The sequence below is a fragment of the Pongo abelii genome, chromosome 1 (genome assembly GCF_028885655.2).
Source record: "Pongo abelii isolate AG06213 chromosome 1, NHGRI_mPonAbe1-v2.0_pri, whole genome shotgun sequence".
Classification (NCBI taxonomy): domain Eukaryota; kingdom Metazoa; phylum Chordata; class Mammalia; order Primates; family Hominidae; genus Pongo; species Pongo abelii.
Genome location: NC_071985.2, coordinates 34175094 through 34463451, shown reverse-complemented (window position 1 = coordinate 34463451; position 288358 = coordinate 34175094). Strand labels below are relative to the sequence as shown.

The 288358-nt window shown below is 36.8% G+C and overlaps 1 protein-coding gene across 3 annotated transcripts; it reads left to right on the top strand.

The window, feature by feature from the left end:
* Positions 1-94724: 94724 nt before the first annotated feature.
* Positions 94725-255372, top strand: KCNK2 (potassium two pore domain channel subfamily K member 2). 3 transcript variants are annotated; one of them, XM_054520442.2, is made up of 7 exons: positions 94725-94964; positions 99237-99547; positions 143951-144068; positions 187956-188116; positions 190759-190945; positions 213277-213416; positions 253116-255372. In XM_054520442.2, the coding sequence occupies exons 2-7, from the start codon at positions 99359-99361 to the stop codon at positions 253431-253433; spliced, it is 1113 nt and encodes a 370-aa protein (XP_054376417.1). In that variant the 5' UTR covers positions 94725-94964; positions 99237-99358; the 3' UTR covers positions 253434-255372. The 3 variants fall into 3 exon arrangements, with proteins under 3 accessions (XP_054376417.1, XP_054376414.1, XP_054376411.1); XM_054520439.1 differs by lacking the exon at positions 94725-94964 and adding an exon at positions 95887-96140; XM_054520436.1 differs by lacking the exon at positions 94725-94964 and adding an exon at positions 96147-96264.
* The last annotated feature ends 32986 nt before the right edge of the window (positions 255373-288358 follow it).

Below are 288358 nucleotides of genomic sequence, written 5' to 3'. Positions count from 1 at the left end.
GCAGTAGAATGAGAGAGAGTGGTTCTTGTGTGTGCACGTGTGTGTGTGTGTGTGTATATCAGATTGTCCTTGCAGATACACAAATTTCTCAGAGCCATGGAAATAGAAATGGAATTTTCCTAGGTTCTCTTAAGGAGAAGTGGATGCCAAGATTTAGGGTATAATTAGAATTTGTTAAAGTGTGTTCTTGGCAATCACCTATTTAGTAGGTATTTTATGTCTTTTTTTTTTCACCCTCCACTTCAAGGTGAGAGTCAATTGTTTGCCATTTTTTAGCTTTACTTTAAATATTTTTAAAGAGGACATATTTTGTTGATACGATCAAATATGAGCAAAAAAGTCATGGCATATCTGAAAACCACATTAAGTGGGTATAGAGTCATGTTTTCTCCCTGGGAGTTCACCAAATATCTACAAAATGTGTTCACAGAGAAATGAGTTAGATTATCATTTGTGATTGACAATAATTTTCTCAATTCTATAAAATCATATCTACCTCAATGAAGGCAACCTTAAATGCCATATTGAGCTTATTTGCATAAAAAGCACAAAAATCACCCAGAAAGTAAGAAGCACAGAGAAATAGAAAATATTCCAATGGGTAAAGATAAGAGATACAGAGGATCAGTATTGAACTCCAATATCCAATTCATAGGAATTCCAGAAGAATGGAATAGAGAAAAGCAAAGGGAGAAAATTACCGAGGAAATAATAGAAGACAGTTTCTCAAGACTCAAGAATGACATAAATTTTTCATTTGAAAGAGGACCATTGAGAGCCATGTGGAATGAAGGGAAACATCTAGACACAGCAACAAGGGGAAGAGAAGTGACAAAATACCCGAGGAAGGAAAGTAAAACGTAACTTAAACAAAAGGTACCTCATCTTTCTTATTAGCAGCAGCAGTCCTCCAGGTTCTGAAGAATTATTTGAAATTTAAAATGTGATGGCCTGTAAAATAAGAAATCAGGTATGACAAATTAATAATCAGGAGTCCTTTTTCAGACACACAGGTAAGTACTCAGAAAGTTTATATCCTGGAGACTTTGCTGAGAATGTTCTCCAGAAAAACCAAACAAATAACTAAAAAACTAAAAAAAAAAAAAAAAAAAGGTAGGAACAACAATCAGTGGATCTATCTCAGGGACTCAATGAAAATAAAGTACATTTCTATGATAATGACATTGGGGATTGGCTCTAGATTCCCCACCCCTAAATGTGGGCAGGTATATTCCTTCTCTTAATGTGGGAAAGAGGAACAGTTAGGAAGTGAATGCCTCTAGATCTTCAGGGACTTCTTGAGTTCTGTGTTTAGTCAATTTCATACCAAGCAAATTGTACTATCTGAACTCTTGTGCGTTTTGTGAAAGTACACACAAATTGATATGGAATATTTTTCATTTACCATAGAATAATGCAATCCTATATTTTATGCGATTGCATTTTTTTGGATCCCAGTCATTGAGTAATGGTGTGTTTTCTGTGTATCCCAGAAAAGAAACATTATGTGCAATACATGTGAAAAGCAAATGATTCAACAGTTTTTTAAACTTTTACTTTAGGTTCAAGGGTACATGTGTGGATTTCTCATATAAATAAACTCATGTCATAGGAGTTTGTTGTATAGATTATTTCATTTGTTGTACTGATTATTTCGTACCCAATAGATTATTTTTTCTGATCCTCTCCCTCCTCCCAACATCCACCCTCAGGGGCGCCCTTGTCTATTGTTCCCCTCTTTGTGTCCATGTGTTCTCAAAATGATCCATATTCTTATTGGCAGCCTATTACTCCCTTACCACTGAAGCATAATTTTGACTTTGCTTCAAAAGCACCATGCCTTCCTGGTTGTCCCAGTACCTCGTAGCCACTCCTTCTCAGACTCCTTTGCTGGTTCCTTCTTGTTGTTTCATTCTCTAAAATGATGGAAGATCCAGGACACAATTCTTATATTGCTTCTTTTCTCTATTTGTACTCATCACTCTATACTCACTCCCTGGGTGATTTCATGTCATCTCATGGCTTTTGATACCATCTCAATACAAATTAATCTAAAATTAATATTTTCATTTCAGAATGTTCCCCAAATTTCGGACTTGTTTATCCAACTGTCTGCCTCTTGTGTGTTTGGTGGGCATATTAGATAGCACCCTCTTGACACATCCAAAATGCAACTACAGAACCTTTCAGTAAATGACAACCTCATTCAACAAGGCTTTAAAATGTGTCATCATCCCTGACTCTTTCTTCCACATCTCACATCTAATTCCTCAGCAAATCTTGCTGGCTGTACCCTCAAAAACTATCCAGGGTCTGAATGTTTCTTAGCATCTTCACTGCTATTACCCTCCAAGCCACTATCATCTCCTGCTGGAATTATCACAGCCTTCTCTTCACAGTCACCCTGTGTGTGCACTTTGCTTCTCATGTTTTATTCACAAGGCAGCTGCCAGAAGGATCCTCTTAAAAGGCAAACCAGATCATGTTATGCTTAAAACCCTCCACTGGCTTTCTAATTCACCCAGTGTAGCAGCCAAATCCATCTCAATGGCCAGCAAAACTTTACATGATCCCTTGAGGTGACCTCCATTGCCTCTCTAATCTTGTCTATTCCTCCCCCTCTCCTCTGTCCATTCCAGTAGATGCCTTGCTTTCCTTCAAGCATGCGAGGGAGGTAAGCTCCCAGCTCTGAGGCTTTGTATTTCCTGCCTGGATTCTCTTTCCCCGAGTATATCACCTCCCTACCTCCTTCCTGTTCTTGCCAAAATATCACCTTCTTGGTGAAGCCTTCCCTGACCACCCATCTTAGTTTTCCTTGCATCCCAATCCCCTTCCCTCCTTTTTTTTTTAAACCTTTGTCAATATTATCACTACCTGAATTACTATATAAATTTACTTATTTATTGGTTTATTGTCTCTTCCTATGCAAACTGAGTTGTAGTCTTCCAAAGGCCAGAAGTTTTTGTTTACTGCTGCACCCTAAGTTTTAGAATGGTTGCTGATACCTAATAGGTGCTCAGTAAATATCTGCTGAATAAATTGTTGAACAAATACATTGGCTTCAAGTAAAATGTTAAAGATGAATGGAATAGATTAAAAGAAATGAATAAAACAAGTGAAGTGCTGAAGAATATTAGGAATATGGTTAAGAAGGCATATATTTCTTCTCTCAATTTGAAATAACATATAGTCATATCTACACTATGTAATGAACATTCTTACAAACAAGTAGTATAAAGGAACATGGAAAAATAAAAACAATTTTGTTTAGTGATTTTTTTTTTTTTTTAATGAGACAGAGTCTCACCATGTTATCCAGGCTGAAGTGTAGTGGCATGATCACAGCTCAGTGTAACCTCAATCTCCTGAGCTCAAGTGATCCTCCCATTTTAGCGTCTTGAGTAGCTGGGACCACAAGCTCATGCCACCATGCCTGGCTCATTTTTTAATTTTTTTTGTTGTTGAGACAGGTTAGCATTATGTTGCGTAGGCTGGTCTCGAACTCTTGGGCTCAAGTGATCTTCCTACTTCAGCCCCCTGGAATTATGGATGTGAGCCACTGTGCCCATCCACTAGACACTAATTTTTAAACATTGTTTTAAAAGTCAATGAAAATTGGAGTTACTTTTACATGGACCAGAGTTTAGCTGATTCCAAACTGTAAAAGCTACAAACTTAAATAATCTTTTCTGTGAACAGTACTTTGGCTTTTTTTGCATCAATGCAGTGGATTTGATCTCAAGGAAGATGAGCTTGAACATCACCTGGAAGTTTGTTAGAAATGTCAGTTCTCAGACCACACTCCAATCTGCTGTGTCAGAAACTCTGGGGATGTCTCGCTTGCATGCCTTGAACCACTGGCTTGGTGGGTGTGGAGTGATGTTCTTCCTCATCATTGTCTCTCTTAGACGTTTTTTCTCCCTCCTCACAATGTACACACACACACATCATCATCATCACCATCATTGTTGTCATTACTGGACCAGTCTTACTACCCATTACGTCTTCTTAATTACCATTATCCATTATCCTCTGCTCCCTATACAAAGTAATATTTTCCCCATCTTAAAACACCAAACAAAAATTTAAAAAAATCCCTCTCTTGAACTTCCTTTTTCTTCTACTCACTATTCCATTTCTCCCCTTCCTTTTGCAGCAGAACTCTAAGAAATTCTCCAAAAATTCTCCCTTTTTTTTGTGAACCCACTAAACTAGATTTTTACTGATACTTCTTTCCTAAAACTGCTTTTACCATCACTTCACTTTGTTAAATCCAATGAGCAATGTTTGCCCTTCATCCTACCTGAACTGCCAGCAGCATCTGATAATTTATCACACTTTCTTTCTTTCTCTCGTAACTTCAAGTCACCACACTCTCTCGATTTTTCTTCAACTCAGTCATTTTTTGCTAGTACCCTCTCATGTATTTGAGTACTAAACATGTTCTATTTCATTCTATGCCCATTCCTACATGGTTTTGTCTATACCATGGCTTTAAATACCATCTATATGTTGATGACTCCCAAATTTCTGTCCCTAGACCCAACTGGCACTCTGAATTCTAGAGTTCAAACAGACACTCAAATATTTACTGACCATATTCATTTTGATGATTAATAGGCATCCAAAATGGAGCTCCTGTATATTCCAACCCATAGCTCCTTCTTTATGGTCATTCCTATTTGAGTTGATGGTAACCTCATTCTTCCATGAGCAATGGCCAGAAACCTTGAGTTACCTTTGGCTTTTTTTTCTCTTTCACACCACATCCAAGCTGACAGCAAACTCTGTTGGCTCTACATCAAAATGCATCCAGAATTTGACCACTTAACATCTCCTCCACTGCCATTACTCTGCTCCATGCCATCATCAATGTTGCCTGGATCATGTAGGAGCCTCCTAACTGGTTTTGCCTCTTCTCTTGTCCCATGGAGTTCATTTGAGAATGAACAGCACCAGACTGAGCCTGCTAAACCTTAGTTAGATCTTATCACTCCTCTACTCAAATCCTTTCGGCAATTTCCTCTCTAGCTCAGAGTACAAAGCAAAACCCTTATAATGATTTAAAAACTCTTCCACGATGAGCCCACGATTATCTTTTGGATCTAAATTCCTACTCACTCTGTTCTTGCCACACTAACCTCTTTGCCATTTGCTTAAACACTCCAGGCATATAGTTCCACTCCAGGTGGTTTTCCCTACACTTGCTGCTCTCTTTGCCTGGAGTGTTTTCCTCCAGGTATTCACATTGCTTCCTTCCTCACGTCCCTGAAGTCATTACTCAAAGATCACAATTCTGGTGGCATGTTATCGTACATTATAATTCTCTCCCTTGCGGTTTCACTCTCTCTTTCTTTTCTTTTTTCTTTTTTTTATTTATTATTATTATTATTATTATTTTATTATTATTATTATACTTTAGGTTTTAGGGTACATGTGCGCAATGTGCAGGTAAGTTACATATGTATACCTGTGCCATGCACAAAGGGCTAATATCTTTTTTCTTTTTTTTTGAGACCGAGTTACTCTGTCACCCAGGTTGGAGTGCAGTGGTGCAATCTTGGCTCACTGCAGCCTCCACCCTCCCAGGCTCAAGGGATTCTCCTGCTTCAGCCTCCCAAGTAGCTGAAATTACAGGAGCCCACCACCACGCCTGGCTAGTAGAGACAAGGTTTCACTATGTTGGCCACACTGGTCTTGAACTCCTCGTCTCAAGTGATCTGCCTGCCCTAGCCTACCAATGTGCTGGGATTAAAGATGTGAACCACCGTGCCTGGCCTACTGCCTTTCATTTATTTTCTTCTTGCCTTACAACTCAGCACTATACAACATTCGGTTCATTTTATCCACTTGTGTTGCTCATTGTCTCTCTTCCTTACTAGTATATAAACTTGAGGAAGGTGGAAATCATGCCACTTTTGCTGTATCCCAGCATCTACAGCAGTGCCTGGCACATGATAGGGACTTCATATGTATTTATTGGAAAACAAAAATGAAAAACGTGAGCTCTTCATTTCAAAAAAAGTATTTCCACTCATCCACAGGTCTAAGGAATAATTTAAAATTCTTGTACTTTTAACAAATAATTTACGTGTTTTTGTGATAACTTTGTTAAACCCTATGCCTCCCTCTTGTTTCTTAGCAACATGAGGACTGAAACTAGGTCTGTTTTGCTTACAACTGTCTAGGGCGAGGACTAAGCGAGGGAAGCAAAGTACTTGTTTTGGGCATAAAAATAAATTTGGGGTTGGCGGTGGGTAGAAGAACAAGCCCAAAGGACTCCATAATCAAGATAGATTATATATTTTAATGAAAGATTTTTAAAAAGTCAAAATTAATGCAAAAATCTATGATAACATCATAACCAAATTTTGAGTAAAATTGGATCAGTATTACCAATTTCCTTCACCTCAAATTCCAATATGACTCTGTTTGGTGTTGATTGTATCCATTGGCACCTGATAATCATTTGTTGAATGAATAAATAAACCCAGCAAAGGTGTGGTAGGGTAAGAGGATATCTCTTGTGCTTTGGCTTTAATAACTAGAGCAACCGACACTGACTATGGCTCAGGCACTGATCAAAGTGTCATACACATATGACGACTTATGTAAGCCCTCCCAAAACCCTATGAATAGTTATTATTATTAGCATCCCCGTTTTACAGATACAGAAACTGAGGTCCAGAGAGACAAAACAACTTGTGTGAGTTCATACACTAGTAAGTGGCAGAGCTAGGCTTGATAGTAGCGTTGTCAGGTCTTCTATGGATAGGAAACCTGATGGGTCTGCAAGACACCAAGAGACGTTCCAGGAAAAGGGAATCTAAGCAAATTCCTTTTAACATTATACAGCAAGTTTGTACAGACACCAAAATGAATCATGAAAACATAGGAAAAAGCAGATGTCATGATCCAAACACTAGGCTGGAGAAACTAATGTGGAATTATTTTATGAAGCATGTCAAACATATGGAAGAAATTACAAAGCAGGGCCATTATAGTTGTTTTGCTTTGTTCTGCTTTTTAAGTACCATTGGCTTCAAGAGCCAAGGTATAGTATAGAAAAAGAAAAAAATCAAGGAAGGAGAAATTATCCTATCCTCTGTAGTAGCAGACAGAGATTGCTCTGATTTTTTTTTTTTTTTCATTATAAACTTTAAACCTGGGGTTCTCAACACCCTGGACAATGGACCAATATTGGTCCATGGCCTGTCAAGAACTGGGCCACACAGCAGAAGGTGAGCAGTGGATGAGTGAACTTCATCGATATTTACTTCATCTATGTCTATATTTACTGTATCTATATTACTATATTCATATCTATATATACTTGATCTATATCTATATTTACAGCTGCTTCCCATTGTATTACTGCCTGAGCTCTGCCTCCTGTCAGATCAGCTGTGGCATTAGATTCTCATAAGAGTGTGAGCCTTATTGTAAACTGTGTATGTGAGGGTTCTAGGTTGCACACTCCTTATGAGAATCTAATGCGTGATGATTTGTCACTGTCTCCCTTCACCCCCAGATGGGACCATTTAGTTGCCGGAAAATAGGCTCAGGGCTCCCACTGATTCTACATTATAGTGAGTTGTATAATTCTTTCATTGTATATTACAATGTAATAATAATAGAAATAGCGTGCACAATAAATATAATGTGCTTGAATCAATCCAAAACCATCCCCCCTTCAAATGGTCAGTGGAAAAACGTCTTCCATAAAGCCAGTCCCTGGTACCAAAAAAGTTGGGGACTGCTGCCTTAAGCCATCTTTCTCAGTGAGAAGTTATTTATGGCATCCTTAGGAGAATTCAAGCACCTCACTTGCTCTAAATGGTTTTGCATATAAATGGTGAGATCACAGGTGGAGATCACTTGCTAGAGATTATTTACCAGTCTATTCATAGCAAATGCCATTGATTTTAGCCACACTAATTTGGAATTTATGCTACAGGGGTTCTGTTGAGGTTTATTATCCTATAGAAGAATTACCATTCAAAATGTGTAAGCAAGTTTTTAGGAAGTAACATTAGCATATTTAATCTAATATAATCTGTATACCCTTATCAGAGCATGGCCTCCCTTGCTGTGCGTGAAATAGTTTTATTGCATTTCTTGAATGTTGAGTGATAACAGATATAACAGATAACAGATATAAGCCTTACAGAAACACATTAAGGATAAACGAATGTGGGAGGAGTTTCCTATTTGAAGTCTATATTTTGAAACAAGTGGCAAAATACTTGAGTAGTCACATCAGTTTGAATTCCAGGCCTTCAGCAAAAGCTTTTGATTCCCCTTTGCTGATCCTTCCCAAACCTTGCCTGCAGATGTATATTCAGCTTGGACCCTGAAGCCACAGGCTCACCCTCTTGGGTGCCAAAACTATTCACACTGGCAGTTCCACCTATGTATTTGCACTAGAAAAAAAATAAGAAAATAGAAAAGTAAAATAATAATAACAAGAAAATAAAAGAAAATGTATCCAACCTTGGTCTCCAAGTGCAAGTTTGTATTTTAATCTAACTTATTTTAAGATGTGTTAAAATAAAGTCAGATTTTCTTTACTCCCCTTTTAGTTTTACATGAATTTCTGGGACCCTTTGGGAGCCCAAGGGGATTGACACACTGCTTAGTGGTTTTTACAAGACTCTGTGGGTGCTTACCCACCAGCACCAATTTTTTGCCATGTGTCCTTGGGAAGTGAAAGTCAGATTTGTTGATTTTTGCTAGATGCAGGGAATGATTCTTGTCCAGAGTCACTAAAAGCTCCCGTGGAAATCGACACATTTTAAAGCAATGATTTCAAAAAAGGAACATAGGCCCAAAGTGCCATTTTTCAATGTAAGATGTAAACTTACTTAGTATCTCTCAACAGGAAAATAAGATTCAGGGAATGCTGAGACCAGGTTCCTTTGATATTTCTTCAACTAAGCGTATGGCTCTAAGAAAAAGCAAGAGATTTATAATAGCGGTTCTGTTAGGCAATATCAAACTAGATTGCAGTCCTAAGTTACAGGCTGTAAGAGGGCCGAGGCAAACTTGCTAAAATCCCTCTGCTATAAATTAGTCATGTGGCCTTGGGCAAGACGTTTCTCTTTTCTGGGACTTGGAGTTTTGTGGGGTTTTTCTTCCCTCTATAATTTTTTTCTCACATTTATGTAAGATGAAATTAATAAGTTCTCAGATATAATTTCATTCATCCATTTGCTGAACAAATAAATGTATATTGATCGTCTACTTTGGTACCAGTCTATGACCAGGTGCTGATAATTCAGTGACAACTAGGACCAAGCTAGAGTTTAGAATTTAGTGATGAAGGACATACATTAATCAAACAACATTTGAAAGGAAAGTTATAAATGTAATAACTTCAAAGGGGGAAAATGCTTTGAGCTATGAAAGCATCTATTAATAAAAGGGGAAACTGAGCTAGTCTACCATGGGTGTCACATTTTGTGCAAGGGATAATTTAGGAAAAATAAAGTGTTTATGATCATATTTTTTCACTCAAAAATAGTTTTACTAAATTTCATAGGACAAAATTTATGTTCTTATTTCATAATAGGGAGAAAAATGTTTTAGTAGCATATATGAGAACTGAACTTCCTATAGGTAAAAATACAATTTCATTAGGAAAAACTAAGCTCTCAAAGCCTACGTATAGATGAGAGAGAAAATGGGGCACATTTCTTCACAGCACTGAAGATGTAGGATAAGGAGAGGCAATGTCTGGAGCGGAGTGGCCAAGATGACAGATGGTGAAGCAATGTGAGATCTGCCGCTCTTATGATCCTTTAGGCATTAGAGCTACTAAATCCCACAAATCAAGGCTGCGCGTCTTCGGGCTTTCACAAAAGTATAGCATTGGATTTGAGGTAAAGTTCAATAAAATTTCTGTGGGGAAGTGGGTCTAGAAAAACGTCTGAATTATACTGTAATTCAAATTATATGGTCGGGCGTGGTGGCTCATGCCTGTAATCTCAGCACTTTAGGAGGCAGAGGATCACCTGTGGTGGATCACCTGAGGTCAGGAGTTCGAGACCAGCCTGACCAACATGGTGAAACCCCATCTCTATTAAATACAAAAAAATTAGCCAGGAGTGGTGCTGCGTGCCTGTAATCCCAGCTACTTGGGAGGCTGAGGCAGGAGAATTGCTTGAACCTGAGAGGTGGAGGTTGCAGTGATCCAAGAATGTACCATTGCACTCTAGCCTGGGCAACAAGAGCGAAACCCCATCTCAAACAAATAAAAATAAATAAATAAATACATACATACATAAATACATAAATAAATAAAATGCTATGTTAAGTAGAAGAGTGTGAAAGAGAAAATCGACCCTGGTTTTTAACTACTGAAATGGTATCTGGTCTCTCTGATGCTTGTATTCACATCCTCTCAGCTTCACTTCAGTGTGGACTTCAACATACCTCATGACAATAGTATTTTCTCTTATGTGTACATTTCCTTTTACAGGTAGAGGACTACTCACTTGTCAAACATTTGTTTGTACCTAGAAGTGAGCAGATGAACACCTCGGGGCATCCCTTAGGGAATGTGGGAACAGATGAATAAATTCCCAAGCTGATCCTCAGGTGAACAATTCTAAGAGGCAATAATAAGCTTTTCATAAGGCCTCCAGCAAGACCAAGGGTTCATTACCCATAGCAGTGACTTACTAAAAAATTAGGTTTTCCCTTTTTCATGATTCTTTCCATTCCTTCTCTCCTGCTCCTTGGAATTACTCCTCAAATTGACTATCTACAGACAAGTCCTTATCTCAGGATTTGCTTTGGGGAGAAAGCCAAAGTATGACAAATAATAAAATCTGTGCATTATTTGGAAGAAAGCAACCTGGATGCAGCTTTCTATCTTTTGACCTCTGAATTGTTAAGTCCTTTGGAATTCACAAAGTAATGTCATATTATTATTGCATTTCATCCTTGAAATTATCCTCAGTAAGAATTATTATTATCATCACTGTACAGATGGAGAAACTAAGGCTCAAAGTGAGAAAGTGACAAGTGACTTGCTCAACGGCATGTGGAAGTTGCCCACATAGACCTAAGATTAGGTAATCCATTCAATACAACCTTCCTGACATGCCTATTATGCGCCAGGCCCTGATCTAGCCACAGACACTATCTCTTCCCCTTTTCCCCCTGGACTCTCTCTCTCTATGTCATAGGTTCTCTTCTTTCACTGGGCTGCCCTAGACCAAGTCCAGAAAAAAAGGGGCACACTGGGCTCAGAAGCCTCCAGCCCCTGGAAGGACTAATTGTTAGGACACCCAGGGTGCCATCTTCCCAGTGATGCTTCTGCCCTCAGAGGGCCAGAGACCCAATTTCTTCTTCCTTTACCTCGGGGGTGGCTTTGCCTCTGCCTTGATTTTACTCTTTGAGGCATGCTCAGGCTGACAGCCTAGGATCAACAATTCTAAAAAGACTCCTCATCAAAATGGTTGTCTTGGTAGCTTTTCTTTTCTAATTCCTCTGGTTGGTAAGTGTTAAAATGTTGTGATTGAAATTAGATGATGGAATTTATCTCAAGGCTGTGTAGATCATGGTTCACTCCTAACTGTTTTGTTTTTGTTTTTTGTGGGGGATGGAGTTTCACTCTTGTTTCCCAGGCTGGAGTGCAATGGCATGATCTTGACTCACTGCAACCTCCGCCTCCCAGGTTCATGTGATTTTCCTGCCTCAGCCTCCCGAGTAGCTAGGATTACAGGCCTAATTGTTTTGAAGTGTGTTGACTCTACTGTAGGTTATGAATGAATATTAAGTTATTCTTAAACCACAGACAGGAAACAACCAAGTACAAATGGTCTAATTCCTAAAAATGAACCATAAATGTGGCATAAAATTTAAGTAAATGATCCTGATTTGGATCAATAATACTGAACTGCCAGCCGGCAAAGTAATATGTATGCCCTTCTTTAGAAATGAGAAATAAGAAGGATGAAAATCAAATCACTGGCTGGGCATGGTGGCTTATGCCTGTAAGCCCAGTACTTTGGAAGGCCGAGTTGGGCAGACCACTTGAGGTCAGGAGGTCCAGACCGGCCTGACCAACATAGTGAAACCCTATCTCTACTAAAAATACAAAAATTAGCCAGGCATGATGGCACACACCTGCAGTCCCAGCTACTCAGGAGACGGAGGCAGGAGAATCGCTTGAACCCTGGAGGCGGAGGTTGCAGTGAGCCAAGATCACACCACTGCACTCTGGCCTGAGCAACAGAGCAAGACTGTCAAAAAACAAAAACAAAAACAAAAACAAAACCCCCAAAACTCTGGAGCTTCTGTGGTTCATAAATTCTTCATTTTAATATCTTACTTCATAACATCTCCATACAGTACTTAACAATTTTACATGGTATAAATTTTGTATACTATAGCATAGGGAAATAAATGATTATACATATAAAACATCATGTATATATATAACTATATAATTACATATAAATACATCTCTCTCTATATAAAAGTACTTATGTCTAACCATATGTATAGAATTATACACATACATATATACACACAGATGTCTTACCTGGACTCCTTTGAAAATTGAGCTTGAGACAAGAGTTAAATGCTAATGCTTTATTGGGAAAAGAATCCCAAGATGACTAGAGTAAGGGAAAGGAAAAGGAGGCAGAGAAAAGTGGGAGGCAAATACAAGACAGTGTGTTACCAGGCTGACCATGGCTTCACAAAGATCCACAAAGAGACACAGTCCTGCCATCGTCAGCTGCATCCCTGCTTGGCCTGTGTGGCTTTGTTTGTACAAATGGTGTGGCAAAACTCTGCATCTAAACAGCCATCTAGGGGAAGAAGTGAGATGACACTTGTATGCCATCTCTATTCCATCTTCTGCTTGCTGTGGGTGAAAGTTTGCCCCCTGGAAGTTGTCTCCCTAACACTTAAGAAGTTGCATTACTTTGTCCTTTGGCAGCTTTGGGGAAGCCAGATCCTACTCCATGTGGTATGTATTTCTGGAATCTAAGTTTGGAAGTGATTGGAGGAACCAGGGACTCCAGAAATGTTGCTTGTTTGGCCTCAGGTATAATACCATGCAGCAGTCTCAAAGGTAGGTGTCAGGTCAGTGGCTGAGATGGAGGAAGTTGCTGAGGGTCTGAGAAGTAGGTGAGGTCAAGAGAATATATAGGACCATAAGGTGTGTTTGACACAACACAAGTGTATGTATCTAGACACAGCAATAACTATAGTATCAACATAATATATATTTTCAAATATCTGCATTAGTGGTGAAGAAAGAGCTGTATATAAGCTCTTTGTACATTCTATACAAGCTTGTATAAAATACAAAATATATCAAGCTTTGGAATTTGTGTTTGTTATTACTGAGATCCAAGTAAAAGCCTAAATACAGAATAATAAAGATGTATTTAGAAGACCTGGTTTAGGAAGCTAACGAAACCTGTCTTTACCTCCCTATTTTTGCCGTTGGGTTAACTACTTGCAGTAAAACATGGTTTCCTGGAAATAGACAGGATGGTCTTCCCCAAAATGCCAAGAATAAAATGCCTAGGATGAGATTTCTTCCCAGAGCAGAAGAAATAGATCTTTGGATTTTAAAGAGCTTCCCTCTAGGTTGCCTAGAGAATAAACAAAAAGAACCAAGGAGCCAACCACGCAAGTGGAGAAGCTGAATCAATAAACTTAAAATTCAGAAAACTGCAATGTGGATAATAGACTTCTGGTATACAAGACCAAGAGTTGTGAATACTTAATTATAAATATATTTTCCAGATGCTATAGGAAGAGATCTATGTAGGAAAAAGTTTGGTTCTGGAAATTAAAACTGTAAGAGATCAAAATACAATTGTTAGACCAATATACTTATAAACAGAAATTTAATATGTGAGCAAATGTCAAAAGTAAGTTGATTTTAAAAATAAAGGGCAATTAGGTTTGGGGTGGAGTTCTGGAAGTACCCAACCAAGTTTCATATAGAGAATGGAAGAATGCAAACTCTTGAAATGCAAAAGGTTTGGGAAGATAAAAGTACTTTTAGAAGTCTTTAATTGTGTGTTTGGTACTCAAGAATACTGCGATCACTGTTTTTATTTATTGATGTCAGTCCTAGTACAGGAATTTGGACAGCCAGTTTAAGATAGATAGAGGTTGCCCCATGGAAATGAAACCTCTACAGTCTGGAGTTCCAGACTGGTGGCCTATGGGGTAAATCATGCCTACAGGCGTTTTTCAAAGTGTTTTAAAAATCAGGAAATATTACGTAAAATTTCAGGCTTCTTTAAAAAAATTTAAGATCTGGCCATTCTATGCACTCAGTCCTTCAGGGAAACCATTGGCTGGAGTTGAGTAGCCCGAGTGCCCGTAATACGATGCTCTCCAGTGACCTTATTCTCACCACTCTTTTATATTGAATCAAATCCATTCAATCATTCCTGTCTCCTGTAGGCAATTGATGTTGCGACTGCTCTCCTACCCAAACAACCGTCCTTCTTAAAATTACCCCAGAGAAATGTCATCTTTTAACTGCTTGTTAGTGTTTGTCAACTTTGGTTCCACCATTCTGAGTGGTTTTATTTGGCTCTAATTATATGTTCTTCATTGTGGTGTCTGGCCATATCTCTAACTCAGCTTCTGACACAGGTGTCATAGATTGGTGTTTTGTCTGTGCTTTGTTGGGACACATCCCACCCACTCCAACTTGGGGTTTGGTTTCTCTTTTCTGCCCTGGTACTGAAAGCTAACTCTAGTTTCACATGTTGAGGCATTTGATACTGTCCTGGGTCCATCCAACTGACTGAATATGACTCGCTTCCTACCATCAACGTGCCTATGGTTAATTGGTTGCATGAATACTTCCAACTTTCCATGCCTCCATATATGCCCACATCCCTTGGTAGTGAGTACCTTCCCACACTGACTCTGAGTTTGACCTTGTATCTTGCTTTGGCCAATATGACCTTAACAAATTGACCCAAACGCAGGCTTTAAAATGTGTTCATACATTTTCACTTCCCCTCTTGGCTCTGGTTGCCTTGAAATCATATTTAGGTTAAGAACATGCTTGGGCTTGCCTGTGCAAGGAAAATGAAAGACCTGTACAAGTGAGGCCACCTTATATCAGCCTGCAGTCAGCTCAGTTTCATGTTAATGAGCTTGGCTAAGATCAGCAATCACCTACACAACCTGCAACTCACTGCCCGAATGAGCCCAGATGAGATCAGAATTGTCATGTTGACCTGTAGAATAGCGAACAACAATAAATGCCTACTGTTCTAAGCCATTCCATTTTGTAGTAGGTGTGTTGCATAGCAATATCTGATACAGTGTCCCAATTAGTGAGATTTTGGTTATATTTATGGCATAATTTTCTCATGAGAAATGAGCCTATTGGAAGAGCTTGTGCAGTTACACACTTAACAATATGCCAAAAATAATTCTCATTATATTTTGAAGTCACCCAGAAGAAAAAAGAACAGAAAATAATTGAAGGGTTGCTTTGGGATAGGTTGTTTAGATTCTGGAGAATGTAAACATGTCTCATCTAAAAACTGAACATATTCTGGGGACATTCAAACCCAATGTTTGTGTTGTAAATGGCATTCCAAACCCATTTCCACAAAGGTAGAAGGATTGTGGGCTGGCATACAGAAAATATTTCCGACAAACCATTGAATGTCCTGTTACTTCGAGGTCTTTATGTAGAAATGCGAATGGAAATAAGTGCATTGGGGGACCTCAGAAGGTTTGGCAGTGCATTTTAGATGCTTATCTGAGCCACACGAGTTAGGAATCTGGGATGGAAATCTCCTAAGAATAACCATTCTCACGAAATTTCCAATCCCTCTTGTTTTTGGCAGAATTTAAAATTCCGTGGAAATGGCTCATGTCACAAGACTTCTGTGTGGTGCTGGCCAGCACCAGGAAGGAGAGCAGCCCAGGAAAGGAAAACCAAACCAATGTGGCTGCATGTTTTCACGCCTTTGAAAAGGTTTGGGTTTGGCTCAAACGAAGAAAAAGCACTTGGGGGTTTTTTTTGTGCCAGTTTTTTCAAATACCATTTACCTGACTCATGAAGCTTTGAACATCAGGAAGAAACAAGGGAGTGAATAAATTTTCAATATTCTTGAGGTTCAAACATACTTGGAACAAGACTCCTTGCTGGAAGAAAAAACAGAATACCATTGGAGCGAGATGTGTTCATCCCCCCTTGCTGGGGGTCACAGTTACAATGCAATTTGTTTATCAGTCAACTCATTATGTACCAGTAATAGAGGTGAGACCAAGGTGTACAAGACTTAGTTTTTCCCTTTAGATAGATCACATGAGTAACAGGGACTAACCTGGATTATCCTGTCATTTCCAGAATTCCTCTGCAATTTGATTGTTTTTTTGTTTGTTTATTTTTGTTTTGTTTTTTTGAGACAGAGTTTTGCTCTTGTTGCCCAGGCTGGAGTGTGGTGGTGCAATCTTGGCTCACTGCAACCTTCGCCTCCTGGATTCAAGAGATTCTTCTGCCTCAGCCCCCCGAGTAGCTGGGATTATAGGCCCGCACCACCATACCTGGCTAATTTTTTGTATTTTTAGTAGAGACAGGGTTTTACCACGTTGGCCAGGCTGGTCTCGAACTCCTGATCTCAGGTGATCCACCAACCTCAGCCTCCCAAAGTGCTGGGATGATAAGCTTGAGCCACTGCAGCTGTCCCCGCTTTGGAATTTTAGAATCCAGTAATGCACATTATTTGTGTTTTTGAGAATACTTTTGCCATTTCACTCGTCTCACTATTGCATACACTAACTCCACGGCCTGTAATGTTCTACCACCTGTCCTCTGCTTGGAAAATTCCAGTTTCTCTCCCAAGTCCAGCTAAGACTCATCCTTAATCTTGTGAAATGTAATTAACTCCTCCCTCATCTTTGCTATTTCCCTACTTTGTACATATTTATATTATTGCATTTAACACACAACATTGCATTCTTAACACAGTGCCTGGGGCATAGTAGATGTTTGATAAATAGAGATGGATTGCACAATACACCACTACAAAAACTTTTCCCTTTTTGTAACACAGGAGCCCGCAATCAACATTAGCCTCATCCTTATCTCTCAACCAAATACTAATCTACCATTTGTCATTCCCGACATGACTGTTGTCTCAGCAGCTTCCACACACTTTCTCTGTCCTTCAAGTCCCTCTGTCAGCCTTCTCATGTACAAATATAAAAGGTCAACAAATGCTCATGGAATAGTACTTTTCCATCAGTTGGCCCAATTCTAAGGTGCTAATTTAAAGCGATCTTAACTTCTGGACTCTAGCACCATTTATAGCGCTGCATTACTTGATGTCTTATGTTATGGTAACATTTGGATTTACAATACAGAAACTCCCATGAAGTTATAACAGGAGAAGGATAATTTGATTTAATTTCTTTTTCAGGTTGCCAGTGACTGAGTACTTCAGATTATAGTGTGAGATAGTACTGATGAGGCAAAGGTCAGGGGTTCACATCTCTGTCTGGTCCATGTCATATTATTATTTTTCAATTCTCTTTCCATTCCTCTCAATCTCAGCCAAATTTCCTACAAATTAGTGCAATTGAGTAAAGGGGTATCCAGAAAAGACGGCACAGGAAGGGCCTAGTAAAAACTTATTACTGGAAAAAAACAGCTGACAGTTTATGTGCTATTGCTGTGTGTGTGTGTGTGTCTGTGTGTGCACATGAGTGTGTGCCCATGGGAGGGTCATTTTTTGCATGTGCACAAAAATAAGTGTCTATTTCTCATATGATCTGAAAAGTATTCATTATTTCAGTCAGATGGAAGGATTACGTTACTTGAACACTGGTATTTAATGTACATTATCACATTTATTACCATATCAAAACCAGATGTTTAAAATTGGGGCTAGAAATTCCATCATACAGATTGTGTTACTTCAGGACTACCCCACTACCTAATGTTCAGCTGTATTTTGTTATGGCTTTAATAGAGCAATAATGTGTTTCCACAAGTCTTAGTCTGGTATTAGATGACATGTGGGCTAAATTTGGTGGGTTCAGCAGACTGGTAGGGGGTTATACAAACCAGAGCAACAATAAGAAAATATGTGAAAAATGATTGCTAATAGTCAAGGCCTCTCTCTCTCTCTCTCTGTTGCTCTCACTTTTGCTGTCTCTCCTTTTCTCTTCTCTTCTCTTTTATTCATTTTTCACTCCTTAAGATTTGTTGTCATTTTTACTGTCTCCAAATGTCCCTTAAACTTCTTCCAGAGGCAGAATCTACCTCTAATTACTAACTTTCTTATCTCAGCAAAAACTATTTAAAACTTTCCTCTTATTTGACTTTTTTACATGGCTTCTACACTGATAAAACAAGCATGCTCAGAAAACTGATAACACTTCTGATTTAAAAATTTATAATCAATGCAATTTAGATAAGGTAAGATAAAAAATAAAAGCCTATGTGGAACGCAGCCAACGATTCATCTGTTTGCATTAATAGGTTCCAGCAATGGTACTACAGGCACGGAAAGCCAAGCCAGTTTGCCACTGCACTTAGCAAGCACATGAGCTTAAAAATAAACTTTTGACAATGCAGATCTCTTTGTCCTTTCAGGAATGGAAAACATTATGTACTTCAAAGCATACTAAGCCTGATTTGAAAATATAGTTGGGATATTGTTACTGTGGCAATTGGGAGGGTCTTTAGCCTGCACACAGTACGTGGATGCTTCGTGTGTAAATGCTTGAGACACAAACTTGTGAGAATAAGTGACGCTGGCAACTTTGATATGCTCATTCATAAGGAAGAAACTTCTGTCTTTTAAATTCTCTGGAACAACTGGGATATAGTTCCTCATTTTAATCAGGGAATTTCTTCCTGAACCAGACTGTAAAAACAGAGGATTTGAGTAGCACATTTCACTTGCATACAGCAGAGTTTGTTCATTTTGAGTGTTTTTGTACAGGAAACTGATCTACAGGGTAACATTCACACACAAAAAGGAAACAGTATGGGACGATGGCTTGTTAGTACAAGTGACTCTGTTTTGGAAATTACGGACAAGAAACCTTGGAGGAAGAACGGCATTAAAGATCAAAAGCATGATGACTCCTGATGAAAACATCACCAAATGATGAACCCACGAGCAAAAAGGAATTTCTACTGTGAGTATCTTTGCAATAATCAGGTACCCTATTTGTTTTCAAATTTTCTAGAGTAGGCTGAGTAGATTTCCAAGCAAGTATTTGATGTAAGGAGTCTTCATTATATAAAAGTCTATAATTAAACTCATTGGGTGGTTCCAACAGAGGGTTAGTTGCTGGAATTTTTTCCATGACCTTGCAACACTGAAATAAATTGCACGTTAATTCGGGCATGTTTTATACAACAGGCATGTTACATCAGGCTTTTATTTGTGATGTGTTACTTCTGGCAATGTAAAAATTGATCAACATGTGTATCTATAAATTCCATTGCATTTAGATTCTGGTAATTTATGTTTACTTTGGTTTCATGCTATGGTTAGTCCTGTCATCGATTTGTTCATATACAGATTTACACATATTATTTGTAGTTTACTTAGAATATTAGTTATTTCCTGAGGGAATCTTATATGTATAGTGGGAAAAAGCTGGCTTAGAATCTTGGAAATGGGGAAGAAAAGGTATGATAGTGTAAACTAAATCTTGAGAACTAAGACCTAAGTTCTTTTTACATTTCCATAGTTTATTTAGCAAGTAGTTTTATTTGAAATTATTTAGATGTCTCTATGTAAGACTTCTCACCTCACAAGAATACTGTTGTGGTCTTAGAAATGTGAATAAAACTCATCAAAAGTATAATCCTATGTACATATTAAATGTAGCAAAGTCCATCTTTAGTGCCTGTCATACAGTATGTACTAAATAAATATTTTTTGAATGCTGAATAAATGCTGGTGTTGGGTAATAGGACACGTTTCCTGTTTGTACAGTAATCATTTTACAGCAGGGTTTAATTTTATGAATTTATCTTTGAGTGTCATTGAATTCTATTTGACAAGAACTATATAATAATGGCATTACATTGTGTCACTTTTTTTCCATAAGGAATTTCCTCAAAAATCAAATTTCTGGTTAATTGCTATTCTTGGTTGTTTTTCTCTTGAAATACAGAAGAGTTTGTTCCACATATTATTTGGAAGGGTATCACTAAGTTTGGGGACCAATTCACTATATATATGCTTATTTCCAATTAGTATATAATGTCCAGGTTCCGTTTTGTGGCATTGGGACTTGGAATCAGCACTTCTGGGGCCCCCTTTGCTGAGGGTTGATGGGTTGGACAAGACACTGGCCAAGTCCTCATGGGATGAAGACTACTTTTTGGGTTTAAGGGGCATGAAAATAAACTCAGAGGTGAAGATGAGAGATCAAAAGGCTCTTGGAGTTAAATTGAGTAGCTCTTGGAGTCAAATTTCTAGAGTGGCAGAAGAGAAACAAGAGGTATGGAGAGAGCTGGAGAGGTTAGGTCAAGCTACAGATGCCATCTCCATCTTATCTTGTGCCAGCTAACACTGTTCTAGTACTCTAATTTCTTCTCATATCACTTAGTATAGACATGTGCTAAACTGAACACGTCCTTCTGCTGCCACAAGTAGGAAACAAAAATGCTGTATATGTGATTTGATTGCATCTGATTAGAAGTAGTGGTGAAATCCTTTGGGTAGAAACTGACCTCAACTTCAACTAAGCAACGGTTATCATTAAGGTAAACTACTTTTGGATAATCATCTATAGCATTGGATATAAGCTTAACGTTGGATAAGCTTATATTATATAAATGTATATAGCATCATATAAAACAATAGATAAATTTAAATTATCTCATCAACAGTTCTGTTCAGTCTATTACGGTAAATTAATCCAGGCAAATTGCAAATCTTTTGGATGCAATTCTAATTAAAACAAGGCATTCTACAGGAATAGCTTGGAAGTTCTTTTAAGAATTAGGAAGTTAGTTGATAACCTGCATGAACACTTTTTCAGGCTAAAAGCATCTGGATTTATTATGCAAAATTCTGGGAGCTTGACCAAGAAACGACACAATATTACAGAAGTCCTAAGTCTTTTTTTTTTTTTTAAGGGAAAGGAAGCCATCTGATTATAATTTGAAAGCCAAGTAAGGTACAGTAGAATGATTATGATTTTCAGGATTATCTTCAAAAGGAAACCTGTAGGTTTAGATCCTCCCACAAGCAGGATCAGGAGGTAGTTATTGATGATAAATGATAACTTTAGTTTTTATGGCATGCTATATTTTTTTCTGGTTACTTGTTTGACATCAAAATATCTATAGCCAGAGCCATCTAAAAATTTGTTGCACCAGGAGGAATGAGTTCCCTGCCACTAGTGAAATGTAGATGAGGAGGCTCAGCAAGGAGGAAAAAGCAAGTATTTTCAGTCAGACAAATTAGTGATGGAATTCCAGACCCCCTACTTATAAACAGAGTGACTTTGGGCAAATTACCTAACTACCAAGACTGTGGTTCCCCATATAAAAAACAGGATTAATAGTTCTTCCCTCCTGTACTTTTTGTGAAGATTAAATTAGATAATTAATGTCAACTTTTTGGTAGATAGTAAGCATGCGATAAGATGGTTAAACGACATGGGCTTTAGAGACCTTTCTAACTTTGAGGTCCTAGAAATTCTAGCTGTTTAAAGTAACCTAAATTCCTCCATTGTGCTCAATACTATTCAAAGTTGCAACTCAATAGAAATATCTATTCTCCACCTAATAGATTTCTAATAGAAAATTGTAAAGCAAATCTACATGTGCAGTAAAAAAAAATGAGTAAGGTAATCAGAATGCATGATTTTTTTTAAAAGAAAGTAATGTGTTCTTTTTGCTTTAGATGCTTTAGATGTGTAGGTAATCTAAATCAATTTGATTTGCCATTCTATAGTCCTTGATGATTAAGACAGTGGAAACACCGGATTGGCCATTGCTAATTGATTTTCCCTTTCACCTTTGGTATATAACCATGTCTAATTATCTTAGAAAAGCCACTGTAGCCAACAAAGTCATTCTCAGAAGAAATGATTTTTTTTTGAAAGTTTAAGGGCTGAAACTGTTCATCTTTAAAATGTATCCTATAGTAGCTTTCTACGGTGTCTGCAAAAATCAGTATTAGGTGGGGAGTGTATTTTGATGATTTAGTTTATTGTGTCAATTTGTTCCAAACACATATGCAAAGCACTTGGGCAGAACCACCATTTTTATACTACTACTTAAACTGGCTTAAGCAATGTTTACACATCACAGATATGAAACAACAATCTAGCTGTTAGATTTGCTATCTGGAAAATTACTGTATTTGTGAGAGTGTAAGCAGAGCTATTAAAGAAAATAATATCTTGCATAGATATAGTGCCATTTTCTTTACAAAACCATTTACATATATATATATCATTTCATTTTATCTCACTTTGAAGTGGAGAGAGAAGCTATGTTTACTTCATTTGTTGCATAATGTGAATAATAAACCCAGAAATTAAGCAGAGTTGTCCAATGAAAATGGATATGGAGTAATGAGACTTTGCATCTAGTATAATTTGTTTAATAGTCTTATGGCCATCTCTGATTTTTATCCAGAAATATATGATTCACCTGCTTCTCTAATGCTTTGATAGTGGTCTTAAACTTGAGAACTAATTAACTCTTACTTTGTATTGTGTCATCCACAGAGGCCCAACCAATCTGGCACAAAAAAAAGATATAGTATAATTGAGTACAGGCCCAATTAGGTGTGCAGAAAAACCTGAGTGTCTGGAATTCTCTGTCTTCTCTACTATAAGTATATCCCAGACACTTCAAGATAATGAAGTTATTCATATTTATTCATTTATATTTTTCATTTTACAAAGGAGTCAATTACAAATGTGCTCTTGGCTACCTTTCCTGGCTGCTGAGATAACATGGACTTGGACAACTGTATTTTATGTGTGTGTGTCTCAAATTAACAGTGACAACATCAGCTAAAACAATGCTTCACAGTTCCTCAAAAGCTGATAAACTGCCTCTTAATAGGAACAGATTTTGAGGCTTGGGGCATAGTTACATGTGTTTATGTGAGTCTAGTAATCAGATGTCTTCCTTGGTATGAATGAGAGTTTCAGCCAGGTGCAAGAGAAGAACAAAACTATGAAGCAGCAGGTCCAGATATTTTTCTCAAGTTAACCACCAGGTTATTTAGAAGAGAAGTGTTGAATTTTTTATATGAATAGCTACGTATTTGCAATATTCTTTTAGTTTAGTTTTTAATTTTCTTTCCATTTAAAAGCTTAACATTACGCATTCTGTACAATGCTTCTGATTGGTGGCATTTCATGAGAATGCAGTCTTAAAGAGGAAATCATAGAATAGAGGGCTTCAATGCATTTTGCATTTCATTGAATGAATCTTAGAGAACTTGCTCTGCATGTGCATAGCTCAGACTGTGTTATCCTTATTATTCCTCCCTCCTATGAGAGAAACAGACTCTAAGTTTAGACTAAGTGCAGCAGAGCTAATACAGGTGCGATTACAAGTCATTAAATACCATGACGCCAAAGTGTTTTGTTTCCATTAGGCTGCTTTTGTTCTTTTGAAACCCGAGGTAAGAGGTCAAGGTGAATTGAACTGCAATGTGTAAAAAGCAACCAGCAACTTTTCATACCTTGGCTTTCAAGAGTTCTGAGTAGTGTGAGCCTGAGTTCTCACTTCTTTTCCTTCATGTTTTTAAGCTTTGTTTCATTTCTGAGAAGGGTATAGGAGCCTCACTCCCTCAGGGTAGGATTGTCTGCTCACAGGACACAGATTTTTGTTTTTTGTTTTGTGTGTGTGTGTGTGTGTGTGTGTATGTGTGTGTGTATATAAACACATATATATTTAAGTTACTTTATATTAACTAATATATATTATACATTACATAATATAAATAGAATAAAATATACTTATATATAATATTACATTAAATATATATATTTAAGTTACTTTTAAATTTACATCAAGTAAAATTCATTATTTTTTGTGCGTCTAGTTCTACGAGTTTGATACAGAGTCTTGTAACCACAACCACAATCAAGATATAGAACAGGTCCTTCACCCCAAAAATATTCCTTTGTGCTGTCCCTTTGTGGTCAAAACCTCCTCCATCTCAAACTCCTGGGACAACTTATTTGTTTTTTGTCTTTATAGTTTTACCTTTTCCAGAATTTTAGTATAAATGAAATCATACAGTTTACAATCTTTTAAGTCTGATTTCTCTTTTTGTTGAGACAGGGTCTCACACTGGTTGTCCAGGCTGGAGTGCGGTGGCACTGCCTTGGCTCACTGCATCCTCGACCTCCTGGGCTCAGGTGATTCTCCCGTCTCAGCTTCCTGAGTAGCTGGGATTACAGGCACACGCCACCACATCGGCTAAATTTTTATATTTTTAGTAGAGTTGGGGTTTTGCTATGTTGCCCAGGCTGGTCTCAAACCCCAGGACTCAAGAATCTACCTGCCTTAGCCTCCCAGAGTGCTGGGATTACAGGCGTGAGTCACCATGCCCGGCCTTGAGTCTGATTTTTTTTTTTTTTTTTTTTTTGAGATGGAGTCTCACTCTGTCACCCAAGCTGGAGTGCAGTGGCACCATCTCAGCTCGCTGCAACCTCTGCCTCCTGGGTTCAAGTGATTCTCCCGCTTCAGCCTCCCGAGTAGCTGGGACTACAGGTGCGTGCTACCACGCCCAGCTATTTTTTTTGTATTTTTAGTAGAGACGGGGTTTCACCATGTTGGTCAGGATGGTCTTGATCTCCTGACCTCGTGATCCACCCGCCTCGGCCTCCCAAAGTGCTGGGTTTACAGGCGTGAGTCACCGCGCCCAGCCTTAAGTCTGATTTTTTTCACTTAGAGGAATGCGTTTACATTCATCCTTCTTGTTGTTGTTGTTGTGTGTGTATTTCAGTAGTTTGTTTCTTTTTATTGCTGAGAAGTATTTTGTTGTACCAGGGTAACTGTGGTACAATAAAACACCAGTGAAGGACATTCAGGCTGTTGCCAGTTTTTGATGATTAGGAAAAATGTTGCTCTTAATGTGCTCTGGACATAGTTTTTTTGTATAAATGCAAGTTTTCGTTCTTCTAAATACCTAGGAGTGAGATTGCAGATCATAAGGTAAATGTACGTATAACTTTATAAGAAATTACCAAACCGTTTTCCAGAGTGGCTTGACCATTTTGCTTGTCCACCAGCAGGGTACGTGGGTCCTAGTTACTTCGCATTTTTGCCAGTGCTTGGTATTGATGGTTTTTTGTTTTTGTTTTTATTTCTTACCCGTTCTAATAGGTGTATAGTGGAATCTCACTGTGGTTTTAACATGTTGAATATCTTTTCATATGTTATTTGCAATCTGATTATCTTCTTTAGTAAAATATCTGTTCAAATCTTTTTTCTTTTTTTTTTTTTTTGAGACAGGATCTCACTCTGTCACCCAGATTGGAGTGAAGTGAACAATCATAGTTCACAGCAGCCTCTAACTTCTGGGCTCAAGTGATCCTCCTGCCTCAGCCTGCCAAGTAGCTGGGATTACTGGTGCACACCACCACATCCAGCTAATTTTTTAGATTTTTTTTTTTTTTTTCTGTAGAGTCAGTGTCTTGCTATGTTGCCCAGTTTTGTTCATCATTATTATTTTTTTTAACTGGACATTTGCTTTCTTATTGTTGGTTTTGAGAGTTCATTTTAAATTAAGGATTTAAGCCCTTTATTAGATTTGTGATTATCAGGTATTTTCATTATGTTGTGTTTTTCATTCCCTTAGCCATCTTTTATGGAGAAAAAGATTTTAGTTTTGATAAAGTACAATCGATCAACTTTTTTCTGTTATGGGTTGTACTCTTGTTGTCATAGTTAAGAATTTTTTCCTAATTCGAATTTATGAAAAATTTTTTGTGTGTTTTCTTTTTCCAGAATATTTGTAATTTTGTGTTTTACATTTAGATCTATGATTCACTTCAAGTTAATTTTGTACAAGATATGAGGTGTGGGTCAAGGTATGTATTTTTTTGGCATATGAATGTCCGATTGTATTAACACAATCTGTTGGAAAGATTATCCTTTTTGTATAAAATTGCCTTTGCCCTTGTACTAAAAATCAGTTGACCTGTATACCATAATTTAGTACCGCTAATACCATATTGTCTTGACTGATACAGCTTTAGAGTAAGTCATGAAATCAAGGACTGTGAATCTTCTAAATTTGTTCTTCTTTTAAAAAAATGTTTTCTAGGTCATTTATCTTTCCACACAAATTTTAGAATCAGCTTGACAGTATTTATGCCGGGATTTTAATTGGGATAAGTGTTAAATCTGTAGACAAATTTGGAAAAAATTGATATCTAAACGATACTGAGCCTTCCAGAAGAAGTGAGCCTTATTTAGCTCTTCCTTGATTTCTCTTATTTGGCTATTCTTTGATTTCTCTTTGAAAACCACCAAACAGATTTTGCATATTTTTGTTAGATTAATATCTAAGTATTTCATTTTTAGGGCCATTATAAATGGAACTTTGAAAAATGTCTGTTTCCAATTTTCATTGCTAGTATATAAATATATGTTGGATTGATTTTTGCATTTTGACATGTCTTACAAATTTGCTAAACTCATTTCTTACTTCTAGAAGGTTTTTGGAAAATTATTTAGGTTTTCTATATCAATCATAACATCTATGAATAGGATAATTTTATTTCTTCATTTCCAGTCAGTGTGCCTTTTATTTCATTTACTTACCTTGTTGAACTGGCTAGGGTTTCAGTACTATGCCAAATAGGAGCTGTGGGAACAAACGTCTTTGTGTTCTTCCTTATATTGGTGGGAAAGATGTAGTCTTCATTATTACATGTGTTAGCTATAGTTTTTTAAATAGATACTCTTTATCAGGTTAAGGAAATTCTCTTTTATTCTTAGTTTGCTGAGGGTGTTTATTATAGATGAGTTTCAGTTTTTTCAAATGCTTTTCCTGCCGTATTTAATACGATCATGTGATTTTTCTCCTATCGTTTGTTAGTATGGTGAATGATATTGATTGAATTTTGAATGTTGAGCCAGCCTTCCATTTCCAGGATTAACTCTACTTAACTGTAAGACAGTTCTCTTTTTTTGCATACTGTTGGATTAAATTTACTAATATTTTGTTGAGAATTTTTACATATATGTACATGAGAGGCATTCATCTGTAGTTTTCTTTTTCTGTACTGCCTTTCTCCTGCTTGGTGTCAGTGTATTGATGGCCTCAAAAATGTCAAAAATTCTCAATTTAAGGCTCTCAGAATGTACTGATGGTATTGTAGTATTATATTTAAATTAACAGAGAGAAATTAATGATCAGCTGTGGAACAATACTGTTCCAACGAAAGGGTAGTAGTCTAGAAATATGTAATAAAGAAAAATAAATGAAACACATAATTGATCAAGTTTAATGAACTGGGCTCAAAAAATTGATTGTTTATCATGCTAATCCAAATGTGATGTGAATTAAGAAACCACATCCAGCCAGGAAGACTGCTCATTCTCACCCCACTGTAATCAGGTTTTACTTATACAAGGAGACCATCTGGTAATTTTTCCATGAACTGATAAGGGTGTGTTCCTTTGGCGTTTCCATCTATCCTGAGCAGCATAATAGGTAGGTTCCACAGAGAGATGAATTTTCCACTGTTGGTGGAAACCCATATTTATCTTTCTGTCCAGTTGACAATATAGCTGTAAGTTGTTTTAATGATATTATGATGTCAAATATAAGAATGTTAGCTAAAGGGAGAGAGCTCTAAACTCTGAAATTAGAGTAAGATAGGCTAGTATTGTAGAAGTCAGCCCCTTTCATCCGGGTACAATGTGAGAGGTCGGGAAAGCATATCATAATGGTTATGAAAGTGAACTCTGCCCTTAGATTGTCTGGTTTGAACTTGTGAGCTGGCTGACGTTAGGTAAGTCACTAAACATTATATTGGACATTTTAAACTTAACTAGTTTAAAGCTCCTTTCCAATTTCTCTCTTATCTCTAGTGTCTCAGATGTGAATTCTCTGTTTTTTGGGGTCTGAGTCTTTGGAATTTCTTTTCTGTATTGGACTCCCTCATGTTGTACCCTTAAATTCCTCACTTTGCTAGGAAAAATTTCCTCTCTAGTACATTGTGTGCACTGGCTGTGGTTACCTCTCTATGGAGTGATTTTTGGTAACCCCAGATCATATCTGATTGAATTAGCAGGTTCTAAGCCATTTTTCGTGTCAACTTTTTAGCTTGAGATTTCTGAACCACATAAAATTGAGGCTTCCACATAAACCATACAGGCTCTGGGGTCTTTGGTGGGTAACTCTGTATCCATTCATGACCTGAGATGGATAATTAATTTCTAGATGAGCCCATGGTTAGCAGGTGGACGTTTTTTCTTCTCTGTTAAAAATCTCAGTGACAGAGATGTGTGCTCCCAGTATCATTTTGCCCATGGAGATTCAATTCTTTCTTATCACCTTTGACTCCCTCTCAGTTGACAGCACTTGTAGATTCTTTGTTGTGTTAGAGCTGAAAAAGTTACAAAAAGGATCTTTAATGTATTGAAGGGTTAGCAGAAACTAGATGAGATCCAAGGGGAACAAGTAAAAGCAAAGAAAAATAACTATGGACTGAAACGATAATACTGAGCAAACATAAAATTGAGGGTTACCTTGGAGGCGAATACCAATACCAGTGCAGAGATCATGAGCTTGGTCTCTGTCTCAGTTGGAAATCTCTCCATTAAGTAAAAGCCTTGGAAGGAAGCTAAAGTGGTTTCAGATCAGTAATCCCTCTAGCCTCTTTCTGGAGAAAAGCATTTCCAAGTCAGGCCCCCATGATCAAGTGAAATGAAATGTATATGTATAATCAATACTTACTGAATACCCAAGGCAACAAGCCACGTGACTGAAAGTCAATAAAAACAACAAACAACAAACTAGGAATATAGCAACTAAAAATATAATAGTTGAAACACAAAACTCAATTAACAGGTTGAACACTAAAGAGAGGATTAATGAATTGGAAGGTGTGTCTAAAGAAACTATTCAGAGCATGAAGCATATGGAGACAAAAAAATGAAAAACACAAGAGTTAAGAGATGTAGAGGATGCAGTAAGAAAACATAAGCAATCTTGAGCAAAAAGAACAAAACTGGAGGCATCACACTCCCTGATTTCAAAATCTACTATAAAGCTACAGTAATAATAAAACAGCATGGTACTGGCATAAAAACAGACACATACACCAATGGAACAGAATAGAAAGCCTAGAAATAAATCTACCAATTTATGGTCAACTGATTTTTGACAGATTCCAAGAACACACAACAAGGAAAGGGCCAGTTACTTTAATAAATGATGTTGGGAAAACGGAATATTCACATACAGAAGGATAAAATTAGACCCTCACTCACATAATATATAAAAATTAATTCAAATGGATTAAAGATTTAAACACAAGACCTGAAGTTGTAAAACCTCTGGATAAAACATGAGAAAACTCCATGACATTGGTCTGGACAAAGTTTTGTATATGAACCCCAAAGCACAAGCAAACAAAAGCAAAAACAGACAAATGGAATTAAATTAAACTGAAAGCTTCTGAACAGCAAAGGAAACAGTTAACAGAATGAAGAGATACTGTAAGGAAAAGAAGAAAATATTTGCAAACCATTCACTAATAAGGGGGTTAATATCCAAAATACATAAGGAACTCAAAGAACTCAATAGCAAGAAAACAAATACCCAAATTAACAAATGGGCAAAGGACCTGAGTAGACATTTCTCAAAAGAAGACATACAGACAGGTGTATAAAAATATGCTTAACATCACTAATCATTAGGGAAATGCAAATTAAAACCACAATGAGATATCACCTCGCCCTATCAGAATGGCTGTTATCAAAAAAGATGAAAAATAACAAGTGTTAGTGAAGATGTGAAGAAAAGGGAACTCTCACACACTGTTGGAGGGAATGCGTATAAGTACAGCCCTTTTGGAAACAGTATTGTGGTTCCTCAAAAATGTAAAAATAGAGCTCTCATATGATTCAGCAATCCCACTGCTGGGTGTATATCCCAAAGAAAGAAAATCATGTTATCAAAGAGATAGCTGCATTCCCATGTTTATTGCAGCACTATTGATAATAGCCAAGGTATTAAATCAATGTAAGTGTCCATTGGCAGATGAATTGATCAAGAAAATGTGGCATATGTACAATAGAATACTGTTTAGCTGTTAAAAAAAGTAGGAAATCCTATCATTTGTACAACATGGATGAACCTGAAGGACATTGTGTTATATAAAAGAAGTCAGGCAGAGATGGTAACTATTACATGACTTTACTTATATGTGGAATCTCAAAACATTGAGCTCATAGAAGCAGAAAATAGAATGGTGGTTACTGGAGACTGGGGTTTGGGAAGATTAGAGAGATGCTGGTCAAAGGATACAAAATTTCAGTTAGACGGGTGGAATAAGTTCAAGAGATCTATTGTACAACGTGGTGACTACAGCTAATAATCTATGCTTGAAAATTACTAGGAGAATAGATTTTGTGTTCTCACCACAAAACAAGTATGTGAGGTAATGCATATATTAATCATCCTGAATAGCCCTTCCACAATGTATACATACATCAAAACATTATGCTATACACCATATATGTATAATTTTTACTTGTCAATTAAAGTAAATAAATAGTGTCCAACAACATGAAATGCCAAAAATGGTGGGCAGATACATGTGAAATTCTCCTTGGACAATTGATAAAAAATGAAAAAATAACACACATCAAGTATTCAATTGGAGATGCATTTTGAGAGAATGAAGGAAAAGTAGTCTGCAAATAATTAGTGGCTGATAATTTTACATAAATTGCATATGCACAATTGAGAACATATATAATAAAGTATGTATGTAATAATATGTATGATGTAGATATCAATATATTTCCCAGCTATGTCCACTATAAAGGTCTAGAAAAAAATTATCAGACATCCAGTAGCAAAATAAATCTTCAGTGTTAAAATTGTGGTTTTGATTGCAAATGAGAATCTTTAGCATCAAAGTTGTGGTTTTGTCATTTTCCCACTAAAAGAATCCAAACATCTTTGAGAAATGCATGGGTCCAAGCATGGATCAAGAGATGTAGAATATCAGCCTGGAACATCTTACATTAGACAGTAAAGAAGCTCTCATGACTAATTATAGGGTCTTGTGATTGGTTCCTGCCTATCGAACCAATTTTAAAATACCACTATTAATGGGACAATTTGAGCAGGATAATAACTGCAATAAATGGAAATCTATCAAATATTTAAATGCATGAGTTCACAATGATAAGAAAATGATTAGAGACTCAGGGAACTCCTCTTTAAAAATGATAGTTAAATGGAAATGGAAGGGTAAGTAAGATAGAGCCAGTGAGAATGCCACAGATAGTATATGTGCACAGTATGAAGATGGAAGAATTCAGTCCTGTGTGTTGGGAGACAAGTGAGTGGACAGGAGAGGGGATCAAAATGAGGTTGGGGAATTACGCATGGCCAGTCATTTCAGGATCATTTAGTCATGCTAAGGATTTGGTCTTTCAATTCTAAACATAATGAGAACTTCTTGGAAAGTTTCTTGCAAGTAAGAGTCATGATCAAATTTGCATTCTTAAAAGATCACCCTGGCTGCTATGTGGCCAATGGATTGGAGGGGTCAAGAGCAGAATCACAGAAAGGGAGAGCTCAGGGCTACTGCAGGTGAGAGATGAAGCTGGCTAGACCTGACAAGCACTTGCGGGGTGCAATTCTCTCTCAACATGAAAAAAAAAAAAAAAAACCGTCTAAGAAAGACCCTTTGCTCTCTGGAGTAACTTCATAACTTGCCATGTCCTACGTATCTGACAAAATGAGCCCTCTTGTCCTTATTCCACTGTTATCAATAACTGGTTTTCTCCAAAGAAGGTAGATTCCATGTAATGTTTATACTTATAATAAAAAATTGGTAGGTCCTCTTCAAAGAACAGCTGTCTAGTAGAGTGATATCACTTTGCTTTTAAAGTCTTCTGAGCAGATAAAATTGCTTATTATTATACTTCGTTTTTACCTTTTCTGATGCAAACTATAGACCTTCAAAAAAAGCATGTTGCAATAGAGATTTTGTGTTTCTTACTGAGCTCACATATAAAGAAAAAAACCTGTTCGTATGTAAAAAGGAGTTATTCTCCCCTAGAGAAACACCATGAGCAGGGCTAATAATCAGCTGAGACACCCAATATGACAATGTCAGTTGTTCATGACAATCTCAGTTAATGGCTAGTGTCCATTAGTTGCTGCATCTGTTCCGACTGGTCAGTGTCTATGCGCTCATGGTTGTTAAATATTTAAAACTCATTCTGTTCATGAATATTGAATCATATTTACAATTTTCATTTGGAATACATTTTAATTCATTCACCTTCTATGTGATTGGAATTAGTGGGAGAGAATAGACAACATTCAGAAATGCCACATACCATCCTTTCTTTGCAGAGGCAAGGAAAGATTGTTAAAGAGATTTATTGTAGACATGTTATAGGTTGTCTCTTTTTGCATTCTCTGGCTTTTGGTATGCTTGGTTATTCTCCGTGAAGAAACATTCTAGCTGCTTTGCCTCTCTTATGCTTTTCCTCCTTTCTTTGGCACAATATTATTGTTCTGTTTTTAAAAAGGAGACTACAATTTTTCAAAAATCTCAAGTTGTATTTTAGATATAGAGGGTACGTGAGCAGAGGGACCACTATATATGTATATTTACCATATTGTATTTAAGAGAAAAAAAAGAATAAACAAGATAATTTATTTCACCCTGAGTCATTATAGATCTGTTCATCAAAGTTCATAGCATTAATTATCCCTTTTTTCCCTTGTTGAGTGAGTGTACATTTTCTACCATTTCTGCCAAACCTTTGGTAATTCGTTAGGTTCCTTTCAGAGGTGTGGCGCTTTGGATGTTTTCAATGGGAGCATTCTTTAAGGATGGCTTTGTGCTGTGAACTCTGTTAATAATGCTTTGGACCAAATCTATTGAATAAATGCATCAAGCTTAAAAATATTATTAATAATCAAAGATAAAGTCTGGCTACAAAGATATTTAGACTTCTTGAATGTCTTCTAAATTGGTGATAACAGTTATTTTCTTGTGGGTCTCATATACTGTCTCAGAAGCAAACTTCGAAAGAGGAATCCCCAAAATATGTTGAGCCTCAGTACATTTCGTTATTTAATTTATTTTTTGACACAGGATCTGACTCTGTTGCTTAGGCTGGAGTGCAGTGGTGCAGTCTTGGCTCATTGCAACCTCTGCCTCCTGAGTTCAAGCGATTATTGTGCCTCAGCCTCTTGAGTAGCTGGGGCTACAGATACGCGCCACCATGCCCAGCTAATTTTTTGTATTTTAGTAGGCACGAGATTTCACCATGTTGCCCAGGTTGGTTTTGAACTCCTGAGCTCAGGCAATCCACCCACCTCAGCCTCTCAGTGTGAGGATTATGGGAGTGAGACACTGTCAAACCTCAATACCTTTACATCTCAATGGTTTTCCAGTGTGACAACTGAAAAATGATACTCATTTGGATGTGTAAATTGTAGTGTTTGCTTTATACTTTATGCTACGTTCTCACCATATACTGTCAGATGCATTATTGGGTTTAAAGACTCTCCAAGTAAAATGTCATACATAGGATATCACCTTTAAATTTCATTTTATAAGTCTCCTGGTCTGCCTACCTCTAATCTTCTAGTATAATAAAAAAAAATTCAATCATGGTGGGAAGACAATAATTTCAATTACTTTAAATAATTCAAATTTTTTAAATCACACAGTTTATATTTTCAATGATGGATGAGAGTTGGATATTAGATATTAAGAACATATTTTTTAACTTTACAGTAATTTTCATCTATGTTTAGACAGTGAAAAATTATGCTTCAGGTAGTCATATTAAGTACCTGAAATTCTCAGCTTACAATCGCAACTATTTAAGAAATATGATTTTATTTTCCTATAAGTGAATTAAGTTATATTTCAAGTTCCCCTTTTCATCTGGCTGAAATTCAATCTTGGTCAATGTGATGGTTGATTTTAGGTGTCGGCTTGACTGGGTTAAGGGTTACCCAGATAGCTGGTAAAGCATTATGTCTGGACACATCTCTGAGGGGGGTGTTTCCAGAGGAGGTTGGCATCTGAATCAGTGGGCTGAGTAAGGAAGATCTGCCCTTACCCAAGGTGGGCAGACACCATTCTATTTGTTGAGGTCCTTGCTAGAACAAAAAGGCAGAGGAAAGATGGATTTGCCCTCTCTTCTGGAGCTGGGACAACCATCTTTTTTTTTTTTTTTTTTTTTGACGGAGTCTTGCTCTGTCGCCCAGGCTGGAGTTCAGTGGCGCAATCTCTGCTCACTGTAAGCTCCGCCTCCCAGGTTCATGCCATTCTCCTGCCTCAGCCTCCCGATTAACTGGGACTACAGGCGCCCGCCACCACGCCTGGCTAATTCTTTTTAGTATTTTTATTAGAGACGGGGTTTCACCGTATTAGCAAGGATGGTCTTGATCTCCTGACCTCGTGATCTGCCTGCCTCGGCCTCCCAAAGGGCTGGGATTACAGGCGTGAGCCACCACACCCGGCCACAACCATCTTTATCTGCCCTTGAATATCAGAATTCCAGGGTCTTAGACCTTTGGGTTCTGAAACTTATACCAGCAGCACTCAGTTTCTTAGGCCTCAGCCTCAGGCTGAGATTTACAGCGTTGGCTGCACTGGTTTTCAGGCATTTGGACTCAACTGTATTGTACCACCAGTTTCCTTGGTTCTCCAGCTTGCAGATGACACACTGTGGGACTTGGCCTCCATAATCATGTGAGCCAATTGCCACAATAAATCCCCTCCTATCTGTCTATCTATCTATCTATCTATCATCTATCTATCTATCTATCTAATCCATCTATCTATCCTATTGTTTCTCTTTCTTAGGAGCACCCTAACAGTCCATTTGGAGTTTCTTCCATTGTTTCAAGGTCTTTTCCAAGTCAATTCAGGATCTTCGCAAATCCCATGTTTTCTTCTGGGTTCTAGAACTTTAGGAGGCCCAAGATCTTGGTGTGGCTATTTTGACATCTGCCTTGGAAGTATTTGCTGTGACATCACTGGTTGTTGAGTCCTCCACAGGTTGTAACCATGTCTTCCTTGCCCTATGTATCAGATCTCTTCAAATCTGCTTGGCAATTTATGAGCTCCTCTTGTGAAACAAGAGACATGTGTGGCTCTTCTCTTGTGCCATTCTAGGTCCACAGGGGATTTTCAAATTTGTCTCAGCCTTTTTTTGGCTGAATACCTTATGGAACCATTACTATTCAAATGCTATCATGCCAAGGAGGACACAGAATATTTTTTAAAAATGCACTCCCTTACTAAGTTCCAGGTCACAGGCTCCATTCAAATCCTTAAACTTGTCTGAAGATGTGCAAACTTCCTTCTGCCTAACTTGGCCTATGGTTTGGGGAAGGTACATGGCCCTTTCCCAAAAAACCAGGAACATCTAATCTGCCTTCTCCCTGATTTTTCTCTTCTTTTCCAGCCCAGATAATCTTTATCTTATCTAAAATGGGAAAGAAAGAAACAAACCCTGGATTTCACAACTTTAATGTTTATGCAAGGACTTTGACTTTTAAAGTGAAAGTCAGTGATTTACTTCTTCCTTCTTTCCTTCCCAGAGGCTGTGACTCTAAAAGAGACTTTATTAGTGGTGGGGTTAGAATCACATGGGTAAAAAAGAATTACTAGAAATGGAAAGAAACAACTCAGTGATACAATATCTATGTATGAACAGTATGCCTGTTAACACATGGATTTCCACAGCCTACAGATTTTGAAACTGAAGTAGGTGGCCCTGAAATATGAGCCTTTTGTTTTAATGGAGCTATTGCTTCTGTAAAACAACTGTATAAATCCTTTCCAAAAAATCCCTTCTTGCATTTTAGGAACTTTCTCTAAGGCTTGTTATTATTATTTTTTGTATCTTTTTTTCCTGTGTGGTGAGAGAATGAAATTTATTATTGGAAATACATAAGCTCTTTGGGCTCCGGCCAGCCCTCTACTACAAAGGCATCTTCCTGTGCACTCTTCTTGACAAAGAGAACCCTGCCATATAATCCAGCTGTGCATAACTGAATGTGCCAGTTCAGTAATCCTTTAATGAATCACCTTTTAAAATCTGCCCCTCAGCCATAACTATGTCACTTCAACATCATTTTATACTCTGAATTGAGTTACATTAAAGCAGTTAGAGCATGGAAAGAGGCAACAGTATTTTACATTAAATCACTGGACAACAATCATAATCAATAGTTGAGTGCCCTAGTTAGTGAGCCCGACCATGTTATAAACTGATTTGGCATCGAAGACTCTTCTAGCTAAAGTCCAGCAACCAGTGAATGTCATTGCGTGAGCACCAAATTCCTGAATTTGTTTTGACATATATTCTCATCAATAATGGCAATGATGCAGAACAATTGCACAATTTAAAAAATAAAATTTTTGGTTTGCAAAACACTTGACTTTCCAGGTGAAGAAATTTGCATGAGAGGTGGCTCAAAGCTACGTTGATTTAGATGCAGCTTTTATCTGAGATGTGTCCAACCTAAATCCTACATTATGCTCTATTTTGTTTTGCTTTGTCTCCCCTCCACTTCATCTTGCTGCCTTTAATGTTCTTGTCATTAGGACACAAAAGAGGAGAAGGATGAAATCTGCATACCTAGCTCTGAGGATTTTCCTAACCATTGCCAGGAAAATCCAGCAGGGTGCAGAAGTAAAACTGCTGCCAAGGAGTAGGCAGGAGAAAGGAAACATGGTCCTTTATGGATGGGGCATTTATTTTGCTTCTGGCAGAGTCAGGTGGCATGAACTTCCTAAGGCAGCTATAGGGATCTGAGTGGAGCAAGTGCCTCTGCACTGACAGCTGACACCCTGTGGACTCACTGGAACTACCAGATGTTCCATAGGCATCCGTGGAACAAGGGTGACAAGAGACATATGGAATAAAACAATCTTTGAATGGGGCCAGTATTTGGTCAAGGACTTCCAGGCTGGAGCCAAGCCTAGGACCATCCCTGGTGTCAAGGCTGCATCCATATCAGCCTCTCATACGGTTAGTGCACAGTTTTAAGAGGTCCAGTATTGCAGGAGCCCAGTTCACTTACTCAGTGAATACTATGTTTCTAATCCTAGCATTAAAGGCTGTATAAGCCTATGCCGTCTTTCAGACTTCTAACACTGCTTTCACACAAAAACACTTGCTCTAGCCCAGGTTATTGAAGGAGTAGGCTTAAAAATGTCTTGCAATATTTTGCCATAATTATTTTTTCATGTAATTTTTCTGACATCTCAAAATTTTACCTATATACTAAGTGTCACCTCCTTTATAAAGCTTTTCATGCCTGAAATTCCCATTGAACAAATGTTGCTTAAATATCAAAGAGCCCTAAATAAGAAAAACAAAACAAAACAAAACATCTCAGCAATTAACTTTTATACACTGTGTAGGAGACTATCTAGGTACTTATCAAACATGTTTTAGTGGTGTATAAAACCAAAACCAATTGCCCCACTCTTGTCTTTATATCCATCTCCACCCACCAGAGCTAACAAATTTAATAGCCTATGGACTAAACTACATCTCTCTTCTTGCTCAAACAAATATATGTCTATAAAACATATGTTCATTATGTATCTACAGGAGTTTTTTTTTTTTTACTGACATAAAACTGTATTATACATATTATATTGCAATTTGTGAATTTAGCCTTATAATATGTCTTGGACATAAATCTGTTAAAAGCTAAACTATCTGATGGTTAAGCACCAAGGTTTTAGGATCACAGTGCCTGGGTTCAAATCCAAACCCTGGAGCTAAATAATCATGTAACTCTTGATAAATTACTTACTTAACCTCTTAGTTTTCTCATTGGTTAAATGAGGATAATATTTTCAATATTATTGTGGGATTATGGTGATGGTTAAATAAGTTCAGACATAAAAGGTACTTTAGAAAAGCACACTCAATAATGGTGCTATAAATTGCTCCTCCGGGTCAGAAAATATGCATACACACAGACTTTTATAGTTTTATGTAAGTGATATTATTATAAGGTTTTCTTTTCAGTATAACATTTTCTTTCCTTTTTCTGTTTCCTTATTTGTTCCCTATTCCCTGTCTTCACTCTCCTATATTTACCTCTCCTACACCACTTACTTTAAGTAATATAAATATTAATACCTGTAAACCCCCTTAACTAGTGTGGACTAATATGTATTATTCTGTATTATTTCAAAAGATTACCTAAGTTTATGTCACATTATATATTATTTGCATACATATACACATATTTGTGCGTATGTTTTTGTCATTATTTGCACTACAGAAATAAACCATATTGTACACAATTTTTCTTGCATCTTACTTTTTTCTGAATCAGTAATAACTTTTGGAAATCCATTAGGTCTGAAAGTATAGCTGAATAATATTCTGTGCTGTGGATTACCATGGTTTATTCCTTTGTGTACATATTTTTGCCACTACAAAGAATGCTGCAATAAACATCTGGATTCACATGTCCTTATTTACTGGCAGCTGTATTTCTATGGAATATATACCAAGGAGTGGGATTGCTTGGTCAAAAGGTTTATGTATTTTTACATTTTAATAAATGTTGCCCAATTGCTTTCTTAAAAAGCTGTACCAATTTACATTTTTAGCAGCAATGTAGAACATGCTTTGTTCCACATATCCCTACCAACAGTGTTATCACTATTTAAAATTTTTGTTGGCCTCATAGGGTTAAAGCGATCATTTATTATTACTTCAGTTTCTGTTTCCCTGTTAGTGAATTTAAAATATATATACACATATTTTTTGGCCATTTGGATTTGCTCAACTGTGAATAGCTTATTTATATCTGTTGCTCATTTTTCCTGTCAGGTGGTTGTTTGTTTCTTATCAATTTTTAAAGCTCTCTTCATATAATTATAGCTTTTAAACTCTTATCTGTCATCTGCATTGCAAACATGTTTCCTACATCTACCATTTGTTTACTGTCTTTATTAATAGTATCTTCTGCTACACAAGTTTTTATTAGTTTCTTTCCTGGTCCTCCCCAGAAATCCTAGTAAAACAGTAATATCACATTTATATTTAACACTTTAATCCATTTGATTTTTTTGTAAATAACATGAGATGGGTTTATTAATTTTTTTAGAATGAATAGTGGTTTGGGGAGAAATTTTGTAAATAGGTCACCTTTTTTTCTCCCTGAAATTGAATAACCCCTGGACCAATATTCAATTCTAATGTATACACTCTGTCTTTTCTGGATTCTCTCTCTGTTCCACTGATTTACTTTTTCATATATCTGCCATTCCTATAATGTTTTGATTTCAGTATCTTTATGGTATATCCAGATACCTGGTTAGGTAAATATTCCCTTATTTTAATTTTAGTTTATTCATTGGATTTTCATTCCATATGAACTTTAAGTTTTTATGCAATTCAAGTTGAAATGAAACATAACTGAATCTTGGAATTCTATTGAGAATGACATCATGTTTATGTGTGTGTGTATTTGTAAACAGACATATACATACATCCTTATCTTAGGAAGACTAATTTTTATATTAATTTATTCCATTTGAAAATAGGGCATGTAATTTTATTTTTTCAGATCATTTTTCATTCTTACAACAGGATTTATAGCTTTCATGGGCTCTATCCCTTGCTTATTCTATTTGGTTTACATTGTCATTTTCAAGGCATTTTTTTTCTCCTCTTTCTTTTTCGAAATATGTTATTAGGAAGGAAAAATTTATTAAGTCTGCTTACCTTGTTTATACACAGTCATTCTATCAAATATTCTTATCAATGCCAGTAGTTTTTTTCTCTTTGTAAATCTCTTGGATTTTTAAGTACATAATCATATCAGCAAAATGGAGATAATTTTATCTCTTCATTTACAATATTTCTAACAACTCATTTCCTTATCTCATTGTTTTCATTGGAGTTTACAAATTAATATTGAATAAACATAGTGATAACAAGCTTTCTGTTTGATTCCTGGGTTTTATTGGATTCTTTCTATTGTTTCGATGTTGAGAATACATTGACTCTTGGTTTTGGTAAATATTGGAAATATTTCCATTAACTTTTCTGTCTTACTTAAAGATTTTTATTGAGATTAGCTGTTAAATATTATCAAATGTCACTCCAACATCTATTAATGTGATCATATGAGATATTCTGGAATTTGCTGAAATACTAAATTATGTGGATGCTAATTTGAACCTCTTCTTGCACACCCAGAGTAAACCCTACTTGGCCAGTTTGGGGTTTTCTGTTGACATACAGCTGAGTTCTGTTTGTTAATATTCTATTTAAAATATTCACATGTACATTCCTCCGTGTGATTGATCTATTTCAATCATGTTGATACTTAATTTATGCTAGATTTATATACAATTGGGAAGCTTTCCATATTTTCTGTAGTATAGATAGGATAAATTTCATTTTTTAAAAGGAGGTTTGATAGACCTCATCTGTGAGAATATCTGGTGGATCTAACTTGCCTTCCATTCACTTCTGTAGAAATCGGCCAACAGAAGTTTCTTTAGTTTACATTGATAACTTTGAATTTCACTAAATGTGATCCTTTCCCACTAGCATTTAAAGTTAAATGCCATAGATTTGTTCACAATATATCTTAATATTATTTTAATTCTTTCTGGAGTTGTGTGTGGTTGTCTCATTTCTCATTCCTAAAAATATTAATTTTTTTCTTTTTTTTCCTTTTGGAACTAAGATTAACATATTTATCTAATTTAATGTTCTTTAAAAATAGCTTGGGCTGGGCACCGTGCCTCCCGCCTGTAATCCCAGCACTTTGGGAGGCCGAGGTGGGTGGATCACCTGAGGTCAGGAGTTCAAAACCAGCCTGGCCAACATGGTGAAACCCCGTCTCTACTAAAAATACAAAAATCAGCCGAGTGTGGTGGTGGGTCTGTAATCCCAGTTACTCAGGAGGCTGAGGCAGGAGAATCGCTTGAACCCGGGAGGCAGAGGTTGCAGTGAGCTGAGATTGTGCCATTGCATTCCAGCCTGAGCAACAAGGGCGAAACTCCATCTCAAAAAATAAAATAAAATAAAATAAAATAAAATAAAATAAAATAAAATAAAAGAATAACTTTTGGGATTCTGTCTCAATTTTATTATTATATTTTACAAGATGTTTGTACTTTTAATCTCAGCATCATCTTTCTTAATTTCCTCTTTCTACTTTCTCTTTTGTCATTGTCATTTTAATTCTTATGAAGCCTACTAACCTAAATTACTTTTAGTTCTTCTTCTTTAATAACACGGACATTTAAAAACTATGCATATTTCTTTGAATAAAATTTTCATGTTTGACCTATTATATTCAGTGAAATGCACAAATCATAAATGTACAGTTCAGTTTTGATAAATGCATTTACCATGTGACTTATATCTCATTAAGATAAGAAAATTTTCAACACCTCAGAGAGTTCACTCATGACCTTTTCTAGGAAATCCCTTCCCACTCCTAGGCAACATTGTTCTGATTTCTATATACCATAGACAGATCTTGCTGTGTTTGAATTTCATATAAATTGAATAATTTAAGAATTCATTTAAATGTAAGCTTTATTTCATTTAGAATAATGTTTTTGAAATTCACTTATTTTAAAAAACAGGCTTTTTTTTTTAGAAGAGTTTTAAGTTCATAGCAAAAATCACTGAAGGGTACAGAAATTTCCCACATACCCCTTACCCCTGCCTCCATACATGAAAAGCTTCCCCCCAATATCAACATCTCCCACCAGAGTTTTTTTAAAATTGACAAACCTACATTGATACATCATTATCTCCTAGAGTTGATCATTTAATTTAGGGTTCACTTTTGGTGTTGTACATCCTATGACTTTGAACAAAATCCACCAGCATAGTAATCATACAGAGGAGTTTCATTTTCACTGCCCTAAAAATTCTCTGTATTTCACCTATTCATCCCTCCCTCCCCGACCCCATGGTAACCTCTGATCTTTCTCCTATCCCCATAGTTTTGCCTTTTCGAGAAGTCATATACTTGGAATCACATAGTATATAGTCTATTTGGATTTGTTTCTTTCACTTAGTGGTATTAATTTAAGTGTCACTCATGTCTTTTCATGGCTTGATGGCTCATTTGTTCTTAGTGCTGAATAATATTCTGTTACTTAAGAATTTATATAAATAACAGAATATATTTAGATATTTAAATATAAATATATCCAAATATATTAATATATATTTAATATATAAATATAAACATTGATATATTTAATATATTAATATACATTTAATATATGAATATAAATATTGACATATTTAATATATTTGGATATACTTAAATTTTAAAAACAGAATATTATTTTTAAAATTAAATTACTATCACTTAATATGATTATTAATATGAAACAAATTAATATCATTAAGTAAAAGAAGCCAATCTAAATAAACTCCAGACTGTGTGATTCCACAGTGTATTTCCATTCACCTCATGAAGGACATCTTTGTTGCTTGCAAGTTTTGACAATAACAAATAAAGCCTCTATAAACTTCTGTGTAGGTTTTTGTGTGGACATGTTTTTGATTCCTTTGGATAATAAGAAGGAGCACAATTACTGGATCATACGGTAGGAGTATGTTTAGCTTTGTGAGAAATTGCCAAACTGTCTTCCAAAGTGGCTGTACTATTTCTCACACCAGAAATGAACAAGGGCTCTTGTTATTCCACATCCTTGCCAGCATTTGGTGCTCTCAGTGTTCTGGATTTGGGCCATTCTAAGAGGTAGTATCTTATTGTTATCTTAATTTGCATTTTCCTGATGACATGTAATGTGAAGCATCTTTTCATACGCTTATTTGTCATTTGTGTATCTTCTCTGATGAGGTGTCTGTTACGGTCTTTGACCCGTTTTTTAATTGGGTTGTTTGTTTTCTCATTGCTGAGTTTTAAGAGTTCTTTTATTTTGGAATACAGTCCTTTATCAGGTATGTCCATTGCAAATATTTTCTCCCAGCTTGTGGCTTGTCTTTCCCTTTTCTTGACAGTCTCTTTTGCCAAGCAGAAAATTTTAATTTAATAAACTTTATTGTTTATAAATACTTTCTATTATGGATTGTGCCTTTGGTATTGTATCTAAAAAGTCATCACCAAAGCCACAGCCAGCCTGCTTAGTGTTTTAATGATAATAATAACAAATTTTCTATGTTACCTATCTTTTTTTTTGAGATAGAGTTTCACTCTGTCACCCAGGCTGGAGTGTAGTGGTGTGATCATGGATCACTGCAGCCTCGACCTCCCAGGCTCAAGTGATCCTCCCACCTCACACTCCTGAGTAGCTAGGACTACAGGTATGCACCACCATACCAAGCTGATTTTTGTATGTTTTTTTTATAGAGACTGGGTTTTGTCATGTTGCCCAGGCTGATCTCAAACTCCTAGGCTTGAGTAATCTGTCCACCTCAGCCTCCCAAAGTGCTGGGGATTATAGGCATGAGTGACTACATCCGGCCTCTTGTGTTATCTTTTACAAGTTTTATAGTTTTGTATTTTACATTCAGTTCTGTGATTTCTTTTGGGTTTTTATGAAGGATGTAAGATCTGCATCTAGATTCAGTTTTTTTACATGTGGATACTCAGTTGTCCAGCATCATTTGTTGAAAGACCTTTTTTTCTCCATTGTATTTCCTTTGCTTCATTGTGGAAGAACTGTTGACCATATCTATATGGGTCTGTTTCTGGGCTTTCTTTTCTGTTCCATTGATTGATTTGTCTATTCTTTCTCCACATTGTGTTGATTACTGTAGCTTTATAGTAAGTCTTGAAGTCAGGGATTATCAGTTCTCTGAATTTTTTACCTGCAATATTATGTTGGCTATTCTAGGTCTTTTGCATCACCATAGAAACTTTAGCATCAGTTTGTTGATAGCCACATAATAATTTACTGGGATTTTGGTCAGGATGGCATTGAATCTACAGATTAAGAGGCTGTGAAGGCCTGACATCTTGACTATATAGAGTCTTCCTAGCTATGAACATGAAATATCTTTCTCTTTATTTAGCTCTTTGATTTCCTTCATGAGTTTTGCCATTTTCTTCCTAGAGATCTCATACCATTTTTTAGGCTTACACCTAAATACTTTGGGGTGCTAATATAAATAGTACAGCTTGAGTAACCCTAATCTGAAAAGGTGAAATCCAAAATGTTCTAAAATCCAAAACATTTTGAGCGCCAACAAGATGCTTCTTATTTTTGGATTAGGATGCTGAGTTGGCATAATGCAAATTCTTCAATATCTGAAACAATATGAAATCGTAAATATTGCAGTCCAAAGATTGAAAATAAAGGATATTCAACCTGTATTGTGTTTTTAATTTCAAATTCCACTTGTTCATTACTGGTATATAGGATGCCAATTGATTTTTGTATATTAACTTATATTCTGCATTCTTGCTCAGATTGTTCAGTAGTTCCAGGAATTATTTTGTTAATTCTTTTGGATTTTCTTATTATATTTCTTATTTTACTTTTTAAAATGCTTGTCCTAGAGTTTCCAATATATGTTTACAGTTAATCCAAGTCCACTTTCAAATAACATTATACTACTTCACTGCTAGTGCCAGTACCTTATAATAATACAAAATAATTCTAAATTTTCCCTCCTGTTCTTGTATCATTGCGGTCAATCATTTCACTTGCACATAAGCATACACAATCAAGTACAGTATATTGATGCTATCATTATTTTGAACAAACTGTTATCTGTTACATCAATTAAGGATTTTTTTTTTTTTTTTTTTTTTTTTTTAGAAGGACAGGGACAGTGTTTCATACCCATAATCCCAGCACATTGGGAGGCAGAGGCAGGAGGATCACTTCAGCCCAGGAGTTTGAGACCTGCGTGGGCAACATAGGGAGACCCTGTGTCTACAAAAAATGTTTTAAAATTAGGCGGGTATGGTGGCACATGTCTGTGGTCCCAGCTACTAGGAAGGCTGAGGCGGAGAATCGCTGGGCTCAGTAGTTCAAGGCTGCAGTGAGCTGTGATCATGCCACTGTACTCCAGCCTGGGTGACAGAGTGAGATCCTGTCTCAAAACAAAAACAAAAACAAAAAACAGTAAACATTTTTTTAAAAATAATTTTACCTTCACTTATTCTTTCACTTAAACTCTGCCTTTCTGTATGTAGATTCGAGTTTCTGATCCGTATCATTTCTCTTCTCTCTAAAATACTTCTTTTAACACCTGCAAGGAAGGTCAACTAACAACAAATTTCTTCAATTTTTGTTTGTCAGAAAAATATTTCTTCTTTACTTTTGAAGGATAATTTCCCAGCGTATGAAATTGAGGTTGGTGGATTTTTTTCTCTCAGTATTTTAAATATTTCACTCCACTTTCTTCTTGTTTGTATGGTTTTCAAGAAGTTCGATGTAATTATTATTTTTGCTCCTCTGTAGGTAAGGTATTCTTTTTCCCTCTATCCTCTCTAAGAATTTTTTCTTTATCCTAATTTTTTTGTAGTTTGAAAATAATATGCCTAGGTGTAGGTTTTTTTGACATTTATCTTGAATGGTGTTCTCTGCGATTCCATTAATTTGAAGAAATTCTCTGTCATTATTGTTTCATATATGTCTCCATTTCCTTTCTTTATTCTTCCGGTATTCTCATTATATGTAGGTTACACTTTTTGTAGTTGTCCCACAATTCTTGAATTTTCTGTTCTGTTTTTCAGTCTTTTTTTTTTTCTCTTCACTTTCAGTTTTGGAGGTTTCTATTGACATACTCTCAAGCTCAGAAATTCTTTCCTCAGACATGTCCAGTCTATTAATGAACCCGTCAAAGGCATTCTTCATTTCTGTTACAGTGGTTTTGATCTCTAGCAGTTTCTTTTCTTTTCTTTCTTTTTTTTTGTGGTTATTTCTAAAAAATTTAATCTCTCTGCTTACATTGTCTCTGTTCTTACATGGTGTCTACTTCATCAATTAGAGTCCTCAGCATATTAGTCATAGTTGTTCAAATTCCCAATTTGATCATTTCAGCAGCCCTGCCATACTTGAGTTTGGTTCTGATGCTTACTCTGTCTCTTTTAACTGTGTTTATTTTTTATTTTTATTTTTTTGCCTTTTGGTATGTGATTTTTTTTCTTGAAAGCCAGATATAATGTACTGGGTGCAAATAACTGTTGTAAATAGGCTTTCAGTAATGTGGTGGTGAGGTATGAGGGGAGGAGAAGTATTTTACATTGCCATGATTCCATTTCAGTCTTTTAGGGAGCCTGTGCTTCCAACTGTGACTGTGAAATTCACACCTGCATCTCAGTACCGCAGTAACTCCCCACCCCATTAGATGGGACAGGATGGCTAGAGGACTGGAGTTGCTTGTTTCTCTTCTTCCATGTGGAAGGATAGAGGGGACTGGGTCTCTGATAAAACCCCAGCAGGTAAGCTGTGGTTAAATAATTTCTCCTGAGGGCAGATCCTCCCTAGTAAGAATAGAATGCTCTGATATATTTCAAAATGATTCCTTATTTAACTTTTCCCTGTCTGAAGCATGAGGGAATTTCCCCCAGTATTTACTGTTGTGAGTCTCCTCACAAAACTTTGGAGACCTCCAATGACTGGATCCCTTTGCAAGTTTTATCTCTTGGTCTTGTCTACACTATGTCTTCAGTAATTCATCAATTACATTTCAGGTTTCCCTACATAGTTTCCTTGGTGGTTTCTGCTCCAGTGAGTTGCCCTTCTTTGTATTCTCCTGTTGTTCTGTCCAATTTAGGGGGAATTGGTTTGTTCCATGATCTCAATTCTTTGATGGATCTAAAAAGAGTTGTTGACTTTTTTAGTTTATTCAGCTTTTTACTAGTTAGAATGGAGTGGTGACTTCCAAGTTTCTTATGTGCCAAGAATAGAAACTGGAAGTTCATGTTTTACAATCTCTCAGTAATTCAATACTTTTCATTGATGAGTAGTATTCTATTGTATCTATATATCAAAATTTGTTTATACTCTCCCCAGCTGATGGGCACTTATGTTGTTTTCATTTTTTTTTTTTTTTGCTAGTGTGAATAGTTACTATTTTGTACAAGTTTTTTTGTGACCTTATTTATTGATTTCTCTTGATTCAATATTAAGAATGGAGTAGTTGAATCCTAATGTAAGCATATATCTAACTTTATAAGTAACCATCTGTTTTTTGAAGGGGTTTTTATCATTTTACAGTATCACCAGAGGGCTTGAAAGTTCTGGTTGCTGCACATGCATGCCAATATTTTGTGCTGTCAGTCTCTGTAGTTCAAGTCATTCTAATGTCTAGTTGTTCCAGCACCATTTGTTGAAAAGACATTTCCTTCCTCCACTGAAATTCTTTGATGCCTTTGTTGAAATCAGTCATCTATGTGTAAGTTTGCATTTGAACTCTCTATTCTATTTCATTGATCTATTTTTTATCTTTACATTAATATTGCTTTATCTTTGGACAGAACAAGGGAATGTATGAATGTTTACTAACCCATGTACATACATATCTCTATATTTCTGTATCTACTTATCCATAATATTTTAAAATATACATGCATTCATGTTTGTATTGATTATCCCAATCCAGCATCATGGATTCTAATTGCCCTCACCTATTGCTTATTTGTAACATTTTTTTTCTCTGACAGTGAAAAACCTGGCTTCCATTACTACAATTTATTTACTTATTTGTTCACTTCTAGTATACAAATAGTTTCAAATTTGCTAACTCCTACCCCTGTGAGAAACAAATTTACCAACTTGAGTTAGTGTTTGTGTACACATAATTTTGTCTTTGTACTTATAGTATCCAGTAAAAACAATTTCCCAAAGTTAAGTCAAAAACATTTTTACCTTTCAGTGATGTAATGTCAAACATTTGTAAGAGTTGTTTGTTACAGTCCACATGCTATCCTGTCAACCCCTGACATTCTGGTCAATTTTTATAAGTTTGCAGAGTTCACGTTTTGTATTGTACAGTTCAGTGAGAATTTGACAAGTGCATAGAGTTATGAATCTACCATCCCAGTGCCATACAGAATAGTTCAATCACTCTACAAATTACTCTATGTAGCTCCTTCGTTGTCTTCTTTTTCATCTCCCAATTCCTGGAAACCACTGATCTGTTCTCCTTTCCTATAGTTTTGCCCTTTTCATAATGTCATATGATTGAATCTTACATATGTAGTCTTTTGGTCTGCCTTCTTTCACCTGGCAAAATATACTTAAGGTTCATCCACATTGTTGCACAAAAGTAGTAACCCATTGTATAGATATACCATAGTTTGTTTATGCATTCACCTGTTGAATGAAACCTTGGTTGTTTCCAGTTTTTAATATTTGAATGAAGCTGCCATAAACATTGGTGGGGAAGTTTTTGTATGAACATACGTGTTCAATTCACTTGTGAAAATAGAAGTGAGATTGCTGGTTTCTATGGTAAGTATAGGTTTAAATTTATAAGAAAATGTTAAATTACTTTCGAACCCAGCTGTGTATTTTCACATTTCCAAAAGCAGTGAATGAGAGTTTCTATTGCTCTGCATCTTATCAGCATTTGGTATTGCGGATTTTGATTGGTTTTGAGGAGTTTTTTTTTTTAAATGTATTCTGAGTATTTGTCTTTTGTCAAATATATGCATAGGAAACATATTTTCCTAGTCTACTGTTTGTCTATTCATTTTCTCACCAATGTCTTTTGATATGCAGAAGGTTTTAATTTTGATGAATTCCAATTTATAATTTTTTTATGGTTAGTACTCTCTGTTAACTGTGTAAAAAATCTTTGCCTACTTCAAGGTTATGAAGATGCTCTCATGTGTGTGTTTCTTTTTTCCTAGAAAATTTATAATTTTAGCTTTTACTTTTAGGTCTGTAATTCCCCTCAAATTGATTTTTTGAGTGTGTATGGTGAGATAAACATCATGATTCATTTGTTTTCCATATGGATATCCAGTTGTTCCAGCACTATTTGTTGAAAGGACATTCCCTTCCTCCACTGAAATTCTTTGATGCCTTTGGTGAAACCAGTCATCTATCTATGTGTAAGTCTCTATTTGAACTTCTATTCTGTTCCATTGATCTATTTTTCTATCTTTACATCAGCATGGCCCCATCTTAACATTCGCTTCATAAAAAGTTTTAACATTAGTTTAAAGTTCTCCAATTTTGTTCTTTTTTTTTTTAACTTTGTTGTAGCTATTCTATATATTTTGGATTTTAAAATATATTTTATAATCAGCTTGTTGATTTCTTTAGTGTGCCTGTTTAGATTTTGAATTGACACATGTTAAATCTGTAGATCAGTTTGGGTAGAATATTTATGTCAACAGGATTGATTCATCTGATCTTTGAATATGTTATAATTCTCCATTTACTTATATCTTTAATGCCTATCAACAATGTTTTGTAGTATTCAATGTACAGATTTTACAAACATTTTATTAAATTTTCCCTTGGTATTTCATATATTTTGATGTTTTTGTGTATGTTATTGTTTAGTTAATTTGATTTTCCAATTGTTTGTACTAGTATATAGAAATTACACTGATTTTATGTTTTGAGCTTGTATCCTGCAACGTTGATAAATTCACTTATTTGTTCTAATATTTGTTTTGTAGATGCCTTAGAATTTACTAAGTGATGCCATCTGTAGATTTATTTTACTTCCTTTTCATTCTTAATGCCTTTTATTCCTTTTTTTTTTTTTGCCTTATTGTACTTGCTAAAATCCCAGTCCAGTATTGAAGTGGTAAGAATGAATATTCTCATCTTGCTCCTGATCTTAGAAGGGCAAAGCATTTATTATTCAATATTTCATCTTTAAATGTGCTATGAGCCATGAGGTTTTGGTGTTTCTTGTTTGTTTTCTTTTTGTAGTCAATTATTTATCTGGTTTAGAAAATTGCTGAGAGCTTTTTCTTTGTGATTATGAATGACTGGTGAAATGATTTTTCTATATCTATTCCAATGATTGTATGACTTTACTTTATCCTTATTATTTCAATGAGGTGAGTTATACTGATAGATTTTCAAATGTTAAGCCAATCTTATGCTCCTGAAATAAACTCTGATTGGTTGTGATGAATTGACTTTATTATATATTTCTGGGTTTGAGATATTAATATTTTGTTAAGGATTTATAGGTCTAAGTTTATGAGGGATATTGATTTCATGTCTTCTTTTTTATAATGTCATTGCAAGATTTCGACAAGGGTTATCTTGACCTCATACGTTAAATGTTAAAAATGTTAAAATTCCTTTCTCCACTATTTTCTGAAAGAGTTGTGTATATTATTTCTTACTAAGTGTTTGACAGAATTCACCAGTGAAGTTACCTGAGCTTAGACTTTTCCTTGTGGGAGGTTTTAAATTGTGAATTTAATTATTTAACAATTAATAATGAATATTAAGATAGTAATATAATTAAGATTATCTAGTTTTTCCTATAATTCTTAATAATTTGTGTTATTCAGAGAATTTGCCAATTTTATCAAATTGATTGGCATTGTTTTTTCTGAATATGTCCTTATTGTCTTTTTAAGACTTGTAGAATCTATAGTAATCTCTTTTATTCATAATTATGGTTATTTATATTTTCTCTTTTTCTTGAGATATCCTTTAGGATATACCTAAGTTATATCTTGAGATACACCTTAGGTGGTAGAAGGCAGCTGGTGTGTTCAGTGATGTAGGTTGTCAGTCTTCTTCCAAGATACAAGGAAGAAGCTTCTAGCTCTTCAGTCTCCTTATGTTCTCCTAATCTGGGGGCAAGAGCAGAAAATGCAGTCTACCTTTTTGTCTTCAACTCTTTATCTTTATTTTTATCTGCAACTTTTCAGAGATTAGAGACCCTGAATCTCATTAGGAACATTGTAGACCCACCAATCCCCTCCAGGGCTTTAAGAATCTCAGCAAGTAAACCTTCCCTATAGTAGTCCTCATTCAGTTCCTTGCCTTAGGGCTCATCAATATTGTCCTCTGAGCTTTAGTCAGGTCCCACATGAAGGAAGTTCACAACTCTTTTGTTCATGTCATCTAGGAAGGTCTTACTTGCTGTTTCCAGCAGGTGCTGGGCTTTCAGGAGACAGAGAACTGTGGTAAGAGTTGAGAGTGAATGGAGATAGTATGTTCAGTGGGTAGCCCCTTCCATTTTCTGGGTCCAAACTTTATTCTTTAAATTTAAATTTGTGAACATCATCTAGAAAGTTCTGTCTAAAGATTCACCTAACATTTCCAGCATTGAAGACAAGCTCTGGAGTCACTCCTTGTTTTTAATCTCTATATATCTAATTTTGTTCCCAATGGGTTTCAAAGGGACAAAAAAACAGAACCAATGGATTATACTTCTAGAACAGGGAAGCCTTTTCCTTTGTTCTTTGGTATATTTTAAAGAAATGTTCTTCATTAATGATAAATGTGTATGATTATCTGAAATTTTCTCTCAATTCGATCCTTCTTTAAACATCACTGAAACCACTGAAAAACATTTTATTCCCAGCACTTCTGCTTTTTGAATGCTATTTTATTTGCTTCTATTTCTCCTCTCTCTCTCTTCTGTTATAAGGTCATTTACATAAAAATGGGATCTTAAGATGGTTTATCAATATGTTATGATCATTTTTACCTGCAGCAGAGAATACTCACATTTGTTGTTGCCATGGAAGCAATTATGCTATCAAAAAGAAAAGAATGAAGATTTCAGTTCAGGTAGAATTTAGGTTGGACTGACAATGTCGGAGAAATGAAAAGGTGCCTACTATTTGTACCTGAAGGAAAACAAGATACAAATCAGATAGTAATTATTCATTTTGTTTTAAGACTATCTATAAGAATGCAAAATCAAATTTGGAATCAATTTGTAAGTCTTGCCCATACACTAAAGCTAACAAGTGAGGGCCATTTGGTGTACTGATTGGTCTTTAACCTTTATCAACTACATTGACCTAAAAAAAATTACTCCAACTTGAATATACTCCTTTTTAAACAAGCTAATCTTGAAAAACAAAATTAATCTTGAAAGATGAAGGGTAGCTCGATCAGCCACTTATCAGAGAAGCCACTGAGTTATATAATAATTTCCTTAGCACCTCCTCTTGGGAGAATCTTTTTTCTAGTTTTGCAATAAACCCCATCTATAGTTATGTTTCCATTATATTCCAAACTAGAAATGAATCATTGCCAAATAACATAGTATTGGATATTGGAGAGAAGTAACTTGAAGGTAAGCTATTTTGTAATTTGATAGAGGAACTCAATTGAAATATAAAGGTAATCACAAAACTTAGAGAGGAGGCAGAGAAGAGAACACTTTATGACTTCAGAATACCATTAACATTATCCTCAGAAACCAAACACAATTTTTTTAATGGATGATTTAAGTATTTTTTCTCTTTAAATTCCCTTTCTACAAGTGCTTTTCTCAATTCAGACTGTGGATAGTTCAGAACTTGGATCTTTGCCATCGCATGCAATTTGCTTTCTAATAATTTTTTATTCACATCCTGGAGAACTCATCTTCTCTGAATATCCTGAGATCTAGGTGCTTGGGACAGAGGAGGGATGAATGAAGGCTTTTTCTATCATTGTTTATTGCATTCCAGGAGAGTGGAATTTCTACAGTGATTTACAATTAACTGGAGACTGAGCAATCTGGAAGTGCCACTTTGCAGAACATTATGGAATGCCATTCTTTGGACATTTTTACAAGTGGGGAGGGATAAGCATGGTATAAGAGAAGGAGCTCTCGATTGAGGTTTTAATGTATTTCAGTTCCTGTGCTAAGTACTTTACATTACATTACAGTGACACCATGGTCATAGGCTTTTCAGTCAGGCAGTCTGTGTTGGATGTGAACTCCCCACTTAGCATTATGGGATGTTAGGTGAGTTATTTAACCTATCTCTGCTTTATACCCTCATCTAATAAGAAAATAATAACTTATCAGCCTTAGAAACTTGTTGTAAAGCACAGTGTTATATAACATCTGCTTTTACCATTAATTCTTAAAATGTGTCCATAAGACAAATAATACTATTGTTTCCACTTCACAGATGACAAAACAGATGATTAGAGAGGTTGCATAACTTGCAACCTCTCTGCAAGTCACACTCCTAGTTCAATGGCAAGATGGAATCTGAGCCTAGGCCAGTTTGACTTTAAAGACCATTATTCATTAGGATTACACCAGATGTGGCTCAGCTTCTAGTATTAGGAAAGATAATTATTCCTTCAGAGCCTCAATTTACATAACTGTGTGACTAATGGGGATCCTGGGGCTTAATAGAAACAGAGATACTTCCAGTTAATGGAAGTATCTGCTCATGAAGCAGACAAGTGGCTATCACTAGAAGTGAAGACTACCTCTGTGAACTGGCATGATGTAGTAGGAAGTGCTTTGTGGGTTTAGATACAGTGTGGCCACTTGCTAGCTATGAGGTCTTGAGCAAACCAGTTCTCACATCTGTAACTGAGACTCAGCCGGATATCAACTTTCAATGCCCACCAGCATTAAAATATACAACAGACATATCAAATTCTGACGACTGTTTGAGATTCAAATCCAACATTTGACAGGACACCGCTGTTTGGGCAACATCTGTGTCTGGCAAATGTGAAGGAACCATGCTCTGTGTGGAGTGCTCTTTAGTCATTCCCAACTTGAACTAGCCAAGAAAAGAAGGTCCGAATGAGAACTTCAAGCAACAGCATGAGACCTCAGACCCAAGGCTTCACTTCCTTTTAAACTTTTGCATTCTTATGTTTCACTCTTCTCCTTATCTACCATCTTATTTCTGGCTAAATTAAGGAAAACCATTAGATGTCCAGCATCAGCACTCAATGTGTCAGAAATCAAACACTCACTTAGAAGATTATGCCTAATTTCGTTTTTCCATTTTGTTTTCTTTTTGCAGATTAAGTAAGTGGCTCTGCCACTTCTTAGCGATTTATTTAGAGTAAGTAACTTTTCTTCACTAAGCCTCAGTTTTCCTGTCTATAAACTGAGGATAATAAAAGCCACTTCCAGAAGTTGTAATAAAAATTAAATATGATAGTATACATAAAGTTCGTAACGGAGTGCCTGGTACATAGTATGTGCTAACCCATAGTTAGCTGGTGAGAGGATCTCAGAAGTATAAAATGAGGTAAAAATCAAGTGTTGGTAAGTTTTGTTTCTTGTGAGCAATTCTGATCCACAGTGATAGGAAAGGCCAACCTAACTTTTTCCTAAAATGAGGTTGGGAAACTTTCTGGGATTCATATTATCTCTATCTACCTTAGTGTGGACACTCAAGAAAATCATATGCAGTCAGATCTTGATATTAGCTAGCTGAAAATGTTGAATTTTAAACTCAGATATTTGTCCTTAAACTATGTGTTGAATTATTTAATTTATATGTGCCTGGATTATGCAAAATTAAGACTTCATTTCTACCATTGATGATTTTCAGGTGAGCCAATAAGATTACAAGCTATATTTTCAGGTGTGTAACTTAAGAAAAGGGCACAGCCTGTTAAACATCATTTTGTCATAGACCATCAGGTTGGATACTGTATTAGTCCATTTTAATACTGCTATGAAGAAATACCAGAGACTGGGTAATTTATAAAGAAAAAGAGGTTTAACGGGCTCACAGTTCCACATGCCCAGGAAGCCCTCACAATCATGGCAAAAGGGGAAGGAGGAGCAAAGTCATGTCTTACATGGTGGCAGCCAAGAGAGCATTTGCAGGGGAACTCTCCCTTATAAAACTATCAGATCTCATGAGACTTATTAACTATCACAAAAATAACACAGGAAAAACCTGCCCCCATGATTTAATTGCCTCCCACGTGTTCCCTCCTATGACTCGTGGGAATTATGGGAGCTACAATTCAAGGTGAGCCAAGCCCTATCAGATGCTATAAGCTGTATGCTAAGCAAATGCAGAAAGACACAGATAGGACATAAGATTAAGGGCACATGTACTGAGCAAATAATATTTATGCAGAAAGACACAGATAGGACATAAGATCAGGGGCACAAGTACTGAACAAATCATTCCGTTGCATTTTGTAGATGTGGGTTGCCCAGACAGGGTGTTGTCATTGGAGGCCCTGGTTAAGAAAACAAGGGGTAGGAAAAGAAACTTGGTAAGGTTCATGGAGGAAGCAGAGTGTCATAGGATGTGTCAGTGATAAAGTCAAAAGGGCCTGATGATTTGTGGAAACAAAGAACATATTCTGGTCCAAATAAAACATTGAGAAAGGGCATCAGCAGAAGTAAAATGAGTAGACAAAGGAAGCACTGAATTAATTTGAGAATAAGAGTAGAAGAGTAGAAAGAACAAACACTCTCTTTTTACAATCACATTTTAAAATTTCAGTCACTGGCACTATTGCTTGATGCTTATTCAAGACAGTAAACTTAGTGTCACCTTTTACTTCTCCCTCTTTTATCGCATCCTGCGTCTCATTTTATAAGCCCTCTTGGGTTGATGTACCTACTTTATTCTCTCATAAAATCATGACTTATCTTACCATTTCCTAAGTGGGCTTACCTCTAGAAAATTGTTTGCAAATACCTGTGTTTTAGCCTAATTAACTTTTTCTAAATTCACAATGGCTCCTACTTACAAGGATACAAGACAAAATGCCAAGGTATCCTTCCATTCTAGGCTCTCTTATTGAATTTAATGTTATCTCTTATGACATTGTATAACAAACATTTGCCATGTTTATTGCTATGCAGCCTCTGTGTATTCCCTACTCTCCAGGTGCCCATGATCATGTGATAAACCAGTATGTGCCCTCACAGGTCTAGCAGTCAATATTCAAATCACCTCTTACAATGCAAGTGACTTCTTAGATAGCTATTAGAGGGAAAAAAGCAAAAATTAAGAAGTGTTAGAGACGATGTGGAGAAGCCGGAATGATTATGCATTGCTGGTGAAACTGTAAAATATAGCTGCTGTGAAAAACAGTACGGTAGTTCCTCAGAAAACTAAACATAGGATTACCATTGATCCAGCAATTTCATTTCTGGGTATACAGCCAAAAGATTTGAAAGCAGGGACTCAAACAGATGTTTGTACACCATGTTCATAACAGCATTATTCACAATAGCCAAAAGGTGAAAACAACCCAAATATCCATCAGCAGATGGGTGATAAACAAAATGTGGTATATACATACAATGGAATGTTACTCAGCCTTCAAAAGGAAGGAAATTCTGACACTTACTATGACATTGATGAATCATAAGAACATTATGCTAAGTGAAACAAGCCATTCATCAAAGGACAAATACAACTGCACTTATATGAGATACCTAGAGTAGTCAAAATCACAGAGACAGAAAGTAGAATGGTGGTTGCCATGGGCTTGGGAGAGGGAGGAACAGAGTTAGTGGTTAACAGGTACAGAGTTTCAGTTGAAGAAGATGAAAAAATTCTGTAGATGTATGATGGTAGATGCTTGCATAACCATCTGAATGTATTTAATGCTATATGCTGTACACTTATAATTGGATGAAATGCTAAAATGTTATTGTTACATATATTTTACCACAATAAGAAGTCTAAAGAAATCTTGGGGTAGTAAACAAAAAAAGTTAGATTCTTCCCCCAAATTGACTTAGCAACACTAATGACAAATGCAAGAAATCTGTAGATGATGCCAAAAATATTAACACAATAAAAAAGATGAGAGAAAAGATAGATGTATAATAAGAATCTCCAAAAGATGTAGAAAATAAGGGGATCAAGCAAAGATAACAAATAAGAATAATGGAAGAAAATAAGAAATAGTAGAGAAATTTTGCTGAGTCAAAGAAGGACACAAGGTTACAAAAATGTACAAGTTCTTTAAGTACAATAAATTAATGAATATGGAAAAGAACCATATACTCTAAGGTGTTTTTTTTTCCAAAGTATGTTTAGGAAAATACTAGTCCTACATGATAGTCTGAGCAAGAAGAGAAAGGGCAACCACATGTTAATAATTTTCAGAAGCAGTATAAATATTATACCCTTCTTGGTGCTTTGTACAAAACGTCAGATCTAGGAATTCTGGTGGTGAAGAAATCTGTTAATCTTTATTTAGCCCAGAATTTCCCTGGTTTAGTTGAACAAAACACCTAGTAATGTCTCAATGCTCCCTTTGGAAAGAATGATGTAATTGATGAAAGTACATGGGATTTTTGAGTCAGCACCTGGATTTGCATGTTAGTTCTCTGTGTCTCTCTATTTTCTCATATCAAATGGGAATAATAATAATAACAATAATACCTATATTATAGGTAGATATTTCCTATTAGGGTGCATATTAGAAGTTGTGGTTGCTTGGCAAAGTAACCCATTAACTGATTTAATTAATAGATTAACCAGTTATCACCGGTTATAATACCATGCAGTAAAAAGTGAAATCCTGAAAAAGTGGAACTACAAATTGATACCATTTGATGGGAACATGTAAAAGTTGGACCATAATTAGGGATCCTGATGGGCTGTGGTGGTTTTCTATAACTAGGTACTTGGGGATAAGTGTATGTGTGTGTGTGTGTGTGTGCACACACATGTGTGTTGATGACGAGTTGGCAAGAATTTCTTAAAAGATTTACAGAGTTAGGCCGGGCGCGGTGGCACACTCCTGTAATCCCAGCACTTTGGGAGGCCGAGGCGGGTGGATCACGAGGTCAGGAGATCGAGACCATCCTGGCTAACATGGTGAAACCCCGTCTCTACTAAAAAAAAAAAAAAAAAAAAAAAATACAAAAAATTAGCTGGGCGCAGTGGCGGCCACCTGTAGTCCCAGCTACTCTGGAGGCTGAGGCAGGAGAATGGTGTGAACCCAGGAGGCTGAGCTTTCAGTGAGCTGAGATCGTGCCACTGAACTCCAGCCTGGGCGACAGAGCGAGACTCCGTCTCAAAAAACAAACAAACAAACACCAAAAAAAAAAAAAAACCACACATAAAAAACAAAAAACAAAAGATGAACAGAGTTAAAGGCAACTTTGGGACTATCCAAATTGTGAGGCAGCAACTATTCTTATCAATAAAATAACCCTTGGTAGTCCAATATGAAACCCAATACTGGCATTGGGGTGTAATTTGTCTGGGTCTTTGTACTATTAATTATGCCCCTGTATGAGCTGCTGGAGAAATCTAATTTCATTTCTGAATGTGACAATTTTCCTTTGCAAACTGAAATTCAAAGAGAACTGTAATCCTGCTTGTTGCTGTTCATCAAAAGATGACCTTGTAATATTTGAGATAATGACTTTTAAGGATTATGCATATCTTGGGTTATTCCTAAATGCATATGAAATAACTGAAAATATCCATATAACCCTTGTTTGGTTTGTTAGACAGCATATGAAAAACCTGTCCTTGAATTATCTAAAAGCCCTCTTTAATTTGTGTGAAATGTGGTCTTGAATAATTTTTTTAAATAAAATAATGCCCCTTAATAGTTATTCAAGATGTTCTATGTGTTCACAAAAGGTTTTCCTGGGCTCTCACCTATAAATAAATTTTCCATTCTGTTGTCCTTGGATTTGCTGTGCTGACAAATGTGTGACTTCTGTAAAAGTGCTGATGTGTGTTTTATGAATGTGTCCCTTGATGCTAATATCATTACAGTCAATTTGCAGCAATTACTCTGTCGAAGAATTCACCACTAGCAAAACACAGACACATATTATATTGTAAAATTACCTCCAGAATTTAACACATAGAATTCTACAGCTTTCTGTTGGTTGAATTACACATATTAATGGTTCACGTAACCATGGAAAAATCTGGTATAACAAGAATTGTTCACAATATGGGAGTGATTTACAAATATTTAGGTCTTAAGCTGTACTCAGACTTGTAAATTCTAGGTCATTGCCAGGAAAATAGGCCTAATGGAATTGTCCTCTGGAGTGAATAGAAATATCTGTTACCAAATGGTTTTGATTTGGAAAATATGATTTGAGAAATACAGCAGCTCTACATTTAATAGAGATGGCCCCTGGCATAAAAAGGTATATATCTGGGAAAAATCTTCGAAGAGTATATGCATATACACAAATATATGTATATATTCATGAATTTTGGTTTTCAATGCTATATCAGTTTAACATTTTCCAGGTGTTGTGAATATGGTTGGGGACTATATTTGACTAAGGTCAAGTTTGATCTTAGTATTTAAGCATATAGAACTTGGGGAGGCTTCATTTTCTGATATAAAATACTCATTTTGTTGCTTGTACTTTCAGCTTTGAAAGCTCACAGGCCAAAAACTACATATAGCACAGTTAGGAGATGGCTGTTGTTAGAATAAACAGGTACAGGTTTTTTTGGATTATCACCATATTCATAGGTTCAGATCAGTTTTCTCAGCTTTTAAAATCTGTATTACTTTGTATAAATAAGACATTATGTCTTCCTCTTATGTAAAATTTAGAAAAACAGAAATAACATGACTTAAAGACTGAGGTAATGGTAAAAAAATTACATCTAAAGATGTATTCTTGACTTTACCGTGGGATATGAGTTTGAGCTTTGGATTTGCTTGCTTGTCACAAGCTTTTGATCCAAGGAAGTATTGAAGTTTGAGCAGATTATAGATCACTTTCAGTGTTAAGCTTGTTGTAAAAAGAGAAACTAATATTTCTGAAAATGGAATGATGACTTTATATATCTCTTGTTTCAGGGGTTAAAAATATCTCTATAGTGGTGTTCTAGAAACTGTCTAAGATGATCAAGTCAAAGTTAATTTCACAACTTCTTAGAGTCTGGAAAACATTGAAAATAATTAAGAATGTGGCTGCTTTTTAAATTCAAAATTGGAAATTTCAGCATCATAATGGGAAACTATTGCCTGATTTTAACTTGCAGAAAATTAAATATGATTTAATGTTCTCCTTGAAAAGATTTAACACAGACAATGGACAGCTATATTAGCATAAATTATCATAATAATAGTGGGTTTTGGACAATACTAATAAAAATAACGTCTTAATTGAATACTTGCCATGTGGCCATTGTGCTAAGCATTTTGCATTAGTTTTAAAAGATACAGAACTTTAACATCTTTGAATTTTCTAATTTAATTCTCAAAACAACTGAATAAAGAGTTAACATTATTATCTTCATTTTAGAGTTGAGGCATAGTAAGGTTTAGGAACTGAAGTTTCGAGAGATTAAGTAACTTGCCCAAGGTCACACACCTAGCAAATAACAGAACCTAAATTTGAACCTAGATTTCTTTGATTTTTAAGTCTTTAATCTTAATCATAACTTCAGAATATACATCAATCCTATTAAGCAATGTAAGCAATGGTATTGATGTTTGCTCCCTCTATTAGTACAAAAACTTCAAATATCCTAGAAAATTTGCCAAGCTTCTGAAAATTACTTTTTACATGTTAGAGTAATTGAACTTTTCCTCTTGTTTTAATAATGCATACACCTCAGCTCTTATCTTGCACATCTAATCAATCATATTTTCCCTTAACAATTTTTACATGGAATGAAATATTTCAATACAGATATATTCTATGTCTATAGATAGAACTCTGTGAAGAGTGGTTAGATCTGTATCAAGAGAGGCAAATAAGCTGGTGTTTCACACACTATGCAGAGTTTGAAAGTCAATGTGTGTAGATGAAAATGCAGAGAATTCCCCCACAATATTGTTTTCTTCATGGAATTTTACCAACGATATTGATCAGAAACCCAGAATTTATGGAGTAACGTCAGTGAGCATTCTGATAATATTATTTCCAATTAAGTTTATTGACTTGACAGGCCTTCAAAGATATTCCTGGGTTTTAATATTGGCCTCCTTGGCTTAAGAAAACAGTCTTTATTTTTCCCATACTTGAATGAACACATAGCTGCGTACAATCCCTCATCAACAGATACATCACTACTAATTACAAAAAAAGTTATACTTTTTTCTTTTATCAATTGTGAATTTGGTATTGACTCTAAGTCATCAGTTCAGCACTTAACCATAGAATTGAAGAAGAAATATTGTGAAAATCTCTTTTTGTTTTCTCTCTAAGCAAAGTGTGAGTAGCATTCAGACTAAAAGCTTTCATGAGAACTCCAGTGATGTGAGATTAAAAAGAAATGCTTAGTGATTAAAGGGAAAATTTCATGTGAAATTTTCAGAGCCTTTGTGGTTTTCTGAATATATGTCTAACACCAGCTGATCTTGCGTCTTGCTAAGAATCATACTTTAGCAACAAACACATACAACAACAACAAATAAAACAAAACCTCTCTCACATTTCTGTTTTTTAAAAAGGCTTGTATGAATTTTGACTTAAATTTTATTCAAGTCAAATGGGCCACAAGTGTTTTACACAAATAATATCCAGAGTAAATTGTATGCCCTTTTTTGCTAGGAGTATGCCTTACCATTGAGTGCTCAACCAAGAGGATAGTCGGGATTAAAATCCAGCCCTACTAATTCATAAAGCTCTGTTCCCTGCTCGGGCTGCATCAGCCTGGGAGAATTCATCCCAGCCTGGACATGCATCTGAGTTTGCATGTATCAATAGCTTATACTTTGTTTTAATCGCTGAGTGGTAGCCCATGGCATGATGTACCAAACTGTTTAACCATTCATCCATCAAGAGCAGCTGGGGCACTTCCAGTATTTGGCTATTACACATAAATCCACAATGGACATTGATGTAGGTTTTTGTGAGCATGTAAGTTTTCATTTCCTTGATGTGGAAGAATGCAATTGCTGGGTCTTAGGATCATGTTTTTATAAGAAACTGTCAAATTATTTTCCAGAGTAGGTACAATATTTTACATTCCCATCAGCATTATATGAGTGATCCAGTTTCTTCACATTTTTGTCAGCATTTGATATTGTCACTAAGTTTTATTTTAGCCTATATGATAGATATATAGTGATAACTATCAGATATTGTATTGTGCTTTAATTTGCATTTTCCTAATGGCTGAATGAAGTTAAACATATTTTCATGTGCTTGCTTGCCATCTTACATCCACTTCAGTGAAATGTGTTTTTCCTGTCTTTTGCTCATTTTCTATCAAGATTTTGTTTACACTGTTTTGAGAGATCTTTATATATTATAGATACTAGTCCACTGTCAGATATATGGTTTACAAATATTTCCTCCCAGTCTGTAGTTTGTCTTTTTATTCTCTTAACAGGGTCTTTCACTGAACAAAAGTTAATGATTTTGATGAGGTCCAATTTATTAATTTTTTTCTTTTATAGATTGTGCTTTTTGTGTCAAGTCAAATAACCCTTTTCATAGCTCTAGGTCTTAGAGCTTTTCTCTTATTTTTCTCTAAAAGTTTTACACCTCTACATTTTACAGTGAGGCACATAATTCATTTTGAGTGAATTTTTGAATAAAATATGAGGTTTAGATTTAGGTTATTTATTTATTTATTTTTTTAGCCAATGAAAGTCCGCTTGCTTCCTTACCATTTGATGAAAGTCTTTCCTCCTTCCATGAAGTTGCTTTTACATCTTTGTGAAAAATTAGTTGGGGCTATTTGTGTGGATTTAGTTGTGGGTTCTCTATTATGTTCTCAGAATCTATGTGTTTATCCTTCCATCAATATCACCTTACCTTAATTACTATAGCTTTATAATAGGTCTTTATATCGGGTAAGTGATTCCTACCACTCTATTCTTATTTGTCAAGATTGTTTCAGTTATCCTAGAGCCTATGCCTTCCTCCATAAATTTTATAATAAGCTTGTCTATGTCTATAAAAAGCCTTGGTGAGATTTTGATAGGAGTTGTATTAAACCTATAGATCAACATGGGGAGAATTGAAAGTTTTGCTATGTTGAGTCTTCTAACCCATGAAATTCTATTTTTTGTCTCCTTTGATTTTTTTAATTAACATTTTGTAATTTTCAGCATAGAGATTCTATACATATTTTGTTAAGGGTATATCTAAGTATCTCATTTTATTTGGAGTAATCATAAATGGTACTGTATTTTAATGTCAGTTTCTACATGGTAGTATATAGAAAAATGACTGATTTGGGGGTTTGAATGATTTTTCAAAAAGTTTTCCGAACTCGAAGATCTCTTGTAGTGTTATGTTGTAACTATTCATTAGCTAAGTCATTCAACAGATATTTGCTGGGAGACTTCTCTGTTCCAAGAAGTACTATAGGTGATGGGGACAGTACAATAAAAAGAAATAGACAAAGTTCCTGTACTTTGTTCATTCATATTTTAGTAGAGGAATAGGATGAAAGGGAGGATACAGAGAGAGAAAAAAAGAGAGAGACAGAACCAAAAAAAAAAGTTTGATGTACCAGATGGTGATTCAAGCCACTGAAAAAAATAGTGCAGATTAAAGCTATGTTCAATTTGTCTTCCAAACTGGGACATTTTTGAGGAACTGTCAATAACCAAATGACATATAAAATCAAGAGGTGTAATCTTGGGATCTCCCCAGCAAACTGAGCTATATGATCACCTTACTTAAGGTCATATTAAGTGCTCATTGGAGTTGGGGGTTGCTATTGCCGATGTCCTCCAAGCAAGTCCACTGTAAACAAACTTGTAGTTGAACAAAGTTGAGTTTATTAGCTGCTGGCATCATTACACTATGGGGAACTGTGGGATGTCACAGTAATAGGTTGTTAACAGGGGCTTATTATTGGATTTGAGCTTGTATGAGGTGATTTGGGGAATGTTTCAAGGAAGTGTGGTTTTGATCTTGATTGAGTACTGTCAAAGAGTCAAAGCAATTCTATGGTTGCCTTAACAATCTTTTTAAAGCTTATTTATTTTTATTTTGTAGACAGGGTCTTGTTGCCCATGCTGGAGGATAGTGGCCATTCACAGGTGCAATCATTTTATACCGCCACCTCGAAGTCCTAGATTCAAGCAATCCTCCTGCTTCAGCCTCCTGAGTAGCTGGGATTACAGATGTGCACCACCATGCATGGATCTTAATATTAATAATTTTATGTGGAAGATGGAAGGAACAAAGTGTACTGAAGCTAAAATTGATAAAGATAAAGCAGTCACTCATATTAGCAGGAACAAGGAAAATATTTGAGTGTTTCATTAATTTTTCTCTGCTCAGACACAGTTATAGAGCTGTCTTGTTTTTGTCTTGATCCATCATATCACAGAGTAAATTTGTCAAATGTGGGTGTACTATAAAATTGTTTATATTCAAAAGGGGAATGCCATACCTAGCCATTAGAGCCAGGGCAGCTCCAAGCTGACAGTAGCCAGGAGCTGCTTTTTCTTTCTTATTACTGTCTATAAAGTAATTGATGACAGCCCTTATGACAAGAGGATGCTTGACCAGAAACCTGGAGGACATGAAAGAGTGAGTTCTGGAATATCTGGGGCACAACATTCAGGCTTGGGAAGCAGCAGATGCAAGGTTCTGAAATGGGAATGTAGCATGTTTGGGAATAAAGGAAGATCCGTATATGGCTAGAGTGAAGTGTGTGGCATGGGAGGGTTAGAAAATCATGTCAAGAAAGTAGTAGTTGTCCAGCTCCGGGGGGATCTTGCAGGTGATTGGAACAGTTTATACTTTAATTCGAGGTGAGATAAGAAAATTTTGGATTGTTTTGAATAGATTTGGTAATATAAAAACAAGATATTATTTTAAGTAAAGAATATGCTCACCTGCAAACAGATAACATTTATTATTATTTCTAACATTTAGTAATTTATTCATCCAGCAAACATTCATTAAGTACCCACTATGTGCCAGGTGGCTGCTCTAGCCCATGGGTGATATTGCAGTAAATAATATGGATTTCCTGTCATGGAGCTTATATTATAGCAGGTGAGACAGGTGAAAAAAGAACAAGTAATATAATTTCAAATAGAGATGATGAATGTAATCACACCAAAAATTAACACAGGGTGAAGCCGGTGAAACTAGAGAATCATGGATAGGGGGAGGTTGGTTCTAGGTGGTGGTAGAGTGAGCATTTCTCAATGTAGCAAGAAGCCATTGGAAGTTTTTAAGAAGAGAAATGACATAACTTGATTGCAGTTTTAAAAATATCACACTGCCTATAGAGCAGAGGATGGACTGATGGGATGCAATGGAAAAGGACTGTAGTGGTCCAAGTGAGAGAAGCTGCGGCTTAGATCTAGGTCACATGATGGATTTTGTGGGAGAGATTCAGATTCAGGATACACGTTGGAATTTCAGCTTTCAGGACTTGCTATTAGATTCAGTGGTTCTCAACAGTGGGTGTATTTCAACCCCAGTGGATATCTGAAAATGTATGCTGACATTTTTTGGTGATAACTGTGGAGGTGCTACTAGCATACAGAGGCCAGAGATGCTGCTAAATATCCTAAAATGAACAGGACAGCCCTCTACAACAGGAATTGTTAGCCCCCTAAAATGTCAGCAGTGCCAAGGTTGAGAAACCTTGGATTAGAAGTCGTGGGAAAGGATTGTGGATTCCTAGGTTTGGGACATCAGCAATGAGAGAATAGTATTTATTAGTCATTTATTTTTGTGATGAAGAAGAATGGAGGAGGAACAGTTTTGCATCATGACTATTGGGTAGAATTAAGTAGCATATGATAGATGAGCATAATTGTGGATATTTCTCTTGAGTTTTTGCCAGAGTACCAGATTCCTCTTTATTTCTTTTCTGGAAACAGTAGTTATGTCAAAGTTGGATGGTTGGATGCAGGAGATGAGCAATAAGTTACTCATTTTCTCCAAAGTCAGAGGATGCAAACTTCTCATGTTCTCACCTACAGGTTTCTTTGGTTTCTTTTCTTTTCTTTTTTTAAAAAATAAATTTAATTTAATTTTAAGTTCCAGGATATAGGTACAGGACGTGCAGGTTAGTTCAGCCATTTAACGATGAGTCTATGGCTTCCATCTGTAAAACGCAGGCAAGGTGAACAAGTCCATGGAAAGACATGAAAACCAAACTCTCAGAAGGGAATGCTGTGTGTCTCCTGGAAATTCTCCTGCGATAAGAGTGACAGTGACTGATGCATCTTCCCTAGGTATTCTGGGTGGTGAGCAGGGAGAGAGCAGAAATGAATTAGTCAACTGACAAATGTTTGAGGCTCTAGCGTGGGCTAGGACCTGGGTTTAGCCATTGGGAACTTTGTTGACTAAGCAGTAAATGAACGAATGAACAGACAAGTAGGTGATAAGAGATAAAGTGGACAAGGCAAATTAAAACAAATGGTGGAAGATGTTAAATGTACAAGATATTGAATGTTTTTTTGAACAGAGAATTCCTCTGGAAAAGTGATATTTCTATGCTTGAACTCAAATCACAATTGCAACCAGGAAATTCTAGCAAATGAAAAATTGATAAATAAATGAATGCTTCCTCTCTTTTGCATTATGTTTCTAGCTTACAAAGGTAGAGCAAAAGCCTTAGATAGATATTCTTGAACTCAGTACAATCCCTGGCCGAGGCAGGCAGATCACTTAAGGCCAGGAGTTCAAGACCAGCCTGGCCAACATGGCAAAACCCTGTCTCTACTAAAAATACAAAAATTAGCTGGGCATGGTGATGCATGCCTGTAATCCCAGCTACTCGGGAGGCTGAGGCAGGAGAACCTCTGGAGGCCGGGAGGCGGAGGTTGCAGTGAGCCAAGACAGCACCCTTGCACTCCAGCCTGGGCGACAGAGCAAGACTCCATCTCCAAAAAGCAAAGTACAACCCCTGACTGTTGTGCTTTAAGTGTATTGAGGAGTTTAAAACTGTGTGTTTTCTCAGTTAATCAAAATCAGTTTTCACCTTAAATAAATGATAGCACAGACACCATAAGATACAAGTCTGTAATTTTTGAGCTGCAGCTATATTATTCGAGCTGTGCTATTTCTCTAGGTATTAATTCATGATTAAAGAAACCTATGATTGCCGAGATTTCCCTTAATGCAGAATTGTCAATGTCATGTTCTTTGGTGGAGAGGAATTTGGTAGTTAGAAGACTGTCAAAGGGAGTTTTGAGTCTTTCTCCACCGAGTCTGAAAGAGTTACTTACACACAGCTCCTTTTAAATGTTAGCTCTGATTGCAGAAACCCCCAGGCCAATTTGGAAAACTGGTGAGAGTTTTTCAAAGGCTGCTTTGTCTTCAGGACCATCCCTGCACCAGGAATACATAATTCATCACATGAGTATAAAAGGTGCTATATTCTGTTCAGTGTATAGGGAACTTAGCTTCCTCACACATATACCAAATGCATGTTTGAGATTTTCGATTCTCCTGTAGGCTGCACTGCACACCCACCACTGTTCTACCGAGCTTTGCTGGGGACAGGAAAGCACCAACCATGAGTTACTGTGCAGAGGGAAAAGTTTGCAAGTTCTGTGTCAAGGTAGCCAGTGTGTCTTTCTATAAATAACAAGTGATAATGCAAACCATGTAAATCTGTGGAGACAATGAAAATATGACCTGAATGGAGACAGGTTTTGAGTTATAGGGGGGAAATTTTTAGCCTCTTTCCACACAAACCAATCAAGGCTTGCTCAAAAAGACTCTTCTCAGTGCATGTGTACTTTAAATTGTTTTTCATTTTTTCTAATGTATTCTTCCCACAAGGTTTGTTTCTACTTGTCTTTACCAAATACTGTGAATGTTCATGAAACCATATCATTAAATCACTAATTTGAACGTTGAGCACACAACTCAAGTGTTAAATCACTAATCTGAATAATGAACATAGAATTAAAATTCTGTGGTAATTGGATCAGATGAATTGCTTATTTAAGCACATTATATGAATATCATAACTTATTATTAAATCTAAAATACATGGAAACTGTGAAAGTTTTGACCTTGAATAACTAGTTTGTGTTATTTTAAAAGTATCTATGGTACTTTGTCTCTTAAAATATACCACTAGTATACCTGGGTACACCTCAAAGAAAGACTTAAGATTTATCACTCTTTGAGTCTGTTTACGGCACCTTTACACAAGTGTCTTTTATGTCCCAATCACTGTTTGCAATGAGAAATTTTCACTACATGCTCAGAATGTGTTCCCATTTCGCAGAGGATATGACACATATCAGTTCTTCATGAATACAACGTAAGCTATGAAAAAGAACTAACAAAGGAATGTTGCACTGCTCATTGGTTTTAAACAAGATGCAATACGGTATCCCCACAGAACTGCTTCTGTAGCTTCAGGTACATTTACATTCTCAGGAGCTCATGTAGGTAACAAAGGAAAGGAACCTGCTTTTCTAGTTACTGGTTGAAGAGCTTTCATTTTATTATGAGGAAGTAAAATAGGCCCCAGGATGCCCTTTACAGCTTCCTATATTCTTTAAGGTCTCACTTTTCTCCACTTGAATAAAGAGAGAAAGTTTTCTAGTCTTTATGCTTTCCATGCTCTCCTCCCACCCTCCATTCATGGCAGTTCAAACGCTTTGCTTCCTGGTTGGACTTCTGTATCTGGTAGGAATGTTTGTTAGGTCTAGCAGAGGAATGCTTGGCACCTGCCATTGACCTTTTGATGTGCTTGAGAAATGGCTACAACCAATGAACATGGAAATTTAAATTCAATGATTATACATGGCATCGTCCTTGATGGGTTCTTCTCTTGTAGCACAGGAAACTCCTGGAGATTTCTCTTTTACGTACAATGGCTTGTGGGCTGAAAATCCTAAAGGACACATTTAAAACCTAAGGTCACCTCAAAGATAAATTCATCTGCGTTTCATTTTTAAAAATATGTCAGCTGGGAGTGATGGCTCATGCCTGTAATCCCAGCACTTTGGGAGGCCAAGGCGAGCAGATCACCTGAGGTCAGGAATTCGAGACCAGCCTGACCAAGATGGAGAAACCCCATCTCTACTAAAAATACAAAATTAGCCGGGCATGGTGGTGCATGCTTGTAATCCTAGCTACTCAGGAAGCTGAGGCAGGAGAATCGCTTGAACCCAGGAGAGGGAGGTTACAGTGAGCAGAGATCACGCCATTGCACTCCAGCCTGGGCAATAAGAGCGAAACTCCATCTCAAAAAAAAAGGAAATTCATATTACCTGAAGGGTGGCTTATAATGACACTAAAAATAAAAGAAAACTAGAGGCATAGGATTATCTAGAGTACCTTGTTGTATACATAAACTGGGAGGTGGAGGTTGCAGGGAGCCAAGATTGTGCCACTATACTCCAGGCAACAGAGTGAGACTCAGTCACAAACTGGGAGGTGGAGGTTGCAGGGAGCCAAGATTGTGCCACTATACTCCAGGCAACAGAGTGAGACTCAGTCACAAAAAAAAAAAAAAAAAAAAAAAGAAGAGAAATGAGTTAATACAATAATGCCATAGTCATCTAAATGTTTTAATGTATAAAACATTTGTAAAGGATAGTATCCACTCTTTTTTTGTTTGTTTGTTTGTTTTGGTAGTGATGGGGTCTCCTTATGTTGCCCAGACTGGTCTTGCACTCCTGGACTCAAATAATCCTCCTGCCTCAGCCTCCTGAAGTGTTGGGATTACAGGCATGAGCCATCACATCCAGTCATCCACTCTATTTTCGAGGCAGGATGTACATGGGGTAAAAAGTTCAGTCAGGCTGCAGAGACCACAGAACCACATTCAAATCCTGCTTACTATCCCAGAAGCTGAACTGCTTTATAGGTAGAATAGGAATAATATGAGTATTTATCTAAAATGTTTATTTAAGAACTACATGTAAATGACTTAACATCTATCTAGCTAAGAGTGAGTTTGTGTAAGTTTATTACTTTGCCCTTTCATTCTTTTTTAAATGTATACACTACTACTCCTTTCCTAAACCTGCCCCTAGCCATTTCCTGGCTATATTCATTGTGTTGCCTATTACCCCAAAGTTGGATTCAGCCCATGCTTGGGACAATAGCAAACCAGAGGTACAAGTATTTTTTTTTTTTTTTTTGGAGTGAAGTTGAGATATGCATATTTAAGCATAGAAGAGTTAAAGGATAATCTTATTTTTTTTAAAAAAAGATGCAAAATGATCTTTTAAGTGCTTATAACCCTGGTTAGGCATATGACAAATGTCCCATAAATGCAGAGGAACTGAACTGGAGATCAGGGCAGAAGGAGTAGAGTCTCTGCAAACAGCATGGCTTTGGGTGTGACAGCTGAGGCAGGACCCACATGGGTGACAGTAAAATACATGGTTTCTGCCTCAATCTGTATCTGTACATTAGGAACAGTGATTTTGTGGAGTCGAAGCTACAGTGACCTGCTTTTGTGTTGACTCCACCACTGAAGTTCTTTCTGCTTGAATAGTCTATAGCTTCTATTTTCTGTTTATAGTAATAGAAAATTCCATATTAACAATGGCAAGATGGAAGAAACAAAGGTAAGAGAAGAAAGCTTGGGGGCTGCATTAGGGAGAGAAAGGGCAGTGCAGGAAGGAGAAGGGTGCTGCACAGCAATGGAGGACAGGATGAGAACACTGGCTTCAGAGTCAGACAGACCTGTTTGCACATTTTGGCTCTGCTCCCTGGCCCGGCAACTGTGGGAAAGCTGCTTCATCTCACCAAGCCCAAAGGGGGTTAATCGTATCTTCCTTACAGGGAAGCTGCAAGAAATAATTCAGACAATAAATGTGTACCAGTTTAGTGCTCAGTGAATAATAGTGACAATGAGGGTGATGGTGAGGGGGATGCTGACAATATGATGATGAGGATGATGAAGGGCAAAAGTGAGAATAATAAAGAGATGGAGAAGCAGCCCCAGGAGTAGGGAGTGGGAAAGTAGACTATGAGGAATGAAAAGGGAAAAGGAGAACATGAGAAATTTGTTTTTGAATGGTAGTGGACCTAATTGAAGCTTTGCCTCAAGCTCTCTTCAAAAGATACCATCTCTCTGTCCTTCTCACAGCCATGCCCCTTCACTAGATAAATACTTGCTATTCACCTATTCATTGGTTGGCAGAGGTCCTCACTCCTCATATTTGTGACTTTTTCCCCCTTACTCTTTTCCTTTTAGGAGATTCAGGATTGCATCTTGCACTTGTGTCTTTTAGCAGCAGGAGCTGAGAGTTAATTGAAGACAGAATCCAGGACCATTAGTTATGCAGATTGGAAATGGATATATGCTTTTTCTCCTCTATATATCTTTTCAGAGAATTCCTGATTCCTCTTTCTCTCACCTGTCAATAAATTCTAAATCCTGTTATTTTTACTTCCAAAGCATGCACTAAACTTATCCGCTACCTGTTTCTACTACTATGTCACTAACACCAGGATTTCTATAACGACCTTTGTTTCTGTTTTTGCCTCCTTCAATCTTTCTTCAAAGATAAAGTCATCCCCCATTTCCAATTAAACCTTTGCAATGGCTTCCCATTGTACTACGTTTAAAATCCAAACCCTTTCTCCTTGTTTACAAAGCCCTGCATAATCGCCCCGCTGACCTTTCCAATTTCATTCCACTTTTCTCCTTGCAATCTACCCTGGAGCCACAGTGAAGATGTTTTTCTCTATGGTTCTTGAACTTGCCAAGTGTTGTTCTTTTCCCCTTTAGGGCCTTTTGAATGCCTGTTTCTTTTCTTTCTTATCTTCATAGTCAGACTCCTTCTTGTCATCCTGATTTTAGCTTAGAAGTCACTCTCTGAGGGGCTTTAGATTACCACTCCACGTGAAAGTCACTCAGTCTTTTGAGTCACAGTCCACTATTTTGTTTCTTTACATGAGCTCTTCTCACTTGTTTTTCTGTTGTGTGTATGTGAGTGTATGTATATATGTGTGTGTGTATGTACATATACGTGTATATATATATATACACACACTATATATATATATACACACATATATATATATATATATATTTTTTTTTTTCCCCCATGCCTAGAATTTTAGCTCCAGGAGAGAAGAGGCCTTGCCCATCTAGTTCACAGAATCTTTCCCCAGTGCCAAGAGATGTGTCCAGCATATAATCTGAACCTAATTATTACTTTAGTGAACGCTGCTGAATTAATGATTTAACCTCTGAACACAGAATCCTTGCCAGTATTTGAAATTTATAGGTAATCAACACTATATTTAAGCCAATAAGTCTGAAAGCCTTCCGAGCGCTCCCTTAATTTGGTAAGTTAGTAATGAGTAAAATTTGCTAAGTCAATAGTCAGAAAAATAACATGATATATTATATAGAGAAAAATATTAATAAGATATTTTCTACTTTCAATGTACCCACAGTTCTCCCAAGTCAGCTCAAGGTATCCATCTGCCTTGGGGTGAAATTGGGATTAGAAACATTTGGAGACTGTTGAAAGAGAAATGATTTTCTAAAATTCTATATCTCCCATTTAATGTTTCAAAAGACCTGGCCCAACTAGATCACAGAATTTTATTTATGGGCAAAAAGAAGAGGAAGTAAAAGAAAAGACCGTGTTATCTGGGCCTAGACAAGGGGAGAAAGATAGAAAAGAAGAACTGGGAGGTAGAAGGTCAGAATCCAGAAATGCATCCTCTTCTCTCCTCTGGTCTGAACCCCAGAACTTCAGATGTATGTGTTACACAAGCCTGGGGAACACCCATGGCTGACGTTCTGTGGCATCTGTTCCCTTTTAGAGAGGAGACCCTCCAGCAGGGAGGTGCTGAGGCAATGTAGACAGGTGGGCGTGGGGCTTCTGACACAGTTGACAGCACATCAGCATGGCCAGGGACATGGAGTGTCCAGGTTGTGGTAGAAAGTAGAGGTACTCCCTCTTCTTATTTGTGATATTTGCTCCCTTCACTTTCCCTGTGGCTCAGGTACTGAGGTGAGAGCCAACAGGCCTGCCCTGGACCTGTAGACTTGGCAGAGATTCAGTCTGCAGTGCCAGCCAGAAAGCGCTGAGAGGAGGCTAAATGAGCAGGCAGAACCTCGGCCGCAACTAAGCAGAGAAAATGGAGTCTAGATGTATTGGCCAGAGGAGTCAAGGGGAGATGCTAGCAGTAGGCTCCAGGAGAGACCAGGCTGATACTTCAGAGGCATCAGCTAATGCACAACAAAGGCGTGGCATGACCAGTTGTTTCTATCCTCCTGCCACCAAGAGATGAGGTAAATATTTTCTTGTAGCCTAGACACTGTCTTTGAAAGGATCAAAAGAAGAAAAGAGTCTGAAGGCCAGTGCAAATGTTCCCAAAGGACTGAGTAACACCTAGATGCGGGGTATACATTATTGGCTCAAAAATATACTTTAAAACTTAATTAGATCCGGTTTCCTTTTAAGAAACGTTCATGCCGTGTAGGAGGTAAGGGCTTTGAGGAAGATCAGAGTAGCTGTAGAAAAAAATTATGAACCTATATTTATCTACATGCCCGAGAGCAGTGTGTGTTACTTTTGTATCATCTAGTCCACAGTGTTCACTTGAAACTCATTCTTTGTTCTGATGACTTGGGTGTTCATTGAATATAAATTACCTTCTCTATAAAATATGGGACTAATAATATTAGCACAGAATCTGGTTTCTTAGGTACATCACTGTAAAAATATGAAATAATAAATTTAGGAACACAATGAACTATTTAAGCTAAATATTAAGACTATATGATTGTGCAACTAGAAGATTATTTATATATTTTTAAAATTTCTAAGTAAATTTTCTGATTACAGAAGACATGAATGTTAGGAAAACTTGGATCACACAACTGTATTTTAATAGAAATACATACCTTCAAAAGTAGTATTTAATATGTATATAATATACAACAACATATGGATATTATGATTTTTTGACCATTGCTCTAAGGATGAACATAAACCTACTACACCATTTTTCCTATTAGAAATACTTTTGTGTATACATAAAACTTTGCAATTTTATCTAATCAGTCAGGAAATGGTAACATGTTAACTAGCTTATATGAGAATGAAAGTTCAGTATTAATGGATTTGTCATTACCACCAAATATCAACTTCAAACAATATGGCCTTGGCTTAATTCTCAAAATGTTTTGAAGCATCTGCTTTCAGCTTTCATGTAAAAAAAAAAAACAAGTTTGTCATTCTTTAAATTTTGAAATTAGTTAGAAGCGTGAGTTTTCCAGTATTTATATCGTTTATTTCTTTTTCAAATTGAGTTTCAATGTTCCTCTTAAAGGGACTTTGGTTTTTTGGGAGGAAGGGATTCAGATGTTTCTGGGCTTAAAAGTTAAAAGAAAAAAAATCTCCAGACAAAGAACTAGTATTTTAATTGCTTTATTGGCATGGGATTTTTGTGATTCAAAAATCATTTATAAAGCTTAAAAAAGAAACTTCTGATAGTCTGTCAAATATGCAAATTGTCTTGAGAATTAAAAGTTAATCAATTCACTAGCAGCAACTCTTGGGGCCTTCATATAAAAATATTTTAGAGTTAATTTTGTATTTTGGATAATTCAACAGATTTAAAAGGGAAGTAAATTTTTTAAAAAAAATTTCAGCAAAAAAGGTGATTGTCCTTGTTACTAGTTAGTTTTAATAATAAAGGGTAAGACTGAGATGCCATGGCTCAGGATGCTTCTTAGGAGAAAATTATGTAGGAAATTGTCTAGGGGTAGGAGGAATAAAGAAGGAATAATTAGTGGATTTCATTTGTTTTACTTTTAAAAGGAAATCATCTTGGAATTATAGATTGATTAATTAAACACAGACTCTAAATTCTAAAAATTATTAATAAATTATATAACAGTTTGAAGTAATTTGTAATATAATAATAGATGCTAACGATCTTCAACACAACATTATGATTATAATGGTAACACTCTCCCTTTCTGCTCTAACCAATACATGGCTTTCATTAAATACCAGACAGGTCTCTGACAGAGTTAATTGTCTAAGCCTGTTCAAAAGGCCGAAAATTGCTCTCTGGGAATAAAAAACATTATACTGGGAACCAAAGACAAGATAAGAGTCTGGGCTTTAATTTAAAGAGAGGAGATGAATGCTGGGCAGCAAACAAAGACAGTCGGTACTGGTTTGAACTTTTTTTTTTTTAATGTACCACTTTGGATCCGTTTAAACCATTTCAGATATGAAGAAGGCATGTGCTCAGCTCATGAGCTAAACTTGTTGAATCCTATGGCTAGTACCTTAGCTAGTCTACAACATCAGATATTTGCACACAGGTGGAACACACTGGGAAAATAAATATTGAATCAGGCTTCAAAAAAGGGCAACCTCTAAGGGGAAGTTGGGATGAACATAGAAACAAGAACTCTACGCCCGAAATGATTTAGATAGTAAGTGATTTAGATACTATCTAAATCGTTTCAGGCGTAGAGTTCTTGTTTTAGGCTTAGAGTTTTATTTATGATAATTAGATGTGGGATGGGCTAAAGTTAATTTCATCACTATTGAGAGAGAGTTGGCTACAAAACTGTGCAAATAAGACCACAGAAGTTTTGTTTAAATTAAAGGCCTGCTTTTAAATTTCTTTGGTATTTTCAGTTTTTGCTGATTCCAAACTCGTTTATTCGCTCTTTAAACATGTGTTACAACACCAACTCAACTATGTGTTGGGTGCTGGTCAGAAATTTTGAAATACAAGAAGGAAAAGATAGAGACCCTGATTTTATAGGAGAATGAACACACCAGAAAACCAATGAGGACATACATATAGTGGGATAAGAAAAAAAAGATAAACTTGGGTCTAGAGGAAGGATTCCAGAAAGGTTCCTGTGAGAGAAGGAAAAACAGGGAAAGCGATGCTCAATCTTGGAAGGAATTTTGAAGGTTGAGTGGAAGTTAGCCTGATGGATTTGGGTCAAGGAGTGAGAGAATGAAGAATGGGAGAGTGGTCTGTTTGTGGGAACGGTAAGCAATAAACAATAATAAAGCTGGGAACTAGGGTACTGCAGCAGCAAGGCAGAATACAAAGCTGGAGAAACATGCAATTGAAGAACCTTCTATTTCTTGCCAGTAGCTTGAATTTTATCCCTAAGGCTGTGAGAAACCACTGGCAGGTTTTCAGCTGGATTGTACTATTGTCAGAGCTGTAGTCTGACCACAGCAAGGAGAAAATATTAGAAATAGATACGGTGGTGGCAGGAGCACCAACTCGGAGACTGCTGCAGTCACCCAGGTGAACAGGATGTGGTAACAGGTCCATCTTGCTCATCTGTCCCCATCCACATCTCCATGAATGCTTGCATTTTGGATTTTCTACTCAACATATCATGATTACCTGAAAGCTACTTTCTCCTGCTTTTTCAGGGAGGAATTGTGCTAACAGTAATAATACCATTAAATTCTCTAAGGAAGACCTCCTTGAAATGCACGTATATTGTCTGAAAGAAGCAATGATCATAAATTAACATACCATGTTAGCTAGTCCTCTCTCGCTCAAACTCCTCTGAAAGAATGGCATGCAGAGCAGGTCTCTTGTGATTGGGACGAGAATAGAGGAGAGGCATAATACACAGTACGTTAGCCTTTTCCTTAATGAAGTGTCATACTGAGGGTCCTGGCAAGCATTAGAACCAGAGGGATAGGGTGCCAAATGGAAATAGAGAAAGAAAGCAAAAAAACAGAGCTCCCTTCACAATATTTTCAAAGGGAAACCAAAATTAACAGCTGGTTAGATTGTAAAGGTCACAGATAAAGTGTCACCAGAGGGGCAAGAGGCATACGGAGCATGCCTGGGAAGATTTTATGGATGAAATTGCTTGAGTAGAGTTCAAACGTAGGAAAAGTACTGTGATGTGTGTATGAGGGGAATGTGTGTGTGACAAGACTGAGGAAAAATAAATGACTGTTATCTATCAGGTTTTTAGCATTTTTTTGATCGTAATAGAAAGAAGCTATGTTGATTCACTTGTGGTAGTGCAAAGAAAATTAGAGAAAGGAGATTCCATGTGAAACATTTACGCTAAAGTACCGCTTTTACCTGTATCATCTAAAATATCTTGATAACTGAGACAAAGGTGTGTCAGTTTTGCATTTTCAACAATTTTTTGTGCTGTAATGCCTCAGGGGTGTGTGTGTGTGTGCGTGTTTGTGTTTGTGTGTGTGTGCGTGTTTGTGTTTGTGTGTGTGTGTAATATGAATCCAACCAAAAAAAATTAAACAACTGGATTTCATGTAGTTCAGAAAATTTAGAAACTGCCCAAGTCCTAGACAGGATGTTTGACTGCATCACCTCGGTGATGAGACTGCAGTATCCACTGCCTAGATTCTGCACGAGGCACCATTGGCTTCCCTGGGTGATTCCAACAGGCCTGGACTTGTTCAGTATTTTCCAGGGAGCTCACTACTCAGACACAGAGCTGATCTGTAAAGAAATGCAGGTAACACAGAAAACCACGGCTTGCTGGCACCTGGGTCAGGGAAGAAGAGGATGATATCATCTAAGCGTATGGTCTTTAGGGAGCTGAGAAACAGGGGCCACTCTGTTTTTCTTAAATATCAAGGCCAAGCTTCATTGACAGCACAGTTGTTTTATATTGAAATGTCCTCTCTGAAGTCCCTATCTTGTAATTATATTATATTATTACATTCCTTTGCCATTCCAAACAGAAAAGGTTCTAACTTCCTCTTCCTCCCAATTTCTTGTCCCTATATGCCCTCTTTATTTCTTGTGTTTGTGGGATGTCACAGTATTGTGTTAGAGTGTTTAAATATTAACTGTGTTTTGTCAAACAGATTCATTTGTTATTTGATTTGGGGAATCTTTGAAAGTAATACAGGATTTAAACATTTTAGGTATTTCAATATAGTGTTTATTTAAAGTAGTTCTAAGCTGGGAAATTAGACATTATATAATCAAGGCTTTGTTTTCTTACTCTTACATATCTATCTAAATACTTTCAGAAAGTATTTTAAAAATTTCTTCTAAACAGAACTCTGAAAATGGAACAAGATTTTTAGGGGCACTCCTAATTTGTAGAAGCCCTGAGATAAATCTTACAAAGCCAGTGGCTGTCATCTATTTTATCTGTTTTCAAAGTTTGATTTTGTACATTTGTTCTTTAAATATGTACACCTGTGAACCAGAAGTTACAGAGAAATTTATATGCTCTTTAAATTTCCACAAATGACTTAGACTTGGTCTTTAGCCTTACCCAAATATTCAGAAAAAAAAAAAAAAGAAAAGGAAGAAGTGAAGTTAAGCATCAAATTCATGAATTGAGATATGAAATATATTTACTGGAGCATTTAGGACCTCAAAACCAAAGTTCTTTCCTTAGCAGTGATTGTCTGGTTACTGACTAGAGGTAAATTATGACTTCTTAATGTCTCAGTTTCATGTTAAATGAGAATTAGGTGCCCAGGAACCACATGGTAAAAGCGACTTTGTGAAGGCAAACGATTGTAGGAACTTGTTCATGCAATTAACTACCAAGTCTCTCTAAGTCAGTGCCTTGTTCTTACAAATGTTATATATCTTTATCAGATGGCAAAATTTGGACACCTTGCATCAGTAACCCATGCTTTGACTTGGTCTGGCTAGTGACAAGATATATGTTTTTGGAAGAAAAGTGGGAGGAAAGAAAGGGAGGATGTCTCTTCTAAAATTTCAAAGAAAGCCAGATGTAATGACATGCGTCTTTAGTCCCACCTACTCAGGAAGCTGAACTGGGAGGATTGCTTGAGCCTAGAAGTTTGAGTCTAGCCTGGGCAACATGGTAAGATTCTGTCTCTAGAAAACTCGATGAAGCTGGAAGTCATCATTCTCAGCAAACTATCACAAGAACAGAAAACCAAACACCGTAGGTTCTCACTCGTAAGTGAGAGTTGAACAATGAGAACACATGGACACGGAGGGGAACATCACACACTAGGGCCTGTTGGGAGGTGCAGGGCTAGCAGAGGGATAACATTAGGAGAAATATCTAATGCAGATGATGGGTTGATGGATACAGCAAACCACCATGGCACGTGTATACCTGTGTAACAAACCTGCATGTTCTGCACATGTACCCCAGAACTTAAAGTATAATAAAAAAAGATATAACTGATATTCAATAATTTCCTGTTTGAATAAAAGAATAAGTGCACAAAATAATTGATAAAAACATATGATATAACTGTTTAAAAGGCTACCAAATTTACCCCTGTATTCCTGTTTATTTTGGCTACTGAATGTAACCAAAATCAATATGGACACTGAGAAATATTATTTAATAAAGACATAAATTAGACTGCTAAAAAAAATTAAAGAAATTTCAAAACAGAATCCACCTCTTTTCCTTGCCAGTGCTCAAAAGTGAGTGTGAATCTGGTGGCTGTGGGGCTGTTTTTGGTGTGGCTCTTTGGGCCAGCCTGCCTGGTGATTCAAGCCTGCCTCTCATTTCTGATTCCTGGCTCTAAACTCGGGATTTTTTGCTTCCATGCAATAGTCAGTAGAGAGGGCTGACCAAGGTAGTCTGATAGTGTGAAAATGTGTGAAAAGGACTCTTTGCCCCTTTTTCTTTGCCTCGGAATCTTCTTTTATTTTTTATAACTTCAGGCCAGGTAGTAGATTTTGGAGGATAAGGATTTTTGCTCTAAATTTGATTAGGGAAAATGTATCATTCAGAAAAAGCTCTGCATGTCTCAACATGAGTCAATCTTGACAATATACATTTTCAATAAAAAAAAGAAAGTTGAAAAGATTCATATGATGTAATTTTTGTAAATTTTGAAACACTTTATATTTTTATGGTCACATACATACATCAGAAAAATACATTTATTCCCACAAGAAAGATGAAAACCAACTCCAGGAGAGTGGTTATTTTGTGGAGAGAGGGAAGAAAAAAATGAACGAGGTGAGCTGGGCTGAACTGGGACTATGGCTGTAACTGTTTTTCCTCAAAAGGAGGAAATCTATCTAAAGCAAATCTGCCAACTGTTAGTACTTTTAAAGTCCTGGTTTATACTATTTTCAGTTCTTCTTTGTACTTTGAAATATTTACTAGTTAAACATTTACATAATTCATGTATCAAAATATCACATGTATCCTATTAAGTGTGTACAATTATTATTTTTCAATTAAAAAATTACATGATATATATAATTTTTAAAAAAAGTCTCTGAGGCTGCTGAAATAGTTTGAGAATCTACCATGCATTAGACATTGGGAACACAAGTATTAGGGTTATGGGGACTCTAACTGAAGGACCTCATTGTCAAGAGGGAAGAGGGATATAACAAATACTCCCAATAAAATGTGATGATCACAATCATATGTAATGGCTTCTAAATAGAATGATTGACTCTATAATGACCCTTTCCTAGAAAACTTTGAGGAAATCTAGGTCAGAGTCATGGCAAAAAAATCATCATACTTGTTGAATTTTTAAAAATTTACTTACTTGGAAGGCTGAGGCGGGTGGATCACCTGAGGACAGGAGTTCAAGACCAGTCTGGCCAACATGGTGGAACCCCATCTCTACTAAAAAAATATAAAAACTAACTAGATGTGGTGGTGGGTGCCTGTAATCCCAGCTACTTGGGAGACTGAGGCAGGAGAATTGCTTGAACCCAGGAAATGGAGGTTGCAGTGAGCCGACACGGTGCCACTTGTACTCCAGCCTCGGTGACAGAGTGAGACTCCATTTCAAAAAAAAATTACTTTCATATTTAATATTTCAAACTAATTGCAAACAAAATATTGTTAGTGAGAGATCCTCAAAATACAACTGGGAAATTCTCCCATGTAATTTATTTCAATAAATGTTATGTACCTTAGCATATGTTTCTATATGGTCTTCTCCAAGTCTGTTGTCTTTATGTTTCTTTCCTTTTTTTTTTTTTTTAATTTCTTGGAAATGTATCTCCCCAGCTAGATATCCAACTCTTCAGTAAGGGCTATCTGGTTTTCATATATTAATCACCCACTCTCTGGAGTGTTTAGTGTAGTACTATATAAATGATAATGATGGTTCAATTCTTATGTAATTCCTACTATGTGTTATGAGAACATAGTAAAGGGGTACTCAACCCCAAACTGAATTTTTGGGGCCACTGTCACCAGATAAGATATGTGGAGTTAAGATTCACATTGCCAGAAATATGCAGGTACAGTATATGAGGAATATAATGCCACATATGAAAATGGTACAGAGGACATCCATCACTTCAGGCGAAAGAAACACTACAGTTAATTACCAAGAAGGTTGGCAAGGCATTCTGGAATCTGAACAATGCGCTATTGGCTCTCAATAGAAAACACTAAACACTAAACAAGTTTTTTTTGTTTTTGTTTTTCACTCAACAAAAAGACACCAAAAAACTTAGCATTCCATTGTTGGTGTAGATACAAAAACAAACAAACAAAAATATCATTTATTCTATTAATAGCCACACTTGGTGGCTGGTAGATTTTCATTGGCAATTGTTAAAAATAGAACAGTAAACATTTGACATCTCAGTCTTAATTAAGATGAGCATAATGTGATACTGGGGTGATAGGGATAAGGGACATCCCTGATAAATCTGTAAAGAAGAAACAAGTATAACATATGAGTCTTAGTAGTATATACATATTATACCTGTTGACTTAATAGAAAACTCCCTTCCTGGGGCCCTTATTGTGTTTATATATTATTTTCACACTTTGATCCCCTTAGCAACCAGCTACTTGGGGTTACAAAATTTTACTTTAACTGAAATCCTGTTTGTGGAAAAGTTTTATCAGTGTCCAGAAAACAACTTTGATAACAATGAAAGGAAACAAAAATAAGCAAACCCAAAGCATTTAAAGCAATCACGATTGCTAAGGAGATGGAAAATAAAGTCAACACAATTTAATGGACAGTTTCAGATAGCAGCAGTGCAAATGTACTCAGGGAAATCTGAGTATGTCCATTGTAAAGAAGGTGGCATCCTCACATCTTTAACAGTGAGGATAGATGCGTAGACACCCAGTGTAGCATTGTGAACACCCCTACTGTCTCCCTTTCTAACTGAACTGGCTCTCACCTATCTGCCCTTTGTTGGCCACATCCTGGTAAGGACTTCTCCCACATCAGGGTGTCTAGCAAAAGCTCCCTGCCCTAGGAAGGAGCTGCCTAAGTCGGAGGGTCCTCTCCTTTCTGGAACAGAGGGGCTGGAATTTGACTCCCTCTTTTGCAACCTGAATTACCTGATTACTTCCTGAATTGCAATTGCTCATTTGATTCCTAAAAGCCAGCTTCCAGTGTTTTCTGGGCCAAGCCCCAGAGGATAATTGGCCTCCTCCTTTTTGTGTTCTCTTCCCAGACCCATCTTCCTTCACTCTTTCGGTGGTTCAGTGCTGTCAGCGGTAATACCAGTATTAATAGTGACTAATGTTTATTGAGTTCTTAATATATTTGGGCACTATTCTAAACACATTTTCAAATATTAACTTTTTGGGGTCTCATTAACAAGTTGGGGTTTATATAATTTTCACCCCTATTTTGCAGCTGAGGAAACCAAGGCACAACTAACAATTGGCTGGGCCCGAATTCAAATCTAGGTAGCTCACAGTCTTTGTCTGTAAACAATGCTAACTTTCATGTGAATCTATGTTGTAATAGAATTACTTGGGATAATGAAGGTCATGGAGGGAACACAATGACTTTCAATGTACCCGAAGTCCCTTGGTGTGAATTAAAATGCTTTTTGATGATAAAAAGTCATGGTTATGATGAAATCTTTCTTGGAGTTAATAAGAACTGGTGATTTTGTGTGTATTGGGGTAATGGTGGTTACTTACACCCATTCAAAAAATATTTGAATACTCATCATGTGCACTAAGACATCAAAGAATAATTCAGATGAGATGCTGTATTAGTCTGTTCTCATGCTGGTATTAAAGACATGCTCGAGACTGGGTAATTTATATAGGAAAGAGGTTTAGGCCGGGCGCGGTGACTCATGCCTGTAATCCCAGCACTTTGGGAGGCCGAGGCAGGCGGATCACGAGGTCAGCAGATCGTAGCCATCCTGGCTAACACAGTGAAACCCCATCTCTACTAAAAAAAATACAAAAAGAAATTAGCCAGATGTGGTGGTGGGCACCTGTAGTCCCGGCTAGTTGGGAGGCTGAGGCAGGAGAATGACATGAACCCGGGAGGCAGAGCTTGCAGTGAGCCGAGATTGTGCCACTGCACTCCAGCCTGGGCAACAGAGCGAGACTCTGTCTTAAAAAAAAAAGATAAAAAAAGAAAAAAAGGAAAGAGGTTTAATGTTTAATTGACTTACAGTTCCACATGGCTGGGGAGGCCTCACAATCATGGCTGAAGGTGAAAGAGGAGCAAAGTCACGTCTTACATGGTGGCAGGCAAGAGAGCTTGTGCAGGGGAGCTCCCCTTCATAAAACTATCAGATTTTGTGAGACTTATTCACTACCATGAGAACAGCACTGGAAAGATCTGACCCCATGATTCAATTATCTCCCACTAGGTCCCTCCCATGACACATGGGAATAATGAGAGCTACAGTTCGAGATGAGATTTGGGTAGAGACACAGACAAACCATTTCAGATGCCTTCCTTCAGCTGCCCTATTAGCTTTCAGTTTAGTAGAGGAAACCAGACATATAGACAAAAAGATACACAGCGTAAAAGATTCTATGAGCATACATCAAGACACATGCAATTATGATCAAATTTATCAGAGGTAAAGAAGAGGGAAAGTTTCACAGAGGAATATACTCAGAATATATGATCAGGCAATTGTCCTGAGCAAATTAAATTAATCAAATCAATTATTAATCTAATTAAATTTTTCTAATTAATTTACTTTTAATACATGAAGAAACAGATCCCATGGGAACTTGGGGCCAAGCTTAATTTTCCTCATCATATCTTGTTTTTATTCAAATTATAGTTACCAGAATTCTGAACTAGTGGAGTTTCCATGCTGGTTCCAATTGTTCTCCCAATGGGTGTTTTGACACTCCATAAATATATTTGCATAATTGCCTATGTTAGTTCTGGTGTGATTTTGACATGTCTTGTGATTCTCAAGGTCTGAGAGAAGCTTGTGACAACCCTGAATCAACATTTTGTGCTCAGTTATTACCTAATCATGCACATTATCACATAGAGGGGTTTGCAGGGATGATAGATGAGAGTGTCTATATTTTGAGTGACTGCTTAGGAAAGGTCAGAAGTGCTTTCTGTAATATCAAGCCTTAAAACCCTTCAGATGTGATTTCCGAGCTGAGAGCTGAATCAACATAAGAGCATTCCATGGTAACTAGCCTGCATCTGTTATGCTCCAGTAGCCGGCTGTTGCAGGACTAGAAACACATCCCCATCTGAAGCATCTAGCAGTGTTGCAGAAGTCAGCAGGTAATAAGAAGAAGCCTATTAGAAAGCTATAATTATAGCAATTCCATCAGAAGTGAGTGGTACCACCTTGTAGGAAAAGAAATGATTTATTCTTTCAGAGAAGGGAGATGAACAGAAGAATCTGCAGAAGGCATAAATCGCATCATCAAAATTTCAGTGCAATGCCTGTTTGGGCATAAAATTTTGGGTGGATGAGGAGCTGCTGCTTCTGTAATGTACCACAATACCTGGAGCTCCAGGAAAGGTGAATCAATGCAATAGAAGATAGGTCCCATAAACAGTGATCCAGCGGGGAGGGTAAATGTCAGTGAAACAGGCAAGCAGGCAAGGATTAGGGTAAGGCAAGTGAGGCCAACTTGTGCAAGTGCAAGGTTAGATCCTGCCTTTGTCTGTAATTGTAATCTTTTGTTCATCATGGAGTTTTGTATTAATGTTGATTTTTAAAATATTGCATTATTATTTGTTTTGATTAGTGTGTGTTTTGACACTATTTACATTTTACTCCAGAGGAAAGTATCTCCTTAGTGCCGGCCCTGCATGACTGCTGTTGAAGTGAGATATTTTAACACTTACACTATATGAGTAAATAGAACCATTGCGTTTTATTGTCGGTGTGATCTCACAGGATATCTGATGTTACCTGTATTAGTCTGTTCTCATGCTGCTAATAAAGATATACTCGAGACTGGGTAATTTATATAGGAAAGAGGTTTAATTGACTTACAGTTCCACATGGCTAGGGAGGCCTCCCAATCATGGCTGAAGGTGAATGAGGAGCAAGTTATGTCTTACATGGTGGCAGGCAAGAGAGCTTGTGCAGAAGCTGCAACCAGGAGAACGTAAGACCATGTTTAGCCTGCAAGCACATTTTATTTGCCATAAGCAATGTTTATTTTTAAAAATTGAATTATTTGCCTCTCTTAAAATTGGAAAATTTCTTCTAAAAACAATTTGGATGTCAAGTTTCTCTTGAAAAGTTGGAAGGTCTAACACACTGGATCTATGTTCTCTCACAGCAGTAATCAATTAGAACTGATGAGAATGTTTTCTCCAGTTCTCTGGGCCCACTTCATGTGGGCATGTTACCTTCCCGGTGCTGTAGGTATTGGAAATCCAGAGATTCTGAATTCTGCTTAACTACAGCATCCTTACAATATACCTCTTAAAGATGGTCTTGCATTCACTTAATAAATAATGATTTTTATGCATACTACGTGTAAAATATTGTGCTGAGGAACAAGATGACAAGGTCTTTTGTCTCTTGGAATTTGTTTTGGTCTTATAGGCAATGTTATGGGCTGAGTTTTGTCCCCCCACTACAATAAATAGAAAAGATATGCTGAAGTCCTAACCCCAATACCGTAGAATGTGACCTTATAATGAAATAAGGTCTTTACAGAGGTAATGAAGTTAAAATGAGGTCATTAGGATAGACCTTAATCCAATATGACTGGTGTCCTTTAAAAAGGAGGAAATTTGGACACAGAGACAGATACACACAAAGGGAAAAGGATGTGAAGACACACAGAGAGAAGGTGGCCATGAGACTGGAGTGCTGCGTCTGCAAGCCAAGGAACGCCAAGGATTGCTGGTAAGCCCCAGAACCCAAAAGAAGCAAGGAAGGATTCTTCCTTAGAGCTGCCACAGAGAATAAGGAATTGCAGACACCTGAATTCCTGACGTCTACCCTGCAGACCACACGTTTCTGTTACTTTAGCTACATGAGTTTTTGGCACTTAGTTATAGCAGCCCTAGGAAACACAGAAAGTTACTAAATAACAGTTGGAACAAGCACTAATAATTCTTGCAAAGGGGTAATAAATGGAGGGTGCAGAGTGCTGTGAGTGTATATGGTGGGATGCATTGGTTGATCTTGTTTGGAGGTTAGGGGAGCTTTTCTGAGGAAGATATGTTTTTATTGAGGTCTGAAGGATAAATAGAACTTATTTTTCTGGTAATGAGGGAGACAGGTACCATCTAGGCTGGAAGGACTTGTATGTGTGGAGGCTCTAAGGAAAGAAGGAAGAGTAAGATATATTCAAGAAACTGGAATCTGGCCAGTGACTAAACCACAGAGAGAAAATCATAGAGCCTGCAGGTGTGGGCCCTATATAGCAAGGTGTATTGACTTGCTGTGCTATTTTGGGGAAGTTACTTAACTTCTCTGAGGATAACAACAGTGTTTACCCCACATGGGTCTTATTAGGATTAGATGAGATACTGAGTGAAACGGCTGGACATGGTAAGCCCTTGATAGATGTTACTTAATATTATGGTTCCTGTTCTTGTTATTATTATTGACAGGACAGGGATGTTTATGGCCCTGGGATGCCCTTAGTGATGTTGTCTCTATCCTGAAGGCAGTGGGAAGCTAGTGCGGGATTTTAATGAGAACTTCAATACTTCAAGCCAGATTTTGTTCATAAAAGTTCCACATGACTCAGTGTGGAAAATGGACTGGAGATCGGTGGAGTAGGGGCCTGTGGAGAGGTGACTGAGGTAATGGTGGTGGCAGTCTTGCCTTGATCACTTTGTACAATTTGGGGAGATCACACAACCATCTTAACAGATTTTGAAATTCCACAAAAGACACTTTCTTCTATGTTTAAGGGTTTTCTTCTAGAACTAAATGCCCCAGGGTGATGCATGGATTTTTAATCTCAATCCTTCCATAAACTTAACAAGTGGCCTTAAGCAAGCCTCATATGGCTCATTTAATCATGATGCAAAAAGGTAAAAGGGAAAATTAGATTCTATATATATAGGGTGAAGTCAACATCTTTGGTTAGTGAACACATTTAAAAATGTCTTTAGGAGATTCCATATACTCACATCCTCTTTTCGCTTTTTTATTCCATTTATGTCTTGTGAATTCATTTTAGAAGGGAAATTGTATTGATTTGCTCTTCATAAAGCCACATTCAGCGCTAACAGAATTTGTGATCTCAGGTGAAGGCAAAATGCTGGACTGGCAAATGTTCACAACAAATATAAGTTTTAAATAAAGTACTGGATGTACTAGAAATTCATTAGATAATGAAAGCCATCAAGAAACCCTGAGAATGCTGTGGTTCATTCTGGATTTACGGCTGATTCTTTTAAAAAGCATCACATTTGATATAATTGCTTTGCCTAGTATTGGCACACTTAAAAAATTATCTGACAAATTCATTGTTGGTGGAGGATTGTCAGTGGAGGATTTACCTGTGATGCCAGAGGTAAGAAATGTTGAAGTCTAAATATGCTGAGTTCATTTCCTAGTAAGAGTTTATTATGTCACTCAGCTTTGAAAGGGAAAAAGAAATCCCACAGCAGAATTTCCTCCTGAAAACGGAGTAAATTCTAATGTTTTCTGAATTTATTATAACAGAGTATCATTAAATAAAGATTTCTTTTTATTACAGTGCCCTTATTCAATATCTTATTCTCTGCTGGGCAAAGTTAAATATGAATGTTATCTTATTTTAAATAATTAACATATGCTGTATGTACACTGATTAAAGCACTAATCTTTATACGCAAAACACGGGTGTTTTGACCTGCATGAATTTTCAAAACTAAAAAGAAATCATACCAGACTAAGAACTATTATTATAAAGCAAAGACCATTGTTTACATTTAAAAACTTACCTTTCTTCATATATTTGGGTGTATATGTTTGTTTTAATATAAGCAAATATGCAAAGCTGTTAAAAAGGTATTGTTGAATGTCATATATTTTAGGAATTTTTATTTTTATGAAATGAACCAGCCAATTTTAATGAATTTTGTAAAGTTTTATGGTAAAGTAACATTTAAAAAAAATTTCAGGGTGAGGCACTTTAATTTGAAACCCACTCAGGAACCCAATGGTGTTTTACTGAATAGATATGGACACAGTTTCACTAGTGTCATTCTTTCCTTAGTATGTTTACTCCATGATGACGAGGATTTGTTACATCTTTTTGACCACTATATCCCCAAATACTGGAAAATCTCTTTCTGCTACACAGTAGGTGCTTGATAAGTACTGGTTTACTGAATGAATACATATAGTTATTGGCATAAATGGCAAAAAATTTGTAGTGCTGTTGCAAATCAAAAGAACTTTTGAACTTCACACTTTTAAGCTTGAAAGTGGATATTGCTATGTGCCAGTGTCTGACACAAATTTCTAGCCAGCCATGTTGGTAGAGGACCTGAGTTGCCATGTAGCCCAGGTTCTCAGCAGTGCCCAGTTTCTCACAACTGCCAGTTCCTCACCACCAAGATATCAGGGCAGAATGAACTAGAATCCTGCCTCTCATCCAGTGGTTCTCAAAGTGTGGTCCCTGTCCTAGCAGCATCAGCAGAATAACCGGGGAACTTGTTATTCATGGCCCACCCCAGGCAAGAAGCATCAGGTACTTCGGGGGTGGGCCCCATAATCTGTGCTCTAACGATCCCTTGAGGTGATTCTAATGTACATTCAACTTTGAGATCTACAATTGTAGACAATGCTTGTACAGACATTGCTAACATTTACCTCTTTGCTCCCTTTTCCATTCTTCCAGTGATGTCCAACTCCCTTCTCATTAACACATTCTAATTTTAGGAATATGAATTCTTCAAAATGAATAAATTTTGGCCTTTGAAAAATCGCCTTCTTAAAATAATTTGTGTGTCAGGTCTGAAACTTTATAGTCTGGCTTGGAATTAGACTCTTAGAGGTTATATTAGTTATCTATTGGTGCATAGCAAACTAGCCCAAAACTTAGCAGCAAAAACAAGACTCATTTATGATTTCACAGTTTTTGAGACTCAAGAATGCAGGAGCATCTTACTTGTGTGGTTTTGGCTCAGGGTCTCTCAAATGGCTGAAACTAAGGTGTTGTCTGAGGTCACTGTCCTCCCCAGGCTTGAATGGAGAAGGATCTGCTTTCAAGCTCACTTACATGGCTGTTGGAAGGCCTCAGGAGCTCCACCTGCAGGCTTACTCACATGAACCTCTCTAGAGGGTTGATTTATGATGGTGAAACTGGCTTCTACCACAGAAAGAGAATCAAGAGAGAGCTATAGAGAGCACAAAGTAGAAACCCCAGACTGTTTGTAACCTAATACTGAAAGGGATATCCCATCACTTGTGCCATATTCTATTTATTAGAAGGGAGTCAGTAAATCCAGCCACACTCGAGGGGAGGGGGGAAACACAAGGACCTGAATACTGTGAGGCAGGAATCGCTGGGGGGGTCAACTTAGGGACCCCCCACAGAGCTGAGTTATTTGTCATTTTCTCCTATTTCTTGCATTGCAATGTTTCAATTAAGGCTCTTGATATCAAGTGTCAGACATCTCAACACTAACTGACTTAAACAAAAAGAATATGTATGTGGCTTAAGGTGTGGTTTGACATGGAGGATTAGTCAAATGTTGTCACCTAGACTTGGTTATCATGGTTCTGTTTGCTCTGTATTGCTTCACTCTCAGGTAGCTTCTCCTCTCCTCTTAGCATAGTAGCCTCCAAGGCTTTCAGGCTCAAGGTCAGTGGTATAGAGCAAAGTTGCTTTTCTGAGTATTTCATAGGCCCATGCCTGAACCAGTTGAGAAGCTGAGAAATTCTGACTATATTGGTTGAGGCCCAAGACACACACTCCATTCACAATCAGGGATGAGTCTTATATAAAACACAACAGGTATGAGAATGGGTAGTAAGTGCCTTGGGAAGGACATCAGAAAGACATTTCATCGAAGTACTGCCTAACTGTTGTCTCTCCCTGAGTTTTTAGTCAACTGGAACTTCTAGGAATATGCCTACCCTCTCTGTCACCACCCACTCTCCACATCCAATGGGATGCAGAGCCTTGTTGATCTGCTGGCACCTCTCCAATCTACCCCCAACAATATCACTATGAAGTCCTCACCTGGGCTAAAGCAATAATGTCCAGATTCACTTATCTACATGCTTACATTCTTTGTTCACCTTCTACCTGTTCTGCACATAGCAACCAGAGGGATTTTTAAAAAATGCACTTGATAAAATTTCTTCTGGGATGAAAATTCATCCAGGTCTCATTAATTAAAATCCAGATGCCACCTGACCTGGTTTCTACCTGCCTTTTCAGCTTGATTACTGTCCACCACCAAGCCTCACTCTCTGAGCTTTCCAAATTCTCCCAGCTTCTTCCAACTGCAGTTTTCTTCCAAGCTCTTCTCTCTGTTGGGGAAGCCATTTCTTTCCATTACGCTTCTCCCTTTCCACGCTTGCTCATCTCATCTTCAGAATCTAATTTTTACATCACTTCTTTACACCAGCCTTCCCTGACCCTCTAGAAGTAAATACTCCCACTTTACCTTGTGCCTTCTTCTTATGGCTTATCAGAATTTTAAGCACTCAGTAAATATCTGATGAATGTGATTTATTTTTCATCTTCTCATACCTGTGCAATTGTGTTACTCAGAAGATTAAATAAATGGCAAGATTCATTGCAAGGGTGTCCAGCCTTTTGGTTTCCTTGGGCCACATTGGAAGAAGAAGAATTGTCTTGGCCTCACATAAAATACACTAAACACTAAAGTTAGCTGATGAGCTAAAAACAAATAATAAAAACCCTCATAATGTTTTAAGAAAGTTTATGAATTTGTGTGGGACCACATTCAAAGCCATCCTGGGCTGCATGCAGCCCGCAGGCTGCAGGTTGACAAGATTGTATTATAGAGTTGGAATTCATTGGTGTTCTTGCTTGGTCAGGAGCTCCCCTGGTTCATAGGGTTGATCAAATGCAGGAGATAATAAAACTCTGTTTAGAACTGAATTGGTCTGTTCTCACAATGCTATGAAGAAATGTCTGAGATTGGGTAATTTATATAAAAAAGAGGTTTAATTAATTCATAGTTCCGCATGGCTGAGGAGGCCTCAGGAAACTTACAGTCATGGCAGAAGGCACCTCTTCCACGGCAGCAGAAGAGAGAATGAGTGCCAGTAGGGGAAATGCCAGATGCTTATAAAACCATCAGATCTCATGAAACTAACTCACTATCATGAGAACAGCATGGGGGAAACTGCCCCCATGATTCATTTACCTTCACCTGTTCCAACCCTTGACATGCGGGGATTATGGAGATTACAATTCAAGGTGAGATTTGGGTGGGGACACAGAGCCAAACCATATCAGGAATGGACATACTGAACACATAAATGCTGTCTCACTTTGATTCTTACAAAAATCTCTTGTGAGTTCAGTGTATTATCTCCATTTTATAGATGAGAAAACTGATGTTCAGAAAGAAAAAGTGACTTCTTCAAATTCACATGGCTCAGAAATGGTAGAGGCAGAATACCCACAGACGTCTCTTTGATTCCAAAATCCTAGATATGATTGGAACTACAAGAAAAGGCAGTGACATGCTCATTTTTTAATTTTAATTTTCACTATGACATTTTGAATAGGCCAAGGTCAAAAATCAAAATAAACATAAAAGTGAAGTCCTGTAGATTTCATGCTGCTAGTTGGAGCAGAACAATAGATCTTAAAGCACCAGAATAAGGGCAGTATGGAATTTTGGAGAGCTAAATTTTTTAATTATATATTTTCAGTTTTCTTATTCATTAAATTAAAGAGGTGTTGAGTAGTCCTGCAGCATGAAAGAAATATATTCCATCTTTTCTTTCTATTATACTTTCGATGGGGCTTATATATATTGAGTGAATTAGTCCATTATTGCATTGTGATAAAGGACTAGCTGAGACTGGGTAATTTACAAAGAAAAGAGGTTGAATTGATTCACAGTTCTTCAGGCTATACAGGCAGCATGGTTGGAAAGACCTCAGGAAACTTACAATCAAGGCAGGAGGTGAAGGGGAACCAGGCACATCTTATATGACTGGAGCAGGAGGAAGAGAGTGAAGGAATGATTTCACTCAGATGTTTATCAAACACATATTTAGTACCAGATGCTAGTTACTGAAGATATTAAAAGTGCTTACATATTTTTAAACAACCAGATCTCATGAGAACTCATTATCAGAACAGCAAGGGGAACGTCTGGCCCCATGATCCCCATCACCTCCCACCAGGGCAATCCTCCAACATTGAGGATTACAATTTGACTTGAGATTTGGGCAGGGACACAAATCCAAACCATATCACTGAGTGATGCAGGAATAAAGCTAAACAAGATAAACCATCCTATTTCCTCGTTCCTCCAGTTGCAATGACATACAAACTAGTATACTACATTTTTTTCCCTCTTACTTCAAACAGCATGAGTAAGTCTACATTTGGAACAAGAGGGCTTTTAATGGGGGCAGACTGTGGGAGGACTGGGTGGTTTCTTGATTCTTTCAAATTATTTGTGAGGCTGAGCCTTTGGCTTGTTGGGATGATTCCTGTTAATGTTACAGTCTGAAATTTTATCTTTTTATCTTAACATCTCTGTAAGTTACATCACTTCCACCCCAACCCCCAAGCACACTACATGAATGTAGGGCCTAATATGAAAATAATACAAAGGGGAATGTGGAGGACAACTGCTACGTATGAATGGATAGCAAAAAGCAGGGAAGATGGCAATCCAGCATTTGGGATTCATGATGAGACCTAAGCTCCATGAGTCTGGAAAAACAGAAGCACTATGCAAGCATATATCAAAACATATTTCATCTATTAAACAGGCATATTTAAACTATTAATCTCCCAGTCTAGTAAGCATTAGCCAATTTGACAGAGGACCAGTGCTGGGCAAGATGTGGTTAAATTTGCAGAAAACTCAGAGGGGGGAATGAAAAAGAATCATCGAGTTGCAGAACAAAATTGGAAAAGTGAAAAGAATATTCAAAAAATTTGAGGAAATTTCATCTGGAGAACAAAGAGCCTATGAGACAGGGTAGAAAACGATTCAGAATAGAGTGAATTCATCTCATTTCTCATGTATGTAGGATATACCTTGGTTCCAAATACCTGGAGGGAGACCAGGTGACTATAAGAAAATGTCAGCTATTTACTAGGAATAACGATTTCATTCAGATGTTTATCAGACATGTATTTAGCAGCAGATGCTAGTTACTGCAGATATTATGGTGAACAGAGAGATATGGTTTATGCCCTCACTGAGCATACAATCTAGTTTAAAGAAGCAAAACATCATGTGACAAGTATAAAGATAGATGAAAAACAAGTTGACCTGGGAAGCAAACAGTAAAACACCTGACTGGCCAGGATTCCAGGGAAATTTCTGGACAGCATGGAGATTTGCAGGATAACACCTGTGACGGTTAGTTTCATGTGTCAACTTGACTAGGCTACAGTGTTCAGCTATTTAATCAAACACGAATCTAAAATCTAAGTGTTGCTGTGAAGGTGTTTCGTAAATGTGTTCAGCATCTACAGTAAGACTTCAAAACGAGATTGCTCTAAGTAATACTGGTGGGCCTATATCACAAGCAATTGTGAGCCAAAAATTAGATTTCCTGGAAAAGGAGAAATTCTGCCTTAAGACTGAAGCATCGACTCTTGCTTGAGTTTCCAGCCTGCCAGAGCTGCCCTGTAGATTTCAGAGGGACCTGCCAGCCCCCAACATCCTGAGCCAATTCCTTAAAATAAATCTGTTACCCCACATACGTACACGCAAATGTATGTGTGTGTGTGTGCGTGTGTGTATATATGTTCCATTTCTCTAGAGAACCTTACTGATAAAATACCTTAGTCATGTAAAGTTGGTGTGTGTGTGGGATGTGCACTGAGGGAAGGTGACTGCCCAGGAAGACTTAGAGTGAAAAAGATTTAGCCAGATCAGGAAGCACATTATAGGTGACCTAGAGACTTTGTAAGGATTGTGAGAGGATCAGATTCACATTTTAGAAAGGACATCTGATTGTATTACTTTTGAGCACGTAAGTTGAGAAAAATGTGTTTGAATTATAGCAGGAAGGTTATTAGGAAGATTTTTTTTAATAGGGGAAAGAGGTGCTGAATGTATTCCGGAATCTAGAAAAAATTGCATTTTTATCATGGAATCTAGAAAAAATTGCATTTTTATCATTGACGGTAACAGTTTTGCAAAAGATTTACAAGTTTTGTTTTTTTTTTTCCTACAATTACGTCTATATTTTTCACTAAGAAGTTCTTGTAACTGGGAAAATACTCCAATCTGGCCGAGCAGCAGCTATGGAAGAAAAACTCTAGCAAACAGCAGTTGGGGTGGGAGGGTGGAGGTCATCAGGGGATTCCCGCTGAGAAAGTGGGAGGGAAGAGAGTTTAGAAACGGATCGAAGTTCTGCTACATCACGTGTGTTGTGAGAGAATTCGCCTATTACGACGACGGCAACGTCTGATCTGGCTTTCTTGCCCTCCTTGGTGGGTTCCATTCCGTCCCCCTGTCGCTGCGAGTTTGGCTGTCCCTGCGCCGGGGTCTTGGAGTTTGGGCGGGGTCTGGTACCTGCCAAATACGGATCCTGATGGGGAGGAGGTCGGGGAGCGCTGAGTTCAGGCTGGAGTCTGAGTTCTCCCACCCTGCTGCTCCCACCCACCGCGCTTAGAAACCTGTCTCCAGCAAAGGGGTCTTGCTCTGAGAGAACCTAACCGGGTTTTCTTCCATTCCCTTTGCATCTCTAGATGTCTTCGCCCTGGCTCCAGGTGCGTTCCCCATCCTTTTCGGTCCGGGACGTTCTGCTGATTATAGCGCCCTGCTCAAGTCCAGCACCGCCGGAGGTGAAGTGGAGCGAGCTGGTGACTCCTTAACCCTTCCCGAAGGTGTAGACTGGAAGAAGCCAGGGTCTTCATTACCTCCCCTACTCCAAGGGTCTCAAGGCGCCAATGGGGACACTTCCCTGTACAGGTCTGGAGGGCCACGAGGGCGAGGAGGACGCCCAAGTGCAGGGGTCCAAGGACTCGCGTCCCAGAGCTTGGTCCCACACGCGGTCCCACACCCCGAACGCTGGTCGGGAAAGAGATAGGATGCAGCGCAGTGTGATGTGGATGCCAGACAGCGAGAGTGAGGATTTTGCGGGGTGGGGATAGGGGTTAGTGGAAGGGGCTGAGAGGGGAAGAGGCAGCAGGTGAGCCAAGGGGTTGTGCTCCCAGGAGGAGGGAAGAGAGGATCTTTAGAAGGGAGCATCTTGCAGGGGCGACGCAGGCAAGGGTAGGGCTAGGAGGAGGTGCGGGGAAGCAAGCCCTGGCGGTGAGACAGGAGGGGGAGGAGGCGAAGAGGAGGGAGTTCCGAAAGGAGGGAAACGAGCCGGCGAGGGGCGACAGGAGCGAGCCGGGAAGGGCGAACAGCGGAGGGCTGCAGAGCTGCGGAGGGCTGCAGAGCTGCGGGCGCCCGGACCGTGCCACACACCCTCCGCGGGGCACGGAGGGCATTGCGGGGGGAGACACACAAAGACATGCGAAGAGGGGCTGAGCGAGGCTCGCGCACAAAGACGCCGGGGCGCACGGCAGCTGGGGCTGCACCCACCGCCCCCGCGCCGCGCCGTGCCGGGGCCGGGCCAGCGAGCAGCCTGGGGCTGAGCGCGTGGCGGCGGCGGCGGCGGCGGCGGGCAGGCGCGGGACCCGGGTCGCCCGCGCTCTCCGGGTGACCCGGGCCCGGCAGCAGGCGCGAGCGGGGGCGGCGGCGCCCAAGCCCAACTTGGCCTCCGCCTCGCCCTCTGCCCAGCCCGCCGGTGTCCCCTCCTTCCCGCGATTTCGTTTCTTCTCACGCTCCCCCCCCGCCCCCTCCCGCGTCCAGCCCCGCTCTCCCCACCTTGTAAAACAAAGCCGGGGAAAATGCCTGCCCGTGCAGCTCGGAGCGCGCAGCCCGTCTCTGAATAAGAAGTGAGTACAATGGCGTGTTTGTAAAAAAAAGCTTCAAGTCCGTCTTTTTCAAAAAACATTTTGAATGCTGCATGCCTCATGCTTCCCAGCGCCTCGCGGGAGAGACCCGGCTATAGAGCAGGAGGTGAGACCCCCCCCTCCGGTACCCCCACCCCTCTGGCGGTACGCTCTCCTGCCCCAGCCTTTTCTGGGAGGACTGCAAATGCCCCCTCTCAGCAAGCGGCCGTTTCCCATCTTCGCTTCGCGTCCAAAGTGTTGGGTCATAATCTGGATTTGGAGGCAAACCCTTGCCAGATCCTCTCCTCGCCGCTTCTCCCCCCTCTCCCGCCGGTGCCCGGGGTTTTTGCATCTGCCTGAGGTATGGGTTTGGAACACCTTGGGGGAGTTTCCCATGGAGAAGGAGGGTCAGCCCTTGGGAATAGCCGACAGGCAGGACTCATGGTGACCCTGGTCACACTTGTTGCCCATTGCCTGGTGGGACAGGCAGTGGTGCTGAAAAAAGCTTGTTTCCCCTGCTATTCAGTGGTCAGTCGCAGCTGGAGCGAAGACATATCTGGGTGAGAACAGAAGACCGGGATTAACAGAAGACTGTGATGAGCTGGGGGAGGGGAGTGGGTAGTGACGGTGCTGAGTATGTGTGGAAGGGGCAGCTTCTCTCCCTGATGGCATACATCAAATGACGTGGAGGTGGAAAACAAGAGGTTCTCTGTATTAAAGATAAAAGTCTGCTTTTATTTTTTTAAAATATTATTTTGGTATTTCATCAGTTTCTGTCCATTCTGTCTGCCAAATGTACATTACATATATTTCTGCTGATTAAAAAATAAGGCAACAGCTTAAAAGAATTAAACTCCTTCTGGAAATGTATTAGGTTACTGCACACACACACACACACACACACACACACACACACACACACACAGTCTTTTAAAAATACCTGCCCCTTTCCCCAAAAAGCATATAATGGCAATGTGGCAATGTCTTAATGGAATTTTAGATTGGGATTTGGTGGCATCAAGGTAAACAGTCTTAGTGCTTTCTGGTTCTGCAGAGTGTAAACCACTGATTGAAAAATCACAAATAGGAGAGCACAGAGATCTGAGGAGGAGAGGCTTGGAAATCTTCATTTAGAGAGATAATTGTGGAACTTCTATGTGATTTTTTTGTTGTTTTTGTTCCAAAGATGGCTAAATTTTAAATTATGACTTTTGTTTTTCACTCAGACTCACTAAGCATCTAGGAGGTTGTGGGGAGTCTGCAGATTATAGTGATTTTAGCTATTATCAGCACTTCCATTTTAACAGTTTTCTTTTTAAATTATAGCATTAAACACATGCCCAGTGCTAATTTTGAGTGAAGATGTCTTTATAAATATTTTAAAGGTGCCTACTAGCTTGTGGCTTTATTTGGAACAGGTGAATGTATCAGGAGAGAAACATGTGCATTCCTCTGTGTAGTAGGTTGAACCTTAGGAAATTGCTGTTATAAGCTATATGTACATGGAATCTCCACTTGGAGCCATGGGTACAGATACCTCATCACAGCTCTAATTTCATCTCTTCCAAATCAGATCCATTTGGAGCTTTGCTGATTGAGGATCCTGCCTTCTGCCATCATTTTACAACACTACTTAGGTCTAGTGTTTTAAATAGCTTTGTTTGCAAAGCTTCTTTTTGATGGGGAATTAGAGATGTATTTTATGAATTAAAACTATGGTAGCCTACATTTAACTCACAGTGTTAGGTAAGAGCCTACATTTAACTCACAGTGTTAGGTAGCCATGTGAAAACTGGCATTTTTTATTAGCTTCTCATACTGAAGTAATTTCAGATGCCTGTAGGGTATTTGAGTGCAATTCCATGGAGATTTCCTATATACTTACCTGAAAGTGTGTTTTAGATAAGATTATCATTTTATAATCTATATTATATACATGATAGCAAGTTTACTGAAATCTGTAACAAGTATGGACTTTAAGTTGATTATTCTGTTTGAGTTGATGGTTTTTAAAAGTCTTATTTTTCAGCCATTCTGTTAACCTTTTTTAGTTCAATGTTGTCTTTCCGTAAAATGTCCTGTAGTAGGTGTTTTATTTTCCTCTTAGCAAGTAGAAGTCTAGTATCTCTTACATTTTTGAAAAAGAAATCCATTAATGATATTTTTGAACAGCTGTGATAAATAATAAATGGATTTATAGTCACCTCAGAGTATATGGCAATTTGTGAGAGAACCATATAAATCCACTCTAATGGAGCAATTAGCTTTGATCAGAGCATGTAGAGAGTCTAAGGTGTGAGCCACGGTTTTCGTTTTTTTTTTTTCTTGACATTGTTCACATTTGAAAAGTAAGGTACTTGTCTTCTCTTGGTTGTGTCTAGGATTGACACAATGATTAGCAGTAACTTTTATTTGTAAAACATGTCAGAGATTGAAAAACCAAATACAGAGAATGTTTCATCATGAGCCCACTTTGGAGGACAGGCAAAACGACAAGATTCGACCGTCGAGTGGTTTATTTACCACCATATTTTACCAGAAAATGATGAATGATTTATTTTGAGCAACAATGTTTGGATCACAAATTCTCTTATAATGCAATTCATTTATTGTAATAAATTTTAAAATGAAAATAGAGAATGTTCTTTATATTGCTTGCTTGTGATATAAAGTTCTTGAGAACGGGAATAACCATGAGCCGTCTTCCTGAGTATTCAAATATCTGATTAAGTACCATCAACTCTTAGGAGTTCAGTATCTCTTTGTGGACTGGCACAGTGGACAGATGTAAATTTAGAAATTGATTAAGAAGCCCTCAGGCATTCTTTTCCTTTTTTTGAAGTTTCTTGGTTCGACTCCAGTTTTTTTCCTCTCATTTTGAACTCCAATAGCAGCAGAGAGCACAGATCCAGCCCCCTTTCCTTGAACCCATGTATGTGGTCCTTAGATCTAGTGACAACACTCCTGGTTTGGGTTCCAGAGCTTCCACCAGGAGAGCTAGCGGAATTCAATCAGCCTTCTCTGACCCCTTAAAGAAGAAGCCCGACCAATTCCCTTCTCATCTCCTCCAACCTAACCCTCATTCTCTGTTGTTGTCAGTGGCGGCACCTGACTTGCTGGATCCTAAATCTGCCGCTCAGAACTCCAAACCGAGGCTCTCGTTTTCCACGAAACCCACAGTGCTTGCTTCCCGGGTGGAGAGTGACACGGCCATTAATGTTATGAAATGGAAGACGGTCTCCACGATATTCCTGGTGGTTGTCCTCTATCTGATCATCGGGGCCACCGTGTTCAAAGCATTGGAGCAGCCTCATGAGATTTCACAGAGGACCACCATTGTGATCCAGAAGCAAACATTCATATCCCAACATTCCTGTGTCAATTCGACGGAGCTGGATGAACTCATTCAGGTAATGGCATGGGAGGAGTTGTTACTCCATTCCCCCAAATGGGAAAGAAAGTGATAGGAGGAGACAACTTGTAGCCCAGTGTATTACAGGTGTGCTGGTGGGAGCCCTATCCCACCTCATTTGCCTTAAGATATAGCTCTTTTCCCCAGTTTCTTTGTCTCATTTCCACTTCTCCTGCCTATATTCTCGCTTCTGCCACCTTTTCTTCTCTTCCTCTTTTAGTTCTCTCTCCCAGTGTTCCTTCACATCCTCTTCTGCTTCTGTTCTTCTGTATTTCTTTCCTGTTGTTTTCCTGCTTTCTTTCCCTTTGCCCTGTCTTAGAAGTGCCAGTGGACATCCATGGGGTTGGGGTTACCACGCCGAAGGTCCTCATGGTTAGGATGATCATTGTCAACTGAGAAACATTGCTGTGGCAAAGGAGAGGAAAACAAAATATACATAAATGTGCTTTAATCTTGGCAGTGGCCATCATAAGATAGAAAAGATGAATTCGTGATGTGACCCTCTTGAGATGAGTACCCCTCAGGTCAATAAGTTGTAGCTTACCTCTTTAGCCAAGGTATAACTTTGATGACTATCTTTTTAAAGTATCTGCAGATAAGTGATTAATTATTGCTTCTCTAACCCCCAGCTAAGAGAAATTTACTACTACGCAGAAAAAGAGTTTTTGAATAAAACTTAGTTCTAATTTACTTTATAATAGCAGAACAATATCCTTACAGAAAAACATTTTGTTTTAAAAATTAATCACAGTAAGTTTCAGTTAGGCTCTTTAGAGATGGCAGTATTCTGTTTTTTGTAGATTTCTTTTGCATAAAACAATTCATTGGTCAAATATGGATCTTAGTGAAGAAGAAAACTTTAGAATTTTCTCACAAGGAGTGACTTGACTGGTTGTTGAAAATGTTTTAATTGTATACACATTTGTTTTCCTATAGAGCCTACTTTTCTTACCTGATTTAATTCAAATTGGAATGGAAATTATCTGTGAGTCATCATCTAAGCATGTTCTTTCTTATTTCATATTTGGTTTTACATTGTTTGAATGAGTTGGAATAGTGGATTGAGGGGAAAAATTATTGTTGGCTTTAATCCTGCTTTTTATTTGAGGACCCTTTCTCTCATTTCCTCTTGCCATGGATCCCAAGATACTGTCTCTGCCCTTCATAGTCCTCTCAATTTACAGCGTATGCATACACGTTCTTATTCAAGTTTTACCGAAAGATATCAAAACTAGTGTTCTCTGACACCTATTTAATTTCTACCACATTCAGAAATTTCTGCATCTGAAAATTTGACTTAAGTTTTGAAAATGCTGTTCACTTATATACTGAATTCTCTATGATTTTTAGATGATGGTGACCTTTTTAGTATTGGCAGTGAAAGTGTCAGCTAACATTTTTGTCCCAACTGCCCCCTTCCCTGGTCCCATGTAAGATCACTTTCACTTCATTCTCTCTTTGGGCCACGTAGACCTATGAGGTACTAAAAATCTTTGAAGAATCCCCACTTCCCTCGGTTTCTGAAGAAGAGCTCTTGGGTATCTTGGTGGAGGCAGCATGGTGTAGCAGTAAAAGCTTCAACTTTGGGAGCAGGCAGGATGCGTTTTGAACTGCAGTTGAGTGCTTTATTAGAAGTGTCATCTTAAACAAGTAGTTTTCCTCTTTAAGCCTTAAATGATCTATCTGGAATGAGGAAAGAGTATCTATCAAGTAGGGTTGTTGTGAAGTAAAGAGATAATCCACATAAAGTGTTTCGGTGCTCAGAAAGTGTTAGATTTGTTTTCTGTAGTTATTGTTTTCCTCTCTTGTCCCTTCATTGGATTGTAGCCTCTGATTCATGTAGTTGCATTCTTATCACCTGGAGTGAGATGCTTGGTTGGACAGGACAGGAAAAGAAAAAAAACATGACCAGCGTTTCAAGACAACACTGGAAGAAATTATGTGTGAATTTGAAAATGGTCTCACCGTCCAGTATTACCCAGATTTATTCAGAACTCTAAAGATAACTTGAAGGTCATGGCAGGTAGGAGCAATCTGGTGGTGAATACTGATCACTTTTTGCTACATTGTCTTTGAGATGTAAACAAGCAGAAATCAAAATATGACCTAATTTTTTTCTTTATGCACTGCATGGACAATCCATTTTAGCTTTACTAATTTTCTCTGCTGATTATTTTTGCTTCGTAAAAATCTTTTTTATGCTGATTCAATATTTTTCAATGCAGAAATTACCTATTATTTACTCTTATACTGTTCACCTTTATAACCCAATGGTTTTTATAATTATTTTTTTCTTTTTAAACATAATTTATTTTGATAAAAGAAATCATTACAATGCCATGACTTTAAGGATCAAGATTAGTGTGTAAACAGGGAGGAAGGTAAATAAACCAATAATCATGTATTAGAATTACACTTCCTTCATATGATTCTTATAAATTTCCCAATCTTTTTTTCACATTTATTTTCCCATTTAATCATCGCTTAAAACCTCATAAGTGTATCTATTGGGCAGCAATACCACAACATTAAGGATTAGATAGCATCATTTGGATGAGAGTTCAGGTCTTCAGAATCTTTTGGTCAGGCATTTTTCCTAGAAGTCTCTGCTCTTTTGGAGCTTACCTTCTTTCAGTGCTGAGGGGGTAAGCAGTTAGAGTAGTTAGCATTTCAGTTCTAGTGTTGTTGAAGAAATTCTGCTACATATTATGGAGAGTGAGGACAGAGGAGGAAGTGAGTGGTCTGACAGTGGGCCAATATCAGGTGCAGTTAGTCTAATTTTGTCTCAGGCATTAGGTTATTAATTACTCCTCTGGTTGGACTATAGCAACTTGATTTCGTGCTGTGGTTGTGTCTCAGGGTGGGGTTGGGGAGGTGAGGGAAGATATAGTTAATGGAGCATTAAGGCAGATGAGATCAACTGCTTCTTTTGTTATAGAAGCATGTGTGTATGTACTAAGTGTTGTTTTTGGCACTGGACCTTCAAGACAAGGTTGAGGAGGGGCAAAGATATCAAAACAGATACCTTTGCCAACCGGACATGTTTTGAGCAATATGATTTTCAACTCCCATTACATTTAACCTAATGTGATGTCAGTACAGAAACATATACGGCAAATTGTTCAGGTTTCTTTTTTTTTTTTTTGAAACAGAGTTTCACTCTTGTTGCCCAGGCTGGAGTACAATGGCGTGATCTCGGCTCACTGTAACCTCTGCCTCTTGGGTTCAAGTGATTCTCCTACCTTGGCCTCCTGAGTAGCTGGGATTGCAGGCATGTGCCACCACGCCCAGCTAATTTTGTATTTTTAGTAGAGACAGGGTTTCTCCATATTGGTCAGGCTGGTCTCGAACTCCTGACCTCAGGTGATCCACCTGCCTCAGCCTCCCAAAGTGCTGAGATTACAGACGTGAGCCACTGCACCCTGCCTGTTTAAATTTTAAGAGCCATGGATACTATTAACAATAGCCAAAATTTAATTAGCACTTACTATGTGCAAGGCATTATTCTAACTGTTTACCTATATTATCTCACATAACTCTCTTAAACAACCCTAATAGGTAGGTGCCTTATTATCTGCTTTTACCTTATAGGGAAACTGAAGTAAGGGGCGCTTCAGTTTCCAAGAGTGCGTGGTAGAAGAACTGTCATTCAAATCTTTGGATTAAACTCTAGCACTTAGTTCTGGTATTTACTGCTTTTAAAAATAATTTAATAAATATTTGATGTGAAGTTTCCTGTTATTCCTTATGTTAAGGTATAATGAATATTATAGTTCTCTGTATATATAGCATATCTTTCTTTCCAAAATGAAAAGTATATAAACTGAATCTTAATATTCTTTCTGGACGACAGGATTATATCAGTATTTTCCCGTTTAAATATGGCAAACCAGTAGAGGATGGTCACATTAGACATATCTGGTCTTCATTTATTTCCATGTTAGTTGAATCAATTATAGGGTTAAAAGATAGAGTGAAATCTATGATCTGTATATTGACAATAAAAATATCTTACAGGACATTTGATTTTTTTGTTTTCTAATTTGAGCCCCACTCCTTCTTGAGCTAGGTTGGGAAGATCTATCTGTTTTGTGGTGAAGAAACTGACATGTTTGGACAAGGTCATCTGGTGGCCTCAGGTCTAGATCTACAGAGTCTTCCTGCTGAAGGGATTATCTTCTCTTTATACTAGGCATCTCATTTTGGTTCATCTAGTGGCATTTACTGAGGACCTCCAATGTGTTTACCTCAGTGATGGGTGTTGAGCCATTTAAGATGATGGAAAAAAAAAACATGGCTTCTCTCAAGGCGCTCCTTCCTACATGTCAATCAAAGGATATAGCTATTAACATAGGTACAATAGCATTACCATAGAAATACTTACAGACTGGAGCTGGAATCCCTACATGTTGGGGCCCTGAGGAAGAAATTAAGCATTTAATGAGAGGAAGATACAGAAGATGTGAAAGGAAACTTGATTTTAAGGTGCCTCAGAGTGCTCTAGGGGAAGATGAGAGGACTAGTGGACATTCTAAGCAGAATGGGCATGGTATGCTCCAGTAACTGAATATCTGGGTGTGAGGGGCAGGGGCATGAGCAGATTTAACAAAGTAGACCATGGAGCGTTGTTCCATACCAGGGAGGTGGGCTTTATCCTAGGCCTACTCTTTCACCTGGTGTCAGTTTTGTGGGTACTTGGCTGTGGAGCAGAGGATACTTGGAGCTACAGGATAAATAAATAAACATGCCTTCTCTAGAATACCAGTGATAGTGGCCTTTAAAAACAAAACAAAACATTGTTTTATATTAATTCCATAATTATTCATTCATTCAAAAACATTTGTTGAATGCCTACTGTGTACATTGTCCTAAGTGCTGAAAGACAGTGGAGAATAAAATCAGATGAAAATTTGTACCATCAGTGAGTTTACATTTGCTGGGGAAGGTAATATGTTTGATAGAACAAGTTTCAGGAGGAAAAATAAAGCAGTCGAGAGGGCTAGGAAATGTTGGATGGTGTTGGTGATTAATTCCAGATATGGTTACTAGGGAGGCTTCACTAATAAGGTGACTTTTAAGTAAAGAGTGAGGGAAATAGCCAAGTAACTGTCTGGGGAATAACACTTAGGCAGAATGCTCACCACATACAGAGGTTCTCACCGAGGGGAGAGTTCCTGGCATGTAGAAGAACTACAAGGATGCTGAGATGGAGAGGTAGAAGGTGATGTCAGGCAGGTAATGGGGGCCAGGTCATGTAGGGCCCTGGAAGTCATCATCATAAGGAGTTTGGCTTTTTGTTGCAGATAAGTATCCAGCTCTGGCTTACATTTCAAGAGGATTTCCCTGGCTGTGGTGTTGAGAATAGACCACACAAGGCAGTGGGTAGAAACAGGAGAGGCAGGCAGGAGGTTGTTGTAATAATCCTGGTAAGAAATGAGGTGGGCTTGAACTAAGGGATTGTGAGATACGATCAGATTCTGGATGTATTTTGGAAGGAAAGCTAATAGGGTTTGCTGATTGACCAGAGGTGCAGTGCAAGGGAGAGGAGTCAAGGACAATCCCAAGATTTTTGTCCCAGGGAATGAACAGAATAGGGCTCCCACTTTCCTGAGATGGGAAAGAGTGAAGAAGAGCTGGTTTTGGGCATAATGTCAGGAGCTTAGCTTTGGACATTGCACTAATTGTGTCAGTTATACATGTTTTAGTTATTGAGGAAGACTTATGGGATGCCACACAGCAGGGCTTACAGATCCACAGTTTATTGCAGGAAAATGATAGACATATAGCAACAGTACCCAAGTAAAGCCATGCATCAGAGGCAAAGGCTGCATGACAGCAAGGGGTCCACAGAGGCCAGTGCCAGCTCCAGTGATACTTCCTCTGCAAGGCCATACCAGGACACTCCTCTCTGGAATCAAGAACCACTGATGTATGCATGGAACATTTTGGAACCACATAGCCTAAAATGGGGTGTCAGCCAGGGCTTCTTATATCTTGCTGGTCACATAGGGATGTGTTTCCTATGTAAACAGCCCCAGCGACATAGCTCCCCAGAGTCTCACCGAGACCAGGTGCAAATCATCCATTGCACTGTTACTAATAAGCAATGCTGACAAGCTGGTACCCACCTCCCTGAAACTCCTCAGACCATGGCTATAAAGTGATACTCTTGGTTATCGTGTCTCATGCCTTTACCAAGGGACAGTGCTGTATTTAAGCAAAACAGCTCAGACTGATTTCAGGTCAGCACAGCCATGTGAAATTTGAGTTGATTATTAGGACATCCAAGTGGAGATGTTAAGTAGGAAGCTGCAAATATGAGTTTGGAGTTTGGGGGAGGGGCCAGACTGAAGATACACATTTGGAAGTCATCATTATATAGAAGCTATTTAAAATCAAGACGCTGGATAAAAACATCTGGGGAATGAGTGTAGGTTGAAATGAACGGAGATTCTAATGTGATTCCAGGAGCACTTCAACATGTAGCAATCTGTAAGGACTAGAATCCAAAAGATTTCAAGGATATTTCCCTCATTTTGGGAAACTGTATCACTCTATGCCCAGACCTCCAAAGGTTTTATTTTATTATTTTCCTTTAAGGGCCATTTAAAAGAAACATGAATATATATATATTATATATATATATATAAAATACATATAATATATATATAAAAATATATATAATATATATTATATAATATGTAATATATTATATATATATTATATAATATGTAATATATAATATATAATATGTATTATATATTATATATGTAATACATAGAATATATAATATGTAATATGTAATACATATAATATGTAATATATATTATATAATATGTAGTATATATAATATATAATACATATAATATAATATATACAATATATAATACATATAATATAATATATAATATATAATACATATAATATAATATATAATACATATAATATAATATATATAATATATTATATATATATAATATATATGGTTGGTGCAAATGCGGTTTTTGTCATTACTTTCAATGGCAAAAACTGCAATTACTTTTGCACCAACCTAATACAATGATTTGGTGGCTGTCATTCTGATTTGTGTAAGCACTCAGGTATATTAGATATGTGACTTCAGTCTTAGAAAGAGTACAATTATTTTTTATTTATGGAGAGATAACATGCTGTCCAGAAAGCATCTAAAAAGGTTTCTTTTCTTACCAGTGGCTTTACTCTTCTCACAAAACTTTTTGTACCTAATTATAGATTTTAGGGACATAAAAATAGCCTGCAAAATGTCTAAACATCCCATAAATATTTTATGTCCTTTGGGTTAATCTCTGAAAAAAAGCACTTTAAAGCAGTGTCATTTGCAACCTTCCTGGATGTATATTAACGTTATAGCTTGAATTATTTTACCAGATTAACTAGATGCTACTTAAATGTCAGTGCTCCAAAGGTGAGAGTTCCAAGAGGGAACTGGACTACCAAATGGGGATATAGAAATCTTAAAGAAAACCATGTTAATTTCCAATTTTCCTAGGACTCCCCCACGTGCTACTTTCTTAGAGGAATAAATCATTCTTGCTTTCACTCTCTGCCCATATGTTCTTGCTGGCTTGCAAAATACTTTTTCTTGTATAACTACATCAAGTAGCAATTGAGACATTTTCATGTACTATTTATTAATAATTAGGTTTTTATTATAAAACATGAAAGTAGTCTGTCAGAAAATTTTATCTTTGAAGAATATATGAAGATTAACAAGTTAATATTGGATACAAAATGAGAAAAATGCCATATGAGTGGCATATATCAATAAAATATCACTCAAACTGATGTGATTAAAAAGGAATATTATTTAAAAATAATGGCTAGCATATTATTTGATAGATGGGATGGTTATTTGAGAATGAGAGAAATTATTCTGCATGTAAATTTTCATATATTTCAAAATATTTTTTGGCAGAAAACTTATTTAGTCTAAGCTAAAAACAAGACTTAAATGTAGAGCTCAGTCAAATAGACAGTATTAGAGTAAGGTTTGACCAATGTAGATCTGTCAGTATTAATTATAATAATAGCTCTAAAATTCTAAGAGTTGTATATTCCACATTTGTGTATTTTGTCATATATTTGTATGTCATTTTACACTTTAAAGTAAATTATATTACTTAATTCTCACATCCCTTAGGCACATATGTAGTAATTCGTATTTGTAAAATGGAGAAACTGAGGGACAGACAGATTAAGCGCCTTGCAGTTCAGAAAGAAACAAATGGCACCTTAACCAGATTCTTCCTTATGACTCCATCTCCGGTGCTTTCCTCTTAGACAGTTACACAGGAATGCGTGCAACACATGTCTAGCAATAATAGATACCCAATAAATATTTAGTTCAAGTCTGCATCTTCCTAGAGATACTTTGATAAATCTTCTTTCTTGCTTTGTTAGGAAAGGGAAAGATTTTTCTTCATGATCACCGTTTTACCGGTGAGTAAATTGAGGCACATATTGTTTAACCAAGGACCACTCAGCCCGTTTCAGCTTGAGATGCTGAAAATGGCACAGCAAATGTTAAAATTGCAGAGCTTCTACTCAGGTGACTCTAACGCTTCTTTCCACAGTACCAAATGGCCTCTTTAGAAGCTATGTTATTGGGTTGCGTTTTTTTCACCCCAGGCTCCTGTTTTACCCAACCCTACAAACCAAATCAGATTTATGATCTGTGCATCTAGGACATGCTTCCTTAATTTTAAATTGCTGCTGGATTGTAAACCCAGTAAACACTGCTTAAGTCGTCTGTGTGCTCTGTGCTGTACTAGCAAGGATGAGCAGCTGAAGACACAGCAGGTCTGTAGATGCGAAGGCAGAACATTTACTCATGGTAAACTGAGCACAATTATAAGGACACAAAAGGGCAAATAAAATATTTTGCTAAAACGTGTGTGACTGGGCATTCTTCATGCTGGGACATGACTAGGTGAGGTAAATGAGGGAAGGCAAGGGCGGGGACAAGGGGAAATAGTTGCAAAGACACACTGTTCATGTGCTACCTGTTGGATTATACGACTTTTATCTTTTCTTACTTGCTAGCATTCACAAAGTAATAATAGTTTTTTGTTGCACAAAATTCAAATAATGCAGGAAGGTAGAAAGAAGAAAGCAAACCTCTCTTTAGACCTATAAGCATATATGGATATACCAAGGTGTGCGTGTGCGAACATACGCGCATACACATCTTTCCACACATGATTTTACACGTATGGGATCACGTATGCATGCCATTTTGCTGTCTCCATTTTTCAACCACCATTGTTAGGGGATGATTTAGTAACACTTTTTCCTATTAAAAATATTTATTTTAAAATTTTTATGAATACACAATAGTTGTACATATTTATGGTGTACCTGTGATATTTTGATCCAAGCATACAGTGCGTAATGATTGAATCTGGGTGACTGGGACATTCATAACCTCGAACATTGATGATTCCTCTTCATAAGCAGCAAAGAATTTTCTAAGTCTTGTTTTAAAATATAGTCTTCAAGGGCTTTGACACAGAGGACTTAATACCGTGGGGTTCTGACTCATGAGTCCCTTCCTGCTGGTGGGGCAGGGTAGGGTGGATCATAGGGAACCTCACTCAGTGGATGTTTGTGGTGGGACTGTAAACTAGTTCAACCATTGTGGAAGTCAGTGTGGCAATTCCTCAGGGATCTAGAACTAGAAATACCATTTGACCCAGCCATCCCATTACTGGGTATGTATCCAAAGGACTATAAATCATGCTGCTATAAAGACACATGCACACGTATGTTTATTGCGGCACTATTCACAATAGCAAAGACTTGGAACCAACCCAAATGTCCAACAATGATAGACTGGATTAAGAAAATGTGGCACATATACACCATGGAATACTATGCAGCCATAAAAAATGATGAGTTCATGTCCTTTGTAGGGACATGGATGAAATTGGAAATCATCATTCTCAGTAAACTGTCGCAAGGACAAAAAACCAAACACGGCATGTTCTCACTCATAGATGGGAATTGAACAATGAGAACACATGGACACAGGAAGGGGAACATCACACTCTGGGGACGGTTGTGGGGTGGGGGGAGGGGGGAGGGATAGCATTAGGAGATATACCTAATGCTAAATGACGAGTTGGTGGGTGCAGCACACCAGCATGGCACATGTATACATATGTAACTACCCTGCACATTGAGCACATGTACCCTAAAACTTAAAGTATAATAATAATAAAAAAAAGAATTTTCATGACATGGACCATTTTGAATTCACATGTTTTGATAGGCAACACAGACAAACTGATACAACACATTTTTAAAGATATGGAACATGGAGCTAAACCAAAATATTGAGTTTATTCTAGTAGAAAACTTCCCTCTCAGATTTATGATGTTTTTGAGATACCTCTGATTTCACAGTGTTCGAAACCGCATTAAGTGGAGCCTATCACAGTTGTGCTATGACATGCAGTTTTCTTCTCTCGACCCTTCTAATTTTTAAAAGTTCTTCAACAATAGTGCTTTGCTTTGTGTTCTTTTGAGGGTGGAACCTGGATCCTTAGAGATAGAAAACCCAGCGTCTAAGTGGGATCTGCCTTTCAGTCCTGCTTCCACATGAACAACCGAGAAGGAGGGAGTTTTTACCTAAAATGCATTTGTAAAAATCTATACCTGCAGGTACTAAGAATAGTTCTCTTAGCTTGTGGATAATGGTAAAATTTAACCAATGACATATTAATGTCTGGACTAAAAGCATGATTACGGTAAAAATAATGCTTTGGAAAGGCATGTAAGAAGATTCTAGACACGTCTGGTAGTGCAGAAATAAAAGTTCTTAAATTGACAGCCATGGTTTTGCTCTCAGGTTAGGACTTACAGATGTGTGCTTCTTTCTTCCTTCCTCTTCCTGCACCCTTCCATTCTGATACCTTCTCTTCCCCTCTCTTTCTCTTCCCTCCCCCATTCTTACCTTCCTTTTTTTCTTTAAAAAAAAAAAATTAAATGGCTCTTCTGTTATTGGCTATGGCTTCCTTTTGGGGTGAATGTTAATAAAGAAAAATGTTTTTTTGGCAGCATTTGAAATTACATAATTTTCTTATCCTCTGCTACCTTTGTGAGTTCATTCCTTATGGTTTCATGCAGTTGCTTTAATTTTGACAATTTTCTCTAATGGTTAGTAGCAGATAAAGTTTAATGGTTACATTCTAGAAGGTGTGAATTCCTTTATGATATTTGGTTGGGATTGTGAAAGTGATGGTGTGATTCTTTTAAAGTGAAGTTTAGAATTTGAAGATGAGCAACAAAAGTTTATATTTCCTTGTGGTCCTTTGGTCCAAATGGCCAATTCTTTTAATAAGTAAAATAGAGAGGAATAGAACCTGTGACATGACAAAAGAGACTTCTGGGAAATGAAAGGTGGCTCCTTTCAGCCATTCAACTGGGGTTTGCTCTGAACTCACAGGCATGGTTGATGGTCTCCTTCATGCCTATTTTATCAGTGATTAAATATCTGCATAGGTTAGGTAATATTCTTACCAGTAAGAGAATTGGATGATACGATCACATCTAGAATTAATTCTCATTCAACTCTTTGTTTTTATAATCCATGATCATGTCTATCTTGGGTCTTTGTCTTCCTAGTAGTTTTGTTTTTTAATCTGTTCCTTGGCAGTTATAGTGTCCCTTGCCTGTTTGAGTTGTGCTTTGCAGACATACATTCTGCTTAGTTAAGACTTTGATAAATGTCCATTAAAACTGTGGGCAGTATTCCAGAAGAGGAGAATCATAATTTACCATGGGTGGCTTTTTGTTTTTTCTCTCTTTCTTTTTTAAAAAAATTATATTATCTCCCTAGTGATATTGGCATTGTTTAATTATGTCCTTAGGCAAAGAGTCATGGTGACTCTTGAGCCTTCTTCTAGGTCACTGGAACCACTATTTGAAAAGGGTAGCCTGCTAATTTTCCCCCAAATCCATTAGTTTTCACGTGACAAGGATGAGCTTCAACTCTCATTTATGTGTCTTTTTCTCCTGGATTGTGAGATTTTAAAAATTTAATTAAACATTGAATATAGTTTTCATTGTTAAAGATCATGTTGATATTTCCAGACTTTGATATTTCCCTTTTCAATTTTATATTAAAACATCACAGAACAGATATCTAGCGTTACACTTATCTCTTCAAATATATATTTATTTTAACTACATTTTTTAACTGTTTTGAACTGTTAAAATTCTTTCTTTTAGATCTCTGGCCAAACATACTTATTTGTACAAGGAATCAATTATCTTTCAGTCTTTGTAGATAATCTTCTTTTTATGACAACTTACATTTTGTGAATTGATTTTTTCTCTGTCCTAATTTGTCACCTTATAGTAGCTATTTGATTGGTAGAGGATGGTTTCTCTGTACAGAGCTGTTTTATTTTTCTCTATGATGACTTAGGAGTGCATATGTGTTCGAAGATATTATTCTCTATGTGATTTCACTCTGTTTTGCTTTAAGTGTTTCTCAGAAAACTAGGTTTTCTGTTTTTCTTTTATGGATAAATTATATGTATGCATGTATTTATCCAACTTTTATTTTAAGCTCAGGGGTACATGTGCAGGTTTGTTACATAGGTGAACTTACGTCATGAGTGTTTGTTGCACAGATTATTTTATCGCTCAGGTATTAGGCCTAGTACCTGTTAGTTATCTTTCCTGATTCTATCCCTCAGCCCATCTTCCATCCTCTGATCGGCCTTAGTGTGTGTTATTCCTCTCCATATGACCATGTGTTCTCATCATTTAGCTCCCACTTATAAGTGAGAACATGTTATTTGGCTTTCTGTTCCTGCATTAGTTTGCTAAGAATAATGGCCTCTAGCTTTATCCATGTCCCTGAAAAGAACACGATCTTATTCTTTTTTATGGCTGCACAGTATTCATTGGAGTATATATAAGAAAACTAAGGATTCTTTTGGATTTATGATACATACATGAGAGAGTTCTAGTTAGTGTATCCTCAGTCTACAGTAATGTTGAGTGAAAGTGCTACTATTTGTGGACTGCTAAGTTAAAAAGTTTGTATTCTTTTTAGAAGTACTTAAGGAATGAAATTTACCAGGAGCTTGTGGAAGTATAATGTGTAATGTATTCTTTGGTGATGTGGCAGTGAAGGAAAGCTTAGGGAAATAAGTAAAGTGGTACATGTCAGGACAGAGGAAAGGGAGGGGGATCTTAGTAGACCCCATCACATGACCACACAGATTAAGGTGAAGCACATTTTAAGGAAAAAAGTCTTTAATTCTTAAATTTTTCATTTTAAGGTCCCAACATGGTTTCTTGGCTATTGTAAAGTTCCTCTTCTACAGTTATGTATCTGTTCTTATTATTCAGCTAACACTTACTTAGAGGAAGAAGGGAATTCATCAAGAACTCATAATTGCTAGAACAGGACATTTTCCCATTGGGAAAATAAAAAATTCTCCTTTCCTGTCACTATTATTTATATGCAATAAAGGGTGATTTGAAAACATTTAATTTCAGTGACAGATACAATAAAATTAACTTCTTTTTCTTTGGACGTCGTGTGGTTTCTGCACCAGTGTGCTATTAATAGCACCAGGAAAGTAGATTCTGAGATTTGTGATTAAAGAGGCACAGGTTCGTGTCCATGTAGGCATTTTGGGGTTAACTTAGAGGGCAGAGGTACCTCATTTATCTTCTAGATGTGGAGGGGAGTCCTTAGTAAGGTTTTGTCCTGTTAACCCAGGAGTCACTACACCATGGGTCTATGGTGTCGTGTGTGTTCCCAGCAGGGTAACAGTGTGGTCAGGATGCCTAAACAGATTTCCAAGCAGGGCAGCCCAAAATAGGTGAGAAAGGAGAAGCATAGTTATTAGGTGAATTTAGAGTTCATGTATTTTATTTTGCATTGGGACTAAATGGAACGTCTTATTTTCCTCAAAATAGCCATAGAGAGGCTGACAAATTATGTTTAGTGGGCAGCATTTGTTTTATACAGCAGGATCTCAGATGCCTGCAACCTAGGTGTTTCTTAAGCATTGAAGCCAGTGAATATGATGGAGGTCTTGTTAACCTTTACTTTAAAGCTTAATTTGGTGACTTTGCCGCTTTTAGTTAAAAAAAATTTATAATGTTAATGGCATCACAGTCCATAAAGAAATTTAAACATTGCTGGTTGCAGTTCTGATGTTCCTATTGTACTAGGAGATGGTTTCTCAGAACACCCAATTTACTCCTGCTTCTCAGAAAGTGAGGCAGGCTTCTGCTGTTTTCCATTTGTTGCAAACCATCCACAAACCATCAAGAGCATAACAAAAACATGGGAGAAAATTATTCCCAGTCGTTACTAAGTAAAATTTGTAAGACAAAGTTACATTTAATTATTGCTCAGAATAATTTATAATTCGTATAAAAGAAAAGGATAGTTGATTTGCAGTATAGTTTTGTGAACCTGAATCTGTTTGGACATTTGGAAACATACTGATTATTTTGAATTCTCTTTCTGAATCCCTACTTAGAAACATTTTTGCATTTATCTATTTTATTCAGATAGCATATTAGCTGTTATAGAGGCCTGAGGTAAGATAGTTGGTGTGATGATCTACGCATCTAAAGCAAGAAATAGTTAAAATTCATGTTCGTTCATTTATCCATTCTGTGTTTCTGTTTTTGAAAGGCTTCGTTCTATGCATGGGACATAATCAACATTTAACGAAACTGAGAGTTTTGTTCTCGTGGAGCTGCTATGCTAGTGAGGGGTGACTAAAAATTAACAAATATCTACTTGAACAAGATAATTTCAGAAGGTGCTAATCCTCTGAAGACTAAACAATGCCTAATGAGATAGAGATGGGAGGCGGGCTTCTTTAGATGGGCCATGTTGAGAAAAGTTTTCTGTGAGGACATGACATTTAGATGAGGTTTGGATGAGGGAAAGTCAGTCATATAAAAGTTTTTTGGGGTGGGAAGGAAGTGTTCAAGGAAAAAGCAGCACATGCAAAGGCTAGAACATACTTGATGTGTTCTAAGACCCATAGAAGGTCTGATGTGATCGGGCCATCTCTGGTGGGTCAGGACAGCTGTAGGGGATGAGGCGAGGGAGGTAGACCTGGTAGGACAAGTAGTCTGGGCTTTAGGTGCAATGGGATGTGAACAAATAGAAAATTTCAAAAGAAACACACAATTGCATCATAATTGTGCTAGGCAAATACAGTCTCATGCCGCATAATGACATCTTGGTCAATGATGGATTGCATATATGACGGTGGTCCAATAAGATTATAATGGAGCTAAGAGTTCCTATTGCCTATGACTTAGCCATCAAAATGTCCTATCTCAATGCATTACTCAAGTGTTTGTGGTGATGCTGGTGTAAAAAAAACCAACTGTACTGCTAGTCATATTAAAGTATTGCACATACAATTATGTAATACCTAATAGTAGATAATGACAATAAACAACTGTGTTACTGGTTTGTGTATTCACTATACTATACTATTTCCATTATTTTATTTTGTTTTATTTATTTTTAAAATTTTTTGAGTTTTTAAATTGATGTATAATAGTTGTGCATATCTTGGGTGTACGTGTGATATTTTGATGCCTGTATACAACATGTAATGATTAAAGGAGGGTAATTGGGATCCCTTATATTAATATATAAATAAGTTAACTGTAAAAGTGTCTCAGACAGGTCTTTCAGGAGGTATTACAGAAGAAGGCATTGTTATCATAGGAGACGACAGCGTCATGCATCTTATTATTCCTGAACAGCTTCCAGTGGGACAAGATGTGGAGGTGGAAGACAGTGATATGGATGATCCTAACCCTGTGTAGGCCTAGCCTTATATGTGTGTTTGTGTCTTAGTTTTCATTAAACTGTTTGATTTAAAAAGTAAAAAATAAAAATAAAAAAGCTTATAGAATAAGGATATAAGGAAAGAAAATCTTTTTGTACAGCTGTACAATGTGTTTGTTTTAACCTAAGTGTTATTACAAAAGAGTCAAAATGTTAAAAATAATTTTAAAGTTTGCAAAATAAAAAGGTTACAATAAGCTAACGTTAATCTGTTATTGAAGAAAGAAAAGTATTTTAATGGATTTAGTAGCCTAGGTGCATAGTGTTTATGAAGTCTACAGTAGTGTACAGTAATGTCCTAGCTTCTCATTCACTCACCCTCACTCATTTATTCTCCCAGAACAACTTTCAGTCCTGCAAACTCCATTCATGGTAGATGCCCTATACCAGGTGCACTGTTTTTTTTATCTTTTCTATGTTTAGACACACCAATACTTACCATGTGTTATAATTACCTATAGTATTCATTACAGTAACATGCCGTACAGTTCTATAGCCTAGGAGCAAAAGGCTCTACCATATAGTCTGGGTGTGTAGTAGGCTATGCCATCTAGGTTTGTGGAGGTACACTCTATGAAGTTCACACAAGGATGAAATTGCTTAAGGATGCATTTTTGAGAACATATCCCCGTGTAAGAAACATGTGACAGTCATGCAGTAGCCTGTTAGAGGGATTAGATCAAATACATTTAGAAAGATTAATTGGAGAAATGTTTACGAAAGTTGGTTTGGTGAAGAATTTTTGAGAATGAGGACCAAGAGGGAACACACAGGGTTTGGGATAGTAGGAGAGGAGAGAACTTTTCAGAAAGAGATGCCTAGGGTGATGAGACAGGTAATGTGTGTATCTCTGGGATGACATAGGGAGAGAGGGGACGGCTGGTTAAGGATTCTGAAGCTGGTACTAGGTATTGAATTTAATGTGTCTAAGATTCCTCAAGAACAAGATAAATTTTTATGAACATAGATGATACTAGATGATTCTTATGCATGGGTTCTGTGTGGTAGAGCTCTTTATTTCTGTTTTCTCAAAACAAATTCTAACATCTGTTTTAAGTTAAAAGATGTATATTTCACCTCTAAAATTTATTTTTTATTAAAAATCTTTCACAAGATTGATATTACTGGGCATGTTATAGCTTACATGCTACCAGAAATGACTATGTAATTATTTTATTCTTAATAAATATAGGCTTCCTATTTTCTCTCCGGTTAACGAGTTCCAAAGCTTCACATCAGTTTTAATTTCTGGGAGATGTTTTATCAGACAATGACATTTGGCTCTTGATTTAGGCAGGCTTAAAAATCTATTTCATGAGGGTAATTTAAAATAATTTGGCTTAATTAAAATGGTAAATGATGTTATTTTGTAATAATGATATCATTCCTGAGGCACATTTTTCTTGGACAGCTGTACTGTGGTTTTATGCAAATAAGTATTTTTTGATGGGACAGTAACTCCTGCTTTATTCTCCATTATTCAAAACCTCGCAATCATATTATTTCCTGATCCATAGACAGCTTGTGTGTCTGTGTCTGTTTTATTCCCTATCGTTTTCCCCTGATGCAGGATTAAATTGCTTCAGATAAGCCTTCTTAATAGGAACATACTGAGATTCCTTTCTATTGAAGAAGAGAAAAAAATAAGCTAATCTTATATATAGGCCAAACTGGGATGAGTCTTTTTGAGTCTAAAAGGAAATACAAAGAACCAGCAAAAATGGTGACTACATCTGAAAGGCAGGCAATTGTAAGAAAGAATCTTTCAGCAAAATTGTATCAAAATATATTTTGAATTAATTGCATGTAACATTCAAAGGCATAAACTCATGGAATTTGGAACTTGGGATCTACCATAGATATTCCCTATTCAAACTCTGTCATTTTAGAGCTAAGAAAATAAACAATTTGGTCATTTTCCTAAGAGCATACTACTGGTTAGCAATAGAACAAACACCGGATCTGTGACTTCTGGTTTTTCAAACTCTCTTCCTCCTAACGTCCCCTTTTTACTTTTTCTTTCTCTTATAAATACCATCATCGTTCTAGGATCAGAGCTAGCTATTCTAGCACTTTTCATTTCTTTGAGTCGGTAATCCATATATCTTCTTCTTTGCCCTACACAGCAGCAGTTTGCCCCAAACTCCCTGCAGGTGTGACTCACTGTTTTGCATTGATCATCTGTTCTCTTGCTAGTGCCTGCTTGCTGCCTCCTGTGCATTGCTGAATGAATTAGTGAAACGTCTCAGAATTTTAGAACTAGGGAAAGTCCTCCTGAATCTTGGGGAAAATAAAAGCAGGTGGTGTCTTTATGAAGTATCTCATCACCAAAATGCCCAAGTGAGGTTATAAATGGATTTTTAAAAAGGACTTCACAAATTGATGGATCGTAAATACAAAACGTGTTAGTAAAGAGAAGTGAGACAACTCAGAATTTTAAAAATTATTTTGTATGGTAAATGAATGAAAATTTTATGAATTAAACAAATATTTATTGAGTTCCTACTATGTGCCTAGCATTGTAAGGGGCTATGGGGTTTTTTTCTAGGCAAATTGTGTTTCATCTTACATATTCTTTCATAACCTGATTATCTCATTTTGTAATATATCATGAACATCTATCCATATCTCTAAATATAGATTTGTAGAACCCTTTTTAGAGGCTTTGTAGTACGCCTTTTTATGGATGTACCATCTTTTTAAACTGTTCTCTTATATCAGGCACTTAATAATTTTTTAGTTGTGGGAAAAAACATATAACAAGAGCTCTACCCAGTTAACAAATTTACAAATGTCTAATACGGTATCGTTGACTATGTGCACATCAGTATCATTGACTATCTGCACAGCAGATCTCTGTAGAACTTTTCATCTTGCATGACTGGAATCCTATACCTACTGAACAGCAAGTCTCCCTTTTTCCCCTCCCTCCACCCACTAGCAACCGGCACTGTGTTTTCTGCTTCTATGAGTTTGGCCATTTTAGAGATACCTCATATAAGTGGGAACATGCGGTATTTGTCCTTATGTGATTGGTTTACTTAGCATACTATTATCAAGTTTCATCCATGTTGTAGCATATAACAGGGTTTCCTTCCTATTTAGGGATGGATCATATTCCATTGCATGTCTATACCCCATTTTCTTTCTTCATTCATCCATCGATGGACATTTCCACCTCTTGGCTAGTGTGAATAATGCTGCAATAAACATGGAAATGCACATATTTCTTGAAGGTCCTGTTTTCAATTCTTTTATTTTTAATTATTATTGATTTATTTATTTCAACTTTTATTTTAGATGCAGGGAGTACATGTGCAGATTTGTTACAAGGGTATATTGTATGATGCTGAGGCTTGGGGTATTATTGATCCCATCACCCAGGTACTGAGCATAGTACCCAGTAGTTTTTTAACCCCTGCCCTCCTCCCTTCCTTCTTCCCTGCTCTAGTAGTTCCCGGTGTCTGTTGTTCCCATCTTTATGTCTGTGCATACTCAATGTTTAGTTCCTACTTATAAGTGAGAACATGTGGTATTTGGTTCTCTGTTTCTGCATTAGTTTACTGAAGATAGTGAGTAAGCTGTGTCCATGCTGCTGCAAAGGACATGATTTTGTTCTTCTTTATGGCTCCACAGTATTGCATAGTGCATATGTACCACATTTTTCTTATTCAATCTACTATTGACAGGCACCTAGATTGCTTACATGGCTTTGCTATTGTGAGTAGTGCTGTGATGAACGTATAGGCGGATGTGTCTTTTTGGCAGAATGATTATTTTCCTTTGGGTAAATACCTAATAATGAGATTGCTGGGTTGAATGGTAGTTCTATTTAAAATTCTTTGAGAAATCTTGAGACTGCTTTCCACAGTGACTGAACTAATTTACATTTCCACCAACAATGTACTGGCATTCATTTTCCTCTACAGTCCTGCCAACACCTGTCATTTTTTTGACTTTTTGATAATAACCATCTGACTGGTATGAGGTGGTATCTCATCGTAGTTTTGATTTTACATTTTTCTGATGATTAGTGATGTTGAGCATTTTTTGTATGTTTGTTGATCCCTTGTATGTCTTCTTTTGAGAAGTGTCTGCTCATGTCCTTTGCATAACTTTTAATAGGGATTTTTTTTTCTTGATTTAAGTTCCTTATGAATTCTGGATATTAGGTCCAGAGTTTGTTGGATGCATGGTTTGAGAATATTTTCTCCAGTTGTGTAGGTTGTCTGTATACTCTGCTGATAGTTTCTTTTCCTGGGTAGAAGCTCTTTAGTTTAATTATGGCATGCTTGTCAATTTTTGTTTTTGATGCAATTGCCTTTGAGGACTTAGCCGCAAATTCTTTGCCAAGGTTGATGTTGAGAAGGGTATTTCCTAGGTTTTCTTCAAGGGTTTTTATAGTTTGAGGTTTTACTTTTAACATTTTAATCCATCCTGTTAATTTTTGCATATGGTGATAGGTAGGGGTCCAGTTTCATTCATCTGCATATGACTAGCTAGCTATCTTGGCACCATTTATTGAATAGGGAGTTATTTCCTTACTGTTTATTTCTGTTGACTTTGTTGAAGATAAGATGGTTGTAGGTGTGTCACTTTATTTCTGGGCTCTCTATTCTGTTCCATTGGTCTATGTGTCTGTTTTTGTACCGGTACCATGCTGTTTTGGTTACTGTAGCCTTATAGTATAGTTTGAAGTTGAATAATGTAATGCCTCTAGATTTTTTTTTTTTTAATTTTCTTAGGATTGCCTTGGCCATTTGGGCTCTTTTTTGGTTCCATATGAATTTTACAGTAGTTTTGTCTAATTCTGTGAAAATGATGTTTTTAATTTGATAGGAATAATGTTGAATTTATAGATCACTTTGGGTGGTATGGCCATTTTAATGATATTATTTCAATCTATGAGCATGGAACACTTTTCCATTCGTTTGTGTCATCTGTGATATTTTTCAGCAGTGTCGTGTAGTTCTCCTTGTAGAGACCTTTCATCTTCTTGGTTAGACGTATTCCTAGGTATTTTATTTTTTTGTATGGCTATTGTAAATAAATACCCAGAAATAGGATTGCAGGATTATATGGTAGTTCTAGTTTTAATTTTTTGAGGAACTTCCATACTATTTTCCACAGCTGCTGCACCATTTACCTTCCAGCCAACAGTGCACAAGTGTTCTAATTTCTCCACATTCTTGCCAATATTTGTTACTTTCTGTTGTTTTGATGATGCCATCCTAAGGGGTATATGTGAAGTACTATCTCATTGATTTGTGTTTTTCTGATAATTAGTAATGTTGAGCATCTTTTCATATACCTGTTGTTCATTTGTATGTCTTCTTTGGAGTAATGTCTATGCAAGGCCTTAGCCCATTTTAAAAATCAAGTTATTTGTTTTTTTTCTATTGAGTCATGTGTGTTCTATGTATATTTTGGGTATTCATCTCTTATCAGGTATAGTCAGCCTTCTGTATCCACGGGTTTGGCATCCAGGGATTCAACAAACCACAGATGAAAAATATTTGAAAAACAATAGTGCAGCAATAAAAATAATGCAAATAAAAACAGCACAGTATAACTACCATTTACACAGCATTTATGGTGCATTAGGTGTTATAAGTCAGCAGTCCTCAACCTTTTTGGCACCAGGAACCAGTTTCATGGAAGACAATTTTTTCACAGACCAGTGGGGGTCAGAGGAGGATGGTTTTAGGATGAAACAATTCCACCTCAGATCATCAGGCATTAGATTCTCACAAGGAGCACACAGCCTATTATAGATCCCTCGCATGCACACTTTACAATAGGGTTTGAGCTCCCGTGAGAATCTAATGCCACGACTGATCTGACAGGAGGCAGAGCTCAGGTGGTAAAGCTCCCTGGCAGCCGCTCACCTCCTGGTTCTTAATAGGCCATGGACTAGTACGGGTCTGTGGCTTGGGGGCTGGGGACCCCTGTTGTAAGTAATCTAGAGATGATTTAATGGATGTGTGTAGGTTATACGCAAATACCGTGTCATTTTATATAAGAGACTTGAGCATCCACAGATTTTGGTATCCATGGGGTGATGAGGTCCTGAAACCAATCCCTCATGGATACTGAGAGACAATTGTATGTGGTTTCCAAATAGCTTTTCATATTTTTTAGGTTACCTTTTCATTCTGCTGATTGTTCCTTGGCTGCGTAGAAGCTTTTTTGTTTGACATAGTCCTATTTATCTATTTTTGCTTTTGTTGCTTAGGCTTTTGGGGTCATATCCAAGAAATCATTGCCAAGGCCGATGTTATGAAGCTTTTCCCCTGTGTTTTCTTCTAGAAGTTTTATAGTTTCAGGCCTTATGTTGAAGTCATTTTTTTTTGGTAAAGGGTTTATTAAGCTGGGCTATTTTTAATACCAAAAGACAGCAGACAGCTCAAACAGTCACTAACAGAGGTCTGGTTGTTTAAATTATAGTATACAAATAAAACAGTAGTATTCATCTGTGTGGGGTGGGATGGGTGGGTGGGTGTGGATGTGTGTGTGTGAGGGGTTGGGGAGAGGGAGGGAGAGATGAAGAAATATCTTCATGTGCTAACATGGAGTGAACTTCAGGATATAATGTTATGTAAAAAGCATAAAGTGGAAAAAAACAAAAATAGTTTTCTATTACCATTTAGTTTTTTGAAATGTAAAAGTGAATGAATATTCATATATATGCATATATGCATATATATAGTTCATTCTCTTAATTAATTTTTGATACATTATATTTGTATATAGTTATGGAGTACATGTGAAATTTTGTTGCATGCATAGAATGTGTAATGATCAAGTCAGGGTATTTAGGATATCTGTCACCCAAGTGTCTATCATTTTTGTGTGTTGGGTATATTTTAAGTTCTCTTGACCAGCTATTCTAAAATATATATTAAGTTAACCACAGTCATCCTACTCTGCTATCAAACATTAGAACTTATTTTTTCTGCCTACATATATGATTGTACCCATTAACCAACCTCTCTTAATTCCCCACCCCTCTCCCACCCGCACACCCTTCCTAGTCTCTAGTGTTTTTCTTTCCACTCTCTACCTCCATGAGATTTACTTCTTTTAGCTCTCATGTAAGAGTGAGAACATGTGAGATTTGTATTTCTGTACCTGGCTTGTCTTAATTAATGTAATAATCTCTAGTTCTATCCATGTTGCTACAAGTGACATGATTTAATTCTTTTTCATTGTTGAGTATTATTAGTATGTGTGTGTGTGTATGTGTGTGTGTGTGTGTGTGTGTGTCACACCTCTTTTATTCATTCATCTATTGTTGGGCACTTAGGTTGATTCCATATTTTTGCTCTTGGAAATTGTGCTGCAATAAACATGGGAGTACAGTACAATATGTCCCTTTGATATATTGATTTCTTTTCTTTTGAGTAAATACCCAATGCTGGACTGGATTGTATGGTAGTTCTATTCAGCTTTTTGAGAATCTCTGTCCTGCTTTTTATAGTGGCTGTACTGATTTACATTTCCACCAGCAGTGTATACGAGTTCCGTTTTTGCTATATTCTTGCCAACATCTGTTACTTTTTATCTTTTTAATAATAGCCATTCTAACTCTGTAAGATGATATCTCATTGTGGTTTAAATTTTCATTTCTCTGATGAGTAGTGATGTTGAGCATTTTTTTGTATACCTGTTGGCCATTTGTATGTCTTCTTTTGAGAAATGTCTATTTATGTCTTTTGCCTATTTTTTAATGGGATTATTTAGTGTTTGTTGGGTTGAGTTTCTTGCACCTTCTGGATATGAGCCCCTTGTTGGATGAATAGTTTGTAAATATTTTCTCTCATTCAACAGGTTGCTTCTTCACTTTGTTGATTATTTCTTTTGCTGTGCAGAAGCTTTTTAGTTTAATACAGTCCCATTTGTCTATTTTTGTTTTTGTTGCCTGTGCTTTTGAGGTCTTAGCCATAATATTTTTGCCTAGATCAATGTCTTGAAGAGCTTTCACTGTGTTTTCTTCTAGTAGTTTTATAATTTTAGGTCTTATGTTTAAGTCTTTAACCCGTCTTGAGTTGATTTTTATGTATAGTGTAAGCTAAGGGTCCAGTTTCCCTCTTTTTGATGTGTATATCAAATTTTCTCAAAATTATTTATTGAAAAGACTGTCTTTTCCTCATTATGTAATCTTGACACCCTTGTTGAAGATCATTTGATTATATATGCATAGCTTTATTTCTGGATTCTTGATTCTGTTCCATTGGTCCATATGCCTGTCTTTATGACAGCATCACATGGTTTTGACATTTATTTTTGTTTTGTTTTAGATATTTTCACATTTTCTAATCCCCAAATTTTAAAAAAAATTTAATATACTATTTTTAAAACACTTTTAGGTTCATGGCAAAATTGAACAGAAAGTGCAGTGATTTCTCATATATTCTGTGCCCCCACACATGCATAGCTTTCTCCATTATCAACATCCTTCATCAGAGTTACACATTTGTTACAATTCATGAACTTACATTGACACATCACTATCACATCATTGTCATCATTATCACCTAATTGCTTACATTAAGGTTCAGTCTTGGTGTTGTAGAGTCTATGGGTTTGGACAAACATGCAATGTCATATGTCCATTATTACAATAGCTTAAAGAGTAGTTTCACTGCCGTAAAAATACTCTATGCTCTGCCTAACCCCTTAAATCCTGACAACCACAGTCTTGTTACTGTCCCCATAATTTTGCTTTTTCAGAATGTCATATAGTTGGAATTATATAGCATGTAGCTTGGTAAGATTGGCTTTCTTCACTTAGTAATATGCACTTACGTTTTCTGCATGTCTTTTCATGTAATCTGAGAGCAGAGGTAATTTCGTGTCTTCTTTTCTGATTTGGATGTGTTTTATTTCTTTTTCTTGCCAAGTTGCTCTCCTAGGATTTCCAGTACTATTTGAATAGAAATGGTGAGAGTGGGCCTCCCTGTCTTGTTCCTGATCTTAAAAGAAAAGCTTCAGTTTTTCACCGTTGGGTATAATGTTAACTGTGTGGTGTTATATATGACTATTATTTGTTGCATATATTCATTCATTTGATGGCGTATCCTCTGTCACTAGGCTTTCTTTGCTCTTTTAAATTATTTTTTCCTTTTGCTCTTTTAACTGGATACTATCAAATGATGTTTGTTGAAGTTAACTGTTTTTTTTCTTGTGCTTGATCAAGTCTGCTGTTGAACCACTCTAGTAAATTTTTCCACTAAATTATTGTATTCTTCAGCTCCACAATTTCTGTTGGGTTCTTGTTTATATTTTATGTCTCTTGTTGACATTCTTATTTTGTTCATACATTATTTTTCTGAGCTTGTTGGACATCTTTATGATGGTTATTTTGAATCTTTATGAGATAATTCATATGCCTCTGTTACCTTAGGGTCAGTATGCGGAGATTTAGTTTGTTCTTTAATTGGGCCATGTTTCCCTGTTTCTTTATGTGCCTTGTAACTTTTATGATTGGATCTATGCATGTGAAATAAAGAGTCACCTCTGTAAATCTCTAAGGACTGGATTCATGTGGGGAAATACCTAATCACCAATCAGCCCTAATCAGCCTGCCTAGAGATTCTGTGGGCCTCAAATCTTTTTTATAGTTGTGTGTTCTCTGGACTTGTGCATGTAAGTTACCAAGTACAGGGATTTACTCTTTTCTTTTTCAGGGGCTTGTAATCTCTTGCTCTCTCTGGAGCTACCACATGCTGCTCAGCTCTTCTTTGTTCTCAGTGGCTCCCAGACTTCTAGAGCATGTTAGATCCTGTTAATGCTGTTAGTTGGACAAGACAGGCACCAGTCCCTCAAGAAGCCTTTTGGAAAGTCTGCTGGTTGGACATATGTTTCAGTCAGTCTTCTCTTTCCCTCCCCTGGGAGAAACCCAATGAGACATGATTAAGGTGGAAGACGTTAGTATTGACAATCCTGACCTTGTGCAGGCCTAGGCTGATTTGTTTGTGTCTTAGTTTTTTTTAAAAGTGCTTAAAAAGTTAAAAAAATTAAATAGTTTAGAAAAAGATTATGGAATAAAGATATAAAGAAAAAATATTTTTATACAGCTGTACAATGTGTTTTTGTTTTAAGCTCAGTGCTAGTACAAGAGTCAAAAAATTAAAAAGTTTATAAAGTGAAAAATTTACAATTAGCTAAGGCTAATTTATTATTGAAGAAAGTTCGTTTTATTTTAAAAATAGATTCAGTGTACCCTAAGTGTACAATGATGTCCTAGGCTTTCACATTCACTCACCACTCACTCACTGGCTCACCCAGAACAACTTCCTGTCCTGCAAGCTCCATTCATGTAAGTGTACTGTTTTTTACTTTTATACCCTATTTTTACTGTATCAATCGTATGTGTCCGTATGCTTAGATACACAAATACTTACCATTGTCTTACAGTTGCCTTAAGTATTCAGTACAGAAAGATGCTGTACAGGTTTATAGCTTAGGAGCAGTAGGCTATACCATATAGCCTAGGTGTGCAGTAGGCTATCGCATCTAGGTTTGTGGAAGTACTCTCTATGATGTTCACAAAATGATGAAATTGCCTAACCACACCTTTCTCAGTATCACATTTCTCACTATCACAAACTGACAGAATACAGTATAGTCACGTGTCGCTTAACAGTAGATGACTATACTGTATTCTGACAGTTCATGATAGTGATTTTATGTCTACTCAAAAATCAGTAAGCATAGAATATACTACAAATGATTCTTGAGTAGTTAGCATTATACTGGACACATAGGCCATACGCGACATAAACATATAAGACAAGGCCTGATGACTATTTAGAATGCATCATACACGTGGATAAAATAAAATGTTCACCAACGTTCAAATTTATGAGTTAGTTCTTTAAAAAATTCATTTATAAATGTATTTTTTTTTGCTTAGAACTTTCAGTATTTCCACATAGAAATAATATTGTAAATGATAGCTATATCCAAGGTGAGGCAACCAAAGCAGTAATACATCTGAACTATTAATATAACCTCAAGACCTGAACCTGGCTTGCCAAGTTATTTTATTATTCTTTTGGCATATTTTACTTATTTTGACCAAGTGACCCACTTAGCCTCTTTCTGCCTCAGATTTTGTGAAAGATAAGTATGTATCTGATTCCTCTTAAGTAACACTATATGCATAATGCTCACAAGGTTCTGGTGAAGCCTCTCAGGTCTTGCACTGCTGTTTCAAACAGTTAGCTTAAAGAGAATTAGCTGTCTAGAGGACACCCAACATATTATTTATTTTTATTTTTTTGAGACAGGGTCTTGTTCTGTTGCCAGGCTGGAGTGCAATGGCACGATCTCGGCTCACTGCAACCTCCTCCTCCCGGGTTCAATCGATTCTTATGCCTCAGCCTCCTTATTAGCTGGAATTACAGGTGTGTAACACCACGCCCAGATAACTTTTGTATTTTTAGTAAAGATGGGGTTTTCCCATGTTGACCAGGCTGGTCTTGAACTCCTGGCCTCAAGTGATCTGCACAACTTGGCCTCCCAAATTGCTGGGACTACAGGCATGTAATCCCAACAGATGTACAGCCCCAACAGATATACAGCAAGTGATTAAAAATGAAAGTGTGAGTGAGGTTCAAGTGTATTTAGTCATCTCCTAATGCCCATAACCTTTCCCCTCCATGCCTCTTCTGAATCCTTGAGAGACTGCATGTCGCTTTTTTGTGACTTTTTACTTTTCTCTTTCCCTGCTTGGTTTAAAAGTTTTCTGCGTGTTTCACCAACATAAACATATTCTTGGATTGTGGGAGTTAGGAGACAGATGAAGTGGAGAGAAGACCCACCAGCCTCATGCTTATTATGAGAATTTTGAAGCATCTTCCCGTTCATAGGGCGCTGTGCTCTGAAGCATTGTTGAGATTAGTATCCTAGTTGTGAATGAAGACGAACAATACAGCATAAGTGAGTGACTAATACAGAAAACATGAGGAAAGGTGCCAAGTTCGTTTTCAGCGCTGATGATTGCGGTGTGACACTCTCATGCCAGCCAAAGAGGTGCCTGAGGGAAAGGTTTAACTGCATTTTTGTGTAATAACTACTGGACAGGTGTCAAAGGGTAGCTCCATTACCCCAGTTGACTCAAAAAAGGGCAAGAAATTCTATCAGGTTCTTGTTTCTCAAACAAAATGGAGTTCAACCAATTCAGTATTTGCTATAACTGGTGAGTGTATGGGTGTGTAATTGAGAAAGGCGGGGGAAACTTGGAAAAAGCTAAGAAGCTAAGACAGAATCAGTATGAATCACTATGTTTTGGGAAGTTATATATTATTTTTGCTGTCTTGGTTTTGTGACATTGAGCCAAGAAATATAAACATATTAAACAGTTTTGCAAGACTTCCTTTTCTCTGCATAATGTTAGCAAGTCATTAATAAACTTCCTCTGCAGTATATTAAGAAGTTTTACCTGGAGCCTAAAAGCACAGAAATTTCTTGTAGGTTATTAATGGCAATGAGTCAACTCACTCAAAGTGAGAAATACACATTTTATGGGGCCTGAAACAGGATCTGTCTATCAGGATATTATTGGAATGTCTTAGTATAGTGCCTTTACTCATGACTAATTTGGGTTGTAGGAAGTTTGATTTATTCAAATATAAATTGTGTTAACTGGTTACTTTGTCAGGTATGTGTGTGTGTGTGTGTGTGTGTATACAAAGCTTGAGATTTTCAATCATCACGGTGATATTTTAGTTACTATGATTTTTTAATTTCAATTCTGACTATGATTCTGGAAGGACAGGAAAAAAATCCTTTTGTTTTTAAAACTTACATAAAAATATTGCCTTTCTGTGGAAACTTGAATAATTTTCATAACTATTTCCCCTGCCTGTGATTACCTTTATATAGGTATAAAACACTTTCTTTTTGTTTAAACTTGTATCAATTATGGAACTATAGGCTTAAGTGCACTGGGAAATCAAATGAATAGAGATTAGTGACATTATATTGGAAAAAAACAGGTTTTCCAAATTTAGGAACTCTATGGATGTGTGTAACTGACAGAGAAAAACATCTTTTTCACATTTTAGCCTTTTTCTTCTCATCAGTTTAGAAATTCAGGCCTTAGAAAAATAGTGTGTAAATAAATGTTGGTTAGTGTAGCACGCCTTGGGCAACATGGTACAAAAATATTGTTTTAGGTACCGTCTCCCTGATCTCAGTCTCCTGCCTACTCAAATCCTATTTTAAGGACAACCTCTCTTAAAGGAACTGCCTAGATGAATATCTTAGTCTCCTAGAACTGTGTCTTCCTTACTAACTAAGCAACCTTGATCTTTTTCCTCTCTCCTTGCCTTTTGGTTTCTTTCTGACTTCTTCTTCTACCTCCTTCTCTTTTCATGCTTTCCTTTTTAAAAAAAAAAAAATAATCTTTTTCTTCCACTCATGCTGAGATGGGGTAGAAGGTGGCCAGAAAGATAGACAAAGATTAATAGTCCCATAAAATATTATTCCATACAGTAATATGGAATCTAGGAAGGCTCATGGAGAAATGCACACCAGGGAAATGCTGCTTCAGTGTGCTTGCTTCACATATGTAGTCTGGCTCCTTTAGAGTTGCACAGGGTCTTCATCATGGTTTTTTTTTTTTTTTTTTTTTTTTTGTACACCACTGTGCTCATTTCATTGAGGCTCAAAGGAAAAAGAATTTCAGTGTTTCAAGTTCAGCCCTTGCCTGATATATAAATCTTCTCTGTAACAAGTCAGCTAATGGTTACTTGCCCTTAGACATTAGACAGGTTTACTCAATAATAGAGGAATAGTTATGTAAACTATGTTAAATGTAGCTACTCAGTGAGATATTGCAGTCCTTAAAAATGATAGCTCTGAAGACTACAAAATGCCTTGGAATATGCTTATGTTATATGAAAAGAGTTTTCAGCAGATTTATTGTTACAACTATTAAAATGTGAATATATGCATGTTGCAAAATACTGTTTTAGGAACCGTGACTGATTTTTTTTCTTTGGTATTATTTTTCCAAATGTCCAATAATATGTATATTACTTTTATGATTAAAAAAAATCTCCCTAAATGGATATGACCAGGAAAGGCAACCCAAATACCCAGCAGTATGCTTCGTGGTTTCTGGCCCTTCAATGATATCTGCTCTCAAATCTGTTGTTCCCTGCTTTGGATTTTAAGCTTTTGTCTCTACTAACAGAAAATAAATTTACATTTTAAAAGAGCAAGAAAAAAGCTGTACACTTCATTAGTCTGTTTAAAAATAGCTTGGACACTCAATTGCATAATCCCCAAATGGAAGGAAATATATGAGAAGGTAAGCAAGACATTTACTTTTAGACGTGCTTTCTTAAAGTCTGGTGTGCAGAAACTGCCTTCTGTAGAAAATAATATCCCTTTTAAGTAATAAGAATTAAATTTTATTTTTAAAAAATCTTCATGAAATAAATATATTTTGACTCATAATTTTTCCAACAAAAGCAATGGATTAAAAACATTATGGCATATTGTTTCTTACAAAATCTTCCTTACAAAATATGCTGGGGAGGAACCTTGAAAATATGCTTATCAGTCTCTAAATATAGTATGATTTAAACACCTATGTTTTGTATAAAATATGCAAAGTACTACTCCATCTTTTTTCTCCACATGAAATCAGAAATATATTTTTATAAAGGAAAAAGATTATTGATGCTAGGTTTTGAAAATCTAACATTTGTCAATACTCTATAACATTACATTTAATTGTGGAATGTAACTTTGTGATTTCTGCATTTTATATTTAGGCAGATGCCTCTGTTTTTCTTAGAAAAAAATAAAACAAATACCATGTCCATGTAACTACAGAATTTCTGAAAAACTAGTTTCATGTAATGAGTCACAAAATTTGATGTCAAATCACGGATATATGAATTAACTTCTATAAAATTTAATTATCTTACATATTAAATAGTATCTCTGGATTTCTCAGATGTATGCAAAAATGGAATACAACTTGAATTTCCAATAAGGATTCAACAATCAGTCTATGTTCTCTCAGAATAACATTCTACGCAATAAAGGGTTTTCCTTTAATAAGTATGTATCCTTCACTGTAGAACTGTAATGAGAGCCTAATCAATTGATATGCTAGTAACAATGTTCTTCCTGTTCATGGAAATTAGCCTTAATTCTACAGTAATAAATATCACACTGCAGTGAAATTTAGTATGTTATTACACACTGTTCATCAAAACACAAGTACTATTCTTTTGCATGCTCATATTTAATTGCCATTTTGCATGCACCAAATGCTCAGATATTGGCAATTTTATATGCTTCAGCCTAGTGTTAGCATTAACTGAGAACTGCTCGTGGAATATTCTCGAAGAGCAATATGCTAGTGTAGTGTGGTTTTCAAGAAGTTGTTTGCTCCCTTGTTCGGTTATTAAGGGTCCTAGTGGCACTCGACAGGAATATTATTTTATGCAAGGAACCCAGTGACATACTTTAGTTTCCAGAATATCGTGAAAGGACAAAGAGGTAAAGAAGATGGGTCTAGTATCCTGCTGCCCCTTAGTGGAACCTAATTTGATATGTAAAATGGCCCAAGAAGCAGCCCAATCATTAAGACTGCCACATGTTACTGACGTTAGAGGAGGAGTGTCTTGTGTAAATGATGTCTATAAATAACATTCCAGATATATATGTCCAGTAAATTTTAAAAATACTTAGAAAATGGATAATCCAATGTGGTTCCTCATTGTTTCAAACCTGCCAGTCAAGGTTGCCTAGGCTCCACCAGTGCAGTCTGTGAAATTCTGAGCCTGTAAGAGTAAGGGCTGTGTTGAGATACTCTCTGGTTTTAATAGCAGGACCATTCAAAACAGCTCACATCATCTGGAATAAGGTAATCATAGTGTTGACACATAGCCAGAGGTTAAGAATGAGATGCATGAGGATCCTGTAGCCTTTGGCAACAATACTCACACATGACTGTGTATTATTGATGGGTGATGATTATTTTTGTGCTGCAACCATAAATCGTAATGATACTATTATCTTCCCACAAAGTCTTTTGGCAATGAGAGCATCATTTATTATTCTACTTTCCTCATCCCACATTCTTCAAGTTTTAAAAATAATCTTGCTTACATGGGTTGAAGTGGTCACATGTAGTGTTGTGGATGTGTGATTGGATTCTTTCTCTAAAGACTAGTTTCTTCTCAGGGTGGAAACTGGTTTCCCCCGCAAAGAAATGGTCGCAAATAAAAATCTATAATTGCAACTACCAGAAATTTGGCAAGACGGTACTTGTTACTGTTTCAGGAGCTGTGTAATTGTATGTATGTCAGTATAATTATAAGTGGATTTGGCCATTGTACAATTTATTGGAAATTATGTCTTTTTTAAAAATGGAGAAAAAGTGGAAAAAATCTTAAATATCCAATTAAAATAAGTTGGCACCAAACCAGTTATACATACATCATTGGCGTAAACTAATTAGGTGTTAACCCCTTGTGCCTGCAGTTCAGAATTTTTTTATCACTTAAAAGTGTTCAAATTATTAATGTGATTCTACTTTTAGGATGATAGGTGTGACAGCATATTTTAATGAAATCCTCATGATAACAGAGGAGGAATTTGTTCAAAACATTCTGTACTGTTTTGATGAACATAAACATCTCAGTATAGGAAAAATATGTAAAATCAGAACTTCTGGTGCCATTTGTATTTTAAGATCCACAATATAGCCTACTCTGAAAGCAATACATTCTTCAAGCTTTTCCAAAATTGCTAAATTCCCTATATCTTTTTCTTTAATGAAAACATGGCCATTCTAGTACTTTATAGCACACGAAAAGCTGTTCCTTGGAGTTGGACTGACAGAAACATTTTCATGATTGTCAGTCACTTCCTTGAATGCCAAGTCTGTACTAGTCTCATATACTTACAAATAAGTGTGTTTTATCATTGTTTGGTGTTAAAGTGAATAAAACTCCAGAATGCCAGATGGCATTGAAACATCAGCATTTACAATTCAAGAATCCACAAATTCACAGTGGATTCTTTGATTCTAAAGCCACTATTGTCATGGAAATCAAGATTTTCCATAATTATCTTTATCATGTGTATGAGTATAAGCCTCCCAGAGCTCTATTTCTTAAGTTTAATGCTACACTCTTAAGTGCAACCATGTATTCAACTAATTTTCCTTAGTGTACATCCTATGCTTGTCTATAAACTGAGGAGTAAAATTAAATGTGAATCCAATCAAGATTATCTTTTACTGTTTCTATGGCAAGTTTTAAGTTAGGAAGCACTTTCTTATTAATCAGCACTTCAGGTAATCATGTATTAGGATGAAATACGTAGGATTCCATCTTTGCTTATCTTGACCTGAACCATTCAACTTATTCATAAGTGGTCAACATGACTTGATTGTACAGAAATGTTGCTTTTTTTTTTATTATTTTTATTTTTTTATTATTATTTTATTATTATTATTATTATTATTACACTTTCAGTTTTAGGGTACATGTGCACAATGTGCAGGTTAGTTACATATGTATACATGTGCCATCCTGGTGTGCTGCACCCATTAACTCGTCATTTAGCATTAGGTATATTTCCTGATGCTATCCCTCCCTCCTCCACCCAACCCCACAACAGTCCCCAGAGTGTGATGTTTCCCTTCCTGTGTCCATGTGTTCTCATTGTTCAATTCCCACCTGTGAGTGAGAACATGCAGTGTTTGGTTTTTTGTCCTTGTGATAGTTTACTGAGAATGATGATTTCCAATTTCATCCATGTCCCTACAAAGGACATGAACTCATCATTTTTTATGGCTGCATAGTATTCCATGGTATATATGTGCCACATTTTCTTAATCCAGTCTATCATTGTTGGACATTTGGGTTGGTTCCAAGTCTTTGCTATTGTGAATAGTGCCGCAATAAACATACGTGTGCATGTGTCTTCATAGCAGCATGATTTATAGTCCTTTGGGTATATACCCAGTAATGGGATGGCTGGGTCAAACGGTATGTCTAGTTCTAGATCCCTGAGGAATCGCCACACTGACTTCCACAATGGTTGAACTAGTTTACAGTCCCACCAACAGTGTAAAAGTGTTCCTATTTCTCCACATCCTCTCCAGCACCTGTTGTTTCCGGACTTTTTAATGATCACCATCCTAACTGGTGTGAGATGGTATATCATTTTGGTTTTGATTTGCATTTCTCTGATGGCCAGTGATGGTGGGCATTTTTTCATGTGTTTTTTGGCTGCATAAATGTCTTCTTTTGAGAAGTGTCTATTCATGTCCTTTGCCCACTTTTTGATGGGGTTGTTTTTTTCTTGTAAATTTGTTGGAGTTCATTGTAGATTCTGGATATTAGCCCTTTGTCAGATGAGTAGGTTGCGAAAATTTTCTCCCATTCTGTAGGTTGCCTGTTCACTCTGATGGTAGTTTCTGTTGCTGTGCAGAAGCTCTTGAGTTTAATTAGATCCCATTTGTCAATTTTGGCTTTTGTTGCTATTGCTTTTGGTGTTTTAGACATGAACTCCTTGCCCATGCCTGTGTCCTGAATGGTAATGCCTAGGTTTTCTTCTAGGGTTTTTATGGTTTTAGGTGTAACATTTAAGTCTTTAATCCATCTTGAATTAATTTTTGTATAAGGTGTAAGGAAGGGATCCAGTTTCAGCTTTCTACATATGGCTTGCCAGTTTTCCCAGCACCATTTGTTAAATAGGGAATCTTTTCCCCATTGCTTGTTTTTCTCAGGTTTGTCAAAGATCAGATAGTTGTAGATATGTGGCGTTATTTCTGAGGGCTCTGTTCTGTTCCATTGATCTATATCTCTGTTTTGGTACCAGTACCATGCTGTTTTGGTTACTGTAGCCTTGTAGTATAGTTTGAACTCAGGTAGTGTGATGCATCCAGCTTTGTTCTTTTGGCTTAGGATTGACTTGGCGATGCGGGCTCTTTTTTGGTTCCATATGAACTTGAAAGTAGTTTTTTCCAATTCTGTGAAGAAAGTCATTGGTAGCTTGATGGGGATGGCATTGAATCTATAAATTACCTTGAGCAGTATGGCCATTTTCATGATATTGATTCTTCCTATCAATGAGCATGGAATGTTCTTCCATTTGTTTGTATCCTCTTTTATTTCATTGAGCAGTGCTTTGTAGTTCTCCTTGAAGAGGTCCTTCACGCCCCTTGTAAGTTGGATTCCTAGGTATTTTATTCTCTTTGAAGCAATTGTGAATGGGCGTTCACTCCTGATTTGGCTCTCTGTTTGTCTGTTATTGGTGTATAAGAATGCTTGTGATTTTTGTACATTGATTTTGCATCCTGAGACTTTGCTGAAGTTGCCTATCAGCTTAAGGAGATTTTGGCCTGAGACGATGGGGTTTTCTAGATATACAATCATGTCATCTGCAAACAGGGACAATTTGACTTCCTCTTTTCCTAATTGAATATCCTTTATTTCCTTTTCCTGCCTAATTGCCCTGGCCAGAACTTCCAACACTATGTTGAATAGGAGTGGTAAGAGAGGGCATCCCTGTCTTGTGCCAGTTTTCAAAGGGAATTCTTCCAGTTTTTGCCCATTCAGTATGATATTGGCTGTGGGTTTGTCATAGATAGCTCTTATTATTTTGAGATACGTCTCATCAATACCTAATTTATTGAGAGTTTTTAGCATGAAGGGTTGTTGAATTTTGTCAAAGGACTTTTCTGCATCTATTGAGATAATCATGTGGTTTTTGTCTTTGGTTCTGTTTATATGCTGGATTACATTTATTGATTTGCATATATTGAACCAGCCTTGCATCCCAGGGATGAAGCCCACTTGATCATGGTGGATAAGCTTTTTGATGTGTTGCTGGATTTGGTTTGCCAGTATTTTGTTGAGGATTTTTGCATCAATGTTCATCAAGGATATTGGTCTAAAATTCTCTTTTTTGGTTGTGTCTCTGCCCAGCTTTGGTATCACGATGATGCTGGCCTCATAAAATGAGTTAGGGAGGATTCTCTCTTTTTCTATTGATTGGAATAATTTCAGAAGGAATGGTACCAGTTCCTCCTTGTACCTCTGGTAGTGTGAATCCATCTGGTCCTGGACTCTTTTTGGTTGGTAAGCTATTGATTATTGCCACAATTTCAGAGCCTGTTATTGGTCTATTCAGAGATTCAACTTCTTCCTGGTTTAGTCTTGAGAGGGTGTATGTGTCGAGGAATTTATCCATTTCTTCTAGATTTTCTAGTTTATTTGCGTAGAGGTGTTTGTAGTATTCTCTGATGGTAGTTTGTATTTCTGTGGGATCGGTGGTGATATCTGCTTTATCATTTTTTATTGCATCTATTTGATTCTTGTCTCTTTTCTTCTTTGTTAGTCTTGCTAGCGGTCTATCAATTTTGTTGATCCTTTCAAAGAACCAGCTCCTGGATTCATTGATTTTTTGAAGGGTTTTTGTGTCTCTATTTCCTTCAGTTCTTCTCTGATTTTAGTTATTTCTTGCCTTCTGCTAGCTTTTGAATGTGTTTGCTCTTGCTTTTCTAGTTCTTTTAATTGTGATGTTAGGGTGTCAATTTTGGATCTTTCCTGCTTTCTCTTGTGGGCATTTAGTGCTATAAATTTCCCTCTACACACTGCTTTGAATGTGTCCCAGTGATTCTGGTATGTTGTGTGTTTGTTCTCGTTGGTTTCAAAGAACATCTTTATTTCTGCCTTCATTTCGTTAGGTACCCAGTAGTCATTCAGGAGCAAGTTGTTCAGTTTCCATGTAGTTGAGCGGTTTTGAGTGAGTTTCTTAATCCTGAGTTCTAGTTTGATTGCACTGTGGTCTGAGAGACAGTTTGTTATAATGTATGTTTTTTTACATTTCCTGAGGAGAGCTTTACTTCCAACTATGTGGTCAATTTTGGAATAGGTGTGGCGTGGTGCTGAAAAAAATGTATATTCTGTTGATTTGGGGTGGAGAGTTCTGTAGATGTCTATTAGGTCCTCTTGGTGCAGAGCTGAGTTCAATTCCTGGGTATCCTTGTTAAATTTCTGTCTCGTTGATCTGTCTAATGTTGACAGTGGGATGTTAAAGTCTCCCATTATTATTGTGTGGGAGTCTAAGTCTCTTTGTAGGTCACTCAGGACTTGCTTTATGAATCTGGGTGCTCCTGTATTGGGTGCATATATATTTAGGATAGTTAGCCCTTCTTGTTGAATTGATCCCTTTACCATTATGTAATGGCCTTCTTTGTCTCCTTTGATCTTTATTGGTTTACAGTCTGTTTTATCAGAGACTGGGATTGCAACCCCTGCCTTTTTTTGTTTTCCATTTGCTTGGTAGATCTTCCTCCATCCTTTTATTTTGAGCCTATGTATGTCTCTGCGTGTGAGATGGGTTTCCTGAATACAGCATACTGATGGGTCTTGACTCTTTATCCAATTTGCCAGTCTTTGTCTTTTAATTGGAGCATTTAGTCCATTTACATTTAAAGTTAATATTGTTATGTGTCAATTTGATCCTGTCATTATGATGTTAGCTGGTTATTTTGCTCGTTAGTTGATGCAGCTTCTTCCTAGCCTTGATGGTCTTTACAATTTGGCATGATTTTGCAGTGGCTGGTACTGGTTGTTCCTTTCCATGTTTAGTGCTTCCTTCAGGAGCTCTTTTAGGGCATGCTTGGTGGTGACAAAATCTCTCAGCATTTGCTTGTCTGTAAAGGATTTTATTTCTCCTTCACTTATGAAGCTTAGTTTGGCTGGATATGAAATTCTGGGTTGAAAATTCTTTTCTTTAAGAATGTTGAATATTGGCCCCCACTCTCTTCTGGCTTGTAGAGTTTCTGCCGAGAGATCAGCTGTTAGTCTGATGGGCTTCCCTTTGTGGGTAACCCGACCTTTCTCTCTGGCTGCCCTTAACATTTTTTCCTTCATTTCAACTTTGGTGAATCTGACAATTATGTGTCTTGGAGTTGCTCTTCTGGAGGAGTATCTTTATGGCATTCTCTGTATTTCCTGAATCTGAATGTTGGCCTGCCTTGCTAGATTGGGGAAGTTCTCCTGGATAATATCCTGCAGAGTGTTTTCCAACTTGTTTCCATTCTCCCCATCACTTTCAGGTACACCAATGAGACGTAGATTTGGTCTTTTCATATAGTCCCATATTTCTTGGAGGCTTTGTTCGTTTCTTTTTATTCTTTTTCTCTAAACCTCCCTTCTCGCTTCATTTCATTCATTTCATCTTCCATCACTGATACCCTTTCTTCCAGCTGATTGCATCGGCTCCTTATGCTTCTGCATTCTTCACTTATTTCTTGAGCCTTGGCTTTCAGCTCCATCAGCTCCTTTAAGCACTTCTCTGTATTGGTTATTCTAGTTATACATTCATCTAATTTTTTTTCAAAGTTTTTAACTCCTTTGCCTTTGGTTTGAATTTCCTCCTGTAGCTTGGAGTAGTTTGATCGTCTGAAGTCTTCTTCTCTCAACTCTTCAAAGTCATTCTCCGTCCAGCTTTGTTCCATTGCTGGTGAGGAACTGCGTTCCTTTGGAGGAGGAGAGGCACTCTGCTTTTTAGAGTTTCCAGTTTTTCTGCTCCGTTTTTTCCCCATCTTTGTGGTTTTATCTACTTTTGGTCTTTGATGATGGTGATGTACAGATGGGTTTTTGGTGTGGATGTCCTTTCTGTTTGTTAGTTTTCCTTCTAACAGACAGGACCCTCGGCTGCAGGTCTGTTGGAGTTTGCGAGAGGTCTACTCCAGACCCTGTTTGCCTGGGTAACAGCAGCGGTGGCTGCAGAACAGTGGATTTTTGTGAACCGCGAATGCTGCTGTCTGATGGTTCCTCTGGAAGTTTTGTCTCAGAGGAGTACCCGGCTGTGTGAGGTGTCAGTCTGCCCCTACTGGGGGTTGTCTCCCAGTTAGGCTGCTCGGGGGTCAGGGGTCAGGGACTCACTTGAGGAGGCAGTCTGCCCGGTCTCAGATCTCCAGCTGCATGCTGGGAGAACCACTGCTCTCTTCAAAGCTATCAGACAGGGACATTTAAGTCTGCAGAGGTTACTGCTGTCTTTTTGTTTGTCTGTGCCCTGCCCCCAGAGGTGGAGCCTACAGAGGCAGGCAGGCCTCGTTAAGCTGTGGTGGGCTCCACCCAGTTCGAGCTTCCCGGCTGCTTTGTTTACTTAAGCAAGCCTGAGCAATGGCGGGCGCCCCTCCCCCAGCCTCCCTGCCGCCTTGCAGTTTGATCTCAGACTGCTGTGCTAGCAATCAGCGAGACTCCGTGGGCGTAGGACCCTCCGAGCCAGGTGTGGGATATAATCTCCTGGTGTGACGTTTTTTAAGCCCGTCGGAAAAGCGCAGTATTAGGGTGGGAGTGACCTGATTTTCCAGGTGCCGTCTGTCACCCCTTTCTTTGACTAGGAAAGGGAACTCCCTGACCCCTTGCACTTCCCGAGTGAGGCAATGCCTCGCCCTGCTTCGGCTCGCGCGCGGTGCACTGCACCCACTGTCCTGCGCCCACTGTCTGGCACTCCCTGGTGAGATGAACCCAGTACCTCAGATGGAAATGCAGAAATCACCCGTCTTCTGTGTCGCTCACACTGGGAGCTGTAGACCGGAGCTGTTCCTATTTGGCCGTCTTGGCTGCCCTCCCCCTATCCAGAAATGTTGCTTTTAATGAAAAAGTGAAATTTTATTATCTATTCGGTGAGTATGTTACTTTAGCCACATAATGCGACACACCCAGAAACAGTTCTCATGAAGGCATTGGAAAAGTACTCTGATGATCTGAACTGATGTTGAAATTTCAGAGATTCTTAGCTCTACGTCAGTGAGTGGGAAAGGACATCCAGTTTCCTGTGGATGTTGACCAAGACACCTCATACAAAAATACAAAATAGACATACAAGAATATTCTAGAGAAAAGACCTTATGGTAGACTCATTCTTACAGTGATTTGACATACCCTCAGCTTTATCTCAAACCTCTGTTTCAATAATTACAGCTCTGTGATAATTATTTACAACCCACATGTTGCCAGACACTACTGTTTCTGATTATAGGTCTGCATTTGCTTCTTTTGAATTTAAATAATTTGTGGACTTTATCCAAGTGTCTGGGTGATGTTGTAATTCATTATTGATGAGAAAAATAATAAGCTAAAATCATAGTGCTGGTTATGAAGGCTATATTAAATCAATTGCTATAGTCAATAAAATAATTTTAATTAATGGGGGCGGAGTCTGAAGACTTACCTTATCTTTTCTCATCTACAACACCATGTATGTTTCTTCTTTTCTATTGCTTCCACATCACCTAGTACCATATACAACTGCTAAATATTTTTGAATAAATGAATGTGTTGAAGAAATGTACGTAAAATCTAAAAATATACTTTTGATGCAAGTATAATCTGTCTAAATTCCCCTTCCCTGATTTTTACTAGAAACATTTAGTTCTTCCTGAGAGTTACAAACCTAGATGACCTTGTGCCTGTGCCTAATTGTTTGTGTGCACGTGAATCTGTGGCATTTCCATGTTTATTAACTGTGAAGCCATTCCCTCCAGAGTAACTAGATAACAGCATGATTATCACAAGCAACTCTTTCAGATTTATGAAACCTTGATATATATTTTTAAGCTACATAGCCTATGAGTTCACTAGATTAGAGTATACGAACCAATAACTTTATTTGATTTATGCTAAAATTGAACCATTTTATATTTCTTCACTTATTATCTCTGTTCTATCCCCTATATGTTTGTTGCTATCTTAAAATATTTTCCAAAGTTATTTTTTAGGTTTTTAAAGTTTTATGTCTTTTTTTGTTTGCTTGTTGTCATATTTTATTTAATTAAATGCCATTTTCTTGCCAACAGCCAATATATTTAGTGATTAAACACTTAAACCGTTGATGACTTTATGTGACAAAAATGAAGAATCTGCTGTCATTATTCTTATTTAACTTAGCTCTGGAAAGACTGTTCAGTCCAATGAGAGATGAAAATCAATAATACATAGCTATTGAAAGATGTGGAGATAAAATGCCAGTATTTTTAAGTATTGCTTACTTTGGTTTTCCAGGTAAAAACTGAAATCAAACAAACAAACAAAAATAACAAGTTTGGTACAGAATAGTTGTTTTTAAAATGTGGTCCTCAAGACCCCCTCAGAGGTTTGTTAAGATCCAAGTTATTCTATTTATTTTTTGAGACAGGGTTTTGCTCTGTCGCCCAGGCTGGAGAGCTGTGGCATGATCACAGCTCAATGTCCCCTTGACCTCCCAGGCTCAAGCAATTCTCCCACCTCATCCTCCCTAGTAGCTGGGATTATGCCACCATGCCCAGCTAATTTTTTGTATTTCTTGCAGAGATGGGGTTTCACTGCATTGCCCAGGCTGGTCTCCAACTCCAGAGCTCAAGTAATTCACCTGCCTCAGTCTCCCAAAGTGCTGGGATTAAAGGCAGGAGCCGCCACACTTGGCCAAAGATATTTTCTCTATAGTACTAAGATGTTTTTGTGTTTTCAATATAAAAAATACATAATAATGTGTCTCACTTTTTGAGTTTACAATGAAGTCTGCCAGCGGCTATGTGATGTGCTATTCCAACAGATTGAAGGCAGAAACATATTAAAATACACCTGTTTTCTATTAAGCTAGATATTAATAGAGATTTATAAAATTGTAAAACTGCTTCTCTTCTCACTATGTATTTAGTTTTAGAAGACATAATTATTTATTGTAAAAATAGATCATTTAGGTTAACATATATGGGCTTTCTTGATATTTTTACATGAACATTTTAAAAATCAGAAATTCAAACCAATACAGGAAATGTGAATATTGTAACTGACACAAACAGAAGATCTTTGATATCTTCATTAATTTTTGAGACTGTAAACTATTTTAAGATAAAAATTTTGAGAATTGCTGGTGCAGAGGATTGGCAAGATATAATTATGTATACAACAGCAATAACCAATTATAATTCAAAATGGAAAAAAAAGTGAATTATTTGGGAATAACCTTATAGATCTATATGGTATATATAATCAGTATAGTATAGGGAACTCAATACATAGAGATTCATACCATCTTCCTTGGTATGAAGTTTGAGTATTATAATAGTGTTTACTTTTCAATTATAGATTTCATCTATTTCCAAACATTTAACGTATGTGAAGTATTCAACATATTTCAGTGGAAATATGTTAAATCTATGAAAATAAAAATTTTTGTAAGATTTAAAGTTTATACAGGAATAAGAGAGCAATAACTACAAAAACACTTAAAAGAAAGATAATGAAGGGAGACCTGCCTTATCTGATATTATAGTTACAACAGAGTCAGATGAATAGAATTAGCTATCTCAAGCTTCACTGTGTGTTGTGCATATGTGTGTATATGTATATACTTCTGTGCATTTAATATTAGATAAAGGAATCATTCATGTTCAGTATTATTCATGATAAGGGTTATATAAATGGAACCATATTTTATCACTTCATTAAAGATAAGTGTCATGAATATTAGAAATATTGCTAAGCATTTGTAAATTGTTGGGGGGCAGTTGTAAATTGAAACAACCTTCTAAGATAGCTATTTGCTACTATACCTCAAATGCTTTAAAACATTCATAATCTTTTTTTTTTTTTTGAAATGGAGTTTCATTCTGTCGCCCAGGCTGGAGTGCAGTGGCGCAATCTCGGCTCACTGCGAGCTCCGTCTCCAGGTTCACACCATTTTCCTGCCTCCACCTCCCGAGCAGCTGGGACTACAGGCGCCCGCCACCACGCTCGGCTGGTTTTTTGTATTTTTAGTAGAGACGAGGTTTCACCATGTTAGCCAGGATGGTCTCGATCTCCTGACCTCTTGATCCGCCCGCCTCGGCCTTCCAAAGTGCTGGGATTACAGGCGTGAGCCACCGCGCTCCACAGAAAACATTCATAATCTTTAATGTGACAATTTTATTCCTAGCAATCTCTCCTGGGGAAATGTTCAGAAATAGGAAAATATTTATACATAAATATGTTCACAACAGCACATTTTATATTAATTCAAATTTTAGAACAACATATATATCTACATATTGGGCAATGATTAAATAAATATGGTAATGACAAAAAAAAAACCTGCATGCGGAATAGTATTAACTAAGAGTAGGGAATACAAATATATAAAAGAGGATATAAAACTACCGGGGTAGATATTGTAATATATTAAAAGTGGTTATCTCTGGATTCTGGAATTATGGGTGCTTTTTATTATCTTCTTTATGCCTTTTTGTATTTTCCTTTTTTTTTTAACAAAGATCATATACCACTGTTAAAGTAAATAAAAGCAATGCAATTTAATTAATTTTACACAGAACTATTGATATTTTAATTCACAGATTAAGACAAATAAGACATATTTCATAACAGTCAGTTCTGAAATGAGATTTTGTATTACATTTCAGCTATGAGTTACCTGTTCTTTTTCATGTGCCTGTGACTTCCTTGAGTAGTACCCCATTTTCAGAGTGTACTTACTGTCCATTTGCCAGCAAACTATGTAACCTTAAACCAACCACTTTTCTTCTCTTGGCCTTTAATTTCCTTATCAAATGATGTTTCTTCCAATTCTATAATTTGAAAATTAAGTAGTAAAGATCTCCAAAGCTATATTTCCAACCGAAACATCATCCCCTGTAATGTCTCTCTTTTACTGTACATTTTCTCCTAACATATTGTCTTATCTTTTGTGCTTCTCCTCCTCCAACCCCCACCTCCCAACATGTGATGATTGAAGAAGGGATTATAATGTCATCTTTCTGTCTTTCTCTTAGTACTAGTCAACATTCTCAGCAATAGATCTTAGTGGTCTCTATGTAATATTGCTGGCAGATTGTCATCTACAGAGCTTTGGTGATTCTCATTGTCGTAGAATTTATTAAAATCTGTAGAAATTCTAAGAGTCTAGACCTACATGGACTGCCTTAAGCTTGAAAGTGAAGTCCTGTTGCCTTTTCCTTTTCATCTTAAGTTGTCTTGCTAGCTCTTTTTGATATAGGCTTGGTACAGTTATAGCCAACCCAGACTTGGATCATATATTTAACACTTGAAATGAGCAGCACTTTGGAAATACTTTCTTTTTGATGAAGCTATTATATATTATTGTTAACTATAGTTTGCAACCTGCTATTTTTACGCTGTGGTGCTTACTGGAGAACATTGTTATATTTAGTTATTAATTCAAAAAAGTCATTAAATATGTTAAATATGACAATATGAATGCATGTTGGTACAATGTTATAACCTTCATGCCAATCAATTCACTTAATATCACATGTCAGTTTCTTATAACTTAACTGTTATTAAATTCTTCAGTATAAAGTTTTAAGCTATATTATACATTTTAAATGGAAAAGCAAAATGTTAGAGTTGATTCTCTTTGTCAAATAAGTCATTTCTGGGGTGGAATATATGCTGTTTGATGCCTCTGTGTGACTCATGTGTACTGATAAATTTCTTTTTAAACTTGCAGCAAATAGTGGCAGCAATAAATGCAGGGATTATACCGTTAGGAAACACCTCCAATCAAATCAGTCACTGGGATTTGGGAAGTTCCTTCTTCTTTGCTGGCACTGTTATTACAACCATAGGTAGGAGACAACTTATTTTTGTTTTTTGTTTTGATACCGTTTGTGAGCTAAAATCCATTTGTTTGAATTTTTTGTATAGTTGGGCAAAATGATCTACTTAAGGTAGAAAAACTAGATTATAGTAAATTGATTTTGAAAAGAAGATTTAAAGATTTAAACAAAGGAATAATGGAGATGAATTAGTTGTTGTTTTAGAATACTGAGTTGACTTTAAAATACGTGTGAAACAGGAGCAATGCAGTCAGTCATTTGACTAATGGTAGTAATGTCAAGAAACAGCTTAAAATGATTATTTCTTTAGACAATAAGTTTTTAATTTTCCTGAATTTTTGATATTTTTTGTGTAGCAGAAAAGGTTTGAAATACAATTTTGACATTCTTTTCATGGAAGTTCTTATGTGATATCACCTTTTCGAATTTGTAAATTTTAACTCTACATTTTAACACATTGTGCCTGTTATATGGTCATTTATGATGATTACTTCAGGGCTTGTTTTTTTATACATTATATTTTGCCAGTAGCACATATATAAAAATTTAACACTGAAATGTGAGGATTATAAAAAGTATGAAAGTTTAGGCCCCTGATGTTTTACCTTTTAATCGCATTGTTTGTTGTAATGTTGAAAGGGTTGCATAATGGAACGTGGTCTCTTTTTTCAACTCACTGACACATATGTTTGGCATCGTCTAAAGTGACAGAATGGGTACATATAGATGTCCTCTCTCTGCTAGTTTGTCATTCAGTGCCCAAAAGCTATTCAGGAAACCTAAACACAGACCCCACAGTGAAAGCCATGTTTGTCAATGAGAACGCTTGGACACAGGAAGGGGAACATCACACACCGGGGTCTGTTGTGGGGTGGGGAGATGGGGGAGGGATAGCATTAGGAGATACACCTAATGTAAATGATGAGTTAATGGGTGCAGCACACCAACATGGCACATGTATACATATGTAACAAACCTGCACGTTGTGCACATGTACCCTAGAACTTGAAGTATAATAAATATATATATATATAATAAAATTTGAAAAAAAAACAAAGAAAGCCATGTTTGTCATTCTGTGAGACTTGGGAAGGGTAATAGCTGCCTTGCTCATGGAAAGAGATGCATTTAAAGCATATTTTTTAAGAAAGAGAAGGAAATGGACTCATCATAGTTATGAAGGAATTTCAGGTGTGAGAAAACATATGTAAAAAAGGGAGTTCTTTCTTTCCACATACCTTTGTGAAGAGATTTTCATCTCATGGGACTAATTTCAGATTATGGGATAAATTGAAATCCTAAAAGTTTCAATCTTATTTTTTTGATGTCATTCATAAATTATGACATGTATAACATTTTCATATCAGTAGATTATATCAAAGTACTAAATAGGAGAACATGGAAAATTTATGGATGAACTCTGAGTTAAAAGTTTTCATTTTACAGGTATTTGTACTGTTCTATCGTTATGAGTCCACTACAGTGCCTCTTTGCGCTGGATCACATGCCAGCAAAATACATACTTTAGCATGCTGATTTTTTGCCTTTTTTAAGAGGTCAAGAAACTGTGTTTACTCTTACATTTCCATCAGCTAGGTCAAAAGTTGTGTGGCTGTGAAAATCTGGAAGAATGGCAACCTTGATTTCTAACCATAATAACAGGTTAAGTTTGGGGCTTAGACATCTTGGCCATTTCTACTATGGAAATAACTATTTATTGTGTAAACTACTTAGAGTCTAGAAGAAAAAAAGCTTACAGACTGAGTGAGAATGGTTTGTTTCTGCCAATGAAAATTCAAAAGTCTAAGTTATAACTCATCATGACCACCACTAAATTATTTTGCAGGAGACTCAGTCATTATACAGACTTACTGTTGCCCTGTGTGTTTATAAACAGTCTCATTTTTTGAATCCCCAAATACAGTAAGTTTTGCAGACATACACTTCAACACATGAAAAAAAAATAAACCATTATTACCAGCCTTACTCCAAATTATAGCCATTAAGCACAGTAGCTGATCATTTAGGCCCTTTAGGTAGCTGCCTGACAGCCCAGATCTCCTACTGTTCTATCTCAGGCTTTAGTCTTCAGTGGATTAAGTCATTCTGAGTGACCCATATGAAGACTTTTTACTGCATGGTCTTTTACTCTTGAGGTCAACACCATGTCCTCTGATCTTGGACTAAGTTATGGTGGTCTTGGGCAAGGGAAAAAATTTGCCCTCTTTCCTAAGTGTGCATTTGACATTAAAGTCATTATTCCATAAAATTCAAAGTATAATTAATAATATTGCTAATGATAATAATTGTGTGAACTTTGAAGTGATTTTTAGCAATCATAGAAATTATGACCTTTAGCAATAGCTGCATTGCATAAGACATTTTAAAATGACATTAGAAGCTGGGAGGGTTTTGGAAAATAAATTGCAGTGGCTTTTATAGGGTTCCTGGTACAGGCAGTGCTTCACGGAGCTGAGTTGGCCACAGTTGTCCAAGGTTTTTGTGTTCAATTTCATCAATTTTTCTAAGAAGCAAACATGATCCTTACTATTCCTTGGAAACATGCCCAAGGGAAGTTATACAAAATAAAATATTAAAATTTAAGACCAAATTTTAGAATTCTCTTCATATATCTAAACATCCTTTCCAAAGTTATACCCTTTCAAATTCTTCACAAATTCTATTCCATAGTTGCACAGACTGAAATCCATTCTTGACCATTCCTTTTCTCTCATATGCCACTTCCATTCCATATACCGGTCCTGTTGGCTTTGCCTTTAAATTAAATTCATACTTTAACCACTGCTCCACGTTAAAATTGCCACCATTTTTGTCCAAAGCAGCATCATCGCATGCCAGCAGCATTGCAGAAAACTTCTTCTGTTCAGAACTCTGCTGTGGTTTCCAACTCAGTCAGAGCAAAAGCCATAGTCCCTTGCTGATTTTTCGTAGTAAAATGCAAGCTCTATGAAGTTAGGGATTTTTAATTATTTGGATCTTGTCTGTATCTCCAAATGCCTGATATGTATTGGGTGCATAATAAGTATTTTTGAAACTAAAAACAAATAGGCATTTTATATGGTCTGAACTATGACTTACTGGAAATTACATAACACCATATTGATACCTGTGAGGCTAAATTATTAGCCCTTTCAACAGATTTCATTGCCAGTTTGTTTATTTATTAATTCAACAAATAATAAAACACTATCACTCTGTTGCTGTAAAGATAAAAAATAAATTCCTTGACTTTAAGTTGTACATAGATCAGTCAGGGAGAAGTGTGAGTAAATACACATTTACAATACAGTGTGCCAAGAGTTGCGAGTTAAGAGCATTTAATGGGAACATATTGGTGCAACACTTTACATAGATATTGGGTGGGTAGGTGAGTGAGAAAGAGTTGAGGGATGCTTCCTTTTCCGTAGTAGGCATTGTCCCAGTTGACTGGAAAGAATTAGGAATTTGCTGGGTGAAGAAAGTTGGAAAGGGAGGCTTGCAGGCATCGGGAGCTCATGTGGAAAAGATCAGAGGTAAAAGACAGTGTGATCTGTTTGGCTATTGCCAGTTATCTAGAATGGCTGCTGGGAGTTGACGGGATTCATCCTCAGAATCATTTTAATCAGTAAGTCAATGTAAGAAGCTCCTGCTGGATCTGTGCTACTTCTGCTGCTGCCAGGAGTACAAAGGAAGTAAGGACGTAGTCCCTGCTTGCAGTCTCATTTGGGAGACAACATTTCCACATATGAAATGACTGAAGAATAACAAAAATAAGTCTTGGATAATCAAATGTAACACAGAGCAGGGGTTTCAGTGCTATGAGAATTGAGAAAAAGGGAAGAACACACGGGCTGGAACTGAAAGGAAAGGCTTAAGTGGGGAAGTTGGATTTGAACTGTGCCTTGAAGAAAATGTTTTGATTTAGACTGAGGAAGGGGAAAAAGACTCCCAGTCTGTGGCATGACTAAGCAAAAATCCAAAAAGAGAAGTTAGCTGGATTTGTTTTGGTGATAGAAAGGTAAGTGTTAGAGTAGAGTTGTTTAAAGGAACTGTTTAAAGAAGAATTGTTTAAAGAAGTAGTGGGAAGTAATGTTGACTGCTTTAGATGGAAAGAATGCATTGAAAATAATCCCATTTTTGAGGATCTACTACAATAAGATGGAACATGGATTTTTAATAAAAGTGAAGTAAAAGTTTAAAAGTGACATTTGTCAGGAAGAGGATTAGCAAATACTGACAGTTTGTTTGAGAGAGCAGTTAGGAGGCATTGCAGTGACCCAGGGAAGGAGGGATGTATTGACTGGGATGATTGGAGTTGGTATGGAAGGACAGGAGTAACCACAAAATGTCGAAATAATTAGATACAAGAATCAACAGGCCTTGGTGACTAATAGAATGAAGAGACAAGAGTCAAAATATTGAAAGTGAAGTGAATATTTAGGCAGCAGTCTTGTAACTCATAGACAGTGCTAGTTGATTTTTTTTTGTGAGAAAGGAGTAAAAATATGGCCAAGATTTTATATGTTGTATTATTTTAAGAAGATTCATTTTAGTCATTCCCTTCTCCCCCCACCCCCATTTTTTGTTTGTTTGTTTCTTCTTGAATTCAGCAAGACTAGAAATATTGGGGTTGAAGAAACCAATGATCAATCAGTACATTAAAAACAAGACCATGAATGATTGCAATAAATGTAGCCAAAGAAACTCATGATAGAGAGTAGATGATGGAGCCAGAGCAGGGAGTGGGAGGTGTTCTAAAGAGGCTGATTCAAGAACTCTCTGAGGAGGTGACATTTAAGCTGAACCCTGAATGATGAAAATAAATCAGCTATGTAAAGAAAAGTGGAAAGATTAATGAAGGCAAAGGGCACAACAATGCAAAGATCTGGGTGGAACAGATTTTGGCATGTTCAAAGAATACAGATGAGGCAGTGCCTGGGGGACTGGAGGAAGGGGAGCAGGAGAAAGAAGTGAGGTTAGTGAGATAAGAGGCAGCAAGATCGTGTAGGACTCTATATAGGTCATGGTAACATTCTAAATTCAGTAGGCAGCCACTGAAAGATTTAAGCAAAAGACAAACAAGCGGATGTGATGCTGGCTGTCATTCAGAAGGCAAAAGCTGAAGCAGAAGACCAGTGAAAAATGTGGTATAATACAAAAATATATTTGGTCTTTGACCCAGGTTCTTGGCCCAGAGCTCCTAGAAACCTTGGGATTTTCTGAGTGATGGGAATGTCTTCTGTTATTCATAACAAGTCTCTTTCAACCATGTCTGAGTTTATGCTAATGAGGTGACTACTGGTGGGCTGCTAGATAGCTTCAAGATGGGGGCTAATAGCCAGAGAAACCAACCATGTGATTATCAGATTGGAACTTTCAGCCTCGCTCCCAGGACTCTGGGGAGGGAAGAATCGCCAGAGTTTGAGTTTAATCACCAATGGCCAATTATTTAATCGTCAGGCCTACTTGATGTAAGCTCCATAAAAACCCCTAACTGATGGAGTTCAGAGAGCTTCTGGGCTGGTGAATACTGGTGGTGGGAGGGTAGTATGGCGGGGAAGCTGTGGAACATAGAAGCTCCATACCCCCTACTTCTATGCATACCCAAATGCATCTCTTCCATTTGGCTGTTCCTAGATTATATCCTTTATAATAGACCAGCATTAGTAAGGAAAATGCTTTCTGGAGTTCTGTGATTCTTTCTAGGGAGTTAACCAATCAGGGTCCTGGGAACCCGTGAATTTACAGTTGGCCAGGCAGAAATGTGAGCAGCACAGCATGCCATTTGCTACTGGTGTCTGACCTGGAAGCTGTCCTGCGGACTGAGCTCTTAATCTGTAGTTCTGGACTCCTGTAGAATTGAATTGAATTGTTGTTGTTAGAGAATCAGAGAACTGGGTGGAGGAAACACCTCACAAACATGTTAATCTATTAATCCATATGGGAAAAGATGTTGACTTGAACTAAGGAGGTAGCAGTGAGGAGGGTGAAAGGTGGACAGATATGTGGTCTTAAAAAAAGTTTACAGATGGAGATACACTCCTCTCAGAATAATGCTTTAGAGGGCTTAGCGTTTAATTTTTAAGTTTTTTTAAAGTTTTTTTTAAAGCTTATCAGTTAAACTATGGGAAAGGCAGTTGGCAAAAATGATGTATGGACAACTGTATTCTATTTCAAGACCAATTTAAAGATTAGAATAAAACGTAAGAAGATTTTATTATTTGAAAGCATTAAAATTATAATTTTTATAATTATATAAATATAATATCAATTTATTATATATTACATATTAATTATATTGATATAGTAATATGTAATTCATATAGTTATAGTTTATATACTTATGTATTATATTCATATATTATTTTATATAAATTATATATTGATATTAATGTATGCAAATTATTAATATATAAATTATATTAATTATAATTATATATTAATCTAGTTATATGTTAATATAATTATATTTAAAATAATAAAATACTCTCCAGTGGAAAGTAAACTGCAATGTCAGGGTTAGGAGTTGCCTACATTTATCACTCAATTATTATACCTGAGTGTCAGAATGCAAATAACAAGAAGGCCACTATGGTCTACAGTGACCTTAAGATCCCAAAGCATTTCTCTTCAGTCTTAATGAAAAACTTAATTTTTCCTTAGAGCAACATTTCTCATATTTGCAAATGATTCTTATTTTCTGTCACTTGAGTGTAGAGGTTGAATTTGGCTAAACAGTTTCTGTGATTTTTTGTTTGTATTTTTGTTTCTATATTTTGAACCTGCCATTGGGGCTTTCAGTTGGCTTTTACCTAGATTGAATTGCTAAAGCTATTATGATAACAATCACAGACTTACTGCAAACTTGTGTTTTTCCAGTTTGGTATAATGCTTAAGTAATTATGAAAACAAAACAAAACAAAAAAACACCAGGAAGAAAATTAAAAGTTTGCAGTAATTTTAACGAGCAATTCCAGATAAAAAGGAGTCACTTTTGGAAATACAGAAAGTATATTGAACACCGCAAAGCCTATGCTTGTTTTCAGCCGGGAGTCTAATACCTTTCTGTTGGATGTGGGACAAAACTACAACTTGAAAGGATGAGGAAAAATTGTGTTTTCTGTTCAACTTTATGACCACAGAAGCCACTGCCTGAACTTGGAAATGAATGGACTTGAAGCAGTGGTGTGGAATTTGTCAGTAAGCCTTTTCCCAAAGGATGACGTCATTGTAGCTCTGCCTGTTGGGTGCTAACTTATTAACTTAGTACACTCATAACTCTGTGGCATTTCACTAGTCTCTTGCATGCTCTCAGAGAATTGTGTATTGGATTTTGGGAGTCCATTAAGTTTCTCTCAGGCAGCTTAAAAGACAATGAATTTTGCAAGGTGACTTCCAGTTCCCACTCTACAATCTCATTGCATTTTTCTTTATGCAAGCTCGTGAAAGTAGATGATTATTTTTCCAAAATATGTACTTTCAGTATTGTGTAGTTGAAATACAAAAATTGAAATTAAATTTGGGTCTTTTATTCTGTGTTATTTATCTCATCTACTTAAATTAATGAAAACAAAACCCATATCAGGATAATATTAATAACATTTGCTCCTGCCACTCAAAAATCTTCATGTAGGCTTATTTATTTTCTAAGTTAAAATGTGTTTCTCAGAGAAAATTTCTTATGAATGATAGCTAAGTTGGCAGAGTGCAAAAGTATATTTGATAGGGAATAAAGCTGAATTACTACATAAATAGTGTTGTAGACTCCAAAGCAATAATGAAATAGATTAGTCATCTCTTCTCATTGCATATGTATGTTACATCAGGCAAGAAGAGCACCTAGTATCCAGAATCCTGTGCTAGCTGTAAAGGGATTTGAGAACATTAGCGATATAATCTTCCCAGAAGTTAGGCATAATTTGTTTTGTTTTGGGTTTGTTTGTTGTTTTTGGTAACAGGAGAAAACATAACAATATATTATAGATCTAACAGAAGCTCCAGCAAGAGAAAGTTTGCACATTGGGTACCAACATCGTAATTGCCCATATCTCTAGTGTAATTCAAGTCAGGAATTGCTTGTATTCTGAAACAAAACACACTTTCCCCTATTCCTGAATAATTTTGAAAAGTTTTCAATAGCATATTTTAATCTTCTGAAAAGCAATCACTGTTAAATGTTGTGATCTTGAAATTATCCAAAAATTGGAAGCAAGGAATAGTCATGAAGTTCATGCCCTGAATAAATACAGAACCTATTTTTTCTTGTTATTCCCCCTTCCTAACTTCTGAAATGCAGAGCTGTTCATTCTAGATTATAGATTTTGCAGAGCATCTGACTGACCACCAGACATCCAAGTATTGCTCTGAATGTGATTAAAACTAGGTGTGATGATTATCAGAAATTTTTTTTCTATGTGTCTCGGGTGTTTCGTTTGATAAGAAAGGAATGTTACAACGTTTGTTCAGGCCTGTCTGCTTTCAGCTGGTAATTAGGCTGCATGTTTGTTTTCTTCCTAATTCTTTTTTTTTTTTTTTAATTTTAGACTTGTGCAATCTTACTTACTCTTGGAAAATTGGCATTGTTATTTATGTGGTAGGGTGCATATTGCATGATGTTTACAAAAAAAGTACCTGTGCCAAATGAAGTTCATGTTTAGCTATTGTGGTTTATGTACACCTGAAGTACAATGCTGATGTGACTCATTCCAAATGGAAAGGAATTCCACACAGCCAACTCTTGGTTCTAACAGAGCATTGGGAGGACTAGTGATGATATGAACTACTGAAAGCCACAGGTTATCCAAAAATGCACATTAATTGCTAATCTTAAATTTCTTCCCCTTCCAACTTTAATTTTAAAGCAAAAACAACAAACAAGAGGCCAACTTTGGTTGGTGTGTCCTACCTCTCCCCTCTAGGCGTAAATATCCCTTATTGAAGATGCTAACAAAGAGTGAAATTGCCAAAGCCAAGCAGCTAGAGAAGAAAAAACGAAAGTGGGGGTATAAAAGAAAAAAAAAATTTCTCCCACTGTGTTCTTACCACTTGACACAGGACATTTCTGATACCAGATGTCTGGGATTTTTCTGCAGTTCTCCACTGGACACCAGCTGGGTTTCCTCTACTTCAATTCAATTCTGACACTGTCTACCTGGAATTAGCATCAGATCCCACAGGTGAAGGGCTCAGTCCCACAAGGCTTCCCCACTCCACATGCCGGTCACAAGTTTGAGCCTCCCTGGGTTTCATCTGGAGCAGCTCACAGAACTCAGGGAACAGTTTACTGACATTTACTGGTTTATTACAAAGGATATTACAAGGGATACAGATGAAAGATATACATAGGGAAAGGGATGTAGGAAGGGATGAGGAGGTTCCGCAACCTCTCTGGGATGCATCCATGTGTTCTGCAACCCCAAAGCTCTCCAAACCCCACAGTTCAGAGATTTTTATGAAAGCTTCATCATCTAGGTGTGGTTGATTATCAATCTCCAGTTCTTCTCACCTTTCTGGAGAATTGAGATGGGGCTGAAAGTTCCAAACTTGTAGTCATGGCTTGTTTGTTTTTCTGGTGACCAGCCCCCATCCTGAAGCTATCCAGGAACCCAGTAAGAGTCACCTCATTAGAACAAAAGATGCTCCTATCACCCAGGAAATTCTAAGGGATTAGGAGCTCTATGTCAAGAACCAGGATCAAAGACCGATTATTAGAATAAAATATCCTCCTAGTAACCCTTTTGCTCTGGAAATTACAAGGGTTTTAGGGGGCTCTGTGCCAGGAACTTGAGATGAAGACCTACATGTATATATTTCTTATTATAAATTATAGTATCATGAGGAATATGAAATAAGTCATATTCAGCCTAAATAGCCTCTGTTTAAAGTATACATGTTTTAATAGATAATTTCAGTGGTACCTGTAGACAACTTTATGAAGCTGTGTTTTAACTTGATGGAAAAAAAGACTGCAGACACGACCTCCTAATTAGCATTATACTACAACTAAAATCATGTGCTGTACATATTGATGCAGACTAGTTTTGCTTATGCTGCTTAGAAGGAAAATAATTCTACATTTTTTAAAGGAGTGATATAGTACAAGGAACATTGGATTTCACTTCAGAAAACTTAGGTTCAGGGTTTTGTCTTTGCCACTAGCTAGGGTTGTCTTTCTGGGCAAATCACAGTTCTATTATCCTTAATTTTCTCATTTGTCAACTGGGGCTAGTATTTCTCAAGAGTTGTGAAGACTAAATGAGGTCACATATATGAAAATATTTTGTATATTGAATGACTGTATACTAATTTTTAGGGTGAGCTAACTTTATTATTGACTACTTTTTATTATTTTATTATTAGCATAAGCCAATATTATTTTTTACATATTTATTTCTGCCACTAATATTTAAAAAATAAAATTGATTGTTTCTTATAGCTTTAATTCATACCCCTAATTTTTATGACATAAAAATTTTTTTTAAAATTGTTTAGCATAGTTTGAAAGTACAAAATTCAGTCCCAAACCAGTTATTCCCACAAGGCTGTGTCACACTTGACTATTTCTTCATCTAGATAATTTTTACTTTAATTTAATGAAATGACCAACCAGTTATTTTTTATTTTATTTTATTTATTTATTTATTTATTTATTTTATTTTTGAGATGGAGTCTTGCTCTGTCACCCAGGCTGGAGCGCAGTGGCGCGATCTCGGCTTACTGCAACCTCCGCCTCCTGGGTTCAAGTGATTCTCCTGCCTCAGCCTCCTGAGTAGCTGGGACTACAGGCATGTGCCACCATGCCCAGCTAATTTTTGTATTTTTAGTAGAGACGGGGTTTCACAATGTTGGCCAGGATGTTCTCAATCTCTTGACCTCATGATCCACCCATGTCGGCCTCCCAAAGTGCTGGGATTACAGGCGTAAGCCACCGTGCCTGGCCTACCAACCAGTTATTTTAATGATATATAGATAATCCAAAATGTGATCATTCAAAATAGTGTATAATGTTACCACCTTTTTTTTTTTTTCTTTTGGAGGCAGAGTCTCACTCTGTTGCCCAGGTGTAGCATGACCCCGGTTCACTTCAACCTCCAACTCCTAGGTTCAAGTGATTCTCCTGCCTCAACCTCCTGAGTAGCTAGGACTACAGGTGTGTGCCACCATGTCCAGCTAATTTTTTATATTTTTAGTAGAGTCAGGGTCTCATCATATTGCCCAGGCTGGTCTCGAACTCCTGAGCTCAAGCAGTCCCACATCAGCCTCTCAAAGTGCTAGGATTACAGGTGTGAGCCACCACGCCTGACCTCAAAATAGCATATAATGTTATCTTGAGGTGTTTCTTTTAATTAACCAAGCATAATAAAGATTAATATTAGTATAAACCTTTTAAAATGATTTTTTAAAATCTATGCTTTTATATTAGTTAGGATATGCTAAGATATATTCTGTGACAATTCCCATATCATGATGGACTTACAAAAGTCTATTTCTTGTTTACAGTCAGTGGCCAGTGTGGATAGGCAGGAGGATTCTCCTCATTGTACTTGCTAAGAGACCTCTGCAGGTGGTGTTCCAGGTTCTTCCATGATCCCTGTGGCTTAGGGACCAGAATGAGGCACATTGAACACCGGCTGATAAAGCTTCATACAAGTGCACATGTTGTTTTCACTCATATGACATTGGCCAAACCAACTTCAAGGGTGCTCAAGTGAAGCAGGATATCTGATGACAGCCTTGATGACTACCATAATCTTTTTGTAATCACGTATACTAGTTTTATACCCTCCTTTAATGTTATTCAATATCCAGTCATTTAACATGATAAAAAACTGTATATTTTAATTTGCTTTTCCAAACTGTGTCTTCTTAACTTTATTAATGCAAAAAACATTTAATTTTTTCCATGTAATATTGACTCCTATTGTGTTATTGAAGGGGATTATGTTTCAAAAGTACCTTCCTAGATGATGGTTTCATCAGTGAAATTGTCTCAAAATAAAAATGAAAATTAATATGTAACAGTTTTATCATAGGTTTTTGGCAGAGATGTTGCTGTTATTGGTGATGATATTACTTAGGGATTCATTAGCATTTAGAGTATTGTACCAATGATCACTTAACAAGGTCAATATCACGATGATAAAAACATTCAAACTATTTAGGAAAATAAGTTAAAAGATTTAGGTCATTTATTTCGTAGAGGTGATAATTCAAGGTCAGAAAACTATAACCCATGAGCAAAATCAAGCATGTCACCTGTTTTATGTAATTATTAGAACACAGCCATGCCCATTTGTTTTGTATTGACTTTGGCTGCCTTCATGCTATAATGGCAGAATCAAATACTTACAGCAGAGACCATATGGCCTCCAAAGCTGAAAATATTTACCATCATTTCCTTTACAGAAAAAGATTGCCAAATACTGGACTAAAGGAAAGAATGTAAGGTGAAGAAAAATAAGATTTATAAATTAGAATACCTGATTTGAATCTTGATTCTAATATTTTTTCACTTTGTGCTTTTGACCAGGTCATTGAACTTTTCTGAGTTATTTACTTCCTTCAGGTTAATAGTCTAAATGACTTTCTAATAGATGAATGATAATAATTGCATTTGCTATCTCATAGGGTTTTGTGAAAACTCAAAAGGATAATGTATTTAACAGTGGTAAATAACCTAATTACTATGCAAATAAAATTGTTCATTTTTAAATAAGCTGCTGTATTTGTCTGTTTTTCCCTATTGTTCATCGAAGATTGAAATAAGGTTTGTGACTCAATTTTTATGAACTATTGGAAGACAGCTGGATAAGCTTTAAGAGCCTGTAATCATGTTCTGAAGAGAGGGTCCACAGCACATATCAGATTCTCAAAGGGGTCCATAAACCACAAAAGGGTTTAGAACCATTGGCTTGTATAATTTGTTTTAATTTTCAGATTGATAAAAAGTGCAATTTTGTGCTACTTCAAAAATTGAGAGAAAATACTGTATTAGAAACGTAGTAACATGTTCCAATGTAGGTGCTAGCAGACAAAATAACTGCTTCAAAAACTGAGTATATAGGGCTCAGACAGAAACCACAGGAAAATGTATTTCTAAAAATAAGAAAATCTCATTCTACTGCTTAGCTCTGGGTGATGTTATGGTGTCAGATATTTTCAGTACTCCTCTCCTGCAGATTCTGAGTTGTTTTCTGTAAATATGATACAAAATGTTACATTTAAGAAAACTAGAGTGCTACCAATCTCAAGCCATGACATTCTGGTTTAAAAAATTCAGACTTTGGGGGAAAAATTTCAAGAAAATGAAATCTAAGTGTCAGAAAAAGGGATCACTATATTTTTAGAGGAAAAATTCCAGGGATAGAAATTGTGGGTTTATAGACCAGGTACAGCGGCTCACTCTTGTAATCCCATCACTTTGGGAGGCCAAGAATTGCTGAGTTCAGGAGTTTGAGACCAGCCTGGGCAACATTGCGAGATCCTTGTCTCTGCAAAAGAAAAAACAATTAGCCGAGCATGGTGGCTACAGTGAGCCATAATCATGCCACTGCACTCCAACCTGGGCAATAGCGGGAGACCCTGTCTCAAAAAAGAAAATTATGAGTTTATGATAATAGAAAGGAGGTTGTTACGATAAAGCCACTCTTGATGTGAATAATGATAGAAAAGTAATAGCATAGACTTGATTGCAAATCACATCTCATACACTCTTTGTCTTTCTACAATATTTCCTGGCTGACTTTTATAAATGTTTGCTGAAAGTCTAAAGATGTGCAGTGCTAGTTATCTTTTTAAATTCATGGAAACTCTAGGAAGGGCATATAAATCAAGGCAACTTAAGATAGGTGCTTTGCTTATGTCAATGCAGAAAGAAAATCATATTCTTTCACATGGCAACTTTGGGCATACAAATAGTGAGGAATTAATAGCATACTCATTTAAAATAAAATACTGTATGCTTTTATTAAAAATTAATAAGGAGAGTCTATACATCATTAAGCAATAAGAAACAAACAAGCAGTGTAAAGAATGTAGAGTGACAGGTAAGTCTTCCTCCTGCAGCTGATCCTTCAGTGTCTCATCCCCTACAGAGTCAAACATGATTACCTTTTCTTATCATTCTAGGAATCATTTATGTATGGATATGTGTGTGTGAAAGTGTGTGTGTCTATAATTAATATATATACATTCCTTTATTATACAAGTGAAGCTCGCTATACCTTGCTACCTCCACATAATAAGAGGTCATGAAATTTTAAAAAATCATTCGTTGAAGATTTGCTTTATTGTTTTAGCAGCTACATAGTTTTCCTTTTAGGCATAGGTCATAATTTCATTAATCCCATGTTGATGACCATTTTTTGTTTGCAATGGGTATTTTTTTAAAAAAATGTATACATGGCTGGGTGTGGTGGCTCACACCTGTAATCCCAACACTTTGGGAGGCCAAGGTGGGTGGATCACCTGAGATCAGCAGTTTGAGACCAGCCTAACCAACATGGTGAAATCCCATCTCTACTAAAAATACAAAATTAGCCGGGCGTGGTGGTGCATGCCTGCAATCCCAGCTATTTGGGAGGCTGAGGCAGGGGAATTGCTTGAACCCAGGAGGTGGAGGTTCAAAAAAAAAGTATATGTATGGTATGACATATATATGTACGAGTTAATCCAGTACCAGTTTTTAATGCCTTTTTCCCCGATTTTTAAAAATATTATGAGGTGACTTGTTATCAAAGTATATATATAGATTGGTCTTTTCTCATATATGGTAATATGTGATTAACATAAAAATAGAATAATACAGAAGTGTATAAAAAAGGGAAATAACTAGATAGGACCATGTTTCTTTTAAGTGATTTTCCTGTGTATAGTTGACTTAGTTGATATTATACCATAATCACTGATTTTAGAGATATTTAACATGCCAATATCATTGGTCTTTATGGATGTTATAAATTTGATTTTGCTGGCATAAGTATCTGTCTTTGATTGACTTGTTAGGCTTCAAAATGAAAACATAAAAATAAACAATGACTCAGGTATTGTAATATGAACTTCACTGATACAGAAAGTCATTACTTGTCATTTACAGTGGCTACTAGTTATACTGTCTGTCTTTACTTTTCTAAGGGGGGAAAAAAAGTTTTGTTGACTCATTCTTTAGGCAAGGTGATCCAGTCATCTAAATTGTTGTATCATCCAATGTGAGATCCAATATATGTCACTTAAACTGTGAGAAAAACAGTGTGATGTGCCATATAAATACAGTCATGTGTCGCTTATTGACAGTGACATTTTCTGAAAAATGTGTCATTCAGCAACTTCCTCGCTGTGCAAACATCGTGGAGTGAACTTACACAAACCTAGATGTACACACTTAGGCTATCTGCTATAGCTCCTAGGCTACAGACTGGTACAGCATTTTACTGTACTAAGTACTGTAGGCAAGTGTTAGATAATGGTAAGTATTTGTGTATCTAAACATACCTAAACATAGAAAAGATGCACAAAATAAATGGCATAAAAGATTTTTTAAAAATAGTACACTTGTGTAGGGACTTACCATAAATGAATCTTGTGGAACTAGAAGTTGCTTTCATGGGTCAGTGAGTGAGTGGTGAGTGATTGTAAAGGCTGAGGACATTGGTGCACAATACTATAGACTTTAAAAACACTATTCACTTAGGCTACACTAAATTTATGGAAAATATTTTTCTCTCTTCAATAATAAATTAGCTTTCTGTAACTGTTTTACTTTATAAACTTTTTAATGTTTTTGAGCTTTTTAATTCTTTTGTAATAATACTTAGCTTAAAATACATTTTACAGCTGTACAAAAATATTTTCTTTACATTCTTATTCTATATGTTTTTTCTATTAATTTTTTAAAACTTTTTCAATATTTTTGTTAAAAACCAAGACACAAACACACACACTAGCCTAGGCCTACACAGGGTTAGGATCATCAATATCACTGTGTTCCACCTTCATATTTTTTCCCACTGGAAAGTCTTTATTGATAACATGCATGGAGCTGTCATCTCCTATGATAACAATAACTTCTCCTAGAATATCTATTATGGTTAACATCTTTTCTTATTAGTAGAAGGAGTACAATCTAAAATAATAATAAAAAGTATAATATAGTAAATACATAAACCAGTACCATAGTAACATTTTCTATCATCAGGTTTTATGTACTGTACACAATTGTACGAGCTGTACTTTTATATAATGAGAAGTGCAGTAGATTTTCTATATCAGCATCACCACAAACAAGTGGGTAATATGTTGTTCTATGATGTCACTAGACGATAGGAATTTTTCAGCTGTGTTATAATCTTTTGAGACTGCTGTTGTATATGTGGTCTATCCGTGACCAAATGTTACGCAGCACATGACTGTATCTTGTTATTCTGAAGATTTATCTCACGATTAGCTTATGTAACCCTCAGATACTTTTCTTAAATGAAGGTACATAGGTGCAATAAATATTTCATACTTGCAAATGGCTTTCTCTTGCTTTCACACATGAAAGCTAATTTGGCTGGGTATAAAATTCTGGGATCACAACTTTTCCTATCACAACTCTATAAATTGTTCTCTATTGTCTTCTGGCATCTGCAGGGAGAAGTTTGATATTAACCTGATTTTCTTCTTTTATTAGTTATCTATCTTCCAACTAACTGCCATTTTCATTTTTTAAGATGTTTTTTAAAAATCTTGCATTTATTCCAGTTAATTCGTTGTTTTTAGAGAAAGTTTTCTATTATATTACAGTTTCATCTGTTCTGTGCTGATGGTTTTCTGCCTTTCCATCTTCAAAGACGCTGGAAAATTTTCTATTGCTTTCGTATCTTCAGTTCTCTCTATATTTCATTTGTCTTTTGAAATTCTTTCTTCCATTACTTTTTTCTGTAATTCTGGGAAATCTTTTATATTCTGTGAGCTGCATCACTGACTTGAGTTTGTACTATTTCTCTTCTACTCCTTAATTACATTGAATACAGATTTTAATTTTGCAATTGCATATTCAGTTTCCTTTCAGTCATCTATTTTTTTTTTACCCATCTCTTTTCCTAATTTTATCTTTAAATCACAGTGAATTTATTTTTTGTTGACTTTATGTTTTATTCTCTCCTGTTGTGATTTCCAAACATATTCTGGGTCCTGCAGTGTACTATTTTTGGAGACATGCTCTTTTGAATCATTCTTTCATTTCCTCACAAAATATTTATAGAGTTTTCATGGAACAATTTCTACATGGTTGGAGTACATAATCTAGAAGTATTATATTAAAATAGACAAAAATTTAGTTAGAACTTAATAGGAAAGTAAGTAATATAGCATATCATGTGTTAATTATATAGCTTTGGGGAAAAACTGAACAGCAAAATAGACTGGGAATGAGAGGAACAATTTTAATGGAGTCTAAAAGGTGATCTTTCTTTTCTGTTTTTTTACATTACTTGTTTTTACTTTGGATTTGTGTTTCTAATTTGTGGACAGACAGTGAAGTTGGAGCCTCAAATGTTCTTTCTACTTGATTCAATGTGAGCAGGCTCAGTAGTGGAATAGCATAGTTATAGTTGGTTGCCAATGAATGCATTTCAGTCTACTTTCTTCTGCTGAGTAAAAAATTTTCCATATTCTCTCTCTGTAGGCTCTGAATTGTTACGGAAATGAAGAAATTTTTTTTTTTCTAGCTGCTTTTCTTGTTGTCTTTGAAAGTTGTCTTGTTGATTTCTTGCTAAAATCCTGGGTTCCAGCATTTGCTTTTCTAATAGACTAAATTTAGGATAAAGGATGTAATCTGAGGTAGTCATCATAGCTGTGAAGAGATTACAGAACGGGGAAAATACACTAAGAGTCCACATTTAGAGCAAGGGTGGGCCTTCTCATAATTTTCTTTTTTGTGTTGTACTTCACTTCAAGATCAAATGAGAAAGTGTGTAGGAAACTAAGGTGTGAAGATGAAGTGTGTTGTGGAACAGTGGCTTTCATATTTCTTCTCTGCCTCCCAGGCCCTAGAATCCTTTTTTAAAAATTGAATTTCTAACATGTATAAAACAGATAAATAGATCTATTTGTGCATGTGCTATGCGTGTGTGTGTTTGTGTATCTGTGGTGAGGCAGAAGTGCAAGTGTTTTGTATCCAAGGGAAGGCTGCCTGTTTCTATAGGAGGGCAGGACTTTGAGGTCACACAGATTTGCCTTTGTACACTGGCTGGGCCACTTTTGATTTGCCCTTAACATTGTGAGCCTTGGTATCAGTGGGTTTTAAAATGTCATAGGTCAGAAAAATTATGGCATTAGATTGAAAGACTTGCCTTTTGTATGGTCTCTTGTGTAACAGTATTTAGCATATGGTATGTGCCAGGTTTTAAGTGTTTTACATATGTTATGAAATTTCATTCTTATAACAACCCAATGAGGTGGTTGTTTCCATTATTCACATTTTTGGATAAGTATGCTGAAGCATTGAGAAATTAAACAATGTGCCTAATCATGCAGCGAACACATGCCATTGTGGTGTTTTAAGCCTACAGAGCCTAGCTTGTAGTGTTGGCACTTATAACCTCTTAACTCTGACCTCTGCCTCTAGTGGCCAGGGGAGCTAGACCTGTATTGAATTACGTTTTGAAAAATGTGGGGTATCTATGTTATACCACAAATTTTAAGTGAACTGATGATATATGTTCACCTTTCCTCCTAATGGTTTAGGGACTTAGTTCTAAGACCCTATCTTTCTAAGTGGAAGGGCTATGCCATTGTTGCCTTTGGAAAATACTTTCTACAAGTAAAAATTGTCACCTTTGGAAAATTACTGTCTACAAGTAATTTGCAAGAAATCAGTATGAAAAACACTGGACTATATCTCTCTGATGTGTCTCCCAACACTTTGTTTACTTATAAATATTGAATTAAGTAAAGTATATCTGCCTTTACCATATGTGAGAAAACCTTGTATGATATTTAGGATAAATGGCATTACTCTTTTGATACTGAGGGTACAGTTTTTAAAAATGTAAACATAAACCCTTTTTTCTAATGTGTATCTTTTATAATCTAAGATACAGAAATAAATTATTTTGAAGATATTTGTCAAAATAAAAGTGTACATGGGAGCTGAATCCCATACCAGAGATGAATTTTAAAAATGGTAATGGATATTGCATTAAATTGAGTTTAATCGACGCCCCTTAATGGTTTTAGTGATGTAGCCTTTCATCTAAATGACCCAACTTCAGCTGTCATCACTCAGATTCAGGATCTGTATAGTTAGACATCTTTCAGGTGGGTTGGCCGTCACTTGCTTTCTCTCTCCTGTCTGAGACAGACAGTAGTTGATGAGTTTTGAATTGCTACCACAAGGTAATAGTCAAGGCACAGCTAGTTCCTTACACCCTCATTTCAAGTAAAATTATATTCAATATAGACAGTCAGTACTTGAAAACTTTGAGTTTTATCTCTTCAATCTATTGTGCCTTATTGCCATCAATATTGCATTTTTTTTTTGGCCTCAGTTTTCCACTTTGTGTAGTGATAGGGTTAGAATTCTATTGGCTGTGTCTATGCTTACATTTAATGATTTTGCTTAAAAAATTCAAAGGCTTTTCCCACCTCAGTTCATGGTGGTTTATATTGTGAATATAAAAAGTAATAGGCCATCTTAAACAAGATACGGTCGAGCAATTCTATGAGGGATGTCAAAGTTAACGCCTTCAAAATAACAGGCTTTGCTGTCATAAAATTATTATACCACTTACTAATGAAGGATTAAATATTCTGACAGCTGCTAATGTCTGCTTGGCTAGGAGAATGAAAGGTGAACAGTAATTTAGAGCACTTCATTTCACAGATTATTTGACTGGATATCAAATAGCTATTTTCTATGATTGAGTATTCTGCAAAGTGAAGAGTGTGAAAAGAGAATTTTGATTCAACCCCTCCTTACTTGAAATATGTTTCAGTAGAGAAAGTGCTATCGTCATTAGCATCATCATCATTGCCAATATTATTTTTTATTGACATCAGACCCTTATTCTGAGCTTCAGTGGTAGTACCTGAGTTATGCTTGGTGGCCGTGAAAGTGACTTTAGCTGGCTGATACTCATGGACTGCTTACTATGTGGCATGCTTCATGCTCATTTCTTTATGTTTGTTATGTATTCCTTTTACTGTTTTATACATGGGGAAACTGAGGCACATAGAAGTGTAGTAATTTTCTCAGTGACAGAGTAGCAGAGCTAGGATTCAAACCAAGACACCTGGGCTCTAGAGCCTGAAGTCTTAACTGCTATGCTACGTTACCTTCAGTACACTTGAAAATAAATTTGAATAAGTCTATTTGCAGTTGAGAAAAATTATTGTGAATCAAAGATAGTATGGATTTCTTGGCACTTTAGATTACTTATGTCCACCAAGATCTAGCTTTCTAAAATGAAAAAAATATATGTTATGTCTAATCTGTTACTTTAGGACAATTTGATGACAGAGGAATTATATAGTTCTATCAGTTTACTGCTATAGTAGAGTTTTATTTATTGATTTTATGGTTTATTGTTTGATGCCAAGTCTGGTCAGGAATACAACATCAAATTATATTGGAAAAGTCTTTTAACAATACTCTTTAAAGTGTGATTTCCAGAAAGTGCTTTGTGATAGAAGTTCAGATTCCTAATTTATGATCTCTTTCAATACGCAGGAAAACTTAAGTTACTCAAATTTTGTGCTAAGAAATAGTTCTCCATTTCCTTAATCCTACAGAATTATTTTTCTTCTCCTCTTGGAATAAGAGGAGAATCAGATCATCAGTATTTAAATAACACATGAATTTACAGCAATTGACAGAAATATAATTTTATTACGCCTTGAACAGTTCTGTCTTGATTGGCTTGAGCTTCAGATAAAATAGTTGGCCAACATTTAGTGCTCGTGTTTTATTAACAAAATGCATATCTTTAAACTCTCGCAATGAAATCCAGAATAGTTAAATATTCTCACTGTGAGACACTTGTGGAGCCTGAGAAGGACTATGAGAACAGTATGCATTTCCAATGTATTCAGGAAACAGCTGGGGAAGTTTGGAAACAATCTACAGGTAGATTATTATTGTTCTTTGGCAAAATTTCTTTGCAAAGGAATAGCCCCTCAATGTTTAGCTGCAATTCTAGGTTATATGAATGTATCTTGCTACCAAAAAATGTTTGGTAGAAGCTCATTCAAAAAGTAACATAAGAAACTTGTAACTTCCTATAGATTTTGAAATTTACAACTGTCATGTAGGGTTTTATTATGTAAGTTGCGACTAAAAATAGCAAGGGAGCCATCTTGTGAAATACTGTTTGAACTGCAGGCGCAGTCGTTTCTGGGCCAAGAGGAAGTTTGATCACTTAAAGTTGACACAAAATGTCAAAACATCCCTTTGATTTACCTACTTTAATCAATATATTTGTTTTGATGCACCTATATATACATACTTTCCCAGTCTGACAAGGTAAAACAGTGCATATTTGCAGAATGGCATGTCCCAAACCAGATTTATATGTTGTAGTTATGCAACTGAGAAAAACACTAAGTTTGAGGACCCATATCTCTAGCCTTAATCTCAAACACTTGCTCCAAGCAACTGAATTAATAGTGTAAATCTCAGCTTTAACATTTAACAATTGTTTAACTTTGTACAGATTACTTCACTTCAGTAAATCTCACTTTCCACATTCGGAGAGTGGGGATAATTAGTCGTACTTAAACCTCATAGGATTGTTGAGCAAGTTAAAATAAGCGTACACATGAAGAGATCAGCATGGTATCTGATATGCAGTGAGATTGTGAACATTCAAGAAATATTCGCAATTACCCTTTTTATTGGTAATGAAAATTATTTTATTATTGATAATGAAAATATAGTAATAGAGTGATGTCATAGCTGTCTAGAAGAGATAAATCTAATCAGTACTGTTCTATGTACAAAGAGACAGAGGCAGATTTACCTCAAGACTGAAAGTTAAGACTCCTCGTTTGTGTGGGCCTTCTTTTTAATTTTTATTCATTTTTTTCCTACAGAGCCTCATATAGCTTGCGACCCATAAACCCTGCATCTATGACAGGGGCATGAATCAGAATCACCTCTGTAGATATTTTAAAATGCACATGTACCATCCTCCCTTCCCAGAAGAAAATAATTTAGTTGCTCTGAAGTGGGTTTTTAAAGTTCCATATATGATTTTGCTATGGATCCTTAGTTTAAAGCTGGTGTTATAGAGGAACAGTGTATGATGTGTGAAAATTCTAAAATGAACAGATCTTTTCACAAAGATATTGTTTCGTAATTAGAATCATATTTTTCTGGAATCATATTTCTTCTTCAGTGTTTGATTAGGCTCTTTCCTCTGCGTAACCGTAGCTTTGACTCACTTTTCTAAAAACACGAGATGTGGCCTAGCACAGTGGCTCATGCCTGTAATCCCAGTACTTTGGGAAGCTGAGGCGGGTGGATCACCTGAGGTCAAGAATTCAGGACCAGCCTGGCCAACATGGTGAAACCCTGTCTCTACTAACAAAAACACAAACATTAGCTGGATGTGGTGGCAGGTGCCTGTAATCCCAGCTACTTGGGAGGCTGAGATAGGAGAATTGCTTGAACCCAGGAAATGGAAGTTGCAGTGAGCCGAGATTGCACCATTGCACTCCAGCCTGGGTGACAGAGTGAGACTCTGTCTCAAAAAAAAAAAAAACAAAAAACAAACAAAAACACGAGATGTGATTGTCATTTCACTCTGATTTCTAAAAGGCTTGCTCTTTTTAGGTTGCTTATTGAGGGCACCTCCTAAATGTATGTTGTTCTTTTTTCTCATCCTACTTTCAACTCTTTTGCCCTATATTATTAATGTTGTTTTTCTGCCTCTAAAGTAATTTAAATGGTTCTGTATTCAAATGATTTTTTAATTATTTTTTTTTATTTTCTTTTCCTTTCTTTTTTTTTTTTTTTTGGCAGGGTCTTGCTCTGTTGCCCAGGCAGGAGATGCAGTGGTGTAATCATGGCTTACTGCAGCCTCAACTTCATGGGCTCAAGCAATCCTCCCACCTTAGCCTCTTGAGCTACTGGGACTGCAGGTGCATACCACCACACCTGGCTATTTTTTTTTTTCAAAGATGGGGTTTCTCCATGTTGCCCAGGCTGGTCTTGAATTCTTGGTCTCAAGTGATCCACCTGCCTTGACCTCCCAAAGTGCTGAGATTACAGGCATGACCCACCATGCCTGTACATTAATTATTTTTAAGGGTGTTTTTTTAAAAATATGTATGCATCAATAATTTTGCTTTTTCTTGCCTGTCCAGAATAAAATAAAAATGAGTACAAGTAATTAGAACAGTAGAACTATCTAGATCTGAACATGTCTATTCAATTAAAATATGCGGTATTAATAGAAACCTATAGATCGCTCTTTTCAATTCAGCATATTTTCTTGAATATCTGCTCTGAGCAAATCCCTATACAAGATATATAAAGGAAAGAAAAATAATTCCCAGAGATTCTCTGCTCCCAACAAGTTTATGATTAAGAAGAGAGACAAAGCCTGTAACCAAATGATGAGAGTTCATGTTAGAGTAATACACAGTTCCTCTAATGGCAGAAAAGTACTATGTATGTTGAAAGAAGGCAAGATCACAGCTGGTTGAAAGGGTAAGGAATGACTGTGTGTGAAAGTGGTGTGAGGTGGGAGGAAAGGACAGACAGGATTTCAACACGATAATTGAAGGTCCACCCTTGTGTCAGCTAGAAGGAGAAGACAACATAAAAATGAAGGAATCAGAAAAGTTCAGCTTATTTTTTTCAGCGAGTAATGATGACTCTGAAGTTTCTAAAACGTAGAGAGCAATTGCACACCGGGGAGTCTTGGCACAAAGGGAGTCATGATTTGTGCTGAGAGATTTTGGAACACTTAAGGGTTTTGAAACCATAGAATATCAAAACTGAGGCTGTGCTTAAGAAAGAGTTGGTTATTAGGAGATGGATTTGTGTGAGAAAAAACACAGACAGGCTGTTTTAATGCTTTGAGGTGGTGGCGGTGTAACCGCTGGGAAGCAGGGAAGGAGAACGGAGGGGTTGTGGTGGTAAGGACGTCTGCCTCATTGCCTACAAAGCCTTCTGTCATCTGAGAATGGGTGAGATTCAGGAGCTCTGGCCCTGTGGTGACAATTTATGTTATTTAAACATAATCAAATGGTGGTGGTAGATGCCATGAGTGTTCAGGAGAAGGAAAAGATTAAGGTATTCCCCAGAGCACACAGAGTTAGGAGACTTCCTCGGCACACCTGTCAGTGGGCATAGGGATGCTGGAGAAGAGACAATCTTCTGTGAAAAGATACTTTATGAAGAAAGTGTTGTAATGCAATCCATGAGGTGTTAAAGAAAAAGGTCACTAACAAAGAATGGCAAGACAAAGTGAGTTATGACCATAGTTATCTGCTAGCCTTTCACTAAGGTCAAAACTCTGAATTACTAAAGGGAGGAACATGAAATAAGCTAGTATGATTATTTTTAAAGGAAGCATGCTAATCAGAAGTTAACTCAATAAATACGAAGTGCAGATAAAACTCATGTGCAGAAGAGATTTTGAAAGATAATCAGGAGTCACTAGTGGGATATCTTCATGTAATATTTTTCTTAACCCCACCATTTCAGTGAAGGCCACATTGAAAAGCTGTTTGACAATTAGGTCCACACTCTGAAACTTTATCAGGTATTCTTGAAAACCTCAACATTCAAGATGAGAGACTGCCTGAGTAGAATGAAGAGAGGGCTACCACGAAGCATAGACTGTAGGAAGATAACTTTAGGAAGCATTTAGGTTTTGTTTAGATATCCAGTGGGAATACCAGGGCTATCATGATGACTAAAACGTGGCCCCTGACCTTATGGAACTTCTAATTATAGAACTAATCATTATGATCTAGTAAGATTAGTCTTAGTAAAGGGAACCCTTTATGCAGGAGGGGTTCAGATCCAGTCTTGGGACTATGTATTGAGGGCTTAAAGATGGCTTCTTGGAGAATTGATATCTAATCCAAGTAACAACAAAATAATTCTTAGGCGTGAGCTGGGTAAGAGCAGTGGAGATGGGAGAATGTGCATTTGAAGCAAGGAAAGTAATGTAATCAGAGGGGACCAATAGGGAAATATTTTAGTTTGGTTAACTTATTTGTATCCTATTTGATATCTTATGTGTATTTTGCCTGTTGCTTATTTTCACATAGGGTGAATTTCTTTTCTCCAAAAGAGTAATCAATTTCTCCATCACTATTAATTGCATAATTGTTTAATTTCCAACATGTTTGTGATGTTTTTAAACGTAATGATACATTTAAAAATTAGTATGCAGTATTCCTGACCTTATTCTGTTCTTTTCTGCTTCATTTCATCCTATTCTACACTAGCTCAAGCTGTTCTCTAAAGTTCTTGCATATAACTTATGACGATTACTTTTAGGTAATTTTTATATTTCCCTTAATATCGTGAATAAATATTTTTCCATTTCACTTAGTGCATTTGAGATAATGCTAAAATATTATAATGATGTTGTTTTCCATGTTTTAATCATGCATTCAGCTATTTTACTAAGCTTTTCTTTATTCATCTTCCAATTTTCTTTATTCAATTTTCAATATTCTCCTTTATTTACTAGGTATTTAATTCCACGCACAACTAATATATTTGTCTCCTTCTTTAAAATAATTATATTTTTATTTGTTTTCTTTCATTATACCTGCTAGAACTTTCAGAGTAATGATAAAAATAGTTGTAAAATGGATATCATTTTTCCTGATTTAAAGAGAATTCATCCAGTTGTGCTTTATTATTAAATATGATATTAAATACTTTGAGAGAGATATTCTTTGTCATGATAAAATAATTTTATATTTCTAGTTTTTAAAGAAATAAAAGAAGTAGTACAGACTATTGTCCAATGTCTTCTTGATCTATAAATGTAATATATTTATAGGTATTCTTTTCTCTCATTTTTTTGCTATTGGTTAATATTTCAAATATGTAGAAGTGTCTAGAAAAAAAATATTGCACATCTACCTTTATCAGATGTTAACATTGCTTCATGCTGTTTTGTTGTTATTATTGAACAAAACACAATATAGACAGTTGAAGGCCCTTCCAATCTCATTGAGTAGGCCACCCTTATTCATTGGTTAGTTAATCCTCCTAATTTTGGTAGAATCTCATGCCTGCAAATATGTTTAGTTCTGTTTCTGAGCTCTTTATTCTTTTGGATTGGTCTGCCTCTCTCTGTTCAGTACCCTGTCCAATACCATATTGTCTTAATCATATTGCTTTTTAATTGCTAATGTGGATCTTGATACCACGTAGGGCAAATCTTTTGACTTCATTATTTTTTGTCCATTTTTTAAACATTTGTAGATGATTTTTATATAAGTTCATGAAGTTCCACTGAAAACAATTCCAAAATATTTATTGCAAAGTGCATTATATTTATGCATAAATTTGGTAAAAATTGATACCTCTTCATTCCTCCAGGTCTTTTTTTATGTCATTCATTTTGGAACTTTCATTTGTAATTTTATCCATACAGTACTTTCATATTATTGTATTTATTCTTATAAATCTTTGCTGCTGTTGAGGTATTTTTGTTTGTTTTGTATTATATTTGTGATGGCTATTTCTGGGAGTGTAGGAATGTTGTAATGTGGGGAATAAGAGCCCAGGAATTTTAGCCTAACCATGCTTACCTTACTTATTGAGCATCTACATCTTTTTAACTCTTGTCCATTACTTCATGAAATTATTCTCATTTACAGTAATTCTTCTTCTAAGTGTTGATTGTATTTACCTTTGTAAGCATTTGATTTATTCATGGACTTTTTGTTTAGAGGCTTATGTTGAGTAGGATGGCTTTTGTTCACACTCCTTTAACTCCTCACTCCTCATTTATCCTTAGATCCTTGCAGAATTCCCTGATATAGTACATTAACATTTTTTGTCCCAGTATGGAGTTATTTCAAGGCTTATCTTGAATTCGTTCTACTCTCAGTGCCTAAATGCTGCATAATGAGAGCCATGTGGCCTCTGAGTAGATAGAACATTTGAGTAGACCTAACTTAGGGATAAATTATGATGGAGGTAGAGAAAATGAGACATATGGCACTACCAGAAAATGCACCACAACTGATAGCAGAGAAATGCAAAAACAGTTTCCTCTCCACTTCCTAGTTGGCTTGCTCTTGAGTTTCAGAGATCACAGTCATCAGGAGCCCAAAATTATACTGTCCCAGCTATTTAAGTGCAGTGTTTTAATGAGAATGTTTCTCATATGCATGATGTCTTCCCTGGTTTTCAGTGTAGTTTATCTTTGTCTCTTTGTGTGCCTTCATTAACGGTATAAAGAAAAGCCAGTGGGTGGCATATTTAACTGATTTTACTATTAATTTTGAAAACTTTGTATCAGCATTTTCTTCATCTGAGTTTCCTCAGTATCTAGCATGGTGATTGGCAAGTGGTATTCAATGAAAATTTTTTACTGGAACAGAAATCTTATTGATTGCTGTAGCGATATTTGATTTGTTTTTATGTATAGCTTAGTACTTTATAATATAGAGATAGATTAACATAATAGTAAGCACTTTTTTTGTTATTTAAAATTTCTTTCCATGAGATTGGAGTAATAGAGTTCTACCTCCCATATTTTTATTCAGAATTACTTACATGTTTTTAAAAATGTGTTTAATTCTAGAAGGGTCTATACCAACGCAATTTTAATTTATTGTTGCTTTTAGCATTACTGTTGTCAATAAATGTAACAATAAACTACTGCCTCCACATTTGAAGCTGGCTAAGAGTTTCAAGATTTTCAGGAACTGCCTATTAGTCAAACAGAACTCTTCAATGCAGAGTATATAAACTGCACCCAACAAGTCTAAACAGTTTAACTGTGTGACTTAATTTCAGTAAATCTCACATAGAGGGTAGAAAGGCTGCTATTATCCAAAAGTGTTGCTTACTACAAGTTTAGCCTGACGTCTTTCAATGGAGGTGAACTTGTTTGTAAAAGTCAGCTATTTGATAGGCTTTCATTAAGTATCCCAAGTAAACATAAACAAAAACGTATGTGGGGTTTGTCAATTTATCATTATGGGTATCTGAAATTTCTCAGTAACTAGGTATATTCTTAAGTCACGATCCAAGGTTTAAATAACTGTGGTGGAACACTAAATTAGGAGAATATCTCAAATCACAAGTGCAAACATGATGGATCTGGGCAATCTTCAGTCCTGAAAATGAAATGAAAGCTTAGCTTTTTGATCAAAAAGAGTCCTGGTAGGACCAATTACAGAGATGTCTGGGTCTTTCTTTACTGCCTCTTGGCAAAATCATTAGGCCTTTGCATGCTGTTTACGTTCTTCTTTCGATATATAGCGTTGTTATATATATATATATATTTTTTTTTTTTTTTCTCTGACATCTTTTTTTAAAGTCTAATTTAATTTTTTTAAAATTTTACTTTAAGCTCCAGGATACGTGTGCAGAAGGTGCGGGTTCGTTACATAGGTATACGTGTGCCTTGGTGGTTTGCTGCATCTATTGACCCGTTCTCTAAAATTCCCTCCCCTCACTCCCCACCCTCCAACAGGCCTTGGTGTGTGCTGTTCCCCTCCCAGTGTCCATGTATTCTCACTGTTCAACTCCCACTTATGAGTGAGAACATGTGGTGTTTGGTTTCCTGTTCCCATGTTAGTTTGCTGAGAATGATGGCTTCCAGCTTCGTCCATGTTCCTGCAAAGGGCATGATCTCATTCCTTTTTAATGGCTGCATAGTTTCTATGGTGTGTATGTACCACATTTTCTTTATCCAGTCTATCATTGATGGGCATTTGGGTTGGTTCCATGACTTTGCTGTTGTAAATAATGCTGCAATAAACATATGTGTGCAAGTGTCTTTATAGTAGAATGATTTATATTCCTTTGGATATATACCCAGTGATGGAATCGCTGGGTCAAATGTTATTTATGATTCTACATCCTTGAGGAATCGCCACACTGTCTTCCACAATGGTTGAACTAATTCACCCTCTCACCAACGTGTAAAAGTGTCCCTATTTCTCCATAGTCTTGCGAGCATCTATTGTTTCTTTTTAATAATCGCCATTCTGACTGGCATGAGATGGTATCTCATTGTGGTTTTGATTTGCATTTCTCTAATGGTCAGTGATGTTGAGCTTTTTTTCATATGTGTGTTAGCCGTATAAATGTCTTCTTTTGAGAAGTGTCTTTGCCCACTTTTTGATGGAGTTGTTTTTTTTCTTGTAAATTTGTTTAAGTTCATTTTAGATTCTGGATATTAGACCTTTGTCAGATGGGTAGATTGCAAAAATTTCCTCCCATTCTGTAGGTTGCTTGTTCACTCTGATGGTAGTTTCTTTTGTTGTGTAGAAGCTCTTTAGTTTAATTGTATCTCATTTGTCAATTTTGGCATTTGTTGCAATTGCTTTTGGCATTTTTGTCTTGAAATCTTTGCCCATGCCTATGTCCTGAATGGTATTGCCTAGGTTTTCTTCTAGGGTTTTTATGGTTTTTAGTCTTACGTTTAAGTCTTTAATCCATCTTGAGTTAATTTTTGTGTAAGGTGTAAAGAAGGGGTCCAGTTTCAGTTTTCTGCATATGGCTAGCCAGTTTTCCCAGCACCATCTATTGAATAGGCGATCCTTTCCCCATTTCTTGTTTTTGTCAGGTTTGTCGAAGATCAGATGGTTGTAGATGTGTGGTGTTATTTCTGAGGTCTCTATTCTGTTCCATTGGCCTATATGCCTGTTTTGGTACCAGGACTGTTATATTCTTAGTAGTCATATTTATCCTTTGTTTTCTTTATGGCTGTTACCTAGTAGTTACATTTAAAGAATTATTCTGTTGTCCTTTTTTCATAATATTTTACAGTCGTGTTTTTAAATATTTGATTATTTAATCCATCTGATAATATTTAGTGTATAATGTGAGATAAAGACGTAGTTTATTTTGAAGTAGCCTACTACTTACCCTATCACTATTTAGTGAATAATCAACTCTTTTAAAATTACTTAGAATATCATATTTATCAAATATTAAATTCATTTACATACTGGAGTCCTTTTTATGCTTTATATTGTTTTCATTCATTAATTTGTCTCATAATCTTAATTTTTAAAACTGTAGATAACATCTTTATAATTTGGAAGCAACCTTTACCTCTTATTAGTATTCCTTTTAAATATTTATTGACTATTATTATTCATTTTATTCCAGATGGATTTTAGAATAATTTAATTAAATTATGTAATTTTTAAAACTACGAATTTTGCTTGCAAAGATAGTAAATGTGTTACTTATTCAGGAAGATATTTATTTATTTATTCATTCATTTATTTATTTATTTAGAGACCAAGCCTTGCTCTGTCACCAGGCTGGAGTGCAGTGGCGCGATCTCGGCTCACTGCAACCTCTGCCTCCTGGGTTCAAGTGATTTTCCTGCCTCAGCCTCTCAAGTAGCTGGGACTACAAACATGCGCCACCACACACAGCTAATTTTTGTATTTTTAGTAAAGATGGGGTTTTACCATGTTGGCCAGGATGGTCTCCATCTCTTGACCTCATGATCCACCCGCCTTGGCCTCCCAAAGTGCTGGGATTACAGGCATGAACCACCAAGCCAGGCCAAGAGATTTAATTTTTTAGTGAGTTCCCACAAAGAAACACTGTATTTCACTAAGTTTTTATTTTACTATACCCACTCTCTAAAGTATCTTGAGGTGTTTGTATTTGCGTGTCAATCAGTCAAGAATATTTATTGATTGTCGATTATGCATTAGTTAATAAGGAAGTACTCATGCAAAGTTCTGGAGTTATAATTATAAACAATTATGTGTGTGTTTATATATTTGTAGATATATTATAGGTAGTCTGTGTGTGTGTGTGTATATATATGTATAATGTAATCAATCAGTCTCTACACTCATGGAGCTCAAATTTGAATAGGGAAGATAGACATTAAAATGAACTGTTGCAAATAAGTATATAATTACAAAGTACACAGTATTGATGGGAATTTTATTTATTTGTGGTGTTATTAAGTTCTGATCAGAAAAATCCCTGTTCACTTGAGACTGTTCAGCCAGGAGCAGCATATGCAGGCCTCCTGTTAGATGATCCCCTTACCACTTGCAGTGAACTTAACAATAGCTGTCCATGAAGGCCTTCCTTGAAAGTGATGTGAAAAAGAAATACTAACTTTTCTGTGTGATATACTCATCTAAATTCCAGAGGCCTTGGCTTGGCATCCATCCAGCTCTTTGGCACAGACTGCCTGCAGTCCCCTACATTTGACTCTGTAATGTGTTGGTAAATGTTAGCTGGCTGATGGGGAAAAAGATCTAAATTACAGAGCTTTCCAATTTCTGTGGTACAAATATTTCTACTGTATTAGTCCACTCTCACATGGCTATAATGAACTACCTGAGACTGGGTAATTTATGAAGAAAAGAGGTTTAATTGACTCACAGTTATGCAGGCTTAACAGGAAGCATGACTGGGATGCCTCAGGATACTTACCGTCATGGCAGAAGGTGAAGGGGACACAAGCACGTCTTACTATGGTGCAACAGGAGAGAGCTAGAGAGAAAGGGGCAAGTGCAACACACTTTTAAACCATCAGATCTCATGAGAACTTACTATCACAAGAACAGCAAGGGGAAAGTCCACCCCCATGGTTCAATCACCTCCCACAAGGCCCCTTCTCTGACACTTGGGGAGTATAATTGGAGATAAGATTTGGGTGGGGACACAGAGCAAAACCATATCAGCTATTAAAGATAATTTCAAGCCGTCATGCAGAATTCCTTCAAAGATTTCTGTAGCCACCATTATACTGAGCTTTAAGGCTGACTCTGTCTCAGAGGAGACATCCCTCGCTGGGTGACCACTCCCCAAGGCACAAAAAGAAGTGACCTAGCAGTTTTCTGACACAAACGGCATGATTAGAGCTCCCCAAACAGCTGCTAAGCCAGCTGTATATTAAACCCCTTCTCCCTACCAGATCCAAGGTTCAGTCCTCTGGCCACTGCCCCTCCCCACCTCCTTGAAGATTATGCGTCATTAATCTGCAATCTTCTCTATTCCTCAAGCTCTTTGGAAGCCAGAATGACTGCCATTCCTTCCACTCTCTTGTTATGCATATATTATGCCATAAACTGAAAGCTTTACTTTCCTCAAGGGAAATATTTTGACTATGAATACCTTATTTTAAGAGTTAAAACAAAATTTAATACTTTTTTGCCCATTTTTCTTCTTGCTGTGATAGTACTATTTTACTTAAGGCAATGAAGATGCTGCTGATTGACCAGGGAAAAGATCAGGAGTCCAGACAATTACAAATATTAATATTTTAGAAAGCTCAGTCTACTCTACTGTTTATAGTCAATGGACATCTTTCATCTGATGCCCATAAATCCATTAACAATATCACATCATTTAACTAGTGTCTGTATTCATTGGTTAGAACCTGTGGTACATCTGTGGAGGGAAGTCTACTTTTATTGTACACAGGGAAGAGAGGGAAGAAAGCATCAGGAAGCCTTCTCTAAAGAACCACCTGATTGGGTCACCAGGAGAATGTTTGGGGGAGCTCTAATTAAGCCCTTTGTGTTGAAAAACTGCTGAGTCACCTTTTTAGTGCCATGGGGAGTAATCACTCTATGAGGGATGCCTCCTCCAAGACACAGATTCAGCTTTAGAGTTCTGTATAATGGTGGCTAAAGAAATATTTGAAAAGTGAAGCAGAGAATATTCAGAGAAGGGTTCTCTCATTCTTCCTCTCTTAGGTCTCTCTTCTGTTGTCTGTCATAGAGATAATAAAATGAAGTGCAGATATACCACGAGGGACTTGTCTCCATTTTGTGGTCAGTGAAAGGTAGATTGGCTATCCTAACATCTAGAATTCTCTTTGGATTTTGGGCCATTTTATAGTTGATGTAAATAGACTTCCTGAGGATATTCTTTGACAGATTTTCTGAAGATGATCCATAGTGGCCTCCAGGGTAAATCTGAGTCACTGATTGATGTAAATTTGGGGTTCTCATTTCTTATGCTCTTTTAACTTACGTGGGGTAGATCAAATTAAGTCCTCTTGACAGCTAGGATTTTATTATTAAAACAGTAAAGCCTATTTCTAGCAATGCCACAGTGAGGATAAAAATAAAACCAAAGTTGCATCTTTTATTTATTTTTTCCCTGATCCTTCCTGGAGGTAGGTTACTTCTTATGAATATGACTCTAAAGACATTTGCCACCTTAGAGGTAGGTTACTTCTTATGAATGTGACTGTAAAGACATTTGTCATCTTATGCAAAACAAACAAACAAACAAAAAAGAATTGGATGAAATAGGATAACTCAGATGCCTGCTGTACCCCAGGCCACATAGTTATTGACCTGGAGAAGACAATAAAGGACAGTGTTGGATCTTAGCAGAACTCTGAGATAATCAGCAAACCCATGTCAAAATAGTGCACCCTGCTGACTTGGCAAGTCCTTCAAGTTTTTGGTACTTAGTTTATTGATGTTAGAATAGAGGATGGGTTAGAGGTTGTTGAGTTCTAGAGTTCTATTCTTGGATCGTGTAGAGAAATGGTTCACCCTCCCAAGTAGGTCAGTTGAACATTTCCTACCTTCTTAAACTTTGGGATGGCCTTTTTCTTCTTTAAATTACCTTCATGCAAGCGTTCTAGGCCTTTATCTTGCTTGCTGTGATGAATTATTTGTGCATGTTGCTCTGCTATAGAACATTAAAAGGCATTAGTGGATAAGAGCAGATAAGAGACAAATGAGTTAAGTGCAGAGACTCCTTACAACAAAGCCCATGGTCCTGTCAGACTTTCCTAGGTGTCAGGGTGCCGGTCATGGCAGATTCTTCATCTTGACTCTAGGAGTCCTCCTGTACTCCAGGGCTCTCAACTTCTCTTTGTCCTCTGCGCAGAGCATATAGGAACTTCTGGATTCTTTACAACTTGTGGAGGTTTCTGAAGCTGTGTTCCATTGAGGAGACACTGGGTGGACAAGAATTTTACTTGCATCTTCTCTAATTCCTTCTTTCCCCTACCAGGATCTACTGGGGACAGAAGGGGGACGGTTATAGGGCTTTTTCTACTACCTAAAATAGAAAAGTACATTTTTAAAAAAGAATATCCTAAAAAGAATGTAATAGAATTGGGGAGCGTTTTAAAGGATTATTATCTTATTTACTATCCTATGGTTTTATTTCCCTTCATGTGTTCTTTTCTAGCACTATTTGCATTTTTGTTTTTTTCCTGATACTATAACTAGTGCATAAAAGTTTGAGGAACATAATATTTACATACTCATACTCTTAAAGTGTTTCCCTACAAATAACTTATTAATTGCAAAGGAAAAGAAAAGCAACTTTTCAGTAGTGAAACCTTATGGACCTACCTTAGCCAAGTTCTCAAAGTCAGTATCATCATTAGTGGACAAGCTAATATCATATACCCAGATATGATGCACTGAGAAGGGTGTGGTATTTCAGCCCCAAATGCATAACTTAAACCCATTTGTGAGAAAGTATCAGACAGATTCAAATCGAGGAATATTTTACAAAATAACTGTCCTCCATTCTTCAAAAACATAAAAATCACAAAAGATGAAAGAAGGTTTATGAACTACGCTGGGAGATTAAAGGAGACTAAACAGATATGCCAGTTAAATACAATGTATAATCTTGAATTAATAAGACAGTTGGAAGAATTTGAATGTGGACTGTAAGTTAAATGATAATACTGTATTAGTGTTAATTTTCCTGAATTTGATTATTGTACTTTGGTTACTTAAGAGAAAGCCCTGTTTTTCTTAAGAAATAACACAGTAGAGAACTAAGGGATAAAATGGCATGATGTCTACAGCTTACTATAAAATGGTTCAGAAAAAAGAAATGTCTGGATGTGGAAAGAGTGAGAAAGCAAAGTGGGAAAATATTAACATGTACAGGAAGCATATACAGGAGTTCTGTGTACAATTATAACTTTTCTGTGAGTTAAAGATATTTTGAAAATAAAAGGTAAAACAGAGAAGAAAGAAAACAGGCTCCAGGAGCACAGGTTTATTGTACGGCTTCTCCTTCCGCTGCTCCACGGAAATGACCACTTCTGACGTCATTCATACCCAATTTGTTGCTAAATCATTAGACATTCTTCAGTGATGATCTTATTCAACCTTTCAAAAATAGCTGGTAATGTTCATCATTCTCTTCTTTTTTAGCTTGCTCTTCCTGTGACTTTCCTAACAATTCACTTCCCTTTATCCTTTTATAACCAGTCTCTTTGAGGGCCCTCTTTGCCATCTCTACACTTTAAGTGTTGGTGTTTTTTGGAATGTTGTCCTAGGCTGTCTTTTCTTCTGAGTCTGTGCATTCCTCCTGGGTGTTTAATCTCCCCCATAATTTGTAGATCTAGTTCAGGTTGCTCTTGGGTTTCAGACTTATACATGCCATATTCTGTGGCTCTCTCCTTTGATTATTCCTCTGGGCATATCAAAATCAACCTACTCCAAATTTGTTATCTTTCTCACCTTCCTTGATCCTACCCTGGTTTCCCCCAGACCTGGTCATTTTTCACTGTGTCTGTCTCAGAGAAATGTTGCCAAGATCATCCATTACTCATATTGGAACCTGGACTTGACACTTCTTTATTCTTGCCTCTCTATAAACATCTTCCTCTTTACAGCCAGAATAAACATGTAACAGGATCCATCTAAAAGTCTCGCATTGGTCATTCAGCCTACATGATGGAGCCCAGACTATTGAGCATGGATATGATTCTTCATTATGTAGCTTTAGCTTTCTTTTCTTCCTTTATCTGCTGTCACTCTCACACACTCTCTTTTCTAACCATCTGAAATTCTTTCAGTTTCTCAAAGATGCTGGATTACGTTTTGATTTTTCCTCTAACACCTTACATGTATTGTTTATCAGCCTTATCATGAACCCTCCTTATTTCTGCTACCTGGGAAACTTTTTTTTATGGGGCTTGCTCTTTCTCCCTCTCTCTCTTTTTTTTTTTTTTTTAAGTATACTTTAAGTTCTGGGATACGTGTGCAGAACATGAAGGTTTGTTACATAGGTATACATGTGCCATGGTGGTTTGCTGCAGCCATCAACCAGTCATCTACATTAGGTGTTTCTCCTAATGCTATCCCTCCCCTAGCCCCTTAGCTCCCCAGCCCCCGACAGGCCCCAGTGTGTGATGGTCCCCTCCCTGTGTCCATGTGTTCTCACTGTTCAGCTTCCACTTATGAGTGAGAACATGTGGTGTTTGATTTTCTGTTCCTGTGTTGCTTGCTGAGAATGATGGTTTCTAGCTTCTTCCATATCCCTGCAAAGGACAAGAACTCATCCTTTTTTACGGCTGCATAGTATTCCATGGTGTATATGTGCCACATTTTCTTAATCCAGTTTGTCATTGATGGGCATTTGGATTGGTTCCAAGTCTTTGCTATTGTGAATAGTGCTACAATAAACATACATGAGCATGTGTCTTTATCATAGAATGATTTATAATCCTTTGGGCATATAACCACTAATGGGATTGCTGGGTCAAATGGTATTTCTGGTTCTAGATCCTAAGGAATCGCCACATTGTCTTCCACGATAGTTGAACTAATTTACAGTCCCAACAAGAGTGTAACAGCATTCCTATTTCTCCACAGCCTCTCCAGCATCTGTTGTTTCCTGACTTTTTAATGATCGCCATTCAACTGACATGACATGGTATCTCATTGTGGTTTTGATTTGCATTTCTCTAATGAACAGTGATGATGAGCTTTCTTTTATATGTTCATTGGCTACATAAATGTCTTCTTTTGAGAAGTGTATGTTCGTATCCTTTGCCCACTGTTTGATGGGGTTGTTTTTTTCTTGTAAATTTGTTTAAGTTCCCTGTAGATTCTGGATATTAGCCCTTTGTCAGATGGATAGATTGCAAAAATTTTCTCCCATTCTGTATGTTGCCTGTTCACTCTGATGGTAGTTTCTTTTGCTGTGCAGAAGCTCTTTAGTTTAATTAAATCCCATTTGTCAATTTTGACTTCTGTTGCCATTGCTTTTGGTGTTTTAGTCATGAAATCTTTGCCCATGCCTATGTCCTGAACGGTATTGCCTAGGTTTTCTTCTAGGGTTTTTATGGTTTTTGGTCTTACGTTTAAGTCTTTAATCTATCTTCAGTTAATTTTTGTATAAGGTGTAAAGAAGGGGTCCAGTTTCAGTTTTCTGCATATAGCTAGCCAGTTTTCCCAACATCATTTATTAAATAGGGAATCCTTTCCCCATTTCTTGTTTTTGTCAGGTTTGTCAAAGATCAGATGGTTGTAGATGTGTGGCATTATTTCTGAGGCCTCTGTTCTGTTCCATTGGTCTATATATATATCTGTTTTGGTACCAGTACCATGCTCTTTTGGTTACTATAGCCTTGTAGTATAGTTTGAAGCCAGGTAGCATGATAACTCCAGCTTTGTTTTTTTTGATTAGGATCCTCTTGGCTATACAGGTTCCTTTTTGGTTTCATATGAAATTTAAAATAGATTTTTCTAATTCTGTGAAGAAAGTCAATGGTAGCTTGATGGGGATAGCATTGAATCTATAAATTACTTTGGCCAGTATGGCCATTTTCACAATATTGATTCTTCCTATCCATGAGCATGGAATGTTTTTCCATTTGTTTGTGTCCTCTTTTATTTCCTTGAGCAGTGGTTTGTAGTTCTCCTTGAAGAGGTCTTTCACGTCCATTGTAAGTTGTATTCCTAGATATTTTAGTCTCTTTGTAGCAATTGTGAATGGGCGTTCACTCACGATTTGGCTCTCTGTCTATTGTTGGTGTATGCTTGTGATTTTTGCATATTGATTTTATAACCTGAGACTTTGCTGAAGTTGCTTATCAACTTAAGGAGATTTTGGGCTGAGACGATGGAGTTTTCTAAATATACAATCACGTGATCTGCAAGCAGAGACAATTTGACTTCCTCTCTTCCTATTTGAATACCCTTTATTTCTTTCTCTTGCCTGATTGCCCTGGCCAGAACTTCCAACACTATGTAGAATAGTAGTGGTGAGAGAGGGCATCCTTGTCTTCTGCCGGTTTTCAAAGGGAGTGATTCCCACTTTTGCCCATTCGGTGTGATATTGGCTGTGGGTTTGTCATAAATAGCTCTTATTATTTTGAGATATGTTACATCAGTACCCAGTTTATTGAGAGTTTTTAGCATGAAGGGGAGTTGAATTTTATTGAAGGCCTTTTCTGCATCTATTGAAATAATCATGTGGTTTTTGTCATTGTTTCTGTTTATGTGATGCATTATGTTTATTGATTTGTGTATGTTGAACCAGTCTTGCATCCCAGGGATGACGCCGACTTGATCATGGTGGATAAGCTTTTTGATGTGCTGCTGGATTCAATTTGTCAGTATTTTATTGAGGATTTTTGCATCGATGTTCATCAGGGATATTGGCCTGAAATTTTTTTGTCGTTGTTGTGTCTCTGCCAGGTTTTGTATCAAGATGATGCTGGCCTCATAAAATGAGTTAGAGAAGAGTCCCTGTTTTTCTATTGTTTGGAATAGTTTCAGAAGGAATGTTAGCAGCTCCTCTTTGTACCTCTGGTAGAATTTGGCTGTGAATCTGTCTGGTCGTGGGCTTTTTTCAGTTGGTAGGCTATTAATTACTGCCTCAATTTCAGAACTTGTTATTGGTCTATTCAGGGATTCAAATTTTTCCTGGTTTAGTCTTGGGATGGTGTCTGTGTCCAGGAATTTATCTGTTTCTTCTAGATCTTCTAGTGTATTTGTGTAGAGGTGTTTATAGTATTCTCTGATGGTAGTTTGTATTTCTGTGGGATCAGTGGTGATATCCCCTTTATCATTTTTTATTGTGTCTATTTGATTCTTCTCTCTTTTCTTTTTTTATTAGTCTAGCTAGTGGTCTATTTTGTTAATCTTTTCAAACAACCAGCTCCTAGATTCATTGATGTTTTGAAGAGTTTTTCGTGTCTCTATCTCCCTCAGTTCTGCTCTGATCTTAGTTATTTCTTGTCTTCTGCTAGCTTTTGAATTTGTGTGCTTTTGCTTCTCTAGTTATTTTAATTGTGATGTTAGGGTGTCGATTTTAGTTCTTTCCCACTTTCTCCTGTGGGCATTTAGTGCTATAAATTTCCCTCTATACACTGCTTTAGCTGTGTCCCAGAGATTCTGGTACGTTGTGTCTTTGTTCTCATTGGTTTCAAAGAACTTATTTATTTCTGGCTTAATTTCATTATTTACGCTACCTGAGTAACTTCTACTCAGATTCAAATCACAGCTTCAGGGTCACTTATCGTGTGCAGCATGTCTCATTCTCTTACATCCTGTGCATCAGGAACATTCTGTACTTTCTGTGGCACACACTTATCACACGTTTGTATCAGTCTCTTGCAGGTGTCCTCACTGGATTGTCAACTTGAGAGATCAGGTCTGTCTACTTCATAGCTGCAGCCCTAGTGCTTAGCAGAGTGCCTGGCAAATAGTAGATGCTTAATAAAAAATTTTGAATGTATGAATGAGTAATTGTAATCCATGGCAAAAGCAGATATTAGAGAACCTTACTCTTATTATGCATGTACATTTGCCCAGTGATTCATAACAACTTTGTATTATAAGGAATCCCAGAAGACCATCAGTCCGAAGTATTAAACACTGCAAGTGATTATCTGGCTTTTGTCTGACTCTTATAGTCATTTACTCTATTTTGGCTGCAGTTACTTTAGCATGAGCTTGCTTTCCATAGCTTGCACCAATTGCTTTTGTTCTTTGCCTTGAAGCATCAGAATAGGTCTGTTTCCTTTTCCATGTTTTAATCATTCACATAGTTGGAATCAGCTAGCCTGCATCTTTCTACTCTCAGCCTTCTTTTCTTCAGCACAAACACCTACAATTCCTTCAACTTTTATATGTGAAAAGTTGCCTTAGCATAGAGCATGCTATTTTGCCATTGTCTCTTATAAATGGCATCCATAATTTGACAAAACATTCAGAACATAGTGGAAGAACAATGTGTAATCATGACTGCATTAACCTGGCTATTAAATAGTTTGCATACTGGTGAGGCTAAATACACTGATCCTCTAACCTTTGCTTCTACAAATATTATTATTAATAGTGATTATAAGAATTATTATCATACCTAACATATATTGAGCACATATAGTATAAAAGAGTAAGCACTTTTCACATAGTACTTTATTTGGTACTTAAAACTCAATGAAGTATGTAGTAACAATATGCCTTTTTAACAGATGGGGAAATAATTTGCCCAGGTCACATAACTAAGGAATGATGGTTCCAGGAATGGCTATAATATACTGCTAAACTGTTACTAGGTTTTGTCTTGACTGAGGTCTTTCAATCAGTTAATTTTAGTACTTAAAACCAATGAAGTATGTCATAACAATACGCCCTGTTAACAGATGAGGAAATAATTTGCCCAAGGTCACATAACTAAGGAATGATGGTTCCAGGAATGGCTATAATATACTGCTAAACTCTTGCTAGGTTTTCTCTTGACTGATATCTTTCAATCAGTTAATTTTAGGCTCTAACGTAAAATGGTTTTAAACAAACTGATGTGTGATTACCTTATTGTAAACCTGTGGAATTTTTGTTAGATAATCGATATCTAACATCTTAAAAGATTTCAGTAAATTCAGAGATTGAATTCCTTGTTTATGTAAACATGCAGTTACCTCACATCACCAAAAGTTGCATTGAGATGACAGAGACATAGAAAAATAATTATTGAAAATTTCCATAGTATGCTCGAGGGCAGGGAAAGCATTGTGACTGACACAACAGGAGTGGATTTGGGGATGTTATGAGTCATATAGATGCAGAAGGACCATGAACTCTTTTTGAGTTGAGGAGCCCACATCCCCCATAGAAGCAAAACAGAGGATTCAAACAATGAAAATTTCCAAGAGAACTTAATAAAGTCACCAAAATTAAAAGCAGAAGTGGGTCCAAGGGCAGTCAGCCTATAAATTAGTTCAAGTTCTGTGGAACTACTAATCCTAACTTTTTGGTAGCTGCCTCCAGTTTTTGCCTCCAGAATCAAGCTGTGTTTTCCAAACAGAGCTGTGTTACAGATATTCCCAGAGCAGGCAGCAGCCCTGAGAAACAGTAAGGCAGCTGTACACTGGTGGCTGCTTTGAGAATTGGGAGAACCTGTCCCCAGAAATCCTGTACAACGCACTCCTACATGAAAGTCCAGACTCCAGTCTCCCCTTCTTCACCAGCACTACTTCAGCCAGGGCTCCTTGAACCAGAATCTTCCATATACCACCAGAAAAATCATGATTCTCACTAAGGCTAGAAAATAAATTTCTACTAAAATACTAACCAATCTAGTATCATATTTTGCTTACAAGTATGAGGATATGACCAGGAATTCTCAACTACTCGTAGAAATTGTCCTAAGTAAAGAAAGTGTAGGATTTCTCTCAAGGAATTGAGTTACTACATGGTTCAACACTGAAAAAGAAATTAATATAATTATTATTTTCATGGCATAAGAACAGGCTAATGGAAAAAAAAGTCAAAGTTCTTGAACCTTAGATACATTGAAAACAAATCCCTCAGTAGATGAGTTGACTAGCAATGAACACAGAATTGACTAACTGTTTGAGTAGCAGGAAGAGAAAGATGGAAATATTGTAGGGAAAAATATGTGGGTTAAAGTGACTAAATATTAGGTCACCCTCACTCCATGTTCTTTTTGTATCAGACAAATAGAACATTCATATTCTTTTCAAATAACAATGAAATAAATACAAAAATTGACCATAATAAAGCCACAAGGAAAATCTCAATGGATTCCCACAAGTAAAAATCACACGGCCCATAATCTTTGACTACAATAGTCATTAAACTGGAAAGTAACAACAACAACAAAAAACCAATCCCAAAATATCTGCTCACATTTTTGAGTACGAGATAACTAAAATCAAAGTTCCATATTAATTTAATATGAAGGACAATAAGAGGTTTGCTGATCAAAAGAGGTACTCTATGTACTTCTAGAAGTGTATTTTTTAACCCAAGCATATATGTGTAGACAGTGCTTCTGCTGTTAAAATAAATGAAGTTGAGCTACTTGAATAGTAACAAGTAGATATTCTTGCACAAAACTGGAAAGGCTTCAAGATCTTTAAAACTTTAAAGAAGTTTAATAATTTTAAGTTTTTAGATATTGCTTTTGGTAAATATTGAATAAAAATATTTTAAAGTTGCTACTAAACTTTAATCTTTAAATAACTTAAGCATATCTGAATACTCTCAAATTAAGGCAATATAGTCTTCTCAGTGTGTTCTGAATGATCATGAAAGCTTAATAGTCAACAGGATTATCAGCAATAGAGAGATAGAAGTAAGTTTAATGTGCCAAAAGCAGTTGCAACTAAAGCCAACATTGAAAAATGGGGTATAATTAAGCCAAAGAGCTTCTTCATAGCAAAAGAAACTATCATCAGAGTGAACAGGCAACCTACAGAATGGAAGAAAATTTTTGCAATCTACCCATCTGACAAGTCTAATATCCAGAATCTACAAGGAACTTAAACACATTTACAAGAAAAAAAAAAACATCAAAAACTGGGCAAAAGATATGAACAGACACTTCTCAAAAGAAGACATTTATGTGGCCAAAAAACATATGAAAAAAAGCTTAACATCACTGATCGTTAGAGAAATACAGATCAAAAGCACAATGAGATACCAACTCATGCTAGTCAGAATGGCGATTATTAAAAAGTAAAGAAACAACAGAGGCTGTGGAGAAATAGGAACGCTTTTATACTGTTGGTGGAAATGTAAATTAGTTCAACCTTTGTGGAAGACAGTGTGGTGATTCCTCAAGGATGTAGAACCAGAAATACCATTAGACCAGCAGTCCCATTACTGGGTATATGCCCAAAGGATTATAAATCATTCTACTATAAAGACACTTGCACACATATGTTTATTGCAGCACTATTTACAATATCAAAGTCATGGAACCAACCTAAATCCCCATCAATGATAGACTGGATAAGGAAAATGTGCTACATATACACCATGGAATACTATGCAGCCATAAAAAGGAATGAGATCATGTCCTTTGCAGGGACATGGATGAAGCTGGAAGCCATCTTCCTCAGCAAACTAACACAGGAACAGAAAACCAAACACCACATGTTCTCGCTCATAAGTGGGAGTTGAACAGTGAGAACACATGGACATAGGGAGGGGAACAACACACACCGGGACCAGTAAGGGGTGGTGAGAAGGGGAGGGAGAGCATTAGGACAAATAGCTAATGTATGCAGGGCTTAAAACCTAGATGATGGGTTGAGAGGTGCAGCAAACCATCATGGCACACGTATACCTAGATAACAAACCTACACGTTCTGCAATTGTATCCCAGAACTTAAAGTAAAAAAAGAAAGAAAAAAGAAATAAGTTTAATGAAAATATTATTTTGAAAAAATAATAATGATAATGAAAACATTATTGCATGTGTTGTCACCTCAGTTTTCATCATCTCACAGTTTAATTGGAATATTAACTATACTTTGTATATTTTTGAAATATTTGCTCATAAGAATATCTTATATTAGAACATATTACAATAGTATGTAATACAAATGTATTCTTAACTAGTCAAAATCAATTATTGATATCTTGCAATTTTTTGGAGTTTCTGAATCAATCTTGAGTTCATATGTTTTAAACAACTATTATTCATTTATAAACAATGTAATTTTTTTTAAGGATTTGGAAACATCTCACCACGCACAGAAGGTGGCAAAATATTCTGCATCATCTATGCCTTACTGGGAATTCCCCTCTTTGGTTTTCTCTTGGCTGGAGTTGGAGATCAACTAGGCACCATATTTGGAAAAGGAATTGCCAAAGTGGAAGATACGTTTATTGTGAGTATGATAGATATTTAACTACGTATATTTATTGTTTGATTTTTTAAAAAATTATATCTTTTCTGTCACCTCAGATACAATTAGACATTCAATTATTAGGGCTTCCATAACAATTTACATGCATCTCTATTGGCATGTAACTCACTATATTTTAATTATTTTTATACTTAATCTGAATGAATAAATTAATGCATGAGAAAAACTCAAAAGTATAAAAGAAAAAAGTAGGAATTCAAAAGTCTTAGATTCAAATTTCTTTTACTTTTTTTCTTTTTCTTTCTTTTTTCCTTTTTTTTTTTTGAGACAGAGTCTTGCTCTGTTGCCCAGGCTGCAGTGCAATGGTACAGTGGTGCAATCTTGGCTCACTGCAACCTCCACCTCCCAGGTTCAAGCAATTCTCGTGCCTCAGCCTCCTGAGTAGCTGGAAGTATAGGCACCTGCCACCATGCCTGGCTAATTTTGTATTTTTTAGTAGAGATGAGGTTTCACCATGTTGGCCAGGGTGGTCTTGAATTCCTGACCTCAAATGATCTGCCCATCTTGGGCTCCCAAAGTGCTGGGATTACAGGCTTGAGCCACCGTGCCCAGCCAGATTTAAATTTCATATGTAGTGTCTCCTAGCTATATTCTCTTAAACTAGTTATTATCCCATCAAACCTACATTTTCTTATTTGTATAACTTGAATAATGGTGCTATGGAGACATCACTCTGAGGGTAGGTGGCATTATAAATTTAACTTTAACATAAGTAGTAAATGACTGACTGTACTTTATTATTTTAAAATTTGTTTTGATACCCTTATAAAGCCCATTTGGGAAAGATGTAGTCTAAATAACAAACATAATAAAGGTGATCATATAACTTAATTCAGTAATGCCATTGATAGGAATGTATCTACACAATGTAATTTAGTAGAACCAAAGGTGTAGTATACATGGAGATCTTCAAGTTGTATTATAGTCAACAAAAAATGAAAATGCTTTTGTTAGAATTTTAAGTGAAAAATAAGAATACTATGATTATAAGCTTGAGTTCTTGGAAGAAAATTATGGAAAAAGTAACTGTTCTTGTTAGAGGGTGGGATTATAAAGGATTTGTTACTTCTAGCCCACTGTTGCAAATAAATTTTGTTCATTGTTTAGTAATGTTTTATACTTTCACACAAAGTTCAACAAAATATTTACATTTAACTCTACTAATGAAATAAAATATCGAGTATTGTTTTCTCAGTTTGGATTACAGTTCCAGTTTTAGCACTAGTCATGTTTCAGATTTAAGATCAAAGTTAGATCTCAAGCATTTTGTTCAACATTGTTGTTGAAATAGAATAACACAGTTATTCCAAAATTGGAGTTTTATTCTTTTTTTGTATTATGCTTTTATTTAAAATAATTATCTGTTTATATTAATCAAGAGGGCAGATTGACGGCATAAACATGGTAATGTTGAATTCTTCACTCATTCATTCAACAAATATTTGAGTGCCTCCTAGACGCTGGGTAATATTTTTATGTTGCATATACACCAGTGCATAAAAAAAGTTCCATGCCCTTATGGTGATGACATTCCAGTAATCATGGTTCAGTGTTTGGTACCAAGCACTATTCTACAATCTGTATAAACATGAGCTCATTTAACTCTCACAGGTAAGATGAGGATGGTTGACTAGAGAAATGTCTATGTACCCTTTCCATTCTGTGATTTCATAGGTCTTTAAAAATTCTCAAGCTCTAACATTCAGTGATTTTCATATGGTGTAGTTTGTTACCTATATTTTTTACAGTAAATAGGACAGATCCAGTCAGATTTAAAATATATGGTAACTAGCCTCAAATAGAAAGCTGGATATAAACTGTTGTATATATACCAACTTCATTTAATACATTACACTGTAGAGATTTTTTTACTGGAGAAGGAGTTTTAAAAAATGGGTATTCTGATGACAGCTATGGCCTAGGGGTATTGAAGACTTATCCTTACCTGCTGATCTTATAGCTTTGTTAGTTATGCAATTTAGTACCATAGAACAGAGAATTCACCTGGTTCATGTTGGAATCTAACTGTGGAGGTTAAGCTGTTAGTATTATGCTGTAATCAATTAAATTGATGATAGGAAAAAGTGATGGAAGTGACAGAAAAAAACTTTATGAAATTGATGTTTATCAATGAACAACTGTAAATACTTAATTCTTGTTTCAGTGTCTCCATTTTCATATGGTTCTGGATTGTATTTGGCCTGAAATCAGTTGTATGTATGACTATAGAATAGAAATATTTCAGAAGTACTCTAGGTAAACAAATAATGATGCAAATCTAAAATTGCATTCTCAGGGCAAATGTAATTTACCCTTTCAAAAGAATTTCACCTGTTGTAAAGCTATGTGAAGATAAAGTAGCATCATTATTAGCGTTGATTATTTATTGATGATACCTAATTTTCATAAGTAAAGACAATTAAAAACTAAGTATAAAAGAAAATAAAATAACATGCTTACTTGCTAATTTGCTCATAATAGTGTATAGGTTAACTTTGTGGGTATACAAGTAATTTCTCTCTCTCTCTCTTTGTCTCTCTCTCTCTCTCTCCCCATGTATATACATATATATATATACACACACCTTTCTGTCTCATCCCTAGAAGTGGAATGTTAGTCAGACCAAGATTCGCATCATCTCAACAATCATATTTATACTATTTGGCTGTGTACTCTTTGTGGCTCTGCCTGCGATCATATTCAAACACATAGAAGGCTGGAGTGCCCTGGACGCCATTTATTTTGTGGTTATCACTCTAACAACTATTGGATTTGGTGACTACGTTGCAGGTAAGCTTTTCCTGGCACCCATGTTACTCTTCTAACAGGGGTTTATTAGATAGATTTTTCACTTAGGTTTATAACGAAACAAAAGGGCTGTATGAGTTTTCTAGGGCTGCCATACCCAAGTACCATAAAGTGGGTGGCTTTAAACAAAGCAAATTCATTGTCTCACAGAAGTTGGAAATCAAAGTACCAGCAGGGCCATGATCCCTCTCAGACTCGGTAGAATTTTTCTTACCCTCTTCCTAATTTCTGGTAGAGGTCATCTGTCCTTGGCGATTCTTGGCTTGCAGCTGTATCACTCCCATCTCTACCTCCTTCAACACATGTTTTTCTTCTTGTGCCTCTCTGTCTCTGCAGCCAAATTCCCTTCTGCTTATAAGCATACCAGTCAAATTATATTATAGGCCCATCCTACCCAAGTATAACATAACCACATCTTAACTAATTACATTTACAAGAGCCTTCTATTATGATTTATTTATTTATTTATTTTTGAGATAGAGTCTTGCTCTGTCACCCAGGCTGGAGTGTGGTGGCACGATCTTGGCTCACTGCAACCTCTGCCTCCTGGGTTTGAGTGATTCTCCTGTCTCAGCATCCTGAGTAGCTGGGATTACAGGCGTGTGCCACCAGGCCCAGCTAATTGATGTATTTTTAGGAGAGATGGGGTTTCACCATGTTGATCAGGCTGGTCTTGAACTCCTGAACTTAGGTGCCTCGGCCTCTGAAAGTGCTGGGATTATAGGCACAAGCCACTATGCACGGCCTAAGAATCTTCTTACTATTGTTTTTTTAAATATATATATTTTCATTATACTTTAAGTTCTAGGGTACATGTGCACAACGTGCAGGTTGTTACATATGTATACATGTGCCATGTTGGTGAGCTGCACCCATTAACTTGTCATTTACATTAGGTATATCTCCTAATGCTATCCCTCCCCCCTCCCTCCACCCCACAACAGGCCCTGGTGTGTGATGTTCCCCTTCCTGTGTCCAGGTTTTCTCATTGTTCAATTCCTACCTATGAGTGAGAACATGCAGTGTTTGGTTTTTTGTCTTGTGATAGTTTGCTGAGAATGATGGTTTCCAGCTTCATCCATGTCCCTACAAAGGACATGAACTCACCCTCTTTTATGGCTGCGTAGTATTCCATGGTATATATGTGCCACATTTTCTTAATCCAGTCTATCATTGTTGGACATTTGGGTTGGTTCCAAGTCTTTGCTATTGTGAATAGTGCTGCAATAAACATAGGTGTGCATGTGTCTTTATAGCAGCATGATTTACAATCCTTTGGGTATATACCCAGTAATGGGATAGCTGGATCAAACGGTATGTCTAGTTCTAGATCCCTGAGGAATTGCCACACTGACTTCCACAATGGTTGAACTAGTTTACAGTCCCACCAACAGTGTAAAAGTGTTCCTATTTCTCCACATCCTCTTCAGCACCTGTTGTTTCCTGACTTTTTAATGATCACCATTCTAACTGGTGTGAGATGGTATCTCATTGTGGTTTTGATTTGCATTTCTCTGATGGCCAGTGATGATGAGCATTTTTTCATGTGTCTTTTGGCTGCATAAATGTCTTCTTTTGAGAAGTGTCTGTTCATATCCTTCGCCCACTTGTTGATGGGGTTGTTTGTTTTTTTTCTTGTAAATTTGTTGGAGTTCTTTGTAGATTCTGGATATTAGCCCTTTGTCAGATGAGTAGATTGCAAAAATTTTCTCCCATTCTGTAGGTTGCCTGTTCACTCTGATGGTAGTTTCTTTTGCTGTGCAGAAACTCTTGAGTTTAATTAGATCCCATTTGTCAATTTTGGCTTTTGTTGCCATTGCTTTTGGTGTTTTAGACATGATGTTCTTGCCCGTGCCTATGTCCTGAACGGTATTGCCTAGGTTTTCTTCTAGGGTTTTTACGGTTTTAGGTCTAACATTTAAGTCTTTAATCTATCTTGAATTAATTTTTGTATAAGGTGTAAGGAAGGGATCCAGTTTCAGCTTTCTACATATGGCTTGCCAGTTTTCCCAGCACCATTTGTTAAATAGGGAATCATTTCCACATTTCTTGTTTTTGTCAGGTTTGTCAAAGATCAGATAGTTGTAGATGTGTGGTATTATTTCTGAGGGCTCTGTTCCGTTCCATTGGTCTATATCTCTGTTTTGGTACCAGTACCATGCTGTTTTGGTTACTGTAGCCTTGTAGTATAGTTTGAAGTCAGGTAGCGTGATGCCTCCAGCTTTGTTCTTTTGGCTTAGGATTGACTTGGCAGTGTGGGCTCTTTTTTGGTTCCATATGAACTTTAAAGTAGTTTTTTCCGATTCTGTGAAGAAAGTCATTGGTAGCTTGATGGGGATGGCATTGAATCTATAAATTACCTTGGGCAGTATGGCCATTTTCACGACACTGATTATTCCTATCCATGAGCATGGAATGTTCTTCCATTTGTTTGCATCCTCTTTTATTTTGTTGAGCAGTGGTTTGTAGTTCTCCTTGAAGAGGTCCTTCACATCCCTTGTAAGTTGGATTCCTAGGTATTTTTTTCTCTTTGAAGCAATTGTGAATGGGAGTTCACTCATGATTTGGCTCTCTGTTTGTCTGTTATTGGTGTATAAGAATGCTTGTGATTTTTACACATTGATTTTGTATCCTGAGACTTTGCTGAAGGTGCTTATCAGCTTAAGGAGATTTTGGGCTGAGACGATGGGGTTTTCTAGATATGTAATCATGTCATCTGCAAACAGGGACAATTTGACTTCCTCTTTTCCTAATTGAATACCCTTTATTTCTTTCTTCTGCCTGATTGCCCTGGCCAGAACTTTCAACACTATGTTGAATAGGAGTGGTGAGAGAGGGCATCCTTGTCTTGTGCCAGTTTTCAAAGGAAATGCTTCCAGTTTTTGACCATTCAGTATGATATTGGCTGTGGGTTTGTCATAGATAGCTCTTATTATTTTGAGATACGTCTCATCAATACCTAATTTATTGAGAGTTTTTAGCATGAAGGGCTGTTTAATTTTGTCAAAGGCCTTTTCTGCATCTGTAGAGATAATCAGGTTACATACTGAGGTACTGGAGATTAGGACTTCAACATATCTTGGAGGACACAATTCAACCCATAACAGTGGCAAAGACAAATAGTGACTCCGTGACACTGGAGGTATACAGAAAGGTGGAGTTAAATATTTATTTTTATTTAATGAAGGGAGTATAATCACTGGTTGTTCAGAATTTTACATTTCCACTCTAATTTTTGATACCAAATATCTGCCTCTGATTTTTTTTGTCTTGTTTAGCACATATTTTGATGTTTTTCTTAAATTATTTCAACTTTTATTTTAGATATGGGGGTACAAGTGCACGTTTGTTACCTGGGTGTATTGTGCGATGTTGAGGTTTGGGGTAAGATTGATCCCATCACCCAGGTACTGAGCTTAGTACCCAATAGTTAGTTTTTCAACCCTTGCCCCCTTCCCTCCCTTCCCACTCTAGTGGTCCCCAGTGTCTGTTGTTGCCATCTTTATGTCCATGAGTACCCATTGTTTAGCTCCCACTTATAAGTGAGAACATAGGGTATTTGGTTTTCTGTTCTTGCATTAATTCACTTAGGATAATGGTCTCCAGCTGCATCCACATTGCTGCAAATGACATGGTTTTATTCTCCTTTATGACTGCAAAGTATTCTGTGGTGTGTATATACCACATTTTCTTTACCTAATCCACCACTGATGGACACTTGGATTGATTCCATGCCTTGGCTATTGTGAATAGTGCTGTGATAAACATATGTGTGTATGTGACTTTTTGTTAGAAAGATTTCTTTTCCTTTGCATATATAGCCAGTAATGGGATTCTGTGCTGAATGGTAGTTCTTCCTGTTGCTTTTCCACCCCTGCACCCCTGACAGACCCCAGTGTGTGTTGTTCCCCCAATGTGTCCATGTGTTTCATCGATCAGCTCATACTTGTTAGTGAGAATATGTGGTGTTTGGTTTTCTGTTCTTGTGTTAGTTTGCTGAGGATAATGGCTTCCAGCTCCAACCATGTCCCTGTAAAGGACATCATCCCATTCCTTTTTATGGCTTCATAGTACTCCATGGTATATATGCACCAGGTTTTCTTTATCCAGTCTATCATTGATGGGCATTTGGGTTGATTTCATGTCTTTGCTATTGTGAATAGTGCTGCAATGAACATATGTGTGCATGTATCTTTATAATAGAATGATTTATATTCCTTTGGGTATACACCCAGTAATGGGATTGCTGGGCCCAGTGGTATTTTTGGTTCTAGGTCTTTGAGGAATAATCACATTGTATTCTACAATGGTTGAACTAATTTACATTTCCACCAACAGTGTAAAAGTGTTTTTATTTCTCCACAGCCTTGGCAGCATCTCTCGTTTCTTAAATTTTTAATAATAGTCATTCTGACTGGCATGGGATGGTAGCTCATTGTGGTTTTGATTTGCATTTCTCTAATGATCATTGATGTTGAGTTTTTTTCATATGTTTCTTGGCCACATGAATGTCTTCTTTTGAGAAGTGTCTATTCATGTCTTTTGCCCACTTTTTAGTGCTTTGCCCACTTTTTAATTGTGTTGTTTTTTGCTTGTTGATTTGTTTAAATTCCTTTAAGATTCTGGATGTTAGACCTTTGTCAGATGCATAGGTTATAATTATTTTATCCAATTCTATAGATTGTCTGTTTACTCTGTTGATAGTTTCTTTTGCTGTGCAGAAGCACTTTAGTTTAATTAGGTGCTATTTGTCAATTTTTGTTTTAGTTGAAATTGCTTTTGAGGACATAGTCACAAATTCTTTCCCAAGGCTGATGTCCAGAATAGTGTTTCCTAAATTTTCTTCTAGGGTTCTTATAGTTTGAGGTCTTACATTTAAATATTTAATCCATCTTGAGTTAATTTTTGTATATGGTGAAAGTTAGGGGTCCAGTTTCATCCTTCTTTATATGCTAGCTAGCTATCCCAGCACCATTTATTGAAAAGGGAATCCTTTCCTCACTACTAATTTGTATTGACTTTGTCAAACATCACATGACTGTAGGTGTGTGGTTTTATTTCTGTGTTCTCTATTCTGCTCCACTGGCCCATATATATATATATATATGTGTGTGTGTATATATATATATATATGTATATATATATGTATATATATGTATATATATGTGTGTGTGTATATATATATATGTGTGTGTATATATATATATATTTTTTTTTTTTGTAGCAGTACCATGCTGTTTTGGTTACTATATCCTTGTAGTGTTGTTTGAAGTTGAGTAATACGATGCCTCCAGCTTTTTTTTTTTTAGGATTACTTTGACTGTTCAGGCTCCTTTTTGGTTCTATATGAGTTTTAGAAGAGCTTTTTCTAGCTTTGTGAAAAACGATATTGGTAACTGAATAGAAATAGCATGGAGTCTATAGATTGCTTTGGACAGTATGGTCCTTTTAAAAATATTGATTCTTTCAATCCATGCATATGGAATATTTCTCTATTTTTTGTGTTACCTGTGATTTCTTTAAACAGTGTTGTGTAGTTCTTGTAGAGATCTTTCACTTCCTTGGTTAGATGTATTCCTGTTTTTTTGTGTGGCTGTTATAAATGTGATTGTGTCCTTAATTTGGCTCTGATATTGAATGTTATTGGTGTATAAAATGCTACCGATTTTTGTACATTGATTTTGTATCCTCAAATGTTACTGAAGTTGTTTGTTACAGGAGCCTTTCGGCAGAATTTTTAAGGTTTTCTAAGTATAGAGTCATATTGTTAGTGAAGAAAGATAGTTTGACTTCTTCTTTTCCTATTTGGATGCTTTTATTTTTTTCTTTTGCCTGATTGCTCTGGCATGGACTCCCAGTAGTATGTTGAATAGGAGTGGTGAGAGTGGGCATCCTTACCTTCTTTCTGTTTTCAAGGGGAATGCTTCCAGTTTTTGCCCATGCAGTATGCTGTTGACCATGGGTTTGCCATAGATGGCTCTTATTATTTTGACATATGTTTCATCAATGCCTAATTTCTTGGGGATTTTTATCAGGAAGGGATGTTATATTTTATTAAAAGCTTTTTCCACATCTATTGAGATGATCATATCGTTCTTGTTTTTAATTCCATTTATGTGGGAATCACATTTATTGATTTGTATATGGTGAACCAACCTTGCATTCTAGGAATGAAGTCTACCTGATCATGGTGAACTAACTTTTTGATGTGCTGTTGGACTCAGTTTGTTGAAGATTTTTGCATCTACATTCGTCAAGGATAATGGCCTGTAGTTTTTCTTGTTATTGTATCTTTTGCCTATTTTGTTATCAAAGTGATGCTTGCTTCATAGAATGAGTTAGGGAGGAGTCCCTCCTCTTCAATTTTTTGGAAAGAGTTTTAGTAGGATTTGTACTAGCTCTTCTTTGTACATCTGGTAGAATCTGAATGTGAATTAACCTAGTCCAGGGATTCCTTTGGTTGGTAGATTTTTTTTTTATTACTGATTCCATTTTGGAAGTCAGTATTAGTCTGTTCAGGGTTTTAATTGCTTTCTGATTCAATCTTGGGAGATTGTGTGTTTATGGGAATTTATTTATTTCCTCTATATTTTTTAATTTGCTTGCATAGAAATGTTCATGATAGTCTCTGAGAATCTTTTGGACTTCCGTGGGACCAGTTGTAGTGTTACCTTTGTCATTTCTGATTGTGCTTATTTGGATCTTCTCTCATTTTTTTTCTTTGTTAATCTAGCTAACTGTCTATTGATCTTGCTTATCTTTTCAAAGAACCAAACTTTGGTTTTATTATTTGCATGAATTTTTGAGTCTCAATTTCATTCAGTTTTGCTCTGATTTTATTCTTTTATTTTTTTTCTGTTCTAACTTTAGTCACTTCTGCTAGCTTTGGAGTTAGTTTCTTCTTGTTTTTCTAGTTCCTTTAGGTGTGATGTTAGATCTTTAATTTGAGATCTTTATAACTTTTTGAGGTAGGCATTCAGCAATATAAACTTCTCTCTTAACACTGCTTTTGCTGTATATTGTATATTGTGTTTCTGTTTTCATTTATCTCAAACAATTTTTTTAATTTCTAGTTTAATTTTTTTGTTTACTCAACATTCATTCAGGAGCAAGTTGTTTAATTTCTGTATAATTGTGTGGTTTTGAGAGATCTTCTTGGTATTGACTTCTATTGTTATTACACTGTAGTCTGAGAGTATGGTTGGTATGCTTTTAATTTTTTTAATTTATTGAGAGTTGCTTTATGGCTGAGCATGTGGCTGATCTTCAAATATGTTCCATGTGCAGATGAGAAAAATGTATATTCTGTGGTTGATGGATGGAGTATTCTGTAGATGTCTGTTAAGTCCATTTGGTCAAGTGCTGAATTTAAGCCCAGAACTTCTTAGTTTTCTGCCTTGATGATCTTTCTAATGCTGTCAGTGCAGTGTTGAGGTCCCTCACTCTTATTATATGGCTAGCTGAGTCTTTTCATAGGTCTGGAAGTGCCTGTTTTATGAATCTGGGTGGTCTAATGTTGGATGCATAAATATTTAGGATAGTTAAGTCTTCTTGTTGAATCGAACCTCTTATCCTTATGTAATACCTTACTTTGTCCTTTTTTACTGTTGTTGGCTTAAAGTCTGTTTTATCTGATATAAATCAGTGACCTCTACTCTTTTTCGTGTTCTGTTTGTGTGACAGATCTTTCTTCAACCCTTTGCTTTGAGCCTAAGGATGTCTTTATCTGTGAGATGGGTCTCTTGAAGTCAGCAGATGGATAGGTCTTGGATTGTGTTTCCAACTTGTCACTCTGTGCCTTTTAAGTGAGGGCATTTAGACCATTTACATTCAAGGTTAACATTGATATGTTAGGTTTTGATCCGATTATGTAGTTGTTAATTGGTTGCTTTGTAGTTTCTACTTTGTGGTTGCTTTATAAGCTCTGTGGGCTATATACTTAAGTGTGTTTTTGTGGTAGCAGGTATCACTTCATTTTTCCATGTTTAGAACTCCCTTAAGTATTTCCTGTAAGGTTAATGTAGTGGTAACAAATTCCCTTAATGCTTGCTTGTCTGGAAAAAATATTTTATTTATTCTTTACTTCTGAAGCTTAGGTTGGTGGAATATAAAATTATTGGTTGAAATTTCTTTTCTTTAAAAATACTGCAAAAACCTCAATCTGTCCTGGCTTGTCAGGTTTGTGCTGAGAAATCCACTATTAGTCTGATGATGTTCCCCTTATATATTATTTGACCTTTGTCTGTAGCTTCCTTTAAGATCTTTTCTTTAGCATTGACCTCAGGCAGTCTGGTGACTATATGCCTTGGTGATGTTTGTTTTGTATAGTATCTCACAGGTGTTCTCTGGATTTCTTGTATCTGAATGTCACCTCTCTAGCAAGATTAGGGAAATATTATTGAATTATTCCTTCAAATATGATTTCCAGGTTGTTTTCTTTATCTCTGTCTCTCTCAGGAATGTCAATAATTTTTTTAGGTTTTGCCACTTTACATAATCCTGTATTTCTGAAGGACTTTCTTTACTTCTTAAAATTCTTTTTTCTTTATTTTTGTCTGTGTTAGTTCAAAAGATTAGAGTTCAAGCTCTGAAATTATTTCTTCTCTTTGATCCAGTCTGTTGATAGAGCTTTCAGTTTTATTTTGAAATTCCTTAAGTGAGTTTTTCAATTTCAGAAGCTCTGATTGATTTATTTTAAGATGTTTATCTCTTACACTTCCCAGATTGCTTTAGAAATTTCTTTGTGTTGATTTTCAACTGTGTACTGGCTTTTGTTAAGCTTCCTTGCAATCCATGCTTTGAATTCTTTATCTGTCATTTCTGAGTTTCCATTTTGGTTTGGGGCCATTGCTGGGTAGCTATTGTGATCCTTTGGTGGTGTCACTACATTCAGATTTTTTCATGGTGCCGGAATTCTTGCCCTGGTTCTTTCTCATCTGGAGACACTGCCACTTCTAATTATTGTAATTATTTTTATATGAATAGCATATTTTTATTTTTCTTTCTTTCCCTGTAATATTACTATGATGTTCTTTTTTTTCCTCCTCTCCCCTGCTTTTTACATGGGGTGTGACTGTAGAGAAGGCTGGGCAGGGTATTTTGACTTTGCTTCTATAGCCCTATGTACTTCTCTCAGCAGGTTTTATCTTGAGCTATGCTGTCAACTTATAAGCCAGTAGATGGCACTTATGGGTAAGAGCCAGCTCTGGCCAGTGAGGCTGGGTAGGTACTTAATCCTTGTTTAACAGGAATGTCTTTTTGTTGCATAAGGCAATGCGCTGATTTTTGGATTGCTCAGTGTTTTGAGCTCTCTGCTCAGGCCAGGGGAGGCCATGATAGGCAGGGCTGGGCTTGGCAGGTTTGCTTACAGGTCCCCTGATGGCAGGTGCAGGCACCAGCACTGAGGGAGAATCCGGTGCATGGCCACTGAGTGTCCAGAAGTGTGCCTAAGCATGGAGCTGGGGAACTCCTTGATCCCATGTTCTCTATACAGGGATGGGAGAGATCTAAACTCTTAATCCAAGAGAGTAGTTGCTCCAGATGCCTGGAGATCTACCTGGGCATGCAGCAGAGAGTGCCCCACTGCACCAAGATCTCTTCAAAGGAGGGGTGGGATGACTCAGGCTGCCGAACCAGGCAAACAGATGCTCTGAAGGCCTGGAGATTTGCCTGGGTATGGAGCAGAGAAAGCCCCACTGCACCATGATCTATGCACAGGAAGGGCGGAGCTATTCAGGCTGCTGATCCAGGAGAGGAGGTGCTCCAAATGCCTGGAGCTCTGCCTAGGGTTGGAGTGGAGAGGGGTTTACTGCACAACAATCTATGTCCAGGAAGGGTTGGGCAGCTTAGGCTGCTGAGCAAGGCAAGTGGGTGTTCTGAATGCCTGGAGTTCTCCCTGGGGTTTCAGTGGAGAGGGCCCACTGCACTACAATCTCAGGGGAGCATCCTGGGCACTCAGTAACGACACATACAGATTGGTACCAGGTCACCACTCTGTCCCTGCCTGCAAGTCTCCTTGCCCAAGAGAAACTGCAGCAGCAGCAGCTCTCCCCACCCTACGCACGCATGTGATGGAGGAGAGCACAATTCCAGCACCTACTGCTGAGGCACTTTCCACAATTTTGGCTGTGGAAGCTCCTACCCCACTCCAGAGCAAGCACCCCAGTCTCTGGCCCGAGACTAAAATCCTGTGCGGGCACGCTACTAGGTCACCACAGAATTGTTGACTTTATGTTTGTCCAGATTAAAAATGGCCTCCTGCTCTCTGTCCCAGGTCTGGGAAAATGGCTGCAGCTTTTCCCAGTGTCTTTCCCTCACTGCATTTCCAAGCTCTCTCCAAGTTAGTTCCAGGGCTTGGGAGAAACAGCCTTTCTCCCTTGGCCTGGGTTGCTTGGATCCCAGTGGAAGGTGAGTCACAGAGGGAGGCTATCTGCCTCTCTCACGTCCTGAGGGTTCACTCATTTTTATCAGCCAGATGCTGTCATGGGGGCTGTTTGCCCATGTTCTCCTCCCTGGGTTCTGGGGTTTCCTACATGATTCCAGTGAATTCTCATTTTCCTTCTTGAATTAAAGCTTACAGGGTTGATCTTTATGCACTATCTTGCTATTTTCAAGTGGCTGAAGCACACTAAAAGCCATTAATCATTTTTTCCATCTTGGGGAAAAAAATGAATCCATTATTATTATTTTTAGTGGCACAAGAATTCAGGTTTAACTTATCTTTGCCCTTTCTACTTAGGCTCTTTTCTGCCTTAGTTTTAAAAACAGCTGCAAACTTCAGAAGAAGTTCTTGGCTACGTAAAATATTTTTTTCTCTAAGATATTTACCCACTTAATTTTCAATCTTAGGACAGGATTTTTTAACTTAACCTAAAATAGGTCATGTAGACCTAAAGTGTCTACGTTTTTCTACTCAAATTTTAAAAACTTTTCCTCTTCTACAATATATGTGTTATTTCAACTGCTATTTGCTTTATTGTTGTATATGTAAGGTCCTATGTGCCTATTAGTTCAGTTCTCTTTTTCCCAATTATATTTCCCACTACTATTATTGTTCTAACTCCAATTTTAAGTAAAATACAATAATGGTAAAAGTAAGTGTGCTAATCTATTATGGATCATTTTTACCAGCTACCATAAATCTAAACCATTCTCTTAAAAAATTCAGTTTGAAGTATTAAAAAACATGGTAAAAATTTGAGTAGGAATCTGTTATTAAAATTCTCAGAATAACTTCATTAGCCTAATTTAGTTTTAAGAGAGTTTTATACTTTTTGGCTGTTTACTGTTCTTCCTTGACCTAAATTTCTTACTTAAATATTTTTAGAACAGAAAATACTTTCTGAAGTTCTGTAAGATCTCAGAGAGGGCTAATATTTTATCTGTTTCTACTGATTTGTTAATTAAGGTTCAACCAGGCAAAGCCGCTAATATCCATGAAGATGGGAACACTTTTATGAACAAAGCTTTGCTTTTGGTCAAAAATACAGTGTACACCTCTCTGTACACTGTAGATGTACAGAGGACATCTACAGTGTAGATGTACCAGTGTACATCCTCTCTGGATGAGGACCCTGGGAAAGGAGGGTGCATCACTCTGCTGAAGATCTTTTAGTTTCATAATTAGCGGAATGTGGGAAGGAGAATTTGAGACATTTCTAACTCCGTGTAAGATAAGCTTGTGTCCTGAAACACTCTTACAAGATAAGCTTGTGTCCTGAAACACTCTTACAAGATAAGCTTGTGTCCTGAAACATTTTTCTACCTCTTATTCAAGATGTATAACTGGCTTAAGTAGAAATGGAAAGTTTGTTATTACAGGAGAAAGTGAGACATAGTGATGATAACAAAAATATACTTGTGATGCATTAATCTTAGGCTGTCTTATCACTTTTTAAATATAACTAACAAGGCCTTATAGCAACTGTGGAATATATAGGTATTATGTGACATGTTTTATATTTTCAGGCCTGACATCGTATTCTATGTGTTTGTATTAGTCCATTCTCACGCTGCTAATAAAGACATACCTGAGACTGGGTAATTTATAAAGGAAAGAGGTTTAATAGACTCATAGTTCAGCATGGTTGGGGAGGCCTCAGGAAACTTACAATCATAGCAGAAGGGGAAGCAAACATGTCCTTCTTTACATAGTGACAGGGAGAAGAAGAATGAGAACCAAGTGAAGGGGGAAGCCCCTTATAAAACCACCAGATTTCATGAGAACTTACTCACTATCATGAGAATAGCATGGAGGAAACCACTCATATGATTCAATTACCTCCCATGGGGTCCCTCTCATGACAGTTGGGGATTATGGGAACTACAATTCAAGATGAGATTTGGGTGGGAACACAGCCCAAACCATATCAGTGTTATTTTAAACAACTAACAGTGTCAGATTCAGTATGTGGCCCTCATGATCTGAGACCAAAAAAAATACAAAAAGTATAAATGAAAATGAATGTGGGTGGAGTCCTAAACAATATTATATTTGTGACCATTGTATAAACCAGCTTAGGAAAAAAAATATTTTTCTTTATGGTTTTGTAGAAGATGAAAAATTCAGAGTCATGGCATAGTATCAGGAGAATAGGAGAATGATAGCTGTGTGCTAATAAGAATAATCAAATAAAAAACTTTATTTTTACTAGCATTTATTATATTGTTACCCATCTTCAAATCTGTTACTTTAATTTTATTTTTATTTGACAGAGGAAATAATACAAACTTGTAGACATATGTGTTGATTATAATTAGCATAAGAATTGATATGATTGATATGACAGATGCTGAGTAAGATAAATTGACACTATTTTTGCTGATTCATCACCATCTCCTTAACTTATATATTTTTGTGGCTGTGTTGGTCTTTGTGAAGCTATGATACCCTGTTTCTAGTACTGTAATCTTTACATTCCAGGCCCTTGTGTCCAGGGAGTGTTTTTGGAATGAGAATGTGGATTGGAGGGCAGATGTGGCAACGGCTGGGTAGCAGATGTGTGCCCTTTGCAAGAGTCTTTGGAAAAACAGAAATTGTGAATTTTTTTTAAAGGATCTTGGAAAAGAATTGCCTCATATAGTCCAATAGAGTACACAAAATTAGACTTTGCTTCTGGGCACCTTATGACTGTAAAATTAGCTATTGAGTTTCCCATCCGGGAAATATCAATTATTACTGTTTAGAACTTTCCCTCTTGCTATTAGATGTCCTAAAGACAGTGTTCTCACTTAATTTTGCTATTTTGTCAGGGAAAAGCAAGAGGAATTGCTCTAACTTGAACCTCCTCATCTTTCTATTGGGCTATAAATCTCATAAGGAAACAAAGATGTCCCTTCCATAATGCACACTTAATATTTGATGTCAATCTGCAAAACCTGCAAAATCTGCTCTGCGGAGGATCAGGGTTCAGCTACATTGTTATATTGAACTTTTCTGAAGGCAACTTAAAGGATGTATTCTTAAAACTGTGGTGTTATTAAAGGAAAAGAAGTATATTTTGGAAAGTGATTTATAAATGTTTAGGATACAGATTGTAATAGATCTGTATTTCTTAACATCAGTATAATCATTAGAAGCATCTTAAGAACAAGTGTTGATGGGGTGGTTTAGACCAGAACTCTGAAATAGTGCTTGTCCCCAGGGAATGAGCAAGAAAAGTGGATTTTCTACGATAAGAGAACATGATGATTAGGCTGGGTGTGGTGGCAAAATGGCAGCACTTGAGAGGCCAAGGCAGGAAGATCACTTGTGGCCAGAAGTTCAAGACCAGCCTGGGCAACATAGTGAGACTCTTGTCTCTACAAAAAATTTTAAAAATTAGCTGTGCATGGTGGCATGCACCTGTAGTCCTAGCTATTTGGGAGGCTGAGGTGGGAGGAGCTCTTGCTGCAGTGGGCTGTGAAGGTGCCACTGCACTCCATCCTGGGCAACAGGGCGAGGCCCCATCTTGAAAAAAAAGAAAATATGAAAACTCCTATTTCTATGTATTTCTAAATCTCATTACTTCTTCACTTTTTATTTTTATATATCATGATACTTATGATATAGTAGAGCATAATACATTTCTAATTCATAAGTAATGTGCAATACTTTGCCATTTATCACTGTGAGTGATGAATCAAAAGCATTTAGATATCACCGGTGCAGATAAATAGGCAGTGCTCAGGTGTCTCTGTGTATGTGACTGAATGTAGGAATTCAGCATTTAGTACTTTCTCTACAGGAAGAGATCTCCCAGAAAATTTTAACTTCATATTTATTTATGCAGAGAACATGTTTTAGTGATTGGTATCTGTCTGCTTCTTCCCGATGGCACTTTCTGTTCTCTCTGAGTGCTCAGTGTTCTGGGGCTAAAAAGCACTTGGGCGGCCACAGAATCTGTAGACACTTTTATTTGACATATGAGTAAGCAGACCCCTGTTGCTAACAGTGGCAAGTGCAGAGTAATTCTCCCTAAAAGGTGAGAAGAGACAAAGGAAATTATTTTGCAAAGTGTTATTTACTTAATTTTATTTTCTCTTTTTATTTTTATTTTTTGAGACAGAGTCTCACTCTGTAGCCCAGGCTGGAGTGCAGTGGCGTGATCGTGGGTCACTGCAGCCTCGACATTCTGTGCTCAAGAAATCCTCTTGCCTCAGCCTCCCAAGTTGCTGGGACCACAGGCACATGACACCATACTCAGCTAATTTTCTGTATTTTTTGTAGAGATAGGATCTCCCTTGTTGCCCATGCTGGTCTTGAACTCCTGGGCTCAAGCGAACTTTCTGCTTTGGCCGCCCAAATTGCTGGGATTTTAAAAGCATCAATAATGATGTATAATCAAGTTTGTATAGATAAGTTAAAGTTAATGGCAAAATTGTATGTGAGATTTAGTGTTGATTCCCTACGTTCTGTTTCCTAACTTTTGTCATTTTATTTTTCATTTGACTGGAAGTCTGGGGTGATAAGTTGTTAAGTCATGCTTGCCTTCCTGAGAGCTAAATCAACTTTTCTCTTTCTTCATTAAAATCTAAGAAGTCTTATTAATTATACGGTAATGTATGAACACTTGCTTTTCTACAACTTGTCTTCTTTTACAAAGATCCAAGACTTAAAAAAAAAACACATAAAGTGTTAGTCAGTGATTCTTCAAAATTAGAGAAAAGTGAAATAATTACCCAACCTAACACAATTTAAAATTCCTTTTCAAGGCTGGTAGCTACTTTAATGTAAACCCTTAGGGTCTATACCTTAAAGGGGTCATACAAGCCAGTGAATTCATTTCCACAGCTTGTTTAGAAGCTGCCCAGTGAAGTCCTTAAAAACACTCCTTTTCAAAATTACAGGAATTCAAGGTTGCAGTGAACTATGATTGAGCCACAGCTCTCTAGCCTGGGTGACAGAGCAAGACCCTGTCTCAAAAATTAAAAAAAAAAAAAAAAAAAAGAGGAAAGAAAGAAAAAAGTACTCCTTTTCATAAACCTGAGGTTAATATTTTTTAAAGGGTAATGTGAAAGAGTGAAAAAGCCAGAGAAGAATTTACAGTTTCACAAAGCAGTGTCCTCACATTACCTAGTTTTCTAATAAAATCCAAAAGTTCTAGGCAAAAATCCAGATGTTCTAAGAAATCCTCATGGTTAATATTATGAAAACACATATTCCATCTGAGCATGAATTTATTTAACCATCCAAATACATCATCATGGAATTCTGATCAGTGAAATTGAGTATATTTGGTTAAATAATGAAATTTTCTTCATCACACATGTAGTTTTGAATGCTTACCAGGTCAGTCAGGCTTCATGCTTGGTACCTTGTGCTCCCTCATATAGAGGTATAATACAATTTGGGACTTTCCCAGGTAAAATTTTTCCTCTTCTGGCATATTTACCTTTAATACATTTTTATAGTTTTTCACAGTGTTATAATCATTTGCCATCACATTTTTTACTTGGGAAGCACACATTTGTATGTCTCATACTAAGGATTCAGTTTTCTTGGAATTACATTTTCAAAGTCATTATTGGAAATGTAATTTTTAGTAACCAAACTATTTGCTTTCCTGTATAACTGAAATTATGACTTATTCAGTGGAGTGCTCAGAGCTTGCTCAATTTAAGATAATTTTATTATGAAAACATAAATCTCTTTAAAAACCATGGCATGTTTCTCCCCTAACCCCCAAGCAGTTAGTTCAAGTAGAGACCCTCTAGAAAACAGCACCTTGTGTTGACTAAGAGTTTTGCAACCATGTCAAAGTCCAGGTATTAAAATTGCTATTGTTGAGCTGATAACTGAGTAGAAATTTGCCAGGAATTTAGCAGATAACAAGGAAAGTACCTGATAAAGAGTGAGATCTGTTGAAGAGCAGTCATTACCACCATGATAATGGCTCAGAAAAATTGCTTTGTTTGGAAAAGGAGGGTTTGTGTGACTGCTAGGGAGATGTTTTATATTCATTGGTCATTTGTTTGTTTGGGTGTTTAACGGACACATATTGTATATTAGATACTGTGCTTAGCACTTAGTGACAATAATTGCTCTAGTTCCTCTTCCTGTGAGACAGAATGTATGAAATCCAGGAGCAACAATTAAGTAGGGAATCTTTCTCTCTTCCTGGTATTTGCTCTGTTTTATAATACAGGAAAATTCTGTAGAGGGTTTAGTCACTCCATGATTTAACTCACGACTCTCAGAGAACTCACAACAGAAATAATGGCCATCTGCATGATTAAATAAGTGGGATTTGACCCAAATGGTTCAGAAATCTTAGGGACTGTGGACAAACCAAAAAGTTACTTAACTTTTAGGGTTCAGAATGGATATATAGAAGTATTGTAAAAACATGTGGAGAAAAAATTGAGGAAAAAAGCATTCAGTGATTGGTAATTACAGCTTTGTGGGGCAGGAAGTAAATTGTACTACATTCTGTGAAAAATATTCCAAATTGTTCTAGATTGAGATTTAAAGACAATTTCTAAGAATAACAATTGGCTACATCTATATACTGTTCCATCTTTATAAAGGATGAGTGAGTGACATCGTGTGTTGATTTTTCTTTCTTTATGATCATAAGATTGCTGTTCTCATGGCAGTTTTCCCAATTTAAGAACAAGTACCTAGAGGGACATGGACAACTTCTTGAATGCTAAAATTTAAAATCCCCAAATATAAGTTCAAATCACACCTTTTTTGGCATTCTGGTTTTCCGACTCAATGGCATATGAAAAGTTTAGTTTAAGTAGGTAAGCTGTTGTTTAATACTGAAGTCATATTTCCATTTGTTAAAAAGAAAATAGGATTTATAACACCATTAAAAGGGGTTCTCAGTCCTTGAAGCAGTGAGAAACACCTTATTCAGTTAAATTACTTAACAACACAATAACATATACTAAAACAGAAATTAAGATTTTCCCTCCTTCATATTAAGACAGGATAGCTTTAATTAATAAAAGTAAAGTCAAACCCCCCAAAATTAAAATCCATGTTTGATATTTAAGCTAAAATACTTGTAGGCCGGTTTAAAGGAATGATCCCCACTTTCTTTAAAATGGAGTTATATATCTATGTTTATATTCTATAACAGATATGCCATTTTAGAAAATCAGAAGAGGTGTATGGAACTGATAACCTTAGTCCAGAGTGGCTACGTTATCCTATAAAACCAGGATATATCTTTTTTCTTTCTTCCTAAATATTTTATTATTCAGAAAAAAAATCACAGAAAAAGAAAATAATATTTAAGTGAGAGGGGATGTTGTATGCCCAAGTTCTTTAGCATGAAAGAGGGCCGATGGCTGGGAACTGCTGGAGAGAGGACAGAGCAAGGTAAGGAGGCTCTTGGTGGAATGATGCTTGTCCTCAGACCCACATGGTTTCTAGGTGAGAACCTTGAGGAGAAGAAGCACGCCTTGTGCAATTTAGTGTTTCCTGCCTTAGCTAAGTACTTCCCAGGCAGTATGAGCAAAATAGGTCGGTGGATAAATGATAAGAAGGACAGTAGGTGACATCATAGGTGACATGGACCACTGGGTTCAATGAAGGAGCCTGTGTTTTGGAGCTATTCAGACATCTGTGTTGACCTCTAGCTCTGCTACCCCTTTCTTGGGTGGCCTGACATACGTTATTTTCTCTACTGAGATTGTGCTATCTCTATTTTAAAGTGGGATACTTACTGTTGGGATTTCAAGGAGCCAATACAAACTGGTCTTTCATTCCTGAGTTCCAAACAAACCATGAGAGTGATGGCAATTGGATCATCAGCTTTATTGCTGCAAAAGGAAGCTGGCAGTGTGACTTAGTTCTATGGCCGCATGGTCTTACTAATAGCCCTGCCCTAAGTCAATGGAAGTGTGAAGCGTGAGAATGCAACTCCCCTCAACACCTATCCACAGGGCGTTAGGATGGAATGATTTCATTTATGGAGGTAATCAGTAAGTCTTCCTTCTCATCCCACTCTTCCAATCTGATTTTGAATATTCTGTAAATCAATGGAAATGAGCATATTAACTGGGTTAGGCAGGGTTTACAGACCCAATTTTCTTTCTTTCTTTTTTTTCTTTTTTTAAGTCTTCTAGGGGCCAGGCATGGTGGCTCACGCCTGTAATCCTAGTACTTTGGGAGGCCAAGGCGTGCAGATCACTTGAGGTTAGGAGTTCGAGACCAGCCCTGCCAACATGGTGAAACCCTGTCTCTACTAAAAATACAAAAATTTGTCACGTGTGGTGGCAGGTGCCTGTATTCCCAGCTTCTCGGGAAGCTGAGGCAGGAGAACCGTTTGAATCCGGGAGGTGGAAGTTGCAGTGAACCAAAACGCACCACTGCACTCTTGCCTGGGTGACAGAGTGAGGCTGCATCTCCAAAAAAAAAAAAAATGCCTTTTAAAAGGTGTCTACCATGGCCTCATGGGTTGTTCTGTTGCCTAATCAATGATTCTTTGGAGCCAGCTAGAATAGGACTTTCTTAATGCTGGGTAGAGGGACTGTTTCCAGCAAATGTTTAGGAAACCTGCTTTGTGGAGATAATGGTTTCCTAGCAATAATACCAGCCTGAACTTTCCTGAGCTATATTTTTTGTAGTTTAATCTACTAGATTGGATTAGGCTCTGACTGAGTTCCTTACACAAGCATTAAGGGCAAGAGATCCAGAGAGAGATTGCACCATCTAAAAGAAGCTGTCACATGTCATATAAGAATGTCAGGATGAGTAGACTTATTTTAACTACTTGGAAAAGTTTATAAGATTCCCAAAACCTTTATACCTCCACACCTTTTTGTTATTTTTATTACCATCTGTTTACTGTCCTATTATGATTAGCCAGAAAGCTCTTAAAATGGAAAGGATTTATGTGCATGTTTTTAGTGGTAGTTGTAGTAAAGAAAAAAGAGCAGTGGAGTGAATATTTCTGCCAGGTCGGTGGGGGACCTAGGAGGGGAGAGCAGGCTGTAGCATCTTGTAGGCTGCATCTCAGAAGTCTGTGGAAAGAGTAAAAACAGAGCGTGGGAGACAGGGACAGGGGCCCTGTCAATAATAAGAAGTCAATAATAGAAATTACACTCGGTTCTTAGTAAGCCAGAGACAAATAGGTAGGTTTCCTGAACATAGCTAGACTGAAATTAATGTTTGTAAAAGTCAAGAAGTTTTTTAAAAAAGTATTTCCTAATTTATTCCTAATTTAAAAATAAAACAATTTTTCTTAGCAAGTTATCCTGACATCACAGATATGTTAATTTGGATAAGATTCTTGGATGAAGTGAATTGATTAATGTGAAAATTAATTCATGAATCTTAGATATCAGCAAGTGAGTAGGATTTGGGAGTTGTTTGACAATATTTCTTATATATAGTATTCGTTTTTCCTAGATCATCTGACTGCCAGTATTTCATCTTGAGAGTGGCAATTTAAAAAGGAAAAACATTTTTTTCCCCTGGGCTTAGACTCCACTAAAACTTGTGGGTTGAACATTTTACCCAAATTTAGACCTTTTAGTGATTAAGCTAATTTACTCTTTTCAAACTGTGACATCCTGTTTATAAGAAAGAAGACTTACAAAAAGTAATCTGAGCATGAACTAACTCTTCTAAAGTCAACATCTTGGTGAACTTATGTGTTAAATGAGTCACAAATATTTGGATGAAGATTTTTTCTGGTTTTGAAAGAGAAAGTACTTGGGAAAAAAATGTCATTTTGGTTTCATTGAAATGGAAACATTTGAAAAAATGAAATTCACTGGTGAGCCTATCATGTAACAGGTTTACACACATATTTCTTAAGTCAGTTCTGTGAAGTTTTAGAGCTGCATCCTCCATGGGCCAACTCTTAACCATCACGAGATGCATTTATAATTATTCCCAGAAATGAGTTTTTAATGTTGCACAAAGTAAAAATTTTATAACATTTGAAAGTAATATTATTCACTTTGTAAAATGTGTTCTTAAAATTATTTTTGTCCCAAAAGAAAGCTGAACGATGCCTATTCAAATTATTTACCTGACAGAAAAATGCTTTTTATTGACCCTTTATTATTTGAAAATGTCATTATGAGCAACTTAAAATTTAATTTCTCTACAATAATGTTATACTCAGCATTTCATACTTGATCTTTGATATACTTGCAATTTACTGGTTGAATTTTTGTGAATTGGGCAAATCCATGCTCTGTTTAAGCACCTCCAGTCTCTATGCTGTTGGTCCTAAAATCCTTATCTTCTGCCCTGTTCTGTTAAGTGTTAGATTTGCATGTAAGGGTCTTGTTGGTTATTACCTCAAGCACTTCGAACCTGTCAGTTCTCAGTTTTAATTACTTTTTTTTTAAGTCACTTTTTCTTCCCCTATTCAGTTACAATATCACCAAAGACCCACAGTGTGGTCTTTGGTCATCAGAGAGCTCTTCCTCTCACTTATCCCGCCAAGTAATTGGCCATCAATCCTTGATGATTTGGCCTGTAAAATGACTCTTCTTGCCATCCCTGCCCTAACTCAGACACAATAATTTCTCAGCTAATTCAGAACAAAAGCTTCTCATGGGGCTTCCCTGTCAATTTTTTCTTCTCTGCCACTAGATCTTTCTGTGGAGATAGTCAAACATGAATATATAGGACTTATCTCCCGAGAGACTTTTACCTATTCTCCATTGAGTTAAGATCAAATCTTTACAATCTGATACAGCCTACTTTTTCTAGATTTCTCTCTTCTACTTATCTGCTCTTCGGCCCAATACATGTGGAGATTTATCCATGACTAAAAGTCATTTGACTATACTATATATTTTCCACACTGTGCTATTCCATGTTTTGATCCTCATTACTTAAGACTCACTTTTCCCCTTCTTACTTTCCTTCTTCCAGAAGTAAAAATCACTTCTTCTATGTCCTCTCATAGTACTTTTTTTTTATCTTTGCCATCATGCAATATACCCCATTGAGGTTAACTGTCTATATGAGGATTTCTTGGGCTAAATTATGAATTTTTCAAGAGAGGTATTTGATTTCTTACTTGTGAAAATAAAAATAGTTTCACTGTTGGGACTTAATAAATGCCCCCATATTAATGGGGTACTGAACAAAGGGTGTGTTGAAACGAACCCAGATTCTTATAGGTATAGTTATTGTTCCAAGTGGATGGAGAAGTACTTCAAGGATTAGAGTAAAAAAAACAAGAGCCTTGCCAATTTTTTTTTCTTGAGAGCTACGGTTTTATTTTATGACAATCATGGGAATTTCTCAGAAAAGTCAGAGAATAATGAATGGTAGTATTACCTGCAGATTTCTATTTGTTCTCATTCAAACCATCAAGTCATTGTCTCTGGCATTTGTTAGTGATTCATTGTATTGATGACTTTAAAATAAGAACCATCACTAGAGTTGTTCACTTGCTGCTCGGTTTGGCATTAAGTTGATTAGCTAGCATGTATTTATTGGCAATGAGGTAACTATGCTAAGTTAAATGCACACCAACAAAAGTGTAATCCCTATCTTCTATTTGTTAAAATAGAGGTGGAAAAAGAAACTTAGTACACATAGAATAATTAAGTAGTAGACTGAGATGGATTATATAAATGTAAATGAAACATGGAATAAGGAAAAATCATGATGATCTGAAGAAGCAATGAAAGGTTTCGTTAAGAAAAACTTAACTTGTTCTTGAAAAATAGGTAAGAATTATGAGTGAAAATTAGAAATTCAAAATGAAGAAAATAATGTAAGTCCATTGACAAGAATACTAGATTTCTATGTTTTGCAAACCAAAATTTAGTTAGTTATTTTAGCAATACCTAGATTGTTTACTTTTAAGACTATGAAGTTATTTTGTTTTACTTTGTTTTGTCTCCAGGTGGATCCGATATTGAATATCTGGACTTCTATAAGCCTGTCGTGTGGTTCTGGATCCTTGTAGGGCTTGCTTACTTTGCTGCTGTCCTGAGCATGATTGGAGATTGGCTCCGAGTGATATCTAAAAAGACAAAAGAAGAGGTGAGAATTAAGAAGTGTGCAAAAAACTTCTATTTAGTTAATTCAATGAAGGTTATTTTAAATTATTTTTATGTTTACATTTAAAATATTTAAACATTTTAAAAAGTTAATATTTTCTATTTGGCATGAATTTGCTGTATGAGGCTATGAGCAAATATATGAGTTGTAATTTATTCACTTAGAAAATGTTTCTGTGCCAATTGCTGTCTCAGAACTGAGGGTAATTTCTAATGAAAAAGGATGTAACTAAAAACATTTTCTTTGTCATTTCTTTTCTTTTGTTTTCTTTCTTTTGTTCTCAAGGGCACAAAATAAATTTTATTCTGTAAAGAAAAATATAATAGAAAACATTTGTATCAAGATATCAGTAGCATGAAATAGTGGATGTTTTAAATAATGTGGAAGGTTTTTTGCCTTTAACTTATTTTATTTTTCTTATGTCTATATAAATTTGTACATACACATGTATATATATTCCAAAGCTGTATGCATTATGGCCGTCTTCCCTGTATATAGATTTTAACAATTTTAAAAGGTGTCAATTTACTTATCTTATACAACTATACATATAGAAGTAAACGTTAGAATTTTGACCCATGACATTTTGGAAAATTTGAAATTTAAATATTGATTTTGAAATTCTATTGTTTGGAAATTAAATTCTGATTTCATATTTACATATCCAGGATCAGTATTAGTTTGAATGTGACAGGGTAATGTTTTATTATGAAATGTGTATTTCTTGCTTCTGGGTCTTAGTCAGCTTTGCTAATTGTTTCAGAGAACAACAAATCTGTAAAACCTGTCCCTATAGTACCCATTGCCTTCATTTAACTATCTATTCCTAGACCACAGATATCAGTGTCAGACTCTTTGATGGCTATAAGCATGAATTCTTTAAGCATACACCCAAAAGAAATAGAATAAGATAGAAAATGATGAAATTAACTTCCCTTTACATATGTTTTCTTTGAAAATTATCAAGTCATATAATTTTTTTTTGAGATGAAGTCTCGCTTTGTTATCCAGGCTGGAGTGCAGTGACATGATCTAAGCTCAGTGCAACCTCTGCCTCCCAGGTTCAAGTGATTCTCCCACCTCAGCCTCCCGAGTATCTGGGACTACAGGCTCGCACCACCATGCCCAGCTAAATTTTTTTTGTATTTTTAGTAGAGACGGAGTTTCATCTTGTTGGCCAGGCTAGTCTAGAACTCCTGACCTTCAAGTGATCTGCCCGCCTCTGCCTCCCAAAGTAGCAGGACTACAGGCATGAGCCACCGTGCCAGGCCAAGTCATACAATTTTTTATTCGTACCCAAGGTGCCTGTGTGAACTAGCAAGAATGTAAATTATCCATACTTTACTTCAAGGATACCATATTTCCTAATTGGGAATTTACTTATTCAGTCTGTATGCATTAGTCTACATCTTAGTTGCATCATCAAATCGAAATATTTTTATTATAAACAAGTTAGTAAGACAATATGCTTGACACTATAATTTAAATTGTATGAAAAGCCTTGTTTTGAATAGGACCTCAATGGATTTGCCTCAACCTTAGGCTCATTGTATGTGGTGTGCGTGTGTGAGTGTGGTGTGTGTGGGGGCGGTGGGAGATGGGAGAGAGAGAGAGAAATATAATGGATGATTATTCTTCATGTGTACTTCATGTGTATCTTGAGATGCTAGGGGGAAAAATGGAAATTGTAGCTAGGGAATGTTTTGGACAACATAGCTAAAAAGAGAACTACTCAAACATCAAGCAATAATCTGGCTTTCAAATGGATTTGAAAACGCATGCACACAAGCATGTATTTCTTAAATAAAATAGACTTGAGCAGAACCTATTTCATACAGTCAGGTAGTTAGGAAAAGTATTGTTTTGCGATACACAAATACATACATATAATATTATAAATAAACTATGTATTATATACATACACACATACATACACACTTAACATCTTAATATTTTTGTGGTCCACAGTCCAAAAGTTTGAAAGCCACTAAGGCACAGATAGTACAGAGGGAAATTTTATATCTTTATAAATTGATGAAATTGGTGTAGAATATCTGCTTAAATGTTTAAAACTCGTATTACTAAAAAACAGTGCTTTTTGTGATACGACCAGCTGGGTCAAAGAATTAGCATACTTTTCCAAAGTAATGAGTCTGCTCTAGCTGTTACAACAAAATATGACAGACTGGGTGTTGTAACAATAGACTTTTTTTTTCCTCAATTCTGGAAGCTAGAAGTCCAAGAAGGTGCTAGCAGGGTTGGTTTCTGGTGAGGCCTCTCTCCTAGGCTTGCAGGTGGTGCCTTCCCACTGTGTCCTCATATGGCCTTTTCTCTGTCTGCAAGCGTGAGAGAGAGTGAGAGATCGTGTGAGCACGCACACTCTGGTCTATTTTTCTCTTCTTAAAAGGACACCAGTCCTATCGGATTAGGGCCCCACTTTTTTGACCTCATTTAACCTTAATTACCTTCTTTAAAGCCGTGTCTCCAAATGCAGTCACACTGGGGCTTAGGGCTTCAACATACGACTTTTGGGGAGACACAAATCGGCCATAACACCATCTTTTCAAATAAATACAAATTTCTACATAACTGATTCATTCAAAATGAAAAACAAGACCGGGTGGGGTTGCTTACGCCTGTAATCCCAGCACTTTGGAAGGCTGAGGCAGGCGGATTACTTGAGCCCAGTAGTTTAAGATCAGTCTGGCCAACATGGTGAAACTTCATCTCTACTAAAAATACAAAAATTAGCTGGGCATGGGGGTGGGTGTCTGTAGTCCCAGCTACAGTGAGGGTGAGGCAGGGGAATCCTTTGAACCTGGGAGGCGAAAGTTGCAGTGAGCGGAGATGGCCCTACTGCACTCCAGCCTGGGTAACAGAGCCAGACTCTGTCTCAAACAAACAAACAAACAAAAAAAACAAGGTTGTGTGCCTACTTATGAGTGATCTTCATGACTCTCAACTGAAAGTATGAGATGTAGCATTGTGTTTTCATGCTAGTTAAACATTGCAGGGTCTTCTGGTTTTGTTTTGTTTTGTTTTCTGTTTTTTCTTACCACACATCTTTTGGCATCTACCTAATATTCTGGGTAGCATGTACTTTCTCGTGATTGCATCTGTCGAAAGCTCACATGAGTCAAGGCTACAACCAGAGCTTTAAGTGAACCCTCCAAAGCTGCAGCTGCTCTGGACAGGGGAGCCAGTTGAAATGGAGCTTTCAATTGGAGTAGATATGTATATTTTCTGATTTATAATATAATTTAGGGAACTGCAAAATGGGGTCACGAATTCAACAGAGAATGTGAAGAAAGACAGGGAAAGGCCCCTTATAATTTTCAAAGTATTATCATGGCCAAAGTTTTTATAAACAAAATACTATTAAAATTTCTAAAGCAATGGAAAATGATTATTAGATAACTTTAGTTTTGAAATAACTCACTAAAGGATATAAATCAATAAAAGCCAACTAAATTATTCTAGTTGTTATCTCTGTGTAAATGAACCAATGCCAGGTGACTGCTCAATAGATATTCCTTACTTTCCATGCCCAAGTCATTCCGGACACTGTTAGTTTTAAAAATTCCCAAAGTGTTAAGAAACAACAAGGTTATTTCTAGTTTTCAGTTTTGACGAATAGAAACACTAAACATTTTTGATAACTGGGAATCTTCTTCACTAAAAAATTTAACTAGTGCAAAGTTTAAAAAATACAAAATTAAATATAGCTTCAAATTTTCCAAGTGGTAATACTTGGACACATGCTTTCCCTGAATGAAAAGATTTTGGCTAATAACCCCAGTCTTATATTATTTTTTCAAAAACAAATCTGCTTAAACCATATTGGTTTAAGTATGAAAATACAGATCTAGTCATATATGCCCTTATTCCATTTCTGTTTTTTATGTTAAAACATATTCTGTTTCCAGCCAGGCGCTGTGGCTCATGCCTGTAATCCCAGCACTTTGGGAGGCTGAGGCGGGCGGATCACCATAGGTCAGGAGTTTGAGACCAGCCTGGTCAACATGGTGAAATCTCGTTTCTACTAAAAATACAAAAATTAGCTGGGTATGGAAGTGAGTGCCTGTAGTCCCAGCTACTCAGGAGGCTGAGGCAAGAGAATCGCTTGGACCTGGGCAGGTAGAGGTTCCAGTGAGCCGAGATCATGCCACTGCGCTTCAGCCTGGGTGACAGAGCAAGACTCCATCTCCAAAAAAATAAAAATAAAATAAAAAATAAAATAAATTCTGTTTCCAATGAAGAATAGTTTTAATGAAATTATGTTTTGTTTTCCATCAACATGCTGAAATAAAACACGGTATAGCTAATCCATCTGAAATATTTGTAGAGGAAATGATTTGTTGAAACATACTATATATTCAAAAGTGCCACATATAATTATAGTTGCTCTGCATCAAGGAAAACAATAATGAGCTTGGTAATTTTCCAGTTTTCCACGGAAACATATGCATTTCTGTAAAAGCATTTCTTTGTCTATTTTTTAAGCTCCAGTGGAGGGTAGGCACATGTTTAACAGAAAGGATTGGTAAGCCAACTTATCTTTTCTATGAAACTATGTACTCTCTTCTGAGGAAATAATGTTTCCATTTACAAAATAAAGCTTATTTAGATATTCTGGATAATACAATAATACTGCTACCTGAGGGAGGCATAATAGAAATAAGATGTGACCATGAAACTCAGAAGGTAAAATCTGTGCTTGCTTAGGAGGAAAGCAGGGAGTAGAGCGTCGTTACTACACACAGGCATACCTCAGGTTCCTACTGTTTACATTTCTTGAGCTTAAAAGGGCCTGTGATTTCTACATATTTCTTCTATCGATGCCCATGCACCAGTGTTTGGGTGTTCCTGTGCACATATGAGATAATCACCACCATGGCCCACACCATAGCATGCTAGTGTTGTCGGGCTGGGTGGCACCACAACTGGCCACAGTGAATTGATAGGCAAGCAATGCTTCTCTACCAATATCATTTCCTTAGTCTCTGGAGATGTTTATGCAAATAGAGGCTCTCACTTTAGTAAGCTGGCGTTGTATTGTATGAAAACTACACCCTTTGACTGGACAATGCTAGTACCAAGAAGCCTTGAAAGACTGTCCCTGAATTTTTATTTCACCCCAATTTTGTGAAGGGGCCTGAGAATGTGAAAGAACATAGTTTTGTTTTGTTTTGCTAATTACCTGGTGGCAGCATTTGGTCTCCTCTAAGTTTCACTCTGGGTGGCAATGACTGTTTCAGGAAAAGAGCTGGGACTTGGAGGCTCTTTATCTTTGCCAGAGATGAGCAATTAAGAAACAGTGGCAGCCTGGGCCCTGGAAAGTTTGCCGTAGATCACTTTACCATTACTTCTTATGGGAGAAGTGCTTTCAATCTGAAAGATTTTATAAGCCATTTGAATAGCTTAGACTTTATTCAGAAAACTTTAGGGAGCCATTGAAGGATTTTAAGTAAGTAAGTGGAATGAATGATGTTGGCAACAGTGAGGAAGATGAATTAATTGCAAACAAAGCTGAATTCAGGAAAATCAGTTGGGAGAGTTATTGCAGGTATCCAGATACTATCAAACGAAGGGTCTACAGTAGCAGCGGGACAGAGATGAAAGTTCAGATTTCAAAAATATTTGGGGGATAAAAGGAATAGAAATTGGTAACTCATTAATTGTGCACAATAAAGAGAAAAGGAGAACGACATCCATAATTCTAACTTTGGGTAGGATTACAGAATGCTGGAAAATGAGAGATTTTACATAAATTGGAGCAATGAGAGTTTTATTTTGGACATGTTGTGATTGCAGACATAGCAGATATCCAGGTAGTTCAGTTGTAGAAAAATTGCATCTGCATGCCTGGAATGTAGGAGAAATTAAAGCTGGGAAGATAGTTTGGGGCCATAACTACCTGAGAGCTGTGAGTATAGATGAATTCACCTAATGAAGATTCGTCAAGTAAGTCAATAGTGGAGTTAAAAACAGAACCTGGAGTAACACCTTCACTTAAGGTGTGGGATGTGGAGACTATTTAGCAAATAATGTAGTTAAATAAATTGATTTGTGGTTGGGTCTGTTGGAAAGGCAAAGGCATCGAGGTTTGGAAGAGAGGAAGATGGTTACAGTGATAGATCATATTGGCTAAAGAAAATGGTGAAGAAAAAGAATCCAAGAAAAGGCTAACATAATAACATAAAATAGATGAATAAAGTAACTAGAATTCCCCATTAGGTTGTGCTCCTGATGCACCACTCTTGTGGAAAACAAAGTAAATCTTGTTCCCTGGCATGGGTGCAATACAGCAGCTATATCTTAAGATAGTTTTGCCCACACAAAACACAATTTCAGAGGGCAACAGTCACAGCGTTTTTATGTAAATGGGAGCCCTTGGAGCATGACTAATAGAAATCTGTATGAATGGTGCCCTGGGGAATTGAGCCATGGCATGGAGACCAGTTAGGAATTAGAATTATTTAATGTTGAGTTCCTAAATTGTTAATTCATTCAAAAAGCGCTATTAAGTTCTTACTATGTGATGAGTGCTCTATTGGGTGCTGGGAGTAACTCTTCGTCTGTGGTAGTTTGAAGTCCATCTCTTTATCGGGAGGATTGCGTAGGTGGTGTGTTTGCTTACTGATCTCTATAATGCTTGCTTTTACTTTTCTTCCTCCAATGCTGGAAAAAGGAGCTTTGACTAAGAAGGTACTTAGTCTTTGACTGGAGATCAGTTCTTAACATAGCCTGCTTCTACTTTTTTATTTTATTTTTCTTCTTCCCACCCTCCATCACTCCCTTCCTTCTTTTCTTTGATCTTCAGACTATATATCAGACTTTGTAATTATTTTTTTGATTTCTATCATATTGTAGGGCAGGGGGGCAATACTGTTTGGTACAATTTTTCTGGCAGTGTTTCTCGTTGTTATTGTTCTCTTACTGAGATATTCAAGTAGTTATAAATGACTACTTGAAATTTGACTGTGGGCATAGGATTCATTGACTGTAAAATTTCTGAGGTTTATGTCTTACACATGTAACTCTTCTTTGACCAAAGGATAGGAATAAAATAAAATAGAAGCAGGAAGTGTCACAATGGGCTGTTCAAACTAAGGAATACATAAAAGACCCATCTTCTCTTTTCCACGGGGAGAGGGGTGTCCTTCACTATGTGATGGGGAAAAGATCAGAGCAATCAGATTTGAGGTTCCTCTGCTGGTCAATGTTGGCTCTGCCTAATCAAGCGAAGGAGAAAGTTCTTTCTTTCTCTAGTCACAGTCTGAGTTCAGCAAGTTATTGTCTATTTAGTAAATAGGCAATTGGAGAGGAGAATAAAACAAGGCAAGAATTAAATTATGCTTGAAGGCAGCATTAACTGCCAGAAGCCCAGACATGTCTAATTTCTAAGTGAATTGTATGAGCAGTCATTTCTGCAGAACCAAGACCCTAATTATGTCTCTATGTAGCCTCAGTATTATGTTACATGTATGAACCTTTGTGGTTCGAACTTCCGGAAGGCCTTAATAAGTCAAAATGTGTACTAAAAATGAAATGGGATTTGAAGACGTTCAGAAATGGAAACACTTCTAGAATACATTGTAAGTTATTTCCCTTTTAATACTAAATGAGAAAATGATGTAAAATGCACAGCTGTCCAATAATAATGGCTAATAAGGAAGCAGAAACACACACAGGTACAGTGACTTGTGAAAGGTTATACAGCTAGTAAAGTGGAAGAATCAATAATGAACTCAGATGGCTTGACTCCATGGCCCAGCCTTTTAACGTTTTAGCTATGCTGCTTCCCAAGTGCTCACAATGTTTCTTATCTGTTGTTGTTATTATTTATTTCTGCCTCTGCCTTCTCATCTCACTTCTTCCCGGCCTCCCCCATTCTTCTCCTCCCTCCTTCCCTTCCCTCTTCCTCTCTCCTTTCTCCTCCTTCTTTCCTCTTTTCTCCTTATGTGGGTAATACTGACTCATCAGAAACCTGTGCCCAAGGCTTACCCATCTGTTACTGTGTAACTACAGAGAAGGGCTTTTTGTATTTAATTTGGTTACTAATTGTTTATGGTATAGATCAGTGAAATCAACCTAAAATTTTTATATTCTTTCAAGTGAAAAGAAATGATTTGTATGATTTCTGAAAAGTGAGTGGGTTTTGAGGCCAACAGAACTGAGATTTAATTCTATCTCAACTATTTACTAGCTCTGCAAACATCACCAAAATGTCTAATCTCTTTTGAATCCCTATTTCTTTTTTGGTAAAATTAAGGTAATGGTACCTCCTTTATGAGTTTGCTGTGACGATGTGGTGAGGAGTGTATGTGATGTGGCTGAATGCTTACTGAATGCTTGTTTCTTTCCACATGGGTTTCTGAATCAATTAATATCAAATTATCTCAAATCAAATAATTTTATAAAGTTTTAAGACTATATATATATAATATCATCATATATTGTTCTATGTAGAACATAAAATATCATGAGTGCTTATAGGTCTAAACATTTTACCTGGTTGAAATAATAAGTAAACACAAAAGAAAAGATAAACAACAAAAACTATCGAGGGTGTGTATATTGCTAGAATTTAATCACAAAACCAGAGACCAAAATAGCCTAGTAAAAAAATGAATATAGAAATTTCAAATATGTTGGATAGTCTATGGACTTTTTAAAGAACTAGTTTCTCTTTGGGAGGCCGAGATGGGCAGATCACAAGGTCAGGAGATCGAGGCCATCCTGGCTAACACCGTGAAACCCCGTCTCTACTAAAAACACAAAAAATTAGCCGGGCGCGGTGGCGGGCGCCTGTAGTCCCAGCTACTCGGGAGGCTGAGGCAGGAGAATGGCTTGAACCCGGGAGGCGGAGCTTGCAGTGAGCCGAGATCGCGCCACTGCACTCCAGCCTGGGCGATAGAGCGAGACTCCGTCTCAAAAAAAAAAAAAAAAAAAAGAACTAGTTTCTACATTAAATGTTCCTAAAATCTACCCACATGCTCATTTTTTTTTTTTTTCTTGAATTAGACCCACAGATTTTCTAGTGTCTTGCTGTCTCTATTGAGGTAGACGCTGTCTGGATTCTTCCTTTTATTAAACTAAGAGGCAATAGCTCAATGTTTTCTTAAAAAAATTAAAATGTGCAGGAAGATTACTTTTGTTTTCTTCCTTTTTTAAAATTTTAGGTTGAATTCTCAGTATAAATGGTAACTTTTTTTTTTGATTCATTTATTTCACAGAATGTCATCTGGTAATGGAAATTCAGAATAATTTTTTTTCTATTTATTTGTAAATAATAGGAAAATAAATTAATAGTTTCTGTCTCAAAGCTCTTTATAAGTAATTTCATTCTCTTTAGCTAGAGAGCACATTATGAGGATTTAGTGCATCAAGATATAATATTATTTTTCTTTTTTGACTATTTCGAGACTGTTATCTGTTTTGAGAATTTGTGTTAGGAAAAGTGGCCACCATGAACTTGGCTTTCAAAATTGTTTTTGGACTTTCTTCAGCAAACCAAAGTATTGCACTTGCCTGTATTCAGAGCTAAAAAAATCTCACTTTACAAAAAATCAAGCTACGTTTGCTGAGAACAGAAGAAAATGTGTTTTCAAACATAGATCAAAATGAACTTGGTTTTAGTTCCTCTTTAAGATGGCTTTTTCTAAATGAATATTAGCTTATGATTGGTTGGGACTGAGAGTGGGGGCATTTTGAATAATCAAGTCAGGGATTATTTAATCATCTTTTGCAACAAAGTATGATGATTTGTTTAGTGTTCAGTGGATGGGACCCTAATTGTAATAAGAGAATTTAGCTCTTCCTGCCTCAAACTTGATTTGAACCAAATGAACGGCTTCTAATAAACGACTCACATGCATGTGTGTACATGCACATGTGTGCCCATGTGTGCATGTGCACACACATAAAATCTCTTATTTCAAAACAAGGTAGAATGTCTATTCTTTCTCCAGCAAAAGTGCTAGTCATCAGTATTGATCATGAAATATTTTCATTTGACTCTCTTTCCAGATACATATTAGGATTGTACTACCTCTTCTTTTTTGTGTTTGGTTAACCATATAAATAGATCTGGCCAAGGATTTGTGGGCAGAATTAATATGAGTGAATGGGAAGATTTTTTTTTTTTTTTTTTTTGACAGAGTCTCACTCTGTTGCCCAGGCTGGAGTGCAGTGGCGCGATCTCGGCTCACTGCAACCTCTGCCTCCCAGGTTCAAGTGATTTTTCTGCCTCAGCCTCCCAAGTAGCTGGGACTGCAGGCACACACCACCACGTCGGCTAATTTTTGTATATTTAGTAGAGACGGGGTTTCACCATATTGGCCAGACTGGTCTCAAACTCCCGACCTGACCTCAGGTGATCCACCCGCCTCGGCCTCCCAAAGTGCTGGGATTACAGGCGTGAGCCACTGCGTTCGGCTGGGAAGAAGATTTAATTGCATCTGTGAGTGCCTCGAGATCTTCTTGCCCTCCAGCACAATTACCATAGGAGATCATGGATGCCATGTCAGCCTGGGTCCCTGAGTAACTACAGTGAGCACAGTCCCCTGCTGACTTGTTGTGGATATTTAGCCAGAACAAGAGATTAACCTTTGTTGCCTTAAGCCACTAAGATGAAGGGGCTATTTGTTCTATATTACCTCTGCTATCCTGATTAATTTGGTAACACACCGAATTACAAGGATAATATTATTATTTTAATAATAGTATTGTTCAAGGAAAGAGTTAAAATAATAATTTGGGAGATTTAGACTTTATGTGCCACATTTATATTTGGTAAGTTTTATATTAGCTTCCAAATCTCTGACAGGCTTAGGTGTATTATCTACATTATCTTATTTAAGATTCACTAGTAGTTTTAGTAAAACAGAAGCATCAAGGTAAGAGTTCAAGTAAAATAGAGCAACCTGCCTTTTAAGAAAACCCTTCATGGGCTGTAAATTCCAGAGACCAGATCCTGTAAAAAGGCAGTTTCTGCTCTCAGCCTTACTGTTATCTCTGTTTCTGATTCTATATACTCATATAAAATTGAGTCCAGTGATGCTGAATCGGTTTTGTATGTAAAATTTCCATAAGAAGAAATATTGAACTGAATGTGTTTTCATAAAATCAATGCATATCAAAGCATTCAGATATGGAAGAGTAGAATACTCATATAATATTATTTTTGAAATTTATTAAGTTGAACTGTGTGAAATTATTGACATTCAGCTGTTTTTGACCTTAAAAATCACAGTCTCACATGATTCAATGTAATATTCTGAGGAAATATATTTGAAACTCATATTTCCAAGTACTGTAAAATCTATTCACTAGATTATAACCTTTACATTATGGAAAATCATATTTAGCCACACATCTATGTTATATTTTCTTTATTCATTAGTTAACTAAAACTTTTCAAAATCCTGTTCTGATTACATACAGACTATGGAATAATTATTGCATCTCAACTCCACAGACCAATGTGTTGCACCTGCATGTTACACAAATCTCTACCTTTTAGACTTGTCATGTGTCCCTCTAAGACTGTCACTCCAGGTTTCCCTCTTCTTTGTTCACGTGAGCACATCATAACTGCTTCTCCTGCTGCTGAAGCTCTCTCTGGGGCCATGACATTCTAATAATGCATATTGATCCCTCACTTTATTCCCTGTATCACAGTTAATATAAGGCTGAAACAGATAACTTTATAGAAGTCCTGCAGATAATTTAAGGGAATTACAGAGCAGAAAATAAAAACTCCATGCTTGGTAATCAGACAGTGCTGCTTCTAGAATCTCTTGGCTATCTTTTTAAAGAATCTCCTCTTGACCATTTCACTTCTCAATCCTTATAGGGCTCTGCTTACCACTCCAGACAAATTCATTCTATTGGATATCCCCTCCCCTGTGGTACAGAGGCCACATTAGCAGAAGACCAGTTGACACAATGATAATGTATGTGCAAACATACTCTCCCCCAAATGGAGATAGCTTTTTAAATCAGGGGTCCCTAACCCCTGGGCTGAAGACCAGTACTGGTCCATGGTCTGTTAGGATCCAGGCCGCACAGCAGGAGGTGAACGGTGGGTGAATGAGCATTACTGCCTGAGCTCTGCCTCCTGTCAGATCAGTGGCAGCATTAGATTCTCATAGGAGCGGGAACCCTGTTGTGAACTGTGCACACGAGAGACCTATGCTGCACACTCCATATGAGAATCTAATGCCTGTTGATCTGAGGTGGAAGTGTTTCATCCTGGAACCATTCCCCCAGCTCTGTCCGTGGAAAAATTGTCTTCCATGAAACCGGCCACTGGTGCCAAAAAGTTGGGGACTGCTGTTTTAAATGGTTAAGACACTGGCTGTCTTAGTCTGAAGCACATGCATTTGAATTGTTTGCTTATGTAAGGTTGTTCCCAAGAATGGTGGACAGGTACTTGACTTACATGTCTGTGAGTAAACAAGCAAATAAATAAATACGCTCACCAAAGTAGTCACTTTCATAATGAAGGAGGTTTTACTACACTGATAAATTCTAGCTCCCATCCAGCATATCAAGTTATTTTGGATTCCTAAAATGTCTGGTTTTTCACCTTTAATTAAACAGCAACACAAGCATATGGAAAAAAAGTTAAATAACACTGATCATTAGAGAAATGCAAATCAAAAGCAAAATTAGATACTGTCTCATACCAGTCAGAATGACTATTATTGAAAAGTCAAAAAACAACAGATGCTGGTTAAGTCATGGAGAAAAAGGAACATTTATACACAGTTGGTTGGATTGTAAATTTGTTTAATCATTGTGGAAAGCAGTGTGTGGCAATTCCTCAAAGAGCTAAAAGCAGAACTACCATTTGACCCAGCAATCCCATTACTGGGTATATACCTAGAGGAATATAAATCATTCTATTATAAAAACACATGCACGTGAATGTTCATTGCAACACTATTCACAATAGCAAAAACATCAATCAACGTAACTGCCCATCAATGACAGAATGGATACATATACACCATGGAATACTACACAGCCATAAAAAAGAATGAGATTATGTCTTTTGTGGGAACATGGATGGAGCTGGAGGATATTATCCTTAGCAAACTAACGCAGGAACAGAAATACAAATACTGCATGTTCTTATTTATAAGTGGGAGCTAAACGATAAGAGCTTATGAGCACAAAGAAGGAAACAACAGACACTGGGGCCTACTTGAAGAGGGAGGGTGGGAGAAGGGAGAGGAACAGGAAGATAATTATTGGGCACTGGGCTTAATACCTTGGTGATGAAATATTCTGTACAACAAATCCCCATGCCACGTGTTTACTTATGTAACAAATCTTCACATGCATCCCCCATCCTAAAATAAAAGTTTAAAAACAAAACAGAAACAACAAAAATGCTTCTCACATCTTGCAGCTGTTTGTTCATAACTACTCTAGTTTTGCTATTTTCATAAGCTCCCGACATCAGCAAGCCCTTGAGTATCTTCTGAGAAAAATGCTACGTATGAAATATTGCCCTAAAGCTAGGTAGAAAATAAAGTTTATTGGGATATCTTACTATATAAAGAAATCCATTTTCAAAATTGGAAACTGTGAGTATAAATATGATGATTTTTTCAAGGAATTTCTCACAAATGTCAAAGTTTGTAATATGTCAGTGGCCCCTTCAATTTCCCTTTGCCTATTCTTCTGTTTTATTTTGTTTTGTTTTGAGATGGAGTCTCGTTCTGTGGACCAGGCTGGAGTGCAGTGGCACGATTTTGGCTCACTACAACCTCCGCCTCCTGGGCTCAAGCAATTCTCCTGTCTCAGCATGCATAGTAGCTGGGATTCAGACACCTGCCACCACGCCCAGCTAATTTTTGTATTTTAGTGGAGATGGGGTATCACCATGTTGGCCAGGCTGGTCTCAAACTCCTGACCTCAAGCGATCCACTTGCCTTGGCCTCCCAAAGTGCTGGGACTACAGGTGTGAGCCACTGTGCCCGGCCCTGTTGCCTAGTCTTGAGAAGCTATTTCTTTTAGTGAGGGCATTTTTTATGATATCGAGTTATAAACATATATATATATAATATATATAAAATATATATACTAAATATATATATAAAATATATATACACACACACTATACAAGTACACTATAGATATGCCATATATAAATATATATGTACTATATTAACTATATATAAATATATACTATAAATATATTGTACATATAGTATATAGTGTGTGTATGTACATATATGTGTGTGTACACACATATGCACATGTATAAATTCATCTTAGCTCTCATTTGTGTCATTTCTACCACACTTTGAGAACCTGATGAATGGATTTAACTTAAACATAACTTTAGTTTAATAACTACTGTTTCATGTTCAGTACATGATTCTGAATGAACAGGCAAGGCAACAAGGTCATATATAAGCAGGGCAGGGTAAGAATTGCTTTCCTATTTTGAAGCTTCATGAAGTGCAGTATGCAAACTACACAAGTTCAACAAAAGTCAGTATAGTCTGAGTACAGAAAAAATAATGATTTTGCTGAATAGTGTCTCTGATTTGCAAGTTGAGGACTGTTACGAAAAGATGCATAGCACTAATTATTTCATTCCAGGAGTACTCATTGATTTGTTTGTTCATAGACATGTTTGGATTGTCCTGATGTGTCAGGCATTTTACTAGGTATTGGGAATACAGTTTTATATATATATATAGAGAGAGAGAGTAGCATTTTCCCTCAAGGAGAAATTTATAGGTACAAGGGAGTATATAAGCATCTAATAATAATCACTACAGGGTAGATACTGTAATAGAGATATACAGAATATGCTTTACGTGCAGTGGTGCACAAAAATGATAATTACTAAATTTAACTGAGTGAACTGGGGAAAATTGCATAAAGAAGGTACTACCCCAACTTATATCTTTCTTTCCTGTTTTACATTTCATCTATCAAGTTGTCCTACAAGAGTGATCTGAAAATGTATCCAGAATCCAATCACTTCTCACTTGTTTCATCATTTTTTCCTGTACCACCATGAGCTCACACTAGATTATTGCAGAGACCTCCTAGCTTTCACCTTTGCTTTATGTAAAGTCTGTTCTCAACAAAGACGCCAGAATAATCCTTTGAAACATGAGTCGTGTCATGTTATTTCTCTGCTTGGAAGTTTTTGATGGCTTCCCTTTTTCCTCAGAGTAAAAGCGAATGTCTGTAAAGCAGCATAAAAGGTTTTAGATGATCCAACCCTCATTCCTCCAGCCTCTTCTCTTCCTCTTCTCTTTCCCAGTGCTCACTCTGTTCCAGCCTCGCTAGCCCCCTTGTGATTCCCCCAGCACACCAGGAACACTTGTCCTGCTGCCTTTGCACTGACTGTTCCCTCTGTCAGCAGTGCTCTTTTCCCAGGTACCTACCTGGCTCACCTCCCAACATTGTCAAGTCTTGTCATCAAACACCACTTGTCAATGGGGCCCACCTTGGCCATTCTATTTAAGATTGACACTGCTTTTCCCCAAGCACCCTTGGTTCTCCCTTCCCTGCTCTGCATTTTCATCATATTCACCAACGTCTAACATTCCATACAACGTACTAACTTACTACGTGCCATTGTGTACTGGCTGTCTCTCTTCCTAGAAAGTATTTCTCGTAAGACAAGGAATTGTTGCTGTTTTGCTTTATCAAAATCAAGTGAAATGCTGCTTAGCATATAACAGGCACTCAATAAATGCTTGTTGAATTGAATGGATGAATGGGTGTAGAGAGAAAATGATTCAACTCAGAAGGGATAGAATTCAGAAAAAAATGGATAAATCTTTAATAATGTAGAGATTTTGTTTTTCATGCTTATTTTCAATATTAATATATCTATATCTCACTGATAAAAGGAGAAGGGCTAGATTTTCATCTCTATCAAACTGAAGATAAGATTTTAATTTTGTTCATTTTTAAAAATGTTTTCAGTAGAACCAAAGTGTACTTATTTTGGTGGCTTATACTCATTCTATTATTGCTTACAGATATAAAATCAAATGACAATATTTAAGGAGTGATTAATTTTATATTTGAGTAGCTTGGCAAATAAGCTACTTAAAATTTTCAAGAGGCTAAAATGATTCATGTTTTAATAAAGAAAATCTTGAGAAATTACTGTAAGAGGTGGTATAAAGTTTGATGTATCAAATAAGAAGCTAGTTCAAAACTTAATCTATAGCTGCAGCAAAATGTCAGGAATATTTCGTTTTTATTCCTGATGTGATGGTTTTATGGCTGGAAGCCTTTTTGCGTGTTTAATACTTTCGTTGTTTTACTTTTAAATAATTGGTCCTTAGGACTCCCTGTTTTCTAGCTAAAGAGTACCCACTTCCTACGTATGAAATGCCCCTTATAACAGTTGATTCTATTTTAAGTATTAATAACATTTTCAAGAAGGTTTTTAAATATTTTTAAACTTTCTAAATTGTGTAAAATGACAAATTTGCTGATTTGCAGGGCATGTATTTGATTTGAAAGGTGAAATCTATGGCTGAGTGAAGAAAAATGCAGGCAGGAAGGGCTATTTTTATCCAACTGATATGTTTCTAGAGAACAATAAGCATAGTAATAGTATTGGATAAAGTGAAAGGGTGCTTAGAGAAAGTGTGTTCTTAACATGAAATTAATTCACTATGGTTCTCTAAATGAGGAATTGGTGTGTTTTTCCAACCTCTCCAATGAGAAAATATAGTTACCTTTGATGGATAATGCTAAATAATCTACTGCTTCTATTTTTAACTTAAAAACTTTTGCTCAGAAATGCTGGCTCAAAATGATTGTTAATTCCAAACAACACAAGTTTTCTTCTTCCAGTGGAAATTAGCAGGAATGTTCTTTATTAGAGATGATGTATCTGAGATTCCCTTTGATCCACTTAGGAATTCTGAATGAGCAGCTCCAGGAAAGAATTAGTTCTACCTCTCTCTCCCTTTGACAGTGTTACATACTAAAAGATCTTCAGAGTACTGATGCTATTTCTGGCACTTGAATGCTAATGTGGATATTTTATATTAGTGCTGCATTAAGGACTACACATAAAACAAGTCAGTATGTTTTTTCACAGTTCGAGAGGGAAAAGTGAGGGGGGCTTATGCTTGACTGGAATAAATGCGTTCCTGGCTTTGAGACATCATGCAGTTTACAGGCTATCCAAATGGAAATGTTTTGTATAGTTTTACATCCAAGATAGACAATGCTTTTGTTACTCTGCATTTTACCAGTGGGAATACTCACACGCTTCCTGCAGTTCTTTTTGTGTAGGGGCAGGGTAATGGTTTTTTGAAAGGAGGCCTAATAAAAAATTGCCAACTAAAAGCACTCTTCTTATTTTAAATAAGCAGATTAAACTTTATAAAAAAATTCTCCTGGGCTGGGCGTGGTGGCTCACGCCTGTAATTCCAGCACTTTGGGAGGCCAAGGTGGGTGGATCACCTGAGGTCAGGAGTTCGAGACTAGCCTTGCCAACATGGTGAAACCCTGTGTCTACTAAAAAAAAATACAAAAATTAGCCGGGCATGATGGCGCATGCCTGTAATCCCAGCTACTCGGGAGACTGAGACAGGAGAATCGCTTGAACCCGGGAGGCAGAGGTTGCAGTGAGCCGAGATCATGCCATTGCACTCTGGCCTGGGTGACAAAAGCAAAACTCTGTCTCAAAAAAAAAAAAAGTTATCCCAATTTTACTATAAAATTACTATTAAATAAATTACTAATTAATTACTATTAAATGAATAGTAATTAGCTAAAGCTGAATCTCATGAAACAGTATTTCCTTAAAATACACAGAGGAATTGTTAGACATGTAAATTTGAAGTTGCTTGTAGATCGCCCCACCTTGCCAAATCAACCCAAGGATTTATGATGAAAAGTGTAGATTCTATAAATTAAAAGCAACTAAGTAAAAAGTGTTGTCTCAAAAGTTCTTGGGTAATGTCAAAGCTCTAGAATTTTATATTTAATAAATATTCTATCTTAATCAATTTATCCTATTGTCCATTTGTGGGTCTTTGCATTCATCTCTAATATGACACTGCTAATTGGGGCTGAAACAACTCTACCTTTATATTTCTACACCATTGCCTCTTTGAAACTGTTTACTGTTACAAATATGTTCTATTTATCCATGGTTGGCATCTGTATTAGTCCATTCTTGCAATGCTATAAAGAAATACCTGAGACTGAGCCATTTATAAAGGAAGGTTTAATTGGCTCACCGTTCTGCAAGCTGTACAGACTCATGGCTGGGGAGGCCTCAGGAAACTTACAATTATGGTGGGAGGCTAAGGAGAGGCAGGCATGATTTGCATGGCTGCAACAGGAGGAAGAGAGAGTGGGGGAGGAGCTACACACTTTTAAACAACCAGATCTTACAGTAACTCACTCACTATCACGAGAACAGTAAGGGTGAAATCCGTCCCCATTATCTAATCAGCTCCCACCAGGTCCCACCACCAACACTGGAAATTACAATTTGACATGAGATTTGGGTGGGGACACACACCCAAACCATATCAGCATCCATGAATAGTGTCATATTCTTGTGTTTACTAAAGCTATCAGGTAGCTGGGTATGTTGTCTCACAAAGCAATCATGGCCAGGCTCAGTGACCCATGCCTGTAATCCTAGCACTTTGGGAGGCCAAGGCAGGTGGATCCCTTGAGCCTAGGAGTTCAGGACCAGCCTGGGCAACATGGCAAAACCCTGTCTTTACAAAAAATACAAAAAAATTGCCCAGTGTCGTGGCATGCCTGTACCCCCAACTAGTCAGGAGGCTGAGGTGGGAGGATGGCTTAAGCCTGGGAGGTCGAGGTTGCAAGGAGCCCAGATCATGCCCCTGCACTTCAGCCTGGGCAGTGGGAGTGAGACCTTGTATTAAAAAAATAAAAAATTGAAAAACCAAAAACCAAAAAAAAATAATGTGTACATGGATTGTTCCCTATTGGAGAAACTGGCAGTTTGAAGGTATTTTAAAACTAGAGAAAAATGAACTGGTTAATTCTCTCCTCCTTTCTCTTTCTCTGGCGGTTTTTATCTTCCATTATTTGAAATGCATGAGCAACCAACTTTTACATCTGAAAGAAAGAAGATAAGGAGGCTAGTGAGAGAGAAACTTGGGAATAGTTAAAGCCTTTGAGAGCTTTGTTATGAACCTTGAAGATGTTAAAATCAGACAAAGGCAAAAGAGTTCCTTCTCACTAAGCATTGATTTAATAAGAGATAATGAAGCTAATGAAGCTGGGGGGATTTTTTTTTTTTCAGTTAATACCAAATAAAAGGCAATAGGTAATACTGGTAAGGCACCAGGAGAGGCATTTGAATTTGTCTTTGCTTCTCCTCTGCCTCTTGTCTCCTTCTTGAATATTTCTTACCCCTTTATTACTTGATGTAATACAGGCTTCATAAAATAACTAGACCAAGGTTTAACAGAAACCCATTATAACACAGCTCCCTGTTAAATGGATACAAAAAAATAGGTCAAATCGTGTTCTCTAAAGCATAAAGTGATATCATAAGTGCTAAATATGAAAGTTTGCCTGAGGTGACTAGCAGTGGGAGTGAAGGAGTTCCATTTCATTTTTTCTCTTGTCACAGTCCTTGACTTTTCATGGAATATAAGTAGATGCTTTGGACAGCTCTGATGGCCACAGACAAAGGGTGGCCATGTGTGTGTCTATCATGCTACCTTAGGATACTGTTTAGGAACATTTGTTAAAAGGACACTAAAGTATAGCTCTTTGATTTCCTTTCACAATGGAAGAGTCCCATATTTTATCCTTACATTCAGAGGCATTATTTTTCCCCATATTCCGAATTCAAAAGTCATCAATGGACACAGCTGGGGAGACAGGCCCACGGCACTTCTGATCTGTTTCACCAGGCTCAGGGTAAGCCCCTGCACTCTTCTGGGGTGAGATGCCAGCTTTGCCTTCCTGTCACCTCCACAATATTTCCATTGTCCCTTATTTTATTTTCTGCCTTTTCTTCCTGTTTCTTAGGCATCATCATTACAGTTTAGCCAAGTTAATTAAAATACACCAGCATGCTTGTAAGACAGGGCATGTCCTGCACAGTGAGCAGCATTTATGTAGAACTAATTTGGCAGTGCTATATTTAGTTTGGGAAAGGCAGCTGTGAGCATTCACTTAATGTGCATGAATACTTTGCATTATTAGACCCTCACTGCTACTTTTACTTGTTGAAATAGGATGAGGGATATTTCTGATTTTGCATTGTTTTCCAATTTTGGTTTATTTTCTTGATTTCTGAACTTTTTTTTACATATTCATAAAAGAATAAAAGCATGATTTATTGTAGTCCAGTTTAAAGATGGTGTTGAAAGGGCTCTGTGGACTAGCACTTCATAAAGTAACCACTAATATAGAATATATATTAATATAGTATATTAGATAATATATAATATATATTCTATAGCGCATATAATGTATTAATATTGTATATTATATATGATAGAATATATATTTATATATCAGATTATTATATGTAATATAATATATTAATATGTTGTATTTTTATACATAATGCTATTATATATACTATATATGTTACTTGTATGTTATATATGTTATATATCATATATAGAATGTTGTATTTCTATTTCCAATAAAAATAGAAATGCAAGCCACACATGTAATTTTTAATTTTCTAATAGTCTTACTAAAAAAGTAAAAATAAACAGGTGAAATTAATTTTAATAATATATTGTATTTAACCCAATAGCATATCTAAACTACTATCATTTGACATGTAAATATTGAATAATATAAAAGTCATGAGATATTTTATGTTCTTTTTTAATAATAAACCTTCAAAATCGGTGTGTATGTTACGCTTAGAGCACATCTCAAATCAGACTGGCCACATTTAAAGCACCCAGCAGCCACAATGGCAGTGGCTCTGAAGCAAACAGCACAGCTATAGGCTAAGATCAGAATTGCTGGCAGTAACCTGTCTTAAACCAAAGCTGTTTCTTCTGTGCTAATGATATAGATTGCGTTTTTCCTCCTAGAAATGTTATGGTCTGTAATTGATATCATTGCAAACAGAAAGAAGAGGAGTAAAAGACTAACTGCAGGGACAATGACATAAATGTATCAATACACATTACTTATTTTTTTCCAAATCTAAAGCAAGTCTTGGAAAATATCTTTGGGCTTATATTTCTTCTGCTGCCTGGGTATTTCATTTTATCCAGTGTCAAAGGGAACACTGGCTCATCAGTGGATTGTCAATTATTTCAGAGGATTGCTATAAATGTCCACCACCCACACCCATGCAATTGTACATGGGAGAGTTTACTCTTAAGACAAATTTCTGGAAGCAATTTCACCTTTGAAAAAGAAACTGGAAAAATCATTTTCCTGGATCTGCTTAAACCATGCTGAATATTTTCTCCCACATTCCATTAGGCAGAGTTTAAATATGATAAGGACATTATTAAACCAATGGAGCATGTATTTAGATATGCATGCATTAACCTCGGAAAACAACAGCAACAAAAACCACAAAATGAAGACTTGTTCTTTTCTCACTTCTTTATTACTCACTTCTCATCTTCCTTTTCACACTCTTAAACTCTCCAACTGCTCATCTATAGCTTGCACTGACACTAATTCTGGTAACTCACTTGATCAGAGACTACTTTAGCCCAAGAAACCTAAATAATTTCTACCCTTGATTTCCCAGGAAAAAGAAATCTGTCACTTCTTGGAATAGAATTTCCAATGTGAATACAAAGTAGATTTAATGGCTTTAAATTTTCAAATAACCACCTTTATTAAACTGGATTTTTGAACATTGTTAAGTCCGTTTTAATTATTATGATGGACTTAGGGTAGTTTAAAGAAAAAGCAGTAAATTTTATCTGCACAGTTCAGGGTTTTAGAGTTCTGTTGGGCAGCCATTATATTTCAGGCACTGAGATTGGTGCTAGAGATAGAAAGATGAATAGGACACAGTCTCAGCCCTCAGTGACCAGAGTCTAATAGGAAACATGATGATAGACATGAACCAGTAGCCATGATACAGTGCTAGAATAGAAGTCCAAAGAAGAAATTCATAAGACCCTGGGACAGTGAAGAGATGATGTTTCACAGGGGAATAGTGGAGTGAAGGAAGGAGTCAAAAGGGGACCAGTTCACTAAGGCACTAATGGACCAACTGTCTACAAGACTTAATGCAGTCACAGTATAGGATAATAGTGGAAATACAGTAAAACAGCTGGAATGATTAGAGTTGTGGTCAGAGATTAGATCCAGTCTATGAACATGGGAGTGGATATTGATCTACAGCAAAGGTTAAAGTGCTGGGAAGTCTGAAGGTGAGTCACTGACATAGAAATGGAAACTCCCCCAAGAGGATGGCAGAAGCTGCTGTGAAGCGGAATATTTTATAAATCAACCACTTATTTACCACCTCAAATTTAACATAACCCACATGGAATCCTAGTATCGCTACCCGACAATGTCCTACTCTAATGTCCCACTCTCGGTAAATATCACCCAGCATTCATCCAGTTGCTCATGCCAGAATCCTCTCAGTCATTCCTGATGCTGTCTTCTTTCTCACCCCATGGCTTATGCATCACAAGTCCTAATGATTCCATGAACAAAGCATGTAAATGCTCTCCTCCATTTTTAGTCTCTATACCACCATTTTGATGCATGCTTCGCTATCTCCAAAACTACCATTTTCATCTCCCTGGTCCACCACAGTAGCATCCCTCCTACATGTCCTGTTTCCCTCCTTACTTCTCATCAACTCCTTTCTTTTCTCCTGTGATCTCCGAATTTTTCTTGGAAATTATTAGTAGTAAAAAAAATTTTAGCATGTGCTTGCAATGTATGCATATTTATAAGTTGCAAAGATATACTACTGTTTCTGTACTAATATACATGTTTAAAATGTGTGCAAAAATACAAATGTTAAATGATGAGTATGAAATAGTGCTAAACTATTTTAATTATACTTATTGATCATACAAAACCTTTGTGCTCTCACTAAACATTAATAATAGGAGAAATGTGATTTGTATGCTTCATTATTTTTTCAAATCTGGATTTAACAGTTGTAGAAAATCCCAATTCTGCTTCGTCATGCAGTTTATTTTGATGATTAATTTAATAGCTGTGAAAAAGATAACTCGCAGAGATACATAGATCTGGATGAAAGAAGTACGTCTTTGATTTTACCAACTAGACATTTGTGTTAGTCCATTCCTGTGAGGCTGTAAAACGTACCTGAGATTGGATAATTCATAAAGAAAAGAGGTTTGTCCTAGAGTTGCTCAGCAGTGTTCCAGAGCATTGGCCTCCACATATGTTGCATGTGGCCTCTCTGAGGATATTCTGAAGATCCAATCCTGTCCGTGCCTATTTTAAGATTTTAGTTTAAATCATAAATTCTTCATTTTAGGTTAAATAGTTAGAAAAAATATAATTATCACTGAAATTTAAACACTGACATTTAATTATAACTATTATGTATCTCCTTAAATGTGCCACTGAAATATAAATGTCAAAGTGAATTGATACCCAACATAAGGCTAAATAGCACAGGGAAAGCTCTTCTCATTGCGTCCATCAGATGACACAGAATTTTGATTCGTCCCATGACTCATGATATTAACCCGATGACAGAAGGTGCTGTCTGCTAGCCTTTTCCATTGGAAATCTCCTCTTTTCTCTGTGTATTTAATGCATATTTTTTTGGAAAGGCATTTTGAGATTTTATGGTTATCCTTTTCATCATCAAACTGTCAATTTACTGTTTGTTTATTTATGTGAATACAGACGCACAGGTTTCTGCTGTAATCAATGGGTTATAATCTGTTACAATCATTTATTTTGGTCTTCAAGTTGTCTAAGGCTTGGCCACTGGGAGCTCCTTGAAACTTCTCTGTCTTTTTGGCATATCCCCATTATTCCTTGAGCAATTCCTTATACTCCAGCACATTAGATGTTCCAGACTCAACTTACAGTTTCTCTACCCTAGCCCTGAATCCTCCATTTCTCCAAGGTGCCATGATTTCTTTTAGTGGATAAAGGACAATAATATTTAGAGAAAAATATTTGAGTGTTTATTACTAATGGGGGTGTCACTGCTCTCACACACTCTTAGTTGACAGAGCTAAGGAATATATTTTATACTCATGCATACACATATTTCCATATCTGTTTGTTTTATATGTATATATTTTGAGAACCATGAATTCATACTGGTATCTCTAGTTCCAATCTGATATAATAGAGTTACTTCTGGTTTCCTGCTTTTTTATATTTGTAATTCCTGTCTCATCCGTGGTGAAGCTTCTGATTCTTGTTATTCTCAATATATTATTTGATGAATCTCCTTGTATGTAGCCAATCTTGAGTTGCCGCTACTACCACCACCAGGAACCCTGCAGGGACACCCTCTCCGCCCTGCTTGGTCTCTGACACTATGTGCTGGGCCTCCCTCTTTGGGTTGACCTCGTCACCCATCTCAGACTCTGACACCCACACTCTGCTGCCACCCCTTGAGTAGACATTCTTCTCATGCTGGTCTGGCTCTGACATTTCACTCTGGTACCATGGCCCTCTCCCAAACCAACTGCATGGATGGCTAACTAGTTCTGCTCCATTTCACTGCTTTGGGGCTGAATTGTTTAGAAAAGGGAGAGGAAGAGAAAAGGAAGCAAAACCATGTTTTAGTGGACTGGTCCTGTATTGCTGCAGTGAACATAAAATGCCGTTTTGTTATAAATAAACACTATTAAATCTAGGTTTCCTGAATGAGTTTTGAAACATCATTAAATATTTTGATTTTGCTAAATACGTAATGAAAGCATATTATGGCAAATGACTTTAAGGTTGCAGCCCACCTCTTTATTCAGTTGTTACTTTTGACTTGGTATTTTTTGAATACCTTAAGAACTTGAACAACAAACAGATGATTACCCTCCACCGCCTCATCACTACTACCACCCGGGTCATCAGACAGTGGTACTTGTAGAGTTTCCACATTGTCCTGGCAAATAACAATTTACCCTTGAACAATGCAGGAGTGAGGGGCACTGATCTCTTTCCCTGCACAGTCAAAACCTTTTGTATAACTTTTGACTCCTTAAAAAACTACTTGGCTGGGCATGGTGGCTCATGCCTGTAATCCCAGCACTTTGAGAGGCCAAGGCCAAGGTGAGTGGATCACGAGGTCAGGAGTTTGAGACCAGCCTGGCCAACATGGTGAAACCCCATCTCTACTGAAAAATACAAAAAGTAGTCAGGCGTGGTGGCAGGTGCCTGTAATCCCAGCTACGCGGGAGGCTGAGGCAGGAGAGTTGCTTGAACTGGGGAAGCGGAGGTTGCAGTGAGCTGAGATCGCGCCACTACACTCCAGCCTGGGCAACAGAGTGAGACTCCATCTCAAAACAAACAAACAAACAAACAACAACAAAAAAACACACACAAAAATACTAATAGGCTACTATTGAGAAGCCTTACTGATAACAATCAACACATATCTTGTATAATTATTATGTACTATATTACTATATATACAGTAAAATATGCCAGAGAAAATAAAAATGTTATTTAGAAAATCATAGGAAAGAGAAAATATATTTACTATTCAGTGGAAATGAACCATCATAAAGGCCTTCATCCTTATTTTCTTCATGTTAAGTAGGCTTGTAGGAGTTGGGGGAAAGGGAGGGGGTGGTCTTGCTGTCTCAGTGATTGCAGAGGCAGAACAAAATCCACATATAAGTAGACCCAAACAGTTCAAATGCATATTGTTCAGGAATCAATTTTATCTAGTTACTATAACTCAATCATATAACAGTGTATGAAATTTTATCTAAGTACACAAATTATATTGTTTCTGAAATTCAGTATCCTCATCTATATTTAGGCTGTTCTTGCGTTGCTATAAAGAAATACCTGAGACTGGGTAATTTATAAGAAAAGAAGTTTAATTGGCTCATGGTTCTGCAGGTTGTACAGGAAGCATCTGCTTCTGGGGAGGCCCCAGGAAGCTTTTACTCATGGTGGAAGGCAAAGTGGGAGCAGGCACGTCCCATGGCAAAAGCAGGAGCAAGAGAGAGTGGGGTGGGAGGTGACACACACTTTTAAATGACCAGATCTCGTAAGAACCCACTACCGTGTAAACAGCACCAAGCCATGAGGGATCCACCCCCATGACCCCATGACCCAAACATCTCCCACCAGTTGCCACCTCTATCCAGCATTGGGGATTACGATTCAACATGAGATTTGGGTGGGGACAACTATCCAAACTATATTATCATCTTTACAATATAATAAGATACTGTATAATTTGGATGAGCTTCATAAAATGGATTGTTAAAGAAACCCCAATAGCAGAGCAGTGAAGAGAATTTCAAGGATGCTCAGTGATATGATGACAAAAATAAGTTGAGTTTACTCCGCAACAAGTGAGTGTTTGGTCTTGCAGCCACACCTCATCATTAAGACAGTTAACACTGTATTTCATACTTAGACATTTTTAGAAGAAAGATATTATTTAAAATAATGCTATAAATTTTAGTATTATTTTTCTTGACATTGTCTTTATTTAAAAAGATTAAGTACTCTTGTAATTAATCTTTACACAATTACATTAATATGTGTAATATTAAGAAGTAGAGAAATTACTAGCCAAAAAAAGCAGGTTAGGTTAAGAAGACCTTATGAATATTACATATACTTCTCTGAAAACCAGAGAAAACATCATGTACTGTTCTGTCAAGATAATGTGATACTTAAATAATCCTTTTAGGCTTTTTTTTTTCTTTAAACCTGGTTGGTAAAGAGAATAATTGGAAATGTTCCTTTTACAAGCACAGTTCAACAATACAATGAAATGTCAATACTTTAGAAAATGAATTAATGATAATTGTTAGGAATTTTAGTCTAGGCAACCGCTGAAATTGGAATGCAAAGTAGGCTTCTAATTATTTTTACAAATTTAACTAGAGGGATGTTTTTAACTCAGCTACTTTTAATATTTAACTTTCTTCAAAGCATTAAGGTATATAAGCATTCGAGCACTGAGAAAAGCAAATTAAAATTAAAATACCACCTCCAAAAGGGACAGAAAAAAATCCTGGTCAAAGATCAGGAAGACTTCTGTAGTTTTATTTCTGGTGAAGAAAATTTCCAGATGGCCATTCTTAAATCCTAAATTCTCAGCTTTGCTTCAGATTCTTTTGAAGCCATCCGTTAGGTGGAAAAGTTTCCCCACATCAAAAACAATGATTATATCTGTACAGAATAAGCTCTTTTCTAAAAAAAAAAAAAAAAGTCAAACTCATACAAGTATTATCGATACTTGAGTTGGCTGTTGGTAATTGGAAAAACCTTACAGAGTTTCAGGTAGAAATCCCTTATCTAGTGATTATTCTGGGACAGGGACTGGCTTACCTTTGACAAATGACAGTTTATAGTCAGTTGAAGATTACTTAAGAAGAGAAAGTATAGCCAATTCAAATGAAAAATATAGATAAGGCAGGGTAAGCTCCATAGGAAGAAACTGATTAGGACAAGATTGTAAGACTGCAAGGGAAAAAAAAATGACCTTGTACATAAAGTGAGAAGGGAAGACCCTGAGTCAAAGGAATGCATGGTGGAAGGGGCTTTGAGAGAAATAAAATATGAATTGCTTTCTTACCATAGAACACCTGGCAGAATTGCTATTTCCACACTTCCAAATCACACCACATATTTCTATTCTAAGGTGGCTGACTGCAAATAATTGTAATAATGCTGTTCGAACACTCATCTTTTGGAGATGGACTATTTAGAAAACTAGAAAATTTTATTTTTACACTTTTATTCATGACCAGAAATCAAAACTCTATAAAGAGTATTGCAGGATTTCAAAGCTCACAGGTAGTTGGGGAAAGTATGCTGGGTAAAAAAAAAAAAAAAACTGAAGCAGAGAATGTTAGGTTTTCCAATGTATGGAAAGGCATGGAAGTGCTAAAGCCTTGTTCAGAAGGACAAAGCTTTGGATGGCTCTGAAAGTCAAAGTGAAATAGATAATTAAGCTAAGTAAATAATTTTGTTTAGAATTAGTCTAAATTTGAGGAGTTGTCTAAGTTTATACAGATAAGTTAAGCAGCATATTTAAAATGAAACGATGTCCAATCTCTTGGTGATTGTTGAGTTTTATGGAAAACAGGACTCATGCAACAGCATTATCTAAAATTGGAGAACCTCCTGGGTATTAGCTACTATTCAACAATGAAATTCTGGGTAACCCCAGTTAGAGCGGAGACAATCATTTCTGCCATGTGGAGAAAACATTTTGACATGAAACTGACTCTGGATGCTATTCTATCAAAAGTCATGGTAGGATGGTACCTACTCATGTCACAGACGCATGGTTCAAAAACAGCAGAGGGAGAAAGAAAGTATCAAGAAGTACTGCTCCTCAAAAATTGGCTTTACTTTCTTGCAAAAATAGGGAGTTGGCATTTTGCAGAGTTGTTTGGAGGAAAATCATCTCCTTAGGAATGCAGTTAATAAAGACCACTTAAAAAATGCAATGAAAAAAAATTTTTTTCAAACTGAAAAGACTGAAAATTTTCTTTAAATCATGTTACACTTTTTGCGACAAGCAAATAACTGCTCAAATGACCTGGAGTAGAGCTAGAGGGAGCCAAGGAAACTTAAAAAAGTGAAAACATTATGCAAACATGAAATTCAGGACTGGTAACTACCCTTTATCACACTCGTGTGTGTAGTAAAATATAATGAATTACACTTCAGTCAACAATGTAGAGCTACAATTTGGAAATATAGACTCAAATAATCTTTTTAAAATTTCTTTACACCATTGAAAATTAAATACCTTCTTCAGGCATTTTTTTACTGTGATATCTGAATCAGAGAAATTCCTGGGGGCAATTGCAGTCAAATTCTGATACTTAGGTTGTGTTGAGCAAATAAATAGCACCCCATAAAGAACTCTGCCTCCCCAAGGTTTATTTAGAGTTGGATATGCTATATACTGCATAATATAACGCCAGTAAAGGGAGACTTAAAAGGGAATAAAAATACTACTTAAATAACTTTTTACCTCAAGAAAGCCAACACTAAGCCCAGGACTTGGCATATAATAGATACTCAACAGGTAATTGCTAAAATCCATAGTTTCCATTTTTATGTACTTTGTATATCATTATATGCATCCATTATTTTATAAAGCTGTAATCAGTTGATAAAAATGCAAGTTTTTTAATCAGTTTACTTAATACAACCATAGTAGTAAGAAAAATGGTTTCTGTAGCTGACAGTCTTCTCATAAACATTGACATCATACATGACATTTATTAGCCTCAAGATTATGCTATTAAAAATATGGCTCAAAGAATATCTTCTTACATACTTGCCTTTTCCTTTGCTGGAAATTCGTGATCAGAATTAATTTCTATAAATTACTGACTTTTATCAAAGGACATGAAGATTTTAGTCTGATTAAAATTGGTTTATAAGTTGCTTTCTCTTCAGGCTGTACCAACACACACTGGTAGAGAACCTATGCAAATATCACCTTTATATGAAAGTTTCAGAGTGTTTTTGTACAGGAGGAGGGCTATGTCAGTCAATGGTCACAGATTTCTCTTGCCAGTCAGTTAGAATATATGTAGGAGTCTGGTCTATTCAAATTACCATGTTGGGTACTTTTATGAGGAGAAGAAATTGATAGAATGCATAGTCTCTGTCATTAACTTACCATCTAGTTGGGAAGACTAAACTTATTTTATTAAATTACTATACTCATAGCAGTATCCAAGATGTTGCAGTGTGGAGAGGGTAGGAAGGAAGGTTGAACTTGATAAGAAACAGAACAATGGTCCTTACCTTCAAAAAATTGGCCACGTAGCTGAGTGGAGTCAATGGAGTAATAAATATTCCTTGTGGTTATAAATGAGCTTACTGTAAATTTCATACATTTCAGACTTCTAGAATAGAGAACTTTCATCCTTCTTAGGCCACCCTATCGATCTTACGTACTTCAGGAAAATTACTCTAAAAATGTTGAAATATGGCAAGTGCTTGTTTTTAAATTATGTTGCCACCATGACAAGGGCCTTCTTGACATTATTTGAGATATGTTAGATAACCTGAGGATGGTAAGGTTTGGAACCATTATTGAGGAGGCAGATTCTAGGCCTCTGTAATCATGAGACTTTGCTCCATTGAAAAGCTATCAGAGGATTAACATTTATAGTTGCAGAGGAAGATGTTAGTGATTCTTCTAAAGTGAAATTGTTAACATATCTTTTTTGCTTGTTTGTTTTGTTTTTTGTTGTTTTGTTTTGTTTTGTTTTTTGTTCTGTCCCCAAGCTGGAGTGCAGTGGTGTGATCTCGGCTCACTGTAACCTCCCCCTCCTGGGTTCAAGTGATTCTCTTGCCTCAGCCTCCTGGGTAGCTGAGACTACAGGCGCGTGCCATCACGCCTGGCTAATTTTTTTGTATTTTTGGTAGAGACAGGATTTCACCATGTTAGCCAGGATGGTCTCAATCTCCTGACCTCGTGATTCACCCACCTCGGCCTCCCAAAGTGCTGGGATTATAGGCATGAGCCACCGCACCCGGCCAACCTTTCTTTAACTTCAAAGATTGCATTCCGTAAAGATGATAAAGCCCAGGTTCTGGAATAGCCTGGTGAGATATTGTCATGAAAAGTGGTGACAGAGGTGAAAAGAGTTAGAGGGCTGGTAAGGAGAAAGGAAAAAAAAAAAAAAAAGAAAGAAAATCTGATTTAAAAGATCTATATATACAATAGGCATGATGTTCTTCACTTTGAGAATGAGATATTAGCATCATAGGCTTCTTAGAATGCTGAGGAGTCTCTGCAACGACTAAAAAGTTAGTTTGAGGAAACATATTTTGGACCTTTACTATGAATAGAGATGGCTATGAGTCAGTGCTTTTCACCGGCTGCATCTTCCTGCTGAGAGGATCAAGATTATCCCATCAGAGTCAACCAGGAAGCAGATTCTTTGTACTGGATTGTGTATCAAAAATGTGATTGATTCATTTGTCCTTTATTCACTTACCTATTTATTTGTCCAACAAGTACTGACTGAATTCTCACTATGTACACTCTTCTAGGAGCTGGGAATACTGAATAGAATATGGTGGACATATCGTCTCTAGTGTCATGAAGTCAGGAGAGCAATCAGACTAGTAATTGTAATAAGCTGTGTTGAGCAGTAATGCTAGGGAAGTACAGAGGGGTATGGGCACAACTAGCAGATGATTCTAATGTATTCTAGGGGATCGGGAAATGGCTCCATGAGGATGTCCAGTTTAGCATGAATAGGAAATATTCTAGAGAGGGACTGGGAAACAGCATTCTGGATGAAAGAAAAACAGGTAATGAATGAACAAAGGCAAAAGAAAGAGAAGAATTTTGAGGAAATAAAAGAAACATTCAGGATGGCCCCTGACATGGAGTTTGAGAGGGATGATAATTAGAATTGAGGCTGAAACAGTAGGTAAGCCCTAGATTACATGAGTCACTTTAAAGAGTTGGAACTTTATTGTAAGTGAAACAGGCATCAATTGGTTTTATGCAAGGGAAAGTACTAGGTCGATTTGTGTTCATTACAGGGCAATTTGGCAGCTGCGTGGAGAATGCATTTGAGGGGATAGGGAATTAAGTCAGCAAGATTGGTTAGCAGACCACAGAAGTAATACATATGAGATAAAATGGTGGACTCTTCCACAGTTTTGACAATAGGAACGGAAAGAAGTGAAGGAATTGAGAGGAAAAGAGGTAAATAAGCAAGAATTGGAGCTGGTTGTAAGATTTGCTTTAATGAACAAATTTGAATAAGAACTTGATGTAAGATTCAGTAAAAGGAGGAGCAAGGGATTATATTGAAGTTCAACTTAGGAAACTTAGTGGTACCATGATGTGATATTAAGTAAAAAAAAAAAAAAAAAGTTAAAGAAGTTAAATGATTTCACTTAGGGACATAAGTTTGAGATGCCTGGGAGCCATCGAAAGTGAAGAGGCTTAATAAGCAGTCAGTTATACAGATGTGGAATTCAGTAAAGATTTGACCTAGAAATATGGATTTGGGAGTCATCAGCAAATAGATGGTAATTGAAACAATCGGAAGGATGTGATTATCCAGGGAGAATGAAAATAGAACCCTGCAGAACAAAGGTAGTTAAGGAGGAGGGTAAAGGAAAATGAAGCTACAGATGATTGAGAAAATTGACCCGAACAGTGAGACAACAGCCATGAGAGTGTGCTGACTCAGAAACTAAGAGCAAACACTGATTGGGAGGGACGGAGCAGTGCCATTTGCAGCTGTGAAGATCCGGCGAGTTAAGGACAGAGAACTTAGTGAGGTGGATGAGAACAGTTCCAGTAGAGTCGGAGAACAAGTGCCTGTTTATATATAGCACTCCATTTCCTTCCTTTTCTTTTGTAAATCAGATCACCTGGGCTGTGAGCATCATGTGAAAGTTAAGAATACATGGAATTCCAGTAAAGACCTCTTTCTTCCGTAAATTACATGACCTGTAGGAACATTCATTGTGATTTTTTGGAGCTGTTTTTGCTCACTTTTTGTCCTCAGCTTGGTTTAGTAAGTAATGCAGATTGCTTGGTCATAGGAAGATGAAATACTATTTGATTAAGTTGCTGAAATTTTTTTAATGAAAATCTGATGAAGCAAAAGTATTTTAATGCACAAGGATTAATTTTAATTATCCAGACCACCAAAAGCATTATTTCTATTAAGAAAAAATTTTACTTATATAAATGTGATATTCTCAGGAACTTATTTTTGAATTTCTTTGAAAACAAAAAAGCATCTTTAGAGTTTGAGTAGACAATTTTATCACCAGGAAAAGATATGAGTCCGTACATTAGGGGATTATGTGTTACTTGGTGAATAATGAGTACATTGCTATAAACCAAGCTTGTTCAACCCATGGCCCGTGGGCTGCATGCAGCCCAGGATAGCTTTGAATACAGCCCAAAATAAATTCATAAACTTAAAACATTATGAGATGTTTTGCAATATATTTATTTTTAGTTCATCAGCTATCATTAGTGTTAGTGTATTTTATGTGTGGCCTAAGACAATTCGTTTTTTTCCAATGTGGAGTCAAAGGATTAGATACCCCTGCTATAATCTTATAAGGTCAAGATTGTTTTTCTTTTTTCTTTTTTGGATGTGAATGATTAATTCTTTCTTGCCTTGGTTTAGTTTTTGGGGAACTCTATTTTCTCTTTTTTTTCTCCTGATTTTCAAGCTTTGGGTTTGGGCAGTGTTATATTCCTAAAGTATTATAAATAATGGTAGAAAGAGCACAACAAAGAGGGAACAGGCTGGGTACTGTGGCTTACACCTGTAATCCCAGCACTTTAGGAGGCTAAGGCAGGAGAATCATTTGAGCTCACAAGATTGAGACCAGCCTGGGCAACCTCAGGAGATTCTATCTGCACAAAAAATTTAAAAAATTAGCTGGGCATGGGGCCATGCACCATAGTCCCAGCTACTTGGGAGGCTAAGCCAGGAGGATTGCTTGAGCCCAGGAGGTCAAGGCTGCAGTGAGCCATGATCATGCCACAGACTGGAAGACAGAGTGAGACCCTGTCTCAAAACAAAGAAAAAAAAAGTGAAAAAAGAAAAAAAAAGATTTTTTTTTTAAAAAGGAACAGATACTATTATTGGTGGTTTAGATGAGTTGCCCAAGTGCACACTTTTATGAGTCAATGTATTGTTTTCAGTATCTTTAGGAAATTGAGGCAGTGTATCTTCACCTTAATATAACCCGCTATAGGGTAGATTTCTATATAGCATGAATTTGCCCTGCACTCCTCTAAAAGAAGTTTAGGTCTTAGAAGTAATAAATAATTAAAGCACCCTTGGCAAACCATACCATCTTTACCTATCATCATAATAATTGTGTGGCCCCTTATATTTTGAGAACACACACAGATATGCACACACACAGATATATATATATACACACACAGATATATATATATACACACACACACATAGATATATATATATATATCTTTATACACTAATCTTACTTTCTGCCTCTTCCATCTCAATTATCATCAACATGATATATATATATATCTGTGTGTGTGTGTGTGTGTGTGTGTATATATATACACACACACACACACGGTCATGCATCGCTTAAAGATGGAGCTATGTTATGAGAAAATGTGGCATTAGGCAATTTCACCATTGTGCCAACATCATAGAGTGCACTTACACAAACCTACATGGTATAGTGTACTATACACTTTGGCTGTATACTATAGCCTATTGCTCCTAGGCTACAAATCTGTACAGCATGTTACTGTAGTGAATACTGCAGGCACTTGTAACACAATGGTAAGTATTTGTGTATCTAAACATACCTAAATATAGAAAAGGTACAGTAAAAATATAGTATTATAGTTTTATTGGATCACTGCTGTATATGCAGACCAAAAAATCATGTAGCTCATGGCTGTGTGTGTGTGTGTGTGTGTGTGTGTATATATATATATATATACATGGCTGTATATATATATGTGTATATATATACATGGCTGTATATATATATGTGTATATATATACATGGCTGTATATATATATGTGTATATATATACATGGCTGTATATATATATGTGTATATATATACATGGCTGTATATATATATGTGTATATACATGGCTGTATATATATATGTGTATATATATACATGGCTGTATATATATATGTGTATATATATACATGGCTGTATATATATATGTGTATATATATACATGGCTGTATATATATATGTGTATATATATACATGGCTGTATATATATATGTGTATATATATACATGGCTGTATATATATATGTGTATATATATACATGGCTGTATATATATATGTGTATATATATACATGGCTGTATATATATATGTGTATATATATACATGGCTGTATATATATATGTGTATATATATACATGGCTGTATATATATATGTGTATATATATACATGGCTGTATATATATATGTGTATATATATACATGGCTGTATATATATATGTGTATATATATACATGGCTGTATATATATATGTGTATATATATACATGGCTGTATATATATATGTGTATATATATACATGGCTGTATATATATGTATATATATACATGGCTGTATATATATGTATATATATACATGGCTGTATATATATATATACACACATATATACATGGCTGTATATATATATATATACACACATATATACATGGCTGTATATATATATATATACATGGCTGTATATATATATATATACACATGGCTGTATATATATATATATACACACATGGCTGTATATATATATATATACACATGGCTGTATATATATATATATATATACATATATATATCTCTCTCTCATACATTTGTCCTGTGAAATAGGTTATTAGCCCTATTTTATAGGTAAGGAATCTGAAGCTCAAAGAAGGTTAAATTGCATGGGTGTGGGCACATAGAATGTGGTTATAGAGCTAGAAGGTGAGGCTCCCATTCATCCCCCCACTTGTCCCACCCCATTTCTGACAGATTGTTACTACAGCTTTTATGATTTGCAGAGTTTACTTTTCCACCTCTGGGAATTCTACAGAAATGAGAAAAAAAATGTTTCCAAAATTAGACAAAAATACCAGCCTCTGACAGAAATTGAATGCAATTAAAGATAACTAAGTATTAATAATTTATGGACTCCAACGAGTCTGAGCTTTTCTTGCATTCAGGCTTTTCCTAATTGGCAGGAATCACTAACTGGTAGTAGCACTTGGCTCTACATGTTCCTGTTTCCTGTGTGTTTGCCATTAGTGTAAACCTGTGAGATCACGGTGACTTTGTGAAAATTCTCGAGAAAATTCAGTCAAGTCTAAGAAAGGTTTTCATTCTTTGTCCAACTTATCGGGACCACTTAAGATTCAAATTGCAAAAAAGAAATGATTAAAATATTTAAAATACTTTCTATGCAGGTGCCAATGATAAGGTGCTTTTTGCTACAAAAATGCAAAGGTTATACCTAAGTGTGCAGAAAAGAAATGGTGAGGCTGCTGGGAATTCTGAGTCTGAAAATAATGCTCAATAAATACCCATAATAAAAAGGACTCTCACTGGTAATACAGGTCTATGTCATGAAAGTGTGCAAAATTTTGTATGTGTATCTAGTGCCTGCTATGTGCTCGGTGTTGCTCTTTTAAATATATTAACTTATTTGATTGTTATACCAACTCTATGGGAAGGAGTCTGTTGTTTCCCCCACTTCACAGGAAAAACTGAGGCTAAAGATGTTAAAAAACTTACCCTAAGACACACAATGAATATGTGGTGGAGCCAGAATTCAAACTTAGAGGTTTAGATTCGGCACATTATTCTGCCTCTCCAGTAAAATCAGACAGAAAATTCAGTGTCTGCAAAATCAGAAAATATTTGTATTAGTCTGTTCTCATACTGCTAGTAAAGACATACCTGAGACTTGGTAATTTATAAAGGAAAGAGATTTAATGGACTCACAGTTCCACATGGCTGGGGAGGCCTCACAATCATGGTAGAAGGGAAAGGAAGACAAAGGGACTTCTTACATGGCAGTGGGCAAAAGAGCGAATGCAGGGGAACTCCCCTTTATAAAACCATCAGATCTCGTGAGACTAATTCACTATCATGAGAACAACACGGGAAAGACCCACCCTGGTGATTCAATTACCTCCCACCAGGTCCCTCCCATGACACATGGGAATTACAGGAACTACAATTCAAGATAAGATTTGGGTGGGAACACAGCAAAGCCATATCAATACTCATGCCTTTCGACCCAGTGTTTCCACTTGCGGTAATACTTTGCACACATTAGCAAAGGTGTAGGTACAAGAATATTCACTGAAGTGTTATTTTTAATAGCTAAAAAAAATAAATCTATCCGAATGTTCACCAATAGGGGAATGATTAAATCATGCCATAGCCATTATCCTTGGGAAGTGCTAGGTGGCTGATATAAACTATGAGCTGAAATGAGTACTAACATGGAAAAAGGACTAAAATTCGATGAGAAAAAAGCTATGTACAAAACAATGTGTGTACTGTAAGACCTTTTTTTTGCAAAATGTTGATGATAATTGAGATGGAAGAGGCAGAAAGTAAGATTAGTGTATACGGATAGAAGAAAAACAGGTGATAACATGTGTGCTATAAATACTACTGCCAATTACTATCATTGTGGTATGAGATTACAGAGTATGTGTATTTCCAGTGATAAATTTATTCATTTAACAGGTACTTATTGGAAATGTGCTACATACGAGGTTCTAGGTGCTGAGGATGTATATAGAGCTTACATTCTTATTAGAAAAGACAGAAAATTAGCAAGTATATAGGTGAACATTTGAATTTTGATGCACAAAGCCTATTACTTTTATATTAAAAAGATATTTTTTAAGATAACACAAAAAAGAAGACAATTACTAAAGTAAAGTGGTGGCGGGTTCTGTGAAAGTCTACAGCCCTTCTGTTCATGAAAGACTGGCTGTGAGGTAAGAGGCTGGTGGTAACCAAAATAAAGCTGATGGAATAGATTTCATTTTAGATCCATCAGTTCTGACCATGCCCCAAGACTTGAGACATGACTTAGGTAAAAAATAGAAAAATAATATAAACTGTGGGAGGGTTTATTTGTAAGTGTGCATGGAATTTGTAGGAGCCAAATCCGAATGACTGGGTGCTACCACTGATAGATACTGCCTGTGCCTTCCTAACCTGAGAGTACCCCAAAACAGAATTACATGTTTAGTAATCCGTTCTATATCTAAGTATAGTTGGACAGGATCCCTTATAGGAACAGTAAGTATCTCCAGGATAAATTCCTGTAGATTTGCACCTCTTTCCCAGCAAGCTTCCCCTAAGTTGCTTCAGTGGTTAAGGAAAGCTTGATTTTGCTGATTCTACATGCCATAGAGTTCTCATTTTTCCAGCTTTGCTTTTTTTTCAGAGCCAGACCTAGATATCAAGCAATTATTTCTTGTTAAGACAGTATAACTAGGAAATAAAAGGCCTGTTAAAATAAAACATAGATCCCCAAATGTATGTGTCTGTATGATTATGTGTGGATTAAAAAAAGAGTTGATTTGCCATGTATCATCCTCCTATCCACCTTGGATATTTGAAGTTTCATTTCTGTTTTTGAGTATACACACACACACACACACACACGCACACACACACATTTATATCTATAGCCTTACTTCCAAGTATGTGTACATATCATATTATGATATACGTATATATCTATCCCCTCCAATAATTCAGATGAGTATTAACATTTAGAAACTATCAGTTATATTTCCCGTGTTGATTTTTTAAAAGAAAAATCAAGAGGGCAAAAATTAAATACATTAAACAGAGCTGTAGTTGTTTGCTTGTGAAGCAAAGGAGAGCCTGGGTCACTTAAGAAATGAGTTCAGTGGGTTTCCCAAGCTGAAAGCAAAAGTGCTAGAAGAAAATGGAGGAGTTGTTCCATATTAGGAGATTATTTTAAGTGACAGTCTAGATTATTAAATTCTGGTTAGTTAAGAGGATTATAAAGATTCCCATAGGATTGGTCATATTTTCTGTTTTAGGACACAAACATACGGACGCAGTTTTGAAAGAGGTCAAAGAAAATGTCTGATGGACTCAGGGTGATTGATGGCACATTTTTTTTCTTTAATTCTCAAAAGATAACCACATAATAATAAATGCATAAAATCTTGCAGTTTGTAAAGTTCATTAGCTCAGCCATCCTGTTAGGTGTGTACTGTGAAGATGTCTGTTCTACAGCTGAGGATGTGGTAGCCCACAGGTTGGGTAATTTCACGGATTCCACAAACATTTTTTGAGAAACTGTGCCTTGGGTTTAACTGTTTCCCAAGTGGGCTTCAAGGTGGACTTAACAGTTATTATTTATTTGCATTCCCTGAAAGCAGAAACAAAATATTTTGTTGCTTAGTTAGGAAAAAGAGAATTCCTAAATGACCAGTATGAGGTTGGATACAACGCTCTTGCACACACCTTTTCTGATCTCTGAAAACTAGGTTCACATCTGAGCAAACAGCATTGCTATTTTCAGAACTAAACAAGGTCACCTGGGTTCATATTGCAGACTCTTTTATTCTGCCTTGCTCCTTCTACTAGATCTTACTGCCCTTCGTACATTCCAATACTTCTTGAAATTAGATACAAGTGAAAAAAATACTAAAAATGTTTTTAAAAAGCTAGAGATTGCCTTTTCACAGCATCAAAAATTTCAATGACAGGATTCATGTATAAAAACCAAGCACATCTAGAGCCCCTGAAATATTGTTTGATTCATAGAGTTTAAGTTCAGAGATTAATTTTAGAGCCATATCTATATAAGATAGAAACCTGCTGTGTATACCCTGCCTAATTTCATCAATTCTCAGACCACCAGTGCTGTAAAAGACTACTCCACTCTTCTTTTTAAAATCCCAAAATAAAATGAACAGAAGATAAAGCATAGAAAATGTTGATCGGCATGTCGATATCTTTATCTTTTCTCTGCTTGTGTGTTCCAGGTAGGAGAGTTCAGAGCACACGCTGCTGAGTGGACAGCCAATGTCACAGCCGAATTCAAAGAAACCAGGAGGCGACTGAGTGTGGAGATTTATGACAAGTTCCAGCGGGCCACCTCCATCAAGCGGAAGCTCTCGGCAGAACTGGCTGGAAACCACAATCAGGAGCTGACTCCTTGTAGGAGGACCCTGTCAGTGAACCACCTGACCAGCGAGAGGGATGTCTTGCCTCCCTTACTGAAGACTGAGAGTATCTATCTGAATGGTTTGACGCCACACTGTGCTGGTGAAGAGATTGCTGTGATTGAGAACATCAAATAGCCCTCTCTTTAAATAACCTTAGGCATAGCCATAGGTGAGGACTTCTCTATACTCTTTATGACTGTTGCTGGTAGCATTTTTTAAATTGTGCATGAGCTCAAAGGGGGAACAAAATAGATACACCCATCATGGTCATCTATCATCAAGAGAATTTGGAATTCTGAGCCAGCACTTTCTTTCTGATGATGCTTGTTGAACAGTCCACTTTCTTTGATGAGTGGAATGACAAGCAATGTCTGATGCCTTTTTGTGCCCAGACTGTTTTCCTCTCTCTTTCCCTAATGTGCCATAAGGCCTCAGAATGAATGAGAATTGTTTCTGGTAACAATGTAGCTTTGAGGGATCAGTTCTTAACTTTTCAGGGTCTACCTAACTGAGCCTAGATATGGACCATTTATGGATGACAACATTTTTTTTTTTTTTTTTGTAAATGACAAGAAATTCTTATGCAGCCTTTTACCTAAGAAATTTTCTGTCAGTGCCTTACCTTATGAAGAAACAGAACCTCTCTAGCTAATGTGTGGTTTCTCCTTCCCTGCCCCCACCCCTAGGCTCACCTCTGCAGTCTTTTACCCCAGTTCTCCCATTTGAATACCATACCTTGCTGGAAACAGTGTGTAAAATGACTGAAGTGATGATGCCCGAAGATGAAATAGATGCCAAATTAGATGGACATTGAAGCAACACTCAGCGTTGCCTAGCGTTAAAGGCACTGCAGAGAAATGAGGTGCAGAGGTGGCCCCTCTGAGTATTTATTTGACTCAGGTACCAGTGGTACATATATACAGTGTGATTATGACCAGGCTGGTAAAATTGGCTGCTCCCAAACAATCCCCTTTTTTCCTGGCAGTATTTGGAATTTATCATTTATTAATAACTATACATTTTTAAAGGCAGAAGAAGAAAATCTATCTATCTATCTATCTATATAATGACCTGACAGAAGAAAACTGTTAAAAATGGATATTATTGGAGGGGATTTAAAACAGTGGGTGTGAATTATCATTCTGATGGAAAGAAAATAGCAAAACAATGTGTTACAAGTATTTGCTAATAAACAGTATACTGCCAGCTTCTAATTGCTTTTTGATGTATGAAAGGCTTATATAATTTTCTTTTCGTTGGGTGGCTTTTGCCAGATGAGAGGAGGTGGCACAGTGGTGAGTGCAGAGCACAGTCCTAGCCTTCTGTGGGTGTACTTTTGGAGTTGTGACTTGGCTGTGAGGGCAGAAGTTGAAGTTGGGATCACTGTGACTTTGCACATGGAAAAATGCAGATTGCAGGCATAATTCATCTCTGACATTAGAGAAAAAGCTGTTATAGCACAATTTAAATTTTGAGAGTTTGCTGTGTGTTTTTTTTTTTTTTTTTTTTTTTTTTTTACATAAAAGAGGCTGATTATTCTTTTTAGTTTAATTTTATATCCTGTAATTCTTTGGATGGTTCCAAGATTCAGAAAAAATTCAGTAAATGCACCCCGTAAATTGCTACCCTTTCCTTTATTTTCATACTTAGATCTGCTGTACATTGTATATATATATAATTTTTAAAATGCAGAAAGAAAATAATTTCCCTAAATATAATTGCAAACTGATTTCTTTTACTTTTTTTGTGTGTGGGGGTGGGAGCTGTATCTGAATAAGTGGCATTCAGATTAGGGTCTTGAAAAATAAACCCAGAATCTTTAAAAGAAGCAAATAAACTAATAGATGCTTATTTTCCAAAATTTAAATTTAAGCTAGAAATGTAAATATTCAATTAATTTGTTAAAAGTACTTTTATAAAGTTAAAAAAAATCCAACCAAAATTTTAGAAAGTCAGGCTCTTTTAGAAAGAAAGCTACACCCATTTCCTCAAATAACTGTTCCGAAAATTTATATGGTGGAATGCGCCATGTATAAACTGTGAATTGTATTGACAAATAAAGTTTGTAATTAAAGTCAGCATTTTCTGAGTCTCCTGCTTGCTGCTGAGAATTTAGATATGATCTAGGTAGGTAGAACTCCAGGATGTTACTTTTCATGCTGAGTTTTTGTCACTCCTTTATTCAAAATATTTAAGAAATATTTTGGATGCATTGATACTACCCTTGCTAAATACATGCAGACTGTTTTCCTCGGTGGCTACTCACTGAAACCAAATATACTGAAATTCATTTTTGAAATAAGATATTTGAAATCGCATATAGATTCAAGATTGTTTCTATTATATTACCATATATTTATGCCACATTTTATCATTGTTAGACCTTGTCTTGACACTGAAGTAGACTGAATGCCTAACACAGGTGCCTGAATGTGTTTTTTGTAAGAAAAAGACAGTTAAGCATCCTGGTGGTATTGAAGTCTAAAGAAGGTAGTTACCAACCGATCTTCTAGACCTTATACCACAAATGTTTGGACTACTTACCTTGTTCGTATCCTACATAGATTTATTGATTAATTTCTAGGCAATTTGATGCTCAGTAAGTATTCTGAAACTAGCCCCCAACATTATCCTTAGGATTAGGGGAATTTTAAGAAAGTGTGTATTATATGAACTGAAATCACTTTTATTTTCTCAAGTTTTATTTTGTTTATTTCTTGTAGGGAGAAACTTGATAAAGATTTTGACAAAACGTGGAATTTTCTAGTGAGTTCATTTTTCCATTAGGCCAGTATAAGAGTGAGTAGTTTTTCCTGGAAAGATATTTGAAAAAAAACTACTAGACCAGAAAGTATCAGGGACTCCCTAATCTACATCCCTAGATATAGATTTTAGAATATGCTCTCTATCCAACCTTACAGCCGCTAAATGTAAAAGTGGTTCTTTTGGAGTTCTTTCAATTTCTTACATAGATCTATATACTATGCTGCACAGTTCATGTGACACACCTTGTTTTCCAATAGTATTTCACTCTTGTAATGCAGAAGAAAGGAAAACTTCTGAGGCCAAGAGGAAATTGAATAATGTGCATCTTGGCCTTCAAAAAAAGAAAGAACCATGTGTAGGGCTTTGTTTATTTCTCAAATTTTAAGGAACACATGACATAAAAGACCAAATCCCATCTAATTCTGTGTCAAAAATCAGTAGAATTATTTGACTCTTAAAGCTTAAAGTTCAAAGAGACTTAGGGAAATTTTAAGTGGAATACCAAAAAACAAATTTAGACATTCTGAAGATTTGAAATAGCTGTTTATTCCTAAGAATTAGAGGTCTAGATCAACTTGTCTTTCTTTTTTTGTTGTTTTTAATTCTTGCTGGTCTAGTAAAGCCGTAACTTATTTGTGATTTGCATTTCTTATTAAACTGTAAGTATGACTTTGTTTTTATATAAACTAAAGGGTTTTTTTATTTGAACGTTCATAACTCCATTACAATTAATGTGTGGTATTTGCTTTAGCATGAGTTTACTTAAATTTCCTCCCATAGTGAAACTGGCCAGGTGCGGTGGCTCACACCTGTAATCCCAGCACTTTGGGAGGCCGAGGTGGGTGGATTACTTGAGATCAGGAGTTCGAGATGCAGCGGGCCAACATGGTGAAACTCCATTTCTACTAAAAATACAAAAAAATTAGCCAGTTGTGGTGGTGCATGCTTGTAGTCCCAGCTACTTGGGAGGCTGAAGCAGGAGAATTGCTTGAACCCTGGGGGCGGAGGTTGCACCACTGCACTCCAGCCTGGGTGACAGAGCAAGACTCCATCTCAAAAAAATAAAACTAAATAAAATAAAATAAAGTAAAATTTCCTCTCATAGTGAAACTGGCCTTGCATATGCTCATGTGTCAGTTCCAAGATAGAACGGGATAACCTGGTTATTTCTGACAGAAACATTTGAGGGTAACGTATTGTAGTTATCTTAATATAGGGAAAGCTTCATAAGCTCCACTTGCTTTCTTCCTCCCCCAACCACCTCAACGACCCTCTCAAAGATTTTCCCTTCTTGTTTGATACATGATACTTCCCCAGTCATAACTCAACTACCCCTTCCTGAAAGACAGGGATTGGTTTCATGGAACAGGAGTTTTGGTCTTGCTCTTTTGTTTTGACTCGATTCCGTTCACTAAACCCTGGCTTTTACAATTTCTAATATTTATAAAACTGTTTATTGTTTTCCTAGTATTAGCTTTACAAAATGTTTTCGTTGTGTTAGGCTTGTCTCAATTTACAACTATTTTTTCTTTTTATCTGGCATTCCTTGTTAAAGTATTTTTGTATAGTCACCAAAAACTCACTGCCTAGTCTTTATTCTGTTTATTTTGAACCTTTAGACTTGGATTTCTTGCTCTGGATTCATCAAGCTAACTCACATGGGTATCTTCAATTCTAAAAGGGACCTCAACAGAACCAAGACTCTTTTATAATCTTTCCCCAGACCTGGCCTTCTTCTGGTATCATCTATTTGAGCGGATGGCATGACCATCCCTCTGGCTGGGCAAGTCATCCTTGATATCTTCTTCTCTTCCTCAACTCTGTCTCCACTTGTCACCAAGCTGTTGACTTGTAACCTAAATATGTTTTGAATTTGTACACAGCCATTGCCTTAATCCAAGTCAACACCATGTTTTCCCTTCACTCAACTGCTTTTATATCATTCTCTTCTTGTCATTGATGGTAAAGAGTTCTTTTTAAATTTGCAAATTGTCTACAAGGCCTCCTTCTAATTAGTCTACTTTATGCCACCCTCTCCAGACTCATCTTGTATCCCTCTCTACCTCTCTGAACCCCAGCTCCACTAGATTTCTCCCTTCTGTCACAAGGTTGTGTTGATGTTGTACGTTTACCTAGAATGCTCACTCTCTTTTTCCTCCTTAACCTTTTTCACCTAAAAAACTTCTATTCATCCTTCAGAACCCAGCTACACTATCACTTTCTCTCATAAGCCTTCCTTAACACCAATTCAGGTAACTTTGTGATATGCTCTATAAAACCTCTTTCTTTCCTTCAGTTTATGATTAGATATTCATAACTATTCTTATTTATTATATGTCTCCATCACTAGAATGTAATTCATTTGTTTTAGCTTACTATTTTATTCCCAGATACTAGCAGAGTACATAAAATAGGTGCTCGATAAATACATGATAAATGAATGAATAAAGATAAAAACAGGGATTTGGCTGTTGTAAACATCTGAAGTTTCCTTGTGCATAAATAACTCAAATTTTCTTAGCTCTGCATTTATATGTCTTCTTCCACTGATTACTAGTAAATGAAATACAAACAGCAGTTATTTCTCCTATTAACTACTATTAACTGATAAGCTGGTACTAGTTATTGTGTGGTGTGTGTGTGTGTGTGTGTGCATGTGTGTGTGTATGAATTAAAGCCAATTCTCACACTAGACAGACTTGCAGTTTGTTAGTCATTATATACTCTTGCTACTTATAAGCAAGAAATTTATTGTTAGTATTTCTAAACTTAAACTCACAATAGATACTATCAAAGCTTTTCAGTTATAAGGGTTTAATCTTGAAGATTTGTTTAGAAATTAACTTCAAAACATATTTGCTAATGCTAGTAAGTGGATGCCTTTTATTAGTAGAAAGCTAAATGCACAATTATTGTCCTTGCCAAATAAAATCCAGCTTTTTCATGCTTAAACAAATGATAAACAGTCTTGGAAGCAATCCATTATTTGGCACATTTGAACAGTATTCAATAGAGAATATTAATCACTTACATGGTGTGATTTTAAAATTAATTCATAGAATAATTATTGTATTTCATTCAGTTGATTCTTGATTTTGTATATGGTATCCCTTTTTGCACTATACAATTAATAGAGAATAATATGTAGATTTTTTATCATTCTATCTAATTTGTTTAAAAACATTTTAGACTTTTAAGTAATTTTCACATTAGACTGTATGTTTTGGGATTTTTATTGAAAAATTTAAAACAAGTATTCCTAAATGACATTATCTGGTCCAGATTCAAATTTTGTCATTGACCAAGTACTTCAGGATTGGGAAGACACAACACCAAGATACTGTCAAGACATCTAAATAACTCATTTTGATTCTCAGTCAGTTGGGAACAGCAATTCAGAATTTACACGTGCATTGAAAAACTTTCTCTAATATTGCCAGGGTCTAGATATCTAGACAAGTAAATTAGCCAAATGTATGAATCTCTTCACTGACTAAATTGTATATGCAAACAAAATATTTTCTTGCTCATGGTTTATCAAGTCAACATTTCCCAAGACTCTTTGGAGTGCCAATCATTAGATACTAAGCCAAATCAATGTTTGCTGTCTAGGAAATGGCAAGCCATGGGTAAGACAACAATGAAAACAAATAACCAAAATACAAGGTGATAAATATTACAATGAGGTGTGCAAAGAAGTACTAGGAGTAGTACAAGTACTCTGAGGCAGGAAAAGCTATCAACCTGAGTTGAAGAAAGGCTTTATTGAGCGACTCATGTCTGAGTTAGATCTCAAAAGAGCTATAGAATGTCATTGGATTTCAGGTATAAGGACAAACAAAAGTTCAGCATGATTAGGCACTAGCAGATTGTTTTGTGTGGGCTGAGCAGGGTGTGTGTGTGATGATATTGCAAAATACTTAAGAACACAAAGTGTGGAACCAGTTGGCCTGAGTTCATTCCTCTGTCCTGCCATACCCTAAGTAAGGATTTTGTTTGTTAACATCTATATACCTTATTTTCCTAATATGTAAAATGACGATGGTTCCAAATCTTAGCATTATTCTGAGGTTTAAATGAAGAAATACATGTGAAGTGTTTAGTGCAATTCCTGGAACATTTTAAGGGTTCAATAAATATTTGCTAATGACAATACTACTACAACTAATAATAATAAATCCCATATACATTAGAGAAAATGAGGCTAGAAGAATTGATGGGAACTGGGTGGTGAAGGTGTTCAGCTGCCAGAGGTTGAGGTGGTCAAGTAGGACAAAGAAGTAAACTTAAAGTAACAATCAAGACTTTATTCACTTACTGGAAGAACACATGAGAAAGGCTCCCCAGTGTTCCATATTTCCCCATGGAATGGCACTGGGTGAGAATCAGACAACTCGTAGCACAGATAGGGGAATCATCTCAGCACTGAGGAGTTCCCAATCAAAGCCTCCTGCCTTTCACAGACTCTGTAGGCTGGGGGCAGAAAGTGGAAGAAAAGAAGGGATAGGAGTTGAAATACTAAGTCAGAGTTGAGAAAAATGCCTCAACCCAGGTCCCCAATAAGGAACTTTCCAAATGGAAGCTCCTGAGTTCCTGATTGCAACTGCCTCCAGAAAGTTCCAATGCTTTGGCTGTGCATCACATCTAATATGGCGAGGCACCCTTCCCCATGAGTCCTGCCAGGCAAATCCTTGAAACTGCCTATGGTTGGGCCTGAAAGATTGCACATAGGATTTTGGCCTGCAGCCAGGTTCCTCAGAATGAACTGTAATTCTTTCCTGAGAAGTTTAGATTTGGCAGTGAAAAGTCACTTCAAACTTTAAAATAGAGAGTGATGTGAATACATTTGTGCTGTAAAACAGTCACCTTGGCAATGGTGTGGAAATCAATGCTGAGGGGATGCAATGTCTGGCAGGAAGTCAGAGCACTGTTGGAGCAGTCCATGAGCGGGATTTGAGTCTGAACCATGTGAGGGGCACTGGGTGGATACTGGTGCCTTCAACTCAGATTAGGATCGTGAAGCTACCGGAAAGGAAGAGAAAGTTTGAAAGTGAAACGGATGTTTTGAAGTTATGGTGCCAGTGGGATCACCAAAGTGAAAACCCTCCATGGGCAGTTGGAATACTCAAATGAGCTCAGGTCAGGGGTCCCAGGTAAAGAAACAAATGTAGGCATTGCTGATATTACAAGAACTTCACATTAATAATGAGAAGTTGAAGTCGCTATAGTTAATACTGCTAAAAATAAAAGCCTCTTCTCTTCTAAATATTAACCCAGCCTTGAATGACCTATGTAAGTTAGGTGTATTCATTGCAAATAAAAAAAACCTCATATGAATTAAATAAGATGATCTTAGAACATTTTCCTCCTAAACATTAATCAAGAATTACTGGCTGGCACTACGGTAATTACTGTGTACATTTTCTTTATGATAAACAATTTTCATCAGCAAGGCATGTATATGTGTGTATATTTTTTATCTCTGCCAAACTATTTCTTTTGGTTTTATTAATCTTAATATATGTTCCCACGACATCTCTTCTTGAAAAAGAGAAACACGACTAACTCATGCATGAAACTGGAAAAAGATCAATGAAATCATACATGACAACTCTAGTGGACTCTGTTGCTGCCTGAGCCAGATTGCCTTTACTGAGTTGGAAGCCCTATCATCAGCTGCTCTTAGTGTTAGATGCTAACAGTTTACAGCTGCCGCATTTTCTGAAGCACACTACTCTGCAGACTTGAAGCTGCTTCAGTCCCACCCCAACATGGGTGACCCACAGCCAGTAATTGCCATAAGGATGACAAAAAGCAGACTTACACTCCAGAGCTTCCCATGAGGCCAGGCTGAGGCTAGACTCTAGCTGAGACAACATCTTTGCTTAGAGCCTCTCTCTGTCCTCTCCTGTTGCCTTCATACTCTTTCTTCGGAGTGCACACACCCAAATATCACATGTACCTGAATCCCTATCTCATGCTCTGTTTTGAAGATGACTGTAGAAGTCATATATTGGAAGAGAAGGTCAGGTTCAGGGTGGGAGACATAAACATTTTTTTAAAATACAGAAGTGATGACTCGGCCATTTATGTGGCTCTTAGTCTCTGGGCAATCATAGTGAAAAGTGAAACATTTATCAGGACTTGGTTCTTATTAGCAATGATGAGAAAGTGCATCAAGGTCTCATGAAAACAGAGCCTTTTCATAACTGAATTCTAATAATACAATTTTACATATGGCGTCATATAGGTAACAGAGAGCAATGAAGGATTCCATTTGGAATATTTTTCAGGTAGGATCCTGAAAAGGTTGCGAAAGACACAAAGAAATATTGGATGCATCAAAATTATATAGCTGTGGTTTAAGCTGGAGGGATTTGAGGTTTTTCACTTAGCTCATGCACTTCAACAGAAGCAAAGTGAAACAAGCAGGGTAAGCCAATCACGAAATGGCTAAATTAGTGAAGTTCAATCATATAAAAACTATGACTAGGGGAGAGTGATTAATAGCTAAATGCAATACATGACTTGGAAAAATATCACTTGGCTTCCAAATCAGAGTTTCTTAATCTCTATTGTATTGATATTTTGGAGTGGATAATTATTTGTTGTAGGAGTTATCCTGTACACTGTAGAATGTTTGGTAGTAATAGTGGCTTCTACCCACTAGATGCTAGTAGTACCCTCCAAGACGTGGTAGCCAAAAACGTCTCCAGACATTGCCAAATGTTCCCTGTTGGGGGAATCACACCTAGCTTAGCACCACTGAAGTAAACTATTATATATGTTGTCTAAGGAGTTAAGCGATGTCAACCAAGAGGAAGTTACATGCTCCAGGAATATAAACAGGTGAGTATTTGATTAAACATATGCAGTTGAGAGATACTCATGAACTAAGACATACTGTTAGAGAATTGGTTCAGGTCAAAAATTAGTTCAAATCAAGATAATGAGATTGACAAATGAAGGAAGCTAGCTAAGTTGCCTGCAGTTTCATTGACTTGACTTGACTCAATTCAAGGACTAAACAGAGAGCTTCTTTGATTATGCTCAGATTTAATGAAATTAAACCCTTTTCTGATATTGTGGTCCAAAATTACATTGCCTCATCCATGGGCAACTGTTAAAACCAAGGGAAGTGGTCAGATAGTAAGCAGTTCCATCTGCTGTGTTTGCGTTTTGGAGTTAAATAGCCTAGGAATAAACTTTTCTTAAAACCCTTTTACCCAAAGAATCATGTAATTCCTCTTTGAGCCTTTCCACATGTGTTATCTGAAGAAGCCTGCTGCAATGGCGTAGTCTCCGTGAAATGGTCTTAATCTCATCTGAATTCAAGTAGCAATTTTCTTCAGCAAAATGAGGCTCTTTGAGTTTCAGAAGGGAAAGAAAAAATACATTTCCTATTAATCTGTAAATTCTCTCCCCATGGCAAAGCTGAATTATAAAGGCTTAACACTTGCAGCATGGTAATTTCTTACGACCAGCTATGGAGCATGACCAACATTACAATGAAGGACGTAAATTTTCATGAATTATTATGGCAAGGGGTTTTAGCAGAAAAAATATCTATTTAATCAGATACTGATGTATTTCTGCCAGTTAGGTGCAGCAATGCCCTCTGCACATTGCAGGAAATGCACTGAAAATCAAAGATTGGGAATGTTTTTGACTTCTATGTCCTACTTAGCCAAGTGCATCTGGGCTCTCCCAAATTTCTCTAAATTGACCACTTTGAAATTGTTACTTAACTAGGTGAATCTGATCTCTTGTTGAAGTTACTGTGAACTATCAAAAATCTCTATGACAGCCATTTCCAAAAATATTTACGGAAACAGTATCCTTTAAGATTCTTTGGGGAAAGAAAGAATGTTTTGTGCTCAAAAAATTTGGACTACACTGTACCCTACACCTAAACAACTAACACCAACAAGTTTTAAAGGTTTTGAGAAGTCCTACAGTAAGGAATCTGTATTAGTTAATAGCACAGTATTACCCTAAAACATGGCGTAATAATCTGTATTACTCCAAAACTTGGCAAGTTATACATCTGTTATCGCAAAAAGATTAAAAGGATCAGGACTCTGGGAATGACTTAGCTGGATATCCTGGCTTAGGGTCTTTCATGTGGTTGTAGTCAAGCTGTTGGCCAGGTCTGCAATCATATGAAGGCTTGAAGGGGGACAGGAAGATCTACTTCAAAGATGGTTTACTCACATGGATGTTGGCAAGAGAGCTCAGTTCTTTACCATGTGCAACTCTCCACAGTACTGCCTGAGTGTCCTCATAGCATGGCAGCTGGCTTCCCACAGAATAAGTGATCTGAGAAAGAGAGAGCAAGCAGGAAGCCAGAGTGCTTTTTATGATCTAGTTTGTGAAGTCACACATATTCACTTCCACTTTTACTCTATTCATTAAAAATGAATCACTAAGTCAAGCTTATACTCGAAGAGTAGGTAAGTAGGAAGTACACATATACACAGATGTGTTAGACATGAATACTCTTGATTAAAACAATTAAACCTGATTCTACATTCAAGAAAATTACATTTGGTTTCAGATGTAAGTTCAAGCTCTTGATAACATTAGCTAATAAAATAATTTTGGGGTAGACTATTACTCTCAGATAATTCATAACCCATCCTGTGTAGTTAAATGTAAATCTTGCAAAAGCAAAGAAAAACTGGTTATTAGAGGTGTAGGTTATATTGGTTCTCAAAGGGGAAATGCATTCTATGTTGCCGAATATTTAAGTATGCCTTTATTACATATCATATATATACTTTATCCTCAGAAAAACGTTTCTGCATATGAATGATAGGTTTAACAGCTTCCACAATTCCTTTTTGCCCAATGTAAATAAGAAGGGGTGTGTCAATGGCCATAAGAGACTGGGAAGAAATTGATACGCACCATAAGGATCAAGTCTGTCAAATCTGTTGTAGATGCAAATATTCTATGTCACTCTTTTCCACCTTTCAGACAAATATGTGACAATGGCTCTTAGAAAAGAAGAAGATCAAGAATGATTAACTTAATTTTTGTCTGGATGAGTTTGCTCAGTTGGGCAGAGCAGAGTAGTGACGACAGTGTAAATGCTCCCAGTTGCCAGAGAGTTGCCTTCCGTTTCATAGGCACACTCTAGAGTTCCTGGCTAGTCATCTTTCAGATGTTTGCTTAGAATAATTAAGAAATTATAAGACAGAACATGGATAGCTCAATAAAAACGACATATCAAAACAAGTCATATCTGCAGATAAAACAGAAACATTAATTTTTATATATTGCTTATACTTTAAAAAGTCGATAAATTCATCGCCCCATATTTTAATGTGTCTAATGTACCACATCATACCAAAAATGTAAACAGAAAATTGCACCAAGCTCTCAGAACGTATCCCAGAACCTCTGATTTTTCCATTCGTTTGAACACAAAATACTGGTTTTTGTTGGACAGATGTCACACATTAAGCTTTAAGGCAAATGTGCTCAAGAATCAGATCTGCTCTAATATCATTTTTGAAATAACACACACCCAGGTTTAAATGGAATTTCTTTAAGATATATGCAAAAAGAATACAAGATTATCAATGGTATATGCCATCAGAGTTATGAAGAAACCAGTAGGTTTGGAGGAGGTAAGAGTTCATTCATCTCAAGGTTCCCAGAAGCTATCATGGAGGAGCTAATATGTAAGATGTAATGGTAATGCAAAGGTAATGGGATTTTGAGATAAAGGAAAAAGTGAATGTTTGTGGAGTATTTTACTTCCCACCTTTTTCTTCTCTCACTTCCATGGGTCATCATATCAGGTTGTGTCTATCTCCTTACTAGTGGATAAACGTCATATTTGGGGTTCTCTGAGAATCAGATATGAAAACAAGGCTAGATATGCAAGAGATTTATTGAGGAAACACTTATATTAGTTTCCCAAAGTTCTCGTAACAAAATATCACAAACTGAGTGGCTTAAAGCAAAAGATATTTACCCTTTCACACTTCTGGAGTCTGGAAGTCTAGATTAAGGTGTTAGCAGGGCCATGGTCCCTCCAGGGCCTCTAGGGGAGGATTCTTCCTTGTCTTTTCCAGGTTCCAGTAGCCCCAGGCATTCATTCCTTGATTTGTGGTATAATAACTCCAATCTCTGCTTCTGTCTTCACGTGGATTTCTTCCCTCTGTGTTTTTCAAATTTCTCTTTTCTTTTTAATTAATTTATTTTTTTAAAAATTTTACTTCAAGTTCTGGGATCATGTGCTGAAAGTGTTACATAGGTATACATGTGTCATGGTGGTTTGCTGCACCTATCAACCCATCATCCAGGTTGTAAGCCCCACATATATTAGATATTTGTCCTAATGCTCTCCCTCCCCTTTCCCTCCCCCCTCTAACAGGCCCACGTGTGTGATGTTCCCCTCCCTGTGTCCATGTGTTCTCATTGTTCAACTCTCACTTATGAGTGAGAACATGCAGTGTTTGGTCCTACTGGATGAAGAGCCCATCCTAATGACCACATCGTAATTTGATTGTATCTACAAAGACCCAATTTCCAAATAAGGTCATATTCACTGGCACCGGCGGTTAGAACTTGGAAATATCTTTTGAGGGGACACAGTTCAATCCATAATAATACTTATGCAGTGTGAATGGGGAGAGAGAGAAATATTCAAGGAGAGTCTTCTTTCTGCAGTGCAGTGTGATCCCTGTGAAAGGAGGGAGGAAAGACAGATTGGGTAGGAAGAAACTCAGATCACAATACAGTTCTGAGAAAGTTTTGGTCAGGCAGATAAGGAATCCCCAACCAAAGTTCACCATTAAAGGCATTCCACATCAGGAATAAATGTTCTAGTTCTAGCACCCCCACCCGCCATGTTCAGATATTGGCTTGGAACAGCCTGGTAGAAGCATAGCCTGGCATGAATGGAGGCCAAAAGGTGAGAGCTAGAGGCTGTTAATCAGTTATGCTTGCTCCTCATAGCAGTTTCTATTAAAGGCAGATCAGAGCAGGGCATATCTATGGCCACCACAGTATGCTTTTGCAAACACACTTGCTCAGTAGCTATGAGTTGCTCTTCCTGAGAGGAAACTCAGAAGAAGTAGGATAGTAGGATGACCCATGACCCTCATTGTTGCAGTTGGGCTTGGGGTTGCAACTTGTATTCCTTGTCTCTTTAATCCACTATTCATGTTAAATTTCCCTCAACCTCAGCAGATCTTTGTGCCTTACCTGATGGCGTGGCTCAAACCTTTATTCCTAAAGGCACCCAAATCCTTGATAATTATATCCATCTCACACTGGATTTTGCTCTTATCCATTTACAGTCACATTGGATGAGTACCAAGAGACACACAACTGAATCACTTGGGTTCCAAACACATCCCTTTCTGCCTCCACTGTGTAAAAGCCATCCTATGTTCTTCTGGTGATTATGGTCAATAACCTTCATGAAAATAGTCTCTTGTTCTCATCTGCTGAACACTGGACACAGAGTTCAAAGTGCCCTGACACCAACCAAAGCTTGTAGTCTAACAGGACCCTTGTGTTCCTTGTAAGGGCATAAGTCCCAAACCCTCCATGGGGACCAGGATATACAACCTTGCAGAGCTCAGATACAAGAAGCAGAACGTTTCCCAATGAGCCATTGTAAATAATGGAAAGTGGAACCACATCTCTCATCCCTTGGTTCCCAGACACAAGTATCCTTCCTACTGGGGACACCATATAGAGGACTTAACTTAATGGATGTACTGCATCCCAAAGGATAACACCTCATTTTCGAAAATTATTTCCCCCAAAGCTGGTGCTTTAGCTGTATTTTCAATCATTGTTTCAGCACTTATAAGACCAGCTGTTTCTGAATGGTCTGGCACGTTACACAAGTTGATGTCATGGGCATGAGCCCACTCCCACCCGTTTGTCACTGGGAAGTGGGTTCCTTGCTCCAATGTTATATTGGGTAATATCTCATGCCTGTGGATCTGGCATTCTGTAAGTCCCTGGATAGTGGTGCTTGCTGAGGTTTTGTAAGCAGGAATGGTAAACCCACACTCAGAGTAATTATCTACACCTGTGAGGACAAACTGCTAGCATTTCAGTGATGGGATGGAAGGGGCTCAATGTAGTCAACTTGTAACCAAGTGGCTGGTTGGTCTTCTTGATGAATAGTGCCATATTGGGAGTTCAATGCTAATCTCTGCTGCTGGCATCTTAGACTTTCGGAAGCAGCAGTAGCTAGATTGGCTTTTCAAAGTGTGAGGCCCTCAACCAAAGCTGTCATTGTAGAAATCTTGCATTCAGCAGGAATGGTCTGGTCCCACTATACCTATCATGTTCAGCTGCTGCATAGGGGCTGTCCTACAGAAGCACTGGTGTGAACAATGTAGTAGAGCTAAAGGTTCATAAGCTAAAAGGGGTTCAGCAGCTATATATCAAATAGCAAGTTTTCTTTTCTTTTTCTTTTTTTATTATACTTTAAGTTTTAGGGTACGTGTGCACTACGTGCAGGTTAGTTACATATGTATACATGTGCCATGTTGGTGTGCTGCACCCATTAACTCTTCATTTAACATTAGGTATATCTCCTGCTGCTATCTCTCCCCCCTCCCCCCACCCCACAACAGGCCCCGGTGTGTGATGTTCCCCTTTCTGTGTCCATGTGTTCTCATTGTTCAATTCCCATCTATGAGTGAGAACATGCAGTGTTTGGTTTTTTGTCCTTGCGATAGTTTGCTGAAAATGATGGTTTCCAGCTTCATCCATGTCCCTACAAAGGACATGAACTCATCATTTTTCATGGCTGCATAGTATTCCATGGTGTATATGTGCCACATTATCTTAATCCAGTCTATCATTTTTGGACATTTGGCTTGGTTCCAAGTCTTTGCTATTGTGAATAGTCCCACAATAAACTTAAGTTTTCTTGAAGGGAGATCTGAATGTGGCACTTCTGTGACTGCCACAAGGACTTTATGCCACACGACCTATAGGGTAGTAGGCAGAGGACAAGAGGACAAGCACAAATAAAGATAGCAGATGGTTCCTTGTTCCTTGGTTTTTCTGGTGAACACCAATACTTGGAGCACCATATCTCAGCACTAACAACCTCTTCCCATCATTTTCCCATCTAGAGGTTGCCTACTGCAACAGCCTCTGCTGGCCTGACAGACTTTCCAGAATTTACAATATTTTTATTTTCCCAGATTTTCAGTGATTGACTGAGTTGAATGCAGTTAATAGGCCACGTCTACCCCCATTCTTAGACAAACCCAGAACCCTTCCACTTTTATTTTGACCTGGCCTTACTCCTGATCCCACGTAGACTCATATCTACCATCTATGACTAAAAGCATATTTGTGACAAAGGAATTAATTTGGTATGGCTTGAGGGAGAAAGTGAGTGATAAAAGTGTAAGGGTGAGTTGAAGTTAGGTTGTGGACACTCCGAGGCTGAGGTCCTTTGGCTTTCATTCTATTTATAAAGTCATGGAGTATTAATAATGGTTTCAGTAAAAAAAAAAAAAAAAATCATCATACCATGGGCAAGAAATTATCATTGCACCTCACTGTAGAAGTAAAAGTAGAAATGATGTCTCCCACTCTTTAAAAGAATATTAAGTATGAAATAAAATGTGCATCCTTTCATTACTTACTATTTTTTTTTAAGTGCATCGGGGTGAATATCTCTGTGTGATTCTTTACAGGGTTTTGCTTCTGCTACCAAGAATAATCTCTGCAGGTAAACCTAGTTTACTTAGTTCTGTTATCCAATTTCAATAAAAGAATTATTTACCCTCCAGATCCCAAGGAACTAGATTATTAGGTAAGAAAAACATTAAACGTATCAGGACTGACCAAAAGGCAAAGAAGGCTCTGGCATAGCTACGGCTGATGCTGAACATAAAGCAAAGGTACAGGGAATCTTCCATTATGCTTTAAACTAATCTATATGTCTAATGTCTCCGAAACTAGATTAGATGCAATCATCTCAAATAAGTTGGTATAATTACAGCATATTCAATTACATCTATTCAGAAGCCATACTTCTTTCTTTGATCAATTAAAGTTAGTAAAGGGAGATGTTAATTAGTGCCAGCCCTCTGAGAATGAAGAATATGAAGATTGATACAGCCTAGAATATTAGTGGTTTCAAATGTCTCATTTGCCCCAAAGTATTTTTCCCATTGGTCTCCTAAAGGACCTGTCTTTTGAAAATCCCATTAGCAGTAAAATGCATTTTTTAAAGACACATAAATATTACTCCAGTGTTTACAAAGTCATCTCACTTCTGAGATGTTATCCCAAGGAAATAATTTTAAGAAAGAAAAAAATCTTCAAATACAAAAATGTTTTAGGAGTGTAGATATGTAACCAGATTCTCCAGTCATCATTAGAGAAGAAGAACTAACACGAGGTCACCATGATTAGTAAGAACTTGAAGTTGTTGGGGTCTTTTCCTTATCCTCTGGCAAATGTTCATCTCACAGGTATTTCTTGGCATCTTCAGAGGTGTCTCTTATCTTCCCACAAATAGTGGGTGTTGCTCCTGCATTCCCTAGGCACTGCTATCTCCCTTTTCCCATTAGATGCTACTGCTGTTATGAAACACACCAGATCTGTGAATCTTCATTGCTTAAGCCGTGCCACTGTTGGTTGCAAAATGATGGTAAATATCCCAGAGCAATTTTGCTTTGTGACCTTAATACTTTACTGAGAAATTGAGTAAAAACAAAATTATATTCATTTTTACTTGCAGCCTTTTGCCTCTCATATACAGAAACGAGTCTATGCGCTGGACTGGGTATATACAGATTTTAAATGGCAACCAGCATGCTGAACTGAAAGTTAATGTTTCTGGTCCTGGAATTTTGTTGCTGTGCTAAAATCTAAAATCATCACACTGTGCCGCCCTTCCAGCACTCCCTTTCCAGAAAGGCTTCTGTTGGGCACAGAGTATCAGTTAGCAAGACGTGTCTAGAGCTATCTAAATTTCAGCTGAGGCTCAAAGTTTAATCTCTGCTACATTTTTATTATCAAAACTAAAATCAAACTATCAGTAAATTATAAGAGAAAAATTCAATCAAATATGAATATTTAAAATGTTAAATATTAAAACATTGCAAATGTATGAGAAATATATAAAACCATATAGACTTTCATGTGAAATATAAAAATATGATGCACTATACATGTTTTTATATGGTTGGTGATTATAGAGTGATATGTCAAGGTGAAGGGTTACAGGGTGGTATGTCATTGTATGGTAATTAAAAAAATCATTATTTAGCAATCACAACTCATATATGCAAAGATTATAGTAATAAGTATATCTGAAAGAACAATATATTAAAACTATACAATTCCCCCAAATTATGTTAAGGAGCAGAGAGAAACATGTATAGTAACCCACTGACACTTTAAAAGCACAATGAAAGTCAGGTAAAATCTGAAGGGAAAGGGAAAGCAATTTTCCTGTGAAATTCTGGCAGAGACTTAAAGTAATTCAGATCCAGAGAATGGCAGGTGGCCCGGATGGGAGACACAATGGGCTATGGCCCTGGAGGAGAATCTTGACTACAAGGGAGATGATTTGTTCATGGAAGGAGGGCACTAATGGTACCTTAGTCCCTTTTTCATTTTGTTTTGAGTTGACCTGAACTAAAATATTTGTTTCTTCCTAGAGTGTCATAAGGGACCTTATTCAGAAGCTAAAGCAAACTTCTAAAATTGCATTGCATTTTGTGCTTGGTCTGAACTCTAAATTCTCAGAGTTTCTCAATGCTTTGATCCTTCTTTTAAAAACCTGTGTGCTTATCACATCTGTACAGCATGTGGAAATTAGGTAGTTATATTTAATAAATGACATGGGAGCAATCACAAAGGTCTGACTTAAGTCACACTCTCCAATAAATGTTCCGATAAGAAGAGTAAGAGGCCAATTCCTAATAATATCTCTAATTAACTGGAAAAACTCATTTTTGCTCATTGAGTTCCAGAGTTGCAATACATTCTTATATATTTTTGAAATCTGAAGAAGTAATCTAAAGTTGGTCCAAGGCTGTTGAATCAAGTGTTAGCAAGCTGAACGTAAGTACAGTGATTAAATGTTAATAATCCTATCTTAAAGTGAAAGGAAACGTCCCTAATGGAATGCTCTGGAATGAGCCTTAAGAGCTTAATGGCAGGCGCCTGTATGAAAAAAAAAAAAGAAAGAAAAACACACAAAAAAAGCTTAGTAATGACCCCTCAGACCTCACCTAAAGAACAGAACCAAGATTGATTGGGTTTCCTGACTGTACTCCATGGATCACTGGAAATAAGAGATGTTTATATTTCAGGTCTCCAGAGAGGAAGGGAAGAAGCTCATAGACAATATTGGTCTACTGATGTATGTTGCTTGATGAACTGAGATGGAAATACTTTCTAATCTACTCACAGAAGATATGTTTTCTTTTACTGGGAGTTTATATATGGCTTATATAACACATTTTCTTTGAGTATTGAATTATAATTCCTCAATACAGCACTTTTCTTTTTCACTTTCGTCATCCACTATGCCCAGTGGCTTAAGCTTTTTGGAGTGTATATTTGTGTGTGTGGAGGGGGGATTGGGGTGAGAGGGAGGTAGGTCAGGGAGGAAAGGAGAAACTAGCGATGTGTCAGAGGAAGGTTGTGACATGAGTTTGTAATTCTTTTTTTTTTTTTTTTTTTTTTGAGACGGAGTCTCAGTATGTGGCCCAGGCTGGAGTGCAGTGGCGCCATCTTGGCTCACTGCAACCTCCACCTCCCGGGTTCACGCCATTCTCCTGCATCAGCCTCCCGAGTAGCTGGGACTACAGGCGCCCGCCACCACGCCCAGCTAATTTTTTGTATTTTTAGTAGAGACGGGGTTTCACCGTGTTAGCCAGGATGGTCTCTATCTCCTGACCTCGTGATCCGCCCGCCTTGGCCTCCCAAAGTGCTGGGATTACAGGCATGAGCCACCGCGCCCGGCCGCCGTGAGTTTGTAATTTTTATTAGAGTTGAGATGCTTTGGAAGAGATCTGCACCAGGGTACCTTGTCCTCAAATGCCCATTGGGTTGAGTATTTTCCTAAAGTTTACCAATGGTATCAGATTCTACAAGTTCAGCCATATCCTGGGTATCTGCAGATAGTCTTGCCTCTCCACACCCAGGATTATGTCCTCATCATTATGATAGCTATCATCATAATAATAACCATTTAATGTCTAAAATGCACAGAGAGAATCACATACCGGAACCAGATCTGTCAAGACTATAAAGAGGCTTGTTTTCCCACTTTGCTAAGCTGCATCCCAGAAAGCCCTATAACCTGTATTCACACAGTTCCCATAGTAGATTACCGTCTCAGTGGTTGTCAGCAATACTTTTCTTATAAAAATGCTTCAGGGAATTTGTCCACGAGGAACACCAGCTGCTTCCTGAGCCAAGATTTCTGCTCTTTCAGAAAATCATTGACTGATTTGGGAGGGCAGCTCCTGCTCTTCCAGATTACCTAAGGACCAATCAACACAGACAGGATGGAGATGCTTTACTACCACTTCCTTAATCCTGCCCTACATCAAGAAGGAGCCTAAATTTCAACCTCAGCCTAACTTCTCAGGCCATTTCATTTATTTATTTATTTATTTATTTATTTTTTTTTTGAGATAGAGTCTTGTCGCCCAGGCTGCTGGAGTGCGGTGGTGTGATCTTGGCTCACTGCAAATTCCACATTCCCAGTTCAAGTGATTCTCTTGCTTCAGACTCCCGAGTAGCTGGGATTACAGGTGCCTGCCACCATGCCCGTCTAATTTTTCCATTTTTAGTAGAGACAGCGTTTTGCCATGTTGGCCAGGCTGATCTCGAACTCCTGACCTCAAGTGATACACCTGCCTTGGCCTCCCAAAGTGCTGGGATTACGGGCATAAGCCACCGTGCCTGCCTCTTCCTTTAAAAAACAAAAAACAAAAACCAAAAATCCCAAGTCTATGTTGCCACTATTGGTACTCTAGGGTGTATGTTTGAGGAACGGTAAAGTGTGCATCTTCTTCCTCCTGCAAACTCACTGTCACTCTTAACCCACCCCCTCCCCATAAACAAAACAAAACAAAACGAAACAAAACAAAACGAAACAAAACAAAACAAAACAAAACAAAAACACCCTGGCAGCAGAAATAGAGAAGAGGTAGAATCATTTCAAGATTCCTAGTATATTGGAGGCCAGAATAGGTATATCCTCAGGTTGCTATAACAAAATAAATGAGGTATTTCTTCAAATTAAAAGGACACCAGAGTAGTATCTAAATGATAGCAAATAGCAGTTTCTTCTCTGCTACCTTTTTATGTAAACTCTTTATTTCATGCATGTACAAGGCATACCCTTGGTGGCTCAGTAAGCTAACATCGTAAATATCTTTTAACTGGTGAGTATTTCTATACACTAATGGGTTGAAAGAGGCTTCCAACCTAGGAATGATTATATTTTGACTGCTTGAGGGATTCAAATGTAATGGCACAACAACATAACTTCAGGACACAGAATGGAAGTTAGAACAAGTTCAGGCTCTCTGCATGCAATAAACTAGCTCCCAGCCCTTTCAATCACTAAGAGATAATCTGTCCTATTATGTGGTCCTAGTCAAAGGGTTTAACAAAGTAATCACTTCCTGAAGGAGAACATCTATATTATGCCTGAAAAACTGGTGTTTAAGCAATGTTCATTAAATTGAATTGAATTAAGTGTCCTTTGGAAAATTGCTATTTCTTTTAGTCTAGAAAATTTGTCTAGTGATAATCTTTGCTGAAATTTTCCAATTTGATATTTGTGCAGAGAAATGTATATTAAGTTGAACTTGAGAACTATTTATGTTGGAATAGAAAGTGCCCTAGTCTTGGTTCTAGTCCAAATCCTGCCACTGCCTGACTGTGTGATGATAAGTAAGATGAGCTACAGTTTCCCCATCCTGCAAATATAGGGCTGGGACCGAATAATATCTTTAAGATAAAAATTTCTGATTCTATTATACCTTTAGGGTCAAAATGCCTTCTTTTGTAATCTCCTGAGCCAAAAAAATTCATCTAACATACTGAAAAGTAGAAAGAGAAATGGACAGACCAGCTAAGTCATTCAGAAAGGAAAATTAGCAGTCTCATATTTCCAGTAGAAAGAATGAGTGCTTAGTTTATCTGGACACCAGAGAATAACTCAGTTACTCTTATTTTCAATCTTATTTCACTATAGCAGAATCCTTTCATTCAAGGTTGAGAGAGGAAAGTCCAGGGCATACTGGCCATTAATATTTGAGACAAAAGGCGTCATGGCATTTGTTCTATTTCGAGAGGCATTTCATTCAGTGGAGATTGTAAACATGTTTGGCATGTCTTAATTGTCACTTTGCTATAGAAGATCTTTAGAAAGCAGGCCAGCATGCTGCCAAGTGGAATATTTGTTTCTCTGATTTCCCATACAGTAGCTATTTATCTGTCTCCAAGGCAATTCCAACTGTAATGTCTCAGAAGCAGATTAGAAGTTTAGAGTCAGGAAAGACTGAAAACCCTATTGGACCCAAGTGATCAACTGGCTGTCAGGGAATAAATACGGGCAAGAACAAAACAGATGAGAGATGTTAACATTCAGTGAATAGAGATGGAATTGCTAGCTGGTTCTCGATTATTAACATATAATTTTTCCCAGAGTACACATATTTCAGCTAGTGTTGTTTAATCTCTACTGTGAGACATTTTCTTTGCTTACGGTAATTATTACGCAAAAGTGTGGTTGAATGTTGCAATCTTGCGTTTCCAGCAAAGACCAACCTTGTAAGTATACTGACCTAGGTTAACAATTCTGTAGAAAAGGCATTTTAAATGTCACTTTCCCAGTGTTTTAATCAAAATTTAAATTATATTCCAAAAATATTGAAGAAACTCATAGTAAAAGAAACATGTAATAGGAAAACAACATTATTACCAAGATTCAATTGCACATACAAGGAGTTTGCATTCTAAGTTGCAGACTTGTGCGTACAATATTACTCTTTTGACCAATTGTACAAATTTTGGAATTGGCTGCCTGGGGAGACTGAAATGTGTTTATTTGTTTCCCTGTGTATACAGAGGGAACCAGTAAGTTTTATTGGGCATGTGTTATGTATTAGGCACCATCATAAATTTTATAAATACTGACATTTAATCATAAGGTTTAAGCATTGATTGAGATAAGAATCAACTTTATGCAGGCTAACTAGTCATAGGCTGATAAGAATTTTACTTTTCAGTTTTTATTTCTCATTAATTATATATATATTTATAACTTATCTGAAATTTAGACTTTTAAAGTAATATGAATGGGAAGAAGAGACATAGATAGGGTGAAGCATTAATAAGATGGATTTATTTAGGGTCCTTCCCTGGTTCTGTTACAATGTCAATTTGCCAGTTTTCTGTATTCGATCCTGTCAGGTGTTCCTCAATTTCCCCTTATTGCACAGATGCATGCTATTTCAAACTCGCCCTCATGATCACCCTGAAGCCAATCTATTTTTTATGCCCAAATTTCTTTTAATAACCAGAGGCTAAGCAGAAAGATACCAAGCATATATTGTCAACCAAGCTAAGGGTGACTTTTTGGGAGACAAAACTGAAGATACTTCCAAGGTCTCCATGTCCATGCTCCACATTGGCAACCTCACAGAATTTCTTGAAGGGGGTCAATGCACACCAGCTTCTGAGTGTTAAGGAGAGGCATTCATGATTTTGCTCCTTGGGTTTGTACTTAATGACCCCTGTTGGTGGCAACTCTAGCAACCCTAAGTGAAGTGCAAGTTGAAGAACAAGTTTGTAGCATGTTTCAGAGTAGAGGAATATGCACAGAAGTTAGGAACTCCCTTTCTCATGATTTTTTTTACTGTTTAAGAATAAGATATTCAGTTAAGAAAGCGTATACTGTAAACTCTTTATTGGAGAAAAGACTTAAAAATACATAGCAATTATTTTTCCGGAGTCCCTCCACAAAAGGGTAGTTTCTGAACTAAAAAACGCTGTCATAGAGGGTCTCCTCATAGGGTGGGGGAGACCCCAGTTTGGATTCGGTAGACAATGTTAGAGATTTAGTGTTATTTTGGCCATTGCTTTTCTCTTAATGTATCACTTCAAAGAGAAAGGAAATTGATTGTATATACATCACATGTTTGAATGTATGATTATAACTTAATCTAAAATCATTCCAAGTTACACATTACATAGAGATTCAAAATGAACTATTATGCTCTGGTACTAGTGTTACATTCTTCCTTTAATTTAATGTATTCACAAATAATCACTCATTTTCAGTTTGCATTTTGGAGGACCTCAGCAGTCTTATTGTTAGCATGTGCTTAGACACCCAGATTTCCAGACAAATTCTCTATTCCAAACTATGTTTAGTCTGAGGTTTGAGTCTGGAAAATGAGCTAGCTACTGTCCCCTCTTTCCTCTCTAATTTGTTTATGTTTACTGTCTCCAAAGGCGTCTGTGTCCTTAAGGGTTGCCACTTACTTGCTGCCCTGCCAGGTGCCCTGCAATACACATCCCTGCAATACATGTCCACAGTGAATTGTAAAGCAATTGAAATCTTTATACAACATTGTGTGAAAGGCCAAAGAGAGGAATTTTGTCATTCTGTGTGGCAAAACTATGTAAAAACCTTCATATCCACTTATTTTCTAAAAAATCTATTTTTTATCACAATCTGACAGTTTTCTCAAACCTTCCATTCCCCCAATTTTTTCTTTCCACAAACTCTTCTAATGTCTCGTAATACGTTTCTTTCTCTGCTTATCTGATATATCTACTCTCTATCTTCTCACAATTGTCCTCTCTGCTTCCTTTCCTTTTTAAATTTTACTTTAAGTTCTGGGTTACATGTGCGGAACATGCAGTTTTGTTACATAGGTATATACGTGCCATGGTGGTTTGCTGCACCCATCAACCCGTCACCTACATTAGGCATTTCTCCTAATGTTATCCCTCCCCTATCCCCCAACCCCCGACAGGCTCCAGTGTGTGATGTTCCCCTCTGTGTCCATGTGTTCTCATTGTTAAACTCCCACTTATGAATGAGAACATGCAGTGCTTGGTTTTCTGATCTTGTGATAGTTTGCTGAGAATGATGGTTTCCAGCTTCATCCATGTCCCTGTAAAGGACATGAACTCATCTTTTTTTATGGCTGTATAGTGTTCCATGGTGTATATGTGCCACATTTTCTTAATCCAGTCTATCACTGATGGACATCTGGGTTGGCTCCAAGTCTTTGCTATTGTGAATAGTGCCGCAATAAACATACATGTGCATATGTCTTTATTGTAGAATGATTTATAATCCTTTGGGTATATGCCCAGTAATGGGATTGCTGGTCAAATGGTATTTCTGGTTCTAGATCCTTGAGGAATTGCCACACTGTCTTCCACAATGGCTGAACTAATTTACACTCCCACCAACAGTGTAAAAGCATTCCTATTTCCCCACAACCTCTCCAGCATCTGTTGTTTCCTGACTCTTTGATGATTACCATTCTAACTGGCATGAGATGGTATCTCATTGTAGTTTTGACTTGCATTTCTCTAATGACCAGTGATGATGAACACTTTTTCATATGTCTGTTGGCTGCATAAATATCTTCTTTTGAGAAGTGTCTGTTCATATCCTTTGCCCATTTTTTGATGGGGTTGTTTATTTTTTTTCTTGTAAATTTGTTTAAGTTCCTTGGAGATTCTGGATATTAGCCCTTTGTCAGATGGATAAATTGCAAAAACTTTCTCCCGTTCTGTAGGTTGCCTGTTCACTCTAATGATAGTTTCTTTTGCTGTGCGGAAGCTCTTTAGTTTAATTCGATCCCATTTGTCAATTTTGGCTTTTGTTGCCATTGCTTTTGGTGTTTTAGACATGAAGACTGTGAGACAAGCACAGTATCTGTGCTGGAGATCCTCGGGCCCAGACCCTCATGGCTTTCCTTGGGTAGGGGAGAAAATTCCCTGATGCTTTGTGCTTCCTGGGTGAGGAGACACCCCACCCTGCTTCAGCTCGCCCTCCATGGGCTGCACCCACTGTCCAACCAGTCCTAATGAGATGAACCAGATATCTCAGCTGGAAATGCAGAAATCACCACCTTCTGCATAGATCTCTCTGGCAGCTGCAGACCAGTGCTGTTCCTATTCTGCCATCTTGAATCTGCCCCACCCCACCCCCTGCCCCATTGTTTTCTAATACACATCAGTGTAGACTTTCTAAGGCTTTGTATCAGTAGGAGTCCAGTCAAGGAACAAAGCGAGAACAGAGAGAATTTGTTAACTAGAAATAAATTATTGACCAAGAAAATGCAAGGATAAAAAGAGAAATTCAAGATATCATAGAGAAACCATCATAAGAAGGACCTACCTTCTTATGATAGGAGTTGGAATTATTAAAACTTATAACTTAAAGGAAGGGCCCCACATGGCTGAAACTCTTACCTCTGAGGACAAGGTACTGCTTAGCAGGTGCTGGGGTCCCTAAGGGAGAGCATAATTAAGCTGGTTCTGCAGATCTCTAAAAAGCTGTAAACTGAGTTCAGGCACTGCTCTAGAAGGGAATTCTTTCTCTGGGATGAAAAAGTCTTGCTGAGGTGCCTCTGACAGGCATTGCAAACAAACAAATAGCTCACAGAAAGCAGAGAGGAAGGAACGAGCCTCTTGCTCCACTTCTTCCAATTTTATAATCTACTTCTAGACACCCCTATTGGCAGAGCCTAACATAGAGCCAGGTGGCAAAGCAGAACATGATTTACTGAGACCCGTGTCTGGGGTCACAAAGCAGATTATACAAGTGTGTATTTGAAGTTAAAAGGGAGTAGCTTAAAAACTGGCACAGTCCTCTCCCTTTGACTACTTAGCATCCATATAAAGTCTTCTACACATATTGACACTTTTCTACAACAAAAACAAAAGACATTCTTCCTGCCTAAGGCAATGCAACTATCTAACTCACAAATGAAGACATTATTATCCTGTCCCCAAAATGAGAAGCTCCCAAGTTTAATAGTAAAATCATGTATTGTATCTTGTGAAATAGAACCCTAATGCTTTGAAGGTGTCTTCTAACTTGTGCCATTACTGAATTCTCCACATGCCAGTTTATCTTTGTATTAAGCCAGATGCTTCAGAGTGATGAGGGAACATGGTAAGATCAATTAACCCCATGGGTATGAGTCTGTTGCTACAGTCTTTGCAGTGAGATTAGTTTCTTTTTAAAAAAATTTAATTTAATTTTTTATTTTACATTCTGGGATACACGTGCAGGGTGTGCAGGTTTGTTACATAGGTAGACATGTGCCATAGTGGTTTGCTGCACCTGTACACATAGCTATTTTTCCTAATCCTCTTTCTCCCCCCAGCTCGCACCACAACAGGCCCCAGTGTGTGTTGTTCCCCTCCCTGTGTCCATATGTTCTCCAAACGAGTTTCTTTTTATGAAGAGATGCCATGTGGAATAACATGACAAATGAAAAATACTTTCTGTAAATCCACAAATGGTTGTTCTGGAAAAAACACGATGTGCATCCAGAATATGTCTCTATTCCAGTGATGACATATTTGTAGCCCCTCCAAGTGGGGAGGTGTCCAGTGTAATCAGTCTGCTATCTCAAGTGTCTAGAAAATGCCCCTAGGGAATCATGCTTTAATGGCACTGAGTGCTGGCCTCTATTGTTGGTAGGTTGGGCATCTAGCCTTGGTGAGGCTGTGCATGTTGTTGTCTCAACATCTTGTTGAGGCCATGGACTGCCTCTGTTCTTACCACTATGGCCACTTTGTGCATTGATCCATTTAGCATGTGTTCTAGTAGTTGAGATAAGAGGCTGATTGATGCCCACAAAGTGTGTCATTTTATCCACCTTTGCCATGGAAGTCCTTCGGTGAGCATTCACATGTAAAATGAATACTTTAACACTCTGTTCCGATTCTAAAAGTTCCATCTGCAAACCCCTTTCCCAGACCTTTTTGTCCCCTGTATTCTCCTTCTATGGGGTTTTTGTTACCCAAGGCCCTGACCATCCAGCTCAACCATTAGTAACTGTTTATGAATCAATGTAGACTCATCCCTCCGATTGGGTATGTCTACGCCCAGAGAAAATAGACAACCAAATGCACCACTCAACCTCTGGACACTGTCAGGTTTGCCTTCATCAGTTTTCGAGGGCCACTCTTAAAGGATGCCATAATGCTGCCTCTGTCCACTTTCAGTAGTGTTAGTATATTGTGTAGAACCATCTGTACTAGGCCTGAGTTTTTTTTTTTTTCCTCAGTCGCCTAGTCATAAAATCATGAGACTGTAAGAAAGGAAGGAAGGCAGCAGGAGTTACTCAAAGGAGTTGTAGGCACCTGCTCATGCAAATTACTTGTGTGGCTTCAGGACCTGCTCAAGCACAATCTCATATGCAGTCATGCACCTCATAATGACGTTTCAGTTCACGATGTGTTGCATATACAATGGTGGTCATCCAGGAAGCTAAAATTAACTTATCACTGAAGGAAAAAAATTTTAAATAAATTTATGTAGCCTAATTGGACAGTACTTATAAAGTCTACAGTAGTGTATAGTAATGTTCTAGGCCTTCACATTCACTTACCACTCATTCACTGACTCACCCAGAACAACTTTCAGTCCTTCAGGCTCCATTAGTGCCCTATACAGGTGAACCATGTTTTATCTTTTATACTGTATTTTTACATTTAGATAGTTTTAGATACACAAGCACTTACCACTGTGCTACAGTTGTCTATAGTATTAAATATAGCAACATGCCACACAGGTTTGTAGCCTAGGAGCAATAGGCTGTACCAGATAGTCTAGGTGTGTAGTAGGCTACACTATCACACTAGGTTTGTGTAAGTACACACTATGATGTTTACATAATCACAAAAACTCCTAACAGTGCATTGCTCAAAACTATTCTTGTCATTAAGCAATGCACGATTGTATACTGTCTCCACTTGATGACAGGTTGCTTTGATGCATGTGCAACCTATGTCTTAGTGAGTCAGATAGTGCCAAATCATGGTGGAGATCTAAGGTTACTTGGCCATTCAATATCCCGTGGTTTGGTGTTTAGTCTCTAATCCTAGTTTAGGAAAAAGCCAGAAGCTGTTTCTCAAAAGAAAAGAAAAATAGTTATCTATAAAAGAAGGCATAAATTTTCTCCAAAATCCTAAAAGCCCTCACAGTGATTATCCTATTGGCATTTATGAGAGGCTCATATGGCATTCCTATTTCACTCAGGCACTTCAAGTATCAGTGGTGATACGGTTTGGTTGTGTCCCCACCCAAATCTCATCTTGAATTGTAGCTCCCATACTTCCCACGTGTCGTGGGAGGTAATTAAATCATGGGATCAGGTATTTCCCATGCTATTCTTGTGGTAGTCAGTAAGTTTCATGAGATCTGATGGCTTTATAAACGGGAGCTCTCCTGCACAAGTTCTCTCTTTGCTGGCCACCATGTAAGGCGTCCCTTTGCTCTTCCTTCATCTTCCACCATGATTGTGAGGCCTCCCCAGCCAGGCTGAACTGTGAGTCAATTAAACCTCTTTCCTTTATAAATTATCCGGTTGCAGATATGTCTTTATTGGTGTGAGAAGAGACTAATACAACTGGATTTGCTGGGTCACAAAGTAAAGTGTAAATGCTGCTTTATACTGCAGAGCACCAGAACTTTCTCTTCCCAGGTCCCTCTCAAAGCCCTTTGGAGGTTTAGATTAGCACAGTTAAATTTGTTATATGTTGGTTCAAACATGAACAAATACACAAACCATCAAGCACTATGCCTTTTCATTTTTTTTGTGGTAGATGGTCCAAGGTGCAGTAACTTGTCTTTCACATTGGAAGTATTAACAAAAGACCATGAGATCTCCAGAGGAAAAAGGGAGCAATTTATTTTATATGTATATATAAAATATATGCCTATATATTATTTATATAAAATAAATATATTTTATATTTAAATATATATAAAATAAATATATTTTATATTTAAATATATATAAAATAAATATATTTTATATTTAAATATATATAAAATAAATATATTTTATATTTAAATATATATATAAAATAAATATATTTTATATTTAAATATATATATAAAATAAATATATTTTATATTTAAATATATATATAAAATAAATATATTTTATATTTAAATATATATATAAAATAAATATATTTTATATTTAAATATATATATAAAATAAATATATTTTATATTTAAATATATATAAAATAAATATATTTTATATTTAAATATATATTTAAAATAAATATATTTATTTTAAATATATATTTAAAATAAATATATTTTATATTTAATATATATTTAATATAAATATATTTTATATTTAATATATATTTAATATAAATATATTTTATATTAAATATATATTTAAAATAAATATATTTTATATTTAATATATATTTAAAATAAATATATTTTATATTTAATATATATTTAAAATAAATATATTTTTAAAATAAATATATTTTATATTTAAATATATATTTAAAATAAATATATTTTATATTTAAATATATATTTAAAATAAATATATTTTATATTTAAAGAAATAAATGTATATTTTAAATAAATATATTTTATATATATTTACATATACATCTGAGACTGGAGGAGACACAGCCTCGGATGTATAATGAAAGCACAGTTGCAGAGAACAAAGAGGTGATTTGGCTTAAATAGGAAAACTTCCCATCACAGCCCTCAATCAGGCCTGTATATGCAAATGAAGAATTTAAATTTGTTCCATCCTGATTGGTTGAAATAACTGAGTCCTGATTGTGTAGTTTCTAAGCCTCAAACCAGAAGTCTCTGCATGCCCCTTTCAGGCTGGTAGGAGGAGCCTTCCAGCCAGTCATGGTGTCTCAGCTCTGGAACTATCTTGGCTCAGAGGCGCAAACAGGTTTATTTGGAGCTGCTCTTTTCAAGAACAAAGGGTAAGTGACCACCTTTCTCTCACTCACCATGGCCACTGGCTTCCTAGTATCTTAATTTGGGCATCTCTATAAGCCACACAGAGTCCATCTCATCTAGAAAGCCTGGGGTCTATTTACAGCTTCATTTCACAGAGCACTAAAATGATATTCTCAAAATCTCTGGACCTGAGTTGGCAGATCCCAGATATTTTACTGAGTTTATCTGCCATTCTCTAGTTCCCATTTGAGGAAGCATCTAAAATATTCACATGAAATCTAATCAGTGAAATGCTATCAATGTAATAGACTAATGTGATGTGTGGAATTATCAAGACCATTAAGATCTCTACAAAATGCTGTGTGGCAGAGAGCTGGAGACTTGACATACTTCCGGGCAAGAAAGCAAATGTGTATTTTTGGCCCTGCCAAAGAGCAAAGCAAACTACTATGGCAGTCCTTGAAAACTGGTATGGAGAAAAAATTATTTGTCAGGTCAGTAGCTGTTATCAGGTGCCAGGGGTTGTGTTCATTTGCTCCAGTAAAGATATAACATACAAGAGCCACTGTAATTGGAGTTACCGTGTGATTCACTTTATTATAATCACAGTCATTCTCCAAGAGCCATCTACCTTATATGCAGGCCAAATAAGCAAGTTAAGTGAAATATGACAGGTATCACCATACATTAATTTTTTTTTTTTTGAGTTAGAGTTTCACTCTTGTTGTCCAGTTTGGAGTGCAAAGGCACAGTCTCGGCTCACTGCAACATCCGCCTCCTGTGTTCAAGCGATTCTCCTGCCTCAACCTCCCAAGTAGCTGGGATTACAGGCATGCACCACCATGCTCAGCTAATTTTTGTATTATTAGTAGAGACAGGGTTTCACCATATTGGCTGGGCTGGTCTCAAACTCCTGACCTCAGGAGATCTGCCCCAGCCTCCCAAAGTTCTGGGATTACAGGTGTGAACCACCATGCCTGGACCATCCATGAATCTTTCAAGTCTTTGATGGCACTAATCTCAGCAATTCTCCCTGGGATGCAGTTGTTTTTGGTTTACTATCCTGGTAGGAAGAAAAAGTTCTAGTGGCTTCCATTTGGTCCTTCCTACAAAATTGACCCTTACTTTATGAGTCACAGGGCAAATGTGGGTATGCTGCTGTTGTCCAAGTACATGAATCCCATTACATACTCAGAAACTGGGGAAATAATCACAGGGTGGGCCATGAACATTCAGATCTCATGGTGATTTGCATTTGAGCTTAGATGCCATCTCTTTCCTGAGTACAATAATCCCTCACTATTGATAGATTACAGTAGGATTTGGAGTTTATGGGAATTAGTGTCAACTCAGGACCAGTGTAAAAATCCCTGGTAGGTCTGGGTGTTTCCTTTTCCCCAATGCATATTAAGTCTAGTAAATGCCTATAAGTTCCTTTGGGGAAAACTTGGAGAAATATTTATAGGATGTATGTATAGCAGTGCTGCAGCATCCATTCTCAAGGAACCCAATTTCTTCTTCAGTAGAAGGACTTTGGGTTTATGGATTGGCCTAGGTCTGGAAGCGAAGTGAGAAGCCATTACTCTCCATTGTGGCAACTCAAGTCATGTTTTTGGCCACCACACTGCTGGAGTTTTTCCTGTTATATAGATTAAGAAACATTTTATTTGACTCCTCATATATTTCATTTCTAGAAACAACTTGATTAATTAGCTGCTGCCCAAAATCCCTGAAAGTTAAAACATTCTGACTATTATTATCCAGCCTTATAAAAGAAGGAAATCCTGCCAGCTGCAACAAAACAGATGAACCTGGAAGACAATATGCTGAGTGAAAAAAGCCAGACACAGAAATTCAAATAGTGCTTGGTCTCAGTTACATGTGGAATGTAAAAAAGTTTAATTCATAGAAACAGACAGTAGAAAGGTAGTTACCAGGGGAAAATGTTAATCAAAGGGTAAAAAGTTTCAGTTACAGGATGAATATGTTCTGGAGACCTGAAATACAGCATGATGACTATAATTAATAATAACATATTGCACACTTGAAGTTTGCTAAGAAAGTAGATTTAGTATTCTCATCACATGTACACAAAAAGATAACTATGTGAGGTAATGAACATGTGAGATAATGAACTATGTGAGGTATGTTAATTAGCTTGATTGTGGTACTCATTTCACTATATATGTATCAAATATATATTCATATATATCATATATATGTAGAAAAACATCATGTTATACACCATAAATATATACAATTTTATTTGTAAATTATATTTTAATAAAGCAGGGGAAAAAATTAAAACCAAAAATAAAAAACCATTATATTACTCAACCATGGCTAACATTTATGGTAAATGTGCCTGTTTTATCTTTGGTGGTTAAATACTGCCAACAGAAAAAGTAAAACAAACGTAAACAAAAAAGTAAAACAAACATTCCTTTTACCCCAGGATCTCATCATTTCCATTAAAATCAGAAATTCCATCTCAGTTATGTTATTTTCCATACTCATAGTTGGCTTACAGAAGACAGCCATCACAGAGCTATGTAAAGACGTAGGTGCTTTGCACATGTATGTGTTTCTCAATAATGTAATGAAGGTATTGGGTTGGTTGGGGTGATGTAGTTGGAGGATAGGTGTCACGTTTGCATATTATACAATTTGCCTAATATTCTTCTCTCCCTATGTCTTTGGATTCCTTCCACTTCATCTTACCATGAAATCTCTGCTATCTCCTTCTACTTCAATTTAAGACACTGTTAAGTTCAATTTTAAGTAAACAAAACAAAGAAACTGTTAGAATCACTTCTGGCTTTACAGCCTAACCCACTGTATTCAGAATATTTCAAAATTCCACTTATTTAATAAGTTAGACCTGATCTAGTTTTACATTTCACCATCCTTATTCTAACTCCCCATTGGAATTATCTCCTACACATATTTCCTAGGTTTCTATCAATATAATTTACAAAATCTTGCAATTATTTTGATGTATAAGCTATTTCTCTTTGGGTCAGATTCTGTACCAGACCCATGGAGCATGCTGAGTTCTGAACCTACTTATAAGTCAGTTATAGTGACAATAAGAGATGGCTGAGGTTAATCTTATGTAAAATGAGCATTCGCTTGCAAGGCAACAGTCCAGTTCCTAGACAGATGGTTGCAGAGTTTTCAGGCAAGGGAAAGCTTGTCTTTTCAGTTACAGGCTGAGTATCCCTTATCTGAAAAGCTTGGGACCAGAAGTGTTTCAAATTTGGGGTTTTGGAATATTTGCATACATAAGATATCTTGGGGATGGAATCCAAGTCTAAACATGACATTCGTGTTTTATATAAATATTATACACACAGCCTGAAGGTAACTTTATATAATATTTTAAAATAATTGTGTGCATGAAACAAAGTTTGTGTTAAGTACTTATGTGTGGAATTTTCCACTTGTAGGTTATGTTGGCATGCACAAAATTTTATATTTTGGAATATTTCAGATTTTGGATGTTCAGATTAGGAATTCTCAGCCTGTTCAGGTAAGCAATTGGCATATATTTACAGGGGGGCTCAGAGTGACTTGAATTTAAGATTCTCAGCCTCATCTGAGTACGAATTAATTTGTCCATTTCAAGTTTCTGAGTCCCATTTCTTCCTAATCAATGCTTTCACTTTCTTGTGAGAGACTTTGTAAGGCTGTGAAGTCAATATGTATTGTAATTCTGCAAACTTCACAGTATTTTAAGTATAGCTTCTTAAAATATTGGTCATATGGCTACAGAAAAATCAGACTTATTTAGGGTTGTCATGAAGTTTGTGGTTCTCTGACCATGACTTGAGTTGAGAGTTTAAAGACCTATGTTTATAGTTTCCATCTTGTAACCACTCTTGTGCACTTGACAGCAAAAAGCTACCGAGGACGCATCATGATAGGAAGATGAAGCCATGATATGACCTTATTTAAGCTGTGATCAAGCTTCCTCCTAGGGTTGGCATGGGGATTGAATAAGTAAATGCTCATAGGAATCCATCCCATACCACAGTCCGCATAGGCATCCTGACTCCAGTAAGAGTCAAATGAAATAGTCACTTGGGTTCCCAAGGTTCTTGCTTCAGTAGACACTTTATCACAATCAATCACAGGTGGTGATGTGATTAAGTGTAGTGCATCTACATGCTATTAGTGATTAGCACCTCATTTACCATTGGCAAGGATCTTGGTATTGTGTTCAATCTAAGGACATGACCATATCAATCCAAAATAACTTTAAGGATTTGTTTCCTAAAATAAATTTCTGGTTATAGAACCAATTACT

Bases quoted from the DNA above. Each gene is read 5' to 3' on its own strand.
- KCNK2 (XM_054520436.1), top strand. From the start codon at position 96,219: ATGCTTCCCAGCGCCTCGCGGGAGAGACCCGGCTATAGAGCAGGAG. The intron at 99,548-143,950 runs GTAATGGCATGG...TTAAACTTGCAG, and splicing joins AGCTGGATGAACTCATTCAG to CAAATAGTGGCAGCAATAAA. The intron at 190,946-213,276 runs GTAAGCTTTTCC...TTTTGTCTCCAG, and splicing joins ATTTGGTGACTACGTTGCAG to GTGGATCCGATATTGAATAT.